General features: G+C 32.8%; 23 protein-coding genes and 1 pseudogene across 35 annotated transcripts; 12 read left to right on the plus strand and 12 right to left on the minus strand.

Moving 5' to 3' along the window:
* The first annotated feature begins 649 nt into the window (after nt 1-649).
* LOC130632030 (uncharacterized) lies at nt 650-20,450 on the plus strand. 2 transcript variants are annotated; one of them, XM_057444444.1, is made up of 21 exons: nt 650-789; nt 2,449-2,556; nt 3,394-3,516; nt 4,061-4,120; nt 4,526-4,616; nt 4,782-4,956; nt 7,093-7,221; nt 8,102-8,177; nt 8,332-8,425; nt 8,683-8,730; nt 9,189-9,281; nt 13,429-13,473; nt 13,844-13,936; nt 14,066-14,110; nt 14,893-15,015; nt 15,657-15,686; nt 15,817-15,861; nt 16,615-16,665; nt 17,112-17,165; nt 17,958-18,044; nt 18,768-20,450. In XM_057444444.1, the coding sequence occupies exons 1-21, from the start codon at nt 727-729 to the stop codon at nt 18,872-18,874; spliced, it is 1,740 nt and encodes a 579-aa protein (XP_057300427.1). In that variant the 5' UTR covers nt 650-726; the 3' UTR covers nt 18,875-20,450. The 2 variants fall into 2 exon arrangements, 1 of the variants encoding a protein (XP_057300427.1); XR_008982126.1 differs by lacking the exons at nt 17,958-18,044; nt 18,768-20,450 and having other exon boundaries at nt 14,893-15,019; nt 17,112-17,156.
* A 2,294-nt stretch (nt 20,451-22,744) lies between these two features.
* On the minus strand, nt 22,745-32,495 carry LOC130632067 (uncharacterized). The gene is made up of 5 exons (XM_057444447.1): nt 32,380-32,495; nt 26,351-26,448; nt 24,854-25,962; nt 24,026-24,158; nt 22,745-23,495 (listed from the first exon to the last, which is right to left on the minus strand). The coding sequence occupies exons 2-5, from the start codon at nt 26,367-26,369 to the stop codon at nt 23,176-23,178; spliced, it is 1,581 nt and encodes a 526-aa protein (XP_057300430.1). The 5' UTR covers nt 26,370-26,448; nt 32,380-32,495; the 3' UTR covers nt 22,745-23,175.
* A 6,839-nt stretch (nt 32,496-39,334) lies between these two features.
* Nucleotides 39,335-44,320, minus strand: LOC130632084 (uncharacterized). The gene is made up of 2 exons (XM_057444448.1): nt 44,281-44,320; nt 39,335-42,296 (listed from the first exon to the last, which is right to left on the minus strand). The coding sequence occupies exon 2, from the start codon at nt 42,275-42,277 to the stop codon at nt 39,686-39,688; it is 2,592 nt and encodes an 863-aa protein (XP_057300431.1). The 5' UTR covers nt 42,278-42,296; nt 44,281-44,320; the 3' UTR covers nt 39,335-39,685.
* A 3,883-nt stretch (nt 44,321-48,203) lies between these two features.
* On the plus strand, nt 48,204-54,696 carry LOC130632100 (uncharacterized). Its single transcript, XM_057444449.1, has 6 exons — nt 48,204-48,567; nt 50,558-51,544; nt 51,644-51,775; nt 52,572-52,839; nt 53,299-53,525; nt 54,057-54,696. Exons 1-6 carry the CDS (start codon nt 48,336-48,338, stop codon nt 54,263-54,265), a joined length of 2,055 nt encoding a protein of 684 aa, XP_057300432.1. The 5' UTR covers nt 48,204-48,335; the 3' UTR covers nt 54,266-54,696.
* A 5,970-nt stretch (nt 54,697-60,666) lies between these two features.
* Nucleotides 60,667-61,731, minus strand: LOC130632132 (uncharacterized). Its single transcript, XM_057444451.1, has one exon. The coding sequence runs from the start codon at nt 61,613-61,615 to the stop codon at nt 61,097-61,099; it is 519 nt and encodes a 172-aa protein (XP_057300434.1). The 5' UTR covers nt 61,616-61,731; the 3' UTR covers nt 60,667-61,096.
* A 152-nt stretch (nt 61,732-61,883) lies between these two features.
* LOC130642274 (uncharacterized) lies at nt 61,884-64,818 on the plus strand (annotated as a pseudogene).
* A 132-nt stretch (nt 64,819-64,950) lies between these two features.
* Nucleotides 64,951-65,700, minus strand: LOC130642353 (uncharacterized). The gene is made up of 2 exons (XM_057449468.1): nt 65,185-65,700; nt 64,951-65,142 (listed from the first exon to the last, which is right to left on the minus strand). Exons 1-2 carry the CDS (start codon nt 65,698-65,700, stop codon nt 64,951-64,953), a joined length of 708 nt encoding a protein of 235 aa, XP_057305451.1.
* A 63-nt stretch (nt 65,701-65,763) lies between these two features.
* LOC130632148 (uncharacterized) lies at nt 65,764-66,229 on the minus strand. Its single transcript, XM_057444452.1, has one exon. The coding sequence runs from the start codon at nt 66,191-66,193 to the stop codon at nt 65,798-65,800; it is 396 nt and encodes a 131-aa protein (XP_057300435.1). The 5' UTR covers nt 66,194-66,229; the 3' UTR covers nt 65,764-65,797.
* Nucleotides 66,230-67,193: 964 nt separating this feature from the next.
* LOC130632116 (uncharacterized protein C9orf85 homolog) lies at nt 67,194-72,642 on the plus strand. The gene is made up of 4 exons (XM_057444450.1): nt 67,194-67,598; nt 71,503-71,616; nt 72,082-72,164; nt 72,432-72,642. Exons 1-4 carry the CDS (start codon nt 67,390-67,392, stop codon nt 72,572-72,574), a joined length of 549 nt encoding a protein of 182 aa, XP_057300433.1. The 5' UTR covers nt 67,194-67,389; the 3' UTR covers nt 72,575-72,642.
* Nucleotides 72,643-73,529: 887 nt separating this feature from the next.
* LOC130632164 (uncharacterized) lies at nt 73,530-83,385 on the plus strand. The gene is made up of 3 exons (XM_057444453.1): nt 73,530-73,848; nt 77,738-78,757; nt 81,448-83,385. The coding sequence occupies exons 1-3, from the start codon at nt 73,576-73,578 to the stop codon at nt 83,377-83,379; spliced, it is 3,225 nt and encodes a 1,074-aa protein (XP_057300436.1). The 5' UTR covers nt 73,530-73,575; the 3' UTR covers nt 83,380-83,385.
* Nucleotides 83,386-83,617: 232 nt separating this feature from the next.
* LOC130632435 (uncharacterized) lies at nt 83,618-85,855 on the minus strand. 2 transcript variants are annotated; one of them, XM_057444472.1, is made up of 2 exons: nt 85,132-85,855; nt 83,618-84,905 (listed from the first exon to the last, which is right to left on the minus strand). In XM_057444472.1, exon 2 carries the CDS (start codon nt 84,893-84,895, stop codon nt 84,581-84,583), a length of 315 nt encoding a protein of 104 aa, XP_057300455.1. In that variant the 5' UTR covers nt 84,896-84,905; nt 85,132-85,855; the 3' UTR covers nt 83,618-84,580. The 2 variants fall into 2 exon arrangements, with proteins under 2 accessions (XP_057300455.1, XP_057300457.1); XM_057444474.1 differs by having other exon boundaries at nt 85,615-85,854.
* A 1,682-nt stretch (nt 85,856-87,537) lies between these two features.
* LOC130632419 (uncharacterized) lies at nt 87,538-90,849 on the plus strand. Its single transcript, XM_057444471.1, has 4 exons — nt 87,538-87,753; nt 88,474-88,521; nt 89,332-89,365; nt 90,539-90,849. Exons 1-4 carry the CDS (start codon nt 87,751-87,753, stop codon nt 90,781-90,783), a joined length of 330 nt encoding a protein of 109 aa, XP_057300454.1. The 5' UTR covers nt 87,538-87,750; the 3' UTR covers nt 90,784-90,849.
* Nucleotides 90,755-113,310, minus strand: LOC130632181 (DIS3-like exonuclease 1). Its single transcript, XM_057444454.1, has 31 exons — nt 113,079-113,310; nt 112,889-112,941; nt 111,624-111,701; nt 111,402-111,553; nt 104,355-104,436; nt 103,850-103,994; nt 103,421-103,488; nt 103,164-103,234; nt 102,978-103,040; nt 102,798-102,892; nt 102,582-102,712; nt 102,271-102,350; nt 101,534-101,767; nt 100,816-100,884; nt 99,634-99,732; nt 99,214-99,306; nt 98,927-99,029; nt 98,387-98,487; nt 98,021-98,097; nt 97,859-97,938; nt 97,568-97,663; nt 97,147-97,232; nt 96,438-96,501; nt 96,249-96,336; nt 95,480-95,541; nt 94,962-95,072; nt 94,630-94,769; nt 93,591-93,679; nt 93,197-93,279; nt 92,041-92,166; nt 90,755-91,438 (listed from the first exon to the last, which is right to left on the minus strand). The coding sequence occupies exons 1-31, from the start codon at nt 113,266-113,268 to the stop codon at nt 91,274-91,276; spliced, it is 3,174 nt and encodes a 1,057-aa protein (XP_057300437.1). The 5' UTR covers nt 113,269-113,310; the 3' UTR covers nt 90,755-91,273.
* Nucleotides 113,311-113,624: 314 nt separating this feature from the next.
* LOC130632403 (autophagy protein 12-like) lies at nt 113,625-114,937 on the minus strand. Its single transcript, XM_057444470.1, has one exon. The coding sequence runs from the start codon at nt 114,902-114,904 to the stop codon at nt 114,470-114,472; it is 435 nt and encodes a 144-aa protein (XP_057300453.1). The 5' UTR covers nt 114,905-114,937; the 3' UTR covers nt 113,625-114,469.
* A 2,779-nt stretch (nt 114,938-117,716) lies between these two features.
* Nucleotides 117,717-134,287, plus strand: LOC130632344 (NADH-quinone oxidoreductase subunit B-like). The gene is made up of 11 exons (XM_057444466.1): nt 117,717-117,862; nt 122,089-122,179; nt 123,834-123,911; nt 123,996-124,060; nt 124,565-124,611; nt 125,552-125,622; nt 125,893-125,935; nt 126,343-126,408; nt 127,072-127,118; nt 133,902-134,091; nt 134,197-134,287. The coding sequence occupies exons 1-10, from the start codon at nt 117,838-117,840 to the stop codon at nt 134,086-134,088; spliced, it is 720 nt and encodes a 239-aa protein (XP_057300449.1). The 5' UTR covers nt 117,717-117,837; the 3' UTR covers nt 134,089-134,091; nt 134,197-134,287.
* A 537-nt stretch (nt 134,288-134,824) lies between these two features.
* LOC130632302 (myocyte-specific enhancer factor 2C-like) lies at nt 134,825-143,643 on the plus strand. Of its 2 annotated transcripts, XM_057444463.1 has the most exons (11): nt 134,825-134,922; nt 135,730-135,893; nt 136,879-137,051; nt 139,393-139,596; nt 140,221-140,280; nt 140,491-140,571; nt 140,713-140,808; nt 141,333-141,471; nt 141,589-141,746; nt 142,011-142,270; nt 142,411-143,643. In XM_057444463.1, exons 3-11 carry the CDS (start codon nt 136,998-137,000, stop codon nt 142,640-142,642), a joined length of 1,284 nt encoding a protein of 427 aa, XP_057300446.1. In that variant the 5' UTR covers nt 134,825-134,922; nt 135,730-135,893; nt 136,879-136,997; the 3' UTR covers nt 142,643-143,643. The 2 variants fall into 2 exon arrangements, with proteins under 2 accessions (XP_057300446.1, XP_057300447.1); XM_057444464.1 differs by lacking the exon at nt 135,730-135,893 and having other exon boundaries at nt 134,862-134,922.
* Nucleotides 143,644-145,406: 1,763 nt separating this feature from the next.
* LOC130632328 (oxidoreductase HTATIP2-like) lies at nt 145,407-149,249 on the minus strand. Its single transcript, XM_057444465.1, has 6 exons — nt 149,005-149,249; nt 148,751-148,865; nt 148,248-148,348; nt 147,751-147,894; nt 146,676-146,778; nt 145,407-146,110 (listed from the first exon to the last, which is right to left on the minus strand). The coding sequence occupies exons 1-6, from the start codon at nt 149,215-149,217 to the stop codon at nt 145,953-145,955; spliced, it is 834 nt and encodes a 277-aa protein (XP_057300448.1). The 5' UTR covers nt 149,218-149,249; the 3' UTR covers nt 145,407-145,952.
* Nucleotides 149,250-150,038: 789 nt separating this feature from the next.
* On the minus strand, nt 150,039-165,096 carry LOC130632243 (ceramide transfer protein-like). Of its 2 annotated transcripts, none has more exons than XM_057444460.1 (14): nt 164,709-165,096; nt 157,453-157,569; nt 156,507-156,605; nt 156,267-156,429; nt 154,630-154,826; nt 154,252-154,353; nt 154,029-154,118; nt 153,765-153,848; nt 153,276-153,374; nt 153,088-153,156; nt 152,274-152,337; nt 151,883-152,097; nt 151,582-151,708; nt 150,039-151,477 (listed from the first exon to the last, which is right to left on the minus strand). In XM_057444460.1, the coding sequence occupies exons 1-14, from the start codon at nt 164,970-164,972 to the stop codon at nt 151,350-151,352; spliced, it is 1,818 nt and encodes a 605-aa protein (XP_057300443.1). In that variant the 5' UTR covers nt 164,973-165,096; the 3' UTR covers nt 150,039-151,349. The 2 variants fall into 2 exon arrangements, with proteins under 2 accessions (XP_057300443.1, XP_057300442.1); XM_057444459.1 differs by having other exon boundaries at nt 156,507-156,608; nt 164,709-165,095.
* A 10,498-nt stretch (nt 165,097-175,594) lies between these two features.
* On the plus strand, nt 175,595-179,175 carry LOC130632269 (GPI mannosyltransferase 4-like). Its single transcript, XM_057444461.1, has 2 exons — nt 175,595-177,154; nt 177,760-179,175. The coding sequence occupies exons 1-2, from the start codon at nt 175,742-175,744 to the stop codon at nt 177,988-177,990; spliced, it is 1,644 nt and encodes a 547-aa protein (XP_057300444.1). The 5' UTR covers nt 175,595-175,741; the 3' UTR covers nt 177,991-179,175.
* A 155-nt stretch (nt 179,176-179,330) lies between these two features.
* LOC130632197 (nephrocystin-1-like) lies at nt 179,331-192,247 on the plus strand. Of its 4 annotated transcripts, none has more exons than XM_057444455.1 (28): nt 179,331-179,465; nt 179,558-179,631; nt 179,939-179,999; nt 180,381-180,455; nt 180,613-180,674; nt 181,266-181,295; nt 182,631-182,684; nt 182,855-183,001; nt 183,135-183,168; nt 183,417-183,511; nt 183,747-183,816; nt 184,198-184,219; nt 184,635-184,662; nt 184,933-184,975; nt 186,145-186,229; nt 186,730-186,821; nt 187,320-187,395; nt 187,827-187,879; nt 188,152-188,223; nt 188,676-188,748; nt 188,958-188,995; nt 189,294-189,376; nt 189,933-190,009; nt 190,161-190,260; nt 190,514-190,620; nt 190,820-190,941; nt 191,256-191,372; nt 191,748-192,247. In XM_057444455.1, the coding sequence occupies exons 1-28, from the start codon at nt 179,397-179,399 to the stop codon at nt 191,916-191,918; spliced, it is 2,130 nt and encodes a 709-aa protein (XP_057300438.1). In that variant the 5' UTR covers nt 179,331-179,396; the 3' UTR covers nt 191,919-192,247. The 4 variants fall into 4 exon arrangements, with proteins under 4 accessions (XP_057300438.1, XP_057300439.1, XP_057300440.1 ...); XM_057444456.1 differs by having other exon boundaries at nt 186,733-186,821; XM_057444457.1 differs by lacking the exon at nt 182,631-182,684.
* A 3,951-nt stretch (nt 192,248-196,198) lies between these two features.
* Nucleotides 196,199-200,365, minus strand: LOC130632286 (uncharacterized). Its single transcript, XM_057444462.1, has 2 exons — nt 200,161-200,365; nt 196,199-197,720 (listed from the first exon to the last, which is right to left on the minus strand). Exons 1-2 carry the CDS (start codon nt 200,207-200,209, stop codon nt 196,477-196,479), a joined length of 1,293 nt encoding a protein of 430 aa, XP_057300445.1. The 5' UTR covers nt 200,210-200,365; the 3' UTR covers nt 196,199-196,476.
* Nucleotides 200,366-200,600: 235 nt separating this feature from the next.
* LOC130632386 (transmembrane protein 272-like) lies at nt 200,601-203,645 on the plus strand. Its single transcript, XM_057444469.1, has 3 exons — nt 200,601-201,536; nt 202,988-203,077; nt 203,254-203,645. The coding sequence occupies exons 1-3, from the start codon at nt 201,482-201,484 to the stop codon at nt 203,643-203,645; spliced, it is 537 nt and encodes a 178-aa protein (XP_057300452.1). The 5' UTR covers nt 200,601-201,481.
* Nucleotides 203,646-203,813: 168 nt separating this feature from the next.
* On the minus strand, nt 203,814-218,354 carry LOC130632360 (uncharacterized). Of its 2 annotated transcripts, none has more exons than XM_057444467.1 (3): nt 218,058-218,354; nt 204,423-204,512; nt 203,814-204,187 (listed from the first exon to the last, which is right to left on the minus strand). In XM_057444467.1, exons 1-3 carry the CDS (start codon nt 218,305-218,307, stop codon nt 203,814-203,816), a joined length of 714 nt encoding a protein of 237 aa, XP_057300450.1. In that variant the 5' UTR covers nt 218,308-218,354. The 2 variants fall into 2 exon arrangements, with proteins under 2 accessions (XP_057300450.1, XP_057300451.1); XM_057444468.1 differs by lacking the exon at nt 218,058-218,354 and adding an exon at nt 213,874-214,102.
* Nucleotides 218,355-234,182: 15,828 nt separating this feature from the next.
* Nucleotides 234,183-238,695, plus strand: LOC130632461 (uncharacterized). 5 transcript variants are annotated; one of them, XM_057444475.1, is made up of 4 exons: nt 234,183-234,322; nt 235,773-236,311; nt 236,964-237,110; nt 237,595-238,695. In XM_057444475.1, coding segments are annotated over exons 1-4 (996 nt in total). In that variant the 5' UTR covers nt 234,183-234,320; the 3' UTR covers nt 237,903-238,695. The 5 variants fall into 5 exon arrangements, with proteins under 5 accessions (XP_057300458.1, XP_057300462.1, XP_057300460.1 ...); XM_057444479.1 differs by lacking the exon at nt 234,183-234,322 and adding an exon at nt 235,100-235,187; XM_057444477.1 differs by lacking the exon at nt 234,183-234,322 and adding an exon at nt 235,218-235,359.
* Nucleotides 238,696-240,806: the final 2,111 nt, after the last annotated feature.

Below are 240,806 nucleotides of genomic sequence, written 5' to 3' on the forward strand. Positions count from 1 at the left end.
TTATGATAACACTATTTAACAATAGTTATGCCAGTCATAATAAGCTATTTTTTCTTCAATAATCTTTTGTTTATTACGCGCAAGTTAAAGACTTACAAGACTCGCAAGATCATTAATAAGAACAAAGGACAAACATCTACCGACAAACAACTAAATTTGTTTACCTGTTGCCTTAATCCTATATATAGATCTTGAAATGCTGATAAAAAATATGTATAGGATCATGTGTAGTTTTGCCAAGCTGTTGAAGAGATATTGGGGTTTAAAGGTTATTTCAAAAATGTCATCAACTCATCCATTTTGAAACAGATACGGGCAGTATCCAACGCAGTAAAAAATCTAAATGCATTGACTTCACGTCGTAAAGTCAGAAAATTTAACATTTCAGACAACTTTTTCTGCCACATTAAAGGGAAATTAGCACATCCACTTTGCCTGTCACAGACAGATACTCTCTTTATTATTATTATCAAACAATTTGATAGTTTAGTTGTCACAGAGAGTTTTAGTTAAGCGCACTTAAATTGTTTTTTTTTATTCCTTATAATTTTCAGCTGCTTTTCTACAGAAAACTTTCTGATTTCACAAAGTTTAAATCATATGTATTTACTGTAATAAAAAGAATGTCATAATCTGTTATTCTAGAAAATAAATAATATTTAACACATTTAAATGTGTTTATGCTAAATGTGTTAATTAGATTTATTATGAGGTATTGGTTTAAAAATGAATGACGAAGTTTTGAAGCGGTATATCGAAGGATGGTTGCAAATCAAGGAAAACAAAAAGGTATGCATTTCATTGTTAAGATTTTGACCTTCCTCTCTTATTAATTTTAATTACACAATTTTAATGCTGCAAAAGACTTTAATTATTGTCAACTAGACCATAGTCCATAAAATGATGTTACACTTGATTTAGGTTTCTTTATAAGACTGCGCAAAAAAAGATTAAAGAACACTAAAAATTTTTAAAACAAATAATTTTCCTGATTTTTTAATTTAAGTGGGAGGAGAATAACTTGATGTATAAATTTTGAAACAGTGCAAGTCTAACTTGTGGTGTTTTATACTTGATGTATAATTTATTGAATAATTCACCCTAAAAGGGCCTTAACTTTCAAAACAGGAAAATAATAATTCTTCCTGTATAACTTTCAAAACAACACAAATATATTCTGCGTATAACTTTCAAAACAGGACAAGAATAATTCTTCCTGTCATCATCATCATTCATCATTCTCGGCTTAACGTCCGTTTTCTATGCTAGCATGGGTTGGACAGGGTATATTAATGACCCTCTTCCAATCTGACTCTACATCATTAAAGCTGGAAATACTTCATTCTTTATAATCTCACCTTTGCAACACTTGCATGCAAACTGAATGTCAGCTCTTAACCTTCCACCAATACTACTGCACTTCTTATGTACCCAATGCTTGCAAGTCTGACAAAAAATTGAGTTACTACCAACCCCTTTCCTACTCCACAAAGCCACTTTTCAACTACAAGGTTACACTTGGCTGCAATGCCACTAATCATGACTTCAGACTTTGCTGTGTCCACCCGTATAACTTATATAGTACAGCTGTATAACTTTCAAAAGAGAACAAGAATAATTCTTGCTTTATAACTTTCAAAAAACTCAAGAAAAATTCTCCCTGCACAACTTTAAAACCATGTTTTTGAGCATTCAAGTATTTTTACCTTTTCACCTTGACAGCTAGTTATTAGTAGTTAATAGTATAAATAGTTATTAATTTATAAAATAAGGAAAAAATTTATCCAAACATTTTTTTTAGTGTGAGACAATTTTTTTTTAACTCGCACCTGATGTGAAAATACAAGGAAAAGTTTGTTTGTCTTAACACTTTCCTTCAGTTGTACGCGCAGTAATTAAAGAATTTAAAATTTCATGCTTTAACATGGTACATGAATCATATTCGCATGTAGAAAACAATAGAGCTAATATCTCATATGCAAAGTAGCACCATTTTGAATACCTTTTTTATATGCTTTTTTGTTTCTGTTTTGTTTAAGAACAAAGGCTTTATCATATATCTTATCCAAACATAAAATAAGTTCTGTGTAAACAAAACTTATACAGAGGTTCTTTATGTAAATGTGAAGTTGTTACACAATGTTTTAAAACTTGTATGCATGTAAAGTCACATTGAGGTGGCACCACCTAGTTTTTTTAAGTTTTTGACTTGTTTATATAAGAGTTGAGATGCCCAGCCATCCACATTGCTGACACTCGCACTATGTTTTTACTCCATTCCAAAACCACAGCACCCAAATGAATTTTGTTTCTTTTTTTACCTCTAAAATTATTTTTTTTAAATCACACAAGCAGAGTTTTTCAAGCATGTCCTTCATTCCACCTTAAATTAATAATCAATTGCAAGTACTAATTTATAATTCCAATTTTCTCTTTATTTGATTTTAGTTTAAAAAGCATTGGTGTGTGCTGAAAGGAAAGCTGTTAAATTCAACACAATTGCTTTCAGCATTTCTGTTTTGCTTTAAAGATCAGAACACTCATGTACGAGAACATGTAAGTTAGTTTTGTTGGATGCTGTGATTGATGGCATGTGACACCATCTAATTAAATCCCCCCTTTTTTTCAATAATAATTTTTAATATTCATCCCTTGTACTAACAAGCTCTTTAATAAACACCAGTTGGCAAATGTCAAGTTGTAAACAAAATTCCTTCTTCATTTTGGCAAATTTTTGCTGAAGTTGAATGAACCTGAACTTTTGCTCTCATTTTCTGATATGTAACCTGAAGTTTTGATTTGGTTTTCTTGCTGCATTGAACTTTTGTTGAGGTATGGGAGCGTACAATCACATTTTTGTCTAGGTGAAGCAGACAATTAGCATTTCACGTTGTCGAAATCTTTTTACCAACATAAAATAAATTGAATTATGACGGCCGAATACCCCCTCCTTTTTAAAGGGGAAACTGAATGAAAATTTTAAATTCTATTAAAAGGGATCTGTATGAAGCCTTGTTTAAAATATCAGGAAATATTTCTGATCTTACACCAGTTTAAAAATAATAAGCAATGTCGATTTTGTCTGTAGATATTATGTAAAATAAAAAAAAAAAGTTGATTAAACACACCTCTAAAAATTTTAATAAACAGCCGAACATTCAATCGAAGCTAACACGTTCATTAACATTGTTATTCTAATACAATATCTCATAACTAAAAGGCAGTAAAGCAAGTTAAAAATAAACACTGAATTAAAAGTAATGGAACAGTTTAAAATGTTAATTTTTGTATCCCTTGGTCTTCACCAGTTTCAAGTTAAAATGTTAAAATTGTTTGTAAAGGTCATCTGTTGTGTTGTACTTGTTACGTCTAAAATTTTACAATTTACTTTAGTTTGTTGGATCTTACCAAATAAACTTACCAGAACACACAGTTCAATTGGTATCATGCAAGGGAGATAAACCAATGAAGTATGAGTTTGTAATCTACTTAAACCAGGACAAAATGTCCTTTATTGTAAGTATTTATTGATGACAGTCTGTCTTTTAGTCTTATTTTTTTTAAAAAAGCTAGAGAGAGTTGATCCACCTAGCACATTTAACTTAGCCTGTATAGATGAAATAGGGTGTTTAATGTTATACACAAAGCTTTTGGGTATTAATTCTATTTTGCCCCCAGAATATCAAGCAAAAATCCTTTAGATGTGTCACATAATAAGTCTCTGTTCTAAGGATACACAAAATAGCAATGTGGGAAATTTGTGCAATAGATCCTAGATATTTCTACAGGCCAATAACTAGTCTCATTATTAATAGACGTTTGTCTTCGCATAAAATGGTAATTCAAGTATAGCAAAACACAAGAAATGTGGTATATAAAGGATAGGCCAACCTGAGAAATTTAGCCATGGGCCACCAACTAGTCTATGTTATAAAACACTGTCTGTGTGCCAAAGAAAGTTGCTTGAAGTAGTAATTGCTACAACTAGTTTACTATAATTTTGGAAAATAAGTTGTTTACGCAGGTTTCACTGTATGTAATATTGTTCATGGTATTTCAGGCGGATGATGAACTATCACAAGAACGTTGGATATATGCTCTGGTTGATCTTGTAGGAAATGTATGTCAGTGTTTTTTGTGTGATCATAACAGTTGCCATTCCTCCTTATTTTCCTCAATTTCCTATATTTTAAAGTGTTTTTAAAACTCATCTAATCTACTTAAATTTCCTCAAATTTGAGTATTCAAAAATTTTAAAAAATCTTTTAAATTTTGTTACGACCAACAGCAGTTACAAATTCTACTAAAAATCCTTGATTCTTATTTGTGTCCAAAAAGAGTGCCCTAGACAAGTCTGAAATAACTGAATTAATTGTCAACCTGTTAATGATAAAATTTCATTTTTTTCCTAACTTTATCAACTTTCGAAAGTATAATCTTTAGTGTCAGCAATATTTTGTTAGGGTTGGTCAGGTTACAGCAGACATTTTAAAAATTTCTATAGTTTTTTTACCATAAATTTTAGGGACTACCACCTTCAGATTTACCCACAGTGCAGAACGATATTCGTTCAAAATATAAAACGCTTTGTAAATCGGGTCAAAAAATGACAAAAGGTAATTTTTTTTGTATGAAATGAACAAACCAACAACTGCTTAAATAAAAAGTTCAATTATTCAGAAAATGATTTTAATTCTTTTGTTTAGGATTTTATGAAATATAAAGTTCTGTTTTATTTTAAATTGAGTTTTTTAAAAAAATGTTTCTCATCTTTGTTTTAGGGAAAATGAAAAGAGCAGAAACCATGCCAGCAATAAGATCTAACTCATCGGCTGCAGCTGCAAGGGCTAGCTTTGCTATTACTAAAACAAATTTGAGGGCAACATTGGATGAAGAAGATCTTTTTTCTCAATCCTTGGATGCTGGACGAATAAAGCTTCTGAAGGCCTCTGAAATGTATGAGCTGTTCTACACTCTTTAAATTTTCAGCTAAAATTTGGCACAGCAAAAGTTGTTATAGTAGGTGGTGACTTTATTGGTAATGTCAGGAAGTCATCTGATGGTCACATAGTAATGTAATATAGGCTACTTATGTGGAAGCAAAAATAATGAAGGAGGAATGGTAGTTTGTTCAGTAAAGGCAGAATAGACTGATCACATGTGAGTCAGGTGGTTGTCAAACACAAGTAGAATAGAACTATACAAATAGAATATAATATTTGTCTGGGATCAAAGCAAAAGGCACAATTTGTTTAACTTTGTTGAAGCATCACAAGATTATGAAACTCAAATAGAATATTTTCTCATCAGAAAGTCAGACCAACACATATGAAGTCTCTTTATGGACTTGAAAGTTATATCAAGTAGAGTATAATGTGATATTGTCTTACAGCCATGCAAGAGTACAGGCGCAGCTGTAAGGTATGAATGCGGAAGAAGAAAATAATATAAGAAGACAATTTGATGCATGTAGAAAAAATGTTAAGTGCTGAAGAGGTAAAGAAGCTACAAGCTGTTTGGAAAAATGTTTTTGAAATTTCAATGTTGATTATTTTGACAGCAATGACTTCCAACAAAATCAACATTGATTTGTAGGTGGGGGTTGTTATTCCTAAAAAAACATAACGTTTTACAAAAGTTCATTTACACAATTGTAGGTTGTAAAAAGGAATATCAGAGTTTTTTTTAAATAATGCAGTAAGCTTTGCAGTGGGTAATGAAGGTAGGAAAATAAGGATTGGCAAGAGAGCAAGAAAATCATTTTTTGTAGCAGAACATACTGAAGATTTACGCCTGATCGGATTATAATGGATGGTGTTATCCTAGCCAAGTTTAATAGTCATTTATTTGAGTTCCAGATATGGTTAGCATAGTGTAGTCTTTATAACCCCATGATAGCCCATGATAGTTGTTCTAACCAGTTATTGTAAACAAAAAAGTTATAAAATACAGAACATTTATTACAAGATTATTGGGGATTTTTTTATAGACATCTTCTTTGCCCGTCACTACATGCAACAGAACTAGTGTATTATTATATACTAGTATTTAGTGCCGTGAAAAAATACACTATAGATAACGATTGTATTATTATATATCTTAAGGAAAAAAATTTTTAACGAGACCAATAATTAAGTCCTTGCCAAAAAGAAATACATGCACAAAAAAATACATTTTTAGAATTAGCAAACAATATAAGTAAAGACAAAATAATAATATGGCTGATTCTCAAAAAAACATTTATAAAATCCTTTAAATTTCATCTTTCAAATGAATCGCAAAAACAAATCCACAAAAATTAAAGTTAGTGTACGTGGGTTTAGTACTTTGTCTTTTGTTATCCTAATCTTAGTGTTGTTGATAAAGTTTAAGCGGCTTTTATTGGAGTTCATGGAGGAAATGGTGCCAACGTTTTTGCCAAACTTAATTAAGGAGACAATCAGTTGTATGTATTCATTAGCAGTTTATTGTATGTTGCAGGTGTTTGAATGAGTGTTAATGTTGGTTAGGTTCTGCTTGGAAAACCTTACAGAGTTACTTTATTTGTTGACAACAGAGTCTTTTCCAATCAGGTAAAAAGTAGGTTGTATTAAGTCAGTGTAAGCAATGTTGCGTGGTTGTAAAGCAGAAAGATTTTGTTTGTTATGGAAAAATATGATATAAGAATGGTGATGTATCACACCAGTCTGCAAGAGTTCAGATGAACTAAGAAGAAGGCTAGTTTACATAGCCTTTGTTGAGAAGTTATTTGAGTTAGAAGGTTGTGATGGTCTGGGTACTTAAAGAGATTATTGGGGCAAAATCTAGGTAGACCAGGAAAGACTTATATGAGTTAACAAGCATAGAATATTTGCAGAGGTTACAGTCTATATCTGGTTGGGTGAGGGTCATTAATATAACTTGTAAATGAAAATGATGGTTGTAAAATAAATGAGTAACATTTTATCTAAATTATCTGAAAACTGTTGAAAGATGTCTTCAATTATTAAGGTGCATCTAGTAGTATTTTCCTCTTACGTGTCATTTGTACTCGACACTTTAAACTTGATCTTATCTTTACAAAGTATATACAATAACAATATTATTTTTTAGATTGAATACCGTTCCTTGGTACCATGGTGATAAAGATAGAGAAGATGCTGAAAGTTTACTAGACAGTAATCCGATAGGAGCATACCTCTTGCGAAATCATCAGTTTGATTCATACACACTTTCGTATAAGTAAGTTCCGTATCATTAATTAGTTAATTGGGGAGGGGGGGAAGGAGGGGGAGGGAGGGTAGTGCAACCTATAATAGTACTGATTACTATATAGTGCAGCAGGAAATATGCCAAGTATGGTTAGTAAAATAGGTTTATTTCCTTTAACAAGCTCCATCCTCTAACAAACACCACCCTTGACCAAGTGCCACTTCCAGTGGTGCAATTAGAAAACAATGTCAATAAGACATAACACACACATCATTCAGAGAATTGGGAAATGAAGATAACTGCATTGACTGGTTGTATCGTTAAAACTTTTTTTTGTTTTGTAAAAAGAAGAGAAGAAGTCTTTATAGTCAGGTTTTTTAATTAGCGTTAATAAAATTAACAAGTCAAAAAAATATTGTACCTTTTTCAATTAAGGAAGTGGTCCAGTTAAAAATTGATATTTTCTAAACTATTCAGTATTATGAGGTCTATAAAAAATTTATTTCTATATTTAGAAACCATGAATAAAGATTACTGAGAACACATAAACAAGTTACAAATTTTGTAAAATCAAAACATTTTGACAGACAATTTTGAAATGTGCATGTAATGTATTTAAAATTAATAATGTCAATATAAAGGTCAACAAGCAACAATATCTTTTAACAAAAATGTTATATATTCTTATAAAGAGAAAGTAACACAGCAATAAAATGTAAAATAAAAATTTTAATTTTTTCATTTGCAATGTATTATGTAGGCCCTTGCAAATTTTCAGTACAAACATGTTGCCTAATTCTAAATGTCTCCTAAAGTCAATATTTTTTGAAAAACACTACATCACCCACTCATTTGGAGGATATATACAGAGTTTAAGGTTGCCTTAATAATCTTTCATATAAAATTGTAGAGACGCTACAAAAATTAAACATCATATCATAAAAAAGATTGGCCGCCCTATTGGATATCAATTTGAAATGTCTGAGGTAAGCGAGAAAAACATCCACTTCATTATAAATTTTCCTATTAATGATATTCCACCGTCTTATCAATGTCACATCAACATTTCAAAAAGACACTGATGCACTTGCATGTCCAACAGACTCTTTAAATATACTGTTGTGTGTACTTCTGTTTTAGATAAACAAAGTTTTTGAATCTCCACAAAATGCTGTTGAATTTTACATGGATATGATAAGTAAAACGACTCATTTTCGTCCTCACCCTGTTCCTCGTGAGTGATGTTTTTGTTTTTAAATGTGTAAATTTCTTTTGTATTATCACTTCTTGAAATATGGATGTAGGTTTCAATAAGATGTTGGTTATAGTAACCCACTTGCTTTTAGATTTTTAGCATCTTAGTGTTGGTAGCAGGAGAACTTTGATTCAAACCCTAATTTGCAACAATAAAAAACATAGACATTAACATGAGGTTGGACTTCCTATACAATAGCTCATCTAAATAATTTTTTAATACTTTTCCTTATTTAGGAAACAGCATTGCAAATGTACATATTCAGCAGCCTCGTGATGCAAGAAGTAAGAGTTATGTTTATATATAGGTCAGGCCTGTATATGTGGCTATCATGGCTTCAAAATCCCAGTTTTGCCGTAAAACAAAAAGGCAGTTGTATCCATATATTTGTTGACTAATTAAAACTCTTAATAAAAACCTCGTCAGTTTTTGCAATGTTCTTTAAAAACTAGTATGCATGCACAACTTTTAAATTTTAAGAATTCACAATTTTTTTTAATGCACCCATACAAAATACAGATTTTAGCAAGAACCATTTTTTCAATTCTAAAAAACCTTTTTCTATGAAAAGATATCCTATGACCCCCTCCCCTCGAACCTTATTTTAAATAAAAATGTAATTATCTACAGCTTTGCAACAGTTATTTGTTTGGGATTACTGAGTGTGCGTCCATTAACATATTTTCATAAATGTGTGAAACTGTTGGGTACAGAATTCAAATATACCTTTTATTTTATTTAGGAAAAAGTTCAGGAAGATTAGGGAATCCATATATTCGATCTCCAGGCAGTTTGCATCACCCGGACATGACCTTTTTTCAAGGGCCAGTGAAAGGTGATAAAATCTACATTTATCTCTATAATAATACGCCAGTTCTGTCTGTCTGTGACTTTTGCAAAGTGGATAAAATTTCTTTGATAAAGTCTATAAAACATCGTCTATAAATTTGTTCTGTAAATTACCAAACTTTGACGTTAAAGCAATATTGACGTCAAAGGAAAGTATATTAAGATTAGTGAAGCCAATGCATTGCACTTTTAAAATTAAGGCTTAATAACTTGGAAACGGGTGGAAATAACTGACGTCATCTCCTGCGCGGGTAACTAGGGACTACCTGGGACCAAGTTGGGTAAGTTTTCCAAACCAGGGTCACCAAATCCGTTTCGGAATGGACGGGCAAATGACGTCATAAAAAAACCTTTAAACCCTAATATCTCTGCATCCGTTTGTCTCAAGTACACGATCCTACACATTTTCTTGATCAGCGTTTCAAGATCTATACGATGAAGGCAATAGGTACACAAATTTCTTGAAAATAAATTTTTGGGTTTGACAGGCCATTGCTGACGTCAACAAAATTTTTAACACCTTATATCTCCTTAGGCTTTTGTCGAATACATATGATCCTATACATTATTGTGATCAGCGTTTTAACCTTTACACGTTATAGGCAACGAATAAACTAAACTTGGCCAATTTTTTTTGTACCTGCACTGTTGACGTCAGCAAAAAATCTAAAACAACCTTTTTTTCCATTGTACTTCTGCCTAAGTGGATTTCTCCACGGGCTTTATCGACTAGTCTCTATAATAATACGCTAGGTGTGTCTGTCTGTGTGTCTGTGACAGGCAAAGTGGATGTCTTCATTTTCCTTTGATGTTGCCGAAAAATGCATGTCTAATATGTTAAATTTTCTGACGTTATGACGCGACGAAAATAACACTACTTTAACGTCAATATCCTATATTAAATTAATGAAGCCATTACAGTGCACCTAAAACTTTGAGGCCAAATAACTTGGAAACGAGGTGGTGACGTCAATGATTTTTCACCGCGTGGGTAACTAGGGACCAACTAGGACCAATTTGGGTAATTTTCCCAAACCTCGGTCCCCGAATTCGTTTCGGAATGGACGGGTTGATGACGTCATCGAAAAACCTTCAAATCCTAATATCTCTGCAATCGTTTGTCAAAAATACGCGATCCTATACATTTTCTTGATAAGCGTTTCAAGACCTGTACAATGAAGGCAGCAGGTATACAAATTTCTAAAAAAAAAATTTGGGGGGTTTGACTGGCCATTGCTGACATCAGCAAAATGTTAAAACCGTTATGTCTCATTAACTGCTTATCAAAAAGATATGATCATATACATTTTCTTGGTCAGCGTTTTAACATCTGCATAGTACAGGCAACGAATAAACTAAATTTTGCCAAATATTTTTGTAATTGCACTGCTGACGTCAGCAAAAATCTAAAACAACCTACTTTTCCATTGTCCTTCTGCCTAAGTGGATTTTTCCACGGGCCTTATCGACTAGTCTCTTATAATAATATAATAATACAGAGAATGTGTCTGTTTGTAACAGGCAAAGTGGATATAGGCATATTCCTTTGATGTCGCCAAAAAGCTTATGTCTAATATGTTAAATTTTCTGACGTTACGGCGCAACGTCAATAACACTACTTTAACGTCAATATCCTATATTAAATTAATGAAGCCATTACAGTGCACCTAAAACTTAGAGGCCAAATAACTTGGAAACAAGGTGGTGACGTCAATGATTTTTCACCGCGTAGGTAACTAGGGAGCACCTAGGACCAATTTGGGGTGATTTTCCAAAACCTGGTTCCCCAATCCGTTTCGGAATGGACAGGTTGATGACGTCATCAAAAAACCTTTAAACCCCAATATCTCTGCAACCGTTTGTCAAAAGTACATGATCCTGTACATTTTCTTGATCATCTTTTCAAGGTCTATACGATGAAGGTAACAAGGATATAAATGAAAAATTTTTTCGCGTTTTAACGGGCCATTGCTGACAGCAGAAAAATTTTTAAACCCTTATTTGTCCTTAGTCGTTCGTAGAAAAGATATGATCCTATACATTATTTTGATCAGCATTTCAACCTCTACACGTTACAGGCAACGAATAAACTAAATTTAGCCAATTTTTTTTGGATTTGCAATGCTGACATTAGCAAAACGTCTTAAACAACCAACTTCTTCAATGTCCTATTGCCTAAGTGAATTTTTCCACGGGTCTTTATCGACTAGTCTATACTATAATACCCGTATATGTCTGTCTGTCACGCCAGATGGTACCGCAATTAGTGAGACGCACACAATGTGATATAAAAAGAACAGGCGAACCTGTGGATGTTTCCACGGGCCACTGACTAGTTTTTACAAATCACCAAGGTGGGTGTACCTACTCTTGGTTAAGTGTAGGTACACCTGCCTTGGTATGTTTATTGCTTTGTGTATAGGACAATGTTAGTTGACAACTGTGAATATGAAATTAGATTAAAAATGTTTGCTTGATAAGAATGACAAAAAAAATGCAATGCAACAGATAAAGATTTCTATATGTTTACAAGACCAATAACTTATTCAGGTGAGCTGAGATGTCATCTTTTCTCATTATGTTTATAAAAAATTACATCTAGTCTTTGTAGTTATTTGGAATGCAACAATCAGTTAATTTAGCCAATTCAGTGTTAGTATTTTTTAAAAGAACGTTTTTATCTTTATAGGTAAAGAATAAATTTGCATCATCAGTAAATAAAATTAAGTTTAAGACACTGCATGCTCTAAATACATCATTGATGTAAATACGAAACAACTGTGGCCTAAAAATTGACCCTTGTAAATCACCTATAGTTGTTTGTCTTATGTTATAAAAAATAAATGATGTTCTTTCGAAGAGATTTAAAGAGATTTAAATCATGCAAGACATGTATTTTTTATTACTTGTTATTACTTTCTTTCCACTTGTTTTACTACTTAATTTCATCAAGCACAATTTTGAAAAACTTTCTCAAACATATATTGTATAGTTGTATAATTTGTAGAGATTCTTTGAAGGTAAAACAAAATAATCAAATGAGTATTATTCGAAATACCTTTGTACTGAATTTTCAGCATTTAATGTCTTTTTTATAAAAGTATAGAAAATTTAAAAATATTATAATAGTCTGTAGACAATGTTGCTTGGTTGTAAAGCAGAAAGATTTGTTTGTTTTGAAAAAAATGATATAAGAATTGTGATGTATCACACCAGTCTACAAGAGTTCAGATGAACTAAGAAGAAGGCTAGTTTACATAGCCTTTGTTGAGAAGTTTTTTAAGTTAGTAGGTTGTGATGGTCTGGGTACTTTTAAAAAAAATTAGAAAATATAAAAATATTTTTAATATTTTAAAAAAATTATAAAAATATTTTTTTTAGTAAGACAAATAAGATGATTTTTACGTGTGTGTAGGGTGATATAAATGTTGAAAATAAACCATTCACACAACCTTTGGAATCGCTTAATAAAGGCATATAAAGTCCTAATTTGAACTTTGAAAGTGTTAATAAGGATGCTTGAACCAAAAAAAAGATTGTCCGATTTTTTTCTTGACCACCTGTGACGTTGAAGCTTGTTGAAAAGTCACCAAGTTATCAAAAAATAATTTGGAGAAATGGTGGAGGGTTTAGCCACACACACCTCTCCACCCCTCCACCCCGCCAGCCTAAATAGAGTTAATACAACCCTCGTATTTTGTGATAGAATAATTTAAATGTACCAGTCACTGGCATGCTAGAACTATGCAACAATTTTAGGCCAGATCCCTAAAATTCAAAAAAGACGCTTGTGCTGACGTTACAAAAGGTCATTCTAATAAAATTCCATTCGTCTGGTGTCTATGTCTGCAGTGTGCATTGACAAGTAAAATTTAAGTGGAGAGAAGATTTTTTACACATTATTTCTTGTTGAAGACTTTTTGGGTTGGTCTTAATATGTGTAGCTTCGTTTAAAAGAGGGTCGTTAGGATTTTAGGACTAATCAAAAAGTCTGCGTCTGCTGTAGTAGATTATCTGCCATATTTGACAGGACAGTAGATTATCTTTAATATTGACAATGTTTTTCTATGGTTGGTCAGGTTATGACAAACTCTGTTTAAACAGATATCATGCTTGATTAATTCTTTCCTCAGATTACCAGACTGCGCATTTACCACCCACACCCAATTACCACAGAGGTACGTATATATTTTAATTGCGTTAAATTGTTTTTAGTCAAATGTATTGAATTAACCTATAAATTTAGCCTATATATCTTTTTGTGGTTAAAAAAATGGCAAGATAAACATTGTGGATAGTTTTTTCCACTTGTCACAAATACATCTGTCTCGTGGAGACAATTAAGTTACTTCCTTGCTTATTCTTTTTTTTTTCTTGTCGAGTTTGTGTCGTGTTATAATGCAAAATTATTTTGTGTTTTTTTTCTTGCTTTGATCTAGCATTGTTTCTTATAAATAGATTTATACTAATTTCTGAAAGCTAGAAATTATAACCTTAATGTAAACTAGGTTTAATGTTCATATAAATAGTTGGAATTTGTTTTTTTAGCTTCTCTTACACAGCCGCCGCAACCAAATGCCACACCAACCTCACTGATTCATAAAAGATTAGGAAAAACACAGTCGGTGCCTCAACCACACAGTAAGTGACCCCTTTTAAAGTTGTTATTGTAGTTTTTACCTTTGGTGCAAGTTATGTTTAGGTAGTTTTTAAAGGTGTTCAAAGTTGGTATGAGAGAGTATGTTTAAAAGGGTTGATTTGTGTTTTTAGTTTCCCATGCTGCTCGACCAAAACTTACCAGAGTAAAAACTGAAGGTTAGTGTTTAATTATGTTTTGTATGCGAAGGTAATAAAGGACAGCCTTTCATTATTGATGCTTGCATTGCACGCAGAACTTTTTACCACTGTTCAATGTAATTATGAACCGTTCAATGACGAGTATAAATTTTTATTCTATAGTAAAAGTGTGTGTGCTTCTTCTAAATAAATATTAGGCTTACCATGGCAAATATGTTTGGTAAAAAGTATTTAAACATAAAAAATAAAAACACATAAAAGCATTTAGTATTCTTGCTTGTGAAAAATCTACTTTCAATTAGAAAGATGTTCTTAACCAGCCTGTATTCAATACGCTACTACTTGTTCGATATGAGCCCTTGATTTTTAATTTTAAAAGTTGGTGAGCTGAGTGTAGAATGTCACACAGAAGTTTTTCACACAGAAGTTTGTCACACCCAGTAGCAGTTAGATATTGTTTTAAGAATTTCATTAAAGCTTACGAACTGCAAAAGACCAACTTGATCTCATATGAAAGAACTTAAAGTGTTGTCTATCGGGTTGTTTTTATGTTTTGTTTTAAATATTCTTGGTCGGTTCTCAAGATTTTTTTTTTCAGAACATACCTTAGATAAGTCATAAAGAAAATAGTTCTTTCTTAGCAGACGCTTCAACGCGGACAGCTAGTTATAATTTTCCACTTTTTTCTGTCTTTACACCTATGTAGCATGTGAATTATTGAATTCAACACTATCGTTATTTTCTTAAAAAAAGTGACTTCAAAAAAAAAAAAAAATTAGTTAAACCTTTTTTTAATATAGAAGAAACAGATCAGTACATAGCTATGTCTCCTCCAATGGTACCATCAATTAGCAGTGATATGAAATTTGCAAACAAACCAATAATTTCACCAAAAAATCAAAATACTGATGTTGATGATGATTGTAGGTATTTTTTTATTTCTTGTAACATAAAAAAAGAATACAATACTCACAGAAAGATATTTATGTATAGAAGTATTCTGTCTTTCCGGGGATGTTAGGTTGTAGGTTGCTTGTGAATGTTTGCATCGTGGATGATTAAAAACTTGTTAAAATTAGGAATAACTTTCAGCGATTTATATAGTTAAAATAAATTTATTCCAACAATGGTTTTATTTTCAAAATGGTTTTATTTCCAAAATGATTTTATTTCCAAAATGATTTTATTTCCAATATGTTTTTCCAAAATGTTTTCATTTTCAAAATAGTTTTATTTCCAAAATGTTTTTATATCCAAAATATTTTTATTTTCAAAATGTGTTTTTCTCCAAAATGATTAAAATTTTCTGGCACAGCTGCTAAATTAAGAGTAAAAAATAATGGTCTTTTAGACATAGAACAAAAATAGGAGTTGAATACAATGTACACCTGTAATAGAAAGAAAGTGTATTTGTTGTGTACGTAACAATTCTGTATGATGATGATCTCATGTCACCATTGCTCCTCAATGCTTAATGTGTTTTTTATATTTTTTTCTATTTCATGTGTTAGCAAGCCTGTTAAGCAGTGTAAGATTTTGATATGGTAATTACTTTTTATCTTAGATTATCTTCGAAGTGTCGACGTTCCAACTGGTAATATAACTTTCAAAATCTTTCTACTGTCAATATTTAAAAAAACTTTCGTGATTATTTGTGGTTCGGTTCATAGTATAAAGTATAAATAGTAGTATAAAAATGTAATATGTTGTATTTACTTTTTCAGACCCGCTCACTGGTACTACTATGGATGGCGATCCAGACGAATCACGTATGTATGTTTCATAGCCGTAGCTGACACCAAATGTTTAAAAAAATGATGGGTGGGGAGCCTCTCCATTATTAACCTTGATCGACAAAAGTGTTTGTTTTTCTTTGATGGGAGAGAGGGGGCGTAATCCTAGGCTGTTATGGTCTTGATATTGTCTAATAATAAAGGTGCAGCCAAATCTTGACGTACCAGTAAAACCTGCTCCAAAGACAATTTTCAACTATAGAAAGTTGTCCGCATAAGTTAACTTACTTTCCATGAACTCTTTTTATTTTCTATAAACTTACTAACAACTTACTGTATGACAAAGCTGTTGGTAAATGTGAGATGTTGGTGATGTTTTTTTTTTAATTATATTTTTATTAGATTTATTAGATAGTGTAAAGCCAGTCTGAGAGACAGAAAGAGTTCAGATGAGCTAAGAAGCAGGCTAAGTCTTCGTAGAATTAAAGATGTTATCCAGATAAAAAGATTGAATTGGCTGGGGCACTTGAAAAGAATGGAGGAGGATAATTGGGTAAGAAAGTGTAGAGACTTGATAGTATAAGGGGCAAAGCCCAGAGGCAGACCGAGAAAGGCTTGGCAGGAGGTTTTAAGGACAGAATTGATACAGAGGAAGTTGAGTTTAGATCTAACACAGTCTAGATCAGATTGAAAGAGGGTCATTAATATACCCCATCCAACCCATGCTAGCATGGAAAACGGATATTAGGCCGAGAATGGTGATGATGACGAGTGAGCTCTTTGTTTTAGCTTATCTTCAAAGTATTGACATTCAACAATCTGGCATACGAAAGACATCAGGTGTGTGTGTTTTAATCAATTCATATGTTTATCGTTCTCTCGTTCTATTACAATGAGTATTACTTTGCGACGAAAAAAATACGCGAATTTTTTGGTTATTACTTTCGCAGATGAGGAAAAATGGATGCGCGAGCCATATTAAGTAACTGAAATAAAAGCATTTGAGAGTAGAAAAAGAAACAAACATACTCTTATAAATATGCATTTGTCAATAAAATTTAAATTTCAGAACTTTTAATGTGTTAAAGTACCGTTGCTGTTTGCTTTAAAGATAATCCGAACATTTAAGATTTATAAAAAATTAGGTATAAACCTTCCTAAACAAGACTCCTCGGTATTTTTAATAAAAAACAACTCTCGCGAGAAGACAGGAAATATTTCGTAAGCAGTGCAGAAGAGACTGTCGAGGGTTTTATCTCATGTAAATAAAACGTTTGTGTATTTAGACGATTGTTATTTGCCTGACAGTGAACTGGAGCAAAATGGATGCCGAAATCCAGGTTTTTATTTATTTATTTTTTATGCTAAATTTCTATTAGTTGATCAAAATTTTGACTATCTATATTTTATTGCAGACTTATCTTTGTCTACTAAAATGTTTTTTGGGCCTAATTTTTGTCACATTCAAAATTGAGTTCTTTAAAGCCTACAAAAAAAGTTTGGTCTGATTAAATAAGTCCGCTGTGAGCATTGACAGTTCGAAGTGTGTGTTAAAAAAGACAAAACTTTCAAAATTGTGTTCTTCTTTTCACAATCTGTGTCTGTGTTTTCAGCTTTTCCATCTGGTAGCTAGCTACTAGCAGAATATCTATTCTACACCTCCAAGGCTAGAAAAGGCTGGCACGTGTGAAAAACATTTTTCTCACTTTACATGATTTTAAACAACTACTGTTGGTTAGACAGGAATGTCATTTGAAATTTTTATGTTTGAGCAAAAAAGCTCATGGTACACGTAAGCAAAGAAAAGTTATGCATCCTAAAAAAGGTTTCAGTCTCCTAATGTAATCTTATGACCCAAAATTTTTTTCTGTATCTGTATTTTTTATAATTCAAAAATTAGTTTGTAAAAAATTCTACCAGCGGGCTGATACAGCGAAAAAATGAAAGTGTTGTGGCCCGGATGCAGCCAGCCTTGTGTACGTAGACCTCACGTGGTCTCTCGTCCTCCAAGGTGGGTAAAAATCAATAAAACGAACCGCCTAAATTACCGCGTCAAAATGTATATTAAAAACAAGTCATCATTAAAACATTTTTTAGATTTTTGTATTACATTTCCCTTCCTTTTTTTTCAGATTATCAAAACTTGCCAGCGCCACACGACCCGACCTATGTAGACCACGATAATGATGATAGTGACTACATGAATAATGAAATAATGAGTAAGTAGGTTACTTGCAAAAGCGAGACGAGGTGTGATGAAAAGATCTTTCTTCATAAACAATTAGTGATCAAAACACAAGTATTTCTTGTCTTTCGAGTTCGCCATATTTTTTGTGCATGCCAGCGACAGCTCTTGATTAAATACATTCCTCTATAAACTTAGATCTTTTTCTTTCTTTCTTTTCTTTCCAAAGACGCTACTTCAGAAATCAAAATCGAGAATTATTAAAACAGAGTAGTTGTTAGCCCTTTACTAACGCGCAATCTATTTCATGCCGCCTTAGCACAATGTAGCGATTTAGTATCCAATTTGAAGAGAATACTAGCATTGTTATTCACCATTTTTTTGAAGAACATTACTTTTTTTTGAATAAAATGATTTAGCTTGTTAAAAATTTTCTCTTCATCTCTTTGCTTCACCATATTTCTTCACCATCTTTCTTCACCTCCTTGCTTCACCATCTTTCTTTTTAGCAAACTTAATTTATAAAGTTAAATGTGAAAAACAAAAACTGAAGGTGAAATATATTTATATAGAAATGAAATTGATAAAAAGTATAAGCGATAAACGATAAAGCATATGAGAAAAAAATCATCTTGGGCGGAGTGTAAAATACACCATGCATCTCTTCCTCTTTAAATGTCCTTAAACTGCGCCCTTAAACTGCGCTGGTGTAAAAAAAACATGGATGTTCACTGCAGCGATCTGTTTTTTTTTGTAGGACATCGATATGCAGCAACTGAGCACGAACCGCCTCCACCTATACCACCCAGAACAATGCAGCCACAGAGAATATCGAATGATGTCACATATTACAATATGAAATGATGAGTTTTTTTTATTGTTTGTTTTTCTGTGTTGTGGTTGTCCGTATATTGTCACAAATTGTTCGATATAAGTTCAGTATATAAAAACCTGGGAACCAGTTGGATAGATGTGAATAATATGTTACTTTCATAGTGTTAAGAACTCAGTGTGTACACGTTTTTTATAGTTGTGTTAATTTTCAATAGAACTCTTCTCTGCAGGTTATATTATCTCCCCCGTAGGGTAGTTACTAGATGAATAGAAAGATATAATAAGCCTTCTTGCATGTTAATATTGTATATATACGTATTCTTTTTGTTTATAATATTTTTTTTGTTTTTTTTGCTATCACTGAAATATATTTAACTGAGACACGGGTATGTAAAGATACCAAAACAAGGTGTAATCCTGAGACCTGTAACAAAGCTCGTCCAAGTCAGGAATTTCATCAATGCTCTTTCGACGTAAACAAAAAGATTTTTAATCGTTTACGTAATATGGTGATTTGGAGTTGAATGGATTGCACCCTGCGGTTGTTACGTAATGTGGAACATATTTACTAGGGTGTTTAATTTTTATTTGTAATTGTAATTTTATAATAAACCCTATTTTTTTATAATTCCATTTTATTTTATACTGTTTTATAATTATTTTATTTTTTGGTACAATTTATATCCCTCTAGCGGACTTTTTTACTATTTTTTATACTTTTTCACATTTTATTATACTTCTTTTTTGCTAGAAATTTAACGCCTTTGCAACGCCCTTGTAAAAATCAAGTAGTGATTTACCTTAAAAAAATTTGTGGTGTTAACATATGTAAAGTCGACAGAATTGTCAAAAAAAAATTTTTTAGTGATTTTAATTTTATTCCTTTTTTTGTGATGCAATTTTTTAATCTCTATAATAATAGCCGTCGTCTGTCTGTCTCTGCGCGGACCCCCCGCAAAGTTAGAAAATGATGTTACGGAAACACGAATATCAAATGCGATATATTTTTATCCACTTTGTGGCGACGGGTAAATATAAAGGACGGGCGAACCTGTGGATTTTTCCACGGGCAACGACTAGTACTATTTTATATTTCTTTATAATTTTTCTATTTTTGTAAGAAATTAAAAGCGCCCTTTAACGCCCTCGTGAGAATTTGAGAATAACTATTTAAGTTTCCATTCATAAAATTTCTTATTAAACTTTATGGTAGTTGTTAAAATGCGCTGTAGTTATCGCATCCGTTATTTCAGTGGACTTCATTTAACGTATTTATTAGTTCAATGGATTTATTATTTAAGGAGATTGGTATTTATGTTTCCGTTAGCTTGTTCTATTATTAAAAATGACACATCTTATATATCTTTAAGTATTTGTTAAGCAGAATGAATAGTTCTTAGATTTGTCTTGCTTCAAAATATTTATTTTTCGCGACATCATTTGTGCAAAGTGGACTAATATCTATCCAATCAATTCAGTCTTCTTTAAACGCTTCTATAAAGTGTTCAACACTCCATTGTAATTTTAAAACCTTTGCTAAGATTTCATGTGTTATCATTATTTTATGTGTATTCATATTTTTGTGGTAAATTTAAGGCTTGCATTACTTGTCGTATTTTGAATGACTCCTTTTCCATATGTGGCATACGATTCCAGATGGTCATGCCCTTAGAGCGGGCAAGTGCCTCCGTATAAGGGGGACAAGCACCACCGTGAGAGGGGGCAACCACCTCCAAATAAGGGGACAACACCACCGTGAGAGGGGACAACCACCACCGTGTGAGGGGACAAGTACCACCGTGAGAGGAGGCAACCACCTCCGTGTAAGGGGGACAAGCACCAGCGTGAGAGGGGGCAACCACCTCCGTGTAAGAGAAAAATTTTCAGTAACACTATAATGTAGCAAAAGAATTGGAGTATCAGAAAAGCATGGTAAACGGCCAAACTCCGGAAGATGACCTAAGTAGGTGTTCCATCTTGCGGTTCTGGATAAAAAACACCCTTGAAAATCTACAGTTATAAATTCTTCCCTTGTGTGACATTCCAGCTTGGACCTTCTTATTGACTATGAACTCACTATAAGTTAAAAAAAAAGATCGTTTCGATTCAAAATTGACTGATTGTTACCATAAGCATTCAGTTATACAGAACATCAATCAAAGCGGGCACAATATACGCAGGAGATTTTTTGTGACTGGTGAATGATGCTAGTGTAATCGAATCATCATAACCATCCAAATGTTGTTAAGTATTTATAATCTGAACTCTGGAACCAACACTCAACACTGACGCTACCCGTTTTTATTTAACAGTAACAAAAAACAGAGCTACTAACAGATAGTGGAAATAAGACTGAAAAAGAATAATATATTGCTTGTTATGGTCACATTAAAGGAGTAAAAATCTTGACCTTCAATGGTAAGAAAAATGTTTCACAAAAGCAAGAAAACTCCCAAATGCAAACATGACATCTAGAGAAAAAGTAGAAAGTAAATATATCGCGTTAGAAAATTCGTAAGTTTGAAGGTATCGAAAAAACGCATATTGGCATATCAAAAATTATAATCAAATCCTTGAATCTGGAAATGTCCAGCAAATTTCTTTCATCTTTATCCATAAAATTGGTCTTTAAAACTTCTGACAAACTTCGGAAACATTTGATGTTTATGGTGCTACTTTCTTTTAACCAGATACGGAGAGATTCTGCAGATAGATAAATCACGTAGTCGCTTCCATTTGTATTTCTATCCTATATACAGCGTAATTCGTAACGCATAATGTTGGGGTAAGTTCAGGACGTTGCGCAACGCAGACATTCTTCTCATACGTTCTTGTATCTTTAAAGGTGAACTTCCACTCAAAAGAAAAAACATATCGAAACGAAACATAAAAAGCACTTAACTTTGATTGGCTATATGTTAATTTTTTTTATTTTTTTTTATTTTTTTTTTCGTTCCTGTCCACAATAAATGTTGAAATGATTTTAACTTTTTGGAACAAAACGGAAGATTTTATCAGCCAATCAGATTCCAGAAATCACAAATGCATGTTTAGATCTGTTCCAATTCGTTTTTGAGTGGAAATCTGCCCTAACCGGCGGATAGCGGCACCCGCCCGTGACGCAAACACGTTCACATGTGCCGACAACAGTAAATTTGTGGAGAAGAAATTAATAACATTTGTTGGTCGGTCGGTCGGTCGCGGGTGGTTAGTTGGTTGGTTATTTAAGTGTATCACATCAACGACTTATGTTAAGGTAAGTTATCATCAATTTTAGAATCGTGCATAAGGTGGAATAGCGCAGTGCGTTCTTTTTTTATGAAGTAATGAGAGATTTTCAAGTAATTTTCTAATTTTAGCTAAAGGGAAAACAAATCGCAATGTAAAAACTCGTTCCTAAATAAGGAGTACGATTTTGTGAACTGAACCAAAACTTTTTTACCCATTTGGTAAGGTGTGGTTTTTAACGTAAAAATTTTTGTTTTTATTTACATTTTTTGTCTGTTATGAATTGGTCGATCGCACTTTTTTCTTCAATATTTACTATTTATCGTTGTTTGTTGTAAACTTGCAAATTTAGTGCAGAAACAGAATGTATGCGAACTTAAGTAAGAGTCGCATTGTTGTAGAATAGTAAGGTATGTGGAGTGTTGTTTACCAATCATGTCGCATAGTTGTTGCAGCGGAAAAAAATGCGTTGAAAGCACCTTCTAAGATACCATGGATGGTTAACATGCATTAGAAAATACTCTGGGCGCCTAACGTATCCTGGGTGATCAACGTATCCTGAGTGATCAACATATCCTGAGAAAACCAATCCTGGGGTGACTAGCTTGGTCAACCTCGTAATAATGGCTCAGGGGTGAACAAGGATGATCCGGGAAAATCAAAGTATTGTGGGAAAAGGGAAATAGCTCACAGCTGAATTAACATCTTTCTCCATCTCAAATAACATCTAAAAATCACCTTTCGCCATCATATTTACAACCATATAAAATAGAAAAATCCCACCCCCATATTTTTTTCTTTTTTATATTTATCAAAGAAAATGTGTATTCAAAGTCGACGAACAAATGAAATGATTGATAAAAAAATATGAAAACTTGAAAAAAGGGCTACTAAAAAGACAGTTATAATTTGAGTCGTAAGGAAAAGGTTTGAAAAACTTTGTGGTTTAAGCTATCCGTCCTCGACCAACTATAAGTAAAAGAATATAAACAGTTTTAAAATATATAATAACCAGACCAGCCAGCTGATTTGTTGTTTTCTACTTTTAATTCCCATAATTATTTATTTATTTATTATTTATATTTATGTTTTAACTTTTTAGATTATAGCAACGCAATAGGTTTATGCGCCATAATTTTGTGTCTCTTTTCATGATCAGACGAAAAATCGATCAAAGATTTCCAATGTTTTTCCCCTTCACCCCCAGCAGAGCTGCCAATGGTGACATAACCAATCACAGTTCTATACATCGGTCCGTGATGACGTACTTCACATAATAAGTCACAGTCAAGAACCTTGTCTTTACTCAGTTCAAATTCAAATGTGTAGTTATATACAGGGTCGCGGGCCCTTTTTTTAATTCCCGTTGTTTTCTTGTTGATTCGATTGTTGCAGTAATACAAACTCGTTTTCACAGCGACATCTAAAATAAAAATAAGTTTCTATGTTAAGTTGGGAAAAACATTCCTTCTTTTTTTTCGCTAAGGCTGATTCACGACTCAGAGAGCCTCGCTAAGAGCAACGATCAACCTCTCTCACAGGCTTCTATAGCTACGAGTGTATAAAGACTATCTAAAAGACAAAAAAAACTGGGAACAATATTTTATTTTCGGCGCTAATCCTTGATGTTAATGTTAGTAAGTCGTACAACAATCGAGTCCGGTTTTGAAAAATGCATCGTATGTAGAACAGTTATGTTTATTGAAAAAGTTTGTTCGCAGTGCTTTTTCTTTTTGAAGGTGCTGAGGAATAGAATGGGAGTAATAGTATCCTTATTTTTGTGACATCTGTAGCACAAATTTGAAGTTGCATGTTTTCACAATCATTCATTAGACAATTAGATTTTTATAGGTTGAATGTCGTACCCCTTCAAATATTTTCCTATGTACAACCTTGTCCTGATGTAAGGGAAAACAAAGAGCCCTGAGGACAAGGTTGTGTTCGTGAACTTACTTGGATGACCTGTGACACCAATTTTTGGAAGTCCTACGGCTTGTACAATCTTTACAACCAGTTTCTGTGCAATTGGGTTAAATGAGATGAACACATCCAAATAACCAAGGTCGGTTGAAGGTCTCAGATAGTTCTAAATAAATGTCATTAGCAATTACAGATTTACTTGTATACAGTCTCGAAGTCGCAATAAAAGTTTTTCGTTTATTTATTTTTGTTGTTAGTCGTTATCTATTTTCTTCGGCTCACAGGCAGACGGACGTCTTACAATAAAAATTAGCCGTCAACCCATAGAAAATTCACGGAGTTCGCCCGTCACAGCAAAGTCGATAAAACTATATCGCTTTTGTTATTTGTGGCTTGAAGATTTCGTGCGAGTTTAGCACGACCCGGTCTTAGCCGACAGACAAAATACGGCTACCATTATAAAGATTAGAAAATTAGACTATTTTATTGATTCTGTTTTTATCACTGACAAGCCGTGGTAACCTTAAGTGTGTGTGATAGTTACTCTAGCTGTTCCATTGTAGATGGTTTCACCAAGTCCTTAGTTTTATAGAAAATTTTACGATTGCCATCGTTGTTGCCTGTGGAGGATTTACACTGTGGAGGAGGGTTGCTTGATGTTATTCAAATTCGTTCCCGCTGTCAATTTACCTTTATCAAGATGATTTATATAAGTAACTCCAACCTCGTCCCTAGGCGTCTTTTTGCCGTAGTAATAACAACGTAAAAATTCACGCTGTAAAAAGCCCTGGGACGAAGTTGGGCATTTCATGTGAGAAAACCTAAAAAGTCCTGTGGACGAGGTTGGTAGTAGCTACTTACTTCAATCTCCAGTACTTCAGTTGGTGGTTTTAGATTCGACACGAACGGAAGAAATTTTGATGTTTGTAAACGCTTCAATGGGATGATAACCTCCCCCAACACAATTGGCTCTCCATCGCGGCCTAATTTGCATAATGCATGAAAACATAACTGAAATGCTGCTAACTGTTCCGTAGAATACCCAGCTATTGAAAGTTTTTCATTGAATACAACATTTCCTGTACCAAAAACAACATTGGTGTGTTTTCGAAATGTTCGTTTTGGTAGTAATGTAACATAAACTAAAAATGCCATGTTGGAGGAGTCACTCAATTCATAACTCCCGTCCGCTCTCTTCTTCAAATAAACTTTATTCGATTTTGGCCTCTCGTGTTTTTCATATACTTCTAACACACTTAAAAATGTTTCAGGCCGCAATGTTAAATCCAGTAACTGATTGACCGTAATATCGAGAGTTCTTGTTTCGGTATCGTAATATAATCCGAATTCAACTTGACCCCCCGCAGGACTTATCACGGATAAACAAGTCGAAGAAGGTTTCCGTGAAGGCTTTTTAGCATTTGAAGGACGGCGTTTTTTAGGCTTTTCCATATCTTCGAATTTTCCCAAACCTGTTAAGGTTGGTTCAGAACGAAACCTGTCCCTGTATTGCTTGGTTATCGGTTTACTTAACGACGGGTAAGATCTTTCACTACCAGCGCTAACTTCTGATAATGGAGGAGATAAACTGCTTTCGTGACCACTGGCAGCAGAGGAACTTGGGGATCGGGTCCAATATATAAACTTCCCATCGTCCGAGTCCGTAACAGGTAGTGATTCATGTCGTAGGGTTCCGTTAGGTAACGACGGTCTCTGTTTTCTGTAAGGTGGTATGACTATCGAATTTGAGAATTGATCCTCCAGTGGTATTTGCTGTTCTCTCGCTGTGGTATGTCCAGGGCTCGGAAAACTCGGCATCAGTGGATAACCCTTGCTATGTGAGAAGCCCATACTTAGTCTTCTATAGTTTCTTTTTTTGTCTCCGATCATGGTGCAGACATAATATCGACATATTAAAATAATGACGACGATTATGAGCACTATCAACAGAACAGCTACCGGAATTAATACTAAATAAATATATAAATAAATATATAAATAAATATATAAATAAATATATAAATAAATATATAAATAAATATATAAATAAATATATAAATAAATATATAAAAAATACATAAATAAATATATAAATAAATATATAAATAAATATATAAATAAATATATAAACGAATATATAAACGAATATATAAATAAATAAGATATAACAAAAATCAACCTCATTTCCAGGGCCTTATATCTATTTTTGGTAATCTCGGATAAAACGCTAACAACTTTCAGAATTTTCCATATAAATAAGTACATGAAATAAAAGGGTAAAATTTATCCCTACGCAATTCATTTTCCCGATGTAAGGGAAGACATAAAATGGTCTAGTGATCAGGATTTCATACGTACCTTCCATTTCAACCTCCATGTTCAATGCTTTTTTAAATTAAAAATCCGAAACGATTTTATCGGGTTACATTTTTCTTAACTAAAGCGTCTATATTGGCCTAAAGTGAAAAAACAAGAATTATTAAAACATTCCTTTGTTGAGAAATTTATTTATTTATTTAGCAGACACTTTCTAGAACCTGCAAGAAACCAAAAGGTTTGTGTGAGATAGAGAAAGTTCTAGATAAAGAAATGACATAGGGAAAGTAAAACCGGCCAGACACCAAAATATATGAAATAGTTTGAGATAGAGATAAGTGAGGCCACTGTATAAGTGAGATAAGTGAGTCCGTTGTACCCCTGAAAGCCAGTGTCAATACTCAAAAAAATTAACATAAATTAAAGGAAGGGGTTGTGATTATAAAGTTTCCACTTTTCTGAAATTAGCATAGATAAAACAACCAGAAACAACAGCACAGGAGTATTCTACTAGATCGCAACATAAAGTCATGTTCCTTACACCCACCTTAATGATACGGATGATGATGTTGAAATTCGTATTATAAAAAAAAACACAAGCACAAGTTTTGAAATGAACTGAGAGAAATATACCATTAAGTAACGCTGTAAGGTTAAGCATTTTAAGATATTGTTCAAGCTCGATTATTTGATTGACAGACAACCTTATTTGATTGACAGACAACTTTGTATGATTGACAGATGCTCAATGGAAAAATTAGGTCATTAGCAAGCTACACCAAATGCAACTGTCTATTTTATAACGGCTAAGTAATTTTTGTTTTTCCCTAAAAGCCGACCCAATGATGCAACTTGATTCCAGGGCATTTTTCTTTTCTGTCTAATTTTAGAGCGGCTTCATAAAAAACGCCAAGAGGTCCTGGAGACAAGGATGAGAAAACTAGTTACTTCTCCGTGTCTGCTTCAGCATGACTCATAGGAGATTAAGATCAAACCACAAAAGATTGTTTTCGGACCCCACTTGATTCATACTTGAATAGTGCTTGAACAAGGTAGTCCCGTAATGAACAAGGTAGTCACGTAATGAACAAGGTAGTCACAATATGAACAAACCAACAACTAAGTTCGCTTTTTACTATCTGGTGACAAAAACACTGGTGACTAGAATATATTGAACGGGTACTTTAAATAAAACATCATCCCCGTACGTGAACGCATGCGCAGTGTAAAGTAAGATCTCCCTCATTCTACTACTTTAATATTAGTTTATATTTTTACAAATTTTGTAATGTAACAAAATATATTTGCAAGAGAAAGAAACACAACGTTGTATCTTTTTTTATACCGGGACTGATATCAAGCGGAGAAAAAGAACAGGGGGGCGAGGTTGAAGAAGCCTGGGACTAGGAGTTTTTTCTTTACGCAGTATTCCTGAAAACGTAAAAGAAAACAAGGGGTGAAGTCCCATCCATGCACAATTCCAATTATTTATTTAACGAGTGGTATAGTTTTCCACAAAGAACGGAATTATAACTAATATTGCAATAAAATCATTAAAAATTCTAACCAGGTGTTCGCGATGCAGACTACTTCACGAATGAGCATACTGTTTCATTGTGTTTATTTTATATCACAAACAATTATACACACGTACAAACAAATAATTTCCAGTAATTGCCTATCTTGTAAACACAACATTCAAACACGTGTTCTAATTGTACGTGGTATTTGCTCATAATTATTCAAATTATTTTTCTGATATCAGTCATGACTTCCTATGTTTAGAAAAGATGGAACCTGACACTGTATCCAGTAAAAAATTGCTAGAATGTTCACAATGATGATATAACAGAGCTATCTCCAACACCTCCTCATAAACAATCACGTAACTCTTCTCCACATTAATATTTTCTGACTCAAATTATTAAACCTTTTTTTATTATTTCCGTATTTCTTTTATTAAAAGCGCTTATAAGAGTGCCGCAGCTTGTATTCTTATAAAAGAATTTAAGGTACACACGTTCACCCTTCTTTCTATAGGCTAAGATAAAACATTACTTCTGATATATAAGACTCGTCAAGATGCGCAAAATTTTCTGCATGTGATACAATTATTTTTTTTTATTAGTATATCAGATTAGTTGTTATAATGAGCTTTAATTTTTCAATATTTATTTATTTTGGATTTTGTGTATTGTGTGTTAGTCTTTATTCACTCATTCTTATCTTACAAATTACAAACAATCTGTTAATACCTCTTGAGAAGAAAACAAAAATAATAATATCAACAATAACAGTAGCGGTAATGACAACAGCAGTAACCACAGTCGGACTATGCTTTGTAACGCAAAAATAAAAACAGTTTAATAAAAAAAACAAAATAAATTTGACAAAAAATGTCAGAAAATCTATTTCTTTATTAATTCTTAAACTCATGACTGAATAATAATATACAACACTAATAAACAATAATAACATACAATTTAACAGTCAACTTACCAAGGCCAACAGACACTTGATACCATAGTCCTCCAAACAAAAACAAAGTTTGTGTATTGATTACATAACAGGTGATTAAAAAAATTAATTAATAGACTCATTTCCTAATCCATCATATTAAGCCATGTGTTCTGTAACATTAGTTGCAAATTAAAAAAGCGTGTTCTTTTGTCGCTCTTATATTACTGTCCATTAATAACCCCGTGTCCGCGTTGCTTGCTTGTTATGTGTTTTTATATGGAATGCAGGTGGTAGTTCCTAGATCTTAACCTAGGGAAAGCAATATTTTTATATTTTTGTTTTGGTTATTTTACTATAGTCAGGTTTTTGGTTTAAAAGAATAAATTTAAAACTTGACTCATCACTTTGCGTGTTTGAAAATACTGGGAACGAAGTTAATGAAATTTGTCATATTAAAGACTAACCTCGTCTCCAGGGCTCTTTTACGCATATAACATTCTGACTGGATGGCTCCCCATCAGACTATCATAGGCGATAAAAAAGCATGGGCACGATTATTAAAGACATCTCGTGTTTCTTGAAATAATAAATGCAGAAGCCATAAAATAAGAAGGAAGTTATATTTTCCAAATTATTATTAAAAAACCTACGATGTTAGTTAAAACGGAGAGAAAACATATTTTTGCTTTGCATTCAAATCTCTTCACCCATTTTAAAGATAAGAAACAACATAAAACTTCAAAGGTATATTAATTATGCGAAACGAGCAGATAACCCTCATCAACTCGTAATTTCAAAAACGAGGTTGAAAATGTTAAAAAAGTTTACAATTTTAATAATTAATATTCGTAAATCGTTGCATTAACCTCGTATTTAATTTGAACTTCTTCATAACCTCAATTTGAAGTTCTTTAAAAAGAGGCAGATAACCCTAAAAAGAGAATGTTCAAAGGTGTTAATTTTAAGTGAGATTTTTTTCCTGTTTTTCTCACTGTACACTATGATCATATCAATAAAAATATAATTGTATTTATCTTTTCTTTCTTATTATAATTAGCAATTTTTAATTTACAATTGAAAACAAAAACAATATCTGATAACAGTATATTGTGAATCTGTGATAACACGTTGCTTGCATTAACGAAACTTTAACGTGGTTTCATGCGTGGTACCGTAAATGATCGATTAAGCCCCCGGGGCCTATTTGTCAAAATGGGTTTTGGGGGATTGGGCTTATTCGGGAGGAGTGGGGGGGGGGGGGGGGGGTCAATGGGAGGCGGCTTTATGCAAAAATCTAGTATGCTAAAAACAACGATTATAATAAACACAACATATCTTTCTAAAAGTATAATAATAAAAACAAACACTAATCGATCTCAATATAATGGTTGGAAAGAGAAAAAAGGAGGTCAGACTTGTTGTTCCAGCAAAGTATGTTGCTTTGACAGGGAACAAGATATTTAGAAATATATTGTTCGACAAGTTAAAAAAAAAACGCCTAACTTTAAATTGTGTATTAAACCACGAGTGTTATTAATACCTCGACCTGCGAAATAAATACCATTTATTTAATTGTTTATAGTAGTATTTTCTCAGTCCCTGTGTCAACTATATTGAAGTTACTGTGAATTTAAATAAGCCCTCATGGGGGCTTATTCGGGAGTAGGGACTTATTTGTCGGGAGTGGGGGCTTAATCGATCATTTACGGTAAGCGACAAGCATCACAAAAAGGCTTTGTTTCGCCATCCTTATTTCAGTTCTTATTCCCCAAACCGTTACTTCATGCGTCTGTTATGAAATTTCTCTGCGATGGGCATCGTCCCTAGGTAAACTAGTTATAGGCGCTAAAGTATTATTATTTGGCAAAAGTTATTTAACACATTCATTTTTTTAGAACATTCAGGCGGATATTTGCCTGTTAGGCTGTTTTATTGTAAAATACACAAATATATATTTACAACAATACTTAGCGTATTAAGAAGGAGGCTTCTCCTGTATAATAGACTTCAAAGCAGTTAAAAGTATAATAAGAACAATCTCAGCAAAATTATACGCATCCAGTTTCAGGTAAAATTCAGACATTCTTCTTATAAAAATATATCTTCACGTAAAAATTCTGAATTCATATTTAACGAACGTCTTTTTATTATAATTTTATTTGTTAATTTTAATGAAATTAAAACTAACGAAATAAACAAATGTTAATTGTCCATGCACGTTACGAAACAACACCAAGGGAACAATAAAAGTTTCTAGCCCATGACATTTAAATAACAAAATTTTTTAATTAGGCAAAGATATTTTTAAAAACACAGAAAAAAGACAAAATAGATTAGATATTGCATTTCGTTTGTCCAGACAGAATACAACTATTATTATAGTGATGTGCTGTAATAACTAGTCGTTAGCCCATGGGATAATCTACGAAAATTCGCCCATGGCAACAACAAAGAGAAAATATGTCACATTTACTGCTTTGTTAAGATCTATTGAATCCAAGTAGAGATTTAAAAAAAAGTAAAAAAATTGCCATGTTTCGGGTGTCACACATCAACAACATCGCATTATTCGGCAATAAAACGCACAAGGTACAAACCATCTATTGGCAACTTGAACGTTTTGCCGCATGGGAATAACTGTTTGGTCCTCGTGTGGCGTGTGGCATGTGGTCTTATGATTATGGAGTTCGCTTTGAAATCACAAGGTCCGTGGTTTGGCTCACAACGCATTTTTAGCAAGTACTACAGCTTCGACTGTTAAACCGGCAGACGATGGCTATTATTATAGACACTTGTCCGTAGAAAAATCCATGATTTCGCTAATCGTTCATATTCTTTTCCTAAGAATTTTTTTTTTTATTTATTTATTTAAATTCTTTTTTTTTTTTTTTTTACTTCGACACTACTTTGTGTGCCTTTATCAAGACTTTTGTTTGTATATAAATCCTGTCTTAAATGCTCATTTACTTTAAAGCAAAAAAATCAAATTAAACGCAATAACCGCCGCTCAACTCGAACCTCAAAGGAGTTCAAAAAAGTTCGAATTCAAAAAAAATCGAGTTACGAAAAGTTCGAGTTATCCCCGTACTCGCTTTAAATAGCGGTTACTTTCAAAACTTATACTGTGTAAATGTATGCATTAATTACTAAATTGGGTACAACAACTCAGATATGCGAATTATACTATCAACACAAACACACAAGAAATGAAAAAATGCAAAAAATCAAATAAATAACGAGCAAACTATCAAACAATCAGCTTTGATAAAAATAAGATGTTTATTAGCTAAACTAGAGAAAAAAGATTATTAAAACAGGTTGTAATTAACTTCTAAAATAACTAAACACAGTCCAGTTATAGATAATGTTAATGTTGACGTGTTTTTATATTTTGTATTTCTTTATTTTTCATAAAGAAAGTATAAAAAAATAAGACATTAAAAAGACAAAACAAACAAAAAAATCCCAAAAATTTTCGACGTGACTTTCCGTCTTTCAGACTATTGGTCGATCACGAACTTCGGCGAATTAATTTAAGTCAACTTTTCCGCGAAAGTATGTTTTCGCAGAAACTTTTTGGGATCAATGTATTAAAAATTATGTTACATAACCTCTCTTTTTTTCTCTTTCTGTTAACACATTTGTAACTTCTAAAGTGTTTTACTTATGAACCTTCTAATATACAACATCCAACGAAAGTTAACATTGATCTCGCCAATACGCTTATCGCGTTACCATAGAAACACAATGAGTTGCAGCAAGCTTTATTGTGACGTATGGAAAAATTGAATAACAAAACAAAATTACATGTTCCTTGTTTATAACTTGTCCAAAAGATTTTATCAGGTATGTCATCTAATTTTCAGTGAATGTAGTATGATTACATCGCATGTATTTGTATTTGTAATTTTTTGACACATTTGTTACGCTTTAAAGTTAAAAGAAAGCAAGGCACATGTCAACCTTGTCTCCTGGGCCCTGCTATATCTATGATATTCTGACAGGACTCTTGGAATGAGGTTTGAGGCGCATATATATATATATATATATTTCTATGCAAGCTGGCCTCCAATACCAACAAGGTTTCTACCTGCCCAAACCTTTTTTGGATTGATAGATTGTTTTTTATGACGATATGTAAGAATGTAAAACACGCTACAAAAAAACACAAAAAAACAAAGTTTATTCCTCGTACAAATGTGTATTCATGTTTTGACATAAAAACAGGCAATTAAGTGCGTGGTATAAAAAATTAAAATCCGAGAAAAAGTATCTCACCATACAACAAGCTTGATTGATACCTATTTATAGATGATTATTGTTCTATAACTTGATTACTTATTTAATTGATCTTCAAGTATCGCATCATGGAGAATGATTCAGCAAATATTATATTCATACCTCGCTTTATCATGAGGCTTGATCAGAAAAGTTATAATGGAGCTATACATGTGTCTCTTGAAAACTGTCACCGCGTTTTCTAAGAGTGGTTGAAATTTAAGAAGTTAAGTACCACTTTTATACATGCGTATGTCTGCATGGTTCACTTCGACATATCGTCACGTGCTAAAATATTTATAAGCTTTAAGCTGTCAATTAATCATTTTCTATTTTGTGTATCTACATATATCAGCTACCAGCAGAATTGTATGTTCATAAATCGGCTACCGGCAGAATTGTATGTGCATAAATCGGCTTCCGGCAAAACTTTAAAACCAGGTTTTTGTATCTTTCACGAGTAATTAAGAAATAAAGGGAAGTTTTTGCCTTTCATTGTTTTGTTGATGATAATTTATCAGAATGACTTTTTCTGTCAATAATGTGTCACTGTCCTCCATAAGCGGATATGGACCAAAACAAATTTATTTCTAACTAAAAGACTGATTGCTAAAATTGTTAGTATAAACTGGGCTTTATTAGTTTTGTTTAAAAGTATGTCAAAATGTAATTGATATATAGGAGAATAGAAAGAACTCTCCCGGTTGGTGTATAAATTTATTATGAGTACATTTAATTTATTTAGTTGTTTTTTTGTCAAAAAATGTTTTGTGAAGCATCTGTTGCCTCCACAAATCACAAGGGTGTTTTTGAAGCCCTGTTTTCGCTGCATATATATTTGCACAACGGTCGCATCTGAAAACAAGCAAACCTCTGCGCTAAACGTGGATAGAAACACTGTAAGAAAAGTACTTCCTGAAACAGCAAGCAAAGAACGAGATTTACCTTCTCTTGACGAGTACCAACTGTTTTTATTCCTCCAAACAACTTTTTAGTATAAAATATAAAATAAAAAAAGCGAAAATTTGTTGATAAAAGTGATAATATTTATTTATTTATTCATTTACTGCGCACATCATTTTTGCACGAATTTTCCACTTGTTGAATTAAGCTATTACTTTGTTATGAGAGAAAACGTCAAGTTTATTACCAGCTTATTTTAGTTAAAGCTATCTGTAGGAATCACGAGAGGCCTGGGAGCGAAGTGTTTAAATCTTTAAGAAGTGTTTTAGTAGAAGTGCACTTTTGTGACGTCATACATGTGGGCAGAACGTTGTTTACACAGAAAATAACAAAAAACTCCATCTCAATTTCACTGCATGTTCCTAGCACTCCTGACCCTGGACGTTTTTTCTTTTGTTGCTGAAGGGAAATGGTAGACATAAGAGGTTTTAGGGAGTAAGGCAATTTCCCCAGGAATTTAATTTTACGTATTTTTTTCTCACAATTCAAAAGATTTGGTTGAGTATTTTTACCTAAAAGATTTCTGAAGGGTTTATTTTTTTATAATCTGCATAAAATATTTTGAATTTCTTGACGTGATAAGGTGTTACATATGTGAGGTTTTCATTACACGAACAAGCCGAAAATTATGTAGATGTGTGAAAGAGTTTGATGACTTAATCTTGGTGTTTGTTTTAATTAGGGCTCTTCAAAATATATATTCAAATAGGCTATTAAAGAAAATTAATTCTTACGAGTTTTTAGTATTTCTGGAATTTCTATTATGAGATAAAAAAACTTTTATCTTTGTTTAGGGTTTCGTGAAATAATTGTTAACTAATTCTTTAAAACTACGTGTTATTTTATTGTTGAAGACATTTCTTGGTAACTTACACGCTGTTATTCGGTACACGAAAGTTGATTCTCGCAACTAACCATTGAAATGATTCGCGAAAGTTGTTTCCTTTGATTTCGCGGGTTTTTTTTATTCGCGAAAATTTCTCCGAAATTTTTACGCAATTAATTTACGGAAAACGGATCCACATTTTTTTCAAAGAAAAAAACGATTCTCTAAAATTGTACAAAATAAATAAAAACAAAAGCAGAGAATTACACAAAAATTTTTCAACAGTTTATCATAACATGCTTTCGACACTTTTCAGTGTTGGAATTTGATATGCCACAAGTTAAATCACAGTCACGTGACTGCTCAGATAACCTAATCGTGACTGCTTGCAACAAGAAACTGGATACTAAGTTGGTTGCACACAGGTTTTAGCTTTAAATTAATATTAGATATATCAAATAAGAAAACAGAGCAAGCGAGTTCATAAAACTGATCAAAACTGATCCGTAGTGGTATGCATGCCCGGAAAAATATCAACGGGAAATCGCTCGATGCTGCTCGCAGCTACCATTTTGACACATCTCAGGGTTAGTTGCCTATGTCAAAGCCGCTAGCGCTTACTTAACGACTAAACAAGATGTCAAAAAGACAATAGCTTCTGGGGACGAGGTTGTTTTGGCTCACAGACAGACAGACAGACAGGCGTACATTATATACACCGCGGCTTGTTACGGAAAACAGAACTCTTTTCTAACTAATTCACACCTAGACTTCTTTCTTAGAGAGAGAGAGAAAGTTTATTGTGATGGTTAGGGACAGGCTTGAGCATATGTAATAACATCACTGTTTTGTTTTCTTGTGGAATTTTTTTTATAAATTTTAAAAAAATTGTAACATTTTTAAATTCTGTGCAGGTACAAATGTCAGCGATATGCCATTAAAGAAAATCGACTCTTTAATGACAGTGAATTTTTACTCAAACACAAATTTCGGAATCTGATTGTGGTTGATGAACTTTTCTGCTCCAATCCAAATTGAAATTTGGATTTTGAAAAAAATTACGAAAATAGAAGAATATTTAGAAGAATAGCCAATCAAACCTATGTATTTTTCTTGTCCCGTTTTGTTTTGATGTTGAGCAGAAATTTAGATTGGGATGCTATAAATTTTTGAACATTGAGATAATTTGGTAACTTATGTATTTTGTAACGCAAAATGAGAGATCAGCAGAATGGCTTCGAACCATTTTTAGAATAGCTCCATACATTTGGTATTTTTTTCTTATGTGATGCGTAATTGAGTGGTTATATAATCACGAAGGTGATAGTTTAATCCATATCGTGGACATTTTAGCAAGTAGCTACTGATCAACCTATGCTGCGTGAGGGAATTGGATATGTAATGCTTTTGTATCGTGTAATTTGGTTCATACAACTCAGTATGATGTGCAACTTGGTCAAGACAAATATCATGAAGTACGCATGTGCACACTCAGTTGTTGTATATACTAGATATAGGAAAGAGTATTTACTAGCTGTGTATTTGCTTCCAAATTCCACGATATAAGAAAAACGTTTTGAAAATTTCTAAGAATTGAAAAATTAAATTTAAAACTCAGTTTTTTATTTATGTTTCTTCAATCCCCTACAAAATATTACGAGTTGTCAAAATGGTCAAACTTGTCTAGGGTTTAGGATTTAAAGTTAATTTTTCTTTTTCTTCAATATCTTTGTGCGCCCAGACGTGGATTATTTGTAGAGCAGACGTGTTAGAAAGTGTGGCTACTGCGGATCATTCTTGCTCGTCAACGTCCGCATCCGAAAGAGTAGCTGAGCTGATGCTGCTTCCATCTTTGTAAAATGGCATAAAGAATTGGAGCTAGCTTTTAGGAAACTTTATATTTTTTTTGGTAAGTGCTTCCCAGCAATACATACATAGACTTTTATAGCCTAACCATCCTAGCGCAGAATATAGCTAACCATTTTCACCTTAGCGATCCTTAATTTGATCAAAATTCTACATAACTAACTTGAACATAGATCTCAAAGAATCAAATGAGTATTTTACCTGATATAGAGCATCAAACGAGCAACATCATCAACTCATATACGAGCAATGGCAAGCTTGGGAACATTTTGTGTGGTTTGTGTAGGTTACTTTTAAAATAACTCTTTAGAACTCAGATTTTTTTTTACTCACAATTTTTAACACCACATATTGTGTTATATAAAGGATCCCTAAGCTGCGTAATTTTCTCAAAACCTACTCATTATTAAAGATAAAGCAACTCCTACGTTACCATAGAGTAATGAAACTCATTGTCATTTTAAACTTCTTATATATAATCTAAAGTTCTTGTATATAGACTACTGCACCTCCTATCAGTAAGCCACCCTTCAATAAAACTCGTAATTTGTTGAAAACAGTCATGTGTCCAAATGTGGTATTCAATAACTTATCCTATCAGGTCCGTTGATACAAGAATAAAAATAAAGGGTCATGTCGATGACATAGGATAGACTATAATTTGTTTAAAGTTTTGCACTTTTTAGAATGCCGAAAAGAAACAACTTTGTCAAAGTCAGAAAGAGGAAAAGCCCTGAGAACGAGGTTGTATAAAAAGTAATACTGTTATAATTTGGGCAAATTTGTTGCTGGAAAATATTCCCTATAGAAATATAATTAATTAGGGGAAATAAAATTCTCTATGAGTACATCTCGTGGCTTCAGACACTCTCCTAACAACAAAAATTTGCTTTATAAACGTAGCTACCACATTTAACTAGCAATTATTTCTCCCAAAAAGCACCTTTAACATTACTATTTATTCACTATTAATACAATGGTATTGTAGGATGAGTGTAAAATGTTTCTTGATAAAGAATAGTTAGCAACATAGCTTGTGGTTAAAAATACGCAAGTAGCGCAAGACATTAGTTTTTATATACACTGAAGCGATATTGTAAGAACTTTACTTACGTTTGATAATCGTAACGTCAATAAAAACGTGTCATCCAACTGAGGTGGTAGCTAGGTCCAAATAAAGTCTGGGTACAACATGGCTTCACTATCATATTATTAAGCTTGTCTCAGCAGAAATATAAAGCATTTTTCTCACATTATCTCTTTTACTTGTCCAACAACCTCGATACTAGTACATAATATTCTGTTTGCGCAATTAAAATCTAACTATTTATAAAAAGAATAGTTACGAAAAGTTATGTGCTGAAGCTGGACAAATAAAAAATTGGCCAGTATTTTATGCAACTACTTCTCTCGCCTCGTACTTCGTGAAAGTTGATTATTTGGAAAGCGAAGGCTGTGTTTTTTTTGCGAACTGTAAGTGAAGTTGTTCGCGTCAATGCAAAAGAAAGTGGAATAAGTCGAGTTATTTGTTGGTTTTTACTCGCTTTTGCTTATTACGAGAAAGAAGTCTAGTAACTAAACTGTTCGCCATGGCGTATAATCAAGTTTTGTAATGCTTCTTTTGTTTACACAGGACACCAACCACGCCCACCGTATTGATTTTGCAAAAAAATGACCTTTAGATTTTTTTGCTTCATGATAGAGGGGCTATCGCTTTACCAAAGCTCAATTATGAAAAAAAGGCAAGAGGTGAAAAAGGGAAATTAAATCTTAGACGGTTGCAACCAATCACGGTGCAGAATGATCAAGGAAATGCCATATAGTATCAATCGTGTTTTCTTTTGCTTTTTCGACTGGGTGGCAGCCTTTACGTTAACCTGACAAAAGAGACAACACAAACAAAGAGCTTTAAAAACGAGATTGATGGTAGGTGAATAAACATTAAAAACCGATTAACAAATTTTTTACTCTGAAATATCATGTTTATTTTATTCAAACGTTTATATTCAAGCTTCTCAACCTCGAGCTTTTAAAATTTTAAAGCAGTTTCCAAAGTAATATTTTAGATATTAACATTATATTAACATTGTTTTTCCGCAGGTTTAAAAGACTAGCATACTTAAAAAATACATCTACTTTGTTTCGACCACTGAATTAAAAGTGCATTACAAAAAAAAATGCTCAAATGATATCGTTACGTCAGTCGTTTTTTCAGAATACTAGTGTAGCAAGGCCAGCTAAACAAATTCGTTTCCAACAGTTTCATTTAAAACACGGTGTGACTTGGTTCAGAACCTAAGAACGAGTTTAGTGGAGTATGTTGATGAAACAGAACTTTTCCAACCGTTCCGACAACGACACGGTTATAACTTACTTTTCTCTGGTTACTCCAATAGATTTGTTGCTATTAGCAACCTGTCACATTTTGTTTTCACAAACTTATAGCTTGACAACTTAATTGTAAACAAAGTGTTGCTATTAGTTACCTTATGTTTTTTATTGGTTATCTGAATTAAAATGTAATAATTTATAAAATATAAAATTATTGACTGTTATGGCGACATCATCTGATTATACCAACCTTTGGATCAGGTTCTCCTGATTTTATGGTTCTTGAGAGTGACTGTTCAGGGGTTAAGTAAGAAAAACAGATTTAGTAGCAGATAAATAAAACATAAATTTTATTTACTTATCTATTTACATTTCTTCACTATATAATCACACTAGCAGGCACCCATTTGTTGGGGGGCGGGGGGGGGGGGGTGAACATGTTTACAAATCATTTATTCTTTTGTAGTCGATAGTCATCTGTGGACAGTTTTCACAATCTCATAACTACGACCACTATCTAAAGGATCACCATCTTGATGTCTACGACGTTGTAATTTTCGTTAATATCTTACGTTAGTGACGATGATGGCTCAATAAACTTAATTTTTCGCATCTTTTTTATATGTTTACGAAGTTTCAATATATCAGTGCATTTATACGGAAGAATTGTGATCTACCGTGCTTATCTGTGTGCTCTTTCGAGATCTCGATTCACTCGTAAATCGTGTCGAAGAGCGATAAGTTCTTCTTTCTCGAACCTTTTGATAAACTGTGAATACTCTGTCTGTCACGACATAAAGCAGACATATAAACACGCCTCGAAAACTTCTTAAAACTGAGTAGATTAATCGAAACACGAAATTGAAAGCTACGCTCCCTTCAGTCGTGTCCGTCGTTTGTAATAAACCGCAAATTTCTATCACTCCCAGGAGGAGAATTAGCTTTAGCGCCATGCGAGTCAAACTGATGTTGTCTCCTCCAGATTTGCTTAACAATTTTTTTGACTTTTTGCTCTGTCGGCGGATACAACATAGAGTATACACCAATGCTGTTGTCGTCAATACAGTAAAAATAACGACAGGTACGATGTACGTCACAATACGTGACATGACGTTAGAGATCCAACAAACTCCATGGTCACCGTATCCCATAATAACAACACCAGTTTCGTTAAGTATAACGCATAATGTTAGAATGCAAAGTGGACATATCCAAGCGAATAAACAATAACAAAGGAAACGCTTTTTACTTCTTATGTCTCTTTTTAAAGATTTTCCCTGAAATGTTGACCAAATGTCAAATGCGACGACACCTGACCAACATTGTATGGACAGCACAACATAATGTAAAATCATCGCAGTGGCTTTGCATGCATGTTTATTTTCTCTGGTCCCAACACTGGACAGCATCAAAATGTCAGACAACATCAACATTATACATAAGCATACCACGTTTTTTCCAGGTATGGTTCGTAGTTCCAGTATACACGAATAGGTTAGAATTACACACATGTATCCAATAATGCTTAGCGAACAACCAATCAAAGTCAAGTATTCTTCCACACTTGTTAAAACTTCCACCCATTTGTGTACCGCACCCTCTTTGTTTATGCAAACACCAAGCCCAGAGTTTAACGGCGTGTATTGCTCGGCAAAATACACATGATTGTCGGCCGTGATCGTGTTATTTTTGGAATGATTGTATCTAGTTAGTCTTTGTAATGGACAGTTAGAATTCAAGTGAAATTTCTCACATGTGATCAAATACGTTTCATTTGATACTTCATCGTTGTACGTAACGAGAATATACTCACCAAGATACAGTATAGAAGTATTTAGAAAAACAAAACAGTTTTTTGAAATTGTGAAGGAGTCCTTTGAATGTATGACAGGATGAGCGCATATTTTGGATTCACTAAAACTTCTCCTGAAATCGACACCATATAATTCCGTCGCATGTACAATATTTGAGGACGTACGGTAAACTTTAAAACTGGGATATCGAGTTCTATTCGATATGTATGTTTTCTTGATAACCATCGAGGCATTGTTAAATATGTTGATACCATTCAAATCATCAAACATCGATCTGTTTGCACTGTTATTTTTTTCGTGTATATAGTATCCGTAGGGTGATAGACAGCCCTGGATTATCATTTCCTTTGACGCATGCGCGTTGAGCATTTTATTATTTGGTTCTGTAAACACAGTTGCTATTTTTTTGCACTTTGTTCCTTCTAATTTGTAGCCATGGCCGCATACAATGTCACTGACACAAGAATCCGTATCTTTATCATAAATTTGCCCGCTGCTACTACATAACTTTCCCTCAGTTTGTTCTCTAAGCTGTTCACCAGACAAATAACTCACCAGTAGAGAGTATGAGGGAAAACTTATCCCAAAACCAAACCCATGATCCCAACTTAAAACTTCGCAGAATTTATCACTTGAGGTAAAGATCTTCCTCACAGCTGAGTTTCCATATTGGTTTTTAAAACAATGGAAATTACGAAAACATGTGTTGTTATATTGTATTCCACCGGCGTACGATTCGCATAGTTGACATTCAAAATCGTTTTTTACGTTACACGGCACCACTGCGTTTATGTTACATGATTGGACAGTGTTGTCAGACTTCTTAACCAATGAAAATTTGCAATCACTATACTGCTTTAGTATACTACTGCTATCGTTACTTATCTTGTTTTCGCAAGCCGCGTTCACATTCATTATCTCAAATTCGAGAACACCATTGCATATAGCACAGTATTTATTTTTGTAAGTGCGACCACTTTTGTCTTGCACGGGCAGTAAGTACGTATTTTTTTGATTCTGTATGCATTTGTGAATATCGTCTTGATTCGAATCTTTTGGACATGTTGACATCATAAAAATGGTCTCCGCAATATGCGTTTTTGGTAGATCACTTATGATTGGTTCACATATCAAGTCTGGATACTTTAAAGCTTCCTTTAAAAAGTGTTCAAGATAGATATCCAATGGCATGCTACTGTTGTGGTCCCATAATGCATCAATGCAACATGATTTGAATTTCATACAGTCATCATCGCAACGACAAACTTTGAAGGATTCAGGATCGTGCGAACACATCAAACGGTCGATTAACATGTTCTGATTGGATGTAATATTATCCAATCCGAAAAACTTTTCGGTGGGAAACTGTGAACAATAAACTGTCACGCAGATGGAGAAGAGAATTTGTATGGTAAATAATTTCTTTGACATCTTTGTTTTTTGAGTTTAACTAGAAAAAAATGTATGGTTACAACAGTAAAACCTTCTTGTAGCAGATATGCTTTATAGCAGACACTTCTGTACAACTAATATTTTTCTCAGAAACGATTAAAATCTCTCTAATAAAATCTATATGGACATTTTCTGCTAGCACCTAGCTATAGTTACTGAAGCCTCAATTAGCTACATTGCCAATGGTTTTAAAGTTTAAAATATTACATTACAGCTAAGGCTAGGCAAAATAAAGAAGTAAAAGTTAGCAAATTTACAGAATAATTTCATTAGACTTTTTTACATCCTAAAATCAATAGGGGTAGATTTTATTGTACCCTAACTTCCAAAAGCAGGTATTTAGAAAAACATGAACCAAGTTGGGGAAAGCTTATAACGTAGCTGATGCCTCTCTATAGCAAATGTTTTTTGAGGTTCTAAGATGCCCGCTATAGAGAGGTCTCACTGTAACCGACAAACTGTAGAAAGAAGGTAGATGAACGTTCCTAACACTAATTTGACGAGCTATATACTAACTGTGGTCCGGTTTGCCTAGCAAAATCTTAATGAAAAAATAAAAATAAAAATTGTTCATATTCTCTTTTATACCGTCACGGATGATAACCAGCATGCACTGCGAAAATATTGCTTGATTTTACTAAAAAATACTTCCAAGCATGGACAGGGTGAATTTTAGTATAAATAGATCAGCTCGACTGTGTTAAATAAATTTTCACACAATGCGACATTTTTGTTCCAAGAACTCTTTAAAATTTTTCGCAAAGACCTCAGAGGACGAGAATGATAATTCGCGTGTTCCATGGGAATTAACGTTCAGCCTAGTAGAAAAAAAGGTAGCCCATTTGCATATATATATAGCATATATTAACAGTGTTGCATCTATACAACCTTGTTCCCAGCATCTATTGTCTTTGTTAGAAAAGATACAAGATGCCTGGGGACGAGGTTGGCATCTATATCTTACCTAGGAGGTAAAAAGAGATCCCTCTTTGTATCCTACATAGAATAAGAAATAGCAGAAGCGAAAGACTATGCTTATCCCTTTCCACATAATAAAGCTCCCTCTTGTTCAACGTTTCCTGAACACAATACGGCGCTTGAAAAGTCTAAAAACAATGTAATATACTCTTTGACTGTTTTATCGATGCTTTATTGTAAGGTTGCATATTTTTTTAACACAAATTTAAAGTATGCTGCGTCTTATATATTAAACAGCAAGAATAAAATCTTTGGAGATAAAAAAAGTGTTAACCTTACAAAGTAATCCACAACTGAGTCTCGCCTCCAGAGCTCTGGAGGACGAGAACAGCTAACCACGGAGTTGTTCTGTACGCACACTGACAGGGGAGTTGTCAGTGTGCGTACAGAATTTTTATTCATGAGAAGAAATAAGATGCAAGATATCGCTGTTATGAGAACTTAACCAGACGTCAAATATTCACAAACAAACACGAAGAAAACTTATAATAAGAAAGAAAACTCACCAGAGTAAAAATTATGTGCGAAAAATATATTAAATTGATAGACAGATAAAAAAATAATAACATGTCTAAAAAATATTGTTGCATAAGAAACATTTAAAAAATCGTTCCTTGAAAAAAATTGTAGAAGATGGACACCCCCGTAGTATTTACTTCTGTTACGACTTGCAATAAGCGTTTCAACCGGTTTATATTTTTAAAACATGGAAATTGGGTCAGTACTATTTTCAAAGAAAAAAATTTTTCAAGTTTTCAAAAAAGTTACAGAATTGTGATGCGTAAGAAGCTGACACTTCTAAATGCAACGGAAATAATGGGAAACGTAGATACGGTAGAAATTACATGGAAAGACGGGATTATTTTAAATCCATACTAAAATTGCCAGTCCTATGCAAAGATAGTAGAGTAAATTCTAGCTATGAGTTCATTATTAGAATACAAAAATTTATTAAAGAAAAAAAAATTCTACGAAAAAACACACAAATATAATAGACTCCTTACATATATTCAATTTGACTTCCTTACTCGATATGTTCAAGTCGCAAATAATAAAATTTATTAAAGGAAAAAAAAAAATTCTATGAAAAAATACACAAATATATTAGACTCCTTACATAAATTCAATTTGACTTCCTTACTCGATATGTTCAAACCGCAAATGATAAAATTTATTAAATGAAAAAAAAATTCTATGAAAAAATACACAAATATATTAGACTCCTTACATATATTCAATTTGACTTCCTTACTCGATATGTTCAAGTCGCAAATGATAAAATTTATTAAAGGAAAAAAAAAATTCTATGAAAAAATACACAAATATATTAGACTCCTTACATAAATTCAATTTGACTTCCTTACTCGATATGTTCAAGTCGCAAATAATAAAATTTATTAAAGGAAAAAAAAAAATTCTATGAAAAAATACACAAATATATTAGACTCCTTACATAAATTCAATTTGACTTCCTTACTCGATATGTTCAAGCCGCAAATGATAAAATTTATTAAAGGTAGGATTATATAATTAACTAAAAACGATTACACACATTACGCATAAAAACTTTTTTTATTCCATCCTAATCCAGTATGTAATAACAATCAGAAAAATATTAGAGAAAAGTCTCTTGTTTGAAAGAAATCGGCAACTTAGATTCAAAAATTAACTACTTCGATTCCAGTCCCCTGTTTATTTTTAATTGGTTAATAGAATTTATCGCAGATGTAAAGTAGCAGTATATTCTGCCAGCCAATCAGAATGCTTGATCTTCACTTCGATGGAAAATAATCCGCCTTTGACAAGTTTCTATTTCAAAGAAGTACTGGAGGATTGATAAAGAAGGAGACTGGAAAGCAAGTCTGGAAAGGGATGGATTAAAACAGACATGTCAAAAGAGATAACTATATTCAATAAGGGTAATCTTCTGTTTCTATCGAAGCAAGATCGTCTGCAGATAAGCTGTTCTCATCCTCTGCGAAGATGTTTACACGACATCGTGACGCAAGTCCTTCTACGCAGGTGTTAATATTAGATACGTCTTCTATTTATTCCTTTTTAATGCTGTATATACAAGTTGTAAACATTTTTTTACTGTCTTTGCAAGAGATAGCCAGACATGAGCCAAATAAAAACAAATAATAAAACCAAAACAAACAAATATAAATATACAAAATATTGAATCATTAAACTTATTACTGAAATCTCATTCTCACCTAATCAGATAAGTTGCATTAAAATGGCAGACACAGGGATAAGATACCATCATTGCTTCATCTATTGTCAACCCAAATTACGTCAAAAACTGTAATTTTTTTTTTGGTGACTCATAAATCGAAAAGTGTATGCTCAATCTCAACCCTAAATTCTACCCCGCCCTTTTATCCCACCCTCGGTCATCTTTCACCCTGCCTTGCGTGTTCGACAAATCGGTTTAAAATACTTTCTATTCCAAAACGCTTAACGGTATGAAATATTAAATCGTCAAAGAACTTCTCCCTTCACATCGTACACTTTTCGAGTTGTGTGACTTAAACCTAAGAGCAAGAAAGAGATAATTGAATTTTTAACCTAACCTCTGGTAATGAAGATATTTTGTGTTTTTCCATCCGTTACAGGACTAATATTTAATGGAACACCATATAGCTGGTCGTCAATATTCATCATTCGATTGTGTAAATTTTTTATCATTATAATGTTGTTGTTTATATATTATATTTCTTTTAGTTGAAATTTTATTTCACAACAACTTTTTTCTTAAGAAATAAAAAGATAATCCAGGAATAAACTTGAAATAGAAAATAGAAATAAATCTTTAAAATGCGATTTACATGAGTTTGAGGGAAACTTGAATTTCTTAAGCTGCAAAATAGAAGAATAAAAACGTAAATTTATGTATAGAGATTTTTGTTTTGACGTGTGTTCTACGCGTGAAAAGCGAAATCCCCAGTAAGGTACCGTATTTATTTGAATATGTGCATTTATTTAATTTTCAGCTTTTGGAAAGATTTTGTAGTTCTTTCATTGGATTAAGTTTTCAAGTAAATTAATATTTTTATTCTTTTCTTCGCCAAATTTGAACCCGCGACAAATTTAGTATAATCTACACCAAATAATGCTATTTGAGTTTATTGCCAAATTAACTTCGCACCATTTTTTCCTAACAGACGAATGAGGCAATTGGTCTTTAACCTGGCACACTTTTTTGGTGTAGAAACTTAAGACTGAAAAAATAATGCCGGAAAAATTGAAAGATTTTTATAAGAGAAGTGGGAAGAATTAACAATGGAATAACAATGTTGCATCTGCACAATATTTTGAATTTGATGAGCATTTGCAATCTCTTGTATCTTTTCCGACATCGGGACGACGATAATGTTCTTCTCGCCGTCATGATATGTAAACAGAGACAACAAGCCATTGAAACAAGGTTGAAGCATGTGGTAAAAATTAAGGTCAATAAAATATCAGGGCTGACAAAATATTTGGTCAACAAAAAGTAAAAAGTAAAAGAAACGTGCAGGAATTTTTCATCTTAACCCCTTTAAGTTAATGTTAAAGATGGGATATGATTTTATGATAGTGGTAGTACCTCAGAGGTAAGTGATACATTCTCGTCCCCAGAGTTTAGATAAACTTCCTCAAAAAAGTGGTCCTTTTTTCACATTTTTCGCATTTTTTCATGTTTTTTTTAACGGCAAAAAAAGTTTAAAAAGGGATCATTTCTTCGCAAAATTGAGATAAAATCACTTTTTGTTTTGAAAGATTTATATTTAATATGCTTGTAAATCAGATTTATTTGCCGCTATGAAATTTTTAATTCGCGTAATACACTTTTCATCAAAAAATTTAAGAAGAAAGAAGAAAAGAAAGAAAAAAACGAGCTAATTTATATCTAATCATACTTCTTTGCGACTATTATTATATCAACCTCGATCCCAGTTTTATGTCTTGGTTGTAGTGATAAATAATGCAACAAAAATGCAATCTCGGTCCCAGGAAATTAGCACGTTAAAACATGTTTGACACTCAACAAAATTTTCTAAAAAAATTAAGCCAGTGTGTAACGTCTCCTCCTAGTAAGCCACGCATTTTTCGCCGCCATGCGTTTTAAACACAGGAGCTGTATGTAAATAGCTTCTTTTAAAAAGTCTCTTTTGGCACCTAACAACAATTTAGCCTCAATTTTACAGAACAGTGTAAAAACTAGATAAGTAGCAGACAAATCCGTCTTCCTATTTTTTTGTCTGCGGTGTGTTGATTGTTATTAAAATCTCGAAATCTCCCATTATGCCTAAGCTTCCTCCCTCCCCAACTTTGGAAATTGTGGCCCCGCCCCTGCGAGGCCTTGGAATAATTGTCCTTGTTTCCGCAAGGTATGATAAAAATCCTATGTTCAGTTTAGCAGGCAAACCTGGATATTAGCAGAAGCAAAAATAAAATTAATAACTTTCCTGCTGCAGGTTTTTGTTCTCTATCAGCCTCGTTTTTTAGCCATTTTTGCTTTTAAAAGGCGCTAGGGAGACGACTACCATGCTCCCAAAGCATTTTGTCTTTATTATAACTTGATGATGGCAAAAACGCAATTATAGAGTCCTAAAACATGTAGAACGGCTATATTTAGTGAGGTAGCCTGCATGTGCTCTGGTTGGATAACATTAATTTCAATGCAATGATAGGTAGAGACACAAATTATTACTTAGCAAAAAAGTGGGGGGAGCGGAAGCCCCCCATCCCCCCTAGTGGAGGCGCCCCTGCCTTGTCAATAAAACGTTTTTCTTCCTCAACATATATTTTCTGTCAAAAACCACAAAGCAACTTTCAAACGTATGGGCCGTGTGATGTTTAGGTAACTAAGAACCCCCTGGGTCGTATCTTTCTTGTTTCTAAAAATCGGACACGGCTGATTTAGACCCATAACATCAACAAATATGGTGACCAAGTGAGGTGCGATTTGCCACGTTTTGTTTTTCCTACGCCAGCTCATGGAAAATTCTGTGAACATAACAATGATTTAAAACCTGATCACCTAGTAACGTGTATTGTTTAAGCTTTAAATATGATGAATGCAGAAGAAGACATTGATCTTTCTGAAGAAATAGCTGTTATGAATCTGACCTCTTCAGATCTAGCAACAGAATTGGGATCAATTGTGAATTCTTCGCTTTCTTCACTGTCACCCCATTCTAGCAGGCATTCCAGCAAAGCGCCATCAATATCTGGAGATATGTTTACCAAACAAAATAATAGTCTAGGCGATGATAGCACTGGAAAAAGAGGAAGTATAACAGGTTGGTTTATAGCTAGCTAATTATTGCAGCTGAGTTTAGTAATTGTTTAGGTTAGGTTTTTTAGTCTTCTGATAGCAGTGGAGAAATACCCATACTTCGTTGTCTCTCTCTGCTGCTTATTTGCTGTGTTTTTTTATCTTCATTTAACAACAGCAAGACCTTTTTTTCTTGGAAATACTCTGGTTTGCATCATGACAATGGTTGAAAATATTTTACAAGGGTGCCGATAAGCCGCATACACCGTAAAAGTGCGGGCGTTTTCAGGCGAGTTCGGCGTTTTGAAAAAAAATCAAGTATTTGCCCGAAAAACCCAGCATAGACCCGAACAATGCCCAAAAAAGAAAAAAAAACAGACACAAATGATTCAAAAAACTATGAAAATTAAAGTAAACGTAGTGGTGGCGAAGTTCTTAAATAAACTGTTTTTTTACTTGATAAATTACTTATATATAAACTTTATTAACTCCTTTATCTTCAAGCGCTTTCAACTACGACAACTGCCAATTTAATTCGAAAAAGTCACCCAAACTCGCCCTTATATATGCGGGCTTTTGTGGCTTATCAGAACCCTCATATATTTTGTCAGTCACCAAATCAGGAGATTTTACTTTGCATTGCCATGCATTGCGGAATGACGGGAGTATTCATTAACTATAGAATATTAGTGTTCCAATATTAACAGACATCTGCAAATGGTACTGCCAACAAAATTTAAGTTTTTAAGTTTTTAGCAACATTTACCTAATGTAATTTATACAAATAATAAGGTCACATAACTCTGAAAAATTTCAACTAAAAAGTGAACCACATTATTCCTGGTATAGGCATTTTCAGCATAGCTATATGGGTGAGTCAGGATGACTTTCAATAATTTTCTGGACCTGTTATGGAATTTTGTTAGCCTTTGATTAGGTATGAAAGTGTTGACATCATTTAAATGCAGATATGTAGAGAATGTCCATTTTCCTAGTACTTCTAATTTTCCCAAATGGATATTTTTACTTCTTTTTAATACTTAGGATTTTTTGGCCTGTGTAATCCTGAGGGGGGAATAAAGTACCTACACGCTGTAAAACCCATACATATGCTTAAGTAATGAAAATTGGTATAGTTGAGGAATGTCTTAATACCAAACTCACTCCAGGCAAAAAAAATAGTATGATGAAGTCATGGCATGGGAAATGACATTACACATACCTAAAATAGGATATTCCCAATTTTCTAATATACTTTCATTTCTCATGTGTTACTGATGCTACAAACTTGATTCTTGGTAGACTTGTTGACTGTGTACTAAAAGATGAACTTATATTTAAAAAACACACATTTTAATGATGGTATTGGATTTAAAATGATGTCATACTTGAAAGAAAGTTAGGTAATTTATAACGATACAGATTAAAAGATCCTTTTTTGCAGAAACATTGATGCTTATGTCATTTAACGTACCACATAAACATTGCATTTAAAGGTAAAAAAAATAAATATAATGACGCAATTGCAATCAGAAATGACGTCATTTTGGTGGATTATTATATTTTTCAAATTTAGTCTGTAGTGTCTAGTACCCTTACATATTCTTAGCAACCCTGTTAGTAGCAACCTGCTGAACAACATACGTGTGTATTTCGTTATATAACATAATGGCCTTTCACAAGATTAGTGACAGCACTTTTTAAAATTTATGAAAATTCTACCCCTTTTCCAAAAAAGAATACCCCTGGCAAAGTATAAAGATTTTTAGCACACTTTTACATACTTAACAAGTATAATAGGGTTAAAGCTTTACCTTCCCACAAAAAACAAGTAGTGTGTTATATTAGAAATCTTGATTGTTTTTTAGAAGTTCCACTAATTATGCATGATATTTTCAACTAACTCTAGGTTTCTTTTAGTTATTAGGTTTGACACTTTAGACATTTTACACAAATTTTGTTATATGGAGCTATTATATTAAGTTATTTTAAAAGTATTTCTACTATACTTATAGGTTCACTTACTCCTGTTGAGCTAGAAGTTGCTTCCGGTACCACACCAATGCAAAAGACAACAAGTGATTTATTTGGTGGTGATAGCAAAGATATTTTTTCATCCTTGTCAAATACCAACTCTCTAACAGGAGGCAGTGCAAACCAAATTAGTTCTTTTGATATTGTGCCTAGTGTCAATACAGGGGCTAGTGTATCCTCTTTTGAAATGCAAAGTACAGGTGTACAAGATGACAGCCATTTTAATACGCCAATACAGGCTTCTTCATCATCACTCTTTGAAGCAGTATCTGTTCCAAAAACTTCAGTACAAGATAATGTTAGTGATATAGCGAACACAATACAAAATAGTTTTGGTTTAGAGCCAACAAAGTCACCATCAGATGGTAATATTAGTACACTTTTAAGTGCATATGATGCTCCACATATACCTTCTAATTTGCATCACCCATATGCAAGCACAACTTTACCTGCTGCAAATAATACAACTTTACATACATTGACTAGTAGCAATCACTCTTCCAATGTTTTCTCACAAAACAAAAGTCAAGGTGAACAGCAAATCATAACAGGAAATAATATTTCGAATATGCAAAACGAATCTTTTAAAAACCTGCAACCTTACAATTTATCTCCAGTATGTAGCAACAACTTTCAACAACCATACCAACAACCAAATCAGTATGTGAACAATAACTCTTTAAATCAATCAAGTTCTCCTCCAATGATTCCATCCAATCAATCAAACACAGGTTTGTTCATACCATCGATGTACAGCAGTCAGAAGGAAACTGCTGAAAGCAAACCAACATTTTTTGTTCCTGCACAACCTACTGAGAGCACATATAATACTCCAACGTATCAACCACCAATGTTAAGTAATAATTGCCAGACACCACAACATGTTGCACCTGATACTTATGGTGGTCAATTCAATCACAGCAAAGATATGTATCAAGTGCAAACTGGTGTGGATGAGCAAGGCAAAGGTATAAAAACTTTTTTCTGTATTTATGTTATTATTTTAGGTAGGTTTCACTGGCTAATGTATTTTCTTTATATCTTCACAGTATTTATTTTTTTTCAAGGTATTTGGCAATGGATAAAGAATACAGTTAATAAAGACTGGTCAGAGGGAGCGCAAAATTTTAAAAAGCAAATTAAAAATGCTACGGATTCTGTTCTGACAACTCTTGATCCTGGAATGGAAGAATATTTAAGTAAGTTGTCAACATTTGCAAAAATTATAAAATTGCATTGCTACATATGTTCAATTGGTTTCTTAACTTTGCCTGTTACATTGTTTACAGAAAATACTCTTGGCTCGGCATTACTATTAGTCACAACTGCAAGCAGAATTTGTGTTTATTAAGCTTTGCACATATTTTTATAAGCAACCCAGTTGCAAAGGTCCTAAACCATAAATTGGACTAAAGATTAAGCAATTTCATCCCTGAAACACTGTCCCCTCACTTAGCAAGTTTTCTTTCCTGATTGTGTCGATTTAATAAGATGCTGAGCATGAATTAACTTACATATATATATATATAAGAAACCTGCGATGTTTGTTTGACTTTTAAGTTTTTCTTGTGATAGTTTTGATATAGTTGCAAACTTGCTTTGAACGAATGATTCAATAATTGTATATGATTCTCTTTCTTTAAACCGAGACGAACACAGTAATCCAAATTAATGAAGTTAATAAAATACGGTCTACGTTTTTAATGCTAATATTTTATCGATCTCTAAACCTTAACTGAATACCTATGCGGTCTAAGAAAATGTGTTTTTAACATGAAATTTACGTGAATTTAATAGTATTAATATTTCACATCAAAGTAATTTGTGCTTGTTTGATTTACAAAAACACATTTTTCTTTTCCAAAGGAAACTTGAAAGTCCTAAGTTTTTAAAACATATCCCTAAAAATAATTTTTTTAGTATAAATAACCTCACACTTTTCAAAAGCATCACTGCGACTATTATTCTTAGAATCCATAAATTTTCTGCATTTAGAGCCGGTCATTAACATTGGTGTTGCATCTCAAAACCTTTCAGTTTTATTTGGTGTCAAACAAGGCTTTAGCAATGCACATGGCATAGCTATCGTAAAAGGACAGCATATAGTACAGGACAAGTCACCACTGTTGCCAGTTGGTTTCGAAGCAGGTATTAATGCTGTGAATGACATGCTGAATACGCTGAGCAATGTTAACTTTGAATTTCCCGGTGAATATCTCCTACTGGCAACTCAAGTCTTCATCACAGAGCTAATCCCGAATCAGTAAGTATTGTTTTTAATGAATGATGAATGAATGATTTAATGAAGGATACCTTGGGTGGTTCTCTCTTTCTTGAACTCACAAGAGACTGGAAAATCATTTCCAGGACTTTCAATTTCACGTCGGTAATTGCCTATGCAAATGCCGAAAAGGTGGACAGAAAAAAACGTCATGCCGGCAATATTTGCCGACGCCAACAAATTTGATTAAAGAAAAAAGAAGCTGATTTCAGACTGAGAAAGGGTTTTTTTAGAAAAGGACAAAAATATTAATATGAGTATTATGAACGACTTTAAATCAAGTGTTCGTTTAATTCGATTGCTAGGTGTGATATCTATTCTCTTAGTCTTGTGGATTTTTTCGCCGACAAATGACTCGTGGTTAGTTATATCACATATTGCACTCCTTTGACAAGCGCTCTAATTTCATTGTTTTCTTTGATACATGCATTTTTATTATAGATGGTCTGCAATGGTATGTGTAGGTTTAAAAGATCCTCAACGTAACTTTCTGCTGCATACTTTCTCACAACCAATCCCTCTTCCAACACAGTGTGTAACTATCGCATACAACCGCACTCTACAAAATGTAGCAGAACAGTTCGTTGGATATGACATCACGATTGATGAAGCTGTCAAACTGTATATACCTTTCACAAACGATAAAGATTGGTGCTCTGCTCTTACAGGTGTGTTTTCACTCGCGGTGCACTAGTTTGATGTCAAAAATTTTCGCTTATTGACATCTTAACCGTAATTAAATTTATATACACGATTTTTTTTATTAGCAACTTAGGATGCCAATCAAAAATTATTGTAGTTTTTCGTTTTTTGAAGTTTACCTTCTTTTGTTTTGAAAGCGTGTTTCTATTTTCACAAAAAGTATTTTTTTTTTGTTACTTAACATTTGTACAGAACTAAAGTTGCTAAATAATTTTCAAACCCACTTATGAAAAAAAAAATCTTGATTCGCGAAAAATAAATCCTCTTAATCTGTTTTTATTTAAAAAAAAGGAATAAGCGAATTCGGAAAAAATTTTTTCGAGTTATTTAAATTTGATTAATCCACAAATGTAAATACTCTCGAATTTTATAAAATTTCACTCTAAAGTTTCTGATATTTAAAGTATGTTTCTTGATGTGAAAACGAAAAAGAAAATCTAAAGGAACTATACAATTTAAATGTTTTGTAACGGGAACAAAAATTATTTTCTTTATAGATATCCCATTAAAACACATCATCTCAATTGCTTCTCAGTGCTTGGCGTCAGATTATAAACGATATGTCGCTTCAATAGAACCCACACCAGCGACACAAGAAAATTACGCCGTGACTTATGATAATAATTATCAGCAACCACAAGTGACAGTGCCACCTATGGCGTCTCAACAACCACCAAACGCAGTGGTGTTTAATGGATTTGGTTAAATTATTGATTGGAGTTTGTGTAAAGGAAATGTACAACTTTGAATTTGCAATCACGCAGTTTACTCCACCCGCGAATGTTCAGAAATAATCAATTTATTGGAACATAGATTGTTGCAACACGAAATTGATAGACTTAATAGGGAGGATTACCCCGTTGAAAAAAGAGAAAGTGTTGATTTGGTTCGCTGTTTCATTGATTTAACTTTTACGCCTTTCCCATATGTGTTTGACATTTTGCTACGAGTCTTCCATATTTGTTGACACTAGAATGTTTTTGTTTGTGTAGCCATGGTAACATGAAAAGTGAAGCAAAATTAACAGTCGTCTGGTGTTGGGTTCTTTTATTTTTTTACCTCAGCAAAGGATATATTTATATATAAATGTAATATTTATTTAAAAGCTGTTGATATAAATACATCTGAAAAATTGAATTGTATTTTAGAGATCTAATTTAGAGTTATCCAAAAAATATTTGTCTTGCTCAGCCTACCATTGGTTCACGTTGTATTCTTAGAAATAAACCTATTTCTGGTTATCGCTAAGCGCAGTGTTACCTCTAGATACTCTGGATGCCGGTGTTAATTCCTTCTTCGCATAAACGTAGCAGATCCTCGATTCCTATAGTCTATTTTACCAAAGTATATTTTAAAACTATGTATATCTTTTGTATTAAAATTGACTGGAATTCATGGACGTTGCTATATTATTAGGGACGGATGTCAAGTTTAGCTTTCAAATATGGAAAACATAATCCAGAGATAATTGCAATCCTAAAACATTTTACACCTCCTTGATAAAACTCTTCAAAATTGCGTAAGGGAGCTGAAAAGCATCTGTTTATGGTGTATGCTTTCATGAAAACAAACCAAAAACAGCGTTAACTAATGTTGATATTTACACATGAGAAGGCACATATTATACCAAAAAGAAGAACATGCTGAGAAGGCACTCAGCCTGATTTTTTTTATTGATTTCCGCCGGCGAAGGCGGAATCTTTAATATCGCCTGGGAAGATAAAGAGAGAGAGACATAGGGACAGCCCCGAGCCTGGACGCCTAAAACTTATCCAGGCTAAAGCTTAAATCCTCGTTTTGACAGATTTTTTTCTGATAACGAGGCTAAAATGAGTTTTAACCAATAAGAATCCTAACAGTGCAACAAATTGTTTTATTATCCAATGAACATTACTTTATTCTAAAGTTTATAATCGAAAGTTAAAGCTCGTGCAGTGTAGCATAATGAAGATCGTCTTATAATGCGCCATCTTTGATGTTATATAATTACGTCATTTCCTTCTGTAATACAATTTTGTAAGCACGTAGCTATATTCACCAGAACTAATTAATTATCAATGAATTTTAATTTAAAGAGGAATTTTTGAGGCTGGATATTTTTGGTAAAAGATAATGTATTATAGCTATAAAATCGTGACATGTATGTCACGATTTTATATCTTTTTTCAGATTATTGCTAATGGCGGAAATCTTTAAGCCGCAGGGCTTCTTGTTTACTATTGGTCACAGTGTACTAGTTATACTAGAAATACAATTACCATTGGGTACAGTGTACTAGACACTGTACCCAATGGTAATAGTATTTCGACATTGAGACAGCTAACAAGCTCTGGAGACGAGGTTTAAGACACTTAATAATAATAGTAATAATATTTGAAATGGCTCAGAAAATCACAAAAAATGTAGATTTTTTTCAAATAGATAAATAGCCGGCTATTTGATGACCTGCTGTATTAATCATCGGACCATATCTAACTAAAAACTGAATGGCAGGTATCTCATAAAATCATTTGGTCAAGCGCCTGATACATCATTGAGAAAAAGTCCTGGAAACGAAGTTGCCCATTTTTGCTTTCTATGGTATCTGATTTGCCTTAAGTTATCTTCTGTAACATTATTTTAAAAGGTAGGCACTATAACCAGGGCTCAAGTCGGAGGTCTTATACAAAATAATTATAGCGAGTTAACCTGATGGTCTCGATAGTCCAATAATCGAGTAAAATTGTTTTGAACGCCCTGCAAAAATATCAAAACACTATAAGTCACATAAATAAAACACTTAATTTTTTTTGGAAATTGGTTTCATTTTGAAAATTTCGTACGTTTTTAATTTCTGCTGATTTTAAAAAAATCCTATCGAAATTTATTGGTGATTAACATACTTTTATTCGTGCATCAAACTGATGATCAAAAAATACATTTGAAGAAATAAGGCAACTATATATATATATATATATATATATATATATATATATATATATATATATATATATATATATATATATATATATATATATGTTTGCTTGACACAACATATAAAACCACAAGATATTCTATTCCATTATCTTTTTATCGTAAAAATAAACGTCAAATATATGGTTGTAGGATCATTTGCTGTTCTGGACGAGACCAACGACGCAATAAATGAAGCTTTGACTATCATTAACTTTTGGAACTCTGACTGGAAACCGCGCTGCTTCATAGTTGACAATTGCGAGGAACATGGCAAAACGTGTCGCCATTCTTGCTATGTTGATATTTGGCTGGCGGTTTAAACCAGCAAATTACGGCATTAGATAGATAATACTTGGCTTTCGTGTCATGAAGTATGTTTTTATTCTATATGTGTGAAAATCAGTGTGTTATTCCCTCTCGCTTTCCCCATCATACATTGAACAATCAAATTGGTTTAGTTTCAGTTTGTTCGAGCGAACATGTTGTTGTAGTTTGCTCTGGTTATCTACCAATATGTAAGTGTTGATATTGGCAATTTGTGTTTCGTTATTTTAAAAACCTAACTGAATAATGAGTTGATTTCTACCGTCATTGGAGTTTTCGGCGGCTCTCTGGAGGCTAAATCATGCTTGTAATTGGAATATGAACTTTTTTTAGAAGTACGAAGGAAATACCATCATTGATATAAACTGTGTTTTTTTTTATAAGCGTAACTTTCTTTATATAAGAGCAACTTTCTGCCCCCTTTAGCCACTCTATTATAATAGGGAAACTTGATATACACCGTTATAAAACACAACATCACAAAACCCTTAATAAAAAGATACTGGGAACTAACTTGTTCCGTCATTTTATGAAGAAGTGTAACGAACAAAGGTACCGTTAATTCTGAAACACAAAATGCAACAACGTCGTGACATGAGCTACAATATACCAACTCTCTCAAAAAGAAGAGAAATCCATATCACCATAGCAACTCATTGTACTCATAATATGAAAAAATATTTACAATTCGTCGAATCGAACGACATTTAATAACGGCCTGTTACCACAGTCATTCAACAACATACGTAATTATGTGCCCAAATCAACTTCTAAACGACACTTGACACCTAAACTGTTTTTCAAACCAACTAAAATTCATATTACCATAGCAACAATATGCACCTACATTGTGCCTCAAAATATTAAAAAAATATATACTGTAGAACGGCCTGTTGACACAAATCTTCAACAAAACGTAACGCATGGACACCTTTAGCCGTGTCCAACTCTGAAATTAGCTGTACTAAAATCCTAAATTGTGTTTTACTTATAAAAGAGACCTGAGTACAAAGTTGCAACCGGTGTCTTGAATTGATTATAACCCATATCGCTATGGCAACAACTAATACTCACATTGCGCTTTTGAAAAACACGAACAACAGTCAACAACAGCCCGTTTAAACGGCCTTCGGCTATATATGGATGCACATGTCTTATAATCGACCTCTTTTCACTCGAGTAGCTGTCGTAGCAAGATATACATACGCAAGATATAAATACGCATCATGAATCAAAACGAACCTTTGAATTTGTTTCAGTTGCACGGCAATAAGAACGGTAAGTTGAAAAAAAATTGTTTTAACTAACTAATGAGAATACCTAAATCAAGGTATGGCCCACTATCACGAGGAGTTATTGATTAGTCCGTGCTAGGACGGGGCCGAAAACTCCAATGACGGTAGAAATCAACTGATGATCTCATTATTCAGTTAGTTTTTTAAAAGAACGAAACACATATTGCCAATATCAACACTTATATATTGGTAGATAACCAGAGCAAACTACAACAACATGTTCGCTCGAACAAACTTAAACTAAACCAATTTGATTGTTCAATGTACGATGGGGAAAGCGAGAGGGAATAACACACTGATTTTCACACATCATTTTTTAACTTCATGTATTTTTATGTTTTTCACGTTTGCATTTCCTTCTTCTTGAGATGGGTTCGAGCTTATCGGATTGGTTTTTTTAGAAGTGATTGTTAATACTAACAATGCTGTAGAAATACAAAGAAAGGATTTTAAGCACAAGTATTTGAAACAATTTAAAGACACTTCGTTGAGTGGAATGTTAACTGTATTTGTCGAACAAGTCTTGCCAGACAAATTTAAAAGGTTTGTTAACTTAAATATCATTTTTATTTAAGTTAACAATAATAAATATTATTTTTGTTATTATTGAACTTATACCAAGATATTATTTGATAATTCGTCTTATTTAGCTACATCAAAGATAACCTTGTATCGAGTGAGTATTATCGATTGTAAACGAAATTGCAAGACACAACTCCACTTCCTTCTCGAAAGGCTATTCGCAAGAGAAAAAATATACAGAATATAAGCACATTACCAAAAATCACCATACTATATACAAAAAATAGAAACATGCGCAATGCGCAATCCTAACTTCAACATCGAGGATACGACTGTCATAACGCAGTGGCTTAAGAACAGACCAAAATGGGTGGTCCACCATGTGTGTAAGGATATGGAAGCCTTTTTAACTATCACTTCGGACTTTATTTAGACTGCACAAATAACAGAAGGGAAACTTTCGATGTTGTTTCTTCAATCGAAGAACATGGCATAACAAATAACGAGGTGTTAACTGACGAATCTATTAACTTGGCACAGCAACATCTTGCAGCACATTTGCCCAATACGATGGCTTCTTCGACACGTGTTTCGGTATCCCTAAATGTGATGAATTAGTTGGGTCAAATAAGCCTTTTATAAAAATCCTGCACACTATAAAAATCATACCAATTCATGTAGTGCTTATGACACCCAGCGTTGCGTGACAAATAGCATTATTCTGCCATACAGCAAATCTGGAGATAAGGGTAGAGAAATGTTCCGTCCAGCAACAAAAAAATTCTGTGGATTGTGGACTATACGCAATTGCGTTTGCAACAGTTCTTGCTTTGGGGGGTGGTCCAACTAAAGTAGTTTACGATCGTAAAAGATTGCGTCCGCATCCACGTATGTGTTTGTATCAAGAAAAAATGCTTCCTTTTCCTAAAGAAACCACTGTTGTAAAAATTTGAGCATTCGGCCATGTCATTTGCGTTTTCTTCGTCGTGTACGGCATGCGACAATTGCAGTACAACTCAATAGCCCAAATTTTGATTTCGCATGTTAAAGATCTCAATGTTTTTTCTATTTGATGTAGAAAATGCCTCGCAGATTCTCAAATTCGGCAAAGTACCAAAATGTTTTACGGTATTTGAAAATACACTGATAAATTCTTAACAAACAAAAATTATCAAAATGTCATAATGTCACAATAATACTAATTCCCAATTAGATTGTTGTACTTTTTGAAAAAACGAAAATAATTGACGCATTATTAAAAACGCATGCGTCATAAAAATGTACAATGTTATATCTTTTCTCATAGATTTTTTGTGATTGTGATAAAAAGAATTTTAAGTGGACTTTCTCTATCCCGAACTTGTAAGAGGCGGGAAAAGGGCGGAAAATTAGTTTGGGACATAAAAGTTAAAGATAAAAAGAGAACATTGATAGGACAAGCTAATTCTACCGGTAATTCCCATGTGATAGTTGTAGAAAACATCCACTAAGCCATCTTTTAACATACTGTCCACCAGGTTAACGTTACCAAAACGCATGCCATCTCTCATGTGGACGCAGTGTGGTGCCTAAAACATAATTCATAAAGCTTTCTTCACCTTATAAATATTACTTCTTAATAGTTTATGTTTAAAACAAAATAAATCTAAATATTTTTAGACTCATATAACGTGCATAACGTGCATAATCACAACACATGCATCCCCACATTTCAGCGTTTGGTAACCATTAACAACTGCTTTAAGTCCAGAACCGCAGAGAAAACCAACTGATAAAACCAACCAATGTTATGGCAAAAAAAGTTAATTGAAAATGTGCAACAAAGCATGCTAAGAACAACATACTTTTTAGGGTGCGAAACAACCATTAAACTTTCCAACTAGTGTGCGGTACACATCAACAATAACTACATCATTGCATGTTGCCATTTTACTGAAAACAATCTTTTATTGTAATCTTATTGTAAAAGGTGTTCAATACACAAAGGAATGAAAGCAAATAAGAACACAAGTTTTTATACGACATGTTTTGGTGCAACAGATGGATATCAACTATACATAACTGCACTATGTTAAGATAATCAAGTGAAGCCAACTTGTAAACAAGGATATGGCTAAACCATCATTAAATATCACCAACACCAAATGCAACTTATATAATAAATAATTTTAAGGACATGAAAATATATATATGTATATCTATTTCAATATAGTGCAATAATAAAAAAATTGTAAAACATGTGAAGAAAAAAAATTCAAACATGAACCTTTTAAAATTGAGAAGCTACGATTTAAAAGGCAATTTCCTCACACCCAAATATATGTTATTTTATATGAAAAAAATTAAATTAATTACTAAATAAAGAAGTAACTTTAAATAATTAACTATATAGCTAATACCATAAATCAAAAACTAAGAAAAAAAATAATAAAACATTAAATTTATTTTTTAAGTTCTTTTTCAATGTCTTTAACGCAAGACAGTGGCTTTGTCGTAGGCGCATACCGTTTAACAGGAACTCCATTCTTATCACAAAGGAATTTGGTAAAATTCCATTTAATGTTGCTTCCAAAAGTACCTTTCTGTTTCAACTTGAGAAATTGATATAATGGATGAGCTTGTGCGCCATTTACATTAATTTTAGAAAACAAATCATATTCAGCACCTCTTTCCATGGCAAATGCTTTGATTTCCTCATTTGAGCCAGGCTCTTGCTTTCCAAACTGATTACATGGAAAAGCTAAAATCCGAAGACCTTCCCCAGCATGACTTTTGTGCAGTTGAGCCAGCTGAGCATAGTTCTCCTTAGTTAAACCTCATTGACTTGCGACATTAACAATATAGGTTACATAGCCTTTGTATTTTGACAACTCCACTTTTTCACCATTTATGTCCAGAGTATTGAAATCCAAAATGGAACTAGCTGTGGCTGGATCTGGATTATCAGATGCTTCTGCCATTTTTGTGTATTCCTATCACAAAATTAAAATGAGTACTAGCGGTAACCGGGGAGTTACAAATTCAGTAAGTTGGGGAGTCTACCATTTTAATTTTTGTAAAATTCTCCGTCGCCGAAACACCGGAAAAATATCTCAAAAACGAAAAGCGCAGCGGTATAATATAAGGTAGACACTATAACCAGGGGTCAAGTCGGAGGTCTTATACAAAAAATAACTTGAAACTTTTAAACTTGTCTCGCAAGAATTGTTCGACAAGTACAGTTAACATTCCACTCAACGAAGTGTCTTTAAATTGTTTCAAATACTTGTGCTTAAATATATACTCGCTTATTGGACTATCGAGACCATCAGGTTAACTCGCTATAATTATTTTGTATAAGACCTCCGACTTGAGCCCTGGTTATAGTGCCTACCATTTTAAAACTCAATATGGTAGTTTTAAAAGCGTGCTACTTTTTTGTTTTAATTTTAAATTTTAAACATATCACATTCTTCGTGATGTGGTCTGAGAGAAGCGACACTCCTACAGCCTGTTGACCAATCTACTGTAGTGTAGTGTACAATACTTATCAATTTTAATGCACCATGTATATTTTTCTTTCAGGGTATTTTAAGAGTGTAGCTAGTTATTATATACATGCAACATGTACATAGAGCTACTTTCAGAGAAATATTACCGTCCTGGATGTCAACCTCCGGTTGCGGTGGTCCTCTTGAATATTGTTTTTCTGTATGTTTTCTAAAGTTACTTCATATTGCTATAAATTAGTGGTTATAGCATAGCTCTCGTTTGCTCTCTCGTACTCTCGTATACTCTGTGCGGGAGAGACCGGGGGCGATTCAACATGTCGAATTGAATGTCACCATAGCCCCAGGTTAACCCAAGCCATGTGAGGGAAATTGGGGATATGGCACACTGTTGTCTAGTATAGCGCAGCCCTAATTGGGTCTGCATAGTTCAAAATGGGCATTAAATACTCTAGGAGTCTCCATCTAAGCCATGTCCCCTTGAAATAATAGACAGGGTATATCCCTCAATATTTGTGAGGCTAGCCATGTAAAATATGCACATCTATCCATCCATACATCCGTCCATTAATCTATCAAATGAATTTTTTACATGTCCTCATGTCCTAAATCAAACTTTTCTTATATTAACTTTGTAGGACGTGGATATTCTGCTCTTACCGGTAGATTAACTTATGTTCAGGAAAGATTGAGGACCCTTGTTAGGCATAAAATAGTAGAGTGTAGTTATATATTTATATATCTCACTAAAAAAATAATTTTTTTTTACTCCATCAAGTCTTTCATATCCTGGCACCCTCATTTTTCTAAAACAAAGGTATCCCACAATTGTAGTGTACCAGTACAATAGTGGTGTATCCCACTATATTTTCCCTGAATGAATGTTGACTCGTGAGGTATTTAAAAAAAGGTAAAACAATCTATACAAACATTCTGTATGTGAATAGGGGGGGAGGGGAGTCACATTAGAATAAAGCATGCTTAGTATAAAAATAAAGCATGCTTTGACTAAAGCAAGTTGCCGGTAACATCAAAGGGAGAGTTTAAACAAAATTTAAAGCATGCTTAGTATAAAAATAAAGCATGCTTTCACTCAAGCAAGTTGTTGGTAACATCAAAGGGACAGTTTAAACCAAAACAATCATGTTGTTGTTTTTCTCACATACGAATGAACTGTCACTTTCATAATACCTGCTCAAAATCCTCACTTTTAATACTCAAATATTGGTGCATAATTTTTATTCTATTGTTTTATGCACTAATAGCAGCTAAAGCAAAAAAGCACTCTTTAGACACAAGGTTACGAAAATTTGAGATACATTATATTAACATGGTAAATACAACTGATGAAGATGTCAGAAACGTGGTAAAAAAGGAAGTAGATGGTCCTGGTACACAATTAGGATACAGGGAAATATGCAATGAAGATACATACCAAGGGATGCAATACACAACATTATGTACGAAATGGACACAGAAATGCTTAACGAAAGATGGCCAGGTACCAAGAAGGAAAGAAAACGAAAGAACTTTATCAGCAATGAACTGAACTGGTATTATCGTTGGATGGCCATGACAAGCTTATGGGATACCAAAATTGGACATTTTCCTTAGCTATTTATGGCTGTATGAATACAGCTAGCAGAAAACTTTTATGGTCGTGCATATGAGACACCAATTCAAAACAGGAGCCTATTGGTACCTTGAACACTTATATGAATGCAGAACTGTACCCGCTTACTTAAGAATTTACGAAGGCACCAAGACAGGAGTTATGGCCACAATGCAGGCTTATTTACGGCATAACCATGACGACTTAGACAAGTCAACAGACAGTGTTATATATGGACCTTCTACATCTAACCAAGTAGGAACTATACTTTTATCCTCTTGGCTTAATTTGTAATAAACTTCTAAAAATTCCTTTCCTGTTTCTAATAGATTGAGAGATGGTGGCGAGAATTATATGAACTCTAGAGAAGTACTTCAAGAAGGGCTTGTATTGGTTAAAAGAGAATAATCATTATGACCCTAATAGCAAACATGATAGGTAAAGATATAAATATGAGAAAGGAAAAACCACCAGTTAAAAATCTTTAAGCTCTACAATAAATACTAACACAATGCAACAATGATGAATATGCACGATAAATAAAATCTTTTTTCTCAAATAAATACTAACAATAGAAAAAGTTAAAAATGTTAAAATCAAGGGACTTTTTTTCTAGAAATCTCTTGAATTATATCATGATACCCTTAATGCAGCAACAGTTGTTGGATAAATTCAAAGACACTCTCTAGAATTCGCACCACATTCGCAAACAAAAAGATCAATTATTGCCTGATGGCGTGCTGGATCATATTTTTGCCTTTCCAGAAAGATATGGTTTGACCAACTGTGGTATGTGCAAAAATATATAAAATAAATTACATGTTTTAAAAATTTTGAATATCTTTCTATGTTTAAAATATCAAAAAACTAAATTTTAGGTTTTCAGTTGTCAGAAGAGGAGCTAGAAGACGTTGCAGGTTTGTCTGGAGTCCTTTAAAATGAACACAACTACATATCTGACAGCTTAGTAAGGAAATGTGAGGCTATTGTAAAGCACCCTTTTGATGCTAAAGAATATGTAAAAATGTATCTTTTATTAAAAAACAATATAGATGACAAGTGAAAAAGTGGTATTATTATACTTAGTATGTGTTAAATTTTTGTTAAAACTACAAAATTAAAGATTTTAATAAATAAGAAATTATTTACACTAAAAATGCATTGAAAATATCTACACAAAAATCTTATCTAACAATTAAAGGTTACGAGGTGGCAATTCCACCAATAAACAGTACTTGTTGCATGTTTGTTGCACAAAAAATGTTTCTTTGGCCACGGTTGACAAATTTCCAGAACAAAACAATAGTTTATTGCTTTTGTCAAAAGAGCCTTCAGTTGTTGCAATTTCTGGATCACATAATTTAAAGCCACACCCCTGTTTATCAACCTAAGTTAATGTTTCATTGGACTTAACAAAAGAAAAATGGACTAAACATTCCGCCATGGTTTGTGCTTTAACATCATGATTTTGGCAAATAGTACCATCATTGTTAAAATACTTAACAAAATCTCCACCAATAAATTCCTCAATTGTGACAGGCTCATTATTTAGGGTTTTATATGAAACATTGTTATAGCTCAAACAATTTCCTTTGTATTCTTTACTCTGAAGTAACATTTTTAACTGCAACACAAAATTTTGTGCTAGGGAATGCATCTGGGCCGACTTTTTGGCATTCTCCTCTGGTGTATCACCAACTAGTTCTAATTCATCAAAAGTTTTTTGAAAATACTTTTTTACAACAAATAATGTTGCACCCCTTAATCTATGACGTTTTGCTTTGTATGCTTCACGAATAGCACCATTTTCAAATGGACTTTTGTCAATATAATAGCTTATGTCGCTACCTTTTCCCAATTCCATGTTGCTTAATTTAAAATCAGTAACATGGATCATTTGATCTTGCTTTTCAACAGCTTTTACAAGTTTGCCTAGTTTCAACATTTAAGACATTGGTAAACTTTTTGGACATGTTGATATCTTTAAGTTTGGGTTTAATAAAGAGGATGATGGCCCTGATGTATGCACTGCTCCACTTTTATTATAACGGGAATATACGCTGACACTTACTGAAAGAGAAAAAATTTATAAACCGAATATATATCAATTTTAATGATGGTAAATAATCCATTTTGGAACATGAAGGGCCACGATCACTGCTCAATACATCACAAGTCATTCCAATTGGTAATCTTGATGCAAAGTGTTTAGTGCATGCAGCTTTGATGTTCTCGATCATTACTTCATCATATTCAAAAGGCACGAATTCTTGAGGACCAGTGCGTTCATATTTTTTCGCCTTGCCAGAAGACTCTCCTTTAAGTAGCTGCACTACCAATTCTTGGAAATTAAGGATTTTTGCTCCAATATAGTCTGATCCTCTATCTTTTGTTTTGTCATTTCTTTTAGGTAACTTTTGAATTTGTTTTAATTTCATTTTTTTGTTAAAATCTGTCCCTTATTGCTTTTTTTATTTCTCCTTTTCCCCCCATTTTATTTTATTAATCTTTTGTCGCATGGCATTCAAAAAGCTATAGCTTTAAATATCAAAACATTGGCAGCTCTTGGCCATACGAAAAATTTAATTCAATTTTAGTTTGCAAAGTGTGTATTTTTATACATAATTTGTTTTTAAAACTTTATTTTAGCAAAAATAAAAAGCAATTTAAATTTATTTCTAAAGTAAAGAAATATTGTGTGACAGCTCTCTGCCACCATACATGTTTAAAGCAAGTAAACATAATTTGAAAGACATTTTAATAAAGCAAAAATGCATTCACTTTATTAAGCACGCTTTAAATCCTGCTTTAAATTTATAGCATGCTTTTAAAATTCTAGTGTGACCCCCCCATACACAAGTTCACAGTTTCGGCTAACCATTGTTTAAATAAATATTTCTTTTATTAAAACACTCTTATTGAGAATTGAAAAATGGAAGTAAACTGTTATGAATTAAGAAGGCTTTGAAGAAAAGTAAAATAATTTTTTTATGAATTATTTTGAAATGAAAAGTTACAAATCATTCACATAAGTTTTAAGTAGGCAATAACATACTAAATTTCTATGCCATGAGACTAATTATTTTTTCAAAAAATGTAAAATATACCTAATACCCACACATAAAGCCTTAATAAATTTACTGTGATTATTTCCCCTTTTTTTCAATACAGAAAATGAGCAAACAACTTAAACCATGAGAAGGTTTATCTTTAAAATGACATTTTATTTGATATATATAAAATTAATTGCTTTATGTTAGTTTTCTATTTAATAATATAGGCATATTTTGTCTGTCAGTCACAAGGAAAACATTGTGTTTTGTAAACACGACCCCATGAAGTTTTCCTGAGGTGACCAACTTAAAAGAAAGATTATTTTCTCTGTCTTTCATACACTTCTCAAAAATATATACGTAATCATAAATGGCACAAACTACATTGTCTGAAAGTAAAATTGCGAATTATAATTTAGGAGAAACCAAAAAAAAAAAATCTTTCCTGTATATATACTTAATAAGCTAGATCAAATAAGCTGTTTTTTCCAATGTTTAGCAGATATATCATGATATATGCAGATGTATTAAAAACATTTTGTCCCTCTGTTACAGTGTATATGTTGAGAAAGTGAGTTGAAATGAGCACTCAACGTGGCAATACAACAAAACAAAGAGCGCAGAAACATAAGAATGGTCATAGCTTTAAAAATGATAAATATGACACAAGCATCAAACAGAAAACAATAAATAACTTGCACGTTTCTAATGTATGTCAGCGATGTAAAGACTGCATCGAGTGGAAGATAAAATACAAAAAATACAAACCATTAACTGTTCCAGGTAAATGGTAAGAATGTAATTATAAATACAAATACTTATATTTTTCTGTACATTTCTTTATTCAAAATTAATGTTCTAATACGTTAACTATATTTTTCTGTACATTTCTTTATTCAAAATTAATGTTCTAATACGTTAACTTTTCAGGCTTTAAAAAATGCTGCTTTTTTGTTATCTTATCAAAATGTCTCATAATCTTGTATTGATGTATTGATTTAGCTAGTCACAATATATATAGTATCTTTATATTACCATCCATCGTACATCTCTTATAATAATATGTGTGTGTTTGTGTCTGTCTGTCTGTAACAGGTAAATTGGATGTGGTTATTTTCTTTTAATGTAGCCGAAATTTCCTTTGAAGTCTCTGAAAAAGTGATATCCATTTTGATAGCGTGTTTACTTTGCTTACATCACATGATCAAAATGGAGCAACTTGATTTGCTGAAATAAATTTAACCCTCGACACCGAAAAAAACAACAACAAAACAATGGTTCCTTCTTTTGAAAAAAGTGCAAAAAGTAATTCTGAGAAAGAACAGTCAAAGAAGTGAAGTAAGAGGTGGTAGCTAAAACTAGAATTAAATAATAAAGTTAGAAGTAGAAAATAAAGGCTAGAGTTTAAAGTGGATTTGAAATCACAAATAGTAAGAACTTTGATTTTTTCAGACGTTTAGTTTTTATGTCACTGGAGCAAGCAGACTCGCATTTTCAAAGAAAAGCTTCAAATTCATGATGTTTTATATTTTACCGCTTTTTTTAAAAAAAACGTAGCCGCCATATTTGTTTACATTTTGTTGCATAATTAATGTGTGCCCTGGCACGTAACTAATGTACTTGTCCTAAAGTTCAAAATGCTAGATAAAGTTGTTAACTGACTAACAAACAGAAAAGTTTGTTGAACTTACCGACACTGTAATGTTATTATTTTTATATTACTATTGTTTCTCTTTTTATATCTTTTACTAAGCATAAATAGCTAGCTTTAGTTTTAGCTAAGTGTTCCAGGTTTAGTATGTTTAGGCGTCTTAGTTACTGTTAGCTAGCTAATGTTAGCCTGCAAGTCAAGCTCCCCATCCCATGGCTAGCTTTAACCTATGACTTATGTTGTTATTCCTCTTTTTTGATTGTGTATAGCCAACTACCTTAGTTTCCAAACTACTCTTCTTTTATGAGTAAGAATTATAAGGTAACAAGTTACCTGCAGAATCTTTCAAAGACTTAACTGTTGCAGGATAGTAGGATGTACTTGTATGCCCATAAGGGTTTAATTATTTTCACATTTCCATGTGCAATATGACAAGTGGAATAAATTCTTTCAGAATTTAAAGTGTGTGTGTTAAGTTATTTTTTATTGTTTTGTTTCTGACATCTTGTTAAACTTTTGTCAGCCTACATGTGAAATTCCATGTGCAATATGACAAGTGGAATAAATTCTTTCAGAATTTAAAGTGTGTGTGTTAAGTTATTTTTTATTGTTTTGTTTCTGACATCTTGTTAAACTTTTGTCAGCCTACATGTGAAATTCCAGGTTATTTTTAAGGGGTTGTAGACATTTGATTGGCAATTTACGTGGGTTTATGACTTTGGCTTAAAAAAAATTATGAGAGGATGGTATGGTTATCCGTTTATATTGTTTGTCTTGCAAAGTGCTGTTATTTGAAATTTTGTGTTAATTTTTATGAAAATAGACTACATGCAATATACTGAAAGAATAAATTTTTGTAGAATTACACTTCATTGTGAGCTGTTGTGTAAGCCGGTGTCTTTTTCTATCTATATTTTATATATTGTACACTTCGTATTATTATATGAGATTATAACTTTTGTGGGGGAAAACTATGTGATGTCATTTTTATTGGAGGAAAATTTGGTTTCACGTTTTTGTTTTTGTTAAGAATTTTACAAAATTTTGTAGGGATAAATGTTTCCATAAAAAAAATATTTAATGTTCTGTTTTTATATTTTGTAATCTAATAGGCGAAGACTGTATGCACTGAAATGATAAATTTTTCTAAATTTTGATGTCTTTCATATCCTTTTTGTGGAAGAAGGGTAATGGCAATATACAAAATGCTGTGAATGAAATTATTTTTGTTGATTTGGCTGTGCTTCTCAAAAACAAATCTGTTTTACATTTTGTGTAAACTTTTGTGTACAAACCGTATACAGTTTTTCCAAAATAATGATCTTTTTTTATTCAAGTTTATTCTTTGCTTATTGAATTTTTGACATTTAGGTTCAGAATTGTTTGTAAAAGGTAGTACCGATCATCATACTAAAAAAGAAAATTTTTTGTGTTCTTAACTGGTTGATTTTTACATTTTGTGTTACATTTTTGTGGGAGAGAATGGTATGCAACTGAAATGACTAATTTTTGTAGATTTGCATTTAATGTTTTCTAAACTATGGCTTTTTCATATTTTTGTATAAGCTTTTAAGGGAAAGACAATATTTAAAATGTGTAAAGAACTTATTTTGTTAACTTGTGCGAAATTTTGCAGGCCAACTTTTTGACATTTCAGGAATATAATACTGAGGTTTTTCTTGCAAGTTGTATATATTTGAGATGCGTTATTTCTGACATTGTTATTATCCGTGTTGTGGCTGTCAGTGTTCTTACTGTCAGTTTTGTGAGTATTGGTGTTGCAAGTGTCGATGTTGTGAGTGTCGATGTTGTGACTTTTTATCAACTAGATTTCAAGCTGCTCTTTTTTATTTTGTTTAAGATTTAACATTGACATTTTGTGTAAGATTTTAAGAACATTTTGTATATGCAGCAAAACGTTGCAAAGGTGAGATAGAGAATGAAGTATTTCCAGCTTCAATGACGTACAACAGTGGCTCGTTAGAGATAGTTGAGAACTTTTGTTACTTAGATGATATGTTGGGCAGTGAAGGGGGTGTTGGAAGAAGTGTTACTTGCAGGATAGGTTCTGCTTGGAAAAAGTTCAGAGAGTTACTTCCTTTGTTGACTAGCAGAGTCTTGTCAATTGAGTTAAAAGATAGGTTGTGAGAGGCCTGTGTAAGAAGTGTTATGCTGTACGGTAGTGAGACATGGGCAGTGAAGCAGGAAGATCTTGACCGTGTGGAAAGGAATGATATGAGAATGGTTAGGTGGATGTGTAACGCCAGTTTGAGAGACAGAAAAAGTTCAGATGAGCTAAGAAGCAGGCTAAGTATCCTTAGAATTAAAGATGTTATCCAGATAAGAAGATTGAATTGGCTGGGGCACTTGGAACGAATGGAGGGGGATAATTGGGTAAGAATGATGATGATGGTGATGGTGATGATGATGATGATGATGATGATGATGATGATGATGATGATGATGATGATGATGATGATGAAAATATGTATAGAAAATATAAAACTATTTTGAAACAAACAATAAAGCACATAATGCTAATGATGTAAGGTTTGACATTTGACATTTTGCATAAGATTTTAAAAGCAATTTTTTGTATATGCATTGCTTATGTCAGCAAAACATCTAAAGCAACTTATTTTTTCAATGGCCTTTTTTGTATGTGGATTTTTCCACGTGCCTTATCGACTAGTTCTGTATATAAACACACAAACAAACAAATCAAAAAAGCAAGTAAACAAACTAAAATTCATTAAACTTATTTGACAAATACTTATGCATGTATATGTATTAAAAATTAACCGTTTTAATTTTTTGAGAGTTGAAAATAACTACAGTGTCATTTGAAGATTAAGTTTCATAACAAAAAATGATAATAAACTAATAAACTCTTTCAAGTTCAAGAAATCAATCATGAAGAAAAATTCTTCCAGCTTTCCTAAATTTATAAAAGCCTTGTTTTTTTATTGTGTTCATAACATCCGTTCAAATTTAGTTCCAAGAAGAAGGAAAGTATTCACTAACTTTGTTAAATTTGTTTTAGTGTGAAATGTTGTGAAAGAAAAGTGAAGTATGCATATCACATTGTCTGCACAGATTGTGCAGTTCAAAACAAAGTTTGTGCGAAATGTTCAAAACAAAAAGATGTGGTGGATGAGTAATGCTTTTCTTTTTAAAAGCTTAACTATTTACGACAGAGAGAAGCAGAAGCTCCTCTAGTTGCTAGTTAAAACTGTTCTGCATAATAACAATAAAAAATAGTGGCTTTGGGTAAGGTAATTATTGTGGAGATGCATTCGCTCTGTAAAATTTTTACACAGTATCCACATAGTGCTTGGTATTCACTTTTTACATATTGAGGGTAGCCACACCTGTATTATCCTGAATAACTTAACAAATGAAGACTTAAACCTCCTAAATAACCTAAAATTTGGGCCCAAAATATTCTCCTGAATTCCAAATTTTTTATGCAATGTGAAATTGTTTTTGCTTTCAAGATTAAAGGTTTATTATTAACATCTCTTTATTTCCTCTTGAAATTTCGGTATTTCATTGATTATCTGAGCATTCCGTTTGAGTTTGTGTCTGTTTCGTTAGTCCTATTTTTATTGTTATTTTTTAGACCTGAGAAACCGATGAAAGAGCAACAACAAGAGGAGAATTATTTGAAAGAAGAATTAAAGTACATGAAATTAAGAGAAAAGCGTAAGTTTATTATGATCCAGACTTTCCTTGTCCGGAAAATACAAAAGATTTATGTATGAAATGAAAGTGGCTTGTGTTTGTTTTGTTATTTCTTGGGTACTTAATATTATCATTTCTCAACTGTCCTTTCTAGTAATTTTAAATTTTTGTGTTGACTACTGTCCAAAATGACAATCGCATCGTATTATTAAATTTAAAGTAAAATTGTTTAAAAAAGTACTGTAAATTTTGTTTTGTATTTTTGATGGCCACTTCATTAATTTCTAGGTACTTTCCTTCGTAAATTGGAAAAAGACCAAACAACGGATATCGAAAAAGTCGACAACTCTGAAGATGATGACAGCATTAATGACGACGCTAACGACGACGTTAACGACAGTGGTATTTGTGAAGCTTCTGACGTCACCTAGTAATACACAAACGCAGTGTATTTGCAGTAATATTTTTATAAATAGAAAATATAATTAATTCAGGTTGACTTGCATGGTTTTTTTACCCATCTTGTCTCCAGAGATTCTTGTCTTTTTGACATTGTGATTGTTGGAATCCGATTGTCTGATAAAATTTTCCGTTCCGATCCAAACTGAAAGTTGAAATCGTTTTATCTTTTCTTGCATGGGAAGAGATTAAGTGGCTTTCTGTTCTGTTTTGTTATTCTGCAAACCGCCTCAAATGTTTTTCTCTGAATACTAAACTAAATAATAAAACATGGAATATATTGACCATGACCCCTATTCAAAGTAGAAAACAGGTATTTTTAACCTCGTTCCTAGGGCATTGTTTCTTGTTGATAAAGTTGATGAGGTGTAATACCACCTTATATGCCACAAGACTCCTGGGACTAGGTTGAGGTATTTTCTTTTTGCTTAATCGGTTGTGAGACGTTTTTATTTAAAAATTTGGGTTATTTCATCCCCTATATAACGCATATACAAGGTATCTACACGGAAGCTGTAGAGAACTTACTCGTTATAATTTTCGCACAGTCTCGCAAAAAGAGTAGTGAAAAAATATAGTACAAGAATTGCGCGCAAAACACTCAAAAATTAGTACGCGCGAAAATGCATTTATATTTAAAAAATGCAAAACTGATTTTGATTTTTATAAGGTGGATTTGCATTTTCTAATTCTAATTAAAAATTCCTAACGGAAATTGTGTAATTGCTGGAATCTGATTGTCTGAAAAAAATTTCTAAAATAAAAATTCTAAAAAGCTTGAATTATCTTTCAAGATGTTTTTTTTATCTACAAGCCCTTTATAGCAAGTCTTCGTCTTTTTTTGGATGGGAGGTTAACACACCTCCGCAAAAAAGGAAAAGGGGTATTGCACGGAAACGAGGTCGGTAGCGGTAATCGCCCTCATGATTTCCAAGTATTTTCAGTTTTACCATTTTGTACACACGACATAAAAATGGCTGACGAGCACCATAGAATTTGTAAAACAAACAAAACAGAGATCGAAAGTAATGCTTTAAAATGTACGTCTACCATACAGGCTTGCGAAAACAGCTCCTTCTCTGTACAAGCACAAAGTAATAAAGAATTAGTTGAATTTTCAATTGACGATGTTGTCACTTCTGAAAAGGAGCCACAAGACTTTTCTTCACTACAGCATACCCTTTACGAAAACTCGAACGAAATGTTACGTGAAGAATCTAATCCAGTGACAGTTGGATCCAATCAGGTTATTAACTGTTTTTTTTTATAAAATACACGAGTTCGATAATGTGAGAAGATGTCAGAAGTGACATATGTTCCAAACATAAAATGCGAGACTCCCCTCTCTATCCAGTTAAACAAATAAGAAAGAGATAGATAGATAGATGTGCATATTTTACATAAATATCAAGGGATATACCCTGTCTATTATTTCCAGGAGGGGCCATGCCTTAAATGGGGAGTCCTAGAGTATATATTTAATGCTCACTTTAGGCTATGCAGACCAAATTAGGGTCAGCGCTTTACCAGACAACTCTGTGCAACATCCAATGGTCCACACAGTGTGCCATCTCCCTAATTTCTCTCACATGACTTGTGTTAACCCAATGCTATGGAAACATTAACTTGCCCATGTTAAGTTGCTGTCAAGGGGAAATGAATAACCAAGCTATATATGATAATCTAAATAAGGTTTACTAATATATTCAGGCAATTTAGCTTTTGAAATGGTTTTTGCTGCCCATCACCTTTCTCTTGCATAGTCACAACAATTTTTCAGCTAAAAACATTCTAAACCTACTTACAATAACCTGAATATATTTTTTTATTAAAACTGTCAGAAGATATTTAGATTTGAAGCTTTTCTTGATATCTTTTACCTATATTTATGTGTCAAATGATATTTTAAGGCTCCTAGGTCTGGTTTTATAGCAAGACTATATATGAAGTTACAAAATGTGCAAAATCGAAGGTAATTTGGAAATTCGCAATTTATAACAAAATTTAAGATCTAGGGGTCTGAAATTTAATACGCGCCCAAATGTAAACCATATTGTGCCAAGATAAGTGAAAGATCTCTCAAAATATATATCCTTTCTTTTTGGCACTTTTTGTTTATGCTTTGCTACTGAGAACAGAGGTTTTAAAGTCTAACTTGTTTTCCCAACCCAAATGCCTGCCTTATTGTATTTACTAATACAGGTAATGAATGACTAAATCGTTAGCTGTTAACTTCATTTTAAAAGAGGAGTTTAGCTAGCTATAGAATAGTAATAATAAAGTAGTAAAAAAGTAGTATAATAAATAGTTTCAATTTTTTATACACATATTTATATAAGTATAATTTTTTTGCCTTTTGATTTGCCGAGAAAAGTTTCAATTTAAAGTTCCTTTTAAAAGGTGCAGTCTAAAATTGTCACTGTTCTCTTTGTTTTCCACAATTGTTCTAAGATTGGACATGTATGTCTATAGATTGGGCAGTCCAGTCTTAAGACTGGCTGCCCATTTGTCACTGTCAGAAGATTGGCCTGGCCAGTCTTAAGACGGGGCACGTTCCAAGATTGGGCAGAACAGTAAGTCCAATTCGCAATATTTTTTAAATGGTAATTCGCGATATTTCTCAAATGGTAATATGGTGGTTTAAGTCTATAGTGCCCAATTGTCGTAATTTTTTTTTTAAGGCTCTAACCATTGTGCTGCCTTTGGAAGATTTTGGGACATGTCTAAAATTGCGTTTTAAAGAGTTGGTGTCTCTGAAAGTCTGAAATGTCATTTATTTTTTTATTAATTCTGTAAATTTTTTCTGATGTTGGTGATGTCATGACTCATTAGCAGATTTTTTGGTTCAAAGATCAGCCACTAAAAATCCATGATACATGATGATATTAAATATCATAAAAACAAACTTTAAGTAGACAGTAATTTCTGGCTCTTTGAATGAATTAAAGTGGTATTCTTTTCTATTGACTTTTTAATATTTTTTAATAAAAAATATATTCATCTACTGAGTAACTTAGGCAACATCGTCCCCAAGGATTGTTGAGAGCAAGGTTGGTAATACTCACTTGAGCATCATACCACGCCTAGGTCAACAGGTTATAGATCAGTAATTTTTACAACTGTTTGTTGAAATAAATTCTTTTAAATTTGAAATAAAAGAAATCATGTACACACCTGCTGCTAATATATTATTTTTTTTGTTTTATTGCTTAGACAGCTAGTATATTATGTTGAATTATTTTTTAAAAAAAACAATTATTAGTACAGAGATCGATGTGGAAAGTATGTTGCTTTTTTTTAACTTTGTTGCGACAGTTATTAATTGTTTTTGGCTATGAAAGTCATTAATAATAGCAAGTAAAAGTCGTTAATTTGTGAGCACTACTAAAATACTACGTGATAGGGTCACATGTCACTAGAAAGGACTGGAGCTAGCCTGAAATTTTTAACAAACAAGAAGATCGAAGCGGCCATGAAGGCGGCAAGAAAAACAAATATTTAAAAAACGATATCGGGGGTTACATAAAGTTTTAATAAAAAGTGAATATGACATTGGAAATTTCTTATGTCCAACTTGTAAAAGTACCTCGGGATCCCTATAAAATCATTTTTTAGCTTGTCTAAAGGCTAAAATAGTTTAAATAGACCGTTTAAATGTAAGATAAACTTACCATGTAAACAGGAAAGATTTACAACTTTTTTTGATTGTATAAGTTTTTTTAAAAGTTAGACAGAATGATTAATAAGCTATTGTTTAAACTAAAGATTTAAGCTTATCTTTTCAATTTCTAATAATAACCACTTTTTTTCTTTCGACATTTACCCTGCTGCTGCTCTAACAATTCCCGCAACGGAAGATTTACGTGTTTTTTCTTTGGTATTCATAGTGAAAAGAGAGTTTTTTTAAAAAACTTATGCATTTTAGTTATATTACCTGCAACGAAACTTGAAGTTTTTCTTAAAACTTAATAGTCCTTTTAGCCTTAATGGAGATAATTGGGTAAAAAGAGTGTAGAGACTTGGTAAGAGGTAGGCAAGAAAACTTAGAAGACTTGATGCAGAGGAATTTTAATTTAAAACTAACACAGTCTGGGGTTTTTTTGGGGGCTTTTGGGGTATTGTCATAAATACACGCTGTCCACTCAATGATAGCATGAAAAACATTATCAGGTGATGGTAAAGAAGATATGGATGAACAGGAGGCAAACAAGTGGCATAATACAGATAGTATTTAAACTCATCTTGGCACTAAAAAAATGGTTTTGACATTTTTATGTGGGCAAGACATTAAATCAGCATGCTAAAAGAACTGACTTTTATTAATTAGAATGCTAAACACAAACATTCAGTGTAAACTTTTGAGCGTATGGCCATATTCAATACACCAAAAGACCTACTTCATTGATTTCGATTTTATACTCTTTTAAGCTATTTTTTCTTTTTTTTGACATTTTGGATTAACTTATTGTTGTAGAAGGCATATACAATATACATATAAAAAATGAAAATCTGAAAATTTCTATTTTACCACTTAATTTTTACATTTTATATAAAATCTTTGGGACAGGATGCTATGAAATAGACTAAAATACCTGATTTTAGGTGTATATTATAACTAAAACTTTTTTTTGACATTTATGTTAACTTTCCCGTATGGCATATTAGTAACTTTCCCATAACCAAAACTAACAAGTTTGGGCCCTTTAATAAACTTGTTTCAGTAAGAAATAATTGAATTTTTGAAACTAATTTTAATATCAGTTCAATACACCCAACAAATTTCCGTTTTCATCTTTTTGTAAATTTCCTGATTAATTATAATGTATTTTACTTGACATTTGCTTTATGTTGTGCAAAAACAAAATGATAAATAAAACCTTGCATTCTCAAACATTAGTTTTGGTATTTTTCAATAAGACTTCTAATTGCAAAAATAAGTTCCACATTTAGCATAAATTTTTTTTTATTTCAGCTCTCTTATTCACAAAACAAGTTCTGCAAAAAATTCTTCCCTAAGGTATCATTCTCAAAACTGCATTTATACAGAGATTTTATTTCTTCAGTATTATGTGAATCTGAAAAGCAGCAACAAAAAGTAACCTTTTCCTGAAATATGTTTTCCTCTCTTTGTTTAGAATTTAGATGATGTTGTCAACATTTTTACTGGCAGCTTCAGTGGACCAGTGACGATGGCAACAAACACAATTCCAAAACTAGTTACAAAAAGAAAGAGTTCCAGTCAAACTTCTGAGGTAATTAAACGAGAAAAATTTGACGATATGGATTGTTTTCGTACTTATATATCCCATTTGATTGAGAAGGGTTTGCTAAAGCCTGGAGGTACATATAAACATATTTTACCAACACAAAATGGCGCATGCAAACCTGATTTAGAAGAGTTTTTAATGTTGGATGTAATTTTTTGGGACTTAGGCACGGTTTGTTCAAACAAGAACATACAACTTAAGTTATCATGCCCTGAATGTGATGCTAAACTTAGTCCAATACCATTAGGACCAAAGAAGAGGTTTATGATGAGGAAACTGTATGGTTTACATGAACCTGTTCTGTTAATTACAAGCCTATTTCGTTGCTCAAGTGCACGAAAACATGACCTGCTTGGTTACGATCCGCGTTTACTGCGAACTTTACCTCAGCTAGATATAAACTTTTTATTATTTCATCGAGCCGGGACAACCAGAGAACTTGTAGATCATATTCTACAAAATACTACAATGGGTGTGAAAATTCATCAAATTCAAGATAGACTAAGTGAAAACTACTTGGTATCTATGACAAAGAGAAAAGAAGCATATGAGAACTGCTGTAGTGAATACTTGACCAACAATGCTCCAAACGAGCCAAACTCCGTACAGGTGTTTCCCTTTTGTAAATCAAATTCTCCCAGTGTATCGTTGGTCACACAATGTTGTTTGACTGCTTTCAAAGAAAAGGAGGAATTTTACAGATTATCTATGAGTCAAGTGAAAGCAGAGAAGTTTTTTTACTTCGATGATTCGTTCCAAGTTACATCAAATTTGCAGGCGCCTAAGAATTCTACGAAGAAAACTGTCCAATATAAACGAGTAATGTACATCACCAACGAAATTGGACAGGTGATGACTTGGCAGTTGATAAAAGATAACACTTACAAAGTAAGCAAACTTTTTTAGGATTTTATAAGAACACTCCATATCAAAGGGAGCCAAAAGTATAAAATGATGTTGGACTTACATTATAGAGCTTAAGTTATAAAGCTAAAAAAGTTGGTTAACAAGACTTTTTAATTATTATTAAGAATTTTAGATTTATAAGCTGCATAAATTTTGATGTCATATTTAAGTTATAACAAATTTGACATTTTAACTCATCAGTATTTTTAGACCTGTTACGGGATGTGCATTCAAACTTTATCAATGCATAGATATTATAAAGTGACACTCGTTTGCTCGTTCCAGGCGTTTTAAATTTTTTCCCAATGACTCAATAACTTGGGATCTGCAACTTGGTTTGCAATAAAAAAAATTGTATAGGCTTGTATATGTTCACTCACAAAATTTGTTTACAAACCAATGTGCAGATCCTAAGTTATGGGGTCGTCAGGAAGACTTGATAACTAACTTTTAAAGCTATATAATATATGTCCAACATCATTTTATTCTTTAAAAACATCTTGAATCGTCTCAAGACGTCTTTTGGTCTTTAGAGGTAATGGCCTTCTTTTTTTTATGAATTCATTTAAAAAAATTGCTAGCATGACATTTCTACCTTTAATTAAAGATAAGATTATTGTTAAACTTTTTAATAGATAACATCAGGTGTTAGCCCACTCTGCGAAGTAGTTGTTTTTGTTGTCGACAGTTTTCCATTTGATTCTGGTCAAGTATAAAATAAGAGTTTATATACATGGTGAATTCTAGTTTATTTGGTTATTTAATGTGAGGGGAACAAAATAAAAAAGCTCGTAAATGAGAGTAGAGCCCAATCCTCTCATCCTCTGTTTAAAGTGTCATAGGATTTTTTTTTTAAATTTCACTATAGTCTGAATTATGAAATGTTTGTTCCTTGGATACAATAGTTTTATTATAAAATTTTGGCCAGGTGGATTCACTACACCAATAACCTTTTGAGGGGAAAGATATAGTTGTGTTGTTTTTGTCTATTAAAAAGTGACTTACCTAGTTAACCTTCCCTTGTGAAGGTCAGAATAATAGATTTCATTGCTAAAATTGCCGAAACATTGATATGGAATGGTACTCCCTCCTTTGACCATACCCCCTGGTAGCAATAAGCTTTCCAAACCCGAAATTTAAGCATCTGTGTAAATAATTTCCATTCCATTCCATTTAGTTTTTCATCCATCACAGCAACTCCTCGTTGCAAATTGATTTAGGCAGATCGGAGCCATAATACGGCTGAGTTTTTTTTAACAACAGAATTTACTGTTGCTACAAATATCGAAATTCTAGTTAGGGTTAAAATTGCCTGGGTTCTTGTAAAAGCAACCCTATAAATTTTGTTAACTCTAAAATATTTATGCTGGATGACTGCTGAGGTAGTAACATTTCTGTTAAATTCTATAGAACCATAACCATACTAGAAAAATCAATGTATTGCGACTCATTAGAATTTTCTGTAGAGGTTTCTGTTTAGCTTCTCCTCCGAATGTGATAAACACATGCTTGACAGTTCTAATATTTGTTTGGTTGTTTACCAAGCCTGTCACTGAAGCAAGAAATTCAATGTCTTGCGACTCATTAGAATTTTCTTACAAAGGTTTCACCGTACGCCAAATAAACGCATATTAATTTTTTTGAGAACGGAAATTGAATTTTTAATAATAAGACTTTGAAAACTGTTTTGGGAAAATTCACCTCTGGGTATTTGCCCCAGACATATGGTTTTAGAATTCTTGCTCAAAGGTATCAAAAAATATGCATTCTTTTTCTTCAAGGTAGTCATTTTTACGTAACAAATGTCTTAGAGAATGCAAACTTTCTATTTCAAAGTGTTGATAAGGAATAAATTTATGACTCAAAAATTGATTTTGCAACCTTTCTGAATTATGACTAAAGACTTTCATTAATGTTTGCAGAACATTAAACTTAAATACGATAGGCCATTCGATAGTTCATCCATTACTGCTACATACACAGCAGAAACTGTGCAGCAGGAGCGTTCACTGAAACAGTTTCATGTTGGAATAGATCCTTTACACAATCATCTAAAACTTTAACATTGTTCATATTTGACGAAACAGGATTATTCACGAGTAGATTTTCTTTGAAATCATAAGGAATCTGTTTGTCGAATGATGTATTAGCTTTTAAGGTGGTAGTTGCCGTTTATTTCTCTCTGCTTTGGGAACGATTTTTTTTGTTTCTAGATAACACTTGTGTATCTATCGTCCAGATTTTTGTCGCCTCGTTCTTTCACTAAGACTAACGTAACGGGTGAAACTGCTAATGTTAAACGTTCTCGAGTAGATTCAACAATTGGAATATTTCGATCAGACATAACAATTTTATGTGATTTACGTATTATTACTTGATCAAAATTGTTAACCAAACGTTACCAAAGTCTAACTGTTCAGCTTCTCGACCGAAAAAGATAGAGGATGAGTGGATTGGGCTCTACTTTGTTGGGCGAGCTGAGGTCGAGAAATCCGGTATAATAAACAAGTTGTAACAAAAAGACGGGGGTATTAAATACCTTAACGTGCGAATTTTAAAAAAAGTTTATGGTCAAACTTGCGAAGAGATACATTTGGATTCGCACTTAAGCCCGTTTTTAGAATTTTAACACCCTTATGTACCGACGTTAATGATCGAATTACGTTTTTTAGGAAATCGCATCCGTCATGGCGATGATAAAGAAACGTCATCAGAAATTTGACATCGCTTTAAGGGGTTGTTTAACTAATCGGTGTTGTGAGTGGTCAAACGAACTAAAACAAACATTTGGTGTGGACTTTCTTGTAAAAGGAAATTTAGGTTTATTTTTAGAACGTGTGTCGAGAAGCATGCCGGTTGACTGTGAAGCCCGATCGGATTGCTTACGTCATTTAGAGCTTGTCTTTCGCCAGGACGGCGACGACGAAATTGAACGGCGACAAAACACGCCGGACGTTAAAACGATTAAAAAAAAATTGGATGATTTCCTGGCGAAATGGAAATACTTGAAAGGTCCTACAGGTACTCATGTCATTACTTTCAACGCCATGGAAGAAATTCACGCTCTAAGTCAACATATTGAAAACGGGTGTTTAAGTGATGTTCTGGTCCTTCCGTTGATCAATTCCGCTGACAATTTTCTTGAGACCCATCAAACGTTACAAAAATGGGTAGCCAACGCAAGAATTGGGATACCATTAGGCATGGCTTTATTCTCCATTGGATTTCATGCATTGAACTATGAGCGTGGTGTTGTCGGCGTCGTCGAAAGCGCCAACGATAATAAACAGACTGAAAGAAGTTCAAAATCTTCCGATGTCCCAAAATTAAACAAGGTAATCGAAATTGTCGAGAAAGCGCTCACCAGTAACTTGTTCAGCGCCAAAGAAGAAAAGCTGAATGCGTTATCTCAAATTTTAATGTATTTAAAATGTTATCAAAGTATTACACATTTTGTGCCTGATGTTTTAAACGTGCCTCGATTAATTCCGTATTTTCTATCTCCGCTACATTTGATTATAACACCATGTTTTCAAAAAAATGACGAGAGTCTGCGCCTCGATTATTTAAACGGTGTCGATGAATTAAGAAGCTGTTTAAGCAAAGCTGCTTTTCAAGATAATCGCGTCGACGACTCGATTATCTCTGCCGTTATTAGTTATTTGAAGACTTATTTTGATCTGCATGGAGAATCCACCCCCACGAAGGATTATTATGATGCGTTACGCCAACAAGGATTAAACTTTACGGAACAGTATGAAAGCATAGTGGACATCGTTGGCAAAAGAGTTACTTTTAGTTATGATGTTGTCTCGTTTTGGGATGCTTTAATAGCGCTTGCCAACACCTTTGAAGTAGTAATTTTTCTAATTACAAATTTCCGGCGATTTCCAGTTTTACCGGTTTATCCAAAATTGTGGAACCGTAACGCTCCGAGTGTTTTCCTTCTTTACAGAGAGGACATTTTTGTTCCGGTGTTGTTAGATTTAACTTCGGTAAACTCCGCTGTAACGTCTTCGTTATCAACGCCACAGGATTCTGCGTCCAAAAATTTCCGTTGTCGTTGTGGACGCGGTAAAGCAGAAGGATCACAGCTAGCTAAGTGTGTCACAAACGAAGGACAACGTTATCCAAGCAGATGTTTATGTTTCCGAGCAGGCGAAGCGTGTAGTTCAATATGTGATTGTCGCACTTGTGGCAATCCACACGGTAGCCGAATGACCAAAACACAGTTTATTGACCCTATTACGGGTAAAAGAACAAGAAAACGTCACGCGCATGATGGGCAGAATTTATTTCGAGAAATTTTGTCCCGTGTACCTTCTCGATTTACTTCGAACAATAACTCATGGAATTCTATTGAATGCTTATTGTTCGAGTTGTCGCTGAGTGTTTTCGTGCTGGATTCGAATGTTGACATCAATGGTGTGGCTTCGAAGCTAATTCACGAGAAATATTGCGGTCTTGTGAAAACACTCTTGGAGATTTGTGATCTCGTAAAAATGTTGACTTTGAAGAGTATTAATGACATTGAACAGAAACTTAGCGAAAGAGAAGAAGATATTTTGGGATGTTTGGAAATTTTTGAGAATAACACGATTTAAAATACCGGAGTGTGTTTTTGTTAGTTACCATACGATACAGTAGACTTTGAATTATAGAATTTGCTGTAAAAAAGCAAGTATATTAAGAGCAAAAATTTTCAGCAGAATAAAATTTAGCACAAATTTCAGAATTTCGGACAGCCATGCAATATTCGGATTATGGAATAATTAACGCGGTGACACCTGCGAAGGTCCTTTATAATTGACAAAATAGCATGCTGACGTCCTTTTTGTTGAGGTTTCGGACCTGTATTTTCGACAAAATAAAATTGATTTAGAATATCAAAATTTAGACATTGCAGATAAAAAGTAAGAAAAAATTTGAAATCTAAAAAATTCCAGCGGAAAAATATTTTGATAAACTTTCTTCGCCGAAATTGTTGGTTGTAAAGTTAACATAAGGGATATGATTTGAAGCTACAATCTTCATTTAAAAGAGTTTCCTTGTTGTGTTCACTTTTTATTGGCGCTTTGCATACAAAATCCAAAAGATTTTACAGTGTTAAACTTTCGTTGTTGATTGAACTGTACTAAAAGCTGGCAAAAATAGTCTTGTCAAACTCTTAGTGTAATTATTTGCAGTGAAACAAGGCTTTAAATATAACAGAAATGCTCAGCTATATTTTTGCAGTCGAATAAGTCGGACTGACGTGAGTTTAAAGTTGAAATTCTGATCGGAAATTCGGAAAAATATCTGATCGGTTGCCTCGTTTATTCCAGTCGTTTTTATAAGGATTTACACCACAGTTGTTAAAAAAACGTCAAATAATTCATTCGAACGCCTGTTTGATGTGTCGTCACATTTCGCCCAACAAGTCGTATTCAGCAAAACGTATTGTGCAAACTCTTATTAAGGTTAAGCAACACATCGATTGCCTCGTTTATACAAGTCGCTTTATTACGATTTCCACTGCGCATTTGTAATGGTTTGGTTAGATGATTATATAGAACGTTCTAGAAATTTGAAGTGTCCATCTTCTCTAAACATCACTAGCCCTCAGGCCTTATTACCATGACTGTGTCCAGGCTTTCCAAATTTACTTTAGATGTAAGGTTTTGCTTTTTTCTTCGTTCTTTCTTTGTTTCGTCTGCTTCAATATTGCGAAATACTGTTTTGATGTGTAAGCGTACAATTTGTTTTTTACGCGATGCTCTGTTTAATGTTGCGTTTTATCGATTTTATCGGTTACGTTAGTTGTCGTTAGTTCGTGTTTGATCTCAGCTGTTTCGTAACTTGTTTTGTCGTTTCTGATTTGATGTTGTTGTTTCGAAAGATAGCGTTGCTTCGTGATCGATTTTGTATTGTTGTTTCGAAACACCTCGTTACTTTGTGTTTAATTTGATATTGTTGGTTCGTAAATCTTCTGTGTTCTTTTTGTTTTTCTCTTTCTAGTTTTTTCATCTTTTTATCGTGCTCATGCACAATGTTTTCGTTTGAGCGTACTGCTTTTAAGATTTGTTTGCTGACTCGTGTCAACGGATCACGAAGCACTCCAGTCTCGTCGAAAGCAGCCATTTCGAACAAGCTAAAAAAATATTGCATTTGCGTTTTATTGAGACAAAATCTAAATTTACTTTTAATTTTTTTTTAAATATGACCGAATCTGACAGCTAAGTATCCTCTTTTTTTGATATTTTAAAGTGGACGGATTTCAACTGTGGTATTTGCAGGTCTTTGAAGTAATGACAAATTATTAAATAGATACTTTTAAAAAACGAAGTAAAATCCGAAAAATAAGAAATATTCAGTACCTCTAAAAATTTCATCACGATTGAATTGTTTCAAAATCTACCTTGATTCATGAAGTATTTTTGGCAACCTTGCGAACTATTGGTGAAATTACTAATTTTTTGCGCATATACCAGCGCAAAAACTCTTCAGAATATTCGCGATAAAAAGATAAAACTGGACAATTACTTTTCTTCCATACGAAACAATTCAGGAAAAAGCCAATCAGCCATTACATTTATATGGAGTTGAATTTTGAAAGATGTGTTATAGATTGACGTGTGCGTAAAAATTTTTTTCTAATTACCTGTCAGGGGGGGGGGGGAGACAGAAAATTATGCGCATTGTGTGCGTGAAGATTAAACGCGCGAAAAAAGAGTGCGGAATTCAAATTTGCGGAGAATTTTTACAAATTAAGGCTTTCAAATTTTTTGAACCAGTTAATTTGTAATTATTTTCAAAAACAAAAATATTACTCCCAAAAAAATCGTGACAAATAAGATTACGTGCACGGTAATAATCTTTCTTCATAAGAATGTTAATCTTTCTCTACCCAACATTAATGTCGCATTCTCTTCTCTGGATTTTTATAATTTCTCAACTCACACAATATTTTGCAGTATGTATTCTTTTCTACATAATGAAGTTTTTCTTGCTTTCTTTAGTGTTCCCTTAATAATTAAATTCGAGATTTTTCTTTTAACACAAAGAACAGCTTTTGTGTGTAAAATTTCTTCACTAGGCCACTAAAGCGAACTCTTTCACTTGACTATATCAATTATTAAAAATTTATCCGCCAGCTAGATGTAAGTTGTTCATATATGAATAGCATTTCCTGGTTGGAGTTGGAGGAGCGTTTGGGTTCTGCATCCTTGTTCGGGATTTTTTGACCATACAAAATTGCAAAATACGAAAGCCCTGAGACTCAGGTGGCATGCTACCATTTTGTTTTGATGTCATCATATTTTTTGTCGCGTCCAATATCTCTAACTTTGTTTCTACCATGCATCACTATGCTACCATGATAGTGTTTTTAAAACTTATAAATATTGTATGTGTTTGCGAACACTCACTAATATAAGAATAAGTATACAGCCGTACAGTAGATCCACTGTTGTTTGTTTGTTTGTTTGTTTGTATCGTTATCAGTTAGTTAGTTGTAATTGCTTGTTTTTTAGGCGTGTTTGTTTGTTTTGTATTTTGTTTTCTTGTTTGTTAAAGCCGGGGGGTCGCCATGTTTTAGGCGCAAGCAGCAAAATTTTATTAAAGATATTTGCCCTGCTATCCACACGCAGCATCTCTTAGTAACATGGACCAAATTTAAGTGTTGCCAATAAAATTAAATGTGTTTATTGTGTGATAGTAAAATGGAACTACTTTCATATAAAAGCTTAAAAATTAGGTTCAGGAGCTTATTTTTAAGGTTTTCTTAGTTTTTTTGGGAAATCTTAACCTAATCGTTCTTAGATAGTGTATATTGAAATATTGATTTTTTCAAACACCACGCTCCCGCCACAGTTTCTGCCGTCCCCTTCGCACCACCAAAACAGTGTTACAAAGCCGGAAAGACTCAATCAAGACTGTTAATAACCTTTCTCCCTTGGCTGTTGACACGTTGGTAACGAGAATACAAAAATATTAAAAATTGTAATTTGCGCGATTTGTAATTTGCACGATGAAATTTCAAGGTTAAGAGCTTGGTAAAGATTTTGGGGGAATTCATTTTCGCGATCTCACAAAAAAACTACAAACATTTTTCATAGAGTTTTTTTTCCAAAAATACAAAAGTAAAAAAATTAAAACTATCCCTTTCACCCTCGAGCTGATCCCACGCCCCGTTACAGACCGTAGAATGAAAATACACCCACTTCAATTTATTAACACCCTCCCCAACTATTATTAACACCGTCCTACAATTAGTTTGACAAGACTAATCCTTGATTTTTTAAATTATTTGAAAGTCTGACTTAGGTATGTGTATGGCTAATGTGGGACATAGTGGGACAGAAGAGCAACAAAGAAACTTTCTTTACGTCGAATATTCTGACGACAACGGCGACTTTTTGTTATATCTACGTCATAACTGTTATATGCTTGAGACATGAATAAATGAAAAGTTTCCACAAAAGGAAATTCTGCTTGGTAACCTCGTATCGGGGAAGTTGGTTATCGCATTCGTAAGTTGCTTCCATGCATGTCAGTTGCCTAGCAACTAAGAGTTGGTTAGTGATATATACATGCTGCGACCGGAATTATTTTTTTCACGTTTTATACCGTATTCATATCGTTTCTGTTTGTTATTTATTTTTTTATCTTTATTCAGATGTTTTGTTTACATTTTCGAAATGACGCGAACAAGTGTCGAAAGATTGGATCACGTGGTCAGCTTTAATATGGAATTTGATTGGTTAAAAACAAAGATGATATTCTTCAGGTTGACAAAATCGTCAGTATGCGTTTTGATTGCTAAAACAAAACTTTCTGAAATAGAAACAAAAATAAGCGCTTCTGATTGGTCTAAATTAAGTCATTTGAACGGTTTACAAACAGAAGAGGGTGTGTGGCATTCAAGTAGTTAATAAAATTTGATGAACATACGGTTGTAAACAACGTTAAAAAGATAAAAAGAAAAGTAAAGAAAAATGGTAAGTTTTTATACTTCAAGGAGAGAAATTTATTTTCGCGAGGATTTTTTTTCACGAATCTTATCAATGTTTGAATTTTTTGTGATTTGTTCCTTAGCTAGTTGTATGTGAGACACGGAACTCTTGTCCAGATTTAAGAGTCCAGCAAGACTCTTATGGTTTTTTTCTCTCAATATCTAAAACTTAAATATAGGTTTTAAATGGACCTATTCTAAAGAAATGATTTCAAGTGATTTTATATAAGTTCTTGTGTCCATATTATTTTTATGTCTTTATTTATATTGTTGGCAAAATTTTAAAAAATTCTAAAAAATTAGCTTTTTTTGGAAGGATTTAATTATGCGATTATGACAAAAATTTATTAAGGTAGTAAAAGTGTGTGTATTGCATTGATTAAAAAATGTCCTCAACCTTTAAAATTGACGGCAGTTATTTAGTTTGTTTACCACAACACTAGAAAGAATATCTTTAGAATTTTTGAAACCATTTTTTCAAAATTAATCCCTACCCTAAGTTTCCTATATTATTGCCCGTACTTTCTCTGTTCAAAATGCGCGCGCTGTTTTATTGTGCGTCTCCCACAGAGTTGGCGAATCTGTGGATTTTTAACCACTTACTATAATACGGTTACTTTTGATACATACACGTTCTATTTTTACGCATTACGTCATAAGAGACTATGTAATTATGTATGCCTGAAATAATTAATTTATTTTATAGATGACGTCACGTGTGTTAGTTCTCTTTTGCTTATTGGCTGCACACCAGGTAATTATGTAAATACATATATAAATATACAATCAAGTTTTTCAAAGCGAATGTGTTGTACCTTAAAGGCTTGCTTTCAATTTTGTTATAGCGCGAAAAAGCTGTTTTTGTGAGCGCGTGCGCACTTGGACAAAATATCTGATTTTAACAAAGTTAAACCAAAACAAGCCGTAAGGTATTAAAAAGTGCGATAATAAAAGGTTGTGGAATAAAAAAGTGCGGAACTTATTTGTGCACAAACATGGCAATTTGCAGTACGCAAAAACAAAAAAAATCTTTATTATTTTTATAACAAATTCGTATGGCTTAATTATCCTGCTAAAAGTATCCTATGGATATATCCATAGTATCCTATGGGTGGAATTAAGTATCCTATGGGTGGAATATGGGTGGAATTAATTATCGCACTAGCGATAATTAATTCCACCCTAATCTTAAAAAATGGCATTATTTTTGATCAGATGCCGAGTAAAAAAATTTTAATATTCGGAAACTTAAAATGCGCGGATTCCCGTAAATTCCAGACCCGCTGGTGTAGTTCAATGTATATAAAAAGTACCCACGGAGTAAACTCATTTCCCGCTCGATTTTTAAAATGCGATTTTCACCACAGTTCAGGGTCCCATTCCATTCCTATCAGCTTAGGAGAGCAGTCTGTATTAGAATCCCTACGGTCTAGAACAATTATGGAGTAAACTCTTTCCACGTCAAAATAGAAACAAATAAAAAGGGATGAAAATAAATGTCGGTAAATTTTCGATTTTATTTACAAGATTCTTCCTTCTTCAATGTCCTTTCATTCTTTTTCAGATCAGTGCTAACAGAATATTACGAAAGAATGATGGTAGGTACATGTTTTGTTATTGTTCCGATTTATCGAATCTACTTCCTTACAAAATACTTTCAAGTTAAATATGCACCATTTTTGATGAGGTGAAACTGTAAGAGAAAAAACTTTCGCTACATTTAAGTTGTTCAACCCGCGAAATCTCAAAAGTTAAGATATAAACGCGGAACTTTTGTCAAAGTATCGAAAGTTTATTCCCGCGATATTTTCCTTAGCCGCTAAAGTTAATTCCCAAAATTTCAAGGTGATTCTAGACAAGTTTGTTCCTTAAAGTAGGTGCTTAAACTTATTAATTGACAGGGATCTTGTTGAAAAGCTTTTTAAATGAACGCATGAGGCGACAAGAGGGTCAAATATCATCTGTGTCGCTCGAGTCCGTCTCAAACGTCCCCCTCTCCAGAAATCGTCAATGTATTTGCGGCAACCGCTGGGTACCGAAATTTATTTTTCGCCCTGCTTAAGAAAACGAGGACTTCAAATATTTGCTACAAAATGTTCTCACACAAAACAGTGAACACCTGGTAACTCGAATCCTCCGAAGATTATTGTTCGAGTTACAGCGACTTTTAATTTTTCCTTGACAGTCTTTGATTTCCTTTTTTCGTCAAAAATGGGTCGATTATACCCGAGGTTTGAATTAACCGGAGTGTTTATAAGAAACTATTACGAAATTGCAAGTAACTTAAGAAAATGGTTCGAGAAACGGGAAGCTTGCTGTATTCATAAAATACCTTTTTACCCCCGGAATTCACGTTTTGCTCATTTAACTGTTTTTTAGAGGGGTGGTTTTTTTTTAGGGGTACAATGCACTACGCCCTGCGTTCCTTTTTTTCCCAACATTTTCAACGAAATAGAACACAACTTCGGGCCGACATCAGCTCATTTTTATGATTTACGCACAATTATGCCGGCGTAGACCGAACCCTATAGAAAATAAACCACACACACAAATTCGTTGCGAGAAAGTACAGCCCGCAAGTATTTCTAGTTCTCGTTTTCTTAAGCAAAGCGCAAAAAAATTAGGGTGAGTGTGGCCGCAATAAAAGGAAAGAATCAGAGGGGTTTTCACATTTTGGAACCAAAAATCCACGACAGATTCAAACCGACACAGATTGTTAACAAACAGTTCGGTCATTGTAAATCTAATACACAATTTTCATTCTTCTACAGCCAACGAAGAAGTCGATCGTACAAAACGCGACAGTATAAGAATTTTCTCCGCATGTGATGCAGCAAAAAGTGCACTTGTCTTGGCTACATGCACTAAAACGTTGAAAGCGCAATGTGAATTTCATGATGGTACCGCGACTGTGAGGAGAATCTGCAGCTTTGATCATAACAATGGTTCATTCCAATTTGTGTGTGATAATTTACAGACTGAAGTCCTACAGTGTTGTGATTATTATTGCGCTTAAAAGTTTTTTATTTAATACATTTGTATATGTTAAATATTAATCAATACATCATATTCGTCCGTCAAATTGTTCTGCTTAGAAAATACTGGTGTGGGCGAATTTGGATTGTGTATAACCCTTTCGTTGATCCGCCTTGCCGAATTTTATTTCGAAAAGTTAAATATGTCATCTTGAATTCAACAAAAGGGTTGATACATGATCAAATTTGTAGGATCCCTAAATTGTATTTGACAAAATGGGTAAGCACGCACAATAGAATGTCACACTCTCGTCTCATTTTGTAGACAGATCTTAAACATTAGAACACACAGCTGTTCCAACTCTTCATTTCACTGCTGTATCAACCCACACGCGCACATACACAGAGAATCAACCCACAAAGACAGCTGTTTCAACTTTTTATGGTGGTTAATAAACAGTTACGTAGAAAGTAAAAGTATAACATAAAAAAATTATACATATAAAAACAGAAATCACGCTCACAATTCTTCTAAGTTTTTTCTAATATAGCAGTCTTCTTGAAACTTTGAAATAATTCATACAAACTGACACTTTTATGCGTTTGTCCATATTTTTTCTTTAATTCTATTTTCTTTATTTCTTCTTCGTTAGTTTCCGCAGTATTTTTCTTTTCTTCATTCTTTTTTTTCACATTCTGAAAGACGATATAATAGAAATGTGAGTCGTTCAGTTTTTATACATTTTGTCTGATCTATATTGTTATACCCGCATACGTTTGTCTGTCACGCAAAATGGTACCGCGAGTAGCAAGGACAGGCGAACCCAAGTAGTAGCAGCATTCTCAGAGATCATTTTATATTGACACATTTAGCGGGGAAAAAAACTCCATTAGTCAACAAATGCGCAATACAGCTTTGCATACATTGGGTAGAGAGAGGGAAAGTGCCTATCGAAAGTGGAACATAGGGGTTCTATAATAAATAAATGTTCTAAATAACATAGTCACGTTACTCATCAATCGAGCGAAACTTCAACAAAACGAACTGCTATTAATTCATTTTAGTGACGTATATGAAAATAAATTTAAGCCGTAAAAACGTTTATAAGGACTGTGGTTGTTGTTTCAACGCTGTAATTTTTGACAACAACATTATGTATGTATACACAAAAGAATACGCAGTACGCTTCGTAGCAAATTTTACGAATAAAATGCCAAAAAATATTCAAGCGTAAACACATTTTAATGTTTAGATTTTACAATAATTTCTCTTACTCAAAAATATAAGAACAACTTACATGAATCAATTCATTTCGTTCAACTTTCGTGACGTCCTTCTGCAGGTGAACATCAGATTTAAACGAAACAACATCAAAGTGAAGTTGGTCGGAATGTGTTTTACAACTCTTTACACTTATCCGAACCTAAAACACAAAATATTTGAAAATTACCTCGTAATAGAACTTTTGTATCCGACAAACTGTATCCACTGAAGTTAATTTTCTTTAATCTTGCATTAAAAGTTATACATATACTTTGATTTCTTTGAAAAATCATGTTTTAAAATCCATGATTTGTTAGAAAAACCAAAGACTAATTACTCTTGTAATGATATGACTTACAAAAATTTAAAACATATTCATATCACCATAAGACTGGTTGATAGTCTTCGGTACAAACCTATTTCAGAAATACAGTTTAACATCCTTGCATAATCCACCCTCACTCACAGAATTTGACAGAGATGTCACACAGATTGGCAAATCAAGTGGACTCACAACATTTAAAGTTCACCGGAGTGGGAATGATAAAATACAGCCTTATAAATGCCCTGCAAACAAAAACAGATGTAATGGTCACTCCGATTTTTAATGTTGTTTAAGTTGAAATTCATAATTTATTTCTATTTTGTCACTTAACACGTCACTTATTGTGCCCGAAATCTAACTTATTGGGTATGCATTATGTTCGTCAAACAAGATTTACTACAAACTACGAATATTCCAGGTGTAAAACGTATTATACGAGTATGAACTTAAATAGAAAAATAACCTAACCCATTTACTGTTTATATGTAACTAGATAAGCTAGGTGCAGCTCCTCACCAAAATATGGAGACAATGGCATTGCCTCGGCCATTTTACAAATGCAATTTCTTACAACTGCTTTGTAGAATAATCCACGTCAAGGTCCAAAAAAGTCACAAAATTTTAGAACAATGGCCGTGCTGACGTCAGCAACAATAAGCGCATTTTGAGGGTTTGTAAACAGTGACATGTTAAAAATATGCGCCCTAGATAGAAAGAGCCTATATATAATTACTCGTCGGGACGAACTGCGAAATTTCCCACCTTTGTCTCGATATACTTGTCTCAAAATACTTCGTGGAGAGTTGTACATAGGCCAAGCTGGCTTTTCAGAAGAAGTGTACATGAGTTTACAAAGAACACTTACTTTTAAATAAGAAAACAAAGCCACATTGATCGATCCAGAATCATATGTTATCACGATTTTGTTTGCTTCTTTACAAAGTTGGCCTGTAATACGAAACTTTGTTATAACATGGCTTCTTAACTGTAGTATATGTTTAAGAGTAGAAAGAACACAGTCCAGAACAACAACGACAACAACAACGACAACGAACAACAACGACAAAGACAACAAGAGCATATATTTTTTACTTGCCGTGACTTTACACCGAGAGGTAATTATTGCAGGGTGTCTGCTAAACATTTTTTTAAATTTTTTATTTTAGGAGTGTTTTTCAAATTTTTACTGTGTTAGTTAGGCTTAGTTTTTATTTCAAATTACACAAACAAATGAATTTCACTCAACCAAACTTCTATACCTTTCAAAAATTTCACCGTATTCCCATCATAGGGTGTACATACCAATCCTTCTTTGTTTTTTAAAAACACTGCTCCCTTTATACTGTATCTAAAAAAAAACAGAAAATAAAACAGTATTATCGAGCCCGAATTTTCACAAAATTAAACATGGGTAGTGTGATCACAGTATAGAGATTTTATTACACCTTCTTGAGTACACTAACGCATGCTACCATGTTCTACTACAGCCTTCTATATATTCTTGAGTACACTAACGCATGCTACCATGTTTTACTACAGCCTTCTATATCCAAGGTTATTCTGCAAATGTGGCAAATATAATAATCTTCCATATGTATCCAAGGTTATTCTGCAAATGTGGCAAATATAATAATCTTCCATATGTATCCAAGGTTATTCTGCAAATGTGGCAAATTTTTACCAATATCGCTGCAATTTTCTCCACAAAAAAACAAATAAGACAATTCATGAAAATATATTTACTCGAAATATTTATATTTGTAAACTCCTGTTGTCATTATGTGAGAAAATGTATTTACCTCACTACATTTAGTGATGAATTATTCCACTGCAATACAATTTTTGAGATAAATTTTATCCTTTTCATTTCAATATAAAGTTTTCTACTTGAATTTAAATGGTTGTGATGATGAGTTCATATAATACTGCCACTAGGTTTCGTACGTCCCTCTAAGTCCGTTTGCTTTTTCGCGCACGTCTGTGAAATTTCACAAAGGCAGATGACGCCTTCTATTAAAAGATGCAAACCAGACTACAAACTTCTAAATTGAATAGCTTGACACTACGTTTCGTTTTCCAATGTTTTTTTTTCTTTTAAAAATATCCAATTTCCTTTTTGCAAAATTTTGTGAAAAATTTTGATTCCTTCGTGGCTTTGAATAGGCTGATAACACTTCATTTTATGTGCGTCAAAATGGCGAATTAAACCTAAGATTGCAAGCCGCATGCGCCCCAGCTATATCCGCAAACCATTTTTAAGTGAAAAGGAGTTTCTTTAAAATCTGTTGTTCAACTTACTTAGGAATGAATATCAGAGCGCCGTTGGTCCGTAAATTATATACCAAAGCATCCACAATACAAGTTTCGTCATCAATATGTTGTCTAAAGTACATTGCTTGAAACAGCTTTACAGATTCTTTTTGGGCATGGTCCGCTTCCTGTAAGTGAAAAGAAATAACACGATTTAGTGCTTTAAAATAACACAACACTTAGGAACTCATGATGGCGAATGAATGAGTTAAAATTGAGCAAAAGTAATCAAACCATCAATTCCTCTTGACATGCATGTTACAAAATGTTAAGAAATGTCAGATATACTGAACTTGCACAGTATCCATGGACGGACTTACCCTGTGTTTCATATTAATATGGTCACACAACTCGTGTAATTCTTTGTTTCCTAGCAAACTAGATATTTCTGCTGTGGGATCGTTAACACTAGCTAGGAGTAAACGATGAACCTAAAAGTTTAAAAAATTTTTTTGATATCTGCAAAAGCACAAAACGTTTGTCTTTTCACTAACCTAAACAAATATATCCACACACTTTCCATAAGATTTCCTATTTTGTAAAGGTTTTTCATCTCTATATTAACAATAGCCGTATGTGCGAAAAAAGTTGTGCTACAAAAACACGAAATGCGATATCTAAAGGACGGGTGAACCAGTACGTCTTTGAGTTAAATATGGTAGCTTACAGTAGCGACGGGTGAATTACTGTGTTCTTCCGCAGACTTACGGCTAGTATAAAGAGATTACTCTTAATTGTTCCTTCATTTCGTTATCTTATGTTTCAAAGAGATCAACACGATACAAAATTCCCTGACATTGAAAAATATACTAAAGGTGATGTCGTATGTAAAACTCACCAATACATCAGCATATCTTCGAATAGGCGACGTGAAATGTGTATATGAATCCAACGCCAAACCTATAATACACAAATTTGTCATTAAAAAAACGTATCATATTTTACGACCTTCCTAATCCTTAAATTTTAACAGTCCAGTGAGATTTATGCAATAAACATCATTTGGCTTTATAATAAAAACTAATAAATATAATGACCGACCAAACTTTAAACTAAATAGTAATGAGTGTTACACTCCTAATGCTGGAATAATGTTTGGTAATGTTATATTTTAACTTTAAACTCCGTTTGTTGCAATTCCAGGTTAAGAAGACAAAAAAGAGAAGCTGCAGCTTTTGGTAAAAGAATCTTTTTATATTTCAAGTACACTAAATTATATATCTACAATCGTAGTCAAAATATTTTGCCACAACGACGTCTCCACAAGTAATATGTGACGGCTTCTATATTTACACATTTTTTACACATTTTTAACTTTTAAAATCTTATTTAGTTAAATAAAAAACACAAGTTGACGTCACCATGATACTTTTTTCTAATTTTCAGAGTGTTGACCGTTCCCGTTGTGGATCATTGGTCAAACGCAGGCGTGTTAGAACGTGAGACTATAAACCGTGAGAAACTCTCTACATGGAACCTGTGCTTCAACAAAGTAGTCACAATGTAGCCTACTAGCTACAGACTTTCAATTTTGAAAAAATGCCATTGTGTCAAATAATGTGATCAAGGTTGGAGGTGATAGAATATGTTTTGGGTTATATAATTACCATAATGATAGTATTTGTCTGCTTCCACAGATCCCGTTGAAAAATATGAAGCTACCATCATAGCTTGAGTAGCTAGCATACGTAATATCTAAAAATAGAAATTTTTAACAGCGATATTATTATCCAATATAAAGCAAACATGGATAAGGATAGATTTCAGTGTCAAAATAATACAATTTTCTTTGTCACCTTATTAAAGTTTGGGTCACGGTCATTACATTCATCCAATGACGCAGCAAGATTTTGGTTGGAACTAGAACAATTTAAAAATGCAGATGGTTAAATTTTCAAAAGTTGCAACGCAAGTTTAATTCACATGTTATAATATCACAAATAAACTACAGTTGGTTTTTATACATCAGTTCAATGAATAAAATATTCTTTTTCAAATCCAAAATACATAAAACGTCAAAACCTTCCACTCTACGTTAAGAGAGGAAATTCTTTACGAAAAGAAATTTTAGTGGAATTTATATTTGCATATTGTGTTTCCAATTATATTGATTTTCGCGGAATATATTTTTACAAGTCAAGGGTAGAAAGTCAATGTAATAGATATTTTCGCGATTTATGACAAATTAAATAATTTTGTTTAGGTTAAAACTTGAAGTACTGTTCCACTATTATTATTATTCAAAAATTTTTATCTTTTCATTATTTCAACCCTTCATTATTGATTTTGCTTTGAAGTACTTTTGTTGATTGCCAATAGCTTAACATCTTCAAAAAAGATTTGCGAAATTTACTTTTGTAAATTACTAATTTTACAAAAATTTTGCAAAAATATATAATTGCGAATTGCCAGCTTTATTTTCTTTAACAAATTTTTTTAAATCTTTTCTTCATTTAGTGAAAACTAACTTCCCACATGCAATTTCGTATATGATCACATTTATACCTCGTGTTGACATTGAAGCCTTTAGCTTTTGCACAATCTTTCAAAGAGTCAAAACCGTCCTGTTTTGGTGCTGGATGATTTCGCAGCTAATAGTGAAAAAAGTTTATAATAACAATAACTGGTGGTAGAGGAGATTTGCAGGTACAACGCAAGGAACTTTTTGCTAAAATCAATTTAGCAAAAAGAAACCTTTGAGGCTTAATGATTTTTGGCCTTGTCAACAAAAGCCTGCTCATTTTTTTTTCAAATTTGGATACCATATTACTCCACGGACAAGCCAACCCACCCAAAGATAGGCTTACGGTTTTAATAATTTTTTGAGCCACAGATAAGTCCGCTTTTGTCTGCTTTCCAAAATAAGTATTTTTTAGAGAAAGTTATTACGAAGGTGAACAACCATAACGACCGAAATTTAACTTACCAGTGCAAAATTCTTATATGTGTCTTTAATCTTTTTCGCCACCCAGTGATTAGCGAATATCATAATTTCTGCTATTGTTTCATGCACCTCCAGTGGCTACGAAAAAAACATGTCAATGAGAAATAGAAAATTTCAATTCACTATAAGTTAGAGTATAGAGTTAAAGATATGATAGTTTAGTATTGAAGATATCAGCTTTGGAATTGGAAATATAGAAACATAACATTGAGACAACATCACCTATAGAATCAGGATTAATAAAACCTTAACACTGGTTAAAGATTACCATACTTTCTTCGGAAGAAGATTTTTAACTTCTTTTGAGTCTATAACTTGAATCTGAACTTCAGTGCTCACCAAATCGACTGCACCTATGAAAAATGATGTGATGTGCAACTCCACTTGTTTCTAGTACCAACTTAACTTTTTGCTTAAAGTAAAGAAATTTCTTACCACTGTCTGACCTTTTAGCTTTCAAATGTCTAGCAATACTCATTAACATTATGATAGCCTCTTTCATTTCTTGAAAACTAAAAAAGACAGAAATTCGTAAGGTAAAAAGGCCAAAAGTTGCAACCCTTGCCAATACAAGCCAATCAAGATGCAGGTTTGCTTGAATAAACGAACGCCCAGATTTGGTAGCAAGAAGTATTAAAGCTTTACAAGGAGCAGAAAATTTGTTTGCATCAAAATCTGTTCACATCATGCAAACACTTTAACAAATACAGTAAATTGTTGGAAATAGGAAATAATTCAAATCTCAAGTCTTTAAATTTATGGATGAATAAGTCATTATACAACAAAAAATAACTGTCTTACTCTTTATTTTGTTGTTTATCATTTTGAATCAATTTTAATTCAGGAATATTCTCCACAGCTTCTTTCAGTTTCATTTCACCATCAGCAATTTGTTGAGCTGCCTGCATAAATATAATTTCATTCAAAAATCTTGTTTTTCTTCAGGCGAGCGTTAAATTTGTGGAAGTGTTAGATAATAATATGATCTCAATGTCAGCTGATATAATTTCGTAAGAAATATTCTCACTTTATTTTGGTTGTTTGATAGAAATGAATCAAGAAATATTTGTTTACTTTATATCTCTAAACTTTTTAAATCCTGCAGTTTTAAAATTCATTTTCCAGGAAATATATGTCGAAGGATGATATACTATATTAAAAGTTTTACTTGAATAAATAAACAAGCTATGTTATATAAAAAATCAGCTGACAATTTAATTGATACTGACAATACAAAAACAAGTGAACAACAACAAAAGAAAACATAATTTATCAAACATGTTCGAAATATATACCACTTATTGTATCAGTTGTTCTAACTTCATAAATAGATATGCATACCTCATAAAACAATTTATATTTTGATCTGATGACAGTACGACCATACCATACATCAACAACTTCATAATTTGCATCAAGAGTCCAGATAACACTGACAGCATATCTAAACAACCAAACAAATAACATTATAACGGTTGATTATACAAATCATATGGTTGGTTGTTAGTAAGGTCACTTTATTAATAATTTCTTTGATGACATCATAACTTGCAAACATTTAAAAACATACTTTAACACAAGGTGACACATTGTGCACATTCGCTCAAACTGAAATAAATAAAACTCACCTGTCCACACCACTTATAAGGGAACATAAATCTGCACTAAGTACATCAGGTAACATATCATATCTTCTGTCTGCTAAATAAACTGTAGTAGTTCTAAAAAAGAAGATATACTTTTTATTAATCTTAATTATACTTTTAATTAAACTTTCTAATTAATTGTCTTTCAAATATTTCAATGTTTTTCTGTGTTTTTATGTTGCCTATTTTAGCATTACATCTAGTAGTTAATAGTTAAGACATCTGTTTATGCCAGATACAATGAAGACACAGCACATAACACAGCTAAAGCAAATTCCATTTTTTCTGTACTAAGCTGCTTATGTTACAGATAAAAAATCATTAGTCATACCAGGATGTTCAATCATGGAATTCGTACATACCACTATTCATATCAAAAGAAGTAAAAAGAAATCAACATACTTAGATCTCGCTTCCGAGTCAGTTAAACTGTTTGTTTTCACAAAATGTGTAACGTCTGCTATGTGTACACCAAGTTCTACCCTACCATTTGATAATTGTCTAAAGAGCAAGTGCCATCATCTACACAATACGTTATTTATCAACGCAGGATTTAAGTGAATACTTGGACAGAACTTTAATAAGAGTAGGTAGGTTCTAGCCCATATCTCTAAACCCAAGAATTAGGTCCATTGGCGGTCATCGGCAGAATCTCGACATCCTCGTCTACATTAGGTAAAACGCAGAGTGGTCACTAGACAAGGTCATGTGTGGTGAAACCCTCTGCTAATATAATTGTTTTTTTTATTTGAATTGACTGGGATAGTAAGTGGAGTAGTCACTCTTTGAAGACAAGACTGGGTGCAGTCAAACCCCCTTGCTGACACAACTATTTAACTCTTCCAAAGTCTTTAATATAAGGCTATGGTGGTGTAGACCTCACATGAAAATGTTTATCAAATTTGATTTTCCCATCCATAGTTATAGAAATGGAAAGTGTACTGTATATGATGTGATCAGTGAAAAAAAGTCCATTGATACTGGAAAAAACGTTTCAACGATAAAATAAGATGTAATCCAAACAACACTGTCTCCTTCTTAACTACAGTAATTCATTAGACTTTGCAAAAAAGAAAGAAGTAGGCGTTTGTGTGTGCCAACTGCTCGCTTCTGTAAAAATTATGTAATGAATATTGTAAAGTAGAGCACAGAATTCGTTAATTGATTATTATAAACAATAGATGGCAATACTACTAAAAGGCTCCAATGATAAACCAGACAGGAGATATTTAAAGACCTCAGAGACATTTTAATAAGCAAAGATATTAAACTTGCTTCCCTTTGAGCCTGAAATATGGTATTCCATAGCATGAAAAACAAGAAAAGTTGACTCACACATTTTTGAGGTTGAATTACATGGAAATGGCTTCGGACACATTTTAAAATTTGAGTTGCATAAGTTTGGTTATAAGAGAGTGGTTTTAGGAGACTGTATTTTACAGCAGGTTTCCTGAATCTCTTGTTTTGTTAGTGTATTGTGGTTACTTTGTAACAAATCTGGAGACATCCAGATTCAGAAGGTAGCACTCATGGACCAAACAGATAATATAAGATACCAAAAAGGTTCATGGCATTAAAATTTACCGAACAGATAAGGTATCATCGACATCCTCGCATCCTTGTGGATCTATACTGAATATGAGATGAGAATTCCTAGATTAACAAAAATATAAATGTCAAATAAATATCTTAATATTTCTAGTTTACAATTTTTTTTGATTATATAAATGCAGGTTTAATGTCCATTTTAATATTGTGTTTTTAAATATTTGTATTTTTAATATTCTAATATTTTTTAGAGCTCTTAATTTACTGAGAATTTGCTGAGAATGCGAAACATACAATCAGAATTTTAAATTACTGACTTGTAACATTCCAGTTCTGTGATATTTTTTGTTCATATGAAATGCATCCTTATTTGACTTAAAGGTTTAAATCAACATCAAATTTTCGTTTATTTTTTTGAAATAGTTCGAAGCGTAAACATCTTAGTAGCCTTTGCATAAACACAGAATGTGATTTACCCCAAATAAAATTTCAAACAACAATAGTATTTTGTTGTGTATAGACTGCATGAATGTGTTTACACATCAAGGTTGTAAAAAATGCACCACATATAATCAACATGATATTTATTTCACTAAAAGCCATATAAAAATTATAAAAATCAGACTAGAAACTATATCTTTTATTTTTCAGCCTTAGGGTTATATATTCTACACCTTACTTCTGTGTGGTTAGATTTCAGCTATTACAGAATTTGAACACACAAACTTTCTTTGATTTGGAAAATTACGAAAACCTGAGATCTTTTCTCCTCATCATTTCTTCGTTCTCCATCTCCCAAAAATCACCCCTTGTTCTTATTGGCATTTCCTTTAAAATTCCCTCACTGAATGGTGCAACTACCAACGAGTGTTCCATTAAAATGGTAGATATCTCTGTTTCAATATCACCAATTGGTCCTAACAACTTCACGAAATGTCCATTTGGATATAACGAACTTGTCTCCCATGAATCGATACGAACAATAAATCTAAACATTGAAAATTCTCAGAGTAACGTAATAAATTGTATTTACATAACAGAAAAGTAAATTAACTGAATCAAATGATATCAATTATTATTGTCAGGATAACTGTTACTAGAATAACAATGTAAAAAATAAGTAAAAGTGAAGCATAACCTCAGCCTGAATTTTAGGAACTCAAACCTTTAGTGATAAAAGAAACTTTTGGCAAAATTTGATGGTATTCTTTACAAGTTGTAAAGGCTGGCATATTATAAGCATACTAGTTACTTCATCATACATATTTCGGTCTTTAGATTATCCTCCGTTGTACATCACAAATTAACAATTCGGCTGCCAACGCAGGTAAGAGATTTTTAGGTTATTTTAAATAAGTATGCTGAAAGAAGCTTAAAAAGAATGTATTTCTGTCATATTCTGTCATTGTTCATTTTTAAAAAGTATTTGTTTGACAACAAAATCATGCTCCTAATGTAAATCATTATCCACATAAACATAGAAGAGTATACCTAGAATCTTTTAGTTTAGAGGCTTGTCTAGTACTGATTCTAATCTTAGGTATTCTGACATCCCATGGAACGGTTAGTATCTGTAAAATGGTAAAATAAACAAAGGTTTATTTCTTAACTCCTTTTACTCCAATAAAGTCAACAATCTAGTTTATTTAACCTACTTTTAGTAAACTTGTAATGGATAAGCACATTAGTTTTCAGTCTAATCTGACAGTATAGCTGTATAGCTTAAGCTCTGTGCTAGCTGACAGTTGCGTATTTTCAGCAAATTTAAAACAACATTACGTGGAAATGTTATACACACTTACTTTCTCAGTAGTTTTTTTCACAGATTCCTCCCTATCTGGTATTGTCACAACAAAATCACGAGAATTTCTTTGTAAAATTCCGACTACACGTCCTGTCATCATGGTTGTTGAGTCCTGCGCAGTAGCAGACTCTAAATAAAAAATTCAATTTATTCTTTTCAAGATGATACATTCATTATGGCAATCAGCAAAGTGGAGCAATTGATACGTTATTACCTGTGTCAGAGCCAACAAGAGAAGCTGAACGCGATTGCCATTGATCTTTTGGAAGTAATTCTACAACAACAAGATCCCCATCGATGGATCGGTTACTATAATTAAAAAATGAACAACAATGCCACAAAACACCAACAATAATGAAAAACATGAAAATTTTAAACTTAAATAAAAACAAACCGAAAAACTGTGCCAGGTATGAATATATCCACTGATGTAACAGATGAGGAATTTTTTGTAGTGCTACAAAAAAACATCATGGTGCTTTTAGAATTAAATAGAAATTTCCTATGGACATTTCTAACAATCTTCACACAGTTATAAAATTATTTTACTCATTAAAAGTAAACAAACTAACGTATATACCTTGTTTGAATAAATGCTTCTCTGTTAGGATTGTGTTTGTTGACTTTAAGATAACTGGAAATAAATCTACCCTAAAAATATTTTTATATATTTGAGAAAGCCACACAAACAAAAAAGGATGCAAAATGTGAAGAAAATCCAAACATCATGGCAGAGAGCAGTATTATTTGACTTCTTACAATAACAAAGACTGTTGAATTTGCCTTATTGATGTCATTTATATTTCAGTTACGGAATGAGGATTGAAGAAAACATACAGATTTGATTCCAGATTGTAACACAAGTGATGGATAGTACTCTTGAAATTCTTTGCAAATTGCATCACCTGAAATTTACAATGAAGGAGCTCATTATGCATTATGTACTTTGGATGTAGAAAGACTAATGACTAAGACATTACATTTTTGCTCCAGTATCCAAACTTTGATTTATAAAAAAATATTTTGTCATGTTAGAAATTTCATAATAGCTTAAAGAAGGTATGTAAGTGTTTCTCATCTGTGTAAAGGATTGGTTCAATATGTTTAAAAAATGGTAAGTTTAATAACTAGCAAAACTTTTCAGCCAATTAATTTTCTAAAGCACGCTAACGGACTCCTTTAAAAAAATTATTTATATCCTTGGGAGAAGTCTTGAAGAAATTAAAAGGAGAGCAATATTTTAATAATGATATGATTTTATCTTACCAACTTTTATGTCAACTGTTGATGACACATTGAGAGATTCTAGCAGATTATGTGCATCAGTTAGGTCAGGCCAAAAGCTTGTAATGTACTCATCCATTGATAAAACAAAAACATGATGGGTCTTATTCCCATAGTCTTTCTTTGCCTGTTTTTGAACAAGAAGAGATCACTCTGAATTAAATATATAAATCAGTTTTATACAGAAATTTTTCAATTCAAATTCCTTAATATCCAATAATTTGCAAAACATCAATTCCTCCTCATTGAAAAACAATTTTTGTCAAAGCTTTTATAACTTTTTTATTCTGTTGCCATTACTAAATTTATTGAGGTTTATAAAAACATTTGTATAACTACTCCTAAATCTTTCAAATTTATCCTGACTTGGACTAACTATTTTGAAAATTTATCCAAGTTTGTACAGACCCTGTTAAGTAGATACCCTAAGCAACAACTTTCAAAATGGACTTACGTACACTCTCAATAATTTTACAATAAAACCTACATTTTCATCATTAGTAATTATAATGATAGGAATTTCTTCATCTAAGTGTTGAAAATACCAAACAGCAAATTGGTAAATAATGCTACAGTAAATAAAGCATGATAGATAAAAAATTAATATGGCAGCATATTATTTTTCAGTAACAACTCCCTTTGCGATTGCAAGCAATTTTTATGTGATTTTTATTTTTACATACATACTAATTGGAAAGTTTAAATGTAAATCTCTTCTGAGGTGGGGAAGGAAATAAAGTACGCACATAGATTAACGACTAGTAATATTAATTTTCACCAATAAGGCTTCAGCGTAATATGTGACATGGTTTGCGATTATCAACCGTTTGCTTTTTAACTTTATTTAATATCTTAACGGCGCTAATAACATGTTATAACACTGACTGTAAAAAGTATACCAGCATTAAAGTTCATCCTGCTTACTTTAAACTAATTGGCTCAACAATTATAAGCGTTATAACGTGTTAATAACGGCGTTACATATTTCACAAAATTTCGAGCGTAGAAAACTTTGGAACATTGCTCAGACAGACGTTCCAAAACTGTGACTTCTAACCGCTATAACGGGTTAAAATGCTTCTTTACAGCGACCGTTGAGCATTGAACTGTTATACAGGCGTTATAACGCCTTACACTTCAAAGCTTATTCTAACCGTTATAACGTGTTATAAGAATCGTCTCCGCCATCATTTCACATTATATGATCTACGGCGATCTTTTCGCTTTCTAGGATCCCGTTTTCATGATTTTTAAACGATCTACGGCAATGGTTTCGCTTTCTACGATGCCGTTTTGACTGTATTTAAACGATCTGCAGAGATCTTTTTGATTTCTACGATCCCGTTTTCGTGATTTTTAAACAATTCAATGGCAATATTATTGATTTCTGCGATCGTGTTTTCAGCGGGTTATAAGTTCATTTTTACGGCTACAACCGTTGGTGCGGGTTATAATGTGGTGCGGGTTATGTGATAAGTTTTATATTTTCTGTCATTTATTGTGAAATTTAAAGTTTATACATTCAATGAAAAAAAATAGTACCAATGGGAGAAAATGCGTACATTAATATAACTGCATGCACTACTTCTATCTTACTTCAACTAATTTATTTCAACTAAGTGATTTAATTTTTTTCACACAGTAAAATTGCTTTAACTTTCTATTGCTTGCCAGTGCTAATATTACGAGCTCTCTCTGAAACCATAGTCATAAGAAAAAGAGATAGTCTGGTGAATCGCGCGGCTCTATTGTTTATGTTTTTGTTAGCAGAATATACCTCGTACCCAGTGCTTTGACTGCACGCTCGTGTTGAAAAATGGCGCATTTAAGAGGTTAGTTACTGTAAACAACATAGGATTAACAAACATTTAAACAGAATTATTTTCAGCATGCCTGGCGAAAATTGCTCTATATACGGTTGCGCAGTTTCACGAAGGGCTAAATATAAAGGTCTATCTATTTTTAAAGTTCCTGCTGGTGAGAATCAATTTGACAAGTCGTGGAGAGAAAAGTTAGTTGATGTTGTGATAAGAGATAGGGAAGTTGATCATGCTCTAAGGGATAGAATTCAAAGAAAGAAAATATATATTTGTGAAAAGCACTTCAGCGAAGATCAAATGAATCGTAACCACTCTAGCAGAACCACACTTGTTCCCGGTGCTATCCCCACAATAAACCTTCCTATCAAAAGTTTTCCTTCATCCTCCACATCTTCTAAGCCTTGTCAATCAGCACAATCAATTTTGCAGAAAAAAATTGAAAATGTCATTACTGATCAGTACAAGTCATTTACAGATTTTATTTCTAAAACTCAGTTATTGAAATTAGTCGGTTGGAGTTTTACCTATACAAGTGATTGTGCTTCTTTTGCCTGTCATGATGCTATCCACTCAGTTCCAAAGTATGAGATATATGTTGATAATAATCTTGTTTTTACTGTTCGTGTTTTATTATGGTCTGTTCCTGCTAAACACAACATTTATTCTCAATCACTAAAACTTATTACAATCACATATTTAACAAGATTAATTATGGATTTGAAATTATGCCCAGGTTTGACAGACCACTTTGCTGGTAGCTGTCTTGAGCACTGTGTTCCAAAAGTATTAAACATCAAGGATAGTACTAGTGGTGCACCTCTTCATCAAAGCAAATGGTATCGATCTCCAAATTGCATAGTTCTTATTCCACCTTCTTCTGAAAAATGCTTGGAATGTGTTAGGTCAGAGTCAAAAGAAAGCCTAAGTTTGAAAAGGAAAAGGGACAATTTAATTTAACCTGCCAAACTTAAAGCACCAATCTCCATGACTTCTCCAGACCGAATCATAAAAACCCTTCAAAATCACCGGTTGGAAAATAAAGAATTAAAGGAAGAGTTAAAGAAAATGCAAGATGAAATTTCCACTTGTGCAGTTCCAGTCCAAAAAAGTCTTGGTGATGATTTCATAAAAATTATGTCAACAACTAATCGCAAGATACCACCATTCATGAAATTTTTTTGGGAAGAGCAGCAGAAATATTTATCATCATCGAAAACTGGTGTTCACTATCATCCTATGATCATTCGTTACTGCTTGGGTTTAGCTGCAAAATCCCCCCCCCCTTTTATGATGAGATTCGTGTTGACGATAAGAAAGACAGTGGTTTCTTGGTACTCCCTAGTAGACGTCGTTTAAGGGACTATAAGAACTATATTCGTCCAAAGCAAGGTTTTAACAAAGACGTTATCCAGGAATTGTGTAATATGGTCTCCAAATTCCAACCACATGAGAAATATGCAATATTATTAATGGATGAAATGAAAATTCAAGAAAGTCTTGTGTGGGATAAGCATAATGGTGATCTTATCGGTTTTGTTGACCTTGGTGATATTGATCTATAAATTATGTTGCGTTGAAAAAGGTTGATGAAATTGCATCTCATGTCTTAGTTTTTCTTGTGAGAAGCATTGTAAATCCTTTAAAATTTTCATTTGCAAATTTTGCTACTACCAATGTCACATCAATTCAATTGTTTCCTCTCTTTTGGAAAGCAGTTGGCATACTGGAGGAAAAATGTGGCATAAAAGTTGTTGGTGTCACAAGTGATGGAGCATCTCCAAACCGACGAATGTACCATATGCACCTAAACATGACCTGTGTAGCTGACATTAATGCAGGAGTGGACGTAACATACCGCACTTTGAATGTTATGGGGAATGAGGAACGGTACATCTACTTCATCTCAGATCCACCACACTTAATTAAAACAGCCCGCAATTGCCTGAGTAATTCTCTTGCAGGAAGATGTACCAGAAGTATGTGGAATGATGGAAGTTATATCACCTGGAACCATATTTCAAAGTTATTCCTTGATGACTTAGACTGTGGATTACATCTTGTTCCTAAAATAACAAATGACCACATCAAGCTCACACCATATTCAGTCATGAATGTACGTCTGCCAGCACAAGTGTTAAGCGAATCTGTCTTTAACGCTCTTCAATTGTATGGACCACCAGAAGCTAATGCAACTGCCAAATATTGTAATATGTTCGACCAATTTTTTGACTGTCTTAACGTCAAGAATACCAAAGAAGCAGCAATTAAACGTAAACCATTTCTTAAACCGTACACATCTGTTGATGATGAAAGATTCTTATGGTTGACCGAAACATTTCTAGGATATTTCAAAACATGGAAGGATTTAATTGCTGATAGGCCTGGTAATTTTACGGATAATGCTAGAGCAAATATGTTTATTTCACGGCAAACCTACCAAGGAATCAAAATCACTGTCCATTCTACTGTTGAATTAATCCAGTATTTAATTAATAATGGAGTTCCATATGTACTGACAGAAAGATTTTGTCAAGATCCCCTTGAAAACTACTTTGGTCGTCAACGTGCAATTGGTCATAGGAAAGATAACCCATCAATCCGTGATTTTGGTTATAACGACAACACAATGAGAACACAAAAGATTTTCCGACCCATAGCTGGTAACTGTCATGAAATTGATATTGAAACTGTGCCATGCCGTAAGAGCAATTAAACACACTTGGAAGAAAGAAGAAACTAAAAACGGTTATTTTTATAGCCACACATTTATAAAAAACATTAAATTGGCTTAATAAGCAAGAACAAGCACTGTATTTCTGCTTAACACAAACATTAATAAAAAATATTTTGAAATACCTTAAAACCTATATACACAACCTGGCCTTTTTTTGTAGACTTCCATAATTATTTATTATACCATGTGCCAAAATAATATTATTTTAAAATTTGTTGCTATAAAAATAGCAGTTGTAACAGGTTTATAGTCACTGTTCTGGACTCTTAGTGTCAATGTCCATCTGAAAGATTGCTTGAAGATTTCTTGATTTCAGTGCGTAGAAATCGAGCTTTTTTCTGTTTTGATGCAATTTTGTGCAGCTCACATTTATCTTTCACAAATGAAAAAACACGAACACGAACATAAAGCATGATGAGATGCTCAAGTAAGTTCATTGCTAATTCTTTTGTGACTTTTTCGGTTGAGTATGATGTTATTTTGTTGTAATTACAAAGCACAACAGGGTTCTCAAGCAGGTCTGAAACAATTTTCTTACTATCAATTGTATGGTGAAAATTAGCAGTTGCAGCACGAACTTCAAGTTCTGCACAACAAAAAATTCTGAAAACATCATCGGTTACTGACCATAACCCTCCTCTGTCCTTCATATTTACTAAATCAGAATTTTTATCGTCTTCCACAAGACATGACTTTCCAGCTAGTAAGATGTCCAAACTTTGAACTCCAAGCATACTTCTTGATTTTTTTTATCTCCTAATGCGACGATATATAGGGTACTAAATACATAACCACTTAGATATTGAATTATGTTTCTTTCTTTGGGTGAAAAATTCACATGGGAAGAAAATTCTACAGTGTTTTCTTTTACAGTTGAATAAGTGAGATGAGCAAGTACGTGATTAGCCACTTCAAAACCAAGGAGAATAGTGATAAATTTCTGAAAACAATATTTTCAGACACAGATTTATAGAAGGCCGGATAAAACTTTTCAGCATCGCCTTTAAAACAACTAATCACATCTCTGACAAAACTATAGGAAAAGTTTGTATCGTCGTTTGTAATAACATAATTGACAAATTCATTTCTGGTCTTCTCACTATAGCATTCATCTTTAAAAAGTTTACTTGCACTTAATTGGGTGTACTTCTTAAAGTATAACGGATGGAGCTTGGTTTCAGCAGTAGTGAGGCTGTCGTCATTTAACTGGTTTTGTGGCTGAAGATGTTTCGCATTTCGGTGTCTTGTGAGTCCCTGTTGTGTTTTGCATGTTTTGGAGCATATATCACAGGAAAAACAGCTTTCAGAAGGGTCGTCAACTATTTCTTCAACAATTTCGGATAATTCTTTAGTTAAATCACGATTTTTCTCTAATAAATCTTCATCAATAACAGCCAAGATTGCATCAAAATCATCTTCACCAAAGAAATCCTCCCCATGGGCAGCCATTATTGATAATTCCGTGCAGTCTTAAACTGGCCACCCCGATTTAAGAAACATATCTGCTTGTGAACAATAGGAACACATTATGGACGGCCCGGAATTACCAGACTATCTCTTTTTCTTATGACTATGCTGAAACACAATTCTGGAGATCATTTTTCAATTAATAAGACACACGCAACTATCTCCTTCTCATTGCCGCCATTCATTTTATCATGCACACTGTGATTGCTGAGATATAAATAGATAATAAAATGCTATAAACATTAGGAAAGAACGTTCCGTCCATCGCTGTTACAGACAATTCGTGATAATTATTATGTTGTTTATTTTTATGCCAAAAAACTTAAATATACATAAAAAACAGAGCAGTTTAATCGCAGGGAGCAAGAGTTATTATAGGCTGAAACTAATGTCTACAAATAAAAAGAAAACAGCGTTGTCTGATTTAGTACTGTCGGCATTAGCAGAAGATCGACTTGTCAAATTAATTATAATTCATTATTATTTCGGCAATCGGAGACAAGGAAGTTAAGACTGAGAGAGTAGCTAGTTCAGACACTCGGTTCTCGTGTTTGGGGTTCACGAGTTTAAACGTCCCCCACTTGTCTCCAGCATGAAAAAAACAGAACACGCACATGTTTATAAAATGATTAGGGTAGGTAAAAATACGCTAATTTTTTTTCTTACCACGATGCGGGCTATGCAAAGGTGCGGGTAAGTAAAACACATTGATTGAAATTTTATGCGGGTTATACGTAGATGCGGGCTATCTGATATCATCTAGTTTATAACTCCCTAAAAAAGCTAAGCTGCGGGTTATGCGATGTGCGGGTTATATACCGGAAAATACGGTAAAATTTTTGAACTACAGTTTACTTTTTAAACTCGTTGAACACAAAGTCAAGTTATTGTTTCAGGATCGAATTTTGTTTAACGGGATTCGAAAGTGGGGCAGCGTTATAACAAAATTTTGTAACAGTGAAGTTTTCATACTTGTAGTTTGTGTACACTATGAGAAATATAGCTTTACAAACTAAAACAAGAGAAATGATAAAAAAGTAACAAGTGTATTTGAAAAGTGTGTTTAAAAATGATAAAAAGCTCTATAAATGTTTGAAAATTTATTTTTATGACTTGAAACTTGGTACAAGCATAGTTTTGATAAATACGATAACAATTCCTCGGTTATTTTTTATGAAGCAAGCAAAATGATAAATCTGTAACAGAAAACATATTTAAAATATGAGGCTTGTGATTTTTAATAAAAAGCAACAGTTTCAACATTATGCTACAACATGAAATAAATTTTTTTTCAGATTTGAACACAACAAAATAATAAATATATAACTAAAATAAAGTTATTGTTCTATACCCCATATGCTAAATATATGTTACTTTATTGATCAATAATTTAATGAAGAAATGGTTCTAGAAAATCAACCCGTTAAGAAATTAACTGGGTAAGCTTTAAGGTTTGTAAGAATAAATATTGGTGATAACCTGTAACATTATTATACCCTTACGCAGCACTTACTTCATTCGCCATTTGTCAATATTGTCACCATGTTTGCGTTCTACATAGCATGCTTTGTGAAACTCATTGTCGAAAAATATGGACTCCTTTGTTGTGTCTTTTATTAACTTGTTTAAATCTCTGAGCAAATTTCTTCCACAAGAGTATTGAACCTACACAGATATAATTAGATTTAGTATACCGTGTTAATTTTATACGCTGAAGTTTCTATGCTAAACTTACAAAGTTTTTCACTGTTTGAAGAAATATCAGCCCTGTTAGTTCTTTTAGTTGAAAAATCTCTAGGTACTTCTTTGTCACCTACAGTAAAAAAATATATGAAATAGGTAGACCTTTTTGTCTATACTATGGAAGTTCCAAACAAGAAATTATGTGTTATCCTTTAGACACACCTTCAGAACTTGTAAATTTCAAACCAGAGTAATTCAAAATCGTACACTGTACTAAATATTGAAGATTATTATTATTATTCCCCATATTTATACAGGATATAGCCATTTCAGTGTTGGAAACACTGTTATCAATGTGGGCTCTGTGTTCAAAATGTATACATTAAGTATACACTAGCATTACCTACCCAATTTCCCTCACATGGCATGAGTTTACCTGCAGCTGTGGTAAAGACACTTGCTAAACATGCCTGTGGTGTGGACTAAACCGCTAAACCTTGTGATTAAGAAGCGAACTTTATAACCACAAGCAAGGCAATGTCAGAAAGAACTACCTTAAAGGGGCTACGTAACAGCTGTTGGTTTTCAACTTTCGTGACTTACACGAAAGTCAAGCTGATGGTGGCGAGAAACAAACTGGCTATTTTTCCAGCATGTATGTAATTTACAGACTTTAACATATAGATATATCTAAAAATTTTATCTTCTCCAGCCTTGGTCATGTTTTCATCCAGGAAGTCTCACTGAAATATTTCTTTGTAATAATATACTTTTTGAAAAAAACTATTAAACCAGCGAGCAAAGTGTGCTGGTCTGTTTATTGCGCAAAACGCGTTTGTCGGATTTTTAAATATGTGCGCAGGATATACGGAATGTGAGCATTTTAACCAGTTCGTAGCCCCTTTAAGGAAAGAAATTATGGCAAATAGAAATTTTTTCAAATAGAAATTTCTGCTGAATATATTGTCGCAAACGTGTTTCTGAAAATAGTAAAAGATGTTTTTACGAATCAAATAATTTTGCAGAAAATATTTTTCGCATTCATTGAATAGAATGCAAATTTCATGGAAGATATTTTTGCTAAGGCAATTTCTTGACGTTAATAAAGACTTTAAAATGCTGTCCCCTGATTATCAACTCTTCAAAAAATTTGATTTTGTGGAATTTAATTTTGCGAAATTGACCCAAATTTGTGAAAATTACTTTACATAAGCAACACAAAATTTCCATGCATAAGAAAAGCCTGATACATCAATGTACTATCTTAAAAGGTACACAAAAATGATTTTAATCAAGTTAAAAAATGTTAGTGCTCACTTGACAGTCAGGAATAACATAATGTGTCGTATCTGCAGGTAGCATAGACATTCCTGAAAAACAGAGATCATATCAATTTTTCGATAGACATGTGTTGGTAAGAAAATATGCAGCATTAAACTTAACCATTTAATCACTGGAATTTCAGCATATAAAATAAAAGAAAATAAAAAACAAAAGAGAGGAATACCTGTTGGTTGTTGACACAGTTTGCATCGTCTGCTTTTGCATGGTATATCGTTCCTAAGATAATGCTCACGGACAACGCTGACCAAGTTTTTACTGCTTTTCTTGATGGAAACGAGTTTCTCTGTTTTGATCATCTTTTTTAGTTTTTCTACCTTACTCATATCAAAAAAATATACATTTAAATACTGCATTTAAATCTCAGTAAAGCACTGACAAACAAGGAACTGCAGAGTTTTACTGATTAATAACTAATCACAAATCATCTTTTTCAGTAAAAAAAATATAACTTAATGTTACTCAAATAAAACAGGTGAGATTATAAAGTATGGGTGTCTGGTCAGTTTAATGTCAAATTACAGGGAATTAAAAAATTCTAGAATAAATGCACATCAGATACATTTTAAAGATAATATCAATTATATAACGAAAAAGCAAACACTCAGCTATTTTTTCGGGGAATGTTCACAACTTTCTTCATAAAGCAATGGACATTACCCATGACAACAAGAAAAATTGAAATGGCAGACACAGAAGAACAAACTACGAGGCAGGCAGTTTTACATTTATAAAAAAACAATTAATATAACTGTTTGTCCACTCATAAGCACGTTATATTTAAATTCAACATAACCTTTTGTATCAACAGGCAATTAAAACATATGTAAATACTGGTTAGCTGCCTTACAAAATATTTTGCAACTTTGCAACTAGAGATTTATGTTTATCATAAATATATTCCATATGCAGTTATAAGGCGTAATTGCTCATTAAATAAAGGTCTGTAATTGATTTTATTCTGACTGTTCTGTCTGGTCTAACTCTTGCCTTAAATCACTTGACTATATCTATTGTTGACATCAACCTGCAGTGACCTTTATTGCTATATATGTTTGCACATTATCTGCAACAAATCTTTGAGATTCAAGATTCTTTAATACCTTCACAAAACCTAATTACGTAACATTCCATTAAAAAATGCATATTACACAACCTTATTAACGTCTAAATGAGCATGAACATGGAACCCTAAGGTAAGATCCAATAAAAAAATAACAAATTTAAGCCCAATCAAAGTTTGGTAATAAAAAATCATCTCTTTCAGCCCCAAACTCAAAAATTAAAAAATTATTTAATGGCATTTCGATCTTCAGAAGCCTACCTTAAAAGCAGAACCTTTGCATCTGACATTTACATTCATCATCTTGAGCAATTTATTCTGTTCCAGCTACTTCAAAGCAAAAGTGTTTTAACTCACAAAAATGTATATAAAGCAAATTAATAATTGCACAATGAAACACAGGCTAAAATAAACAATAAGTACAATTTCATAAAACAAACACAAATAATTAAAAGCTACAAAAAATAAACTTAAAAATATAAACATAAAGATATTTAACCCCAAGCTTGTGACTTACAATAATGTAGCACAAGTTTCCCATCTGTACCAAAACATTCAAACAAATTACTGAGTAGTTGATCGGGTGATGGCACAAATGTTTGATTGACATATAAAAATAACGACTCCGAAGGTTCACATTTGATATATTTTCGTATGAACTCGATTAAATATGCTATAGGTCTGTTTGCATCTACTGCCCATTTTTTCTTTTTCATGATTGGTGCATCTCCAGCTGCCTTTAACAGCACGTCTATTTTGGTTTTCTTTTCCACAACTTTTTCAGGAGACGGTTGTTTATGTAATGATGCTTTAGATTCTTCATGTGCTGATGGCACCTCAGTTGGTGTTTTGTCTTGGTCTGCTGCAGCAGGTACATACTCAGAATTTAATGATGCAACTGGTGAAGTAGCACTAGATTCATTACTCATTTTTTATATATCTACAAAAACAAATAAAGGCAAAATATTTGTGACTTGTTTTTTTACACAATCTGTGATAGTGCAAAATGAAAACAAATCTTTCCGTATGGAAACAAAACATGAACTACAATGCTGCTTATATTTTTAAGAAAATGGCAGTTTTTTGGCCATTTCGTGAAATGGTAAAACAGTATCACCGATGCATGCAAAACAGCCGAAAGACTAAAAAAGTTCTACATAGGCAGATGTGTAGAGCAGGTAAGACACATTAAAAATGTACTTGTCACAGTTTCTGCAGCATCATCATTATGTTACAGCTCTGAACTAGGCCATACAGACTAGGAACTATGCAATCAAGCAGTTATTCCAATATCTTAAAAAGAATTTAGTTAAATTTTACAGTACTCAAATCAGGACACCTAACATCATAAGCACGTATCATGCGCAAGTTACGCGATAACATCATGATAAACATCTTAAGAGCGCGAAGGTCATGATGGTTCATGACCAATGTTCACTACACATTCTAATGTTCTAAAATGGTGTGTTGAAAATAAAAATATTTCCTTTTTTTAATTTATTGGGCTTCTTCTTGTGTGCAAAACACGACATTGAATATTTTTAAAACTAAGAGTATGCATGTATCTAACTGAAAATTATTATTCTTGTCCTGTTGGAGACAATTTGGGGATATTTAAACCTGTAAACGCCAAACATGAAACCTAGTGTCTGAACTAGTGGATCTCTTAGTTTTGACTTCCTTGTCTCTGATAGCTGAAATAAAAATTTACACAAAGGGAAAGCTTCTGAATACGCATCTTAAATGTTTTTAAATGATCATGGCAATGTTTTGGCCTTATCCTGTTTCGATTGTTTTTTAAAAATGTCTAAAGCGATGTTCTTTGCTTTTTATGATCCTGTTTTGATGCTTTTTAAATGACCATACAGGTATTTTTTTCGCTTTCTATGATCTAGTTTTGACGTTTTTTAAATGATCAAACCACTAATGTTCTTTGCTTTTCACGATCCCGTTTGATTTGATGCTTTTTAAACAAACTGCAGCAAGGTTTTCGCTTTTTATGATCCTATTTGGATTGTTTTTAAACAACCTATGGTGATGTTTTCACTTACAATCCTATATGCTGATGTTTTCCTTATCTATAGGATCTGTCTTGATGATGTAAAACAAACTTTCTATTTCTTGATCGTAACCTTGTGGTTACACCCTGTAATCTTTTACTGATACCCTTAGGTAAAATTGGGGTGAACGAAACTTTGTGTCCCTCTGATGTCAAAATATTTCGCTTATATCATGATACAGAATTAGATGGTCCATAACTAAATGTAAGACACATCCTCCAATAAAGTGATAACACAAAAAAGTCTATTATGAAAACAAGGTTAAGTGGAAATAATGCCACACAAAGATGTCTATCATCAGGAACCGATTTGTAAATTTGTTTTTGAAAAACTAACCAAACCAGAATAAAATATAATTTTTTTCCGTAACAATGCTATAGTTCTTCAACTTATGACTAAGGAACTTGTACCTCAGAGAGTTTACTGCTAATTGCTTGATGTAACCACCGCATGGAAAAATTTATCATTTCAAAAATTAGAACCAATATTGTTTGTTTTCTTCACTTTGATAAAATACTGACCAATTGCAACCCCACTTTTGTCACACTCAACCTACTTTATTAAGCATTAGTTCTAGGGTTACACATTTCAGATGGGTAAAACATGGACTTTTCATGGTCAAACCTTTATAATTGAAATCTTAATTAGAAAGAAACTTACGGGAAAATTGGCAAAGATTAAGCAGTATATAGAAGAGGAAGAAGTGACTGACATCAGTCGTCCACGACAGGCGTGAAGCTACAACTTCAAAAGTTAACATAAGTAACATAAGTAAGTATATATCTAAAACATATTAAAGATTTAAAGGCAGAAACGAAAGATATGAATGATCCAGTCTTAAATTTATGAAGTTTTTGTTGAAATCTTAATTAGAAAGGTTAACCCAAGGCTATGGTAACATTCACTCTCCCTATAGAATCGCGGCCAAGGGGAATCAAACCCTGGTCCCCCGCACATGGTGTGAGAGTCACAACTACTTAACTATGGCGCCAATACCAAACAAACCTTTGTTATTATGAAAGTAGACAGTCTGGTGTAGCTATATTATTAAGAAAAAAAATTATTATCACATGTGCTCTCCTCCACAGATCCCCTTCGGTAATTTGAAGTTGATCGATTCCCCCCTTGGCAGCGATTCAATATGGACAATTGAATATAACCATAGCTCCGGGTTAACCAAAGCCATGTGAGGGAAATTAAGGAGATGGCACACTGTGTGGGCTGTTGGATGTTGCAGGGAGTTGTCTGGCAGAGCGCTGACCCTGATTGAGTTTGCGTTGCTCAAAGAGAGCATTAATATTCCAGCAGGACTCCCCATCAAAGCCATGGACCCTTCTAGAAATAATAGACAGGGTATATCCCTCGATATTTGTGAGGCTAGCCATGTAAAAACTGAGGTACCAATTTACTGTGTAGGTAAATGTGATGAACCTTACGTGAAAAAGTGACTCAAAAGATACAAAAAGAGGAAGAATTACAAAAAAAGAAAGAACACTTTAGCTGGCTAGCTGCATGATGGGTTATATAATTATTCAGGAAAAATAAGAAGGCAACCGTCCAGGGGAAAATGTCATGCCACTTTGGTTGCAGCTGTCAGAAGTAAACTAGCTGGCCAGCCCAAGTTGGATTTGAGGAAGTTGCAGCTAAGCAGAAAGAAGGCTCCTGGTTTTGCATGCGACGGACTTCTTTACCATGTTTGTTTTTGTACCAAGATAGTATATTACACCTGGTATAGTATCTCGCTTTGCGCGATATAGCTGCTAACAAACCACCTGGTAAATAACACATCCCATGGCAAGAAAATGGCGACAATTCCAAGAACTTTGGGTTTGTTTTTTGTTTACATTTTATACTAACTGGCAAGCTATCTAGCTAATAACGTTCTCTGACATTTTGTTAATAAGTGTGTATACTTTTTCCTCTGTAAATTAGAATTAGTCCTGAGAAGTGTGCTATAAAAAGTCGTATTGGCTTCTTACTTATAACTTACCATAAAATCAAAAATCCAGTCTTTAAATCCGTCTAATGATTTTTTTAATGTTTATATAGACTTTTTTGAATGTTTACAGTTTTTGAGATAAGTCCTTTTGGCTTTAGCAATTGCGAGGCAGGCAAAAAGATGTGGTTGGTCAGTTCTGGAAATGACGCTAAAAGGGAAACAGTTTCCCATGTTTTATAGGAAAATTCCCATATCATATAGGGAAATGGTTTCCCATATAGGAAACTGTTTCCTAAACTATTTTTTTGATTTTTATTTGGGTTTCTTTTGATGACTTACAGTTTTGATGGCTCACTGTTGGATGTTGCCGGGAGTTGGCTAATAGAGTGGAGGCCATAAATTGGGTCTGCATGGCTCAAAATGAGCATCAAATACTCTAGGACTCTCCATCTAAGCCATGGTCCCTCCTGGAAATAATAGACAGGGTATATCCCTCAATATTTGTGATGCTAGCCATGCACATCCATCCATCCATCCATCTGCATTTTAAACACTCTACCCAGCTGAAGATGGTGCTTCAGCGGCTTATTGTTTTTTGCTGTTTTTTAAAAAAAATAATAAAAGATTGCTCAAATGACTTACTTTTTTTCTAATTAAAAAGCACTTCTCTCCTATCACGCCAACTGTTCTCTTCTATATTTTTACACTTCTCTTTAGCAACTTAACATGATTTGCAACCAACTCTTTCTCTTGAAGTAGGTCTAAGTAAGCGTGAGGCATAAAAGGGGCGATGTATTTAAGGCTTATTTTGAGCCCAGGGTCAGTGTTCTACCAGACAACTTCCTGCAACATCCAACAGCCCACACAGTGTGCCATCTTACGATTTCCATCACATAGCTCACTAGGTTTACCTGGGACTATGAGAACATTTACACTTACACCCATATTGAATCACCGCCAAGGAGATCAGAATTGTCCTGCACAAAATGCAAGAGTAGACCACTAAGTTACCACTAAAGTACTGCACAACAAAACAATATCATGAAGCAAAATGGCTTCCAGAGTGCTAAAAATCATGATAGGGTCTACTGACAAACTACAGGCATTTTCCTTTATAAGAACCGTACAGTAAATTTCCACTTTGGCTTAGTATGCTTAAGAGTTTTTCATTTTGAGCCTAAAATTATCCTTATTCCAATGCATAGGTAATGTTTTAAGGAGGCATGTCATTTTTGACTACTTTAATTTGATTAATTTGACGCTAGTGGTTTAAATCAAATCGAATGCAAAGAATTTGAATATTTCTTTGAGAATTTTTTTCTTTAATAATTTGAATGTTCTTCATGTGTTGTATAAAACAAACATTATGAGGGCAGCAGGCCTTTTCAAGAATATTTGAGTAGGTGTGCGATGATTCGCCCACGTAAATCAAGTAACGTGTGTGATGTAAAATGCATGTGCAGGGCGATACGGGCTTTAAGGTTAATTTTTGATGTGCATTAATTTTGTGGTAGAAAAGTGGGGACGTTTTAAATCGTAAACCCCAAACACGATGATTGAGCGTTTACTGGTATAGCGACTCTCTCAATCTTAACTTCCTCTTCTACATGTCCGAAATAGTATGCATAACCATACTGTCATTTTTATTTTTATTGTTTATTTTTCAGATCATCACAAATATGCTTTGTTTTCAACTTAAAAAAAAATCTTTTATCCACGTGGCTTATATAAAACTTCAAAATTCATTCAGAAAGTTCAACTACATTTTAACAAAATTTATACAGAAAAAAGAATTATACGGCACATAGGTTTTGTTTTTAGAGGCTGTTTACATGTACCCAACATGAAACTCATGCTGGAATGAAATTTTTTCGGTGCACACAAATCGTTCCTGCCAGCATGAAATGAGTTTCATTTCATGCCGTCATGAAATGAAATTTATTCTCAAATACATGCTGGTAACTGCACTGGCAAAAAAAGATTTTCTTCAATAAACGAACATATAGCTTTTGATTTCTGTTTCATTCAGCTTCTTTATGCAGTACTTGTGCATATTATAAGCTGTTTTCATACCGGTATGAAACACATTTTGCGTTCACACGGTAATATCATGCTAAAAAGCCCCGACATAAATTCATGGTGGCATGAAATTTCATGTCGGCTTTGACGTGTAAACAGTAATAGGGTTTCCTGAAGACACCGAAATGAACTCATGCCGGCAGGAGTTTCATGCTGGCATGAAAAAAATGTGTGTAAACAGGGTCTTAGGCGTAAAGAAAAAACCCATTAAATTCGGACCTGCCATGGTTTCCAATTGTTTGTCATATGAAAAAACCATCTACAATTAAATCCATGACAAAAATGTCTATTCTGCCTGTAAGTGCAGTTTTACAGACTTGCTTCATCCGTGCTCACATCCACGTTCACATCCGCATTAGTTAAGAACCGCATGGCTGAATTTCTTGTGTAAGACCTAGTTACCAACAAAGAAGGGGCCAGGCAAAATAGATTTAGTCTACGTAGTTCTTTTAACTAATTCAGGAGTCGGTGAATTAGCTAGGATGGTCAGGTTGGCTATGAATAGGCTTTCTTGTGGATTAAAAGAACGAGGACCATTCAATAATTCTGAGATCTAAAAGTGTCCGACTAAGACAGAAATCTATTGGACGTTTTGTCTGACGAGTCTCCAAGAAATATTTCAAGGCCTGCCATTGCCTGCTACAAAATGGATTTTATAGGTTGATTTTAAAAACTCAATATTTATTTTTCATGCGTGCGATTAATCACACCAAACGATTTAGGGGTGTGTCAAGGCGTGCACCTGGGGCCGGCTGACTTATGCACAACACTTTTTATATTATTTGGCACATGTACGACAGTTCATCAATATATTTTTTGGCACACAAACATAATCAGGACAGGAGGGTTTATATACGACAGCCTAATATCATTTGAGACTTATAGAACAAACATAAATGGTGGAGGCTGGCTTATGTACAACAATTTTATATTTTTTCTCACTTATAGAATGAACATAATCGGGCCGTCATCAATTCTGACAAGCAAATAGCCCTGGTGGCAAAGTTGTTGTTCTTCTTAAATAAAAAGAAAATTTGTGGATACTAAATTTTGGGATTCGCAAATTTAAAAACTTTTCACCAAACTTAATTCCTGCAAAACGAATAATTGGTCATCCTCAGAATTCAATTCCTACAAAAAATAAACTTGAACCCACCCATCCGCAAAATCTCGTTCCGTGAGATTTAGTTACTTTAAAGTATATTATTTTGAAATGTACTCACAAGAGGAGTTTATAACAAGAATTACGTCAATACTTTTTTTTCGCTAATGCCTAGTTTTTAATAGTCTTTTATCCTGCGTAATTCGTCAATGTTTCATTCACAAAAGTTTGAAGAAAATTCCAATCACAGCCTGCCTGGCCAGCCATAATATCAGCATTCATAATCCGGACACCACATCATAATCAGGGCAACAAAAAACATAATCAGGCCATGGGTACATAATCATGGCCGTCCTGTTTATAAACAGAGCGTTTTCGCAATTTGTGCAGAACATGTGTTTGACATGCAGAGTATTTTCTCTAAAAGAATAATGTCATATTTTAATACTCCTGACATTTATATTTGATTGTGTTTTTCATTTTTCCCTTTGCCTCTGAAATTTTCAAATTTTATCTTGAAAAATCTTGGTATTCAGTATCCAATTTTGATGAGCTGAATTTCTGAGCTTTCAGATATGACTATTTTTAAGCGATTTTGAACTTTTATGCTTATAAAAAAAATAGTGTACTTTATAAAAATCAGGCTGATATTTTAGGTTAAAAACAATAGGTCTATTGTTTGGAACAATAGGAAAATAAAAACTATTCTTATTAAAATGTGTGTATTGAAAAAAATATATGTGAATTTGAGATAAAGCCGAATATGAATAATATAATTAAATGTGTCTCAAGATAATGTTTTTGTAAGAGACTAAGAAAAACAAGGACAAAAAAAGACAAAGAACAAACTTACTAGGGTTTTCTTGATAAATTTACAATATGCCAATGTATTGCTAGAATAAAAGTATTGTAACGTTTATTATTTTTTTTTAGTTGCTTCCACAAGACTCGCTTCACAAAGTCTAATCCTGTGTTCCACAAGACTCGCTTCACAAAGTCTAATCCTGTGTTCCAGAACTCACAGGTAATTTTGAGCTCTGTTTTAAATTATTAAAGTCTGTCGACCTTCAGCTGTATTGCCAACAAGCTTGAAAATTAATGGAATTTCAAAGTTGCATAAAAAGGCTAAGAATATTATTAAAGGGAACCCGAGGTTTAAAATGATGCTGGACTTTATATTATAGAGCTTTAAAAGTTAGCTAACAAGTCTTTTTAAATTTTTTAAGATGCTATCAGATAGCCCGCACCTTCGTATAACCCGCATAAAATTTCAATCAATGTGTTTTACTAACCCGCACCTTTGTATAACCCGCATCATGTTAAGAAAAAAATTCAGCGTATTTTTACTTACCCTAATCATTTTATAAACATGTGTGTGTGTTCTGTTTTTTTCATGCTGGAGACAAGTGGGGGACGTTTAAACTCGTGAACCCTAAACAAGAGAACCGAGTGTCTGAACTAGCGACTTGTCTTAGTCTTAACTTCCTTGTCTCTGATTGCTGAAATAATAATTAAAATTAATTTGACAAGTCTATCTTCTGCTAACGCTGACAGTACTGAATCAGACAATGCTGTTTTCTTTTTCTTTTTTTGTAAACATTAGTTTTAGCCAATAATAACTCTTGCTTCCTGCGATTAAACAAACAAATAAAAAACCCACACTATCAGGTTATAAACCCTAAAGTAAAATCTCTGTTTTTTATGTATATTTAGTTTTTTTGGCATAAAAATAAACAACATAATAATTATCACGGGTTGTCTGTAACAGTGATATACGGAACATTCTTTTCTAATGTTTATATAATTTTGTTATCTATTTATATCTCTCACAGTGTGCATGATAAAATGGTGGAGATAGTTGCGTGTGTCTTATTAGTTGTATTTTATATTTATTTTTAATATTTTCAGTGGCCACCTGTTGCTTGAAGGTAGCGAAGATAAAAAAAGAAAATTATCATCTATACATTTAATTTAACAATTTTCAATATTTTCAACAGGAATTAATAATTAAGTCCTGGGCACTAGGTTGTGAAATACACGTCAATTAAACCTAAAAATTATACCTGCTATACTGCTCTATTACCAGAAGTGATTCATTTCAATGTGCTTAATGTGATTGCAAAGATATAAATAGATTAGAATTACATTCAACACAAAAGAAAAATGATCTTCAGAATTGTGTTTCAGAGATATATTAGCACTGGCAAGCAACAGAAAGTTAAAGCAATTTCACTGTGTGAAAAAAATTAAATCACATAGTTGAAGTAAAATTACATAGGAGGATCGCACATGCAGTTATATTAATGTACGCATTTTATCCCTCTGGTACTATTTTCTTCATTGAATGTCTAAACTTTAAATTTCACAATAAATGCAAATATAACCTTATCACATAACCCGCACCAACAGTGGAAGTCGTAAAAATCAACTTATAACGCGCTGGTTATATACCGGAGAATACGGTAGGGAAAAAAGGGGCGAAAAATTTTTTGTTTTTTAAATATCCTTATTAACAATTCCAACGTTTTAGCCTTTTTATACAAACTATTTTGTGAAGTGTCTGATCGCACACACACACACATGTCCAGTACACACACATATTTATGTTCTGTAGGTTTTGTCACTTTTAGCATATATACCATAAACAAGCAAGTAAACCATTTTTACATTTCTTGTAGGACTTTGCTTCCTACAGTTAATCGAACAGTGCATACAATCTCATCAAAAGATGACAATAAGCCTGAGACCAGCACAAGGTATATGTAAAAACAAATAGTCAAAAGTGTTATTGCTTTTTTTTTCAGCAGTGTTTCATCTCTACTTTTGCTTCTTCTTTACAGTTTAGTACTCTACAGAGAGCAAAGCACAGCTGCTGCTAAACCAGGAATGGTCAGTAATGCTGCAGGTATGTGAGGAAATTTTTCTGCGGTACAAGACCAACTTGGTTAAATAAGAATTTAATGAAAGATGTTTCACTCATTTTTAATAAGAAAAAACTTAAAACTTAGGGTGTAAACAGAACACAATAGATTGATACCATTAACAAAATCTAATTTTATTGGTTACATTTTTTACAAAACAGTTTTAACTTCATTGGGTTTGTGTTGAGAAACTGAAATTTAAATTTTCGGTACATTAGGTTATTAACGTAAATGATTTTTACTTTGTCATCAAATACAAGGCGTGTATATAGTTGTTATATAGTATTTATGATACACAAAGCAATAAGATCTTTTAAAATGGATGAATGGAGCATCTATCTCCAAAAAAAGAAAAAGAAATATTTATTTTAATTCTTTGAATATACTATATATACTTTTACTGTTAATACAGTTTACAGTGTTGAAAAACTGAAAAAGATAGCAGTGTTGACATTTTTAGAGGCTGTTTATAATATATTTGCCTTTAGAGTTTGCTGTTGCCAAAATCGATGATTTAGTTAACTGGGCAAGAAGAGTAAGTCTAAAATCCTTCAGTAGTATATGTTTGAATAATATTAATTAAGTATCACTCCCAACTTTTAAATGATATAATGTTTAGGACTAACGTTGCTTTTCCCTGATGTAGACAAAACCTCCTCAACTTAACATATTAACTCCAATGGACACATTTAATTGTGAAACTTTAATGGATGGCTTTTGTTTAAAGAAGATAATAATTAAATATTCTGAAAAAAAATTGAAATAAATTTAACATTTTATGTAAATTTAAATAGAAAAAATAGAAAATATATGGACTTCGTTTTTTGAATATCCTTGTAAGCCTTGTGTCCACTAAAGACTGATGTTTTATCCCTATAATCTTAGGACCTATTTTAGTGGACACTAATTATGGATAAGTTTTATATCTTGTTGCAGTTCTATTTTTTAAAAATCCTACAATATCTTTTTTGTGTTTTTATTACTTGAAAAAAAAGACCTAATGATCAAAGGACTTTATTCAAATAAATGACCAATAACATTCGATCACCATTCAAGAATGGCATACAATATTTCTATAATAAGGTTGGGCGATATGTTTTTAAAGTTATGGACTTTTCTTAAGTTCTAAAACTTAAAAGCAATGGTATTTTTAAAAGGGGTGTTTATGCTAGAAAAGTGCTCATTAAATATCCTTAACCAAAAGGTGGGTTTATTTAAGACGACACTCATTCTGGTAAATACAGTATATCAGTATAGTGTTAAATGCCTAAAATTTGTGAAAAAAGAATTCTCAGGAAAATTCCTTAAAGTACCAATCCTTTTTTATTTGATGTCTGTAATGTTTCTAAAGCATTGGATTTTTGTGTGTATTCTTTCCACAGTGAGTAATTTAATAAAACTTACAGCTATCTTAAGATTTTTGCCAAGTAGAGCTTCACCACTGTCTGTTCATGTCATAGCTGCTTCTAATTTAGTCTTCACTGTGGCCTATGACATTTGGTTTAGCTTGCTGTGCTGTAGAAATGATGCAGTGTGCTGCACCTAGGTATGTAGATCTTTGTTTGCAAAAACAGCTACTAATAAAATATGATTCTTGAAACATTTCTGAAAAAGGTTTACCTGATTTCTTTCCTTTATGTAACTAAACTACAAATAAGTTTCATAACTGAAGCTAAATAATATAAAAAGTGCCATAGTGCTATATATTTTGTTTGCATAATACTGATAAAATAACTGTCATTCTACGTTCTATTTGACAAATACTTTAACATTAGGTGCATGTTGTGAACATATTGTTCTTATGCTTTTCCTTTAGATATGACATGGACAGGTTTGGAGTTGTTTTTAGAGCAAGCCCAGTAAGTCTTTGCATTACTTTGTCTTCCTTTTTTAAAAAGGTTTTTCTAAAATGAATGTGCACTGCAATTACTTTAGCACACAAACGAAAAGGCTGGACATTGCATGCCCAAAATTATTTCCAAGTTATGTTCATTCAATTGTGTCGCTCACTTTCAATAAAAAATAAATAAACTTTTGTGCAAGCAATATTGGATTTTGCAGGTGTAATTAGGACCTAAAAACAGCACACTCAATTCTTAAAGAGAGTTTTGTTTTCTATATATTTTGGTTTTATATTAATTAATCTCGTGGACATTCATCAACCCTTTAAAAAAACCATGGCGTTGCCTGTCCCTTATATATTGCATTTTGTGTTTCGAAACAGACAGACAACGGCCATTATTATAGAGAATTATGTGTTGTTTAGCGACAAGCTGATGTGATGATCGTTGCTGGTACCTTAACGAATAAAATGGCTCCTGCTCTTCGCAAGGTAATGGTGTTAAACACTTCAATTCAATTCAATACAACATGAATTTTACCTTTTTAATTCGATTATAGATTTCTTATGATGCAGAAGTGCATTTTATATTTTCAAAATAAAAAAAACATTTGATTGCCAATATACAGCAATTAGTGACTGAAATTTTTAATAAAAAGTGATTATTTGAAAAGGCTGCTTGTATTGCACTAGAAAAGAGATTTTGAAACAGTTTCCTTGTTTCTAAACTGTATTTTACAAAATAAGTTTTAAAACTCTTGTTTCTATTACATTATAACAAAAGTTATATAAGTAGATAAACAGATAGGTACTTAATGGTGCTAATCAAGTGTTGGTATTTAATCCTGAAATTAGGTACTCAGCTGTAGAATACCAAATTTTTAGTGATTTGCATTCTTTGTTTTTATATCCTGTTTTATTTCTTAGCAAAAAAAAAACTGGCTATAAATTCAGAAAAATAATATCCAGAAGAAGAATAATAATAATAGAAAAAATTTTGCATGACAGAAAGTTCAGATTGCCATAACACAATAAAATATCTCGTGATCAAATTCTCTTTTGATTACATCTCTTTCATGCTCAATGCTTTAAACAACCATTCTATTTATTTTTTTTGGTCTATAAGTGTTTTGATTATTTTCTCTGTTATTGTAGGTGTATGATCAGATGCCTGAACCAAGATGGGTTATATCCATGGGAAGGTTGGTATTTCTTTTATTATACAATATAATTTATTATTGACGATAATATTTCGGTTTGTCTGTTGAGTATTTATATTATTGTGAAAAGTTTGTCATTTCTGGAACGTGATAGTTTAGTAAGTGACGTTTCAGGAGATCCTTCTCCTATCATTGGGTAAAGCACTTTTAAATCATTTTACTTTGCTTGATGATCGGAGTTTCTTGAACATGATAGTTTAGTACTAAACTATCATGTTCAAGAAATGATAAACTTTCCACAATAATATAATTTATACAACTCAAACTAAAAAAATCAGTAGAAATATACATTAAATTGCTTATTACAGTACGGAAACTCAGCGCTAAGTGATGGTGACCATAAAATGTGCATTTTGTTATAGTTTAGCTTCCATTCATTAATCCTGTTTGCCAATATAAGTTTAATTTCCCCTTAACATTTTGGATAATAAAGGATATGGTGGCCAAAACCAACATTTACAAAACATAGCAGGGAGACTAACCTGATTAGAAGCAGTTCGAAAGATTTTCCTTTTTATTTTGTTGCATTTTTATGGTTAACTTGATATACCATGAACTTGTCTGGACAGGATGAACTTTTCCACTTTTTTTCCATGCAAATTTACGCCAACAAAGTTGAGGTAGAATAAATTGAAATTGAAAGATTAGTTGGGACGACAGCAAAGAACAACCCATCCAAATGAACTAACAAAGTGTATGCACAAGTTAGAGAAGGTTTAAATTAATTGAAAAAACGAAAAAATCACACATTATAGTTCTTGGACATTCTGACATGTCATACCTTCATACCTTCAGAGTTTTGCAAAAAATGTTTAAAATTTTAATACTGCTATTTCATTATTTCTGCAATTCGCGAAATTAATCTTTCAGATCATGTTTTTCACGATTTTTTACAGCTTCCTTCAGAAAAATTTGAAAAGAAATTCAAAGTAATAATTGTTTTTTTGTAATTAGTCGCACATTTTCGGCAAAATTAATTAGTTTTTCCTTTCACAAAAATTAGTTCTAAAAAATTCTACTTCAAAACAGAAGGGTCATATCATATCACTTATGTCACAAAATTCTGTTCCTCCTTTTTTAGCCTGTGTTCTCATCTGCTTTATTGTTTAGCCTGTGTAATGTTACTCGGGTTTGTTCTAAAACTTCTCATATTGTTGAAATAGACTGATTGTGTTCACTGATAAGCACCTACGTGCTGTCTAGTTGTGTCTTTATCTTTCTAACAGTTGGCCTAATTGATTGTTTATCACAGTCATTTATTTACTTCTTTTAATGAGTTTGTTATTAATTGTGGATGGCTGTACCATGTACACAGTCTAGTTGTGTACATATAGTGAGAAAAATTAACATTCTTCATGAATTTGATTGATGGAAACTCTGATCAAGAATAACTCTGTTACTTCTATGCAAATCTCATTTTAAATAATTTTAGATGTTGTCAATTCACACCCTACAACTTCATGTAGGTTTTACAATGCACACGTAAATTTTAGCTTGAAAAATCATCATTAGCCTAGATATCAATTTAACAAGTTAAGCAGGATAGCGTTTTTACACCATCAAAATTTTCACACCAAATTGTTCCCGGTTATAAAACTTTTTTATTAAGTATTGGGCGAGAAATCATGAGTTATTTTTCATCAGACAGAATTTAAAAGGTCTGAAAATTTGACGCTACAGCATTTAAACATTTTCAAATCGTTTTCCCACATGGGGTCAAAAATATACTTTTTGATCGGTTTTTGGTTCTCTCATTTGAATATCTTCACAAGTTGGACTAAAAAAAAAATTCGTTTTGTTTAACAAAAAAGAGGGTGTATTAGGTATAAGCTGTGTTGCATGGCCACCCGGCTATGCAACACAGCAAAACCTTCCAAGTCTTCAACTAAATAATACTAGCCTCCTTTTCATGACAGAGCTCGATTACCTTTGACTTTTTTGTGGGAAGATGATTTTACGGACTTCGCGTTTTTTCGTTTATTTTGCAAAATTTAATGCCGCAAAATATTTCAGAGCAGTTAATTCACGAAAGCAAATCCCCGCGACATTTTCTGATAGATACCATAATTTTATAATGCTGTAAAGTAAATGGTTAATTTAAGAGGGATTGTTTTGTCGAGAGTATGTTTTAAGCACGTACGGTTCCGCGATTTACATCAGATGATAAGTCGAAATCTTTTTAACTGGTGAAAATTAATTCTCGCTAAAATTAGTTGTGATATGGTAGGGTTTTTAATATTTTTAATATATCGATACATACATCGCATTGCAATAAATTCGTGAAACATAACAAGTGGAACCACACCTGTTAATATCCGCGTGTTTTGAAAGCGTGACTAAAATACGAAGATTATTATGCCAATTACTTATACAAAAAGATGTTCGTACACTTGCAAGTTTTGTAATCACTTGACGTGTGTGTTGAAATAATTGTATTTTCAATTTGTCGTGATCTCAAATTGTTTAATCAGATTACTGTTCAGTTTTTATATAATAGTTTAAAGCAATATGGAGGACTCAAACCTAAGAAATGAAAAAATTTTTATCACGAGCGGAGGTTTTTTATTTATCGCGGTGTTCCTCCACTTTGTTTCACTTTTAAATTGTTATTTCCAATACGAGTATATTGTGAGTTCCTGTTGTAGTAGAATAAAGTACTGTTATTTCTTCGTAAAATTTTTGGCTTAATTTTGGGTTATCTTGCTGCATAACGTAAAATCATAAAGTGTAATTTATTGTCTGTAGCAACCTAGGGCTGAGAAAGGGAGGGGAGGGGGGGGGGTGGGTGTTGGGGGGAAATTTGCCCCCCCAACTCCAACAATTTTGAAAAAATAAAATTAACTACCTTTTTCCTACTGCAACAAAGGTTTTACTCTCGATTACCCAAACGAAGTGAGGGTAGGGATGTATTGAACATTTATAATTTTATTTAGTTACATTACATGTCACTGTAATGCAGCATTGTTCTTTTCTCCCGATAAATTACATTCTGATATGTTTCAAATGAATTAAAGACTTTGCTTATACAATAAATTCATGATTTAGTGGACAAAAAAATATTCAAACGTTAACAACCCGCAGTGAGGGCCATACCCGATAAGAAACTTTTACAGCATTTTTTATAAGAACCAGGAAATTTGGCGTCAGTCTGAAGTTTTCTTATTAATTATTTTTATAATATTTGGCCTGAAATTGTTCTTATGTTGTTATCACATTTATTTTGCAAATAATTCCGTGACAATTGATTCTGTTAAAAATTCCGTGCATTGATATTTATCCATGTTTCTTGTATTTTTGAGGAAAAAAGATCTAATAAGTAAAATTTTAGCCTAATTAATGTTCTTATTTTGTTCTTTTTTCTCACCCATTCTAAACTTCAGTATTGTAAAATTGTTTTTATATAGAACAAGATGCAGGGGCTGCATTAACTATATCGCATGTCATTGTCAATTACACATCACTGCAACAATATACTTTAAATATATTTTACTGGGTCATTTCATAAAACCTAAAAATTGATTTACATCTGTTTCTGGTGTGAGGGATATGATGCATGGCTCAGATACTCGCTGACCTTTTATATTTATCTATTAGACACCTGCATGTGAAATTTTTAGGTGCCATAGCTCTGAGAGCTTTTTCCCATTTCTCGAAAGTACCGCTTAAAAAATCTTATTGAATCCTTATAATGGCGAAATTCATTAGAATTATTCTTAGAACTTAAAAGTCACAACACAACTATATTTCGTTGGGAGGAATGATTTCGCAAAAAAAAATTCTAATTCAATCAGTAAATCACTCTGCGTTAATTCCCCAGGCGTTGAACTGGTTTCACAAAAGAGTAATACAAAAGCCGTCAAATTAAATATTTTTATTCAAAGCGTAATAACTCAGTTGAGTAAGGTGTCATAACGTGAACCCAGAGGTCTTGATTGGAATTCACCCAAAGGCAATTTTTTTTAAGAAAAAAATTTTACGTAACTTGTTGATAACGTAATGGTGTTTTAAAACAGTTGAAATATCGTGCGCCTCCAGATTCTACATAAATTTTATCTATGCTTTTCCTAACCTGTGTAAAAACTTACAAAAACTCTATTGCCATCATCATCCTTCCTGGAATATTTACCTACGTCATTCAAAATAAGTAGCGCGCAGTTTTCTTGTCAACATTTAATCTGAGTGACGTCATTGTTTGAATCCTCGCCATCAGCTCTCCGCCGTGTTTATTTCATAGGTGACACAAATTACCCTCTAAATGCCTCTTTAATTTCTTCAATGAATTACATTCCCATTATAATAAATTAGACCTAATTGATCTATCAAATTTCGAAGGAAAAAAGTTTCAACACACTCCATCGTTGATGTATTTTTAAAACGAAATAGCTAGTTCATAACATACCAGCGTTTAAGCAACAAAGAGGAAGAGATTTGGCATTACTGTTGCATCTTATTAGGCTATTACAATTTTTTAGTTGTCTTTATATATTTTGTTAATTCATTATTGAATATGTTAGCTCCTCCTCAAAATTATTGTCAATGTTCTTGACGCGTCACATCACGTTTTTTCTACTTGTATAACTTGCAAGAAATTGATTAAAATTAAAACATAGAAAAAGAAATATTTAATACATTTCTTTTATATAAACATCCTTATTTTTATTATATTTTCGCTATTACCTAATGCCATGATCAGTAATCTTTATTTATTTATTTTGGTCGGCCAAAATTTTCACGATTTCGTGACTTTTGTAGGGTCGATGGAAAATTTTAAATTTAATTTAAAATTTCTGATTTTTATGATTTTTTCTCGTGCAGTTTTTTGGGGGGTTGGTAAGGTAGTCGAATATTAACCTAGACGGTAGCCCATCCACTGTTGCTCCCTCCTTCATATCGCATTATCTATTTGTCCCCCACCCCCTGGTTATTAGTGGTTTCCTTGTGAAGTTAGTTTTATAATGTATACTAAAGTAAAGTTTCTTGCTACCTAGAAAAAAACTGAGCTAAAAGAATTTGATTTAAAAGATATGAAAAACAATGTATAAATTAATATTTGTTAATGTTTAGAACTATAGTCAAAAGTTCCGAAACCCCATAAATCATCTAACTAAACCAGTTGTCACCACACCTTAACGTCAACTACTAAATTCCCCGTGGTTATAGATAACCGCATAACGTGACGCGTTTTTTATTCTCTGTTACGGAAGAAGTCGTAATTGTTCAAGATGCAATAAACAGATGGTCCGCATTCCTTCAAGGAAGTGGAAGTTACACAAGCTGATGTTTTTTAAGTAATCTTTTTTTATGCAACACTTGTCTGGTTGGGCGAGGCGGGACGTCTAACTGACTTTCTGATAATACTATTTCATATTGTCACCTAAATATAGTTTAAAATTCGTATGAAATTTGAGTTTTCCTATGAATGAACGCGTGTGTTTACAAAAACAATCCATCAAGCTTCTTTTGATTTTGTGGATCATTTCACATGGAAACTTGAGTAAATCTTTAAAAAAGCTACGGCCTCTTCGGAAAGGAACACCAACGCAAACGCTTAGCGGATTTTGTTTGCATAAGGATACAACTTCAAACTCAGTCAATATGAAATGAAATCTGCGACTTATACTTGTATGTCGTTGTTGAAACACTGGAAACGAAGTTTATTTCTTAATTAAATTATTTCTGACAGTTTTATGTGATAAATTATTAAATAGTTCATGAACCATGTATTAAATGTTTCCTTTAAATTGTCAGGAATTCAAATTCCATGGCAACAAGCCACATTAACTTATTTGTTATTTCCCTAATGTGTAACATTCGACTTGACCTTTCTTTGTTTACTGCGTACTATGCCGTTGTATAATTTATATTAGTATACAAAACAGCTGAATGAAGTTATCGTCGTCAAAATCTCGGGTTTTAGGGTCAAAGAAAATTGTATCAGCTTCCAGCACCACTTTTATATTTTGTCTATTATAATACTACCCGTACACGATTTTTTATATAAAAATATACTCCATAAGAATGTGAAGAATTTTCTGTCTGTCAATTGAATTGGATTGCTTAAACACCATTTTTCATTTACAAGTACATTCATGTTGAAATAAAAAGACACTATTTTTATAAATTTAATTTTGTCTGCCAGGGCTTAGATACGGGGGATATGAGGGACCGTATTTATCAACGACTAGTCTTTTTAAATGTTTCTGTTTTTATAATTTCTTGCTAGCCAAATTATGGTTTTCTGAGGTTTCAGGTCTTTGTTTTAGCGATTTTCCCGCTTTCACTTTATTCAGCATGCTGCAATAATTATTGTAATCTCGTTACCTGCAACTGTCTGAATGATTTTATAATCTCTGCGCTTCCATTTTACTTGAACTTGCATATGTGGTGCTTGTATTATGAACCTTTTTGTTGATCCCCTTTAAAGGTCACCCGAAAAAATGTGTTTTTTCTTTAAATGTCATTGTTCCGCTTATTTAGCTGATTATTTTTTACTCGTTTGATGTACTTCGCGATTTTCACCTTTTTTCTCTTTCTCTTTTTCTTCCGACAAATGTTCCTGAAATTGTAATGTCGAAAACATTCGTCGGAAGAAAATTACTTGAAGTTAATTCCTTATTCTGCAATTTTTCATTTTTTTATACGTTTTTGTAACGTGATTATATTTTGAACTTGAATATATAACTCGCGAAATTTATTTTGTCGTCGACCGCGAAATAGCAAATGTTATGCGGGTTCACTCGTATATCCATTCTATTTGTTTTTTAGTTGTGCCAACGGTGGTGGTTACTACCATTATTCGTATGCTGTTGTTCGTGGCTGCGACCGCGTGGTACCTGTGGATATATACGTCCCTGGCTGCCCGCCAACGGCTGAAGCTCTTCTTTACGGGATCCTTCAACTTCAAAAAAAGATTAAACGAACAAGAAATATTCGAATGTGGTACCGAAAGTAAACAGTGAGTATTCAAGGATTCTTTTTAAAAGTTTTCGCTTCTATGGAGTAAAAATCGAACTTTGTCTGTTCTTTTGATCGATCGAGTATGGTTTAACTTCCTTTTTAGATGCAGCAAAAGAAGTAACGTGTTTTGTACAGAAACTTGGAGTAGCAATTTGTATATTGTGTTTAAAATAAATTGTGTATTATTTCAAAAACATATCATTTCCTTACTCCCTGTGTGTTATTGTGAGGCGCTTCAGTGTCACTGTTGCTTGTTCACACAGTTCCAACGGAATAAAATAAGTCTAGAAGTCGCAAATATAAGATATTTCATTTAAATTTCTCTTTTCTTAAAAAACGTTTATTTAGCCAGTAGATTTTAAATTTGTTATTACTTTTTTCCCGCGCCGATCGGACAGATAGATGTACGCCATATTTGTTTATGTTTGAAAGTGTATTGTTTTCATTAAACTGGAACCCAGGCTTTTATATTAACCGCTGGCCATTACGTAATGTTTAATTTTTAAGTAGTTTAAAAAACGCATTTTGATCAGCCATTTAAAATATCTTTTTCGACTAAAGAAAGAAAAAGAATAATTTTATGATAAACTTTTTTAGTGGATTTTAAAAAATATAAATATAAACAGTTCGCAACACAAATAATACAAAACTTTTACACAGAATTAATTATATTCTAAAGGAATAAACATTTTGATCAGTTTAATTTTCTCCTAACGGTCTTTCATTAATAATTGTAAAATTGAATAGAAAGTTTCTTGAAATAAAACAGTGCCAGAAATAGCTTTAAAACAACTTGCGAATTGAGAGCAGCTTTGGGCGTACATGACTGGTTAGTATTTTTAGAAAGTTCATTCTTTACTTTTTATTACCGAATAGCCGTTAACTGCTATTTTTACATTTTGCAAAATGTTGAAAATGTTTAAAATAACTATGTCAGAAGTTAACTAGATAATAAAAAGCCATGTGGGGAAAAGATTTTTGTAATTTATATAAAAAAGTTTAACAGTTCAAATATAGCAGACCGTTTTATCAGCAAAACATTATTGAAATGTTTCTGCTTCTGATTAACGTGTGGCATCTGTGCGAGATTTTTGTTCCTCGATTATGGAATGCAAAGACCAACTTTAGCTATGTGTACAAAAATTACTATAACGCAAATTACTATAATTGTAGCAGTATTTAAAAGTTGATCTTTTCTTTTTCTTTTTTAAGAATAAATACTTAAATAGAGAGAAAATGCGGAAGAAATTATTTCTGCCTTGTGACCTATTTTTATTCTGAAAAATTTAAAACTTTTTCTGACAAACAAAAATGGTTAAATGAGTACACAAAATAAGTCGTGAATGCAGCACGTGAGCTTGCTAAATTTTGCTGTGCAGGAACCCCTTTACGTGAATATTTCGCGCCAAATAAAATAAAAGTGCATGCTTTTCCTGTTTATTGCCGAAAAAATTTAAGAACAGGAAAAAGAATCGAATTCGAATATTCGAAGCATTTATTTATTTACATTTTAAAACATTCAAAGAGTACACGGCGTTTCGATCATGATCCCGGAAAAATCTCTCCTGCTGTCCTGAAAAAAAATAAATAAGTTCGAAGTATGTTGTTATTTTCACAAAGCATTTAACTTTTATAGAAGCAAGGTTAAAGAAATAGATCAAGAACGAGCAAAGATAATTTTAAAGACTAAAAGTGAAGGGAAAGCACAGATTTTATAGCCGCAACGCAGTATTTTTATTGTTATCAAAATAGAAAGCAAAATAAACATTAATTATTTTAAAAGAAAGATGGTGCAACAACGTAAGTTATCAAAATTATTTTTACTTTATACATAAAACTTTGCAATGTTTTTTTATAAACGATATAAATCTTTTAAATTCTATTTCATTCAAAACATATTTCAGCGACAGCAACTCAACGTGCCTCCTATTCAGTAATGTTCGTTCTTCTTAAAAATATTTTTTTGTATATTTTCTTTCTATGAAGTTCAGATCACAATTGCTCTCAGTTATCTGTTCACACTGTTGTAAAGAAGACCACCAGAATTTCGTTTGAACTTAACCATGCGTAGCTAAACGTTATAAACAGAAAATGTTTACGTCAAACAGCTCTCAAAAAAGCTTAACTTTAAAAACAGTTTTATTAAGGCGAATAGGGCTCTGGCTTGGTTCTTTTTAATTAGTGGAAGATTGAAAGACAATTTTAAAAACGGAAAAAAATAACTGCCTGGTTACATGTTTTTTTAAATTGTAACATAGTTGAAATAAAGTTTGGTTGACGTTGCTGTTCATTTTAATTTTGATTCTTTTTTTCTTTTGGGTCAGGGTGCCCGTTGTTATAATTAAATTAGTTGTAAACAGGTGAGTTTTAATTTCGTTAAAAACTTCTTAACTGTGACGTAGTCGTTCGTTCTTCTTTGAGTTGTTTTTGTTGCTGAATACTCCTGAAATATATAAATTGTTACAAATCAAAGTATTTTTCACGCAGATACTATGTTCTCATTTCATGATAATTTTCTCACAGTTGGATGCAATTTTTTTTGTGTTAGCTAGCTTACATTGTAAAAGACAACGTGGGCCGAGTGTTCGCTTTTTAGCTGTCATTTTTTGTAAGTGAGCACTACAAAAAATTGAGCACCTATTTCGAGAAAACTATATAAAACAAAAAAAATATTTTCAAAAAGATAATATTTGGTTTAAAGTCTAAACTCTTTAGAAAATGTTTATTTTACTTTGTTGGCTGTGTTTTGCTTTCGTTTAAACTATTATTTTTTCTGTCCTTATAGTGCGCCTCTTTTTCTGAGGTTCTGACGTCAAACTGGCTTCTGCGTCAGGCAAGGAAGAAATAAAGACTCCGCGAGTCCCAAACTCTTTAAATTTACAAAATCACAGCGAGCCTTCAAAAATGGGTCGAAAGAAAATACAAATTTCACGTATCAATGATGAACGAAATAGACAGGTAACTTTTTTTAAACCTTTCTTGTTTGTTTTTGATTTGTATATCCCTAATATTTGTAGCTATTTTAAAAAAATCTATTCCCTGGGATTATGGGCAATTATTTTATCAACTGTTTTTGTGAGAAGAACACGAATTGTGACGTATTTTTTCAGCTCGTCTATTTATAACGGCGTCTGCTTGAACTTGGCTAAATTTAACCATGAATTAAAAAAAAACTACTTTCTAAAAATATTACATCTGTATACGAGTTTCGTTTTGAGATTATTTTTAATCTTACGCAGTGGGTTTTTTTTCAAGGATGAATATTTTTTTTTACTTCTTGTGTTTGCAGAAGAGATTTGAAAAAACAACATGATAACATAAGTAGAACTTTCTGTCAACTGAGAAATTAATTAATTCGACAATTTAAACTCTGTTTGTTTTTTTACGTTGATTACTGGATTACTGGATTACTGGATTACTGGATAGTGACTCATGAATAGGATACGTTGCGTGGGCCAGACCTAAATGGTTGTTGAATAAATTAATCGGTAGTTCTCAGTTGAACTTTATCAGCGCTTGATGAGTCTGTTTAAAAAATGAAGGCTTTTCAATTTAAGTTTTGATTTATTATTTAAAAACTCGGTATTGTGAGAATTAACTTTTAAAGAGTCATTTTAATTCCTCAGTTGGGCTGTTGTTTGTGAAGAAGAAAAAAAAATAAGTTGAATCAATTTCGTGTGTTTTCCTCGCTTTGTTTTTTCTTTAAAAAGTAAAATCGTTTCAAAATTGATGTTACACAATATTTTCTGTTTGATATACACTGATTGATAAAGACCAAACGTTTTTTTTCAGAAATTATTTTTGATGCCAATAAAAACTTAGGAGCTCAAATCATGTAACGAATTTACGTCTAAGAAAATGGGAAAGGTGTTAAAAGTATTCCTTATGATAACAATCTTTAGAAATATTAAAAAAAATGTTATTGATAAAAAAACCATTTAACCAAAATAAAATGAGCTACATGAGATAATGTCAGCCATGTTTATATTATCTCTCATCTTTATTTTCTTCTTCTAATCAGTTTTTACAGATGTAGAGATTAGTTTACATCCTGTAACTAAATAGTTAAATTGTATTGTACTGTAATCAATTTTATTTCCTCATAAAAATAAATTGTCTGAAAATATTTTTCTCAGCAGGGATTTGACACTTCTTACAAGCTTTTTCACCATAAGTTTCCTGCATTGTTCTTTTGCTGAAAAATGTGATGTCTTAAAAAAAAATTTCACCATGTTAATATTAATACTTCCATAAAATATATTTAATTTTGTGTACCAAGATCCTCTAGAACCACATAAAAGTTTCTTTAAATTAAAAATAAATAAATTAAAAAGCGGAAAGCACGTGTGTTGGAGCTAAATAAAAGTTCATTCTAAATTTATATATATATTATTTTTTAACTGTTAACCTCAAAATCGTACAGTACTAAAATTCAAAACAAAAGTTGATGTCGTGAAAAACTAATGTTGTCAGAAGCAATGTTTTCATACATAATTCCACACATAATGTTTCCACATGTCGTGGTTATGCCAACTAATAAAAACATACTGCACGACATTATTTTGCATATACAAAGTATTAACAACATTTTTAATCCAGTGTATTGAATGTTTTAGGATGCAGAATGCAAACATATTGTTTTCAATGATTATCGTTTTCAAAACAAACTTTTTTTTATTTGACAACACCTACTGGTTTTTAGTAGTCATGCAAATATTTACTTTGTATGATTATTTTCTTCAACTTGCTTGAGCAAACAGATTCTAAACCTTTCAGTTTTATAGATCTCCCACTTGTAGGGAAGGCTTAAACCTCTGTAAAGCAGTCTTGTGTATAAATTCATATGTTGTATTCATTTGAGATGATGTTTAAATTAATTAAGAAAGTCCCTTTTTTATTGTACATAAGCTAATATGCCTGAAAAAGTAATACCAAAGATTTTAGCTTAAATTTTATTTTTTAAATCTGCCATTACTTTGCGTAGCTGAGTAGTTGATTTTTGTTTCTGTAAAGAAGCAGAAGGGTTGCCAGATCTGGTAAAATGGCAAACAAAAAGTATTAAAATTTGTATTCAATAAAAAATAAAATATTTAATTTCTGTTTTGTCACCTATGTCTATGTTTTTCTTCCTACAAAAAGTAAAGCTGTTTTCCTGATTTTTACCCAGGTAAATTAACTTTATCTCCCATATATCTGCCCTAAATCATGTCATATTCTTTGTATTGGAAAACTCCTACAAATATTTTCAGTCAAATGTTTTATTCAAATGTTCTTATGGTTAACATGTTGGTGTTTTTAGGTGACGTTCACAAAACGAAAATTTGGACTAATGAAGAAAGCATATGAACTAAGCATTTTATGTGACTGTGAAATAGCTCTTATTATATTCAATTCTGGCAATAAACTGTTTCAATATGCCAGCACAGATATGGACAAAATATTACTGAAATATACAGAATACAATGAGCCACATGAAAGCCGCACAAACGCTGATATTCACGAGGTAATTTTGTTTAGCCATGGAAAGTGTCATTGGTCAAGAGTTGAGTGTAGAATTCAATTGAGTAAAGTTTGAAAATAAGAATAAAATAAGAAAATGTGCAATTTGTAGAATAAATATAAAGAGAATTAGTAGTATGTAGCTATTGTTGCACAAAAGATTGTTTTTTCACTGAATTGCAACTAAGTGTAAACAATCTATAAATATTTTAAAATGCATAACAAGCATAATTATGTGAAACTTCATGTAAAATATAATACCCAGGGTTCAAATTAGAAATATAAAGTCAATTCGCAAGTATTTGCTAACCGTAGAGAAGGAATCGTTTTGGCAGCTGTTGTTTGGGAGTACTGTACGCCACCTGTCATCGATCACTTGTCCTGGTTATTTTGATGCAACAATCTTTATAGAAATAGATGATACAAACGATTGATAAAAAAATAAGATTCATAATTTTAGCATTTTCTTTATAGAATGCTTCGCACAGATGGCATTTCAATTTGTAAATTGCCAATTGCAACCTGTTAATTTTAACCCGATATCTGTGATAAATCTAAACTTCCTAAATGCTTGTTCAATATCTATAAAACTTGTGAATTTAAATAAATTATAATTTTAATTTTGTAGACAATATCAAGAAAAGAAAATAAGCAATGTGGTTCACCCGAGGACGGTGATGCAGCCAGTGTAAGTAAAAGGTGTTCACTGTATATGTGTAAATTATAGACCAGAATGGTCAAACAAGAATATGATGTTGCAAGTGATATTAAATGTTGTTCAGTTAAATTTTAAACCTACTGGCAGAAAATCTACCACAACAAAACTCTGATTTTTTATTGATTTTTTAATTTCTTGAAATATAGATATATGACATCTTTTTTTTAATTGCTTTTTTAGTTTGTTTTGACACCTCGTACAGAAATGAAATATCAAAAAATAAATGAAGAATTTGAGATGATGATGAAGAAAACGAATGGTGTAAGTAAAATTAGGGAAATTCTAAAGAACCAGTTTTTTGTAAAACTAGATGCAATGAAGCACGAAATAATTGTGGTAGATAATTGTAAGACTTTACAATGTTGTAATTTAAAAACTAAATTTTATTCTTTAAAAATTTAGAGTGGTACTGAATCTCCCTCGATTCCAGCACTATATGGTTCACAAGAGCAGAGGTATAGCCAGCAACAGCAAAATATGATGCGGATGCCTAATATGGTGAGTTATAAGTCACTTCGCTTTTTTGAACTTGAATAACTGGAATTCTTTTATGTTAAAATACCTTAAATGCTTAATTTTGAAATTTAACCCTTCTGTGGTTATAATAGTGTCAGAATAAAAGCACTGCTTAATGGAGCATGTCTGAAATATTTTATTGTTTAGCTGGTATATACATTTTTAGACACTGAAATCAGAAAAATGTTTAACAAAATAATATATTTGTCTCAAAGTTGGTTTAAAAAAATATTAAGGAGATGTTTGGAAACCAATCCAAAACGATTGTTTGTTTGATAGTGTTTATTCAGTTAATATTTGATGTTTTTGCGTTGTATAGTGTATAATGTTTCCATTCAAAATATTTCTTCAGATCCTTTGCTAACAGAAACTATTTTCAGAAATTAACCTTGCATAACTTCTTTAGTAGCTTCTGATGTTTTTATCAGCAAATAAAAGTAATACAACTTCTAGGTTTCGAATTTAACATATTTATGTGATTGATTGAGGAAGAAATTTTTTTATAGGGTCCGCAGGGATATCAACAAATGCCTTCAATAACACATCCTTTGCCATCCCCCAGAGAAGATTCAAATACTGGAAAAGATCCCCGTTCTAACACACCACTGCAAAGAGATGGAAGGTTGTCTATAAGCCCACATCCTTGTAAGTAGACAGAAAGTTCGTCATTCAATAAATTTTTGTTTTATTGTCTTAAAATAATGGTTTCCTACTTATATGAAATAAACGAAGAATCAATTTGTATTTATTTTATAAACATAGCTCTCCATCATGCTTTGAGTCCTCCTCCACAGTCCTTGCCACTACCGTCAAGAAGTCCTCACACAATGAACCAACAAATGACACAAAATGGTAATTTAGTGCAATCAAGAGGTGGTACTCCAATATTAAAAACTGGGATGCAAAATTCAAGAGCTCAAGTAAGTATCAATGAAATATATTTCAGTGCAATAAATTAGTTCTGGTATAAAACATGACTGATTACTTCTGGGTTATGCGCACAATGATGTAATAATAATATTAGGTCATAGTGTCAAACACAAAATAAATTATTTTAACTGGGGGCCACTGAAAAAATAATTGTATCAGGATTAGTCGGTTGTCCTACAAACAGTACTATTAATTTCTTTCCCCCTAAAAATATTTCTTTTTGTGTAACATTAATATTTCCTTTTTGTTTTCAGCAAAATCAAACTCCGAATCAAATTATGCACGTCAATGCAGACTCGTCTCTGTCAACTCCAATAGTGTCACTAGCTACTCCATCCTTTCCTGGAATACCTTCAAATTTTCCTTCAGCTCTTCCGTCTAGTTACTCAGGTTATGGTGAAATGGACAGCAGCCAAGTGCAGTACCATGGATCAACAATAAATAACAATCATCCTGGCTCGACTTCTTTGACTATGTCTCATCACCAACAGGACATGGGAAATTCTTTGCAACGGTAATTTCTACATTATTAAGCTCACAAGTCAAATATTTGATTTGAAAAAATTGAAATATTTCATAGTTTTCTGATAAAACACTCCTGAATTTTTTTTAGTTTTTTTTTACCTTTTGTTCTGAATACTTTTTTATATATAGTTCTCATCCGAACATGGCAGGAAACAAACATGGTGTCAACATTAAGGTGGAACCTCCTGATCACCTTCGTGTGACGTCACCATCAATGCATGCTTTTTCACACCCAAGTCAATATAGTTCACAAAGACATAAAGAACTAATGGACCAAAGTAATATGATACCGGGAGGAGGCGGTGGTGGCCCCATGTCTAAGAGGCCACGTATAGATGGGCGCACTGATGGATGGCAATGACAAAACGCCCAACAGCCTGCACGTGTCTGTAAATGAGCTGGGCGGTTTGTGATTACAGTCATAAATACAGCAGTTAATTCGAAACAAAGTTTTGATGAAAAGGAACACGTTAGCCTCATTTTTATTATTTTTTTTAAACAAAAAAAGAAACCGTAGAAAAGTACCTGTCCATATCACAAGATACGTTCTTAAAATACAAAAGATCAGGACTTGTGAAGTGTGATGCAGGCGTAATTTTGTTTTGATAAATGATTGACATCAAAATTTAAAACAATCACAATATTGCTCCGGTGTATAACTATAATTCTATTAATCACGAATTCAAATTTTAGAAATATATATTAAAACTCAAGTACATAATGTAAATATAGACTTAAAATTATTAAGTGCCTGTTTACACGTGATAATAACTTGACATTTTTTGTACATTAATATTTCTACCAGTTAGTTATGTAAATGGCCAGCCTCGTTTTTGGATTTATATTTTCCCGGTTCCCTTCGAATCAAAACGAGGTTGACGAAACTGGTACACACTACCTACGCTTTATTATTCAAAGCGTCTGGATTTAAGGTCTTGATAAATACAACAAACATTTTATGGTTCCGTGCTTATGTTCCCTTTTTTTTATTCTTCAGAGACAGCTTAGCTTGTCCACCATTTTGAGAAAAAGCTCTAACAAACTTTATGATAGATGTGCTTTAAAACTAAAAAAAGATCTTTTAGTCAGTGTGACTACGTCTTATTTGTTCGTAGCTAAATTTTAAGTTGTTTTAGAAATGATACAATGAGATTTTTTCTTCTGTGGTTAAAGTATATCACTGGTTCCGTTCCCTTCCGAAATTCTAAGTTAAGTTTTTTTACCAATATTTTTTGTAATTATTATTAGCGCGAATTATTATATACTTAGGACCAAATTATATGTATATAGCCTTTATGAAAACTATGTTGACAGTTTTTTTTATTTGTATTGAGTCGTGTTCGGGAAGATTTCTTAATCCTTTTTACGTTTCATTTCTTGGTGAGTTTGACCATCGTCCTACCCAAACTGGCTTTGTTTACCACCATTTTTAGAAAAGGCACAATAGCGGTTAACTTTAAGTTTGTTCTATCAATGTTAACCGTCTTCCACTCTCTGCTTTTTTTACCATGAAGTCAATTTTGTGAAATGACGCAAAATGTTCTGCAAGCAAATCGAAAAGCACGAGAAATGTGCTCATCAATTGTAGCGAATTTGAAAACTTTGTTCTTATTTTTTATAATTTTTCCCCACCTCTTGTAGGAAAAATGAAAAAATTAATTTTTGCGAAATTTTAATTTGTTTTTTCAATTAGGCATATAAACTTCAGCACTCTCGTCCCCAGGAATTTTTGCCTTTTTGATGGAGAGAAGACGGCGTATTATGCGAAAATGTGATCAACGATACCGGGCTATCTTTCGCCGTCTTCTCTATTTTCAGAAAGGTAAAAATCTCCGGGGCGAGGGTTTAAACTTCAGCAATCTTCATTTTGTTTCCTACTTTAAGGTCTTCAGCAAAATTCTCATTTTCTTTTTTCTAGAAATTCGCAAAGCGAAAATATTCTGCGCACGTCAAATTTTCTTCAGAACTTTTCATTACATAAATCAACTTAGAATTCACAATATAAAACACAAATGACTAAAGACATTATACGTGGAAAGATAACACTTTGAACATTGAAAGGGTGACATTACAATACGAAACGACATATAACTAATATTGATCTAACAGTACATTTACATCAATCATAAATGGATGCTCTATTCGCCAACGCAAAGTCATTGAGATTAATGTCCCTATCTAGCGTCGCTCTTGAACCTTGAACACATCGAAATGTCGATAGTAGCAACGAGAAATAGATCTTTATTCGTTTAACATTTGTTGCTAGCTAGAGGTACCGGAATGGACCGTTTTTCCGCAATTATATCGACTAAGCGTTTAAAGAAGGCTTTGCACTCATCGCCCATCGCACCATTTGTCGCGAATACAAGAGGTGTAAAGGAACCATTCTCCACTTGAAGTACGCGCTCGTTATACGTCTTCTTCTTTTTCGTTTTGTTTTTATGGAAGGTTTTGCTTATTTCTATATTCCTGTACCTCTAAGCGTAGACATTGAATAACCTTACGTCTAAAACTACTCTTTGGTCAGGAAACTGCGTGCACTCACATCCAGTCTTGATTCGTTTCTCTCGTTTACCATGCTTTGTTGAAATCTTTCGCCATTGATCTCAAGAAGACTCGGCTCTACTCTTACACCATTACATACTGCCTTGTGAAATTTTGCGCCAATTTCATTTTACTTTGGTTTACGGTAGGTAACTTAAGAAAAGCACTTGCAAAAATCTTTCTTTACTTAAACCAATTGATAACCCGAAATCAACTTTCATTGAATGTAAATCTTATACACGTTGTTTAGTCTGCCCGGCATTACAGGGTCGCTATATTGCAGGGTTTTAAGGACTTTTGATGAGAATTGTTACGTTTTTTGACTTGATAATGGTGAATTGATAAAATTTAAGGAGATTTTTATATTTTTCCAAAAAAATAAGAATATTTGAGGAGATTTTAAAGGTGCTGCCAGGAATGAAATATCGTTGTAACAATGTAACATATCTATGCATTCTGAAAATAAAAATAAGTGATAGGTTATAAAAATTGAAGAGATTTTAGAAATTTATTCAAAAATCTATTTTTGAAGGAGTTTTAAGAAGACTTTTAAAATTGAGGGAAAGTAAATTATAGAAATATTTTTGCTGGTTAAGATGTATTTTTAGTTTACTATTTATATCTACAATTTATACACAAGATACACCAACACACAATATAAAAAAGACACACTGGCACACAAAACGAGGCGACATTTACCAAACGCCTCTTCATTTTGTACATAACATAACAATAACGGACTTTTTAAATGGGGGAGACATCTCAATAATTTCTTTACAAAAAAACCATACGCAATGATAAAATATCCTATCGAATGATAAAACAAAAAGAAACACAGTAAAAAATAAGAAATATATTCATGGGGTTGATTGATTGTAAAGATAAAAACGCAAAGATATGGTGATCACATAAAAACAATTGCTTGACACGCCAGGACAAGAAAAGCTAAGCACGCCGAATTTCCAGGAATGACTTTAATTTTTAATCTTCCTGAAATTCTTTCCGTAAGATTTGTAAACGGGTTTAAAATGATTCAACATGATTACTTTTCCAGACAATTCCAAGACAAATATATTTTTTTCGTGAATTCCCGTGAACACCATGACAAAACAACAATCCTCCTGTCTTTAGTTTAGTTCATAAGTTTCACAGAAATGATTGATGTGATCATTGTAATAAGTCACTTGCTGAGGTTTGTCTTGAGGAGCGGAGCTTAGATGCTGTACCGCGTCCATACACATTGCACGAGCGACATTTTGAACTGGCATTTTCGTCATAAACCAACCTAAAAAAGTAAATTCAACAGTAAAATATTACTGATAGCGGTGAATGCCAAAAACTCAGCAAACTCAGTCTAATTGATAAAGTGTAGCACATATACGCCAGCAATGTATTTACAAATCACATATAAGTATAGGTTAAGACAGACACACGTGAAATTCATAAAGTAAGCTCTTGTAGGTTATTCATATAGCTGAAACTCGTGATAGGGAAAACTCATACAAGGGCTCAGGGAAAACTAAATGCTAAATTAAGTGCCCTCCTGAAAAATTTAAAATAAGCGTCTCTCTAGTTTAGGCGCCTCGAGATACTTTATCACAAAAGGTGTTGCTTAATTGAATTCATGACTTTAAAGTAGAGTTCAATCGAGCAAAATACAACTACTGTAAATGAGAGGCAAGATTGGAAAGAGATTTTTTTTAAATGTGCCTTTGCTGTTCGAGCGCCTTCTCGAACATACGCCGACCGAGAGATTTAAAAAAAACTACCCCGGGTGCTTAATCAAGCTTAAGCTTTTTTAAGCACAAATCACACCACTGAAATCCTACATATGAAACAAATATTATTACCAAATATTTTTTCTGCAATTCGTTCTGATCCTCCGCGTCCCAGAAGTCCCGGTCGAAATATCGAATACATAGGGAAATTCAACAAACCACAATCATGTTCCAACTAAAATTCAATAATACTTCGTGATTAAACAAATACAAGTTTTTTTAGGTAAGTAACCTTGTTGCTAAGGGTTGAGGTTCCTGAATGGAATCGAATTTTCAAATCCGTATAAAACTGACTAAATTAAAAATAAACCAAAGAAAAAAGACTAAAAAGATTCTTTTTTTTAATAAATAATGCGTAAAACTTGAGCTTGTAAAATTTTGATATTTCGCTAACAACTTCTATGAAAAAAAAAACGTGCAACGGAAAATAGTTGGTAAAGAAGTTCAAAAATGTTTAAGTCATCGTTTTAGTAGGAAGCTGCCTCAACGAAACCAACTATTTAATGCAAATTTTTTTGTGATTTAACTTGCAAATAATTAGCAGATTATAGTGCTCCTCTAACCCTCATACATTCTCAGTGATTTCTTCACTCGCGTTATTTTAGATCGTGGGCAGAAAAAGAGCGCATACAAATAAAAAAAACCGTCACCTCCTCGTTTTCATTACATTTTTGGACATATTTCCAGTTATACCTAATAAATCTTCGATTACCTCTAAAAAAGTGATTTGGACACACAAAAATTATAAAAAAGATTGTTAAAAAAGCAATGCCAATTCTGGAAGAGCAAATTTAAAATTTAATGCTAGAAAAAGTTGTGAAAAAGGAAAATGGTTCTATTTGATCATTTGAATGTAAGATTTCTGATAATTTTCAGGGAATTAAAAAAATACATTCACTTCTCACTTTCTACCGACATTTTGATGAGATTTAAAACTCCGGACATTCTTGACAGAGTGGAAACCCGTTAGCACATCTGTATGTGTATGAGTTGTTTAATTTTAAATCCACGATATTCTAGTCATCTCAGAGTCCTCTAAAGTTGTTTTTAAATTTACTATAGTTCATATAACTGAATTAATTACTTGTAGCTCACAATTTAGTAAATGTTCTTTTAAATTATGTCCTTTATTAGACTGCAGACTTACCTGTCCTTTCGACTGAAGATAGAGAAAATAACTGTCTTTGTTCGCTCCCTGAGATGACATCAAACTATATAATCGAACACCATTCTCACGTGCAATCTTTGCAAAGTTATAATTGTAATCGAAATCGATTCGACGAAAGTTTTTCTAAATAAAAATTACACATGATTCTAATGTTATGATACAAAAATGAAAAAATCACAATCTTCGAAGCAGTGACAAATAATCGAGAACTAGTGAGACACCGTATTTGCTTACTCACTAATTTTCAGTTTATTTTTTTATGCAAAAACACTGTGTGGTTCATTATAACAAATATGTCAATCAAGTTTGTAAGTCTTAGAAGATCTGTAACTAAGCTACGTATAAATTAGTCCCTTTTAAAGAGCCCAAATGCCACTATACTAGGCACATGATTGTATTGTTTATAGGTGACACTGTACAGGGACCCAAAAAATATTGAGAGGGTGTTATGAACAACAAATAAAACACAGACTTACTGCTGAACCAGCCTGTCGTCTTGTTGTCCCAAACACACTTAAGAACGCGTCTTTGCCTTGGAAATGTTCACCCACGGTCTCTTGGCTTATGTTTTCGAAATCTAAGAAAAAAATAATGGTGAATTTCTAAAGCGTTTTTGGAAACTTGACCAAGTTTTGCTTCTGAGAAAACTTTACCTGGCTTTTTTTAAATACCTACAACAGATTCAACGATACAAGAAAAATCAAAAAATGTCCACTTCGCACAAAGTCTTAAACTTCCTAGCGAAGCAAGGAAGACTCCTAGCCACAAATGTGAAAATCTTGGAGGGGAACAAATTACCTCAACAGATCATGACTTTCTGAACTAAAGCAAAACACATTGGAAAAAACACACAGGAAACAGGTTAAAATTTACATAAAGAAACAAACAAAGAAATCATTAAAATTAGAAATTAATAAAAAGCAACCTAATTAAATAGAAAAATGCACAGATACACAAAAATAAATAAGTAAGCAAATACCAACGATGACTTGTTTCAGTCGTCCTGATTTTTCTTCTTCTTCTAGATTCACATTCTTAATGTCTGCTGGTAAGGTTGCCTTTCTTCTCCCCAGCGAAATAATCTCTGTAAATTCCTAAAAATGATCTAATTTGATTTTGATTTTTACTTTTACTATAGATGCATCAACAGAAAAGGTGAGATTAAATGAATTACTTAATTCTAACATAACTTGATTTAGAACAATCTGAAAGCGTTGTAAAAGAAACTCTCACCTTTGCTTTGAGTAATTCTGAAAGTAAATATTGACCAGTTGCACCAGTTGATCCAATGAGAACAACTTTAAACTGTTTCACTGCAGCTGCTTCCGCCATCTTGCGTGTTGTATTTGACAAAAAGGTGTATTTGTGTATGTGTTTAATTTGCAGAATGAATATAATCAGAATAAATAGTATTTCTATATTACAAACTTTACAGTATTGTTTCATTAGCCTAAAATTATGTATAAGATTAATGTGAGATACAGCAGTGTGTACTGGTCTGTTATTTGATGTACCATATTATACATGTTTCACCATGTATAGAAATATTTTGTATTTTGTACTTAGTGTTGTGTTATATCGTGTACTGTTTAGTGTTATGTTGATTAGGTGTATACAGAGTACTTCTCAATGACAACAGACATAAAAGCTGCATATTATTAAGGGAAATAATATCAAGGAACATATCATTTATACAAATATTTTTACCAGTTTAGAATAAATATCTATATGATGGATGATACAATATAATTAACACTGCCAACATTACATATTTTTCTGTAAATTTTCAGGTCAAGTTATACACTAAGTTGAATCAAAAAAATTATTATATTGTATTTTTAAGAGGTTTTTCATTTTTAATAGCTTGTGAAAACAAACTAGAGGCAGCATTGAAAACAACGTTAGAGAATGGATCAAACAACTAAAGTAAGGTTGCATGGGAACATGTAAGGCAGCTTTAATACTATGCAAAAAATATGTTCAGAGATACACAATAAAGCAGTGGAAATATACATTTTAAAAAAGTATGAAGAAATCTCAGCCTTGTGTAAGTGATATTTGATGATTTCAGAATTTTAGCCTAAAAATATTTTCTATGTATCTTACTTCTTTAGAACTCTTCTTTCTATTTTCCTTGTTTTATACTCTGAAGTGTATTTTGTATGATTGATTAATTTGTGACAATCTCTTCGACAGTCGAAATATTAACATATTCAAAGATATTAATTTTGTTCAAATATGGTATTATGTAAAAACATACACAAAAATTAAAAATCCGGCATTATATTAACATATTTGGCTCAGGGTGACATTTAACTGATCTCTAAAATCTTAGGCTAGTGGTACATATGCAAAAAAAAGTAGTGTACCTAAATATAATATTACAATCAGAAAAAATAAATTCGTCGATTGTACCAATAAAGTGTAAATCAGGTATTATCTTATTTTTTAAAGAAACAGATAGTGTAAGTCAGCCTTTACCGCACCGAAAACAAAGAATAACACTACATGAAACGTAACTATATTTACATATTTCATAGTGAATAGTAACAATAATATTGTCCATGGCAAGATCTCTATCTACCTACAAACACACCTTGTCATTTAAATTTTTAAAAAATATTTTTCAAAATGATATTTTGTCATTTATATAGTATTTACATCTTATATTTATTAGATCTAACTATAACTACTAAAATGTAAAGTATAAAATAATTTTTAAGATTTATCTTCAAATAAAAAGAGGATGAACATATATAATAACTAGAAAAACAAGATGCTCAAATAAAGAACAAAAACACGTTATCTACAACCTCTAACCAAAATATTGAGACAATGGCAGTCCGAAAAATGGATTAACTTGTAAATTCTTTACGGCCAGAACGTGTGCTACTTTTTTAGATGCCTAGGCTAAAAAACACACTTTCTAACATGTCTATTTTACAAGATAATCCACATCAGCTTCCACAAAGGACGTGTAAGGTGGAAAAAAGGTGGGAACAATAATAACATTAACAATTGAACTTTGACAATACATATTAATATGAATCTATTGTGGGAAAAGCCTGTATAATTACTTGTAGAAATTAGTGTTAAAATTGGCCATTTTGCGTCAATGTATTTTGTTCAGGATTGTAGCCTCTGATGTTCGAAGCATAAAATGCACCAGATCATATTGTCACCAGCAAAAGCAGTATCAATAACTTGAAGTATAAAGCAGGACATTATTGCGTCAATACAAGAGTTAAATAATCTCAAGGTATCTAGCTGAATTATTTGTGCATCTTGTTTTTTTTACTGAGGCAATGTAAATTAACAATACAAATTCAGTAAAAACGTTAGAAATAATTTTTGGTCTCAAATTATCAGATAAGTTCTTTAATTACCATTTTCCAACAAAGATTTTATGTAGATGCAAAATTATAATGTTTATCTCAATTCTTGTTTGTTCCAATAAATGACAGTAGGGTTATTGTAAGTTCCATCTGAATTATCAAAGAGTAACGTTCAGTAACAGATTTTGTCCTCGTCATTGACAAATATTTTGTGATGACCATTATCATCAATGACACGTCCTGCTAAAGCATCAATGGTTTGTCTTTAGTAACATTTTGAACAAAACTGCTAAATTTATGTAAAAATTTTGGGTATTCTCGTTTCGACACCTGACGAACAACTGAAGCTGGTGCCCAACCTCCAGGATTCACTAAAACATAGAAAAAATACAAAACAATATTGCATATTACTTAAATCATTTTAAATTATTTTAATAAAGCACTTAAAACATTGTAGACAAAAAAGGAGTTTTACCTTGAGCCATATATGTTAGTTTGCATGCCACATTTTCTCTTGTATATTTCTTCTTCTTAACATCGCCTACCGCAAATGTCTGGCAAACCATAATAACATTAGCTAATGCACGAACATATTTATCACTCTAAAACAAAAGAATGTCAGAATAACTGTTAAAAACCACTTCCTACTAGAGGAGTCCTAGTAAATTTTAAGTTCCTAAGTCATCCTACAACAGTTACCAAGGGCTGGTAGTAGCTTTTAAAATGAAGAATAGCCACAATGATCCATAAAAAACCAACAACAGATTAATACATACCTTTACTGCATCGTGCTCAGTTGGCATATTTAAAACTATCCATGCATTTCCAATTTCTTTATCCATCCGATCAAGATCTTCTTTACCAAGTTGACGTATATGTGAAATAAAACAAGTGTCACGCTGTGCAGATGGCCAGATGCGTTTATGAATTTGCTGGAATATTATAGTGTTCTCTGCAAGTTTCTCAATTTGTTTTACTTTCTCAACAGTTCCTAAAATATTTCAATTTTTGAATTAATTTTTACATTCTGGTATGTAAATGGCACATTGAGTAATGCCAGCAATATAATTAATATTACTAAATAATAATATTTAGTTATAAATATTATATATAAATTTAATATAGAGCTAACAATCTCAATTCATTAATTTCATGTAAGATACAAACCTTCCCATTCCAGTCTCACTTCTTTATCGTAAAAATAGTGACACATCTCATGACCAGTAACTCCCTAAAAATTTAATTTAAGCAAACAAACTTAAGAAATAAAAAAGAAAACAATACAAATATTTGTATTTCAACTACTAATCTGATCTTGAAGCGATAATCTGATTTTTTTTTTAAGTTAGATTTTTTTTTTTTATAAATTAAGCATTGCATTAACATAAAGAAATTTCCATGTGTTCAGTTCTTACCACCTAACATAACATAAAAGATATTCATGTGTGGGTAAAAGCAAGAATTATTTGGTTAAAGTTAAAAAAAAACGATTTCATCTTAATATAAACTATTAAAGGAATCTCAGGGTGGAAAAATCTTTTTAAATTTTTAAATTATGTTTAATGCACTGAGGCCATGGTTCAGTTTTTTCATGCGCTTTTAATTGTCGTTGTGCTATTTCACTTAAGCCATCAAAAGCATTCAATTTCATGCAGAATATAAAATAAAAACAGATAATTACAATCCAGGTATAGAAAAACATGAATTGGACATTAATCATATTTTATCATACTTTGTAACAAAAATATAAAAAATGTAACAAATATATGAATATAGCCTTATCTAAGCCTAAATTTGTGAAAAAACTGCAACATTTTTGTTATTGTATTCATGGACTGATTGACAACTCTCTGGTTTAGCTTAGTTGCCTCCTGTGGCATCAAAACAAGTCCGAAATGAGCAATCAAGTTTAGCAAGTTGCAAAAGTTACGAATTATAATTTCTCTTGCATATTTTTCTTTTTACTAATAATGTAACTCACATGAATAATATGTGAAGCCTTTAATGGATCACAAACAATTCCTTCAATCTCAAAATCTTTTCTGTAAACCTAAAGATAATAAAAAATATATATAATAAACAAGCATAAAGTTTATAATCCACTAAATATATATACACTACGTCACTAAGACGAATCGTATTAATTCATAGTAAATAAAAACAATTTACTTTGAGGTCTCCTTCTTCATGAACATTGTACCACTCTGAATTTTCTTGGTCCACTCTTTCTTTTACAAGATTTAAGTTATCTCGAACTTTAGCTTCAACCTTAACAGAGCAAATTAACAAAGAATTAACACACTTTGCCTGGCTAACCACATAAACAATACAAGACACAACTATATTCTTTATCTTTCTGTAACATTATGCTAATGAAAATAATAATCTATAATCCTTCTGCAGATGTCTATTTTAACTGAAAAAGGAAAGTATGCTTTTCTGAATTATATTTTTGTTCCTAAACCCTTCTTAACCCTTGTTCAACCCCCTTTAGTAGTCATTATTCGTTCCTTTGAACAAGAATTATTACCAACATCTTCTAAACTAAACAAAAACACTGAATGCAAAATAGCTACCACTTTTGACCAAATCAGAAGTTCTTAGCGAATATGATGTCTTTAAGTCATGAAAATTCCTTAAATAAGTAGACAAACATACTTCTTTAGATAATCTGTGTTTTGGCATATTCATTATTTCAGAAGTTGGTTTTACTGGTGGAATATGTTCTTTGTCGATATTATCCTAAAATACAAACCAAGTAAAAAGTATAAAATTTATCCTATACAACAAAACGCACAAAAAAGTCCTGAATCTTTATATGGCATCTAAATAGCTACCATGGATGATGAAAATGTGCCTGTTAACAAGAAAACACAAAACTCATCATTTAAGCAAAGCACTTAAGCAAATACTCAAACCTACCATACTGTCCTCATTTTCATCTTCCTCATCAAGAGCAGTCTCTACAGCATCAAAAAATAATTCTTCATTTAATTTGCTGTGTGGTCCTTCCTAAAAATAATTTAAAAGATTTTCATGTGTATGAAATTGAAGATTGTGAGAGAATTTTTGAATTCATTTTACTCCACATGTTTACAAAAGACACAATGACATAATTATAAACGGACCAGAAGTATATACTAACCATAAAATCAGGACCGCCAAGAAATTGATTTGCATTGTTGATTTTTTTCTCTTCTTGTAATTCATGTAGCTGTTCTGATAACTTCTTTACTTTTTCTTTTTCCTGAAGACAATTACATTTTTCAGTAGATACAAAAAGGACGACATTACAATACTACAAATTTTCTATTTTTACTATTCAAAAATAGTAGTGAAACAAGACTTTACATTCTACACAACAAAGTATAAGATTGAGAGTGGTTTCTTATGAAGACTGGTACTAGAAATAAGAAAGAAAGGCAAAAATAGAAAATGCAAACAAATCAAATAGGAGAAAGCTAAGGAAAAGGAAAGGCAATGCAGTGGGAAAAACAAAATGTTATTTCAAAATATTGAATACCCTTTCCATCCTGCGCTTCCATTGTTCTTCTCTTTTTGTCATCAGTTCTATGCAATGTGATAATACTTGAATAACGCCAGCTGTAGTTGCTTTAAATGTAATAGCTTCACCACGAAAATCAATGCCAAGCGCAGAAGATTGCATCAAAGAAATATTGGAAGGTGTAGGAGTTGCAGAGAGTTCACTACCATCAACATCTATAAGAAAAGTGAAGAAAACTTTAATCATTTTTTTTTATGCCAATTAAAATAATGTATAAGGTCATGTAAACAAAAGAATTTTTTATAAAATTATCAACCCAATTGTTTTTATAAAAGTTGGATGGGATTTGGGAAATTGGTCCAATTATGGTCCCAAGGTGGAGCCTAGTGCCTGATAGTATTTGATAGTTTTTTCCACAGGTTTCTAAGTTATTAGCTCTTAATCTTAAAAGTGCAACATATTAGCTCTTATTTATTATTACTTATATGGCCCGTAAAAAAATCCACTAATGCAGGATAAAAATGAAAAAGAAGCATTATTTAAATTTTAATGACGTCAGCAACCCATCCACAAAAAAATAATTCAGAAGCTTTTTTCATGTTGCGTCTATGTGTAGAGATTAAAGCGCTGATCAAGAAAATGTAAATGATCATGTGCTTTTTATGAGCGGTTAATGACATATAAGGGTTTAAAAATTTTGCTGACGTCAGCAAAAACGAAAAAATATGCAAAAAAAATTATTTTTAGGATTTTTGTATACATGTTGCCTTCATCGCATAGATCTTGAAACACTGATCAAGAAAATGTATAGGATCATGTGCTTTTGATAAATGGTTGCAGAGATATTAGGGTTTAAAGGTTTTTTCATGACGAATCAACCGTCCATTCCGAAACGGATTCGGGGACCCAGGTTTGGGAAACTTACCCAAATTGGTCCCAAGTGGTCCCTAGTTACCCACGCAGTGAAAAATCATTGACGTCACGATCTCGTTTACAAGTTATTTGGCCTCAAAGTTTTAGGTGCGCTATAATGGTTTCATTAATTTAGTATCAGATATTGACGTTAAAGTAGTATTATTGACATCGCGCCGTAACGTCAAAAATTTTACCATTTGAGACATAACTTTTTTGGCTACATCAAAGGAAAATAAGCATATCCACTTTGCCTGTTAAAAACAGACACAGTCTCTGTATTATTATAAGAGATTATTCTTATTGATACATTTACAGACACAAAAAAATAAAATAAATAAATAAAGACATACATCTTTGCCAGTGTTAGTGAATTATTATAATAAAAAAACTTACTTTACAAAAAAATAACTTATGGCAAGACAAATAAAAATTTTTATGCCAACAAAAATTTAAAAAGAGGGTTTAAATATCACTGCAGTCAACACAAGAAAATGTAAATGTGATCAACAAGGTACAAATATCATGGAAATTGCTTTTTTAAGACTTTTCGAGATGCTTGAACATCGCATTAGTTGCATCTCCATATTCTGCAACTGTATTTTTAATTCAAAACATTATTATGGTCAGAGGGAAAAAAAGATTTTTAACAAACTATTTTTAGTCTAAGTAAAATTTGACATCAAGGCTACTTTATTTAATTTATTTTAAAAAATCAATAAATAAATTTTTTAGGTTTGTACCTTCCTCTTGTTCGTCTCTCAAGTCTAAATGTTGATGCACGTCTAAGCCATTATTTTTATTGGCGCATGAATCAAAATACGATTGTAATGTATCTGTTTGCCGACATAAAATATCTTTAAATGTTTCCATTTCCAAAAGTTTTTCGCGTAAACCTGCAGTTTTCTAAATTTAAGACATTGATACAAAGAAATGTAAGCAAATCAGGATAAAAAAAATTAAAAACAGTGTAAAAGATATACCTGAAATGATGAAGAAGATTGTAAACTAGGTTGTGAAGATAACGACAGTGAAGACACAGCTTTAGGCAAATGGGGATCTGAACCATAACCTGATTCCGCCTGCTGAGAAAATAGAAAGCAATATATAATTATAAGTTTCAGCATTTATAAGTTTTAATGCATCATATGAAATTAGACAGTAGGTATATGTATTTTAAGATTTTCAAACATATTATGCACAATAAGAACTTCAGGACTTTTTTTCTTTTATTATCAAAAATTTAGTGTCATCCTTCAAGTATACCAATCTTAAAAATCTAAATTTTTCCCTTTTTGCCAATTTTTTAAACTTTTAAGTGCTTACAAGGTTTTTTTATATTTTTGGTTTTTTTGGAGGTTTATCATTGGAAATTTAAGTCCATAAAAAATGCCTAGGCAACAACAAAGTGGCATTAAATTCGAATGAAGTACTAAATAGACTGCAAATACAACAAGTAACAGCGTCATAATAAAACAAGAAAGTTGTTGGAGATATTCGTATTTCAAGGTTGCCTATTTTGTTTTGATAAGTGGGGAAAACATATACAAACATTTGGGAGATGTTGGGAGAATTTGAATTAGTGAAGGTGCAACTCAGAATCACAAGAATCAAGGATGGCAAAGAAATTGGATTGATCAGATTTTATTTTCTCATTATCTGATGCAAAATATAAATATTTCTGACATATACTAAAAAAAACCATTATAAAATTAGAGTTTAACAAATGAATTTCACAAAAAAATAAGGAAATTTAGGGATTCCGAGGAGGTACAAAGACTACTACATTAAATTAAACTGAAGCAAACAACTGTTAAAAAGATTTTTGGTTCCCCTAAATCTTGTAGGCATGATTCTAAAAAAATTTCATGAATAATAAAAATCATTTATATACATTACAAAAATGTATTTACATAAATATAATTGTACCTTCGCAGCCTCCAAAATATCCACCCAATTTTGTCTTTCTTCAGAATCAGTAGCCCGAAGATAATATACACAATCACCAACGTTAACATCAAATCGACAATTATCAAATTCATGAACCTAAAATATAAAATATAATTATTGTTTCAGACAAATAAGAACCCAGCAACATGTCTGATATTCAAAGTTATTCTTACGAAATGGAAAACCTTTATGTCATGTGTCAATTGAAAACCATTTCTCTAGGAGGGTCATCCTATGAGAACTTTTCTTTAATATTTTGAATGCAAAATTACATACACAGGTGTTACAACCTAAACCTCATGTTTGCATAAAAGAACCTCATGTGTCTATCTATTCATAGCAAAAATATAATCGTTTTCCAAGTTACGGGGTCGTCAGCAAAAAATTAGGAGGCCTAGGATGAGGAACCGAGGGTTATTTTAGCATAAAAAAATTTATGTCTATCCATTGGTAAAACTTCAATGCACATCCCTTAAAGGCTGAAATATAAATGCGTTTAAACGGAAGGTTTAAAACTGTCGGAGAGTCATAGGCCAAAACGGATTGGGTGTTAAAAAAAAAAAATGAAACATTTTGACCTGCCAAACTTGACCTATCCCGTCATTTCAAAAAGATGGATGTGTTCATCTTTTTCGATTAAACGGATGATCTTTCTCTATTGAAATTTCGTAAACCTTTTGTTTTAAATGTTTGATGTCATTTATTAAAAAAAACTGCAATAAAAAAATCAAAAGAAAAACAAGAGAAAATGGCGAGAACATAAAAAATTGAATTTACAGAGGATTTAATCGAGAAATACACGAAAGAACCTGTCTGTGGGATATAATGTTGACTTCGTATAAAGCCAAGACAAGAAAAAGAAGAATTATCAACAATATTTTCAATGACCGGTACGTACATACATTTACTTTTACAGAGGTTAACATGAAAAATTCCTTCTTTAAAAATCTCTCTTTTCTCTACTTTTAGAGAACAATGTAAAGATGAAGATAATTTCGTTAAGATCTTATTATCTGAAGAAGTTAATCAAAATGAAAAGTTCAAAAGAGCGGTGCAGGAATTAACGGGACATTTGAATCAAAGTGGCCCCATTTTAAGTCTATGGCGTTGATCCAAGATTTTACCCATATAGATCTCTGTTTTTTCATCGGTCGCTATGATAATCTTTTCATTTTGCTAGCCAAAATTCGAGAGACTTTCGTACCATGCATTGTAAGTTTAAACTCATTACTTGTAAACAAGAAACCTTTCACAAAGTTTCTGCTACAGGTTATCCATCAGATTTCGACCTTCCGTTTAAGCGGATTGTGTATTTCAACCTTAACAGGTCTAAAATTACTGATGACAGAAAATGTCAAGATTTGCTATTACTTAAATATGACATCATAATTAATGCAGCTTAATTAAATCTAAAATTCTTTAAATGTGAAAAATTTCAACACCGTTTTATACCTCAGGTTCCCTTCAACAAAACACATTGGTAAACTCACTACTTTCGTTAGCAACATATTTATAGTGCTCTAAACACCTTATTCTTAATGTAGTCTTTTAATTTAGCACGATGTTTTCTTTTGTGCATGAAATGGAAGCCACCCACTAAATTAAAAACAATTTTTTTACTGGAGAAATTATTATATTGATAACAAATTAAAACTAAAAAAAAATTATCCATAAAAACATTATACATAGTTAAATTTATAAATAAATATCAAAGTAAAGCAGAAAAAGCAACATAATAAATAAAATGTTTTCAGCATTTCCTGCAAAAATTTAATTTAACCACAAGTGGTGACAAACTATTTTTTATAATGTATTTAAAGCACAAACCATTAATCCTGCCACTCTTATGTTGGCTAGAATAGAGAACTTCTGTTTCATATTGTGATCTGATTTGGCTATAACAGTAAGTTATATCGTAATGCTTCGAATAAACACCTCCTTCTAAAATGCCCCTCTCGAATAGACGCCCCTCCTTTTCAGTCATTTTTTAAAAAAACGCTCCCCTTGAATAGACGCCCCTCTTTTATAAGAAGAGTTTATGCGAGGCAGTAGTAAAAGTATACTTACTTACTTTTTTCCTAAATCTTAGGTTTAAGCTTTTCGCTTTTGAAGTTCATTCTCTAAAACATGTGAATATCTTTTATTCTCTGTTGTGAAGATAGGTATCCTTAAAAACTGCAAAAGAGACGACGTGTAAAAAATTTAATAAACACCCCCCCCCCACCCCCCCCAAAAAATGTCAAAAATTTAATAAACGCCCTGGACGTTTATTCGAAGCATTACCGTGACATGCCATAAAAAAGACTGGAGCTAGTTTGAAAATATAAGGACGAAGAATTACAAAATAATGATTGAGGCAACAAAAAAAAAACAAATATTTAAAAAGGAATTTAACAAAAAGTGGATATATCATTGGGAATTTTTTACTGCATTTTTTAGGTGAGTCGAACTTGTAAAAGTACCTTGGGATCCCTATGAAAAAATAAAAGCCTAGAAAGTAAACGAGTGACCATTAATCTTTTAAAATATATATCAAAACAGAATTGTGAAAAGCTAAAACACTGCTGTGACATATTCGGAAGCCTTTTATTTTGTACAAATCTTCATTTCTGGTATTGGAGACAAGGAGATAGACAGACAGACAGATGTGCATATTTTAGGAATATACCCTGTCTATTATTTCCAGGAGGTGCCATGGCTTATATGGGAAGTCCTAGAGTATTGAGCTAAGCAGACCCAATTAGTGTCTGCACTCTACCAGACAACTTCCTGCAACATCCAACGGCCCACACAGTGTGTCATCTCCTCAATTTCTCTTACATGGCTTCGGTTAACCCCGGGCTATGATAACATTCACTCGCCCATATATTGAATTGCCACTAAGGGGAATCGAACCCCGGTCTCCCACACAAAGTGTGTGAGTTATAACCACTAAACTACGGCGTCAACACTGAGAGAGTTACTAGCTTAGACACTTTGTTCTCATGCTTAGGGTTCACAAGTTTAACATCCCCCACTGATATATGCATACTCCCTGTCCTAAAAATCTTGAATGTGTTCTCCAAGTAGAGCACAACCAGTTTAAACAAAGTAAAAAAACCTAGTAGTATTCACGGATCTAAATAATCAGGAACATTTTAATTTAAAGGGAACCCAATGATGGACTTACATTATAGAGTTGTTCTCAAGATATTTACATTTAAAGAATATTTAAGATTTAATTATGCTGCATGAATTATGTAGAATTATGATGTCATATTTAGGTGCTAGCAAATTTTGAAATTTTTTGTCATCAGTAATTTTAGACCTGTTAAGGGATGTTAATTCAAACTTTTTTTGTCAAAACGACACTTGTTTGCTGGTCCCTTTAAGGTTCCATTTGAGAAAACAAAGAAAATACTACTATTTCAAGCAAACCATGATATAACATTAGAATGTATCATGAACATCGTGATCCAACATTATTATTTGTGCACCATTGCAACCTTAAAATGTTAATCACAAAGTTATTATATTCCACTCTAATCTCATTGGTTAAAGGTACTGTCCGATTAAAAATCAACTAAAATTTTGACAAAAAATTCTTATTTGGAACTAATTTCTATAAAATAATTAAATAATTATTTGTTTTCTTTCCTAACACCAACTGAACAATATCTCATTCTTGTTTACAAAAAAGCATGCGGTCTCTCGCTTCAATTGTTTATATGGATGGCGGATGATAGGCACTAAAGCGAGGCTGAAATAATATGTCGCGTGTGACGTATTTACCTGGAGCGCGCCGAACTGACCAAAATAGATAAAACGTGGGCCAGGGCTTATATTTTATAATATGTTTAAAAATTTTGGTAATTTTACCCCCTGAATTGTGAAAGACCGCTTTTTATGAATTATTCATATGGAATTAAAAAATCGAAGGCGAGAGATGTGTCTAGACCTTAAGGTAAACACACACTGTGCTAATTCTGTACGAACCTAAGTAAGAAGCTTTCGCTAATAAAACTTGAAGTTCAATATGACTTTAGCCTTAGGGTTGCATAGTTGTTTCAGCTACTCTAAAGACAACCAATCAATAATTAAAAATTAGTTTCCTCTTCACTAGATGTGCCGCCACAGAGAGATTAGACTCAGATCGCACATTCAGTAAGGTTGAGAGGCAGAATAATGTCGTGGTGCGCTGTTGTGAATTGCACTAACAACAGTCGAAAAAAACAGGATAAAATTTTTTTTTCGCTGCTCAAGGATCCAAAAAAAAATCTTCCGTATAAGGAAAAACCAAAAGTCAGAGAAATATCTGAACGGAGGAAAGAAAAGGATGTTAAGGAGGTGAGTGGGGGCTGGTAACTAGGTGGTCGTTCGAAACTCTCTGTCATGGAGTGCCACCAAAGATGTTCACAGCGTACTCTTCAATAAAACCACCGCTCGGAATTCTTCGTGTTCCGTAATACATTTTTTATCTGAAAAATATTACTCAATCACACTCGCATCTAAGAATTACTCATGAAGGAGTAAAAACTTTTATACCATGTAATTGAAAATATTTAATAGAGTCCAGTCTTTTTCAGGAGAGGCGTGCGATCGCACGCGCACGCCTTGGCACACGCCTAAATCGTTTAAGGCGTGTAATTAATCGCACGCCTGAAAAATAAATATTGAGTTTTCAAAATCAACCTATAAAATCCATAGATCTCAGAAATTATTGGATGGTCAGGTTAGCTATTTCATAGCCAACCTGACCATCCTAGCTAATTCACCGACTCCTGACTTAGTTAAAAGAACTACGTAGACATAAATCTCTTTTGCCTGGCCCCTTCGTCGTTGGTAACCAGGTCTTACACAAGAAATCCAGCCATGCGGTTCTTAACTAATGCGGAGGTGAACGCTGACGGAGCACGGATGAAGCAAGTCTGCAAAACTGCACTTACAGGCGGAATAGACATTTTATCATGGATTTAATTGTAGATAATTTCTTCATTTGACAAAATAATTGGAAACCATAGCAGGTCCGAATTTAATGGATTTTTTCTTTATGCCTGTAAAACCGAAACCCACGGGCGGTATAAATTTTTTTCTGTAAAATTTTTGTTAAAGTGTAGCTTTGAATGAATTTTGAAGTTTTATTTAAGCCACGTGGATAAAAATTTTTTTTAATTTGAAAACAAAGCATATTTTTGCCTATTTGCTTGTGAAAAATAAACAATAAACATAAAAATTACAGTATAGTCATGCATACTATTTCGGACATGTAGAAAAGGAAGTTAAGATTGAGAGAGTCGCTATATCAGTAGACGCTCGATCATCGTGTTTGGGGTTCACGATTTAAAACGTCCCCCACTTTTCTACCGCAAAATGAATGCGCAACAAAAATAACCTCGGAGCCCGTATCGCAGGCGTAACATTCTTTGCACGTGCGTTTTACATCGCACGCGTTACTTGATTTACACGTGCGAATCATCGCACACCTACTCAAATATTCCTGAAAAAGACTGAGAGTCTGTCTCGTGACAGCAAAAACATTCTACACTTCAGAGGGCATCCTCTCACATTTAGGAGTAGGAGCAACAAGGTTTCCAATGTTATGTTCGTCTACGTCTTGAAAATTCGGAACTAGCTCATCATTCGCTGTTCTTTCCGGCTCGAATTGAAATCCTAGAACCTGCGAATTATTTTCATTCATTGCTATCTTCATGAAGAACTTTTTTAAACAAAGGAAAAAAATTATAAATAAACATTTAGTCGTTCGATGCGCAAGTCGGGGGGGTTCGCCGAATAAGAAGCCAGGTAACTACGTCACAAGCAAAAATGTGCTGAATAATGAATTGCCCCAGTCCTTTTGCCGCGTTCGAAAGTTCGTGAAGATGGTAGGCTAGTGCAGCAAGATCAAAACAAACAAACGATGGTGCTAAGTATTGGATAAATCTTTGTTGTTTAAGAGTGCAATCTTCGTTATTTTTGATACTTAATAAAACAAAAGAAAAGATATTGTTTTTTAATCGGACAGTACCTTTAAGGCTATGTGCAATTTTTTTTCTATCGCAATGATCACAATAACTTTTTATCTTGGTAAGTAGGAAGAAATATTCTTCTGCTGGGGAAATTATTCCACTCCCATCTCACTGGTTAAGGCTATTTGTGATACGCAAACAGTTAAAATTTACTCTATATATTTTTAAATGTTTAATCTTCAAAATAAGCCACAACACAGTGGTGCAATCTATCTATCTAAATAGTATTGCATGCCATAGGCAAAATATATAAACAATATACCACAATGATAAAAAAAATCGATGTAAGAAAAGAAGGGTTGGTCAGTAAGCTAAAAAAACCTCAAATATTTAATAGATTGAGTGTCTGGTTTAATTACAGTTTTGGTGCACTATAAAACTACTGCTCGGAAACATTGGCACTCATGGCTAGAAATTTGAAGCAAAGCACAATAATAATGATAGGTAATGAAGGGGAGAAAACACCTTGGAAAATTTTTATTGTTTACAATGTTTACAAGATTCTTGCTCATGCTCTGTAAAAATCAGAAAAATCGAATGGCAAAAAATGCAGACTTTAGGTGAAGGAAGTCAAATTATGGTTAAAATATTTGTACTGTGGCTACTATGCTTGTAGCCACAGTACAAATATTTTAACGACATATGTTCTAAATTTAAACTACATGCAAGCTACATTTTAATTTCATGAACAAAAGAAAGAAGGTGCAGATAAGCTGCAAACGCCTGCATATAAGGGCGAGTTCAGGCAACTTTTCGAATTAAATTAGCAGTTCTTCTCCAAAACCAGCTCCGCATTTTTTCAAACTCACCCTGGAGCATTCCTGAAATGCAATTCCTTGTACATACTATGTCAACAATAGTTGGAAAAAGGTGCTTGAAGAGAAGGGAGTAAGTTTATTTTAATTTTTATAGTTTTTTGAATAATTAGTCTGTTCCTCTTTTTTTGTCAGGCATTGTTCAGGTCTATGCAGGGTTTTTCGAATATTTAATTCTTTTTTTAAAACGTTAAACTTGCCCGCACTTTCTATGGCGTATGTGGCTTATCGGCACCCTCGTTCAAAAGATGCTCTACCTGAATTTAAAGTTTGGAATGAACTGGTTAACAGCTACCGCCTGCATTATTTTTGCTGAGTTTTTTGTAAAAGATCTGGGGATTTTAAACAACATGCTTCACAAGGAAACTTCTCTATGTTTAGAACTTTGAAAATCTTAATGGAGAAAGTACGTTACCTCAATAGCTGCTTTTGCAACACTGACAGAGCCCCTGCAGCCATAACCAGTATCATATGCAGACTTATAATAGGACAGTGTGCCATCCCTTAAAACTAAGAAACGTGACTGCCACCCGTGAAGGTAATTTGTCCATTTTGAAAGACTTCCCTCGTGTGTAATTTCTTGTATTGGTGATGGCGGAGCGTCTCCTTCACATCCAAATAAATCATTTTCCTCATCCGAAAAACTGCCTAAAAAGTCAGAGTGGACAGAAGAGCTCATTGTGCGCTTTACAATAAGCTTTTGAAGCTTATGAGTTCCACATGACAAGTAATTTCGTCAATAAATATTTTGAGACAAAACGCCCACTTCTTGTTTTCACGCCATTTGTTTTCCGAACTTTTTTGTTGTTTCAATCTGAGTAAAATAGGGTTAAAGTACAGACCAGATTACTGGGTTTTATAATTCAATGGCCAGCAGCATCCTCGTCCCCAGGGTCTTGTGGCCCCTGAGCCGTTATTTCGCCGCTATCAGCTTTATCAACAAGGCAAAATGCCCTGGGAACGAGGTTTGGCCAGCAGTATTCCCTGTTTCCTCAAGATAATATTTTTTAAGTTGCTGGCCACTGATAGAAGATACTTTCCATGTCTTATTATAGCATTTCCTCTGTTTGCCTATACATTTGACAAGCACAATTTCATTGATGCGTATAATAAATTTCCATCCCTATAGTCGCTGTAAAATTTATGGAAATTCCCTTTAGGACTCTTCTTCCGCTTTTTACGATACTTGTGTTCCCCTAGGGGAGGGCTAATAAGTGAGATCCCGTTTTCCTATCAAGTTCTTGTACAAGCCAATATGTATCATTTCGAACTCGCTTAGCAATCGGAGGATCTTGCTTGAGCAGGATGTTTCCCCTCGTCGCGCTCATTCTTATTCACCCGAGGCGAAAATATTTTTTTTAACTAAACGGGTAACTTGTCAACTGAGTTACTCAGCGCTCCCATAAAAGCAACCCGTCAAAGATAAATGGTAAATTATTTCGTCCCATGTTGGTCCCTTTTTCTCTCTTAACATTTCTCCTTAATATCGTATATTTTTTATAATTGTACAGCCGGGTTACGATGTGCTAAATATTTACATGTTTTGATAGAAAATAAAATGATAATAATAACAAATTATATTGATTTTAAGTGAGAATATCAATTCGCTATAGCATGATTTTGTTGTTGAGGGGAGAAGTCAGATGATCCTTACTCTAAGAGATTCGTCTCACAGGCCAGGGCCACTAGCGCTGACTTGACGTTTCGTTACTCTTTTTATTTCAAAAAAGCCTAGTTCGATTTGTCAAGGCAATCTATCTCATTTATTTTAACTTTTTAAATGACAGTGTTTTTTGCGCCGGCCATATCTTTGGAAAGTAAGTATGTTTTGTTTACCCCACTGTTTTCGAATATTGTAACTAGTGTTGTTATCTAACACATATAAAATACTTTTTTTTAGTTTATCACTCTTGATGAATTGTCGCGTTGTTTGCGCGAGTTCAAATTCTTCTATGCTATTGTCCGCATTTCTCGGTGATCTTGATCCTCAATTGCATCTCAATGTTGACCTTATGAGCGAAAAGCTAATTTTCGTTCTTATGACATTGGTTGCAACCGAATTTGAAATGGTTCGTTTTTCTGCAACCAACCGCTTGTAGAAGGCTTTGCATTCTTTTGCCATTGCACCATTTGCAGCGAACACCAGTGGTGTGAACGAACCATTTTCAAATTTTCAACACTCGTTCGTTGTACTGTCGCTTCTTCTCTCTTTCGTTAATCTGAAAGAATCTCTTAAACGCCTGTACCTCTAAGCGTGTAAGTTTAAAATCCTTACGTTAAAGAATACTCTTTGGCAAGGCGTCCAGAAACCGAGAGCACTGATGTCAAGTGCTTTCTTCTGGATGTTTGCTGTTCTCTCGTGAAGACCCTCTCCGTTGACCTCAATCAGCATTGGCTCCGTCTTTACGTCATGACAGACTTCTTTTAAGAGTGAGGCGGTGATGTCACGCAGTTCGTTGTGTCGCAGGGTGACCATGCCCCCTTTTTTACAAGGCATGGCAAAGGTCGAATTTTTCACCACATACGCATTCTGTCGGGAGTCGCTTGAGGTTCCAGTTATACCTTATTCTGATTGCATCCCAAAACTGCTGTTTTGTTCAGATCGTAGCCCCACTTTTTCAAAGGTAGTGTTGTCAGCCAGTTCGAAACGTCTGTTTTGTTTTACGCACATTCTCTTTCAGGTCCTTAATTTATTCACCATGATAGCATCAAAACAACCATAATGGTGGACAGTTTGCCGGGACTGACACGAGAAAAGCAATAGATCTTTTTAATGTTTTACATTTCTTTATGCATATATCATAAGCTCAGTATTGCAGCTAGTTGACTGCTGCCCAATTAAAACTAGCATTAAAGTTATTAGGCAGGCATTTTTGCCAAGTTCTGTTTATATGGCCATATTGGGCATCTGCACTGCTGAATTTGTCTTCAACAAAAAGTAAGTAGTGTAGCTAGCTAGCTAGCTAGCCAGCAACCAACCACTTCATAGTTGAGATGAAAATCCCCACCTAATGAACGAGGCTTACAGAAAAAATGCCTTGTCTTGAATTGCAGGTATGTTCGCATAAATGTTTGTTGCTCAAGCATGAATTTGCTTATGTGAATATTGATAAAAAATACACAACTTTCCGGTTTCGGAAAATAAAAAAAATCATAATAGTAGCTTCTTGGAAGGTAAACACGAAAAACAGTGAATTTTACATAACTATGAAAATCTTAAAAAAAGAGTTAAACTTATCAACAACTATATAAAACCTATACAAATATCGACAAAGGAAAGATTGAACTTGATATTTCAATAAAAAAAACACTAAGAAATATTATTTTTGTGCGTTTTTGAAGGAAAAATCTTGATTGTGACCGCTCAAAAAATTATGTTTACATGTGATGTTTATCCATTTTTTTATTTTCTCAATCATAAAAATCTTGTTCTAATTAATTATAACGTGAAAGGAACTAATGGTGCTTTAGCCCATATAATTTTTTTTTGTTAAAGACCAATGCAAGTATCAAAAATCTCTCTTACTTTACACCGGCATATCAATGATTTTTAACCTTTGCGGCTTTCGCTTTTGAAAACAAACTAAGATTTAGATTGCGCATTTTACATAACCAAAATTATACCAAAGAGCGAAATGAAAATTTTCAAAGCAAACTTCACATGTGACTCTTTTGAGAATTCACGTGATAGCTATAAACACTTGCGACATGACTGATGATATAAATTTGGATATGTCCTGAGATAAATTTAAATTGTGGAGTATAAACGTCTTAAATCTTTTATACATGTAAGAAACAAAATCACTGTTGGATCCTTTGAAGAACTAAATGCCAGGTATCTTTCTGCCAGGTATTTTTTCGTCTATTTACAAACTCAGTAAAAGTTTTTCTTTCACTTTCTTATCAGCGTATTTTAAATGATTTCAGAGCTTATCCAGCTTGGTGTGATAACATTGATGTTGACCCTGAACTTAACAGAGAGAGAGAGAGACGTTTTGGAGGAGTATCGTAGTAAACGGACGTTGAAATATACTGTATTTGACGACCCCCTTGTTTTAAAAGACGGGTGGATTGGAGAGCACAGTAAAAGTGGCATTAAATCGTGGCCTTCAATAAATTATCTTGACATCGCAAACTACATCGGCTTGAAACAGCCTGATTTTCTAAGGCGTATGCAAAGTGATTACAAGCAAGGAAAATTGTCACATATTTCACATGTCAGTTTGTTCGTGAGATATTTATAAATACAATAAGCAAAGACTCAAAATATTGTATTTTGAAATGTTGCGTAGTTCCTTCGCAAAGAGTCAACAACAAACCCTACTTTGTTTGGGCAATAATTGTAAAAGATACTCCAAGTCGACCTGGTGGACAAATCATAAGTGCTTATTGCTTGTGTACCGCTGGGCTTTATGGTGAATGCAATCATATAACGGCTATGTGTTTCCGCATTGAATACGCAGTAAGAGCGGGCATGACTTATCCTAGCAAGACCAGTACATTACGTATATGGAACATCCCCTCAGGAACGAAAGTAAATACAAAAGCTAAAGAGATTAGTGAAATACATTTCGATAAACCACACTACATGAAAGATCACGAGGCTAGTCAAAAAATTATCGAAACTAAAGTAAAGTTTAAGCTATTTTCACCATCTGATCCCAGTCGTCTAAAAAAGCTTCAAAATAAAGATAACATAAGAACAGAACTATTTGCAGTTATTTAAGACGACATTAACAGGCCTGGTCAGGAGACGCGTGCTATCACATGCGCACACGCCCACACATTCATGCTGACACTCTTATGCTCGGCTGGTGCATTACACTGAGACTCGAACGAAAGATGGAAGACCATTTGGAACCATGCCACAAGTCATTCCAACCTTCATCGTCACAGAGAATACTGCGAGAAAAGTGCGCGCCCATACAAGTTAAATATAACCAGAACATGGGAGAGGTTAGGTACCCTGTACTTTAATACAGCTTTCAGACGAATGTTCTCGTGATGTAATACCAAAGAAAAAACATGTTGAATAAAGTTTTAAAAATATAGCAAATCTGCCAACACATCATCGTGTTCTATTCGATTTGTAATAATAATAAAAAAATTGTATATTGTATTAAAAAGAAGTCCAGAAGTTCTTTCTCCCACACGACACAGCAGGCAATAAGTCAGCCCTGCCCTCGGTTTTGTGAGGAAAGATGTTCTGCAAAGACTCTAACAATTGAGTCTCCTGTACAGTTTTTCTTCATGCTGGTGACAAGCATTTTCGAAGCATTTTACCGGCGACTTCTGCGATATACAACCTAATAATGCCCTAACCTAATAAGTTCATCTAGAAACATAAAAAGCCAGTTGGCAGTGAACTTATTTTTGATCAGTGACGACTGGATTATTTTGAGTTTTATTTTACAGATCAAGCATGTGCATGTCGTAACTTTTTGTTTCATTGACCACTCACGCAAACTAATTTGCACGAGCTTTTGTGATCGCACGTGGATCGCTCACGCAAATTAATATACGTGAGCGATTTAGCGCTCGCGGGGGTACATTTTCCCGACCAGGCCTGCTTTAAGGGCAGTACCTTGTGGGAATGTATGGAAGGCATTAGCATATCTAGAGAGGCAGAGAAAATGAACTCAAACAAGGTGGAAACGTTTTTAGAAAATAGGAAACTAGACAGCAACCAAAATATTTCTTCATTCAAAAAAGCCTTGTTTATACTGATAAACATATTAGATATCTCAATGAGGCAACAAAAAATCAACATTCAAAATGGCACAGTCATAGAAAGGGTTGAATCACTGCATCGAATTTCCACAGAGTATTTACAAAAACTACCACAATCAACCAAAAAAACAGTTTCCGCTGATGCTTTAATTTCTGACCTCATGGGGTATAAAGACAATCCTACAACACATGCATTAAAACATGGAACATCTTTAGAGCCACATGCAAAAAGAAAATATCAACTTTTAAATAAAAAAAAACATAAAAAATTCAAAACACAAGACTCTGGTCTTGTTGTCTTGAAGCAATATCCTTATATAGGTTCATCTCCTGATTTGCTTGTAGAATGTGAATGCTGTGGAGCAGGGTTAGTAGAAATAAAATGCCCGTTCTCAATCAAAGATCACATTCCAACTAGCAATAATCTCTCTTATTTACATGAAGTTACAGACGAATTAGGAACTAGGATGACATTAAAAAAGAACACCAGTTACTATTTTCAGGCCTGCACCATGGATATTTTCAAGAGAGAATTTTATTTGTTGAAGACTTTTGGACTGCTTTATTAGAAAAACTAGATTTTTTCTGGACGCACTACATAGCACCTGAATTATTACATAAAAATATTATCAATAAAGGTTCAACTAAATGTTCTACTTCGAAAAATAGTGAAGATGACAAAAACCAAAAGCAAAATGAGTACACCAGTTCCATAAATAATGTAAATATCATTCCTATAGCATCTTCAACATCTAACTTAATTGGAGAAACTCCAAAAAGAAAAATGAAAAAATCAGAGCCTACATTTCAAACGCATGTTAACAATAAAATAACAGTGGATTGCAATAAAAATAAAAGTAGAACCTCTTAATTCAAAAGTAAAAACTAATACAATATTAGCATCACCAGTGGATTTTGTTATTGCAGCAAAAGAAACAATATCAACTAATACAAGTGTCATAAATGTAAACAACAAAAAAACGATTAAAAAGAATCTCACTAAACTATTACCAACCAAAATTGTAAATGTAACAGATGAGCAGTGCACAAAGAAAAGAAAGAACAAAGATAACTGTGGCAACAAAATCACCAGCAAGACACCTAAAGTGGAAAATAAATATTACTGTAGATTTTGCAAAAAAGAACTCCCATATGCACCTAAATCATTTGACGAAAACAGTATTGGTTGTGATAAATGTCCACTATGGTATCACTTTTTCTGTGTTCAAATAAAATCAGAAAATTTTCCACCTAAAGATGAAGAGTGGTTTTGTCCAAATTGTAAATAAATTCTAAAACAATGTATACGTTATATAGCTAGGTTATTTATTATATATATTTACTTTTCATATATCGGCTTTTTGAGGTTACATAAGGCTGCACAAATTATAACAATGTCATCTAAGTGACATAAAAGAGTTATAGGAACTTCTTTTGCAATGAGGTGAAACTTTTTCAAACGAGAAATAACTTGTTCAACCAGAATTTGGAACTTTTCAATTTTAGTGGTTTTTCTAACATATGCTTGTGACATTTGGCTCTGACCTCTTACCTGGTGGAACAATTATATTGATACAGCGAGCTGCACATTCATCAGCAATTTTGAATCCTTTATCAACCATTACATCTGTCAATGGTTCAACAAGTCTAAATATCCAGGTTGTATTGTTTGTCAGGAATGCAACCACTATAAGCTTTTGATATAAATGCTATATGAGTATTAGGTAAAACTACAACCAATATTTTAGCAGTGTTATGGTGATTGTAACTAGACCAGGTTTGCCGTTGTGCTATATGATTTTTGGGGGTCTGAATGAATATTTCAGTACCATCAGCTATTGAATTAAGATTTTGAACATCTCTGAATCTTTGAGGTCTTGTAGCAGCAATATGTCCATAATCAGGAAAGTAAACCAATGATTTCCATACACTTGCTGTTGCTTTTGCCCAGTTGCAAATATGCGACTAGATATAGTAGCAGAAGTACCAAATCTTTGAGTTAAATCTTGCCGTAATAATCCAAGCCTAACTCATCTTTGACACATAACTTTGATTTAGGACCAGATTTATTTGGTGTCCTTTTATACTTTTCTAACTAGGGTAATATTGGTTTCTTTAAGTCCTCTCCATTTACGTTTGACATATGGTGTAATATATGAACATAGTTTATTGAATAATATTCTGGAAGTAATTCCAGTATAAAACATAACATCTTCATCAGAATTTAATAACAGCTCATTAACAGGTTTCTTGCATGTACAGTTTTTTACTTTCTCTTCCAGCTGTTTATTAAGCCTGTTGAGAGTGTTGACTTTGTTAAGAAGAGCTTTAATAGTCAGCTGCAACAGTAACTTTTCCTGTTTATGTTGTGACGGGGCATTTTCAACAGTGCAACATTTTACAAAAATACAGAAAAATGGTTAATAACTACTCAAAAACAGGAACATTTTGAACAGGTAGAAATAACTATGTGAAGTAATTGGAAGACTATAAACAGAATTTATTAAATGTGCTTCCTTCTTGGTGAATTCTATTAGTGATGCAATCTGTAACTCTGTAACGTATTTATCCTTTGCATTTTTTAATGTGGAAACAGCAACTTGTAAAGGAGATTCCGTTTTATGTGAAGATTTTATCTGACGCATAACTGTCTTAGCTTATTGCTTACAATTATAACCTATATGCAATGATGGAAATGGGTGACTATCAGTATGCATTTGTGAAACAAAGTGTTTGGAACATACTCTAAAAGACTTTCCTGGAGACCACAACTTGTTCCTCTTTACTGCATCCATACAATTTATCATATGTAGCCAGATTTTCCTCATCATACAATCCTTCTCAGTTGGAAATGGAAACAATCTATTAAAAATAAAAGTTTATGTGCATTATGGCTGTGCAGCTTTAGTAGCTCTAGCTAGCTGCTATACTTTAGCTGTAGCTAGAATAGAAATAAAACACTCCTTTTCCTTCAACTTCAATCAGTTTCTTTCAATAAAATACTAAAAATGTATGTAAAAAATGCTTACGTAAAAGGTGGTTCGCAAGAACATTGACTTTCACTATGACATACTTTATGAACGTTGCATATTGATTTACGCCATTTTGTTAATAAATAATCGCCATTATTACATCCTGTTACGGCACAGTGTCGAGACATTACAGCTAATTTGATGAACTTTCGATTAGAGTATCAATTTTCCAATATAGCTAAATGTTTTTGACAGGGTTTTAAAGTTTGGTCTTCTGGTGAAATGCAGTGTTTACCTACCAAAATTCTACCATTATGAATTTCGTCATTTATGAAGATGCGCGCATGATTTTTTGAAACTGGAAAGTTGTGTATTAACAATTTTTTCTTTAATTCTACCCTAAAAATTACTTCCAGTACTTTGTACAACACACAAAGCTACAGCCACGTTAAAGAATGGGGGATGTTTATCGCATTGAACCGCAAACACTGCACCACCAATAAATGATTACAATCATTATCAAGCATTACCACACATTACCCCTCCTAATAATATAGTAATGCGTTCCTCATAGTGTTGTTGCTAAGGGACCGTCAACAAACAGTTTTCGTCTCCGTTAACGACAAATTGGCCGTTAGGGGGGGGAGGGGTAATGCATTGTCTGTTAAAAATATAAAAATAAAAATGGAGAATTTCACTTTCTTCCCTTTTTTATATCTTTTAGGGAAAATATTCAACAAATTAAAAAATGTTTCTACAGTAAAAATCCACCATAATCTAGAACCGGTTGTTAAAAAAATGGATCTTGTGTTCGTATGTTCGTAAGTCTCCACAAAGATTGTTCCGTTAGGCGCAGGGGGGGAGGGGGCAAAATTCTATTTAACGGCAAATTTCCCGTTAACAGAGACGAAAACTAACGTAGGGGAAATGGCCTTGCCTTTAAGGGACAGGGGGAGGGGCAGAGTCTAGCTGCCAATTTGCCGTTAACGGAGACGAAAACTGTTTGTCGACGGCCCTTAATACTATTAAAAATTAAATGTGAATATTACATTTTTTTGAAAAGAACAAAAATTAAACGAGAAGTCAAAGCATCTTGATCATCTCAATTTTTTTATGTCTTATTGTTTTTATATTTTTTTTGCTTTTGTTGCCGCTGAGGTTCCTGTTCTTGAAGAACTTAAATTATAAATTGAACATGACATAAACTGAAAAGATATATAATTTATTTATTTGTCGTTTACCATATTATTATACATTTGTGGCGATGTAGCTTTTTTGGTTTAACTCTCACACATTGTGTGGGAGAGTGTTTCATTCCCCTTGGTGGAGATTCAATATGGACGCCTTATTGTTACCATAGCTCCAAGTTAATGTTACCATAGCCTTGAGTTAACCCAACCTTGTGAAGGAAATTGACAAGATGGCACACTGTGTGGGGTGTTGGATGTTACAGGGAGTTGTCTGGTAGAGCGCAATTGGGTCTGCGTAGCTCAAATGAGCTCTCATGTGATTAATGCCTTTTTATTTTTATTTATAATTTATTACTTTTATTATTTTTATTTGTGCCTTTTTATTTTTGTTTTTATCTTGTTATGTTATCCTGTTGTCTGTTTAACAATAAAAAGACCCAAAGTTCTGTGAAAACACTTTACTTTATTATTGAATAAAATATTCATGAGTTATTAATTAATTATAACGTGTTATTGGGTCTAACATTTCTTCATCATGATTTTTTACAGGTAACAGCAAAGATCTTTTTAAGATTTGCTTTTTCCCGAACTTTTGCCGAACACTTTCCTCCATCTTGTTGAAATTATTCGAAAACAATTTTGCTGCGATAATTATATCTTTGGCTACCGAACTTTGCTTTTTTTTAACGCAGTTCATGCTTAAAAATAGTTAAATCAGTTATAAAACAGTTATTGTAACACAAAATATGCTGTGTTTTCAGAATCACGTGTTGTTTTAAGTAAAGAAAGTAAATTTTTTTAAGAGCTTCCCAACCATATATTTTTCAACAAACAAAAATTTTACTGAGGGGAGTGTCCGACAAAATGAAGTGGAAGGGTGAATTTTGGTGTATAATTCTCTTTCTTCTTTTTATATTTTTTTTATGGAGATACAACCTATGAAGCTTCTAAATCGCGAGATTGTGTATTGAAGTGACAAAAAAACAACATACAAACGTTTTTCATTCTAGAATAACGAGAAAATGTCCCTTTAAAAATTAAAAATCGCTGCATTTTGTTCTGAAATAAGAAGAAATGTTTTTTCAAAGCTTAGATTTCTTATGTTTTATAAAAATAGAGCAATGAAAGCTAAATTTTTAATAAAATATGTTTATTTAAAAAAAAGTATATAAATTTCAATAGCTTTTGTGGTTGTTAATGCTTTTAAACATAACCTACATGTTGCATGTGAGAACAAAAGGCTTCATCAAATAGTATTTTTATGGTTCATGAATGATAATGACATTAGAAATCGATTAATCTAAGCAAAAGATACATGGCCATTCCTTATGTTGACATGAGGTCATTACAAGTTACATTTAAAAGGTACTAAAAACGAAGTATGTCAACTTTAAAGCTCTGTTCCAAGGTTTACAAATGGTTTAAATGTATATAATTGATAGTATGTGTCATAAATGAAATATACATAAATGCAGTAAAAGTTTAGGTGCTGAAATAAAATATAAAGAAGTGCTGTTATTTTTTACTTGTATTCCAAAGAACATTTATATATAGCAATGGTCAATAAACTGAAAGTTATCAACTTAACTTTATATATTGTTCGAATATATGTGGTTTTTGTTATACCGCCTGGTTATATCCACCCTGATGAACATTTTCAATCAACAGAGATTGCAGCTAATGATATTCTTAAATTAAAAGCAGTAAGAACATGGGAATGGAATAATACTTATCCAGTTCGAAATGTTTTATTTCCATATATAACAGCTGGTTTGCCATTTTGGCTGTTGGATTTAGCAAAAGTGTTTTTAGACATACAGCTTTCTACATACATATTGATTTTCCTGCCACGTTGTGTTATGCTTATTTTTATTCACATGGTTGAAGGAATGGCTGTCAAAATGCTTGAATTAGGGAAGACAAGAAGATGTACACATGAGCTATTTTTATTCGTGTTTAGAACATCGTACATATCTATAGTTTTTTTAAATCGACTATTTTCAAATTCCTGTGAGACATTCTTGTTTACAGCATTTTTATATCTTATGTTCAAAAAATTAAAATGTGCTACTAAATCAATTTTCTTGGACTTTGGAATTGGTTTAATATTATCATTTGGATTCTTTGTACGAGCTTCTTTTTTAATGTTTGCATTTTATCCTTTATTTCATGTTTTCATTGTAATGGTGGTGAAGCTACCACTATTGAAATTTTTCACAAAGGGATTGAAAATGGCAATTTCAACCATGATTGGATTTATTGTTGGTGCTTTTGTAAACATTATGATGGACTCATATTACTTTTCAGATCAAAAAATGTTTTTACTCCAAGTGACGCCATGGAATTCTATTAAATATAACACCAACAAAGAATCTCTTAAGGAGCATGGCATACATCCAAGATACTTGCATTTGATTGTTAATATGTTTTTACTGTATGGCCCTATGTATGCGGCATTTCTGTTAACAGTCAGTCGATTACTTTTCTCTTGTATGAAATATCGCAATGTAAAAACAGAGAATATAAGTCAAGAAATTCAAATTTTCATGTCAGGCTCATCTATAATACCAGTCCTGTTTCTCTCTGCTATACCACATCAAGAACCTAGATTTCTTCTTCCAGTGATTGTTCCAATGACATTCTTGTTTGTCTGTACCATAAACAAACAATTTTATGTTTCATTTTTCTCTGTTTGGATTGTGTTTAATCTTCTTGGTGTTGCATGGTTTGGATTTTTACATCAAGCTGGTGTAACTCCAGTAATATCTATTCTGAACAAGCAGCTGCAATACCCTGATGGTAAAATACATCAAATAATATTTTGGAAAACATACATGCCACCTAATCACTTGTTTGGCTTGTCTATGGACAGAAAAGATGTGACTATTTTAGATTTTAGTGGTGCACCATTTTCAGATGTTATTATTCATTTAAATAGCAAAGATAAAGTAAATATTTCCAGAGATGAGGTAAGCAAAATTCAATTATCTTTTATTATTTTGCTTTTTTTAGTAAAGGCCAGGATGCACTTGTATAATATCATTAAATATATTCTATAATACAGTTATAATATTTCTACAATATACTTATAATTTGTTAAAATATCGTTATAATTTCATTTAATTTCATAACATTGTTGCCACAATAACGCTAGCAGTTAATAGATCTATTGTCACACAAACAAAAGGCATTCGAAACCAAATCACAAACAATATTATTAAAATCAAACTCGTTTGATTTTATTCAAATATTATAGCCATGCAGCAAATTATGAGGTTATGACGCACATGCCAGGTGTTGAAATTATACATATTATAGCTATATTATAAGAAATTATAACTCTATTTTAAACATATTTTAAGAAATTATATTGATATTTTATAAGTTATATTTCAGTGATATTGTACAAGTATATCAGGCCCTTAAAAGTTAAAAAATAGAAAAAAACAGTATAATATTTCGTTTTTAACTTCAGATGCTTTGAGATTGAATGCAGCTATAGTGATGCAATATTATGTCAGGCTAATGTTGGATTATATTACTATTGTTTTTTTTTTTTTTTTTTCTGTTTTAGACTTTTTGGTTTGTGGTGCCAAATTTGCTTGGAAAGGATTTACATAATCGTAAAACTTTTAAATGGAAATTGAAGGCTCAAGTATTTCCTCATGTATCCGCAGAAAACCTGCCTGTATCAGAAGTGAAAGAATTTATACAGAATATCTCTTTTAGTACGACACTTGATGAAGTTTTAATGTTTTTGAAAGACATATTTTCATTAAATTTGTATGTAAATAGTGCAGCTTAAATATTTTTGCCATGTTGTTGCAATGTAAAAGTAATTTTGTAGGACAATGTTGTAATAAATTGAAGAAAGTATGCATTAAATTACCAACATTTAAAGATTGTCTACAACCATGTAATACACGTTATTCTTTATAACAAGTTAAACGTTTAGCTAAAATGTAAACAAAAACAAATAGAGGAAACAAACTTTCGTATACTTGGGCACTGAAAAATGTGAAATTAAATTTCAAGTTTTATACTAGTTGATCTTATTTTTCAATGTCAAGAAACTTCTTAATAGAACTTTAGAATGTTTTCATTGCGTTCGAAAAACTGTAGCTAACTGGAATTCTTTTTCTTCAGGTATTCAAATATTTACTGTTTTTCAGAGAATATGATTTCTACATAAACATATGGTATTGTATTCTTTTATTCTCATGACCTTAAAACGTAGATCAATTTTGGCATTTATTATGTTTTTATCAAGCTACCAGGCACTAGATGGGACGAATCATTCATCCATCATGTTAAAAAACAACATCCTTGGTCCTTCCAACATTTTTAAATATCATTTGTTTTTGTTAACCCCATTTTAGAATTGGTAGCTAGTCTATATTAAAACCCACAAATGCAAAAAAATTTGAAAGGAAAGCCATGCTGATGTGAGCAATAATTACCGCTTTTTAGGGGTTTTAATCTCTAAGTCTGTTGTGGACATTGACAAGTGAATTTAAATTCCAATTTACTGAATTTATTATAGAAATAGACTATGTATTTAATTGTGTGGACAAACCTTAACATTGTCTGAATTTGTGTTTTGGAGGATTGCGGACACTATAAATATTGTTATTGTAGATATTATTTCGGTTTGTCTGTTCAGTATTCATATTACTGTGGAAAGTTTATCATTTCTTGAACATGATACTTTAGTAGGCGACGTTTCGGGCGATCCTTCTCCCATCATTGGGCAAAGTAAATTGATGTTGCGCATGTATTTATATAATTGCAGAGGATCGAAATTCATAAAAATTAACCAATCAGAAACGAGCTGATAATTACAGTTAATTACGGTAATTAACATTTTCGGACCTAGATGTAGGTAACTACTTCTTCTGTAGGGCTGGTAACCAAATCTCAGGAAGTTGATACAAGATGCTTTTTATGTGTTTGTTACGTTCTAGACTGTTGATGGTTTCTTTAATCTTCCTGGCCGTTGTTTTAGATTCTCTATCAATGATTTTCTTCTCATCCCAATTAAACTGATGACTTCTGCTCCAGCTGTGGTCCGCAATTTCGTTTTCGGTGTTGAAAAAGTTCTCCCTTGAAACTTTGAAAAATCATTTATTGTTTTTTCATTTTTTAATTCAACATATCCTTTCTTAGAGAGTATGTAAATTATTTGCTGTATTTTAATAACTCCTGGCAAACATGAGCATGAGATTGAAATCTGGAAGAATTTCGAAGATTCAAAGAGAAATTGATCAAGTGAAATTCAAGGTAAGAAAGTAAAATTTCTTATACTAGTCATCAGATTGTGTATTTATATTTAATCAATGGTTCTGATTTTTTTATATAAAATGATTTTAAAGATTGACGATCTTTGTGAAAATGAATTGCCATCTCTTGGTCCAGCTTCACCTGACAGATTAAATGTTTACAAAAGGTACATATTTCTGTTGTTGAGTAAGTTTTTTTTTGCGTATAATTTATGTTTATTTTAATAGACAGAGATAAGAGTTACAACAGCTAAAATTCAGGTTTTTGTTTTTCCAGTGTATTCACACAATCAGGTTTTCACACATCTTAATTGAATGTATCACTAAATTAATTAGCAATCAATTTCTTATTTTTAATTTACGTCAACCATGTTTCTTGAAACCTTATTTTCCTATTTTTTCTATTATTTTGATTGCTACCATGTGTGTATTTACTTTGGTATGGGTGATATCATTAAAAATATTCTAATTTAGAGCTAGTTATTTAAAAGAAGATTTACTATCATTAAGTGCGAAATTAGAAGAGCTTTCTGTGGTATGTTTTATTTTATTTAAAGGACAATGTACTATTTTAGTTTTTGTTAAAGGCACTTCTATATCCTGCTGATTAATCTCCTCTCCTCCCACAGTGTTTAACATTCTCCTTAATCTTTCTTAGCATAAAGTAAAACTAAGTTTAAAGTGAAGGTTTTTGGTCATCACTTTAATGACTGGTATGAAAGAATCTGATGAATGGTTAATGACTTATTTAACTTTTTGAGTAATACTAACCATACTAAAAACATAAAAAACAAATTTACATAACACACAATTTAAAAGTTGCTCACCTAAAACGATCTTTTCATTTTGGTTCACATAAACAATGATTGGGATTTGTTTAATTCAATAATATCTCAGAGTTCTTGTTAAATTTTAGACTAATGAAAAAGTACCTACACAAGTATTTGAAGAACAAAAAAGACAAGAAACAAAACGTGTTAATAATCTGCAGGTAACTTTTTCTTCTCGTTTTTACGCAATTTAAACTGGAATTTAAAATAATTGTTGTTAAGCTTTAAGGCTACACATGTTAATTTCTGACAGTTCAGTTACGAAACTGTTTTTTTAGTACAGTAGAGTAGAGTTTTAAATCTGTTTCTTTTGTCTAGAAAAAATTGAATACAATAACTGATCAACTCGAACCTGATGATGTAGAGGAAGATTATTTTAAGTATGTCTATTTGTTTCGTTTTACCATGCTGTTTGGGTGACCCTCCCAAAGCATTATCTTTAAAAAGTAAGAAAATGTGTGAAGAAAGACTTATCCATGGAAGTATAGATTTTTCACAGTTTAATTTAAACACAATGTACTGAAATTTTTTAATATTGCTTTTAAAATATCAGATTTATCCCTTCTCTGCAACGTTCTCCCTTTTAAATGAATCCTTGTAATAAATAATTATTATTTAACCGTGATATTTATGCTATTGCATAGAGAACATCCAAAATTTGATCAGGACTTCCTTTCTGTAGTATATCTTATATTTAAGGCAATTTTAGTCAGTGTTAAATAAGCACGAAAAGAGTTTGTCAAAATAGACTTGATGAAAATGATTGACTACTAAATTAAGTGGTAACGTTGACAGTTTCAAAAAAACAAGGAAACAAATTTTATGTTAAATGTTTTGACGTCTACAGAAGCGTAGTGGAAAGTGTTTAACTATTTTGCAAAAAAATATTGTGTTGTGATGGCTATTTGAATACTTATGTATATCTATAAAATGAAATGTAAACATATAATTATGTTTCATTTTGTTGTCAGGAAATTTGATGTAATGGAGAAACAAAAATCGTAAGTTTACGATTTTGCAACTTTAAATTAGTAATTTTTTTTATAGTTTAAATTTAATAAAAATATACTATTTTAATAAAGTGTGACAAAACAGGTTTCAAGCGAAATGTTTTCAGAACCATTCTTGCTGCTATCCCATATTTTTTGCATGACCGATGACTAGTGATGGTACCTGGTGTGGTCATTATGTTACTCATGGTGATTCTAGGTGTGGTTAAACCATAATCTTCCGGCATCAGATTCCATAGTATCGAGAAGTTAAAAAAGAACTCTTCTCGGGATTCCTGCCCACTTGTTTATTTACCTACTATTGATTGATCAAGACTCGGTTTGGTTGATAAATCTTGGTATTCAGTGGGGTTGTTGTATTTTATTTATATCACTGATACTTGTTAATGATTCTCAGTTTAGTTTATTGCACCAGTGATTAAAAAAAGCTCTCGATGTGGTTAATATGTGTATGTTACTCACTTTTGATGATACCCAATATGGTTGATGTTTTCATTTTTACATCATTGATTGTTGTTGGTGATATTTGGTTGATATTCATTATTATTCCACCAGTGCATAAGAAAAGGTTCCACACCGGCGATTGAGAATGTGACCTCACCATGTAGTTAGTATTTTTGTACCAAGCATAGTTGATGGTAGTATCCAGTGCAGTTGATGTTTTCATTTTTTCTATTGATTGTTGTTGGTGATATTTGGTTGATATTCATTTTTATTCCACCGGTGCATAAGAAAAGGTTCCACACCGGCGATTGAGAATGTGACCTCACCATGTAGTTAGTATTTTTGTACCAAGCATAGTTGATGGTAGTATCCAGTGCAGTTGATGTTTTCATTTTTACTATTGATTGTTGTTGGTGATATTTGGTTGATATTCATTTTTATTCCACCGGTGCATAAGAAAAGGTTCCACACCGGCGATTGAGAATGTGACCTCACCATGTAGTTAGTATTTTTGTACCAAGCATAGTTGATGGTAGTATCCAGTGTGGTTGATGATTTCATTTTTACCATTGATTCTTGTTGGTGATACTTGGTTAATATTCATTTTATTGTACCAGTGATTAAGAAAAGGTTCCACACCGGCGATTGAGAATGTGACCTCACCATGTAGTTAGTATTCAGTGCGGTTGATTTTTTAAATTTTACATTACTAATGTACCCAATGTGGGTGATGTTAATTTTGATGACTATATTGATTACATTACTAAAAATAGTTTTACAGTTAATAGTTATATTATTTTTATTTTAATTTTATGTAAATACTCAATATTAAATAGAATTAAAATTAATTTATAATCATATTACTAATTTTATTAATCATAGAATTTTAAAAACACCAGATAAACTGATTGATGAAAACATGATATTCAAAGAAGTGTAAGATATAAAATTTGCGTGGATTACTTTATTCTTGTCCTCTTACTGTAGCTCTATGTTCGGTGTGGAAATGTTTAATAGTAGTACTGCAACCAACAATTTTGTTTAAGCTAGTGATATTCAGGGTTGTTATTCTTTAAGAGTGTTCAATATATTTTGTTATTTTGCAGAAAAATGCAACATGAGGATGCTGGTAAGGATGAAGATGACTTTGTTACTGAGGATGATGATGACGATGACGATGATGATGATGAAGAATATGAAGATGACGAAGACAGGGATGATGAAGAAGAGAGTCTAGAAGATAAAGATAATGAGTATGTCAACAAGCTTTTATAGGTTCTGTCAATCTCCTTATGAAAAGGTTTTTACAAACTGACACTTACGTCTATATATAACATCTAAGAATGCATTTGTATAATAGTTTCATCGATAATCAAATTATTTTAGTGATGAAGAGGATGACGAAGATGATGAAGAAGTTGTAAGAAATAAATTCAGTTTCTTTGCAGCAGTTTTTGTGTCAGTGTAGTGCTTAAAGCAATAAAAAAAAATAAAACACAGAGGAGTTTTAGAGGCTTATGATATATTTATATTATGTTATAAAAAATATAATTTGCTTTTATATTCAATAAATAATTTTTGTAAAAATACCCAGACCGTAATGAATATACTGAATATGTTTCTGAAACATTACAGTATCCTTAATATCATGTAATTTTTGTCCGTTAGGTTCACACTGTTGAAGCTCTCACTAATTTCAAAGCTGAGCAGGATGGTGATCTTTCATTTAAAACGCATGACGTTATCCAAATTGTGGACGCAAGGTATTTTTATTCAATTTGTATGTTTTACTGAACTCTTGTTTTGTTTTCGATGGCTTTTTAACCAATGCTAGAATTTAATTTACTTGTATCCTTTTCCGTTCATTGCTTTTACGCAAAGTAACGTGATAAACGGATTATATCTCCTCCTCCTAAATAAAATTACTCTAACTGAGGATCTCGTAAGAGAGCCTTATTAATATTTGCATTAAGCTATCATATTTTTTATTTTATTTAGTGAAGATGGTTGGTGGACTGGGATAGATAAACATGGTAATAGAGGACTGGTACCAAGCACTCTTGTCAAGGTTTGTAGGCGGGTTTTTTTTCGGTTGTATATTGTAGAAAAACAAACCTATGTCTGCTGAAAAGAAACACCAAAAATTCATGAAATTTTACCCCAAATGAAGAAGGAACACAATTTCCTCACACATCAAAAGGAATGAACCGTTGTCGGCAACATCATAAAAATAGATCATTAAGCGTTCCTGTAGAAGTGATTTCAGAGGAAAAGGTTATCCCTGTGATATTATTCGCGAACCATAAAAGACATAGATTCATGATCGGATCAGGAATAACACTTTTTTTTAACATCACCCTACTTTTACTTTCCAAATGACCATCGCAGAAATAAATATATGCAGAATTATACTAAAAATTTTACCAACAAAGTATTAAATTTTTTTTAGATTATTGAGAGGAAAGTAAAAGGTATGTTATACTACTTTAGTGTTTTGATTTTTCATTTAAGTGTGAACAAACTTTTGCGAATAAATAAAATGTGGCTTAAAAAGTAAAATTCTGATTCAATTTCAGATTTTGGGATTTTTTTAGAATAGGCCTAAATAGAACCAAATAAAGTTAATTGTATCGTGCAGTTAGAATAAGATCACCATCATGACAGGAGAGGCTTTTATGAAATTCATTACTTTTTATAGTGTGAGAGATCACAGTTCTTATGCTACAGGCACCCTGAATAAGATTTTTTAAAAATAATGAAAACTTTCGCGATTTGGAATGTTCCAGAATGAGAAAAGTCGTAATTCTGCCTTATCTTGCACAATGGAGAATAATAATATTTTTTTTAGTGAAACATAGAATATATATATTACCTTCATTTTTTTAGACAAACCGCCATTAGAAAAGAAAAGAAGGTAAGTAAAGCCTGATTTGACTTCATCTAACGTGGCTGAAATTGATTCGTCATTAATGTCACGAGTTAATGTTGAGCGATTAGAAGTAACTATAATCCTGGACAATAAGTAGCCAGTCACCAAAATCTCACTAAGTTGCTGGTCAGCAAAATCTCACTAAGTAGCCAGTCAGCAAAGTCTCACTAAGTTGCTAGTCAGCAAAATCTCACTAAGTAGTAGCCAGTCAGCAAAATCACCTGTTAAATTTTAATGTGTTTTCTCTTGTTTCAGTGGTAAAGAATTGTGGGAAGCTTTAAAAGACGCGCCTTCTAAGGTAGGTTTTATAACTGAGGAGACTTTGAAAATGTACGTTCGCAGTAACATTGTGTTTCATATAGGTGAAGAGCGATCTAAAAATGCGCAGGTACAGGGTATGCCAAAAGCTAATTTGAGGGGACAAGGGGAAGGGGTGGTGGAGCCGAAAAAGGGCAAATTTTTGGGCGAACGTACTTTAATAGTGTCCCTTAACTTAATATCGTTGAGGGGAATGATTCTTGCCAAGAAATACTGACGAAATTTTGTCGATAGACGAAATTCCAAAGAATGATTTTCTTCAATTTTTCTTCTATTTATTGTCAATAAATAATTTCTGAGACGAAATTAAATTGTTTTAATTTTATTGAGGAACCTTTGACACAGGAAAACTAATTAAAGTAAAAGAATGAATTAAATTAAATTTTATTTAATGAATTAAAATTTCGGAATTTTGTAAAGATGGTTTTTATGGCAGACTGCCATAAAAACGTGCAGCAAACCTGTGATTTTTTTAGTTTAAAATACGACTTAAAAATTTTTGTAAGGAAATATATTGTGTGTTGGTTTTTTCAAATTAAGATTTAATTTAACGCAAGAAAAGCTGTGAAAGTGTTGCAAAAGTTAAACAATAAAACTGTTTAATGTGAAAAGAACAAAAAACATTTTTCTATTGAAAGCATATCAGATAAAAATTGTTATTTTTCTCCATTTTAAACCTGTTTTATAATTCATTAAATGTTTTAAACTTTCCACAATGGTTTAGAAGCAAATATCAGAAAAAGGGGAGTGCAAATAAACGAACTGTGTTAAATCTGTTTTCATTTTTAACAAATTGTTTTGGTTTGTGATTTTAAATCTTAGAAAAAAAAATATCTCTCTCCTTAAGAAAAAAAATTGATGCTGTTTTTAATTTAAAAGGGAGAAATGTCAAATCAGGTAAAAAAACAAAAACACTGTTTTATACCATAAAATACCTTTAAAAAGTGAAAGTATTAATGTGTGCTTCTTTGTCTTTGTCTTCCAGCAATCCCCGCTCATTTTTTACTTTAAAATCATTGGTTGATAGAAGAGCGTTTTCTCTCTCGTTTCCACTTTAACATTACATCTCCGAACACACCTTCAACTTTGTTTACAATGTTAAAGCAATGTCATGCTTCACTGACGCTGTAATGTTTTCTTGTTATTTAGCCCAGTGTAACAGATGTCCTTCAAGCTATGAAAGCTGTACCTTCAGGATTTCGTAGCCCAACTCTTGGAGCATGGTACCAGAAAGGTAAAAAAGAATTATTAAATAAGGCTTACAAAGCTTTTTTGTGCATTGAAGAGGTCTGTTATTTGAAAAAAGCAGCCACCAACAAGCCAACGCAGGGGGATTTATATTGATGAGTTTAACACATTAGAGTCTCATGGACTAAGGGGGTGAATTAGTCGCTACCTAGCAGTAATTGGTTTGCTGGTTGATTATTAAATGTTAACATTGACATTGGTTGTTTACTCTTGAATAATGTAAAATGATCCGATATAAATCATATGTCGTTGTTAAAGTTTCTAACGGAGCCCGTCTTTACAATATTAGCTACCTGTCCTTTCCAAATAACTGATACCTACAACCAGTGACCAACTACCAACCTTTCTCCCTCTGGCGTTTGTGCATTAAACATCTCTATGTCCTTTTTAAAATTCTTACCAGGTAGATAAATATTTTATCATTACAAAAAAAACATATTTGAAATAGAAGTGGAACATAATATATGCTTTTATTTTTATTTACAGAAGACTATCGAGCATCGTCGTGGATCATCCCAAAAACCAGCCAATCAAATTTGCAGTTTAAAGATTTATTTTGGGACAGTATCAATAGGAAGGTGATTTATATCCTCTTTGAAAGACGTTTTTTTCGAAAATTTGCATTTTATAACATTTTCGCGGGTTTTTGGTTTTGCGAATCGTCAGTACGCAAAAAATAGTTGTTTCTAACAATAAAGTAATTTTTGAACAACTAAAAGCCAGGTGATGAGTATAATCAGCGTTTCAACCAAACCTGTTTTAGAAAGTGTTAGAGGGAGGAAAAACACAAAATCAATTTGTGTTCTTTTACTCATTTTTTATTGTGGCTTTTAATGGTGCAAAGAATATTTTACGGATTTTAAAAATTACGAAAAATTTTTTTGAGTGAGTTAGCTGCCTCTTATTTAAATAAAAACGCATCTCTTACATATTAACCATGAAACATCATCGACAAATATTATTATTTTTGAGGGGCGGAAACATGCCCTTTAGGCTGGTACTGCTCTGAGCTGAAGTATTGGGAACTTTTTTTGTTTTTGCGATAATAATAATTCATTTGTTTTCCTCTCGTGTAGCTACGAAGCAACTCGGTTAAAGTGTGTCGTACATTTTCTTTGGTGGGCGTGAAATGTGTACCGCCAGTGGGAGCAGGTGAATCTCTTTTTTATATCAACATGTATTTCATCGTAAAAACTAAAAATGTAGTTTTCTTGCGTGGTTGAGTGTTTTTAACTTGTGTTTTTACATTCTATCTTCTGAATTAATTTCCTTCCAAATATCCCGAATAATAGAAATGTTTTAACATTTTTAAAAACTATATGAGCTCAACATACCTCACTTAGATGTGGCAAGCATAATTTCATTCACGATTTAAAGTTTATCATTCAGTGGACATATAAGGCTGGAGTTCCTTTATAAGGCGGAAGTAAAACAGGCGAAAAAGGAACTTTCAAAACGTCGTTTCATGGCCTTTGTGTCAAGAAAATAATAAACAACAAATATTGTGAGAGACAGATCAAAATATAAAGTATAAGTTATCTTTGAATTTAAATCATGTAATGCTGTTTTTTTTTGTTTTTTAGGAATGGAAGTTTTAAGTCGTCAAGTATACATCTCTTTGTGGGATGAAGAGAAGGTGAAAAAAATACATTTAATGATTGTGTAAACATGACGCCTTATGAGATAAGAAAAACAGTTCTTCTCCTAAACGAATTTTTGTCACTTTTTGTCCAGTGAATCAGTTTTCCCGATTATTACGATGTCTTTAGGTTTGTACAAATCAACGTAACTATTGAAAGCATTTTTAAAACAAAAACGAAGAATATAGCTTGATTATTCAAAATTTATATCAGGATAAAGATTTGTCCCACCTTGATAACATTCTGTTCCTCTTTTTATTTTTTTCAGATCATCAGCAACATTCATTTAGTAAAAGCTATCCTCATGGAAAAAGACCAAAGTTGGACTTTTACACCAAAAGTAAATGCATGTTTTCTTTGTTCTACAAAGTTGTTCCACAAATGCTTGTCCCGTACCTATATTTTTTTTGAAAGTTGTTGTAGCATCTTTACTACTGTTCCCCTTGATACGTGGTGTACTGACGAACTTATAGCAGAACCTCGTTGTTAGTGGCAAACGTACACACCCTTTTTTAGGGTACACAGATTCTCAAGACGTTTCTTAAACAGTTATTTAGAGCCTAGAAATTAACTATTAACTTCGCGCCAAATCATTAACGCCGGTTATGTTGCTCCAGTTGAAATTAAAGTCGCTTGCAACATAAACAGGGATGTAGCTGTTGAAAAACTCCTATAGCTCGGGCCTTTCGTATGAGTAGCACTTCCCTGGGCAACGTAATGGTGTCTATATCGGATTAAATCTGCACAAACTGGGAACGAGTAGGATGTTACATATAGTCTGTTTTTTTGTAGATAGGAAAGAACATACCAAGTTTATATCATGGAGAATTTATTGCACGTATAAATAATGATAATCGCAAGCTTGGTAAGTTAGCTTGGAATAAAAAGTAGTCTTGCTTTGAAAAGCTTTGAAACTTTCATATTTTTTTGTGACTTTCACGTTTATTTCTTACTTCTATATTTATTTGTGACTTTTATGTTTATTTATTTATTTATTTCCTATTTATTTGTAATTTCTATGTTTTTTTTATTCTCTCGTAGTACTTCTATATTTATTTGTGTTTTTCCATCTAGGGTTATTGTTTGAGCTGAATTACACATACAAGAGAACGGTATGATTTTCTAATATTAATAAAAAACACATTCCACTTTATAAGTTTTTATAAGTGCAATACGATAAGAGTTAGATATCTTATCTGTGTCGTAGCAAATAATTGGACCAGCACTAACCCGTCTCTAACAACATAGCAGTTCTACGTTGAGTAATCAATCTTATTTGTTAAACAAAAGTATTAACTGACCCAAAGGAATCACAAGGAAGGAATTGCCTTTTTTTATATATATTTTTCTCTCTATTGCTTTGTTTTGATATCAATGTGTTATGTTTCAACAATTCCACTTTTATTTTAGTCTACTGGGGAAGTGAGTGACATCTGTTGTGGATGGACATCCGTACCATTATTTGACGCAAATGGAAACCCAGTTGGTAATAAGTACGTTCAAAATATTTTTCTTTTTTCTCCTACTACTAAATTTTTACCCTTCGTTTCCTCTTAAAATTTGGCAAAATAAAAAATGTGTTTTAAAGTTTTTTAGTGTTTGTTCTTAAACCCTCCTAAGTTCTCCTAAAATCGACTACTGTTCGGTTTTGTTCTGTGGACACCCTGAATATATCCCTAGAAATTTGTTAACTCGTTGATAGGGGTATGGGATCATGTTTTTTCAACAAAAAAAGTTGAGAAGACGTTCGGAAGGTTTTTGGGCTTACGTTATTTGACTGAGAGTATTCTAGGAAATCTTACAGTGTGAAAAACCTAAACCAAATTTTCGGGGGCAGGTTTTTCTTCTTCAAATATCTGATTATAGAAGTTGCTAAAAATGATCAATTTTAGCATGATAAAAACATTCACTTCCAGAATAAATCCACATTTTTATATCTTGTTCACATATTTTGTATGGTATATATAGTATTTTAGATTTCTTTTTTGCACAAAAAAATTGCGAAACATTCAGTATTTCTATCATCTCTATATATTTTTGTAATTTTAGAAATTTTGAAGTGAAACTTAGCGGTGGTACTCCATTTGAAAAGGGAATTATACTTGATCCCAACCTCGACTTGAACAGTTAGTATCATTATCGTTTCAGTTCCTGCTTCCTTTAAGTTCATCTCGTATGTTAGATTGTTGCGAAAAGCAGTGCGTTAAAACATCAACTCGACGCCATTTTGGAAAACATTGTGTATAAAATCGTGTCTATTTTCACCTCATGTTTTAGCAAGTCAATCACTGATGCAGTCGTTAATACGAACCAATCGTCAACCAAGACTACAAATAAGATCTACTGGTTATAATAAGCTCACTAAGGAACAATACGAGTAAGTGGGCGTTTTTCTGCATGTATTGCCAGTAACCGCCCTGACATTGTATAAACCGCCATTTTTAAGAGCACATTGTGGCCTCATCCAAATAAGGGCGCATGCGATTTCATCGCTTATAAAAGGTATTAGGATATAAACGCACCACACTGGAATCAGACAATTTGTTTACTTTGTTTAGCTAAGTATTTTTATGTCAAAATGTTTTATTTTACATATTTGCAAGGTTTTTTATTTCCTCTCATTTATTTAGCATGTTGCCAGATACTTTGATCACGTGTCAACAATACGCGCGTTTTATTGGTTTTTATCGACAGCATGCTGCAATGACTTTCTGTCGCGAAGACGATATACCATCAGGTATTCAAAATTATTTACTCGTTCGCGTGTTTTTTGGGGTTGTTTTGCTTTTTTGTTTTTTTATGCGTTCACTCGCTCACTTGTCCGTTCGCTTGTTCGTTCATAAATTTATGTTCGTATGGTTGTTTTTATGGGGCATTCGTATTGGCTCATTTCCGAATACTTATGCATATGTGACTCACAAATATTTGATTTTCAGATCTGCGCTGCGATGAAATTTTATCAACTTTTCCAAGGGTGATGAATTATCCAGACTTGATGGATGCGTTGAATCTTGTCTGGAATGAAAAGACGAGGACTAATTTAAGCAGGTCACAAAGGGTAAGATTTCTTTAGAACTCTAATAAGAAAAGATTTTTAGACATATCTATTATTATTTTTTCTACTATGATCACGTCAATATCTACTATACGCGCTTTACCGTTGATATAACAACTACAGGGTAATAATTTAAGCAGGTCACAAAGGATATGGCGCGAAGTACATGTATTATTAGCTTGAACGTCGAAATTAAAATAAAACGAAAGGCAAATTTGACGAAAAAAACAGTGAAGTTTCTATGCAATAAAATAGAGTTCTAATAATAAGATGGAAGTTGTAAATAATTTTCATTTTTTTCTATTTTTATTTTTTAGCGCAACGTAGCTCATCTTCAAACATTATTCAAAGAAAGTTTTGTAGAGAGTGCGTTCAGTTTAATGCAGTGTTCACATTTACCTTCATTTCAGTGGGCGAACGAACCCGCAGAAATGGTAACGTTTATAATCGTTTTTGGTTTGACTTAGACGTCGGTTCTAATTTCGGAAAACCAATATCGGATTTTGTTATTGTTTATAAATTGGATTAGTATTTGTAAACAGAAATACTAATCCATCACACTACACCAAAGATAGTGTAGTGGTAGCGCAGTCGGCTTGTAATCATAAGGTTTCAGGTTCGAGTCCCCACTACACGCACTTTAAATGTAACTCTAACCGGCTTGTGTGGCAGGGAAGCAAGTTAAAGCAATGTTATCTCTGGCAGTAATTTAACATAGTTGCAGTCGAAGGGGATGGAAGCAGTTAGGATGGAACCCCCAAGGTCGTTAAAACTTTCTGTTATTCATTTACTTTTTTGTTCGTTTATAGGCACGAAGTTCGTTTATTTCTACATTCCTTCAACAAAAGAATGTTTTAGGTGGCCTGCTATCTCCCGATTATCGCTTTAAGCCCCTCAATGTCAACAAACTTGCTTTTAATGTCGTATCTAAACGCAGTGCTTTACCTGCACCAATAATTCGAGATGTGGAACGCACGTGACACAAATGTTAATAGTAGCTTCACTTACCTTGGATGATCAAGTGAAATTCGAAAAATTTGGATGATCAAGTGAAATTCGAAAAATTTGGATGATCAAGTGAAATTCAAAAAATTTGAATGATCAAGTGAAATTCTAAAAATTTGAATGATCAAGTGAAATTCGAAAAATTTGAATGATCAAGTGAAATTCGAAAATTTGGATGATCAAGTGAAATTCGAAAAATTTGAATGATCAAGTGAAATTCGAAAAATTTGGGAAGAATGTTTGGTAGCAGTAGTTTATATTTTATAAATATTTTTAATGTTTCTCCGAGGTCGTAGCGTGCACTGCACAATAATAATAAGAAATAGAAGGTACCATTGTAGGAGAGAGAAAATTGAAATATTAACGCATAGGTTGGATAAAAACGAAGCCTTTACGGAAGTCTCTCCCATATTGACCTTGATTAACAAAGGTTTTGAGAGTTGGAGGCATGGCTACTCCGCTCCAACCCCTTCCCCAGACTAATACGGGGCTGGTAACGTCTTTCATGTAAAATTTTCAAGCGTAAAAAGTAGTTATTTTCTATTACGCTACGCTTATTCGAAAATAACTTTCCCTATTTTCTTATTTTGGAGACAGGAAAGACTGAATAACTTATAAGCGCGTTCATGCTTTACACGACCTTTAAAAACGTAAAACCACACCACCGGCCTTTGTCATAATTACGAAAATAAATTGGGAAGTTAGCAACATATGTAACAAATTTCAATATAACTGCAGTTGCTTTCTTCGCATATATTTATAAACAGATTCAATTAATATTTATATCATCATATTTGTATATTTTGTACATTTGGATTTTATCTTGTATATATTTATTGTTATAGACGATGAAATAAGTCGTTTTTTTACGCCAATCTTCCGTGACTTTTGATTTGATTTTGATTGTGTTTGGTAGCAGCGGTAAGTCTATGGTAAAAAAAAAACGTATCGCAAAAGCTCAAATAAACGCCGTGTAAATAAACGCCCTCCTAAATAAAAATTTAGGTCTGCGCACTAATGTGGGGAGATGCTTGATGATATTGGACGCACCTTCTTTCATAAACATTGACACATTCATCACTGGCTTTTAACTGCTAGCTACTACAGCACACAAACTCGCTACACAACTAAACTATCATTTTGCAGACTTTGAGTTTATTTAACTACAATCGTTAACGAAATGTATGTGATAAATATTGTGGTAAAAATTGATCATACCGCACTTGCACCCCTACCCTATGATTCATGTGGTGGATTTTAATCCAAGGGAAAAAGAAACAACATTAGATTTGAGAAAAGGTATGGCAGGCGTTTATTAATTTTGTCTGCGATTGTCCTAAAACGAATGGAACAGCTTATTCTATTCTATCTTTCAACAAGCAATTTACCGCAACGGTGTTTTTAGGGCTCTTTTACTTGGGCCTCTAGTGTTTTTAATATCTAGGAATGAATTACACGACCGCTTGATGCACTCGCATGTTCAACATTTCTCGCACAACGTAGGTCTTATAGATATTCAAAAAATGGGCATGTAACATCTCTTTATTTGAGATAAAGAGCCAGTTATACTGAAATAAGACTTACTTTTGTCATTGTTGTTGTCATCATTGTTGTTATCGTTGTTGTTGTTGTTGGTAATATAACAATCATTGGATTAATATGAAATAAAAACCCTTTCTCAAAGAAGCTATTTTATTATCACACGCGACAGCGCAGTGATCTATGAATTTAAGGTCCGTACGTCACAGTTTTTCTCTTACTGATTTTGTACAAAGTTATCAATAAATTCTAGAAATTTCAGGCTAAAAATTTGACACAAAAATAGGTTTTTTTTCATTTTTCTCTAAAAATTATCATTACTTTTTTTATAAATGGACGTAAGAATCTACAAATTTCATTTAGACCCACATGCAGCAAAACTCTGGTCTCAACATGAGCTTGATTATTCACATTGTCTTTCTTTTATAACCTGAGAACAGATAATTATTTACAAATTTAGCTAGTCATCCCAGTCGTCTACTGATGAAGTTCTTGTTGGTAATACAAGCGCTAACCTCCAAGAAATCGTTAGCCGCATATAGACTGAAGACTTCGCTCCAACTCTCTATATTGTTTAAGCGCCTCAATGTATTGGCTATACTAGCTTTTTAAGGATTGATTGAGAAAATTTGTAGATGTTGACAATGCGTTTGTTGCTTGAAAACCAACTAGAAAAAACATTACAAATTTATCATTCAAAGATGAACTTTTAATATGCTACTAGTAAAATTTACTTTAATAAACGTTTAAAAATTTGATTTATAAAAAAAGGTCGTTTTAAGGCAATATAGACAGTTAAAATTCACAGAAAATTCTTTGTCGTCCTCTTAATTTTGCAACATCTTTTAAATGTGACCCCCACACTTTCAGAAGCTTTAACAAATTTAAGATGTATCTGCGTGCATCTACGCAAAAATTAAACGTGATTTGCCCAAAAATAAAATTCGCGATTAGTTAAAAGAACTTAGGGAATATTTGACTGATTTTTCCAATATTTCACCGACTAATGCATTTCTTTTCCTATAACTATATTGGTTACTTTTTTTAGCAATAAAGATCTCTAGATTGCTAAATGTTATGTTTATGTTATAGGTGGGAACGCGTTATGTTAATACTTATGACACTTCACATATTCATGTCCTGCGCATGCGTATGTTGATTATGCTTACGTTATGTGGGAACAAGGCTTAAATAGGATTTTCATGTTTGGCTAAAAATTTCATTGTTGTATTGTTTATGGTCATTTTTGGTATTCGTGTGTGACCATTAAGATGTAAACTTGTTTACAAATAAGTTTTTTAATCTTCAGCCTTGGATAATAATAAGACCGCTTAACTTTCTTTGCAATTAAAATTTCCAGTTATTTGTGACATGCGATCCAAAAAAAATTTTATTTTTTAGTTGGTGAGAAATCAGCGCTAGAAGCTGCAGTATATAGAATTTAAAAAGGGGAAAAGACATGTTGAAACATGTAATTATATGCTTTTTTACCGTAACAATATTTTACTGTTGAACCTAATTATTATTTTTACTATTATGTATTACTATCATTTACCCAGAATAGCCTCTTCAGTTCCTAATAGAACCGCTATTAACGAGTGTCCTTCGAAGATGGGCCTAGTGCATTTAAAAGCTCCCATTTGAGCTACGGAAGGCGTGCAACTTCAACAGCCGCTCAACTACAACCGATATCAATCCTATTTTCATGCTAAAGGTTAAGAGAAAGGATCGATTCACACTTTTATATTCTCTTGATAGGGTTTCAGCCCAAGACCTTCAGCACTGGAGGCGAACGCTCTACCACAAAGCCACCAGTCAAGTAAAACTGTTTAATTTACAAGTTATGGAAGGTTTTTTCAGGGGGTTAGACAGTTTTTAATGTAGATCAAAAATCAAAAACCCTCATAAATGAAAAGATTTAAATAAATAAATGGCTTATACCGTTTGATACTTTTTGAAATTAAATTTAAAATTCGAATTTTTGTCAAAAACCCTCATAAATGAAAAGATTTGAATAAAAAATGATTTATACCGTTTGATACTTTTTGAAATTAAATTTAAAATTCGAATTTTTGTCAAAAACCCTCATAAATGAAAAGATTTGAATAAAAAATGATTTATACCGTTTGATACTTTCTGAAATTAAATTTAAAATTCGAATTTTTATCACAGAGAATGGCAAAATTTCACTCGTGTCATTAGGCAAAATGTTGGCTTGGTTTTTTTTTTGGCCGTAGTCGCGAAGATTTATCTATCTAGCAAAATTTTGAGAATTTCGATGTTGTCCCGATTGTAATTCTTATCAACTATTCTGTGAGATGTCCAGTGATGTAATAGTTCTTTTTATATTTAATTTTTTTGTATTTTACACGGTCCCATCCCCTTAGGGCAAAATAGCCTAAAAATAGCACAGCTTTTCCCAATTTCAACGCACCCAATTCTTCCCTACTATTTATGTGAGGCTTTACACAGTGTTTTCAATAAACAACGTATTCTGCGTAAGACTCAAATTAAAAATGTATTAAACCTCTCATGAACAATTTTCAGAATAATATTTGACAAACAAATTATTTTAAAGTTAATGTTTTGGGCCTCTACATACCTAATATTTTTTTTCCAAGGAAAGCTAAAGCTTAAACATCCCAAAAAAATTTTAAAGTCGCCAATGAAAATAGCAAAGTCGCAGCTGTTGGATTTAAGAAGTACAACACTGGTGTGCTTTTAGTACGGCAAAATTCTATTCCCAAAAAAGTTTTATACAATTTACATATGCAAACTAAAAAGCTACAAGGTTATTTACAAATTTATCTTAAAAGAAGAGATGAGTCTTGTGTGCGGTGTAATAAAATAATGAGCAACCTCTGAGCAACCTGAAATGATGATCAACATCCTTAGCGTCAAATCTTAAATTCTGTCTATACAGCTTTTTGTGTCTAATGCATACGTGACTTCTCCTCCACAGCACATTCAGCTGCATGTTTTTCAAAATTACATTTATGATGTACAAACTTTTTGCCTTTGCCAGTAAAGATTCCATAAAATTATACCCAATAATACTGCAGCAGACAATGTCATACACGCAGGTCCAAGATATATGAAAGCAGCACCGGCTATTGGATGACTAATAACTGATGCCAAAGCATAGACTACTTGACTTATTCCCTGACCAGTTGCTTTAAGTTCTTCTGGTAGATGCTTACCAACGATAGCTGGAACTAATAAATTCATGGATGACCACAGAATACTGTAACTGTAAGCACCAGCTGCAACCACAAAATAGCAGCTCGTTTGTCCAGCGGATGCGGTTGACAGTGATACAGCCATCATGAGCCAGACCTGTGCTAACGCAATGAAAGCAAGAAGGAAGTTTTCGCTGATGTGTGTGACGACATATGGAATGATCACAAGAATAATTAAGCGTAGCACTAAGGATCCCAGTATGGTCATACTACCGCATTTAGTTGGACAGTTAAAACATTCCAAAAACGTAGTTTGCGTGAAGATATGAAAGGCAGAAATCACTATGTTGATGATAAACTGATTTATTAAAACCAACCAAAAAAAATAATCGTTTATGAGACAAGTAACCATTTTAAGTTGAAATTTGGATGCCTGGTTGTCATGACCGTCTTGAGTTGTGTTATTTTTTACAGTCACTTGGATAATGATGAACAAAGCTAAGGTAAAAATTGCACACACCCAAGGTGCAATGGTAGCTGGAGTAATATGATACGTTCCGAGATAAATTGATACATCTGGGAGTGCCCAGGAGTTTATCACCGTTGCGATAATAGTCCCAACCGCATCAAAACACTGACCAACTGATAGAAATTTCGTCAATTTTGAACTATCTGTTGACATCTCCGCATACACAATAACAGTCAAGGATGCAAAAATACCAGATATTGATTGAGCTATAATGGCAACCGTAGCTGTGGTTGCGAAAGCATAGATGATGTACGCGATCAGAGTCACAACCACAATGGCGTTGCAAAGGGGTTTTAGTTTTTTGGTTTTATCGTAAATAGGACCAATAACTGCTGATGAAATCATTTGGACAAGTGCAAAAGTGCCAGTGTTGAGTCCAAAATAAAAAGCTGCTGTGTTTTTGCTTTTCGTTATCTCAAAATAGCGTGACATAATGGTGGGCATCATCATACCAAAATCGAATCCTTTGTGGAACATAACAAGCAGAAAAACTACAGGTACATTAAAAAGTTTTATTTCCATTTTTGAATCTATAAGTATCAGAAAACAATATATAAATAGTAGATATTGATTGAGCTATAATGGCAACAGTAGCTGTGATTGACAAAGCATAGATGATGTACGCGAACAAAGTCACAACCACAATGACGTTACAAAGGGGTATAAGGAAATTAAACAAATCAATTAAATAAGCAAATCAATTAGCAAACACACCAAAACAAATACAAACTTACATTTTGTAAATAAAAAACTAACTCAAACAAGGACATATGCAAAAGCATGCAAAAACAGAATAAATATAATTGTATAGCAAGCGTGACATGTCACTGCCAGGTTTTCTTAGGAAGACAACACATCTACTTTGCTTATCACAAACAACGCTGTGTTGAAGTCTAGAAGACTTTAGGCTCTCCTTATAATTCCTAAAATATTCTCAGCATTTTTTATTTCCTTAGTGAGGATTTTCCGTACTCCTTATATGATAATTACATGTTTGTTTGGTTATTATGCCAGATTGTTAACCGATTGGGTTTGCGCTCTTGACGACGGGCCGATATTTTGCGGTATTGCCCGTCGTCGAAAAAAATATTTCAGAAGCATTGCAAATGATTATAGCTATATCTAACTCCTACAATACATTTATCGATAAAAACATTTTCATAGGATAGAAACAAAACAATGTCAAGTTTACCAGTTGAAATAACCAGATTCAGCAATATTTCGTCTGGATGCTTCTTCAACATGGCTAGTTAACTATAGCTACATTGTCAAAAAAACAATGATCTGATATCTAGTTTTATCAAAAATACTAAAGACAGGCCGACGAAATCATAACAAATGCGTCTGTTCTCATTGTCAGATTCGTTCCTTCAGCTTTGTGGTTACCGAGTCAATATAAAACTCGTTGAAGCCCATGTTATTTTTGGCTAGCTAGCTAATTAAAAAAGGTACTTTAATATTCGTTGTAACTATATTTTAGCTGCACATTCAAATTTACACATTATTCTCTTCGTGTCGAACATCGTAATGTTTTGTTTACAAAGTTTTATTCTTTAGGGACTTTCGAATTCAAATAGAATATTAAATATATTAAGCTTAGACATTTTAATCCTATTGTAACGGCAAATTTTATTCCCTTTTTATTCAGGCTAGTATACAGGAAATAAAGCAGTGAGTACGAATCAACAGGACTCTGTACTTACAGTGCTTTAGTAAAATGGGCAGTTTTTAGACATTTTATTTTAGGGGGTATTTTGTGGTTTTACTTTTGCTAAAGAAAAGAACGCATTGTGAGGCATAAACTGTTGCGAATAAAGAAGTATAAAAGAACTTTCGGGCACCAACTTATGAGTTTGAAAAGATAGAAAACGGTAAATGTCTAATTAAACAACCAATCTATATTTATGCCTGTATTCAATAAACACCCACTCCTCTAACGTCGAGGCTCTAATAAACAGACCATTTCTTTATTCAAAAAGGTGCATTTAAATTTATTTTACGTGAATGATAAAAATATAGGTTTGTGTTAAAGAGGAATATTTGTATATGTAACGCCTGTCTCCAGTAAACGCTGCCTAGAAATTCTGAAAATTGAATAAACGCCACACGCCAAACTAAAGTTCTTATATTAATATCTCCATTAGTCATTGCACCGATCTCGCAAGCTTGGTCGGCACTTAGACCTCGGGCGATATTTTGCGGTACAGCCCGGGGTAATCGGTTGTTATTGCATTAATAGAACGCTTCACCATGGAGAAGATTTTGTACCAAAAATACATTATGCAAATTTTGGGTGTAATGTCTTAGACAACCTATACAACAAAATGTCGATAGTTTTTTATTCACTGCTCTACCCCTGCAGCTCTTCCTTTACTTCCTAATTGTATAGATGTAAAATTCCTCCACCTCATCCTAAACATCAACGACGTCATCACGGTTACTGCCACCAGCATCGTCAACGTCATCCTCATCATCAACGTCATCATAAACGTCATCCTCATCATCGACGTCAACCTCATTTTTAACGTCATCGTCAACGTCATCGTTAACGTCATCCTTTTCATCAACGTCAACGTCATCGGCAACGTCATCGTCAACGTCGTTTTTGTTATTGTTACTATCATCAAAGTCATTAGTGAAGTTGACTTATTTTTTATGCTTGCCTTCAGATCTCTTCATATAAATCTTGGGATGAAAACTTTTTAACACTTAAGTCTCAGTTTTATATGAATGCAAAGAATGAAAATTCATCATCCAAAAAAAACAAGTAAAACTCTTTCTGCTCTAAGAAATATCTACCAGAAAAAAAGGCACACGTGCTAAACGCAAGAACTTTTCCAGTGTCTGGACATCGAATAAAAACTTTATTTATATTTATTTTTATTTATTCAGTGTTGGAATAGAGATTAATTATTTGAGCAATATAGCTAAAGATGACACGAATCACAAGAAATGATTTACATACTTTACCTGTGTGTTTAAGAAAACTCAGTTGCAGCTGATCGAAAAAATATATCATAAAGTAAAAAAAACTTTTCAATCTCCAAGCTTGTTTATCATTGCATATTCTCCTCGACAAAGTATGTAGCTAAGACAATTATATATCATTAAAGAGTCAAAACTCTCGATTAAAAACACAATAAAAACTTGCTTAAAACTATTACCGCGGTCACAATAGAAAATAAATTGCTTTGTTATCAGAGATTGATTCTACCAATGCAAGAAACCTATCTGTCAATGAGACATGAGAGTTTACAAAGTCGGCCTGCAAAATGAAGAAAGCATAGAGATCATTTTTGCTTACTTTCTGTTTTCGCCTCTTTCGGATTACGAACCTCACCTCACCTCAAATTTGTGAAATCATAAATTAAAGCAAATCCGACTATTTTTATCAACTTTGTTGTAATCTTCGCAGAGATATGCGCGCATCATTAAACTAGGTAATATCATAGCATCACTTTGATATCATAACCAATCAAAAGCTTCAAAAATCCTCCAAACGATAGAACGTAAAACGATAAAGAAAAGATGGCGACGGCTGTATTGGGCGTTGTGGTTGCATCTTAGAAAGGTATTTTTAGTCATTTTGTACTTGACATACTTCCCATTTTAGAAATCATCCCCTTTCTTAGCCATGGGAAATATTAAAAAACCCAAATTTATTTAAGTTCTTAGAGACCATGCACTTGGGAATACGTATTTGCTTTTGCCTCCGTCTCCTAAAAAACCTGTGCAAATTCGCATGCGTTAACGAAAAAGCTCGTGAGCTTTTTTCCCTGTATCGAAAAAAGCAAGTCTGAAGTGCTGAGCACGGCGTGCGAAGCAGAATCTTCTAGTTTTTTTGCTTTTTTATTACTTAACTGATACAAAAAACCGGTTAGTATGAAAAATACTATGTTACTATACTAATTGGTTTACGGCTTACTAAAACAGGGCTTTGCATGGAGCCATACTAACCGGTTTGGGAAGCCATTAAGTGCACAGACCTCGCAAGCTCGGTCTGAACTTTTGACCTCAGGCTTTGTATTTTACAGCACAACATCAAAAGCGGTCAATTAAATCTTAAAATTTGAAAGATCATGCTTTTTGTTTGCCGTTTGAAGAAATGTTCTCATGAGGAAATTTCATTAAAACTGAGTGGATGTTAAGTGCTCGATTTTAAATGTTGGATTATGAATCAAATAAAATGTTTCAATCTCTTTTTTTTGAAAAACAATGACAAAAACTGTTTTTGTGTATAGTGAAAGTTTTAAATGTAAAAGTATTTTTTATAATTGTTGACCCAACAAATATGGTTTTAATGGTTCAAGATGGAGGTAATAAACTAAACGATGCTAAAATAAAAGGTTAGTAAAAAATATTTTTTAATTAGTAGGATTTGTAAAATGCAATATGCACGCTATAATTGAAAGCCTTAATAAGTAGCCTCAATCCCAAGGCCTTGTATGCGTTCCAGCCTGATATCCAAAATAATAACAATAATTCTCTTTGATAAGTAGAGATATTGTCTTTTGATTCCGTGGAGAAGTTTTCAAAAGTACATTGTTCATTTATCATGTTCTCCATCTTGTTCTCCATCACGTTTATCAAGTTCATTATGTTCTCCATCATGTTCTGTGTCATGTTCTTCATTATATAACCTCCTGGGGAAGATCTTGTAGAATCTTGAGTGGAACCTTCCTATAGCTAAGAATTTAAAGAAAGTCACCATTTTTGCACCGTTTGTCAAAGTTGTTATCAAACGTTCTTTAAACCAAACGGTAAATTAACTTGTAGCTCCTTATGAAACCTTTAAAATCTCACTCTGTTATCTTACCCCGTTCTTGAAACTACCTTGTGGAAAAGATTGTGAAAGAAAAGGGAATTAAATAATACTGTGTTCACAAACTTACGAACGAACATTTGCTATGTTTTATTCCACATTTTACCTTATTCTCATCTTATTTGTAATTATCTACAAATTCAGTACAAAATTTAACCTTTGGTGCAGTCACCTATTTTGAAACATCACTTTTCTCATTAAAAGAAATTAACAAGACTGTATTGTACTACTGCATCCTATATAAATATTTTAAATAAATAAATAAATAAATTAGCTTTCCGAAATGTGAGGTGCAATTAGGGACTGAGGAAGTGGTTTATACGGTTCATGTTTAAATCCGTTGGCTGGCTCAACTCGTACTCTTGCTAAAACATGCGAAGCACTTTTTATGACAACTTAGCCGTAGGAGTTATATAGGTTCAACTGTGGGGTAGTTTTTGACCGAATGTTTCCGTGACTTTACGTAGATGGGTGGATTGAGACAATGAATATAAACAATAATAGCTATTTGTGATTACTAATTTAAATTTTTCAATTTTGCACCCTTATCCGATACTTGAAGGATTGACGGTGCTTACAAATGGTTCGCGCATTGCCAACCCAGGGTGTTTCATTAACCCAGGGTGCAATGTTGAATACTTTCTCTCCATATATGCACCAATTATATTCTCTTTTCTTGAATAATATTTTGCGGGACATAATTTCGCTAAATACCGCGAAAATTAGTCCCAGGTTGGTTAGCTATGATTTCAACAGCGATACATCACCAAGCAATGAAAAGCTTCATATGGTGCAAGATCTGGCCATCGTTTTAATCTCACAATATTACTTCTCAACATATAATGCTCTAAATCCTTCACAAGATATTAGAAACAGCAAAAGTATTATAATAAAGCATTCTCTTTCAACATAATTGCGTAGTTTTGAAAGATCTGCTTACAAAAAGGAAATAGTGACAAGGATCTTTCATTTTAGGTACAAAATATGTTCTTGCATACAATGGAGTATGTGGACTGGTGGCTATATCAACCTCTGTGGCTGTATCTATTATAAAAATTGTGTTAGGTAAGTCGTACTGTGGTTGTTGTAGTGACTTTTGTGAGTTATTGTGGTTGTTGTGGTTGTGGCTGTTGTGAGTTGTTGTGAATTATGCAACAACTGCAGTATATATGTGACATGTTAAAGTATATACTTCCTTTATGTTATACTTTGGTATCTTTTTGGTTAATCACTAATTATAGGTCTTCTTCACATCCACGATTGTCCGATGGAGCCTTTGATACCTGTGTACATGATCCTAACAGGTACCATATCCATGCTGATGGTAGTAACATCCGTTTGTTTATATACTGCCTCGACCAATCAAAAATTTACGTTAATTGTTATTATTCTCCTACTGACAGTGAGTCAAGCAATTTTGCTTGTTTGGAATGTTATTGGAAGTTGTTGGGTTTTTAAAAAAGAAAAGGGGTGGGAAGCCATATCGGGAGTTAAAGAGATCGCTTGTGATATGTCAACATATTTATGCGCACTGGTGTTGCAGATAATCTATTGGATATGTTTTCCATGTTTTTTAGCCGACAACATAAGGACTGTTAGAGTTTTGCATTCAAAAGCTTTGATGGATGTTTAATGGTTGATGTTTTCATAAAGTTTTAAAAGAGAACAACTGTTGCAATGACGATGCCACAACGTTCTTGTTGATGGTTAAACACGAAGAAATAACACAATTCATGTATGAACTTAAAAAAACTCCAATTTTTCTTGTAAAAAGATAAAATTGGATTTAAAGAGATGCAAATTAGTTAAAAACACCCCTTCTTATTCCCTTCTTAGAATTGACAAGGAGTTTACTCAAATAAAAATAAAAAATCACAATCCAACAAAGGGTTTGTAAGAGGAAACCGATTATAAAACAAATAGTTTCATTCGAAATGTCACCATATTCGTCCAATTCAGTCATCACCCAGTAACATCCAGGTACATTCCATATAGTGATGGCAATCACAACGATTACAACCAATGAAACGCAAATAATGGAACCATATTTGCTACATTTGATAACCATTTGCAATACAATAAGAGAAGGCAACGCGGTGGTTAAAATTGCTCCAGTCAAAGTCATATACGCTGGTACCAGAGGATGTCTGAATGTTGTATTGTGGTTAAATGTTCCTGGAGAAGAAATTTTGAAACAATAATAAAAAACGAGGAAAATATTGCAGCAGAAAGAGTAGCAACTTTTTTTGTAAAACAAATGCTACGAATCACTTGCTGCGTTTATAATAGGAAAATGACGTCACCTCGAACTAACAGCTTTAAAGAGAAAGAAGAAAACCGTGACCAAATGTAATCGGAAAATCTTCTTCTTTAAAATTTGAATGGTGACAACAAAGCTAAAATGACGTACCAAGTATGATGAGAGCGAGTGACGTCAAAGTACACAAACCAAACAAGACCACATCATATTGACGACCACAACCGAAGCCACCTTGATTTCCTTAAAAAGAAAATTAAAATCATTTACACTATTTATGTTATTTTATCCATATGTAAACGCGCTTTCTCCCTTCCCAGAAAATTAACCAGCTTATCACAAAAACAACCAAATTTTTCAAGTTCACTCCATAAAAGCATAAGAATGGTGTTAAGTTTCCATTGGAGCACGCCGGTTTGCGCGACACCAAGAACTTTTAGATTTGATTGATTGGTTTCTCATTGAAGTTTGACTGCAGCTTAAGGACCCTTTAAGTGTAAATTTTTCGAGTTTTCAAATTTCCTGCAAGTTGCAAGAAAAAAATATAATAAAAGTAATATTTTGCTAGGATAAAAAAAGGAATATGTATTTTTCATAACTTTATCTATGATCTTGTCTCGGATGTGAGCCAGAAATTTAAATTTTTGCAAAGCAATTGAGCTTCGCGAGCGAAGCGAAATTGTGGAGCACGTTTGCTACGCGAAGTATACCAAGAGAATTATTGGGATTCTCAAAATTTCACTAGAAAAAAATCATATAAAATCAGCGTAAGGAAATATGACTGATTTTTATTTACTAGAACAAATATGTTTGGACCGAGCAGCTGTAATAAAAGTTAGCTAAAAATTTTAATAAGTTGGCTATGTACCCCCTACCCCCCGTCATTCGTACCCCACCCGTTATTTCCCGATTTTCCGGTAATTTGAATTTTGAATAAGTTTACAGACCCAACACAAATACATACTTTAAGTAATTAAAAACGCATATATCTTATCAATCTTCGTGTATTTATGTTGGTCTTTTTATGTGGGATTGTATTTGCTGACAAGCTGGATGTAATAAGTTCTTTTTATTAATTTTCTTTAAATACTTCATACCAAGTCCTGATAATAATCAAGCTGTGAGTGTTTAAGTCTTCCCACTTTGCTTTTGAGCTGCAAAGCTTGTAGCTAGCTATCTTTTCTTTGAGGGCACACTAAATTAATTCGATCGTTTTAACGCGCAAAAATGTGTTGTATTTATCGCTTCATTATATTAAGAAGATTTTAAAATATTAAATTATCAGCTTGAATTGGATTTCTTTATGCAGCAGAAGAAGAGTAAATTTTAGCTAGCTAAAGATCTGGATGGTCCAATATTTATACTTTCCATTTTATGTGTTGATTTGATGTAGGTAGTTAGCTAAACTACTCTTTGGTTGCTGAGACCACCATCGAAAATATGTTTATCTATGTCTTTACGGCCTCGCCAAGTTACACAAACCTAGTGTCAACGGTGTACCTAAGTTCCGTCCCATTCTCTCTACTATAGGGAAACCCACTTATTATTGAGCAAAGATTCTTGTACCTAAACTTGTATATCTTACTATGAATGATTACTCTGTTGAGAATTATTTTAGTTTTTCAATGTCAATTCTTTCCTTACCAATATTTTTTTGCGTGAAACTATTGATATTATCATCGTTGACATCGATTCTGACTATATTGACGGAATTCTTTAGACTGATTTTAAACATCTTCTTACGTTAGCAACTACTGAATCTAATTTTGTTTCTAACGGCATTTATTATAAACAAGTTGACGGTGTAGCTATGGGCTTACTCTCGCTAATATTTTTATGAGTCAATATGAAACAATCTGGCTGCATGATTGTCCGCCAAAATTTTAAACAGAAGTTGGCTTATGTTGTAGCCTCAGGTTGATTTTCCCTTCCAAAAGACGGTTTAATAGTTGCTTTTCCTTTAAGGACACTTTAAGGAATACCAAATTATTTACGCTCAGGACTTGTTTATTGTTTTAGGTGTAGCGGCTGCAACGTCACTTATTACGGAAAAACCGAACGCCATTTTAAAGTTTGTATGTCCGAGCATTTGGATATTTCTGCTCTTACTGGAAAGCGCATTAAATTGGTCCCAGACCACTGCTGTGTTTGATATGTTTTGACGACTGATCACTCTCCTGTTTCCGAACTTTTTCATTTTAACTACGGAGTCAAATGACTCTAAACCTACTCTGATGGAGAGCCTTCTTATAGAGCGTGACCAACCTATTCTTAATAATACAGTTAAAGCAATGCATTTAGAATTATTTCAATAATTCTTATTGTTTTTTTTTTAATTGTTTTTATTGTTCTTTTTTTTATAAAGTATTTTATACGTTAAAAAATATATTGTGATCATGCCAACCTGAGAGTTGGCGAAAGATCACTTGCAAAAAATATGTGGAGATTTGATTTGTCATTTTATTCGACGTCTTTGTTGGAAATATGTCTAGCTACAGTAGGAGAAAAAGCCTTTTCTGCCCATCTGAAAAAAATTAAAAAAAATTTTCATTCCACAAATATCAACAAAACTCTTTCGTTTTAAAACTATATTTTAAAATTGTTTCTATAAATCAATTTCCTTTTTTTTGCATCCTCGAAATAAATGTAGCTAAGTTGCCAATCCCAAACTACCAGGAAAAACCTCAGTTTTACTTGTTCGTTCATTTTCTATGTAGACAACTTTTAATGCTTACTTTTTTATGGAATTCTTGCACATGCGTGAAAAAATCCGTATAATTGACAGGCAAAAAATGCCGACCTAAGGTGAAGAAAGTGATATTATGGTTAACAACTATTGTACTGTGGCTACTAGCGTCTTTTCACTGATATTTGTTCTAAACCTAAACTATATGCAAGCTATATTATATCCAGATCAAAAGGTGCCTTTACCTGAATATAAAAGTTTGAAATGGACTGGTCTACGAAAAACATACCGTCTGCAATTTTCGTCTGTCGATATTTTCTTATGTGATCAACCTCTAAGACAAGCTTTAACCTGTGTGTTATACTTCTTTAGGAGAATATTCTTTAACAAAACATAGATACACAAATTTTTAAAACTTCCTGATCCTTAACGTTTTTTTAAGGAGAATTAACGAGAATAGGTAAAATGTTCAGTATATATAGTGTGAAAATGCAGTGTGTTAATTTTTTATATATTTTTTTCATATTTCATTCTCAGATTATTCATGGTCAAAGTGGTCCTAAGATTTTCACCATGACAGTGCATCGAAACATCTTAAAAGACAACAGGTGTTTCATTTAATTTGCTAAATTTGAAAACAAGACTTCAATTGATTATGCGAGATAAATTGTGCTGGAGATAATTTTGTGATAGCAAAACAAATCATTTTTTACTCTGTTTACTTTCCTTCGCATGTTGTTAAAATCTTAAAAAAATTATTTTTTCCACCATAATTTTTTTCATCACTCGAACCTCACAATAAATTTTACAAGAAGGAAGTAAATCTTCACAAGTCCTGTTGAGCTATGTATGCTGTATGACGATCGTTTTAACGCGCAAAAATGTGTTGTATTTATCGCTTCATTATATTAAGAAGATTTTAAAATATTAAATTATCAGCTTGAATTGGATTTCTTTATGCAGCAGAAGAAGAGTAAATTTTAGCTAGCTAAAGATCTGGATGATTTTTCCACCATAATTTTTTTCATCACTCGAACCTCACAATAAATTTTACAAGAATTGAGTAAATCTTCACAAGTCCTGCTGAGCTATGTATGCTGTATGACGTCACTAACGAAAAAAAATATGTACAAACCAAGTGGGATGTTGTTCCATAATGGTGGCCATTAATAATGTAATTACTGCTTTTGAAAGACAAAATTATTTTAAGCATAAAAATAAGTGTGTCAATCATTATTCGATATTGCTTTTAAATTCCAATATCTCATTAAATATAGAAAACATGTTTAAAATGCAGGTTGTAAACACAAGAAAAATAAAGAATTACAGCAACTTATATGAAACATTTATTTTTTTAGTTCTTTCTGGATGTTTTCTTAACTTTAAATGAGAATTTATATAAATTTAGCAAAAACCATTCGATATAATAATTCATTTTTGAATGAGACAGTTAAAAGTACTTGTAATGTCAGCCTGGTGTTTCTTATAATCGTGTTTCTTATAAAAATAGGTGCTGATGTTTTGCAATAGGTCAGACAAACTAATGTGTTCTTTTTGTTCTCCATAAAAACATTGTTGTAACTTCAAAAATTTCAGTGTGATTATGCCTGTAACATAAATGTTTTGAAATAATTTTTATCATTTTCTTTCTATTTTATGGTGTTTTTTTTTATCTTTTTGGGTCATCTAGCTACATCTCCGAAGGCCGGAAGTTTACATGTATGGACAAGAATGTAATCTCACTATACGTGCGACATGTGATAAATAAAACTTTATACGAAGATTTCATTATTAATTTGTAAATTTTTGATTTTAAAAAACAATGATAAAGTGTACAACTATGTTTTTATTTGCAAAGAATAGAAATCATTCTTAAATAAGATAATTACTGTTTTACCGTAGAGAATTACTTTTTTTTTTTTTTAATTTTTCTTTTATCACCTCTGTGTATACGCATGTTTGTAACTTGTATATTATTTGTAGCATATCTGACTTCTCATTTTATTGTAACATCTGCAGCACTGAAGATGGTTTTCTACCGAAAAGTTTTTGCCTAATATTTTAAAAATTTTTTGTTGTCATTTCATTTTAATACAATTTTGAATGTTTTATGTTTTTAGAATGCTTTCAAAAATATTTAAAAGTCCTTATTACAACCCGAAACCCGCTAAAACCACGCGAAGAAATTTGAAAATTTCCTTAAGTTTCAATTTTATTTTTACTATTTTCCGCACTTGTCTTCACGTGATCTGTTCTTATGTTGTTTTTAACACTACACAACTTTGGAATTCAGTTCTACTTTGTTCTCAATTTTGAAACTTTATCAGTTTGCTACAAAATTCAGACTTAGATTGTTACTTGAAAAAACAAATTTTGTTCCTATTTATTGGCAAAATATTTGGATCGTGTCCTTGTACAATTGTTGTTACAAAAAAGCACGTTGTATTAGCATATTTCCTAGAAACTCCTGAAGAATATACTAGAGCAGGTAATCAATATGTCTCCGCTATGGCTGCCATTTTGTATCAATATTCATTCTTTTTTGTTGCTGTTATCTTTTTCGGGTGAAAAATGTAAATAAGTGTTGATTTTAAAGACCAGACTGATTGGCTTGCTCGCCTGCTCTATAAACTATAAACCATACATCATTTTGTTTACATTTTTGTGAGTGCGATTATTTATAATTGAGTATTTTTACGCATTTGTCAAAAGGGTGCCTAAATTAAAAAACAATGGCATATATTTTTCTCTTTATTGTGATGGTCACGGGATCAATGTACACAAAGTGATTTAATAAGACAAAGTTGAAGATCAAAATGGCAAAAATGTTGAACAACATGTAAAGAACATATTTTTGTTATTCTGTACTACTTAACTTGCGAATAAAATAGCGAGTAAAGATAAATAAAGTAAAAAACCAAGGAAGAAAGATGAAGCCACCATATAGAACGTTCGATTGTTATTGAAGATTTCCGTTCTGTATATTTATTCAAATTTGGCGCCATCTCGTGATAACAAATTTTATTTGAAGTTGCTAGTATGTTGTGGAAAAGGGACTCAAAACATGAAAAATATTGTTGTTAGTTATGACAGATATTTCTTTAGTTCAGAAAAGTTTAAAGGAAGGTTATAAAAAGCTGTTACTACTATAGTACGTAAAAAATTCATGGTTACTTCCAATAAAAAATGTTATTTTTGATGTTTACTAAAAAGTACATTTAAAGGTACTGTCCGATTAAAAATCAACTAAAATTTTGACAAAAAATTCTTATTTGGAACTAATTTCTATAAAATAATTAAATAATTATTTGTTTTCTTTCCTAACACCAACTGAACAATATGTCATTCTTGTTCACAAAAAAGCATGCGGTCTCTCGCTTCGATTGTTTATATGGATGGCGGATGATAGGCACTAAAGCGAGGCTGAAATAATATGTCGCGTGTGACGTATTTACCTGGAGCGCGCCGAACTGACCAAAATAGATAAAACGTGGGCCAGGGCTGATATTTTATTATATGTTTAAAAATTATGGTAATTTTACCCCCTGAATTGTGAAAGACCGCTTTTTATGAATTATTCATATGGAATTAAAAAATCGAAGGCGAGAGATGTGTCTAGACCTTAAGGTAAACACACACTGTGCTAATTCTGTACGAACCTAAGTAAGAAGCTTTCGCTAATAAAACTTGAAGTTCAATATGACTTTAGCCTTAGGGTTGCATAGTTGTTTCAGCTACTCTAAAGACAACCAATCAATAATTAAAAATTAGTTTCCTCTTCACTAGATGTCCCGCCACAGAGAGATTAGACTCAGATCGCACATTCAGTAAGGTTGAGAGGCAGAATAATGTCGTGGTGCGCTGTTGTGAATTCCACTAACAACAGTCGAAAAAAACAGGATAAAATTTTTTTTTCGCTGCTCAAGGATCCAAAAAAAAATCTTCCGTATAAGGAAAAACCAAAAGTCAGAGAAATATCTGAACGGAGGAAAGAAAAGGATGTTAAGGAGGTGAGTGGGGGCTGGTAACTAGGTGGTCGTTCGAAACTCTCTGTCATGGAGTGACACCAAAGATGTTCACAGCGTACTCTTCAATAAAACCACCGCTCGGAATTCTTCGTGTTCCGTAATACATTTTTTATCTGAAAAATATTACAATATTACTCAATCACACTCGCATCTAAGAATTACTCATGAAGGAGTAGAAACTTTTATACCATGTAATTGAAAATATTTAATAGAGTCCAGTCTTTTTCAGGAGAGGCGTGCGATCGCACGCGCACGCCCTGGCACACGCCTAAATCGTTTCAGGCGTGTGATTAATCGCACGCCTGAAAAATAAATATTGAGTTTTCAAAATCAACCTATAAAATCCATTTTGTAGCGTGCGATGTAGCGTGCGATGGCAGCCCTCGAAATAATTTTTGGACAGTCGTCAGACAAAACGTCCGATAGATTTCCGTATTGGTCGGACACTTTTAGATCTCAGAAATTATTGAATAGTCCTGGTCCTTTTAATCCACGAGCAAGCCTATTCATAGCCAACCTAACCATCCTAGCTAATTCACCGACTCCTGACTTAGTTAAAAGAACTACGTAGACATAAATCTCTTTTGCCTGGCCCCTTCGTCGTTGGTAACCAGGTCTTACACAAGAAATCCAGCCATGCGGTTCTTAACTAATGCGGAGGTGAACGCCGACGGAGCACGGATGAAGCAAGTCTGCAAAACTGCACTTACAGGCGGAATAGACATTTTATCATGGATTTAATTGTAGATAATTTCTTCATTTGACAAAATAATTGGAAACCATAGCAGGTCCGAATTTAATGGATTTTTTCTTTATGCCTGTAAAACCGAAACCCACGGGCGGTATAAATTTTTTTCTGTAAAAATTTTGTTAAAGTGTAGCTGAATTTTTTGAATGAATTTTGAAGTTTTATTTAAGCCACGTGGATAAAGATTTTTTTTAATTTGAAAACAAAGCATATTTTTGCCTATTTGCTTGTGAAAAATAAACAATAAATATAAAAATGACAGTATAGTCATGCATACTATTTCGGACATGTAGAAAAGGAAATCGTGTTTGGGGTTCACGATTTAAAACGTCCCCCACTTTTCTACCGCAAAATGAATGCGCAACAAAAATAACCTCGGAGCCCGTATCGCAGGCGTAACATTCTTTGCACGTGCGTTTTACATCGCACGCGTTACTTGATTTACACGTGCGAATCATCGCACACCTACTCAAATATTCCTGAAAAAGACTGAGAGTCTGTCTCGTGACAGCAAAAACATTCTACACTTCAGAGGGCATCCTCTCACATTTAGGAGTAGGAGCAACAAGGTTTCCAATGTTATGTTCGTCTACGTCTTGAAAAGTCGGAACTAGCTCATCATTCGCTGTTCTTTCCGGCTCGAATTGAAATCCTAGAACCTGCGAATTATTTTCATTCATTGCTATCTTCATGAAGAACTTTTTTAAAAAAAGGAAAAAAAATATAAATAAACATTTAGTCGTTCGATGCGCAAGTCGGGGGGGTTCGCCTAATAAGAAGCCAGGTAACTACGTCACAAGCAAAAATGTGCTGAATAATGAATTGACCCAGTCCTTTTGCCGCGTTCGAAAGTTCGTGAAGATGGTAGGCTAGTGCAGCAAGATCCAAACAAACAAACGATGGTGCTAAGTATTGGATAAATCTTTGTTGTTTAAGAGTGCAATCTTCGTTATTTTTGATACTTAATAAAACAAAAGAAAAGATATTGTTTTTTAATCGGACAGTACCTTTAAATCCTACTTATTCTAACCCCATCTCTGTAAAAATGTTGTTAGAAAGATGTATAGGTAGTTAGTCGTGAAATATAGTTTTTTAATTGGTATTATAGTAGTTATCTTAGCAGATTGGGATTTAGAAATCTAAATATATTTTTCTCTCGCTTAAAATTTATTTTCTGGCTGCCACAAAATAGTTTCTTGTTCGCCACTCCTTTAAAAACTATTTAATCTTTCAAAAACTATTCAATCTTTCAAAAACGAATTCAATCTTTCAAAAACGAAGCCATTGCATTGCGCTTTTAAGTTTAAGGCTAAATAACTTGGAAACAGTTGGAAATAACTGACGTTATCTCCTGCGCGGGATCAAAATGGGACCAATTTCTTGATGCTGGCTCAAAACACCTGTTTCGGAACAGATGACAGATAATGACAGATGACAGATAATGACGTCATCAAAAATTCTTTAAATCCCTATTTCCCTTTTACATTATTTTCATGAGCGTTTAAAGCTCCACACAATAGTGGTAACGGCTCAAAATATTCTTAAAAAACATGTTTGCACATCAACGGATCATTGCTGTCGTCATTAAATTTCAAATGACGGATCTTTCTTATCTCTTTTTTGCCTAATTAGATTTCTCCACACACAAGCCCTATCGACTAATATACAATTGTGATTAAATAATCTTGCATTATTTCGTTTAATTAATTGGACTTTAACAAAAAATTTGCGGCAAAACTTTTCATCAGGTCAAATTGTTATGAAAAAGTTGTGCTATATTTTCCATGCCGCTAAAAAGCTGATTAAATTTTTACTCGCCATATGTTTGTTTCTACGTCGCTTACCTTTTCATATCCTTTGGGGAAAAACTGGACAAGCAAGACAAACGCTCTTTCAAAAATACCTACTATAGATTTAATGAAATAACTTCGAATTTATTTGGGAAGCCGTGTAGTGAAATACTTGTAGTGTGGCAAATAATAATTCCTGTGAAAATATTAAAATTATTATGTCTTTTCGATTTAACAGTACATGAAGATGCCAAGTTGAACGTAATAATGCCTAACATTTCGACATATACCTGTCAACGTTATAAAAAAAGGTGTATCGTTTCAAGTAGCTTGAAAAAAAAACACCTCTTACCTTTTCTTCTGGACCGTACTAGCAGGTTCGCAATAGCTTGACAATTATTTATTTTATCATCAGCCATGGATCTCGTTTTGTTTTTCGTGTATCACAAATGTCAATAAAGCAACCGTTACGGCTTATTTGATACCAAGGACATACACACACTGAACAGCATAAAAAAACTAACACAGCAAGACCCACAAAATGTAACATAAAAAACTACATAATAGGGGTAAGTCGTCCACGTATTACTTCCTGAATATAAAGGAGATATATTATCTAGTAGAATGTATTTTTCTGTAGTAAAGCGTATTTCTCTGTAGTAGAGTGTAGTAGCCTGTAGTAGCTTGTAGTAGAGTGTAGTAGCGTGTAGTAGAGCGTAGTAGAATGTATTTCTCTGTAGTAAAGCGTATTTCTCTGTAGTAGAGTGTAGTAGCCTGTAGCAGAGCGTAGTAGAATTTATTTATCTGTAGTAAAGCGTATTTCTCTGTAGTAGAGTGTAGTAGCCTGTAGTAGAGTGTAGTAGCGTGTAGTAAAGCGTAGTAGAATGTATTTCTCTGTAGTAAAACGTATTTCTCTGTAGTAGAGTGTAGTAGCCTGTAGTAGCTTGTAGTAGAGTGTAGTAGCGTGTAGTAGAGCGTAGTAGAATGTATTTCTCTGTAGTAAAGCGTATTTCTCTGTAGTAGACTGTAGTAGCCTGTAGTAGCTTGTAGTAGAGTGTAGTAGCGTGTAGTAGAGCGTAGTAGCGTGTAGTAGAGCGTAGTAGAATGTATTTCTCTGTAGTAAAGCAGGGGCGGATCCAGACTTTTTCAAGACTTAGTCAAGACTGAGTCTTGAATTTAGCAGCTGGGGGCTAAATTTTAAGCTTTGCGGGTACAAAAATCGCCGAAAAATTGTCTTCCGATTTATCTAGTTATTAATAAAATTGACCAAAAGAAACGCTAAGCTATAACAAAATCTGCTAAGAACATCTTTTATAAGAATCAAATCTCCGTCTTACACGTCTTATTTTAGATAGATAAAAGCACTAAAATTAACAGGGATTAACTATAATAAAGTGAGACAATTGTGAATTTATTTCATTATTTATAAACTCCTGCTGTTTCTGCCAATATCAGGCTTCATCAGCATGACTAGGTGAATCAAATGATCACACCAGCCATGGACAGCAAAATAAAACACAATAATAACAAAAACAATAAGAATATGGAAAGATCAGGATAATGAAGATGAAATATACGTACATGTGATATGATACAAACACACCTCAACCCATGTATTTGTTAAGATATATTTGTTTATTCATAGGGCTAAACTCAAGTTTCGTTTGAACTTTAAAAGAAGAATTAAGAAGGGCTTTTTACTGCTTTTTGCATGCTGAAATAGGAAAATGCAACTTTCAGTTAAGAAAGTTGCAACCTGGAAAAAGGGGAACGTAATGATTTGGCTTGAAGTCTACACCAGACTTAACAATATCTTCATAACAAAATAAAATTTTTAACTGATCTTCATCAGGTAAAATAGATGGGTGTGGCAATATATACTGTGTAAAGAAAGTTGTAACAAACTGTAACAAACCGAATGGTGGGTAAAATGTGTTAATTTTTCTCTTTATTGCTGTTGACAAGGCAAGTATTGATAGAAAAGGAAACCATGTCTCGTGGGTACAGTTGTTGATTGCTTCTGCTTTAACTGCCTCCTCAGGAGAAAGAGTCATATCACAAACAATATGGGAAAGGGAAAATCTGAATAAACTTTTCTCAGATATAAAAATATTTGCCTTTTGGTTTTTAAAAGCAAATTGAAAACAAGGATGATTGGAATAAAAGGAAGGATGCAAGAAAAGTTCTATGGATGTCAAGATTCTCAAAACATCAACAAGAGAATTATCACCTATGCCTATACCAACGATGCTGAGCTGTATAGACAGTCTCCTGATGGATTGGATCTAAAAATAATATATTTTACCATGACCTTTTACTCAACAAACTTTGTTTCTTAATAGTCATTCGAAGAGTTGTTTATTTTTATCACCAACCTTACTTATCCAGATGTCAAGTTCTTGCTTCTAATAACAACACAAATATTAATTGAGAAAGAATTCCTCCGCAAAGCTGAAAATTCTGTTCAAAGCTCATATTACAAAAACAATACACCTTTATGATAATTCAATTGTACATGCGTTCCTATGGCTCCCCATCGTTTTACAATATCGGAAAAAAGTTTTCTCCAGTTTTTTAACTTCCGTCGTATCAATTTCTTTCAAATTTTCAGGAAACGTTAATAATAATAAGATACAACTTATGTGTACTTTTCATTAAAAACAAAACGTGGCAAGAAAAGTTATCACGAAAAAACGTGTTTTCTCCTTAATAAACTCTTATAAAAGTGTAATGTTTACCTCCTCTGATTGCAAAATAAGCTGCGATGGAGTGTTATTTTTTCCGAATTATCGTAAAGGTGTATTAGCCCTAGCTATTAGCTAATTAAATCTTTTTGTATTTGGTTTTAATAGTCTTTTGTATAAAGCTCTCCCCAACTAGCTTTTCGTAGCAGATATACTGAAAACCTTTAAATAAATGCAAGGTGTGTTGGAGAGTAAAAAACATACTTCTCACCTTAAAGCAATAATTCCTTTATCTTCACACCTCGCCTGTCAGATGGATGGTATATATCTGGACCTGAATTCCGATGAAGACTTTTACCAACCAAGGGATAAATATCCCCAGACAACAAAATTCTCGAGAATAAACACGTTCTAAAAGTTCTTTTTGCATTTTACGAACAGATTCAAAATTATCACACTTTAAATCAGTAAGCACCCGCGCCAACATATCTGCTGCAGCCATAATCAATAATAGTACGGAAAGAATCCAAGCCAAAAGGCGTGAGTCTTTGACTAATCCTGACGGATGGGAGTTAAAACTATAGCCTAACAGGTTATCAGTAACCACGCAGTACGGAACCTAAATTTCCTTCGCCGGCTGCGGGCCACATATTGTTGGACTACGCATAAAGTGTGAAAATTACGTCACGATTTTGACGTCACAGGCCCCTTAGGTGAGATGGGGAGGGTTGCGGGCCATAGCTATTTGATTTTTGACTGACTGAGTGACTGATTAGTCAAAATGAATCAGTCAAAATCTGTAAGCTATAATTTGCAACCCTCTCAGTCTATATGGTAGCGACGTCACAACTTTGACGTCAACATCGCTATAGGCGAATTGGAGAGGGCTGTGAACCATGGCTTTTCGCCGTAAAAAAATTACAATTTTTAACGCCCTCCGTTTGCAACGCCTGGATCGTCGACATCTTCGCTTGGCTAACATTTTTCGTCAAATTTACACTTAGTCACGCGACTTATCTGACTAACCCTGGATCCGCACCTGGTAAAGCGTATTTCTCTGTAGTAGAGTGTAGTAGCCTGTAGTAGCTTGTAGTAGAGTGTAGTAGCGTGTAGTAGAGCGTAGTAGAATGTATTTCTCTGTGGTAAAGCGTATTTCTCTGTAGTAGAGTGTAGTAGCCTGTAGCAGAGCGTAGTAGAATTTATTTTTAGTAAAGCGTATTTCTCTGTAGTAGAGTGTAGTAGCCTGTAGAGAGACAACAAGCGTATAATATTTTTTGTCATTTTAGTTTTTCCGACTCAGTATATCAAAAATTTCGATCAAAAATTAGGGTCAGTCGGGTGACTCTAACACTAAATATTTGTGACGTCCGCCTAATCATTAATAAACAAATACTGACCGGTTTTGATAACGTACTGTGAAATACAAAGCCTGGTTTAAAAGTACAGACCAAGCTTGTGAGGTCTGTGCCCCTGACAAATGGCTTTGTATTTTACAGGGCAGAATCAAAACCGGTCAGTAGCCATTTTATAGCTGAAATCTATTCTCATCTTTAAAACAACAATCAAATTTTGCACATGATTAGATGGAATACCAATACATGGAATCCTGTCCTGATATTTACTTGCGCACGCATCTAAGTGATTATGAAATGCCCGATGCGCACGCAGAAATTTTCTGCGCGCGCAGGAAAAATACGGCACTATAATTGAGTGTATGGCAAATTTTAATCCACAACTACTTAAATTATAATGTACAGTTCAAATTTTAAAGGGAGAAGAAAACGTTCGAAATTACGTTAAAAACGAACCAACCAAAAAGGGTATTTGTTTCAGTTATTTTAAACCGACTTACCCTTCCAAACATTCCAAGTCAGCTCTTTGTCTGAATCAAATGTCTTTTCGCATGTTACGCAGAAGCAAATTGTATGTTCAGCAGTGGCTTTTACTTCTACTTTTTGCTCATGAGCAATCAGAGCTCTTACAGCCAACGTTCCATGTGATCCAGATGTTGGAAGCCCACGCTGGGAAAGGAAAAATTGAAGTTCAGCCATAGAAAGTTCTGAAAAATTCTGCAAACATTTAATATCTTCAACCGAAGCCATCAAGCTCACTTGATTTAACTTTTTAGCTTTTTTAATTAATTTTTAAAGAATTGATTAAAAATTAACTTGTATAAACAGGAAAACCATAGTGATGTCATAGTGATTACCCAGAATGCTTTGCGCAACCGTGAAAGATCTATTACGTCTACCGTTAATAATCGATTAGGCCCCTGGGGGCTTTTTTGTCAAAATGGGTTTTGGGGGACGGGGCTACTACACGCTACTACGCTCTACTACAGAGAAATACGCTTTACTACAGAGAAATACACTACGCTCTACTACACGCTACTACACTCTACTACAAGCTACTACAGGCTACTACACTCTACTACAGAGAAATGCGCTTTACTACAGAGAAATACATTCTACTACGCTCTACTACAAGCTACTACAGGCTACTACACTCTACTACAGAGAAATGCGCTTTACTACAGAGAAATACATTCTACTACGCTCTACTACAAGCTAATACAGGCTACTACACGCTTTACTACAGAGAAATACATTCTACTACGCTCTACTACACGCTACTATACTCTACTACAAGCTACTACAGGCTACTACAGATGCTACTACAGGCTAATACGCTCTACTACAAAGAAATACGTTCTACTGCGGCCTGCTACAGAAAATAACGTACTGCTACACATCGCTACGAAAAATTACGCTTTGCTACATTGTATTACAAGGAAAGAAAGGGCTTGCTACACTCCACAACAGACATTGATGAGCCTCACTACAATGTGCTTTATGGAGAATAGCACATTATTATCTCTACAAGACTTGGGAACGTACATAGGTCTAACGCATGTTGAATACTATATCTCCTTTATATTCAGGAAGTAATACGTGGACGACTTACCATAATATAAGTCGTCCACGTATTACTTCCTGAATATAAAGGAGATATATTATCTAGTAGAATGTATTTTTCTGTAGTAAAGCGTATTTCTCTGTAGTAGAGTGTAGTAGCCTGTAGTAGCTTGTAGTAGAGTGTAGTAGCCAGTCATAATACATATAACACCTAAGGGAATACTATCAATACATATAATAGAACAATAGAATACTAACAATACATATTGAAACAGATTAACTAACAATAAATCTCTAAAGTAATTAAATAGGTTACAGAACATTAACAGCATCAACTATATAGCAATAAATAAATAAACTGTGCTGTCATGTGTAACATAAATTAGAAATAATACTTTATCAGAACATAAAATGGTAGCCTCAGGTTCCTGTGTAGGATATGAGGCCTACTCATATTCATGCAGGAACATTAAGAGTAGATTGTAACTTAGAATAATATCTTTTTCGTAGAAACTTTATCTCACAAAATCTGCACGTGCAATAGAAAAACTTTTCAATATTTTTATTCTTTCGTGCATTAATTTCGTGCATTAGAATAGCGTAATTCTATCGTCGTGATGTATTTTTTAAAAGCTATTCAATCTTTCAAAAGCTATTCAATGTTGATGTGATGTATCATTCGTCATTTGCAAAATGTTTTGAATTACAAGAATTTTTTTGGTTTGTGAAAGTTTATCGAATTCATAAGAAACGCACTCGCAAAAACAAATTTTTATCCTGAATTGACACGTATTATAAGCTTCACGAAATTAATTTGCGCCATTTTATTATTTAGAACGCGAAAACTTCTGGCCACAAAAATTTGTTCCCTTAGGGTAATCCTAATGAAAATACTTGTGAACCGTAAGAATTGATGGCTAAAGGCATCTAATCCGTAAGGCGAAAGGAAAAACACTTAATAATGTTTAAGAATATGCTAAAATCAGAAATATTATTTACATGCTTGCAATGATATGGCACAATACCTTGAACTGGAGATATTTATTAGGAGTAGAGCTATTTTAACAGTTTTTGCGATAAGCAAAACGATAATAATTTGGTTTTAATTATTATTATCATTATTATCATTATCATTATTAACAATTTTTATACAGGATATAGAATTCCAATATGTATAATATTGCGAAACAAACATCCTGTCTAATGTAAGATAGAAGTTAATTCCAAAGTTTGCGGTGGAAAAACCACAAAGAGTTATAAAAGTATAAGATCTATTAAGTATATTAATCTAAGTATATTAATAACAAAAATAACAATAACAGTTTATCTGGAACATAAAATTAACAAAAGTTACAAAATAAGATAACAGTTCAGTTCAGTACAGTCTTGAATTAACAACTAACTTAGTGTTCTCGTCTGATAATATATGTATCGCAAGCTCATCTTGATCTATATCCAAAGGTAGCTAATCTATTTTCAACAATATACTCTTCAACTTGCTTACCATACATAGTAACAGGTCTGGGTGTATCCTTGAATTGTAATTTGATGGTGTAGGATTTCTTCATATTTTTAACCAATGACATAGAGTGAAACATATCACAGTTGAATAACTTTCCCGAAATTGCGTTTACTCTTTGATGACACTTGTTGCATTCATAATGGCAGGAAAATGAGTCGATGGATAGCGGTGGAAAAAAGTAATTCCTAGTTTCAAGTTCTGGCAAGTAAACCTTGGCTTTTTTATGGTTTTGCTTGAACTTTGAATGGATGTTTAACTCTAGAATTCGTCAAACTTATAGCATTTTGCCATTCTTGAACAATAGCGTTTTCAACGAAATAGCACCCACTCTTGACACGGTATCAATATGTTGTCCCCATAAAGAAATTTTTAATGATCCCAATTCATCATTGGCCATAACATCTTTTTGATTAATTACACCAACGTTTCCGTAACGGAGTTTTATTGGAAGAACTGGTCTATTTTCGATCGTTAAATAGACATCTGCTGATACGAAATCTCTGTTTTTTTTTTTTGAACGGATAATTTTCTTGTTATTCAACTTTTCCGCAATCTCTAGAATCGCACTGTAATCAAATTGTGCAAATTCTTCTTCTAATTTTTCAAATTGGGTTGACGAGTTAAATTCAATATCCTCTTTAGATTTGTCGAAAAAGTTTATCTTTCCTTTAAAGTTTTTTTATCTTTATAGGTGGTTTCTGTTTTGCACTATCCACCACCTGCTCTTGCAGGTCTTCACGATATGATACTGATCTGTGCATTTCATTTGTCTGCAACATCATATTATACTATATCAAATTAGGATTGGATTTGGCTTTCTTCAAGGGCGATACGTTATTGACGTATGCAACCAAAAAATCTAAAATTAAAAATTAAATTGTGATAAAAAACATTTGCACAGGTGATTATAATATATTCATATTATAATCACCTGTGCAAATTTAAATAAGTTGCTTAAATTATATTCAACTATACAGTATTAATATTTTATATTATGCTACATGTACTAATTAATAATAGTATTAGAATTAATATAAAATTAATATATTTAACTTACCTTCATCTGCCATTTTCCTTTTTTATTTAAAAAACGAAAAAACATATAACTTTATCATATTTTTTATCATGTTAAAAAGGCTAAAAATAAAGATTAAATTTAGGTATAATAAAAAAATAGAAAAATCAATCAAAATCAAAGAGAAATGACTTACCAGAACATTTATCAGCTTCCGAATGATCTTTGACTGTATCCACATCGATATCCACAGATTCAGGAACAAATTCTCTTTTGTAGAATCTACAACTGATGTACGATTTGAAACAAAATATTGAACATAATATAATTAAAAAAATATTGATAGTGTTGTTTAGGTCCAAATACAGTATTAATATCCTTTCAATTTATTTGTGATCAGTATTCTACATAGCAAACCGTTCTTCTCATTTTCCAAAGTAGGATTTAAAATCTTAGTTTTATATATTCTGTTAAATATATTAATTCGGACATATGACTTCACAATCACATCATCAATCAAACTTCTCGTACTTATTTTTATATATATTCTACTGAGAAATATATTTTTTCATTAATTGGTAAATATCCTCCGGTTATGTGCGACACAGTTCTGCAAACGTAACTACAATCAAAATATTATACCTTCTTCATTTCCCATATCACTATCTTCCAAGAGCTTCTTTTCTTCTTCAGAAAATTCATTTTTTCCATGTTTGTTGTTTTTAATACTAGAGATATAAACTTACTTTAAACAAGTGTTTATATCCTATTTACCAAAATTAATATTACGATAACAACTTCACTATCCATAAGCACAAGATATCTTTGAATCTTTCCGGATCATTTTAACATATGGTCTATATGTGACCCATTTAAGTTGAGTTCCGTAATTATTTAAAGCACAGTCAAGAATCAACTTCATATCTATATCAAAAGCATTTATTCTATGTATTAACAAAATTATTTTGTTAAAAGTTGAAGTTATGTGGCTATATTTGCCTAGCCGTCAAAAATTGTTGAAAATCCAAGTTTAATTCGGCGTTCCATGAAAAATTAACCAATTAACATGTGATGTTTAGACTTTTAGTTTTTTAATAGACTGGTTAAATTCGAAAGAAAATACTTGATATTTTATAACAGCTGGAAACACACTGACTGCATCATGAACTAAAAATACAATAAAATATTCTTTTAAAACTAAGACTAACTATTTTGTTTAAGTAAAATTTCTCTCATACGCACTTGGATTTCTTACTAACCATAATTTCCAGGTACAGTATGATGTGAAGTGTGATGCACTCTAGGTAATGTTAACTTGGACTGCGTCCTGATCAGAAAAAATAAACAAGTAACTACTGCTTCAATTGCTCCTTTCAAGAAGTCCTTTTTAACATGAAAATGATCGATCAAACCACCACTCATATGAGTAGGCTGGTTATCAACAACTAGCATCAAATCATGAAGAATATTTCCAAGTAAAATGTTATCTAAGGCATTAATATTGAAATCACCAAGAAGAATATCTACACTGTGACTTGGACTCAGATGGATTAAGGTATCATAAAATTGGTTGACTGAGTTACTTGGTTGTCGATAAATCAGTGCCAATTTTATTGAACACTACCGAAATTTGACATGTTCTTCTAGACTTACAGTTTTGTTATGACAAAAGGCCACACTAATAAATCTATGAATGCTACTGGTATTGTAGTCAGTGAGACAATTATCAAAATCGACAGTTGAAGATTCAGGTGTTAGCTGAGTTTCCGTAAGACATATTACATCTGAATCACAAAGCCTCTTATCTGAAGCAATATCAACTGCGTGTTTTCACAAGGACCTGACATTTAACAACGTTATTGTAATACTGGAAGATGGAGTTTCTAACCTAAAGTTTAAAAAGACTCTCTTGCCTCAGTCTTTCATTTTCCAATCCAGCTTTTTTTTTTAACTCTGATGGCATTTTCTTTATGTTCACCTAACAGGTAAAGCCTGTCTATGTTAATCACACGACTCAGTGCAACATACATTTGACATGCAATGAATTGCTTTTGTTTAAATAGCTCAAAACTAATAACATCAGATGGTAAACGTAGGCGTACCTTCTGACAATTACAAGCCTATGATAACATCAAAGGAAATTGGGTTCTACATATAACTGGAGAGTTGGAAAATCTTTTTTTATTGTTGAATGTTGCTTCTACGCGTTCAACTTTTACCCATCTATTTTCTCTTGTAAAATGATCAGATGACATTGATTTTGCACCCGCTGCTTCATCGTCTAGTTTCATATATATAGCAGAGACTTTGCCATTTCTTGACATAATCTGCACAATATTCCCAACTTGTCCATTTATCAACTTAACATCTATATCTATGTTCCTTGTTATCATTATACGTGCACCTAGTTTAATCTTCAGATTGTATGAAAGTCCTCCGGTTTCACTGAGTTTAGCATTCTGACTCCCTGTCTACATTAGATATTTCAGATTCAGTTGGAAATTTATCAATTATTAAAATTTGAGTTAAGGGTGTTTGCAAGCTGTTAATCATTTCCTTATTGTGTAGATTGGCCGGTGAATTTTCTGCAAAATATGTATTGTTTCAACAGGGCAATCTAGGTGATTTGGAATGACAAAGCGAGATTTAAAAAGATTATTACTAGCTTTATGTAACTTTTTTACTCTTACTTGGTTAAGTAAATCAACAAATTGAATGTTGTCTCTTTGTCTTGTTACTTTTGTTAGTTCTGCAATTCAAAAGTTACGCCATAATTCTAATTTTAAAGGTCCCTAAATGGCAAAGACTTCTTGGAGGCGAAGATCTATGTCTTTAAATAACCTACTGTTAACCATTGAAATTTCATCAATTATAACTTTCCCACTCCTTCACCACCAATCAACAACAAATGGAATGGTTCTATCACTGTAGGGGTGTTAGAATTGAGATTTTTAACAAATCCCCTGCCCATTTAAGTATATAGTTAAAAACATCTCTTTGTTGGCAATTCAGGCTGCGTATACGTGTATTGATATCCAAATCTATTAGTAAAGTTGATGAGATAGAAATAGTGCTAGCAATATTTACTGATTGATTAATTTCACGCCCTTCCTCATTTTCTTCTATGCTATTTATATTTTCATAATTTTCATGCTGACCAGATGCATTTGCTGCCAGATCAAGTTGGTTGTTTAAAACTGTTTAAACGCCTGTTGAACTAATTCTGAGAAAGGCTCAATTAAACAACGATTTTGACTTGCTATATTAATAACACCTGATTTATTCAGTTTTTCTATGTAAGAGTGAGAATTTTCTGAAAACAAGTGTTCTTCGTTGCGAAAAGGGTAATATAAAAAGCAAGTGATGTGCATAATCTTCAGGTCTTTTTGTTTTATTTGGTTCAAAGCATCTAAGAACTGATGGAATATTTCGACATCTTAATTTTTTAAATGAATTCATCAGAGGAATGGTTTTTGGGTAATTTGTCAGTGGGTGGTTACTTTCAATTATTTCATCATCTAATTAACAGGCTGTGAATTATTTTTTTTTGTTGACTCGTTGCAAGTAATAGTATCTTAGGAATTCTGCATAACAGAAACTATCAATAATTTGGTAACGACCCTTAGCAAATGTAGTTTTCGGTCTATCACAATACCTGTCAAGTGTATTGTGTTGTTGTGAAGATAGCAGTAGAATCTTCGGGTAATTCACTTATTTCTTTTCCACTCAAACAAACTCTAAAACGTTTAAAAGGTGCATTACTGTTAGCAAATGAAACACCAGGAAAAACTTTACGTAACCATAGCTCAGGCATGACTAAGTAAACTGCTTCTGACACTTCTCGTTTAGTCACATATGCATTTACTATTGACTTCATTTTATCATGGATTTCCAAGTTTTTCTCATAAGCTTCTTTTACAGCCTGATTCATTGCATTTGAGCATTCATCTTCGGATTTAGATAAATACGCACACATATATGTTATAGCTTTGTAATGATTATAAACAGGCTGTATGTCGAGGTTTGCTTCCCCAGACATAAGTCCAATAGGAAAATAATTATCTATAAAACAGGAATCCGGATTACGTTTCCAGTGCAACTGAAAATCAGTATCTTCCGATATGGAAAGTGCACGATAATAATCTTCCTTTGAAATATTCAAGACTACCTCTGACTTGAAATTCAACTCGTATTGCATAGTATTGGGTTTTTCCAAGAGGACCATCTAGTATGACATCCTTAAAAAAGGTTTCTACTCTATATTGGAAGTGCCTAGCAACAAGAAGAGGATTACTGTTGAGTAATTTACACCTTTCCATATAATCTATAGAATTAATTTCATCATCTGACATATTTCTACCTTTCAATTTACATATAATTGAAACAAGTTCATGCCAACGCAAATCTGCGCAAGGAAGAGTTAAGAAAAGTGTAGGTGGTCCCAACTGTTTAACCATAGCTAAAACTTCTTAAAGGAACTTTTTCCAGTATGCTGGTGTACCTTTAACTAAGCTCATAAAGCTAAATGCCTTGTCATTAGCAACAAATTGTTTAACAGTTTCTTTAAAGTTTTGGCTTAACACTCCAGCCGTTAGATTATCTGATGTTACTTTTTCATTGCAATATTCATTTGACTAGTCAGGTTTAATTGTTGTACAACCGAATTGGCAAAAAATATGTAGTCCGAATCTGATGCAAATTTCTGTGTGTAGTTCAAAAGACACCTTACCTGTTGGGAAACGGTGTGGATGAGCAAGCTCTTCACAATATTTATCATTCAAAATTGAAATGGGTTTTCTGCCTTCCCCTGGTGCTAAATTTAAAATTTCATTATCAATATCATCAGGGGTTGGCATTTTGGAAATTAAAGTTGTTTCATCCGCAGATAAACGGTATTTATCTAATGGGTTTTCATCAGTTTCTAACTCATTATCAGAATCATTTTCTACATCTTTGGTTTCAGGGCTCTCCAACAGAAGAGATATTGGCTCGTCTATATGCTTTAACATATACTGTATATATGCAAAGGATCAATGTCGATTTGAAAATCTACGGAGCTTTCATTTTCATCATTTAAACTTATTAATTCATTGGGAATATTATCCATATTAATCTCAACATCTTTGTACAAATGATTGTTAGATCTTAAATATTGGAGAAGATTGGAGTATTGTAAATATTGGAGTCTAAGTACAAAATCAGGTCTTACTATTTCAAAATAAACATGACTTCTGTATTCAAGTTTACGCTTGAGTTTTATAACAAGAACGCCATTGCTATCTGCTTGTCTTGGTAGAGTGTCTGAAACATCTACATGATCAACAAGCACATTACAGAGTGCCCCTTTTAATTTTGGTGATTGACCTCTGGACATAATTGTTATTTTTTTGAAAATTATTCGTTTTGCTATAAGAATCCTTTCTAGCCGACAAATGGATTTTAGTTCAGAAGGAAAATCAAATATTTGAAGTTTATTAAATATGGATTGACAGGGTAATTTTTTCTTACCCAATTTACCACATTTCTTTTCAAGTTATCACAAGTAAAGCAGATAAAATAAAATCCATCAAAAGATGGAACAATATTGCAATAACGTTCAACAGGAACACCATATTTTTGTGCAACAAATTTTTTAACTATGCGTTTATAGAGACATCTATTGCAACAAACACATATATAAAAGGTCCTTGGTTGATGTGCTTTTTGAAAGAATTTACTCTTTGTCATCATTTGTGGACAATTCAACCTTCTTTTGTGCATATATTTCTTTCTTTTTCTGGCTGATTTCTAATTTAACTTGAGTGTACTTTTCTCTTCTTCTTTCTCTAATTTCGGGATTGTTACGTTTATAATTTTCCTGTATTTCACATTTTTTATTTTGATATTTTTGTTTTACCTTTTCCTTGTTACTTTGATAGTTTTTTTTTACCTTTTCTATTTGATATTTTTTCTTTGTATTCATCATTATGTTGTTTATAGTAATCTGCATATTGATCTTTTAGAGACGTATATCGATCCTTTTTTCTTTTTTTAATATCATCATGAGTTGAGACAGATTCAATGTCTCTGTTGTCACGTCTTAAGAAAGTTCTAAATAAAGAACTTGGACGGAGAGAGTATCATCTCTCAAAAATAAATATATCAAGAAATTGTAGTTAAAAGTATTCTCTTCCTTGGTATTCTAAGTAGAAAAACTGGATATAACGTTCAAGCTCACAAAGGTTTTCAAATCAAAGTAAAACAGATTTCCCATTGTGAACTGCTAAGCCACGCTCATCTGCACTGTGTGAATCAAAAAGATAGCAAGTATTTTGGAACTGATACTGAAATATGGCAACGGTAAAAGCAGCAATAAACATTAAACAAGAATGTCAATGCAATTATCTCCAAACGGTGTTCTTAAAAATGGAAGATCTGGCAATAATGTTGATTCACAAGCATGGAACTCTAAAAGATTTATATTGGTGTTAACTGCATTCAGCTGAATTGTATTTGACTGGTCATCAACAGAGAGATATTTCTGGGTATTAAGTGATTTGTATATGTTGTCACCCTCAACAAGAATCTTATCTAAATCATACTTTGTCCAATATTCAGTACTTTTGACCAAAATATTGAAAACAAAGAGTTTCATGCACATTGACGACCCGCTGTGTCTCCAAATTGTGCACTGCCTTGATTAAAAGATCCCAAGACAGATTTAACAGCTTGATATGTAGGCATACTGTTATATATACCCAGAAGTTTTTCAAAAGCAGTATTGCTATTGGAAATGGATAGCGATACCAAGCAAGTTTGAAACGTATTCGAAACTGCACGTCACAATCGTCAGTTATAAATGTGTATTGGAAACTGCACGCTACGTGTAAGTTTTTAAAACATATATACCGTGGCTACCTAGCTAGCTACCTAGCAAAAGTTTTAAATCTTTTGGAAGTCAATATAGCTATAAATTGGAATTGTGTTTTATGTGTAAAATTGGAAACTGTCTAGCTAGCTAGAGTATACAGCATATATATCTTTCTTAAAAACACAATAAAATTAAACACAACTAAAATGCTCACAGTAATAAAACACAAATAAAATTCTTACAAAACAAATTTTGAGAGCAGCAACACTTCTCAAAAATTTAACACGAACTGCCTCAAAACATGTGAAGTTGCGTACATTGGTACGCGTTGTATCAGGGAGATGTAACTTTTTACAACTGCCGGTAGCGTTAGATTACTGGGTCTGTACGTGCAAAAGTTAGCGGAGATAATTTGAAAAACGGATACACAGGGTAGTGTAATAGACTTGCAAAGTTAGTTCGACGACTAAAAAAAAAGAAAAAAAGGCAAACGACCATTCTAATACTCAGCGGACTAAAGTCCCGACTGACTAATAACTTCCCAGCTTTAATTCCACCATACCATTAAAAATGTTAACTTAAAATTCGATTAGGCTACCTTTTACTTTTTGAGTGTTCTGACGTGTATGACATTACCATTGTGCAGGCGATTACCTTATTGAATCCTGTAATTAATGCCATTGATTGGTTTAAAACTCAAAAATAATTGAAACACGAATAGCCAATATTACTCGTCACTTGTCACATACTTCATTCCCCTTCTCAATTATATGACATCTCATACCTTCTTAGAAGATTAAGAACCAGTGGCAGATCATTCTTTAAGATTATAACCTCGAAAGTACCTCTGGACCTGTCTGGTCACGTGACGACAATAGCTCACTATATGTGGGGTAGTTTTCTTGACTCGATAACCTGACTTTGTGCTTGTAAACAAGCCGGATTTAAAAGTATGTACTGTAATTCAAATTCGCTTTCTTAAATTCTGCTAAACCACAAATCGAATTAGTTCCCCACAAACGATAACACAAACAAATTAAAAACGGTTAGCTTACAGGTAGAATACAGTGAAAGATCTTGCAAAGAAATTTAATTTGATGATAACTCCAAAGCACCTATTAAATTTTTAAAAAACTTTTAATTTTTAACCTACATGTGAATCTGAAACTTATTTTCGTCGCCAGTTTCTATTTTGTAGCTTAGGTTCTAGTTTTAGTAATAGCTAGCTAAAGTGAAAGTCTCACACTGCACATGTGGTTTTGAGACATGATAGTTAGTTTTATATGGTTCCGAATGTGTGTTGTGGGTTGTGGGTTGACTCTGTTCATATAATATAACTTTGGCGAGCCAGTTCCAGGTTTTCAAAACAAAAGCGTGCTCTTTGAGAGCTAAAATAAAAGAGAAACCACCATGTTATGTTTAAATGTCTTGAAGCAAGAAACATAAACGGGAAACCTTAAATTGGAATTACCAAACCATTGGTAAACCAAAACTCATGGATAATTTATGTTATTTTGCTGTTTTGTTTACACCCTTGATCTGCTATTTCTTCAGGAAAATAAGTACAATTTTTTCAACCAGAGAACAGTATAGATCATGTCTTCGGTTAATTTTTATTTAAACAGGTGTACCTGCCAACCGAGACAACACTAGACTAACCTTCCTCATATAATCAGACTTTTAGTACTCATGCAAAAAGGTCAAAACATTTCTGGAATTTAATTTTCAAATGTGGCCGCCCAACTTTGTTCGTGATACACAATAGACAGAGTTCATAGCCTGCATTTGACGTGTCATAAAACTGTTTCTTAAAAGTTACATTCAATATCCTAATGTAAGGAATTTTTAAAAAGCTAAAGTCTGGGATTAAGAAGCATGAAAAAAGCTAGTGTGAAACATTTTTTTAATCAGGATGCCATGCAAAAAAAATTATATATTATTACAATGTATCATTTTTTCAATCGAAATTTTGCCATTCAAATTTTCGAATATCTTTTTCAAAGATATATGATGGCAGGAAAATCTTTTATCTTATTATCTAAAGTCTATATCAAACGAATTTATCATCATATGGGAAAATTTTTTTGTCTTGTTTTGTAGAATTTATTTTTGATAATTTTGTGGAATATAATTTGATAAGGTCAATATCACCAAAAAGTTACCAAAAATTAGGATACTTAAAAATTTCTTTTTATTCATAATAACTTTAGTATCATGCGTATTATGTATGAGTACAACTTTTTGTGAAAGACTGTGAAAGATAAATAAACATTTTTATAGCATGCAGTTACTTTTAGTTAGCTAACTCGTAGCCGAGTGGAAAAGAAAGTGAGATTCCCCCATTTTGTTAGGTAGCAGAAAAGCTTCATTTAACGTAACGATGTGTGGCACTCAAAGCTAGTTATGTAAAGAATGGTCAAATACGAACAGTGAATGTTGTTAAAAGAGAATGCCGAATTATCTTCTTAGTAGATATATAATATCTGCCTTTGATTAAAGCACAAATAATCAAATGAGAGCATACTTCGATTCTTCGTCTCTTCTCTGCGCCATTTGTTTAAATTTAAATGCTAAATACAATCTTTCCCGCAGATACAGAGACTTTAATAATCAGAATCCATCACGTGACCAGACGGTTCCAAAGCTACTCGAGTTTATCTCAAAGGGCTCTGGGGTCGAGAATGAGTGGCAGATAGCTTGGTATTACCGTTTTGGCATTGGATAGTGATTCTGAGTTCTGTTCTATTGCACAAGTTAAAAGAGTCTGGAATTGAAAAAGGTTTTTATAGAGCAGATCAGAATGCAATTGAGGTAAACAGTGATAAATATTTCAAGACTTTTTTGCGTTGCCTAATAAAATTCTTCTCTGATAATTAGTTAGCTTTGAAGAATAGATTAAAAGGATTTACCACCATCATCTAAACCTTTTTATGTGTTGCGGCAGTATTTGAAATCCCTACAAAATGCAGAGATTATAAAATGTTATAGGAGAATGGTGTGACTCCAGTGAAGGAAGGAAAATCGTGTGAAGCTGCATTTGTGGCACGAGATGTTTTTTATGTCAAGTATTCGTCGGTCCGATAATACGCTGCATAAGCCAAAGAAATTTGATAAAGACAATTTATTTTTGATCAAATGCCAAAATGTATAATAGGTCTGAAAAATGTAGTAAAAATTTGACAATTGATAGGAGTGGGGGAGAAGAGGGGAGGGGGAGTACACATGTTTATTGTATGAAAAAATGAATGTTTTATTCAATTGAATGATATATCATAGCAATGCAATTTTTCATCGATTCTTTTCTTCTTTACACTACTTGCATGTTGAAATAATGTTTCAACTTGATCCTGGTAAAAGTGAACAGGCCGTAGATTTTAAATAATTTAATACTTTGTTCATCTCAAGAGTAATGGAAGGGTTGAAATAAACGCAGGGGGTGGGGTGGTTTGTAACGTGTGTGCAGATGTCAATATCGTTCAGAAGGCGCTAATATCGACCGGAGGATCACAATATCGAGCAGAGAATCTCAATATCGACCAGAGGATCACAATATCTAGCAGAGGTTCACAATATCCAGCATAGGATCACGATATCGAGCAGAGAATCTCAATATCAAGCAGAGGACAACTATATCAAGCAGAGGTTCACAATATCGAGCAGAGGACAACCATATCGAGCAGTGGATCTCAATATCGAGCAGAGGTTTACAATATCCAGCATAGGATCACGATATCGAGCAGAGAATCTCAATATCAAGCAGAGGACAACTATATCAAGCAGAGGTTCACAATATCGAGCAGAGGACAACCATATCGAGCAGTGGATCTCAATATCGAGCAGAGGTTTACAATATCCAGCATAGGATCACGATATCGAGCAGAGAATCTCAATATCAAGCAGAGGACAACTATATCAAGCAGAGGTTCACAATATCGAGCAGAGGACAACCATATCGAGTAGTGGATCTCAATATCGAGCAGAGGTTTACAATATCCAGCATAGGATCACGATATCGAGCAGAGAATCTTAATATCAAGCAGAGGACAACTATATCAAGCAGAGGTTCACAATATCGAGCAGAGGACAACCATATCAAGTAGTGGATCTCAATATCGAGCAGAGGTTTACAATATCCAGCATAGGATCACGATATCGAGCAGAGAATCTCAATATCAAGCAGAGGACAACTATATCAAGCAGAGGTTCACAATATCGAGCAGAGGACAACCATATCGAGTAGTGGATCTCAATATCAAGCAGAGGTTCACAATATCGAGCAGTGGATCTCAATATCAAGCAGATCACAATATCGAGCAGAGGACAGAGGTTTATAATATTTACAATACTTTTTTATAGAGATGTTCTGCTTACCATGGTTGGGCGATGTTATGCTATATATTTTCCAGCAGAAAAAATACGTTTTTAGAAGGGAGACATATCAATTATTAAGTCTGATATGTAATTTTTGCTCGTCCTGTGAACTGCAACCAAAATGTATTTTAACCTATCCTGTGTTTCTTCAATGTATCAATTTATATTGTAAAAAAAAAATACATTTTAAACTGATTGAAGCTATAAATTAATGTTCTTAACATATGGCTAAAAAAAATTATATATATAAAGAAACAAAGAAGAAAGAGAAAAAAACTAAGACTATCTGAAGTAGTACGCTTGCATTTAGTGGGACCACGGGTAAGTGGAACTTTCGGACAAGTTGGGATCAAATTCCTCAGTCCCTTGAAATTTCCTACTAAATCCAAGCAAAAATACTTCGCTTAAGTGAGACCCCTGGCTAAGTAATAGCTTTTTCTCAGTCCCTCGAGCTAAAAACGTTTTTAAAAAAGTCCCAGTTACAAGTGAGACATTCGCTAAGTGAGAACACTTTTCACGGTTCATTGAGTGTTCCACCTAATGCCAGTGCATTGTAATAAGTACTGTCTTTGGCGATGATGATTTTAAGTGAAGCATGTATAATGGCATTTCAATATCCAAAGATATTTGTAGAACTTTACACGCTTTTCAAGGTTTATCTTTACTAAACGGATTATTTCGAGCGAAATATTTCTGAGCATTTTGATTGGTCGGCAGAAGTTTCAGTCGTTTAAAAGTAGAATTTTCTTTTTTTCAAATGTCGGAAAATTTTACCGGCTAATCGGAATTTAGCTGGCAAATATTGATTGATTATTTCGCTCCGCACGTAATATTCTGCCTAGTGAAGTGGAGCCTTTAGGTTCAACGTTGCTTAATTTTTTCTCTGTTACAGTCTCAACGGCTGCTTTTTTACCTTCTTGTTAACGATCTTCTTGGGGAGACCAATTTACTGTTTCACTACACCAATCAAAATCAAACCTTTGTTTTAATCACCGTATATAAATTTTAAAGAAGAAAAATCTTGCAAAATGTTTTTTTTTCACTCCTGTTTTTTGCTCTTTTTTATTTAATCTTTTAAATGATTTAAACCATACGGTGATAATAAAAAAACTTTGTATTCTATCATTCCTTTATTTGCATGACGTAAACTCGCACAGAGTCTTTACTTGGTCCCCTTTATTAATTCAAAAATGGTAGACCTTTCGGCCAATGTGATATTAACTATTAACGCTGTACGTGTGATAACCGGTCTCTATATCAATTAAAACGGCGTACAAAACAAAGATATTGGGAGAAAGTTGTAAATAATATATAGGTTGAGTATATAAAAGAAATAAAGAAAAGCAACCAAACCTTCTTTCCATGTATATCTTTTGAAATTAAAAAAAAAACAAGAAGAGAATTGAAAAAGTGAAGAAGGAGAATATTTATTTCAAATTGATATGTAAGTTATAATTCGAATGAAAAAAAAACATTCAAATTTTTACGATTTTTACTCCACTGACGTTTTGTTTTGGAAATGTAGCTGTACAAGATATAGCTCTCGTCCATTATAAATATTGCATTTAGTTTTATTTTGTTATAAATGTGTTGTACTGGGGAGAAGAATCCAACTTCACATGTATATTGCGCCAATCAACCTTTTCTCCCTAATTTTGAAACACATGAATTGACACTACATAATAATGTGTTTTTAATAAATTCTGTTTGTTGTGCGAGTGTCGCACAACAATCGCACTATTGACTGACGTCACGTTAAAATCACTGTCGTGCAACATTTTCTACGTCGCACGACAGTGTGGTAGACATTGGAAAAACTCGATATTCACGACATGTCTTATGACGTGCAACATGCTGTTCAGAAAACTTGACTACTTCGAATCTCCTTATTCTGCATTTCATGCATTGTACGTTCAATTTCGAATTCGCTTTTCCCGCCAAATGTTTGTAAATGCATAATGGAAACAAAGCTGTTGTAAAACATCTTACAAATTGCTCATTAGGCACAATGACATTCCTTTATTAAAAAAAAATTAAAAATGACATGATATTTCGGCCACACCTATTTTCCGCTAGATAGATATTTATTTATTTTTTTATTTACGATTTACGATTTATTTTTATTGCAAATGAAAAAGATAAGATAAACTATTTTATTTTTTATTTTATAAAAGAAATATTTTAATTAAAATAAGAACTAAAATAAAAGATCGAAATCAGATTCTCATAGCAAGAAATTGTGAGAGAATTTGCTGCTTTTTTTAGCGGTAGTGTTTTTATCACAGAGGGAGCTTACCAACTCATTCACGGTATGCAAAAATTGGTTCGATGCTCAAAAAAATAACAAGTACAGAAGTTTGTGAATACTTTTATGCAATTCACTGTGATTGCCAACACAGTTTGATTTGCAGTAACTTTTATCCGGTTTTACTTTTTGTAACTGGCTTAACAAATAAACTACTCCAAGTAAAACTTGATAAGGTTGGTTATTTTTGCGGCGTAAATCTGATCTATTAGCTTGAGTACTCCATTATAACCAGTCGTTATTTCAAGAAGCTGTTATGATCATGGTCCCTGGAAAAATACAATTATAGGCACGGTAGCAGTATAAACTATACATTTTTTTTCTTTTTTTAGCACAGTTTATTGGAAATGCTGCTTTCTCGTAAAATTCATATATTTCAATAATTCGCGCATTTTTACCGCCTGATTGGGGTTAAACAAGAGACTCTTCTAGTATGCAGCTTTTAAAAAGCTAACTTAGACCTTTTCTCACATTTTTTGTTCAGTTAAAAACTTTACAAACACAAAAATATAAATGGTTAAATATGAAAAAAGTTTACAACATAAATAAAAATATTGTAACTGATTAACATGATTTGTTTTCTCTGTAGGTTCAATATGAATGGTTACAAAGTTCTTTCTGTGGCTAGTCTATTCTTTCTAATATCTTCGTTAATTCTGTTCGTCCTTGCTTTGAATACAAACTACTGGATTGTTGGAAAATCAAAAGTTTCCATGCTTGACTTAATGAATTTAACCGCTTCAACAAACGCAGAAAAGAATTCGTTGAATCCTTTACAAGATCCTGATGAAAAGAGCGAGTATCCTTTTCATCTTGGTACCAACTCCACGCATCCGATGTTAAGAAATGCAACACCTCCTGTCATAGACCTCACTGGATTTAATCTGACGCATCTGTATGCAATGTCGAGGAATCAAACACCTTTACTTCCTGATCTGATTGCCGACGCAAATATAAAAGTGATGGAAAAATATGGCCTGACGTTGCTTTGTTATGAGATTACGATGATCCCAAAGGTGCCAATTGGGGATTTTCCCCAGAAAAAATGTTTGAGTTATGAAGATATAAAGCAACATCTACAACATCGTGCCCAAGAAGAGAAAGAAATTTTCTTTCGCATTTTTAAAAGTAAGTCGGTCGTAGATTTAAATTATCTATTTGAAATCGTTTAGAATGTCGTTGCATCTTTAAATTTTTTGTAAAGCTAATTTTTCGTGGATTCAGGATGAAAACAGCAGAATTTGACCAACGCGCAAACAGATCAATTTTAATAAGGAGAGAAAGTCAGAAAAAACTTAGCAACTATTATAGCCACAACTTGTATTTAAATAACGTTTTAAATCATATCCGTCAATCATATCCGTCAATCATTTGTGGAAAGAGGGATTACATCTTTTTTTAGATTTTGCAAGAATTAAATTCAACGAATAAATCCGATATTGTAACAGTGTGTAGTAAAAAACGATTTAGCGAAAACTCAATTTTGCGAGTAGGAGCGAGATGAAAATTTGCGAGAACTAAATTTTGCGACAACTAATCCTGAAATTTTAGGCATTTCGCGTAATTGCCAAAAATTCGCGAAGTTGATAAAATCAATTCGTGCGAAAGTTTATTTCTTAAGGCATCAAAAAAGAACAGGTAGGGGTTAATTTATATCTTTTTTAAAAAATTGAGAACTGAAGGCTAGGTAAGCTGATTTTCGTCGTTACAGCTCTTTGAGATCTAAAACCTCTGTTTACCTTAAAGAGCTTCTGTCTCAGCAAGATTTCTTTCATTTCAGAATTCAACACAGTTTATTTCTGCATGATAGCCGCGGTTGTACTTACCGTATTTGGTACCATTGTTGCATTTCTGAAGACACCATGTATAAACTTACCAAAGAAAAAAATTATGCTACTCATCACCACCGTAACATCAATCTTCGGAGGTGAGTTGTTCTGACATACTTTTGCTTCCATGTTAAAGGCCCACGACTTTAGAGCGGGCCCAACATAAAGACTAGAGAGGCCCACCATTGTTACAGCCCTAGAAAATTGTACCCTTCCCTGATTTCTTTGATCCTAAGTGATTTATTTGAGCAGATAAATACAGTATACCTTAGTGCTTGACAAATAATTTTCCTTAAGAAATGTGCACAAGGAGAAGTGCCTATTATCTTTGCTTTTTCTTTTGTCTGTTAAAAACCTTTTTCGTTGTCTACGAAATAAAAAAACTGAATTAAAAAGCACAAAGAAGCAAGATAATTTCCGGTAATTTGACTGCATACTCCGGCCTCTCAGATTCTTGATATGTTTGTTATATATTATTAAATATATTTTGTTTCAATACACATGTTTTTTTAATACTTTTATATATTATTTGCAATTATATGTTATAATTATATATGTTGTATAATTCTTACTTTTGATTAGAAATCGCCGCATGTTCCGCAATATTTATTTTTAAAAATCAGTTGTACAAGTCATATGCTGACAAACATCTTAGCGAGCTTCAACGCATCACCACATCATCACCAACTGCATCCATCAGCAATTTTTCAAAGTTACTTCAACCAACTTTCGACGAAGGTTCATCATTTACTATGATCATTTTTGGATGTGCGTTGTTAATGATGGGTATTTTTTTAAATGTGATTGAGTTTTTTCTGGCACGACATCCAAATACTGATGAAGAATACAGCACAAAGCTGAATGAGTGTGAGGAATATAATTTGGCTTAAATCGAAAAAATTTCTGTTGAGACGCGTGTAAATCGTTTATGCATATAAAGATGTTGTCTGATCAAACATGCGAAAAAAATGGACAATGATGTTGCTATCAAGAAATAAAAAACTCTTCAATACAACTTAATTTTTCAACTGTTCGCTCCTCATAGCTTATTCAGAAAAACAATTTTTGAACCTAAATTTGTTAATTTCATTCGTTTTATTCGTTTTCCACTTTGGAATGATGAGATTCAAATTAAAATAGGCCTGTTGCGTGTTTTTTTTATCTTCAAAGTTGCATCGCTTATACCTAATGAAAAACAACACTAGTCTTAGCATGCCTTCTAAAAACATCACCAATTTCATTCCAAAATATAAAAATAAAATATGTCCTGTAAACTCCTCAAGTCTTTACTAAAGAACGTTTGAACGTTCTTCTAAAAAAACTTATAATTTTATTTGAAATTTTTTTTTGAAATTTTCCCTTCCTTTCCATTAGTTTATAAAAATATCCAAATGTTCTTTGAACCCCCTAATTTTTTGCAGAAAAAAACTGTTTTTTTCTATGAATAAAGATTATCCTCAAAATTCAAAAATAAATAAAATTTAAGCCTAATTTTATTTATTTACGCAACTTTTTTTTTAACTGCTTAACATTTTAACCTTGGAAAGTATTTAAAGCATTTGTGACAGTTGATATATTGTCTAAATATGGAGTCGCTAATATGATTTATGTAGTGTATAAAACCTCCTTGGGTGGATTCAACTTAAAATGTACGTCTTTTGATGCTATATTAGGGAAATCTGAGGTGTTATATCTCTTCTTGATATGATTAATTGGTTCATGTAAAAATCCCTAGAATAATCAAACCATTACCCTCTACGTCATATTTAGGCTGGTTTTCGCATCTACATGTGTTTTATTAAAAGAACATTGCAATCAACGTCAAATTTTGTAAAGAAAGCCTATTTCATATATGCTGACTATTGCTCTCAAAGCCGAGACTCTAAGACCAAATTTAAAATTGAGTGACAAAAATATAGAGCCTATTAGATTTTAAAAATTACATCAAAAACACCCTTTATTGTGCATGCACCAAAATCTGGAGAAATACGGTGGATATTAGAAATGTTTCGTTACAGAAAATTATTGAAATTGTAAAATATAAATTATAGTCTGTCTCGTACTACCCTATCTGTAAAAAAAGTCAACTAAAAAATGTCGGTAAAAGTTTTTATCAGTCAGTTTTTGGAAATAATTCGTAGAAAGCAGTTTTTTTAAAGCATTTGAAAGGAGAATAAATAGTAAAAATTATAAATAGAAAGAAATTTTAAATTTTCTTTCAACTTAGAATATAACTGAAAATCTCCAAACTTTATATCATCTTCTTTTTGTTTCTTAATGCATTACAAAAGCAAAACAAAAATCAGCGAAATTACTTAAAAAAAAATTGTTTAAAATCGTCTATTGGTGAAAAAGAATCGTTAAAACATTCAGTGCTACGATTTAGTCATCTTTTACTAACATTTTTTATATGTGTCCCTTCTAAAGTTGTTCTAAAGTTTATTAAAACTTGAGCATGTTCCTACTCAGAAATGCAACATATGCTAGTAACAAATCTTTTTAAGAGTCAAAAAAATAAAGGAAATGTCTCAATTAAATTTTATGCACCACCTGTAAGTTACTGTAAGTTACAGACCCTGGCATAGTTACAGCTCCCGGTAAATTAGACATAGTTACAGCTCCTCGGTTGGTTTAGCTAAAAGTGTAACTATGTAACTTTCGTGATATTCATCCTCATACGAAAATCGCCAAAGGCCCTGCTTTCGAAGTTAAACTTTCTCTACGTCAAAGGATCATTATTATAAACCTCTTATAGAACCAACAGTGCATATGTTATTATAGTTGGTATACAAACTACAATGGGATCAAGCTCTTTGTTCCAGCATTTTAGCTTTGCACGGTAAAAATTGTTCAAAGCTTCCTTTTCTTTCCCTTGCATTACTCGTGGTATTTCTTTGCATTGTTTTCAGTTCCAAGTCATAATTCCTTAGCCTCCAACCGCAAGGTCCAATTATCGGTTTTACAGTTTCAGAACTAACCAACGCCATGGACAAGGACGAGGAACCCTGTGCAATTTTGAAAAAAAAGTAGTTCTGCCTGATGATTTTCAGAATTTTCTGCTGTTATCAGCATATTTTAGCTAGTGCCACACCCTCCGCATATATGGGGAAAAATTGTCTTTAAAATTATACAATTATTATATTATTATTATATTATAATTATAAAATTATATTTGAAGTAACTCTTAGCAAAAAATTTTTTTTCAGTGAACACAGCTTTACCTGTTTGTTAATGATAAAAGTTTTGGGCCAGAAAATTTCTTTTTGGTAAATCTCCAGTGAACAATTTCCGTCGCATTTTAGCGGACACACTTAGCTTAACAGGTGGAAAGTTTTGGTAGATAAATTTCACTAAACATCTTTTCAGTTAGAGGTGATTTAAATCAACTTTTAATTAAACCTCCCAATTTAACATCTTTTTAATAAACGCCTTTTTTCAAAACTTGAAATTAATAATCAACGTCCCCGCGTTTTATTTAATGGCTTCTTTCCATGTTTTCCCTGACAAGAGGGATTTTATTTAAGACCTTGCCTTTTGCAGTAAATATATAACGTAAATGCAGCCGGCAGTACAATTGACATTAACGCTATTCAGGCTTTGGTACTATCGGGGATGCTTTAAAATAATACCTAAATAAAATTTCATTAAATAAATTTACGATATTGTATAGTTACACTAACACAAAATGCAACCGAGCTCTTAACCTAAGCAACTGGTACATTCCAAGAACAAGTTTAAAGAGGGGATTTTAAATGGTCTTTTATACTCAAATCTGTTAAAATGCGTTGAACCGT

Source organism: Hydractinia symbiolongicarpus, chromosome 1 (genome assembly GCF_029227915.1).
Source record: "Hydractinia symbiolongicarpus strain clone_291-10 chromosome 1, HSymV2.1, whole genome shotgun sequence".
Classification (NCBI taxonomy): Eukaryota; Metazoa; Cnidaria; class Hydrozoa; order Anthoathecata; family Hydractiniidae; genus Hydractinia; species Hydractinia symbiolongicarpus.

Bases quoted from the DNA above. Each gene is read 5' to 3' on its own strand.
- LOC130632030 (XM_057444444.1), top strand. From the start codon at position 727: ATGAATGACGAAGTTTTGAAGCGGTATATCGAAGGATGGTTGCAAATC. The intron at 790-2,448 runs GTATGCATTTCA...ATTTGATTTTAG, and splicing joins AAATCAAGGAAAACAAAAAG to TTTAAAAAGCATTGGTGTGT. The intron at 8,731-9,188 runs GTAAGAGTTATG...TATTTTATTTAG, and splicing joins GCAGCCTCGTGATGCAAGAA to GAAAAAGTTCAGGAAGATTA.
- LOC130632067 (XM_057444447.1), bottom strand. The intron at 24,159-24,853 runs GTAAGTAGCTAC...ACATTTATTTAG, and splicing joins CTGAAGTACTGGAGATTGAA to AACTATCTGAGACCTTCAAC. The intron at 23,496-24,025 runs GTAAGTTCACGA...TTTTTATTTTAG, and splicing joins TGGTGTCACAGGTCATCCAA to ATGTCGCTGTGAAAACGAGT.
- LOC130632084 (XM_057444448.1), bottom strand. From the start codon at position 42,277: ATGTCAAAGAAATTATTTACCATACAAATTCTCTTCTCCATCTGCGTG.
- LOC130632100 (XM_057444449.1), top strand. From the start codon at position 48,336: ATGATGAATGCAGAAGAAGACATTGATCTTTCTGAAGAAATAGCTGTT. The intron at 52,840-53,298 runs GTAAGTATTGTT...TTTTTATTATAG, and splicing joins ACAGAGCTAATCCCGAATCA to ATGGTCTGCAATGGTATGTG. The intron at 53,526-54,056 runs GTGTGTTTTCAC...TTTTCTTTATAG, and splicing joins TTGGTGCTCTGCTCTTACAG to ATATCCCATTAAAACACATC.
- LOC130642353 (XM_057449468.1), bottom strand. From the start codon at position 65,700: ATGTTGAAACTAGGCAAACTTGTAAAAGCTGTTGAAAAGCAAGATCAA. The intron at 65,143-65,184 runs GTCCATTTTTCT...ACATTAACTTAG, and splicing joins AAACCATGGCGGAATGTTTA to GTTGATAAACAGGGGTGTGG.
- LOC130632148 (XM_057444452.1), bottom strand. From the start codon at position 66,193: ATGAAATTAAAACAAATTCAAAAGTTACCTAAAAGAAATGACAAAACA.
- LOC130632116 (XM_057444450.1), top strand. From the start codon at position 67,390: ATGAGCACTCAACGTGGCAATACAACAAAACAAAGAGCGCAGAAACAT. The intron at 71,617-72,081 runs GTAATGCTTTTC...GTTATTTTTTAG, and splicing joins CAAAAAGATGTGGTGGATGA to ACCTGAGAAACCGATGAAAG. The intron at 72,165-72,431 runs GTAAGTTTATTA...ATTAATTTCTAG, and splicing joins CATGAAATTAAGAGAAAAGC to GTACTTTCCTTCGTAAATTG.
- LOC130632164 (XM_057444453.1), top strand. From the start codon at position 73,576: ATGGCTGACGAGCACCATAGAATTTGTAAAACAAACAAAACAGAGATC. The intron at 73,849-77,737 runs GTTATTAACTGT...CTCTTTGTTTAG, and splicing joins TGACAGTTGGATCCAATCAG to AATTTAGATGATGTTGTCAA. The intron at 78,758-81,447 runs GTAAGCAAACTT...TACGTTTTTTAG, and splicing joins TAAAAGATAACACTTACAAA to GAAATCGCATCCGTCATGGC.
- LOC130632435 (XM_057444472.1), bottom strand. From the start codon at position 84,895: ATGGCTGCTTTCGACGAGACTGGAGTGCTTCGTGATCCGTTGACACGA.
- LOC130632419 (XM_057444471.1), top strand. The intron at 88,522-89,331 runs GTAATTATGTAA...ATTCTTTTTCAG, and splicing joins GCTTATTGGCTGCACACCAG to ATCAGTGCTAACAGAATATT. The intron at 89,366-90,538 runs GTAGGTACATGT...ATTCTTCTACAG, and splicing joins AATATTACGAAAGAATGATG to CCAACGAAGAAGTCGATCGT.
- LOC130632181 (XM_057444454.1), bottom strand. From the start codon at position 113,268: ATGCAGTATTTAAATGTATATTTTTTTGATATGAGTAAGGTAGAAAAA. The intron at 103,489-103,849 runs GTAAGATAAAAT...TGTAAATTTCAG, and splicing joins AACAGTTGACATAAAAGTTG to GTGATGCAATTTGCAAAGAA. The intron at 100,885-101,533 runs GTTTTCGTAATT...TTGTTAATCTAG, and splicing joins ATGAGGAGAAAAGATCTCAG to GAATTCTCATCTCATATTCA.
- LOC130632403 (XM_057444470.1), bottom strand. From the start codon at position 114,904: ATGAGTAATGAATCTAGTGCTACTTCACCAGTTGCATCATTAAATTCT.
- LOC130632344 (XM_057444466.1), top strand. From the start codon at position 117,838: ATGGCGACAATTCCAAGAACTTTGG. The intron at 117,863-122,088 runs GTTTGTTTTTTG...ATTTTTTTTTAG, and splicing joins GACAATTCCAAGAACTTTGG to TTGCTTCCACAAGACTCGCT. The intron at 125,936-126,342 runs GTAAGTCTTTGC...TGTGTTGTTTAG, and splicing joins TTGTTTTTAGAGCAAGCCCA to CGACAAGCTGATGTGATGAT.
- LOC130632302 (XM_057444463.1), top strand. From the start codon at position 136,998: ATGGGTCGAAAGAAAATACAAATTTCACGTATCAATGATGAACGAAAT. The intron at 139,597-140,220 runs GTAATTTTGTTT...TTAATTTTGTAG, and splicing joins CAAACGCTGATATTCACGAG to ACAATATCAAGAAAAGAAAA. The intron at 140,572-140,712 runs GTAAGTAAAATT...TTAAAAATTTAG, and splicing joins TGATGAAGAAAACGAATGGT to AGTGGTACTGAATCTCCCTC.
- LOC130632328 (XM_057444465.1), bottom strand. From the start codon at position 149,217: ATGAAACAATACTGTAAAGTTTGTAATATAGAAATACTATTTATTCTG. The intron at 148,866-149,004 runs GTGAGAGTTTCT...GATCATTTTTAG, and splicing joins CAGAATTACTCAAAGCAAAG to GAATTTACAGAGATTATTTC. The intron at 146,111-146,675 runs GTAATAATATTT...TTACTTTTTTAG, and splicing joins AATTGCAGAAAAAATATTTG to GTTGGTTTATGACGAAAATG.
- LOC130632243 (XM_057444459.1), bottom strand. From the start codon at position 164,972: ATGAGCTCTTCTGTCCACTCTGACTTTTTAGGCAGTTTTTCGGATGAG. The intron at 154,119-154,251 runs GTTAGTATATAC...AATTATTTTTAG, and splicing joins TTGGCGGTCCTGATTTTATG to GAAGGACCACACAGCAAATT. The intron at 151,709-151,882 runs GTATGTATTAAT...CTTTTGTTTTAG, and splicing joins CTGAGCACGATGCAGTAAAG to AGTGATAAATATGTTCGTGC.
- LOC130632269 (XM_057444461.1), top strand. From the start codon at position 175,742: ATGGTCAATAAACTGAAAGTTATCAACTTAACTTTATATATTGTTCGA. The intron at 177,155-177,759 runs GTAAGCAAAATT...TTTCTGTTTTAG, and splicing joins TAAATATTTCCAGAGATGAG to ACTTTTTGGTTTGTGGTGCC.
- LOC130632197 (XM_057444455.1), top strand. From the start codon at position 179,397: ATGAGCATGAGATTGAAATCTGGAAGAATTTCGAAGATTCAAAGAGAA. The intron at 180,456-180,612 runs GTAACTTTTTCT...TCTTTTGTCTAG, and splicing joins AACGTGTTAATAATCTGCAG to AAAAAATTGAATACAATAAC. The intron at 183,002-183,134 runs GTATGTCAACAA...AAATTATTTTAG, and splicing joins CTAGAAGATAAAGATAATGA to TGATGAAGAGGATGACGAAG.
- LOC130632286 (XM_057444462.1), bottom strand. From the start codon at position 200,209: ATGATATATTTTTTCGATCAGCTGCAACTGAGTTTTCTTAAACACACA. The intron at 197,721-200,160 runs GTAAAGTATGTA...TGATACTTATAG, and splicing joins GAGTTTTCTTAAACACACAG to ATTCAAAAATGGAAATAAAA.
- LOC130632386 (XM_057444469.1), top strand. From the start codon at position 201,482: ATGGTTTTAATGGTTCAAGATGGAGGTAATAAACTAAACGATGCTAAA. The intron at 201,537-202,987 runs GTTAGTAAAAAA...CTTTCATTTTAG, and splicing joins AAACGATGCTAAAATAAAAG to GTACAAAATATGTTCTTGCA. The intron at 203,078-203,253 runs GTAAGTCGTACT...CACTAATTATAG, and splicing joins TATTATAAAAATTGTGTTAG to GTCTTCTTCACATCCACGAT.
- LOC130632360 (XM_057444467.1), bottom strand. From the start codon at position 218,307: ATGGCTTCGGTTGAAGATATTAAATGTTTGCAGAATTTTTCAGAACTT. The intron at 204,513-218,057 runs GTAAGTCGGTTT...TTTCTTTTTAAG, and splicing joins GACTTGGAATGTTTGGAAGG to GAAATCAAGGTGGCTTCGGT. The intron at 204,188-204,422 runs GTACGTCATTTT...TTTCTTCTCCAG, and splicing joins ACTCGCTCTCATCATACTTG to GAACATTTAACCACAATACA.
- LOC130632461 (XM_057444475.1), top strand. The intron at 236,312-236,963 runs GTAAGTCGGTCG...CTTTCATTTCAG, and splicing joins TTTCTTTCGCATTTTTAAAA to AATTCAACACAGTTTATTTC. The intron at 237,111-237,594 runs GTGAGTTGTTCT...ACTTTTGATTAG, and splicing joins CGTAACATCAATCTTCGGAG to AAATCGCCGCATGTTCCGCA.